The sequence below is a fragment of the Notamacropus eugenii genome, chromosome X, assembly GCF_028372415.1.
Source record: "Notamacropus eugenii isolate mMacEug1 chromosome X, mMacEug1.pri_v2, whole genome shotgun sequence".
NCBI classification, from domain to species: domain Eukaryota; kingdom Metazoa; phylum Chordata; class Mammalia; order Diprotodontia; family Macropodidae; genus Notamacropus; species Notamacropus eugenii.
The window spans coordinates 15,517,214-15,779,481 of record NC_092879.1 but is presented as its reverse complement, the minus strand read 5'-3'; the positions used below and the strand labels follow the sequence as shown (position 1 = coordinate 15,779,481).

The 262,268-nt window shown below is 40.3% G+C and overlaps 3 long non-coding RNA genes and 5 pseudogenes across 6 annotated transcripts; 5 read left to right on the top strand and 3 right to left on the bottom strand.

Moving 5' to 3' along the window:
- Positions 1-25,029: 25,029 nt before the first annotated feature.
- On the top strand, positions 25,030-25,711 carry LOC140516144 (ubiquitin-conjugating enzyme E2 D3 pseudogene; annotated as a pseudogene).
- Positions 25,712-36,126: 10,415 nt separating this feature from the next.
- Positions 36,127-37,011, top strand: LOC140515649 (CCR4-NOT transcription complex subunit 7 pseudogene; annotated as a pseudogene).
- Positions 37,012-47,193: 10,182 nt separating this feature from the next.
- LOC140515607 (uncharacterized) lies at positions 47,194-169,383 on the top strand. Its single transcript, XR_011971104.1, has 5 exons — positions 47,194-47,402; positions 47,508-47,638; positions 105,535-105,677; positions 105,783-105,913; positions 169,281-169,383. It is a non-coding gene; the product is annotated as an uncharacterized lncRNA (long non-coding RNA).
- Positions 78,578-89,277, bottom strand: LOC140515606 (uncharacterized). The gene is made up of 2 exons (XR_011971103.1): positions 86,630-89,277; positions 78,578-84,061 (listed from the first exon to the last, which is right to left on the bottom strand). It is a non-coding gene; the product is annotated as an uncharacterized lncRNA (long non-coding RNA).
- LOC140515602 (CCR4-NOT transcription complex subunit 7 pseudogene) lies at positions 94,390-95,282 on the top strand (annotated as a pseudogene).
- LOC140515601 (CCR4-NOT transcription complex subunit 7 pseudogene) lies at positions 158,138-159,030 on the top strand (annotated as a pseudogene).
- A 26,888-nt stretch (positions 169,384-196,271) lies between the features above and the next one.
- On the bottom strand, positions 196,272-216,861 carry LOC140515603 (uncharacterized). Of its 4 annotated transcripts, none has more exons than XR_011971102.1 (4): positions 211,580-216,861; positions 201,824-201,876; positions 199,910-199,991; positions 196,272-198,720 (listed from the first exon to the last, which is right to left on the bottom strand). It is a non-coding gene; the product is annotated as an uncharacterized lncRNA (long non-coding RNA). The 4 variants fall into 4 exon arrangements; XR_011971098.1 differs by lacking the exon at positions 199,910-199,991 and having other exon boundaries at positions 211,580-211,673; positions 214,242-216,861; XR_011971101.1 differs by having other exon boundaries at positions 199,910-201,876.
- A 29,796-nt stretch (positions 216,862-246,657) lies between these two features.
- LOC140516264 (cyclin-dependent kinase 2-associated protein 1 pseudogene) lies at positions 246,658-249,408 on the bottom strand (annotated as a pseudogene).
- Between the last annotated feature and the right edge of the window lie 12,860 nt (positions 249,409-262,268).

The window sequence follows — 262,268 nt, the reverse complement described above, 5'->3', positions numbered from 1 at the left end:
CCCAAACAGTCCATATCAATGAACTGTTTGTAATAAAATGTGCTTTTACCACATTGATAATAAGCTTGAATGAAACTGCTTTTTCCATTAATGAAACAAAAAGGGAGAGTAGTATCACTTTAAGAAAATTGACTGGGGGGGGGGGGCAGAGCCAAGATGGGGAAGTGAGAGCAACTACTCACCTAAGCTCTTAGACAAACACCTTCAGATACCTCTAAAAAGAGTATCTGACCAAATATTGGAGGTTGCAGAATCCAATAGGAGACAGACTGTGGCAGATTCACAGCGCAGGATAGGCTGAAAGATCAACGGAAAGAATTCTGTTCCATGGGGGTGGAGGGAGTGTACAGCACATAGCGCAGCGCATCCCAGCCATGGCAGGGCCAAGGAGGAAAGCCCCCCAGGGAGTCTGAGGAAGAAGCAGCTTGGCAGAATAGCAGTTCAAGGTGGGAGACCAGTGAGCCGAGTGAGTGGAGCCACAGTGCCCCAGGTATCAGCAGCAGCTGCTCCTCAGACTTTCAGCCCTCAGATTAAATGCCTGTAAGTCACCTACTTGAACTTCTGGGATCCAAAAAGGCAGAGTGATCAGTAAATGCTCTCTTCCCCTCCCCCTTGCTGACCTTGAAAGAACCATAAAATATTTCCCCAGGAAAAACCTGGATCAGTGAGATCAACAGAAGGGGCAAACAATCTCGTAGCACCTGAGGATAGGAAAATCACTGAGGAGGATCTTCTTCCTGTGGTGGAGGACGAGAGCTGTCCCAGACAGCCCCACCTCAGCAAAGCAGGAGAAAATCTGGAGTCCCAGGGATAGACCCTCGCAACCACCAACACCAGCACCCCAGGCATGACTCAGCAATCCAGGGTAAACAGGAAGACACCAGGACAGCTGAGGTCACCTACCACTGAGCCTGCCTTTGCTGTAGCTCAGCTGAGGAAATCTTCCATGACCAGACCACCCCTCCCAACACTTAACAAGCTAGATTCAAGGCTAATCTGGGGAAACACAAAACAAAACACAACAAAAACAAAGGATTCACCTGCCCTCTGTTCTCTCACACCAGCCAGTTCAGCACCAGGTTTGTTAGATTCTAGCTGAAAGAACCAGGGCCCACAATAAACAAAGCGTAATCATCATGAGTAAGAAGCAAAGCAGGAAGGAAAAGATCATAGAATCTTTATGAGTACACGACCAAAACACGAATACCAAGGAGGTCAGTATTTACACTGCATGCCCATCTGAAGCTTTAGAAGGGACTATGAACAGGTTGCATGCATAAAGAGCATTCTTGGAAGAGCTGAAGAAGGAAATAGAAGAAAAACTGTCAATGATTTAAAAAGATGAAAAAAGAATTCACTGAAGAGAACAGCTCTTTAAAAAGGAAAACTGAACAAATGGAAAGGAAGCACAAACCCTAACTGGGAAAATGGGACAAATGGAAAAGGAAGTACAAAAACTAACTGGAGAATATAGTTCCTTAAAAAAATAATTGGACAGATGGAAAAGGAGATGCAAAAGTTAACTGAAGAAAACAATCTGAAAAAAATTAGAACTGAGCAAGAGGAAGCTAATGACTCTATGAGACATCAAGAATCAGTCAAACAAAATCTAAAGAATTAAAAGATAGAAGAAAATGTAAAATGTCTAATTGGGAAAAAAACTGACCTGGACAATAGATCAAGGAGAGAAAATTTAAGAATTATTGTCTTACCAGAAAGCCATGATGAAAAAAAAGCCTAGACAATATCTTCCATGTAATCATGAAGGAAAATTGCCCAGATTTTGCCTAGATCCAGAGGGCAAAATGATAATTGAAAGAATCCACTGTTCACCTCCCGAAAAGGATCCCAAACTAGAAACACCAAAGAATATTGTTGCCAAATTCTAGAACTGTCAAGTGAAGGAGAAAATACTACAGAAAACCAGAAAGAAATCATTCAAATATCAAGGAGCTACAATCAAGATCACACAGTACCTTGCAGCTTCTACGCTAAAAGATCAAAGGAACTGGAATATGATATTCTGAAAAGCAAAGGATCTGGGACTACAACCAAGGATCACTTACCCAGCAAAGTTGAGCATAACATTTCAGGCAAGGAGATGGACATTCAATGAAACAAGGGATTTCCAGACCTTCCTGATGAAAAGGCCAGAACTCAGTAGAACATTCGATCTTCAAACGCATGTCTCAAGAGAGGCATAAAAAGGCTAAACATTTGCATTTCTTTCAGCAATCCTCCTACCGCATGGTCTCCAGTCCCCCTCACCATCCTGGTCACCTATCTATTTCTGGAACCATTGTCAATATTCTTCAGAAAACATAGTACTAAGTACTGAACATGATATCCTACATGTTGCCTTAAGCAGGGCAGAGTACCCAGAAGACTAATCACTACCCTAATTCTGGACACTCCCTCTTTTCATGCAGTCTAGGATAACATTGTTGTGCTTGTCCTTCGTTTTCAAAGAAGACCATGACATCAGAGAAATGATGACATGATTGGCAATTGACTTTGTTTTGAGGGAAGGAGGGCTGTGCAAAGTCACCAGGCTCACTTTCTCCACTTGTGCCATCTAGATCCCAGTGACCAGGTATTCTTCAAGACGACTGGAGATGGCCCAGGATGCAATGGGAGACCTTGACCTTTTTAGGCTATGGCTTTTCATGCACTCACTAAGGGGGAGGTAATGCCCAATGAGTGGATAGGCCTCTTTAAGAGTGGCCAGAGAAAGGCCCTTGTAATGAGCAAAAGAAAAAAAAAACAACTAAATCAAACTGGGAGGGAAACAGAAACTGTACTATTGATAATCATTCTAAGCCAGCCACTAAGTGGAGCTTTGGCAGGGACCTATTGTCCAATCTATGGGCTTTGGAGTGCACTGGGTTTAATGTTTTTGAGCATGAGAAGGAAGGAAGGAACAAAAGAACGAAGGAAGGAAAGAAAGAAGAAAGGAAAGAAGGAAGGAAGGAAGGAGGGAGGGAGGGAGAAGGAAGGGAGGAAGGTCATCTAGCCAGTAAACCCCAAAGGAAAAGGAGAGGGAGACATAAGGGAGAGGATAAGCTAGGTTACCCAGTTAGCTGAGTCCACACTCAAGCAGCTTGATCTACTCATTGATTGTGTTTGTCCTTCGTTTTCAAAGAAGACCAGGACATCAGAGAAATGATGACATGACTTGCAACTGACTTTGATTTGAGGGAGAGAGGGCTGTGCAAGGTTATCAGCCTCACTTTCTCCTCTTGAACCACCTGGATCCAGTGACCAGATATTCATCAAAATGACTGGAGTTGGACCAGGATGCAATGGCCTTTTTAGGCTACACCTTTTCACGTACTCACTAAGAGGGACACAATGCCCATTGAGTGGATAGGCCTCTTTAAGAAGTGGCCAGAGAAGGACCCTTGCAATGAGCAAAAGAGAAAAAAATAACTAAACCAAAGTGGGAGGGAAACAGAAACTGTTACTGTTGATAGTCACTCTAAGCCAGCCATTAAGTGGAGCTTGGGCAGGGACCTATTGTTGTTCAACCTATGGGCTTCAGAGTGCACTGGGTTTAAGGTTTTGAAAATGAGAAGGAAGGAGGAAGGGGAGGGAGGGGAGGGAAGGAATGAGGGAGGAAGGGAGGGAAGGAGGAAAGGAGGGAGGAAATCTAGACAGTAAACCCCAAAAGCAGAGGGAGGGAGACAGAAGGGAGAGGATGAGCTGGGTTACCCAGCTAGGTGGGTCTCAACTCAAGCAGCTCAGTCTCCTCACAGATTGTGTTTGTCCTTGGTTTTCAAAGGTGATCATGACATAAGAGAAGTGATGACATGACTTGCACCTTGTTTTGAGGGAGGGAGGGCTGTGCAAGGTCTCCAGCCTCACTTTCTCCTCCTGAACCATCTGTCTTAAGATAACATTAACTTCCCCATGAAGGCAGGTCCATTAAAACTTCCAGTTTTTAGATAACTGCTTACCATGAGCATGTAGCTGTGCTAGGCCACGTTGTACTTGTGGAGATGATTTTTTAAAATGCAAATGTCAGTCTTTTGCATTTATCCCTATTACATTTCCTCTTGTTAAATATGACCCACTGATCTTTCCTGGTCATTTTTTGGGGATCTTGACTCTGCCAGCTGAACATTGAAAGCCCATTTGTGGATTTCTGAGAGTTCTAAGAACGAAGCCCTGTGTCCTGTTTCTTCTCTGTCAAGTCATATAAGGCTAAGCATAGCAGAATTTCTTTCTTTTTTTGAAGAATGCTTTTATTTTATTTTTTATTTTTGTATCTTATTTTTCTGTTACATGTAATAACAATTTTTAGCACTGATTTTTCAAAAATGTTTATTTATTTATTTTTAACTTTCAACATTCGTTTCCACAAAATTTTGAGTTGCAAATTTTTCCCCATCTCTTCCCTCCCCCCACCTCTTTTCTTAATATGCCCTGCCTTCTATCACCCCACTCTTTTCCCTTACCCCCATCTTCTCTCTTTTCTTGTCTGTCTTGTATAGGTTCCTATACCCTGTTACCTGTATTTCTTATTTCCCAGTTGTGTGCAAAAACGTTTCTCAAAATTCGTTCCTAATACTTTGAATTGCAACTTATCTCCCTTCCTCACCCCCCCATCCCCATTGAGAAGGCAAGAAATTCAATATAGGCTATATATGTGTAGTTTTGCAAAAGACTTCCATAATAGTCGTATTGTGTAAGACTAACTGTATTTCCTTCCATGCTATCCTGTTCCCCATTTATACTATTCTCACTTTTGATATTGTCCCTCCCCATAAGTGTTTACTTCTAATTATTCCCTTCTCCCATTTGTCCTCCCTTCTATCATCCCCCTCACTCCACATGTCCCCTTCTCCCCTACTTTCCTGCAGTGTAATATAGATTTTCGTAGCAAATTGAGTGAGTATGTTACTCCTTCCTGAAGCCAAGTGTGAGGAGAGTAAACTTCACCTTTTCCCTCTTACCTCCTCCCTTTTCTCCTCCACTGAATAAGCTTATTCTTGCCCCATTCCATTTCTCCCTTTCTCCTCCTTATATATTCCTGTCTCACCCCTTATTTTATTTTTTAGATATCATCCCTTCTTATTCAATTCACCCTGGGCTCGCTCTCTCTCTCTCTCTCTCTCTCTCTCTCTCTCTCTCTCTGTCTCTCTCTCTCTCTCTCTCTCTCTCTCTCTCTCTCTCTCTCTCTGTCTCTCTCTCTCTCTCTCTCTCTCTCTCTCTCTGTCTCTCTCTCTCTCTCTCTCTCTATATATATATATATGTATAGATAGATATAGATATACATATGCACGTGTGTGTGTGTGTGTGTGTGTGTATAATCCCTCCAACTACTCAAATACTGAGAAAAGTCTCAAGAGTTATAAACATTATCTTTCCATGTAGGAATGTAAACAGTTCAACTTTAGAAAGTCCTTTATGATTTCTGTTTCCTGTTTACCTTTTCATGCTTCTCTTCATTCTTGTGTTTGAAAATCAAATTTTCTATTCAGTTCTGGTCTTTTGATCAAGAATGCTTGAAAGGTCTCTATATCACTGAATGACCATTTTTACCCTGAAGTTTTATACTTAGTTTTGCTGGGTAGGTGATTCTTGGTTTTAATTATAGTTCCTTTGACTTCTGGAATATCATATTCCAAGTCCTTCAATCCCTTGATGTAGAAGCTGCCAGATCCTGTGTTATCCTGATTGTATTTCCAAAGCTGTTGATTCACTTTTCATGGTTTTCTTGCATAGTTCTCATCTCTCTTCCCAATTTTTCCCCCACCTCTCTTACTTGATTTTCAAAATCCTTTTTGAACTCTTTCAAGGCCTGAGACGACTACACATCCCTTTTGGAGTTTTTGGAAGCTTTGACTTCCTCTGATGTTATACTTTGTTCTTCCTCATCTGAAAGGATGGAAGAAAATACCTGTTCTCCAAGAAAATAACCTTTTATAGCGTTATTTTTCCCCCTTTTTTTGGGCATTTTCCCAGCCAGATATTTGACTTTTGAGTCTTTTGTTAAGAGGAGGGTATGCTCTGGGGACCTGTAAGTTCTCAGTTCCTCCAAGGTGGCACAATCAAGGGAGAGGTGTTTACTCCTCTCCCTGGAATGTGCACTGGTCTAGGAGTAACAGAAAACTTTTCCGCCTAGAGTCTGGGAGTAGTAGAATTCCCTTTGCACAACTGCCTCCAACTCTTCCACACCAGTGTTCCTCCTCATCCCAGAGCCATACTCAGGGCTGAGGTTCAGATCAGCTGCTCAGTTCTCCCAGGGGCTTTAGGATGAGGGCTCCACAAATGGACACTGCTGCCACCATCTCTGCTACTTCTGCTGCTGCTGTTGCCTCTGTTGCCACTTCCTGGGGTCAGGGCTAGGGAAGGACCCTGCTCCCTCCTAGGCTAGTTGAAAAAACCCTCTCACTGACTTTTGAAGTTGTCTTTGGTGTTTGTTGGTTGAGGGATCTGAGAACCTCTGCTGCTGCTGAGGATTCTGCCCTTAAGGCCTTTTCTGGTCCTGTTCCTCCCGGTGTTGCATAACCAAGGCAGGACTGAGCTCCACTCCATGTCCTGTGCAATAGACCTTTCTGTTGGCTCAATATTATTTCACTTGATGTTCTCATCAATTCCCATGAATTCAACGATAATCTCTACGCAGTTAATTCTCAGATCTACTTGTCCCATCCAGCCCTCTCTGTTGGCATCCAGTCTTCCATCTCCAACTTGCCTATTGGATGTATTCAACTGGATTTCCTGCAGACATCTTAAATTTGAGGTGTCGAAAGCTGAACTCTTTCTATCCTCCTCCCCTCAACACTCTTACCTTTCAAAACACATTATTACTGTTGATGGGACCACAATCCTCCCAATCACCCAGTTCCACAACCTAAGTAACATCCTTCACTTTTGTCCAAGACCTGTCAATTTGACCTTTGTTACAACTCATGTAAGCCCCCTTATCTCCTCTGACAGTATAACCACCTTGCTGCAGTCCTTCCTCAATTCATGTGATGGAATATTGAAACAGCTTTCTGGTTGGGGTCTCAGAGTACACCCCCATTCCAATCTGTTCTACACTCAGCGTTCAAAGTCATCATCCTAAAGCACAAGTCTGACCATGTACCCTCTCCCCTATTCCTGCCTTTCCATTCAATCAATTTGTGTGGCTCCCTATCAACTCAAGATTCAATATAAAATCATCTCTAGCATTCAAAGCCTTTCATAAAGTACCCATTCTCACCTTTCCAGTTTCCTTACAGACTCCCTCCACGCCTCCCATAGCACTTATAATAAATAATTGTTGCAGAGTTGGTTGCATGGAAGGGACTGCCCTCCAGAAAGAGACCTTAATCTAGCAAAACACCTCACAAACATAAGATATCAGGCCTCCTCCCAAGATGGTTGCCTGAATGGGAGGCACCTGACCCACACTACACATGACTACTTAAAGAAAACCCGGACCTTTGGACAGGAACCCTTGCAAATGATCAAGGAGAATATAAGTGGGTGACTTCATCCAAACACAAACTGCAGGTTTATATTTTTATGTTGTGCTGGCTCAAAAGAAAACTGCTACTATTAACTGTCCAGTAATTACTCAGGGTCTCATTTCATCCCAACACCGACCCTGAATTAAGAGATTTTTGGTGCTCAAGCCTTCTCTAATAGGATGGCACAAGAGAGATACTCAGGGACTTCTTCAATGACTGACACTGTCCAAAGCAAGCCTACCCTTGACAGTAGGAACTGCAGAGACAAAACTTTTCTTGTATGTTAGAGTCAGAGAGCAGAAAAGTCATAGAAACAACTAAATGCATGAAAGAGTTGAGGAAATTGGGAACATCATTCTAGGCTCAAAAAATATGAGGAAAAGCAGAGTTGATGATCAAGAGAATGTGAGTTAGGCAGTTCCTTGTTTAGTAGATTTTAAGTCAAATTGCAGTACAACAGGCACCATTTGTTGAGTACCACCTGAATGTTCAGAATAATGTCAGGCTTTGCCAAGGAGTGGTGAGGAATAAGAATGAGAAAGGGTGGAGTTTAAGGGGAACAGGCCCCACAACCTGCCCAAGCCAGTACCAGAACTAGATGAGCTGGCTCTGTTCTTCTCCTTCCTTTTTCTCTTTTTTCACTTTGAATCACAGTTCCAGCAAATTAGACACCCCTTTCAGAAAATAACATTGAATAAAGAAACATGGATTTGCAGGGTTTAGAAAGTGGTAGTGGATATATGCATTACAGTCCTAAGTACAGTTCTTTGAACATAGTAAGTGTTTAAAAATACTCATTCATCCATTCATGGTTGGCAGTGCAAAACTTTCCTTTTTTCCTGTGGAAAAAATCTAAAGGCAATGGCAAACACACCATCAAAATGCAAGTGGAGGGAGAAATAGGGAGAACCAAAACAAAGAAAGAAAATTATAGACCAATTTCTCTAATGAATATAGATGCAAAAACTTCAAATAAGATGTTAGCAAAAAGAATGCAGCAGCTTATCAGGAGAATAATATACTATGATCAGGAAGGATTTATACCAGGAATTCAAGGCTAGTTCAATATTAGAAAAACTATTAGCATTATTGATCATATCAACAATAAAACTAACAGAAACCATGTGATTATCTCAATAGATACACAAAAAGCTTTTGACAAAATACAACACCCATTCCTGTTGAAAATACTGGATAGTGTAGGAATAAATGGAACTTTCCAGAAAATAATAAGCACTATCTATCTAAAACTATCAGCAAGCATTATATGCAGTGGGGTTAAGGTAATTGCATTTCTAGTAACATCAGGAGTGAAACAAGGATGTCCATTATTACCACTGTAATTCAATATGGTACTAGAAATGGTAATTGTAGTAATAAGAGAAGAAAAAGAAATTGAAGGAATTAGAACAGGCAAGGAGGAAGCCAAGTTATCACTTTTTGCAGATGATATGATGATATACTTAGAGAATCCCAAAGAATCAAGTAAAAACCTACTTGAAATAGTAAACAACTTTTGCAAATTTGCAGGTTACAAAATAAACCCACATAAATCATGTGCATTTCTGTACATTACTAACAAAGCCCAACAGCAAGAGATAAAAAGAGAAATCCCATTTAAAGCTCCGGTAGAGACTATAAAATATCTAGGAGTCTACCTGCTAAAACAAACCCAGGGACTATATGAACACAATTACAAAACACTTTTCGCACAAATAAAGTCAAATCTAAGTAAACAGACAAACATAAATTGCTTGTTGGTACGTTGAAACAATTTAATAAAAATGACAATTCTAGCTAAATTAATTTATTTCTTCAGTGCCATACCAATCAAACCACCAGATAATTATATTCTAGAGCTAGAAAAAATTCATCTGGGAGAACCAAAGGTCCAGAATATCAAGAGAACTAAAGAAAAGAAATGCTAGGGAAGGTGGGCCAGCCCTACCAGAGCTCAAATTGTATCATAAAGCAGTAATCATAAAAAACACTTGATTCCGGCCAAGAAACAGAGGGATAGACCAGTGGGGTAAGTTAGGTGCTCAAGACACAGCAGTCAATGAATACAGCAATCTCCAGTTTGATAAACGCACAGACCCCATCTTCTGGGATAAGAACTCACTGTTTGACAAAAATTGCTGGTAAAACTGGATAACAGTGTGGCGGAAACTGGGCATAGACTAATACCTGCCACCTTATACAAGAATAAAGTCCAAATGAGTACCTGATCTAGGCATAAAGATTGATACTACAAACAAATTAGGGGAACAAGTAAGAATATATTAGTCAGATTTATGGAGAATGGAGAAATATTTGACTAAACAAGAGATAGAAAACATTATAAAGTGCAAAATGGATTATTATGATTACATTAAATTGAAAAGTTTTTCATTGTTGCTGGAGCTTTGAGCATATCCCACGATTCTGGAGAGCAATTTGGAATTATGCCCAAAGGGCTACAAAAATGTGCATACCCTTTAACCCAGCAATATCATTTCTAGGATTGTATTCCAAAGAGATCATAAAAATAGGAAAAAGTCCCACATGTGCAAAAATATTTATAGCAGCTCTCTTTTTGGTGGCCAAAAACTGGTAATCATGGTGATACCTATCAATTAGGGAATGGTTGAGCAAGTTGTGGTATATGAATGTAATGGAATACTATTGTGCTGTAAGAAATGATTGAACAGGAAGACTTCAGAGAGGTCTGGAAAGACTTATATGAACTGATGCTGAGTGAAAGGAGCAGAACCAGGAGAACGTTGTATACTGCAACAACCACAGTGTGAGAGGAATTTTTCTGGTCAACTTAGTTCTTCGTAGCAATGCGAGGACCTAAAAACTTCCCAATGAAATTTTGAGGCAAATAGCCTTCCACATTCAGAGAAAGGACTATGGAATTGGATCACAGAATGAAGCCTGCTCTTTGAACAAGTCAGGGGCAAGTATGCTGGGGTCCAGGAGTTGGGCTTTTTGGCACAGGGGGCTTCAATGCCTGTTCATGCTTTCACATTTATATTGAATAAATGAGTCACACTTATCAATAATTTATAGTGATTGAGCCAAACCAGGTAGCACTAGTTACTCATATATGGCAGGAATTTAAGCTCTGCTTGGCTTACATGCGTTCATTTGTGCCACCCAGGAAAGGAAAATTCCTTTTTTCTTTTGTATTGAATTATTGCTAAAATTACTGGGCCTCACTCCAGGTTTAGAAAGGCTACGTTTGCACTCTACACATCCCAGGTTCTGCCAGATGTCAGATGGTGGGAGGTAGAGTTTGATTTTAAGTAGTTTTAAAGGAACAAAGGTCCTAGGAAATATGATCAATAGGTCAGTAGGCAAAGATCAAGAGACTTGACCTCAGTTCCACTCCCTAATTGGGAAGATCTGTATCACAATCTGTGTGAGTTTAGGCCCACATCCTTTCAACAAAGATATATGTTCTGAGGACCCTCCCAGCTCTGTCTTTATGCTGAAAACTCTTCTAATGTGACCAGTCTATGGACTCCCCTTGGATCATGGGTTCCAATATCTCTTTCAGCTCTGGCATTTTGTGACGCTAATATGATCTTCCCATCTTCTGATGTTTTGTGTTCCAAGGTCCCTTCCAGCTCTGACATTCCATATGCTCTGATTTCTGGGTCCTCCCAGATAACACATTCTGTAATCTAAAGGATGTTTCTAGTCCTGACATCCTATAATCTGTTATCTGAGTGTAACACTAACTTATAAACAAGAACTCATTTTTAAAGTGAACCTAGGAGTAATACAGTGTACCACTTCAGTCTGCATGGTTTTCACTTCTGCAGCTTTATGGGATTTCTTTTAGAGGAAACATTATTTATTAGGAAAATTCGTAACGTTTAGGCAGGGTTTGGGCTCTCTGCTTAAACTGACATTTGTTTCTGTCTCTATTGAACTTCTGGCCTCTTTGGGGTTGAGGCAAAATCCAGCTTACTAGAAACCTTTATGTGACTAAAAAGACAGATTACTAACTTGTCTATGAATAGACTGGTATTAAGAGGGGAAGATGGGGAAGGAACAGAAGTCTTCTTAGAACTATCCTTGGCCTCAAATAGGTGGGTACACTGGTGGTGATGGGGTGCTTGGGTGCATGTGCTTGAATCTCAATTGTAAAGTCACATTTATCTTTAAAAATCACCTAGCCTCAAAACACTGTCCCAATTTCTCCCCAGCCAAAGGACTGCCTGCCCCAGCAACAACCATTATCTCCCTTCTTGATACTGTAACCAGCTGCACCTATAGAACTTCTTAGCCTGAACCAGCTGTGTACTGGGTGAACTTTCCGTGTAGTTGGTCATAACGACATTTACTACTCACTGACAAATCCTACGTATCCTAGACTTACACATACGTATATTTCTTTACGCTTATCTTCTCTAACAAGACACTCATAAGCTGGGTGGTCTCAGACAAGTCACTTGACCTCTGTGGTTTCAGTTTCCCCTTCTGTAAAATGAAGGGGATGGAACTAGATGGCCTCTGAAATCTCTTCCTGATCTAGTTCTAGGGTCCCCTGGTTCCATAAGACTCACTGAAGGTCTTAAAGGAATGACTGAGCACAGAGGAAATTGAGGCAACAGATACACACCATATGAGCATGACAGTGCTGAAAGGAGGAGAGAGGAAAAGGGAGAAGGAGAGACAGTGAGAGAGGGAAAGAGAGAAAAGGGAGGCATGGAGGGAGAGATGAGGGGGCCTTTGTCCAGATGGAGTACAACAGTGCGAGATGGATGGTGAACATAGTTCAGGATTTGGAAATTGAGGAGTTGGATTGGAATCCATTACCTACTACTGAGGACAATAACAACATCTGTAGCCTCACTTACTCTCTGACTTTATATACTCACAGAGTTATTGTTTTTGCTTGTTTGTTTGTTTGTACTAGCCCTGCACACCTGGGCAAATATTTACCTGCAGTCAAACTTTAGATATTTAACAAATTTCCTTAAAAACTAAGAACATCCACATTTTGATAATTTATTTTCTCTGAATACAGCTCCTGTGAGTGGGTAATATCAGTGTCTTAACCAATTAACTGGTGCATCGAAGGGTGAAATAACTCAGTCGTGTCTCCACTGCTATGAATTCTTATCCTATACCAGATGACCTTTGCTATAATGAAGACTTTCATAGGTCATTTTTATATTGCTGATTTGGCCTAAAAGAATTCATTAGTCACTGTAAGACAGATAAACACAGCACACAGGATGGCTTTTAGCACAGGTTCACTCTTGATTTGGTCAGACAGGAAAGACACTAAGAAGGGGTTAATAATGTTACTGTAGTCTAGTTTTCTCAGAAGAGGTTATTGATGAGAGCGCAAACTCTTACAGCATTCCCTAATAGGCCAGTCTCTCAGGGAAGTAGGGGGCAACTATGGCTAGATGAGGTCAATCGAGACATGCACACCCTGTGCACTCCCTTAAATCCCCTCAAGCCTCACTGGGGGCTAGCTGAGACAAACACAGATTCCTCCCAAGCTTTGATGGGTCGGATCAAGGCAAACACAGCATTTCATCTTGTGCACGCAGCCCTCAGATTTCCCCTAAGCCTCAACGGGAGGCAGTTGAGGCACATCCAGCATTTGTGCAATCAACCCTAAGGGTTCCCCACTCACCGTCTAGTGACTGTCTCTTTTATAGATCAACAGACAAACAAGGCATATTGCCAGCAATAGCCTCACAAGTTTAGATCACCTCACTCCAGCATCTCACTGCACAACTGCAGTGGATGTTCATATTATTTACCGTTATATAACTTTGCGTAAGCATGGTGGAGATGTTTTGAACCATAACTGTGGGAACTCATATCTAGTACCTGGAACAAGAGATTATTGTGGATATGGATCCTGCGGAACTGAATTTTAAGAAATGATAACAAAAATTCACTATACACACACTAAAACCCACCTTACTTACACTAAAATTCACCTTACATACAGTCACTTCCTGTTATAAATTCAGGATTTAATATAAGTCCAACATTTTCCCCTTGACCATGACTACAAAGCAGGAGGCAGGCATTCTTTTTTTTTCCTGGTAGTACCATTTATAATAGCAGAAGAACTACAAATCAACTGTCTAAAATGAAGCTAGACTGAACAAAATAGGGCATATGCATACATAAAGGTAATTTTTTTTGTACTATAAGCAACTAGTTTAATGAAGAATACAAAGAAATAGAAATAGAGAAATTACAGTGAATTGTTGCAGAATGACAAACAAACAGAACAAAACCATGAGAACCACATATGTACTAACGGAATCAATGTACTTTTTTATTATTTATTTTTAACACAGTTTATGACAGATAAGGCAATTCAAACTCTTGGTCAGGTGATATTTCTTTTCAAAACATTTACAATATGGACCACAAAAGAATTTTTCTTAAACATTAACCAACTGAGACACAAATAATATTTATGTTGCTAACTTCACAAGCTCTTGACCTCATTGTCTCCACAGTATTACTAAGAATTAGAGGACCCTAACTTATTGTTGTTGGTCTAAAGTCCTATGCCTAATAGCTTAATTTTAGACAGCCTCGGATGTTCCCCTACCAATGATCTGTAATTGAATAGATCTGGTATTAAGCTTATAAACCTTTTGACTATAGGAAATTGCCACCAAGAGTAGGGACATGGCAGGGATACAATATCTCTCCAACTTCATGTCAATTCCAGGCAGGATTAGATTATCCACTTACATTCAGTCAGGCTTAAAGTTGGCCAGGTGTCAGGGGGAAACTGAGTCAGGAGAATCTCACCTCAACCCATGCTGAACAGCAGCTCTCCCACCCTTCCCTTGAGATCACCTTATGCAGTTCATACCAGCATCTCATCAGCTTACTGGCATCATGTATTGGAGGCTCAGATAGACTTTCTTGCTACCCATACCTGGAGTTAGACTCAGAAGAACAGTCACTTAATGGTCCCATAGTATCTAAAAATGGCAAGTTCCAATAACCAGGTTTCAAATATGATTATATTTTCACTTTGGCTAAAGAACATCTTTTGAGGCTAGTCTTAAGTGGCTTAGATGCCTTTCTATACATGTTCTAGTTCCTGATTAAATGGCAATCATAAAATCAAATTTACCATTAAAACCTTGACTTTTCCATCAATGCCAAATTTTACCCGAGGTTACCTTCCTCTAGGAAATTTAGACTGAAATTCTTTTCTCCAAACTAAAGATGTCATTGACTTATTCTCAGTAATTAATTCAGCCAATTGTTTTAATACTAATTGCTTTTACCCCACTTTGTAACATGTCCAATTTTTCTCCCCATCCCTCCCCTCCCCCCACTTCCTAATACCTTGCATTCTGATTACCCCTTCCCTCAATAAGCCCTCCCTTCTATCACACCTCAGCCTTCTCTTATCCCTATCTTTTCTCTTTTCTTGTAGGGAAAGATAAATTTCTCTACCCCATTACCTGTGTTTCTTATTTCCCGCTTATATATAATAGTAATTCTCAACATTCGTTTCTAATACTTTGAATTCCACCTTCTTGCCCTCCCTCCCTCCCTACCCATCCCCACTGAGAAGGCAAGGAATTCAATACAGGCTACATATGTGTCGTTTTGCAAAAGACTTCCATAATAATTATGTTGTGTAATACAATTATATTGCCTTCTCTCCTACTCTATCCCCCCTTATTTTCCTCCCGCAATTGACCTTGTCACTTCTAGAAAGTGTTTATTTCTAGTGACTCCCTTCTCCCATTTGCCCTCCCTTCTAACATTCCCCTCACCCCACTTGTGGCCTCCTCTCCTACTTTCATGTGGTGTGATATAAATGTTCATATCCAATTTATTGAGCATGTTATTCCCTCATTCAGCCACATGTGGAGAGAGTAGCTTCATTTTCCCATCTCCCCTTCTCCCTTATCTCCTCCATTGGACTGGATTTATCTTATCTCTTTTATGAGTTATAGCCTGCCCCATTCCATTTCTCCCTTTCTCTTCCCGGTATTATCCTCCTTCACCCCTTAATTTTTATTTTATTTTATTTTATTTTATTTTTTGTGCGTGGATATCATCTCTTCTGATATAACACACCCTGTACTCTCTATCTATCTATGTGTATGTGTGTATGTGTGTGTGTGTGTGTGTGTGTGTGTGTCCAATCTCTCCAACTACCCAAATACTGAGAAAAGATTCAAGGGTTAAAAGTATTTTCTTTCCATGTAGTAACGTAAACAGTTCAGCTTTAGAGAGTCTTTTATGATTTTTCTTTTCTGTTTACCTTTTCATGCTTCTCTTGATTCTTGTCTTGGGATGTCATATTTTGAAATTTTTAAATACAGATCTGGTCTTTTCCTCAACATGAATTCTTGAAAGTCGTCTACATCATTGAATCAGCATTTTTTCCCTTGAAGTATTATATTCAGATTTGCTGGGTGGGTGATTCTTGGTTTCAATCCCAGCTCCTCTGACTTCTGAAATATCCCATTCAAAGCCCTTCAGTCCCTTAATGTTGAAGCTGCCAGATCCTGTGTTATCCTGATTGTATTTCCACAGTACTCAAATTGTTTCTTTCTAGCTGCTTGCAGTATTTTCTCCTTGACCTGGAAACTCTGAAATTTCGCCACAATATTCCTAGGAGTTTCTCTGTTCAGGTCTCTTTCAGCAGGTGATCAACGAATTCTTTCAATATCCGTTTTGCCCTCTGATTCTATAACCTCAGGGCAGTTTTCCTCGAAAATTTCATGGAAGATAGTGTCTAGGCTCCTTTTTTGACCATGGCATTCAGGTAGTCGAATAATTTTTAAATTATTTCTCCTGGATCTATTTTACAGGTCAGTTGTTTTTCCAATGAGATGTTTCACATTATCTCCTATTTTTTCAAATTTTTGGTTTTCTTTACTAACTGCTTGGTTTAACTCATAGACATTCGTTTCCCTGAACTCAATTCTCTCTTTCAACGAATTATTTTGTTCAGTGAGCTTATGAACCTTCTCCTCCATTTGGGTAATTCTGCTTTTTAAAGCCTCCTTCTCCTCATTGGCTTTTTGGACCTCTTTTCCCAATTGAGTTAGCCTCTTTTTAAAGCTGTTATTTTCCTCAGCATTTTTTTGGGTCTCCTTTAGTAAGCTGCTAACCTGTTTTTTAAGGTCTTCTATTGCCTGATCCAAGTTTAAGTCCCCTTTCGAGGGAGGGCCCTTGACTTCCTCTGACAGTATGCCTTGTTTTTCCTCATCTGAAGGGATGGGGGAGACACCTGTTCCCCAAGAAAGTAACCATCTATGGTCTTCTATTTTCCTCCTTTTCTGGACATTTTCCCAGCCAGTTACTTGACTTCTGAGTTTCTTCTCCACACCCACCTCGCTTCCAGTTCCTCCCAGCTAGCTCTTGGGGCCTGAGATTCAAATGCTGCTTCCCAACCTCAGGACTTTCAGCCGGGGCAAGGCTGGTATTCAGTGTGAGATTAAGTTCAGCTGCTCAAGTGGGGGCAGGGCCGCCACACAGGACTCAGTTCCCCCCAGGGCTTTATGTGGAGACCTTCAATAATGGATCCAGACTCCAGCCTGCTTTGGGAGCCCTTGTCCTCTGCTGCCTCTGCTGCTACCTCTGCTGCTGCCTCCCGAGGGGGCCTGAGTTATGGAGATACCTCGCTCTCCTCTTTGCAAGCTGAAAAACCCCTCTCATTGACCTTTGGCGCCTGTGGGTGGAAGGACTTGCTCTGCTGCTGGAGATTCTGTCCCTGAAGCCTGCTCAGATCTACTCCTCTTGGTGCCAGCGCGGCCAAGGCAGGGCTGAGCTCTGCTCTGGGTCCCGTGCACAACAGACCTTTTGTGTCAGTTTTTCAGATCTCTCTGGGACAGAAATCTCCTCCACTCCATTGTTCTGTGGCTCTTGCTGCTCCAGAATTTGTTGGGAGCTCTTCTTTACAGGTATTTTATAGGCTTTGGGTTAGGAGCTAGTGTATGTTTCTACTCAGCCATCTTGGCTCCTCCCCCCAACAATTATTTTAATTTCACCATCTTTGAAAGGAGATTTTGATATCTTTCTGGAGAACTGGGAGTGGAGTCAGGAAGACCTATGTTGAAATATGACCTCAGGGTATTATTAGCTGTGTGATGCTGAACAAGCGACTTCAGCTATGTATCATAGTTGTGAAATGCTGAGAAGAATATCATCCTCCTCACAGCATTGTTGTGAAGATCAAGTGAGGTAATATTTGCAGAAGAGTGAAGTACAGTGCCTGGCACATAGCATGTTCTTAATAACAGTTGATAAATAGAGTTTTAAGTCTGGAAGATTACACTTCTTTTTATTATAATAGTGTGCCCAATTTAGACTTCAAACAATCTACACTGAAATGTGCAAGTGGATAAAACTATATATACTGAAAAGCAAAGAGATGGCCTTGGAGAGACAGAGCCCAGATGGCAGAAAAAAGGTAGGAACTCACTTGAGCTCTCCTGTAATCACTTGAAATACTTTAAGTAATGACTCTAAACAAATTCTGGAGTGGCAGTACCCACAAAAAGATGGAGTTTAACAATTTTCAAATTGATAACAACTTAGAAGGTCATCAGGAAAGGTCTGTTGCACGAGTGCCACAGGGGAATGTAGTACAGTGAATATCATGCCAGTGCCGACTAGCCTCCAGCAAACCCGGAGCACATCTCTGGGTGAGTCATTCAGTAGTGGTGATTTTCAGACCTCTCAGCCCACAGATGACAAAGACAGCTTAGAAGCTCAGTAAGAAATGTCCATTGCACTGGGGTGGACAGCAGCAAAACAAGAACAGGGATGGGACAGCACATAAAACACCTGTAAAGAATAACTCTCAACAAATTCTAGAGCAGCAGAAGCCACAGAACAACAGAAGGAGATTTCCAGCCCATGGTGACCTGGAAAGCCGACGGGAAAGGTCTTTTACACCCACACAGAATGGAGCTCAGTCTAGCCTTGGTCACACAGCATGGGGAGGAACAGGACCAGAGCAGGCCTCGGGGGCGGAATCCCCAGCAGCAGCAGAGGTTCTCAGATCCATCAACCCACAGGTGACAAAGACACCTCAAAGGTCAGTAAGAGGGCTTTTTCAACCAGAATGAGAAGGGAGCAGGCTCCTCCCCTAGTTTTGGTCCCAGGTGGCAGTGGCAACAGCATCAATGTGTGGCAATAACTGCTGTGGTGGTGGAAGTGGCAGGCAGCAGCCAGCATCCATTGTTGGAGCCCTCCCCCTAAAGCCTCTGGGGGAATTGAGAAGCTGATCTTAATCTCACATTGAGTGGCAGCCCTGGGAACGCCTGCCTAAAGTCCCTGGGGGAATTGAGCAGCTAATCTAAATCTCAACCCTGAGCAGAGTCCTGGGGTATGGCAGATCTGGAGGCCCTTAGGAGTAAACTCCTCTCCCTTGATTGTGCCATCTTGGAGGAACGGGGATCTTACAGGTCCCCAGAGTGTACCCAACTCTTGACAAAGGACCCAAAAGTCAAGTAAGTGGTTGGAAAAATGCCCAAAACGGGGGGAAAATGAGACTACAGAAGGTTATTTTCTTGGTGAACAGGTATTTTCTCCCATCTTTTCAGATGAGGAAGAATAATGTTTACCATCAGGGAAAGACATGAAAATCAAGGCTTCTGCATCCCAAATATCAAAAATAAATATGCAGTGGTCTCAGGTCACGGAAGAGGTTAAAAAGGATTTTGAAAATCAAATAAGAGAGGTGGAGGAAAAATTGAGAAGAGTAATAAGAACAATGCAAAAAATCATGAAAAGCGGGTCAACAGCTTGCCAAGCTTGGGACTTGGAGATGCCCCAACAATGCTCAAGAGAATAACACCTTTAAAAATAGGCTAATTCAATTGGCAAAAGAGGTCCAAAAAGCCAATGAGGAGAAGAATGGCTTAAAAAGCAGAATTAGCCAAATGGAAAAGGAGGTTCAAAAGGTCACTGAAGAAAACTGTTCTGTAAAAATTAAAATGAAATAAATGGAAGCTAATGACTTTATGAGAAACCAAGAAATTACAAAACAAAACCAAAAGAAAGAAGAAATGGAAGATAATTTCAAATATCTCATTGGAAAACAACTGACCTGGAAAATAGATCCAGGAGAAACAATGCAAAAACTATGTGCCTACCTGAAAGTCATGATCAAAAAAGAGGCTAGACATCATTTTTCATGAAATTATCAAGAAAAACTGCCCTCACATTCTAGAAGCAGAGGGCAAAATAGATATTGAGAGAGTCCACTTACCACCTCCTGAAAGAGATCCCAAAATAGAAACTCTTAGGAATATTGTAGTCAAATTCCAGAGTTACCAGGTCAATGAGAAAATATTGTAAGTAGCTAGAAAGAAGCAATTCAAGTACTGTGGAAATGCAATCAGGATAACACAAGATCCTGCATCTTCTACATTAAGGGATTGAAGAACTTAGAATATGATATTCCAGAAGACAAAGGAACTAAAATTAAAACCAAGAATCATCCACCCAACAAGACTGAGTAAAATACTTCAGAGGAAAAATGGTCATTCAACGAAATAGAGGACTTTCAAGCTTTCTTGATGAAAAAACTAGAAGGGAAAAGAAAATCTGACTTTCAAACACAAAAATCAAGAGAAGCATGAAAAGGCAAAGAGGAAAGAGAAATCACAAGGAATTTACTAAAGTTAAAATGTTTACATTCCTACATGGAAAGAAAATATTTGTAACTCTTGAAACTTTTCTCAGTATCTGGGTAGTTGGAGGGATTACACACACACACACACACACACATGTATGTGTGTGTGTCTGTGTGTGTATATATGTATGTATATGTATATATTTTGAGAGACAGAGAGACAAAAAGCACAGGGTGAGTTCAATAGGAAGGGATCATGTGAAAAAATAAAATTTAGGGGGTGAGAGAGGAATATATTGGTAGGTGAAAGGGAGAAATGGAATGGAACAAATTATCTCTCATAAAAGAGGCAAGAAAAAGTTTTTTTCAATGGAGAGGAAAAGTGGGGAGGTGAGAGGGAAAAAGTGAAGCTTATTATCGTCACATTTTGCTCAAGGAAATAATAACATGCACACTCAATGTGGTATGAAAATCTATCTTTACAGTACAGGAAAGTAGGGGAGAAGGGGGTAAGCAAGGTGGGGGGATGATGGAAGGGAGGGCAAATGGGAGGAGAGAGCAATTAGAAGTAAACACTCTTGGGGAGGGACAAAGTCAAAAAAGAGAATAGAACAAATGGGAGGGCAGGATAGAACGGAGGTTAATATGGTTAGTCGTACACAACATGACTACTATGGAAGTCATTTGCAAAGCTACACATATATAACCTATTTTGAATTGCTTGCCTTCTCAGTGGGGATGAGTGAGGAGGAAGGAAGGAAGAGAAGTTGGAACTCAAAATTTTAGGAACAACTGTCGAGAACTGTTGTTGCATACCTCAGGGAAATTAGAAATCGGGTAACAAGGTATAGAAACTTATCTTGCCCTACAGGACAAGAGAGAAGACGGGGATAAGGGAAGGGAGAGGTGTTAGAAGGGAGGGAATATTGGTAGAAAGTGTAATCAGAATGCTCGGCATTTTGGGGTGGGGGGAGGAGAGAGATGGGGAGAAAATTTGGAACTCAAAATTTTGTGGAAATGAGTGTTGGAAACTGAAAATAAATAAACAAACAAAGAACAGGCATGGCAGTCACTGGATTAGAAGTGGCACCAGTTGCTTCTGGTGCTCTCAGCCCACAGATGGCAAGGATGTTGAACACCTAGTTAGAAGGAGATTTACAAAGGTCACTTTGCTATCACTGAGGCAGGACTCTGTTGCTTTTCCCACACTCAGATCTGGGTTGCAATCCTGGTTGGCAGTCCCAGGGCAAGAAGGAGCACTTAGAACAACAGAACATGTGGTCACAGTAGAGACAAGGACCCTCCTTACAGTTCCGAGGCAGAGAAGAGTGCTTGTGGTCACTCACAGATCAGAGCACAGGCAGGGAAAAGGGTATACATGTCTCCTTAGACCATATCACCTTGGAAGAACTGAAAAGTTACAGCTCTCTAGAAGTATCTCTGAAAACAGCTGAACCAAATTCCTGGGACTTGCGACAGTATGTTCTCCACCCTGGTAGCAGAACCCTACTTTTAAACAAGAATTAAAAGTCAAGTAATAAGCATGAAATATGAGCAAGCAACAGAAAAAATTCTGAATATAATGACAATGAACATCAAAACACATACTCAGAAGAAAATAACGAAGTCAAAGCTCCTCTATCCATAGCCTCTAAGAAAAAAAATGAATTGGTCTCAGGCCATGGAAATGCTCAGAAAAGATTTTGAAAAATCCATTAAGAGAAGTAGAGGAAAACTTGGAAATAGAAATGAGTGATGCCAGAAAGTCATGAAAAATGAGTCAACAGCTTGGAAAAGGAGTCACAAAAAATACTGAAGAAAATAACACCTTAAAAAGATATTAGGCTAAATGGGAAAGGTGGTTCAAAAATGAATGAAGAGATGAACTCCTTAAAAGAAGAATTGGCCAAAAGCAAAAGGCAGGTTCAAAAACTCACTGAAGAAAATAATTCCTTAAAAAGTAAAATTGAGCAAATAGAAGCTAATGGCTTTATGAGAAATCAAAAAACAATAAAACAAAACCATAGGAACGAAAAAAAATAGAAGAAAGTATAAAATATCTCATTGGAAAAACAACTGACTTGGAAAATAGATCCGGGAGAGAGAATTTTAAAATCATTGGAAACCATTGGAAAATGGTTTTCAAACCAACCATTGGTAAACTGTTTGAAAATCATGATCCAAAAAACTTGTTTCATGGAAGGATCAGGGAAAACTGCCCTGGTATTCTAGAACCTGATGGTAAAATTGTATTGAAAGAATCCACCAATCACTTCCTGAAGGAAATTCCAAAGTAAAAACTCCCAGGAATGTTATAGCTAACTTTCAGAACTCCCAGGTCAAGGACTTTGCATTTCAAGTAGCCAGAAAAAAATAATTCAAGTATCATGGACCTATGGTAAGGACAACACAAGATTTAATACCTTCTGCATTAAAGGTTCAGAGTACTTGCAATATCCTATTCCACAGGGCAAAGGAGCTAAGATTACAATAAAAAAATCACCTGCCCAACCAAACTGAGTATAATCTGTCTGGGGAAAATTTGATATTCAATGAAGTAGAGAACTTTCAAGCATTCCTAATGAAAAGACCAGAACTGAACAGAAAATTTGACTTTCAAAAACAAGACTCAAGAGAAGCATAAAAGGTAAACAGGAAAAGCAAATCATAAGGGATGTAATAAAGCTAAATATATACATATACATACATACATACATACATTATATATATTTTATATATATATATACACATAGCACAGGTGTGAGTTGAATATGAAGGGATGTTATCTGTCATGGTGACTAAAAAGTTAATAAACATGATCACTGCAGGGGACAAAGCTATTTCCATGCCTTTCCCCCTCCTTTGCTGGGACCTCCTCACAAGCAAACACTCATAAGCCTGAGCCTTGCCATACCTGCGTTCCTGTGTCCTCTCTCCTCTGCCCTGACCCTGTTCACTCACTTTCTCCAAGTTCTGCTCCACCCTTCCTATTCCACCTGTTCAGCAAGTTCCTCTCATCACATGTGTCTTAGATTTCCAGGTGATTTAAGCAGTTCACATTGACCTATTAATGAATGAGAAAGATCTTTCTATTTAAATTGCTATTACAGATGGACAGGAGGGTAAAGAGGCTAAAATTCATGACATCTGAAGATGAGGAAAACTATGTTGTCTCAGTTATTGAGTTAATAAACATCAATAAAGTACCTACTAAGTGCCAAGCACTTAGGAAGAAAAAAAAGCCAAAGACAACCCCTTGTTCAAGGACCTCACAGTCTAACAGAGGAGGCAGTATACAAACAACTGAGGTACAAACAGGTGTTATACAGGTTAAATTGAAAATAAGCAAGAGAACAAAGGCGCTAGAACTCAGGAGGCCCCTGAAAGGGGGGATTGTAGGTGGGACCTGAAAGAAGCCAGAGAAATCAAGGAAGGAGAGCATTTCAGGCAAGAGGGAGAGACCATGAAAATCACCAGTTGGGAGATGGAGTGTCATGTTCAAAGACCAGCAAGGAGGAGAGTGTCACCGGATCACAGACTCTCTGGAGGGAGAATATAGAGTATAGGAAGAATGCAGACATAGGGGCAAGGTGTGATGGGCCTTGAATGCCAAATGGATGATTCTATATTTGAACCTTGAGGTGATAGGGAGCCACTGGAATATAATGAGTGTGGAGGGGGGAGCAACGTGGTAAGACCTTTGTGTTAGAAAGATCACTTTGGTAGCATTATTGAGGATGGACTGCAGTGGACAGAGATTTGAGGCAGAAAAACCAAGCAACAAAATTCTAGAACAGCAGAAACCACAAAATGACAGAGTGAAACAGATTTCTAGCCCAAGACAGCCTGGAAGGCTGAAAGAAAGGATCTATCCCACCAGGCTCACAGTGGAGTGCAGCCCGGTGTGGGCTGCTAGCAGAGATGGGACAGAAATAGGCTTCAGCGTGCTGAGTAATGGCAGCTGCTGTGAGTTTCCAGATTCCTCAACCCACAAGCTACAAAGAGAGCTTCAAAGGTCAGTGAGAAAGGTCTTTCACCTGAATGGGAGGGAACCTGGTCTGGCCTGAGCCCCAGCCCCAGGGTGGTGGCAACCACTGCTGTATCAGCAGCCCTTTCTGGAGCTCTTGGCCTACAGACCTTGGGGGAATGGAGGGACTGATCTGGTTTTCAATCGTGAGGCACAGACCTGGGATAATGAGGAGCACTGGCATGACAGAGCTGGTGATGACTGTGGAGAGGGAATTCTACTCACAGATCCAGGGCAGAAAAAGTGCTTATGGTTGTCCACAGACCAGAGAGCAGGGCAAGGGAGGAAGAAACACCTTTGCCTTGATTATGCAACTTTGTAGGAACTAAAAACTTATAGGTCTCTAGAAATATCTCAGAGAACAGCTGCATTAAACCTCTGAAGCTGGGGTAGTAGACCCTCCACTTGATAACGGACTCAAATGTCAAGTGATTGGCTGGGAAAATTCCCCAAAAGGGGGAAAATAAGACTATAGAAGGTTACTTTCTTGGGGAATAGGTATTTTATTCCATCCTTTCAGAGGAGCAAAGCATACAACCAGAGGAAGACCAAAGCATACAAGTGGAGGAAGAAAAAAAGGGTAAGGCTCCTACATCCAAAGATTTCAAAAAATACGCAGCAGTCTCAGGCAGTGGAAGAGCTCAAAAAGGACTTTGAAGGTGAAGTAAGAGAAGTGGAGGAAAAATTGGGAAGAGAAATGAGAGCAATGCAAGAAAATCATGAAAAAAAGAGTGGACAGCTTGCTAAAGGAGGCCCAAAAATGCTGAAGAAAATAATGCCTTTAAAAATAGACCAATCCAAATGGCAAAAGAGGTCCAAAAAGTCAATGAGGAGAAGAATGCATTAAAAAGCAGAATTGGTCAAATGGAAAAAGAGGTCCAAAAGCTCACTGAAGAAAATAGTTCTTGGGGAGGCACCAGCTGCCGCGCGGGGAGGAGGCCGAGGCCGCAGCTTGAGGGAAGCCCCGGCCCCTCTGCGCCTGTGTCAGGCGGAGCCGGTGTGAGAAGAGAGATCCCCTCCCCCATCCCTCCCCGCCACCCGGGATAATCAGAGTTTCTGGCCGGACCCTTCTGCCCACCAAGGGAGAGTGGAGCCCAGGCAGAAAGAAGCACGCACCATGGCGCTGAAACGGATTAATAAGGAACTTAGCGATTTGGCCCGTGATCCTCCAGCACAGTGTTCTGCAGGTCCAGTTGGGGATGATATGTTTCATTGGCAAGCCACAATTATGGGACCTAATGACAGCCCATATCAAGGCAGTGTATTCTTTTTGACAATTCATTTCCCTACAGACTACCCCTTCAAACCACCCAAGGTTGCATTTACAACAAGAATTTATCATCCAAACATTAACAGTAATGGCAGCATTTGTCTCGATATTCTAAGATCACAATGGTCTCCTGCTTTAACTATTTCTAAAGTTCTTTTATCCATTTGTTCACTGCTATGTGATCCAAACCCAGATGACCCCTTAGTGCCAGAGATTGCACGGATCTATAAAACAGACAGAGACAAGTACAACAGAATATCTCGAGAATGGACTCAGAAGTATGCCGTGTGATGCTACCTTAAAGTCAGAATAACCTGCATTATAGCTGGAATAAACTTTAAATTACTGTTCCTTTTTTGATTTTCTTATCCGGCTGCTCCCCTATCAGACCTCATCTTTTTTAATTTTATTTTTTGTTTACCTCCCTCCATTCATGCACATGCTCGTCTGAGAAGACTTAAGTTCTTCCAGCTTTGGACAATAACTGCTTTTAGAAACTGTAAAGTAGTTACAAGAGAACAATTGCCCAAGATTCAGAATTTTTTAAAAAATGGAACATGTGTATTATGTGGCCAATGTCTTCACTCCAACTTGGTTATGAGACTAAAACCATTCCTCACTGCTCTAACAGATGCTGAAGATACCATCTGAGGGGGAGGGAGATGGATGCAAAATTGTCATATCAAAGGAAGCAACATTACTGTAGCAGCATCCATCTTGTTTAAGCCTTCCATTGTTAGAGATTTGAGGTCTTCATGATATACTTTATGCTCATAACTGATGTGGTTGGAGAATTGGTACTGAATTTATAGCATCAGCAGAACAGAAAACGTGATGTATTTTATGCATGTCAATAAAAGAATGACCTGTTCTTGTTCTACAGAGAATGGAAATTGGAAGTCAAACACCTCTTGTATTCCAAAATAGGGTCTTGAACTTTTTGTAATTTTCATTTAAATTTTGTTAGGAGGCTTGGAGCTATTAGTTAATCTATCTTCCAATACACTGTTTAATATAGCACTGAATAAATGATGCAAGTTGTCAAAAAAAAAAAAGAAAATAGTTCTTTAAAAATTAGAATGTAGCAGATGGATGCTAATGACTTTTTGAGAAATAAAGAAATTATAAAACAGAACCAAAAGAATGACAAAATAGAAGGCAATGTGAAATATCTCATTGGAAAAACAACTGACCTGGAAAATAGATCCAGGAGAGACAATTTAAAAATTATTGATCTACCTGGAAACCATGATCAAAAAAAGAACCTAGACGTCATCTTCCAAGATATTATCAAGGAAAATTGCCCTGATATTCTAGAACTGGAGAGAAAACTAGAAATGGAAAGAATTCACTGATCACCTCGTGAAAGAGACATAAAAAAGAAAACTCTCAGGAATATTGCAGCCGAATTTCGGAGATCCTAGGTCAACGAGAAAATATTACAAGCAGCCAGACAGAAACAATTCAACTATGGTAGAAATATAATCAGAATAACACAGGATTTCTCAGCTTCTACAGTAAGGGATCACAGGGCTTGGAATATGATATTCCAGAGGTCAAAGGCAATAGGATGAAAACCAAGAATCACCTAACCAGAAAAACTGAGTATAATACTTCAGGGAAAAATGGAATTTCAATGAAATAGAGGACTTCCAAGCATTCCTGTTGAAAAGACCAGAGCTGAAGAGGAAATCTGATTTTCAAATGCAAGAATCAAGAGATACATGAACAGGTAAACAAGAAAGAGAAGCTGTAAGGGACTTACTAAAGTTGAACTGTTTACATTCCTACATGGAAAGATGATATTTGTAACACATGAGACCTTTTTCAGCATTAGAGTAGCTAGAGTGAATATATATATTTATATGTATAACATATGCATGTATAATATATGATATATGCACACCTGTATGTGTATATATATATATGTGTATATATATATATATATATGTGTGTGTGTGTGTGTGTGTGTGTGTGTGTGTGTGTGTGTAGGTGTGTAAGGATATATATGTATGTATATATTAAATTTGTGTAGGTATGTATATGTACATGGGTGCATGTGTGTATGTATATACACAAATATATGTGTGTGTATGTGTATACACAGACAGAGGGCACAACGTCAGCTGAATATGAAGGGAAAATACCTTAAAAAATTGCTGTTGAGTGGAAAAGACAAAAAAGAGCTTTCACAGTGGAAGGGAAGAAGGAGGAGATGAAAGGGATTGAGTGAGCCTTACTCCCATGGGATTTGGCTTAAGAAGAAAATAACGCACGCTCAGTTATATATGGAAATCTATTTTACCTTGCAGAAAGGAAGAGGGGAAGTGGATAGGAGAGGGAAGATAATAGAAGGAACAGCAAAATTGGGAAAGGGATAATTAGAAGCAAACATTATTGTGGGAGAACAGGTCAAGTGAGAGAATGGAATAAACGGAGGGCGGGATAGGAACTCTCGGCCTCTAGAGAGAAATGTGGCTAGTCTTTTGTAACATAACTGTCATGGATGTCTCTTGCATGACTATACATGTTTGACCGATATTGAATTGCTTGCTTCCTCAAAGAGGGTGGATGGAGAGGGAAGAAGTGAGAGAATATGGAACTCAAAGATTTAATAATGAATGTTAATTGTTTTTGCATGCAACTGGGAAATAAGTTGTACAGGCAATGGGATATAGAAATCTATTTTTCCCTACAGGAAAATAGGGGGCAGGGGGATAGATGAAAGGAGGAGTTTTAGGAGGGAGAATAGACAGGAGGAAGGAGTGGATGGAGTGTATGCGGTCCTGGGGTGGGGTTGGGGAGAGACAGGGAGAAATTTGTGAATTCAAATTCTTGTGGAAGTGAATGTTGAAAACTTAAAATAAATACATAATATATTTTTAGTAGTCCAGGCATGAGGTGAGGGAGAATGCCTGCATTAAATTTTCTCCAGAATAATCACCTGCCGTTTCTTTGGGTGTACATAGGATGGGCCCTTGTCCAGTGGGTTAGACAGAGATCAGGGATGAGAGTAGTGGGTGGATCTTTAGATATGAGAGATTTTGACTTGATGTCAGAAACACCCACCACAGACTGATTAGAAGAATCACAAAGCACACTGAAGTATGGGCTGCCTCCTGTCTCTTCTCAGGTTACTTTGCTTCTTCAGCTAGTCTAACTTGCCTGCTTTGTTAGTGGCAATGGGTTGACAGTTTCGTGGTGATGGCTGGTCCCTTCTCTGCAGGAGTGGATTTCTCAACTACTGGCTGTGAGAGACAGGCAGGAAGCAGGCTAACTGTTCACTGGTTACAACAAATGGAGAAGATTTTAATGCTATGGATCATTTCACTTACCTTGGTAGTGTCTTGATAAGATAACAGACATTGATGTCCTTTCTGAAACTAAAGTGCCAGGTATGCAAACCATTTCAAAGAGGGCAACTGTAATGGACTGGGCAAATTGTTCCAATGCAAAATACATGCTTGCAAAAAAGATTATTTTATGGAGAACTCACATAGAGAAAGTGTTCACATGGTGGTCAGAAGAAGTGATTCAAGGAAACTCTGAAAGTCTCTCAAGAACTTTTGAATTGATTGTGTGACATGGGATATAGTGGCATAGGACTGCACATCATGGCATGCCCACATCAGAGAGGGTGCTGTGCTCTATGAGCAGAGCAGAACTGAAGTAGCTCAAAAGAAATGCAAGATGTGAAAAGTTAGAGAATCCACCCCAAATATCCACATGGACTGTTCCCAACCTATGGTAGAACATTCTGAAATGGTATTGGTCTGATCAAGCACAGTCAGACACTGTGTAACTTGATTCTAGCATAGTGAAGTCATTTTGTCCTCTTCGAGAATAAAGTACAACAACCAACAAAGCAATCAAGATAAAAAGGAAGGCAGCCCAGGACAGAGCTCAGCTGGGCACTCATGGTTACTGGTCATGACCTAGATGAAGACCCAATTAAGGATACTGAGAAGCAGTGGCCATGGTGAGTTGTTAGGTGACAGGTATTGTCTTTCATCTTTGCTTCTATTTCCAGGGCATGGTGCAGTTCCTGGCATACAACAGGCAATTAAGAAATGATAACCAATTAGAAGGAGATCCTGGAGAAAATAATGTTACAAAAACTCAGAGAGACCAGCCCATCCATGCTGCATCAGGGCCTAGCAGGAAGCACCGGGCAGTCTGAGGCAGTGGCTGCACTGCAGAATCTCGGGCATATGAGCCAAGGACAGGAGGCCAGCAGAACAGAGAAAGTGAGAGCTGCAGAGCCTCAGGTATCTGCATCACCTGCTCCTGAGACTATCAGCCCTCAGATTAAATGTCTATAAGTTACCTACTTGAACTTCTGGGATTAAAAATGGCAGAGTGATTGGTAAATGTTCTCTCCCCCTCCCCTTGTTGACTTTGAAAGAACCATAAAATATTTCCCCAGGAGAAATTCTGCAACAGTGGGATCAGCAGAAGGGGAAAACAGTCTCTTAGAAAGTGAGGCTAGTGGGGCAGAGGCAAGATGGCAGAGTAGAAAGACACACGTATACTAGCTCTTCCCCCACAGCCCATAAAATACCTGTAAAGAAAGACTCTCAACAAATTCTAGAGCAGCAGAAGCCACAGAACAACAGAGTGGAGGAGATTTCCAGCCCAGGGTGACCTGAAGGGCCTACAGGAAACGTCTGTCGTACTGCTGTGGAGTGGAGTGTAGCCCAGTCTTGGCAGCATGGGGCTACTCTGGGAAGAGGACACGAGCAGGCCTCGGGATAGGAATCCCTAGTCACAGTAGCACCAGTTGGCAGATCCCTCAATCCACAGGCGCCAAAGGTCAGTGACAGGGTTTCTTCAGCTGGCAAAGAAGGGAGAAAGGCCTTCCCATAGCTCTGGCTTCAGGTGGCGGCCAGAGAGGCCACATTGGGTGGATGGCAACAGCTTCCACAGCAGCCCCTACAGCAGCCCGCATCCACTATTGGATTATAAAACCCCTGGGGGCACTAAGCAGCTGACTGTTACCTCAGTCCTGTGTAGAGGCCCTACCCCCACCTAATTCCTGAGGGATTTGAGCAGCTGATCTTTATCTCACACTGAATGGCTTCCCTGCCCCCAAAACTGATCTGAATATTAGCCCTCAGTGTTGGCTTGCTGGAACTGGAGGCCAGGTGGTTGTGGAGAGGAAATCCTACTTAGATTCTGGGCACAAAAGTTTATCCTTGCTCCCAGACCAGTGTACACGCTTGATTTTGCCACCTTGGAGGAATTGAGATCTTCCAGATCCCCAGAGAATATCCTACTCTTGAGAAAAGATCGAAAAGTCATGTAACTGGTTGGGAAAATGCCCAAAAAAGGGAAAAAATAAAACTATAGAAGGTTACTTTCTTGGTGAACAGATATCTTCTCCCATCCTTTCAGACAAGGAAGAACAATGCCTACTAACAGGGAAAGACACAAAACTCAAGGTCTTTGTATACCAAAAATCCAAAATACGTATTCAATGGTCTCGGGCCATGGAAGAGCTCAAAAAGGATTTTGAAAATCAAGTGAGAGAGGTGGAGGAAAAATTGGGAAGAGAAATGAGAGAGATGCAAAAAAAATCATGAAAAGGAGGTCAACACCTTGCTAAATGAGACCCCCCAAATTCTAAAGAAAATAACACCTTTAAAAATAGACTAACTCAATTGGCAAAAGAGGTTCAAAAAGCCAATGAGGAGAAGAATGCTTTAAAAAGCAGAATTAGCCAAATGGAAAAGGATGTTCATAAACTCACTGAAGAAAATAGTTCTTTAAAAATTAGAATGGAACAGATGGAAGCTAATGAGTTTATGAGAAACCAAGAAATCACAAAACAAAACCGAAAGAATGAAAAAATGGAAGATAATGTGAAATATCTCATTGGAAAACAACTGACCTGGAAAATAGATCCAGGAGAGATAATTTAAAAATTGTGGGACTGCCTGAAAGCCATGATCAAAAAAAGAGCCCAGACATCATCTTTCATGAAATTGTCAAGGAAAACTGCCCTGAGATTCTAGAACCAGAGGGCAAAATAAATATTGAAAGAATCCACTGATCACCTCCTGAAAGAGATCCAAAAAGAGAAACTCCTAGGAACACTGTAGCCAAATTCCAGAGTTTCCTGGTCAAGGAGAATATATTGCAAGCAGTTAGAAAGAAACAATTCAAGTATTATGGAAATACAATCAGGATAAACACAAGATCTAGCAGCTTCTACATTAAGGGATCGAAGGGCATGGAATATGATATTCCAGAAGTCAAAGGAACTAGGATTAAAACCAAGAATCACCTACCCAGCAAAACTGAGTATAATACTTCAGGGAAAAAATGGTCTTTCATTGAAATAGAGAACGTTCAAGCATTCTTGATGAAAAGACCAGAGTTGAAAAGAAAAATTTGACCTTGAAACAGAAGAATCAAGAGAAGCATGGAAAGGTAAACAGTACAGAGAAATCATAAGGGACTTACAAAAGTTGAACTATTTCCATTCCTATATTGAAAGACAATATTTGTAACTCTTGAAACTTTTTTCATTGTCTGGGTAGTTGGTGGGATCACACACACACACACAGACAGAGAGAGAGAGGGAAGAGAAAGAGAGAGAGAGAGAGAGAGAGAGAGAGAGAGAGAGAGAGAGAGCGAGCACAGGGTGAATTGAATAGGATGGGATCAAATCTGAAAAAATGAAATTAAACGATGAGAGAGAAATGTATTGGGAAGGGAAAGGGAGAAATGGAATGGGGCAAATTATCTCTCATAAAAGAAGAAAGTAAAAGACTTTTCAGTGGAGGGAGAAAGTGGGGAGGTGAGAGAAAAAACATGAAGCTTGCTCTCATCACATTCGACTAAAGGAAGGAATAAAATGCACACTCATTTTGGTGTGAAAACCTATTTACAATAAAGAAAAGTGGGGGAGGAGGGGATCACCAGGGTGGGGGGGGATGATGGAAGGGAGGGCAGTGGGAGGAGGGAGCAATTAGAAGTCAACACTCTTGGGGAGGGACAGGATTCAAAGACAGAAGAGAAGCAATAGGGGGCAGGATAGGATGAAGGGAATTATAGTTAGTCTTACACAATACGACTATCATGGAAGTTATTTGCAAAACTACACAGATATGGCCTATATTGAATTGCCTGCCTTCCCAAAGGGAATGCGTGGGGAAGGAGAGATGGGGAGAAGTTGGAACTCAGATTGTGAGGAACAACTGTTGAGTATTATTCTTGCAAATAGGAAATAGAAATACAGGTAATGGGGTACAGAAACTTATCTTGCCCTACAGGACCAAAGAGAAGATGAGGATAAGGGAAAGCAGGGTTGATAGAAGAGAGGGCAGATTGGTGATAGGGGCAATTAGAATGCTCTTCTTATTGGGGTGGAGGGAGGAGAGAAATGGGGAGAAAATTTGGAAACCAAAATTTTATGGAAATGAATGTTGAAAAGTTAAATAAATAAATTTAGATTTCAAAAAAAAGAATAAAATTCGAATGGTTGCATAATCTAGGTATAAAGACTGATATTATAAGCAAAGCAGTGGAGCAAGGAATAGTGTATTTATCAGATTTGTGGACAATGGAGAATTTTTAACTAAGCAAGAGACAGAAAACATTGTGATGTGCAGAATTGATAATTCTGATTACATTAAACAGAAAAGTTTTTGTACAACCAAACTCAATGTAACCAAGATTAGGAGGGAAGCAGAAAACTGGGAAAGAATTTTTGCGGCTAGTTTCTGTGATAAACCCCTCATTTCTAACATATAGAGAGAACTGATTCAAATGTACAAGAATACATGTCATTCCCCAATTGAGAAACGGTCAAAGAATGTGAAGGGCAGTTTTCAGTGGAAGAAATTAATACTATCTGTAGTCATATGAAAAAAAAATGCTCTAAATCACTATTGATTGGAGAGAAGCGAATCAAAGCAACTCTGAGATGCCACATCACACCTGTCAGATTGGGTAAAATGACAAAACAGGATGATGACAAATGTTGGTGAAGCTGTGGGAGAGTTGAAATACTAGTTCATTGCTGGTGGAGCTTTCAGCTGATCCCACCATTCTGGAGGGCAATTTGGAACTATGCCCAAAGTGATATAAAAATGTGCATACCCTTTGACCCTGCAATACCTAGGACTGCATCCCCAAGAGATCACGAAAATGGTAAAGTGTCTCACATGTACAAAAGTATTTATAGCAACACTCTTTGTGTTAGCCCAAAACTGAAAATCAAGGGGATGCCCATCAGTTGGAGAATGGCTGAATAAACTGTGGTATATGAATGTAACGGAATACTATGGTGTTATAAGAAATGATGAATAGGAAGACTTCAGATTGGCCTGGGAAGAGTCCTATGAATTGATGCTGAGTGACAGGAGCAGAACCAGGAGAACTTTGTACACAGCAACAACCACTGTGTGCAAGTATTTTTTTCTGGTAGACTTAGTACTTTAATGCAGTGCAAGGACTGAAAAAATTCCCACTTGTCTCTTAAGGCAAAAAGCCTTCCACATCCGGAGAAAGAACTAGGGAATTTGATCACAGAATGAAGCAGATCATTTTCTTTTGTATTCTCTTTCTGTTTGTTTTATGATTTCTCGTATTCATTTTAATACTTCTATGCAACATGACTAAGGTGCAGATGTATTTACTAAGAATGCCTTTGTAAAACCTATATAAAATTGTATGCCATCTCAGGCAGGGAGTGCGGAGGTAGGGGGGAATTAGGGAGAGGGAAGGGAAAAAAATCCAAGTCGTGTGGAAGTGATTGTAGAACACCGAAAACAAATAAAATAATTTTAAAAAACTAAGGGAGACGAAAGTATCAAGAGAAAGAAGAACAGTGGTCTTAAATGCTGGAACGTGAGGAAGAAAGGTGAGGGGAAAGAAAAGGGCATTGGATTTAGCATCTTAGAAATGGTTAGCAACATTAGCAAGAGAAGTTTCCATGATATAGCGACGGGAGAAAGTCAACTGTACAACGTTACGAAGAGAGAGGAAAGCAAATAGAGGTGACTGTTGTAAGCGGACTTTTCAAGGCGTTTAGCCACAAAAGGGATGTGATATATGGGATAATTAGAAGGGATAGATGGATACTGGGAAAATGATTATTTCTGATTCCAGGCCCAACACTCTAGCCGCAGTGCTACCTAGCTGCCCATAATGATTACTAGATTTGGTTGTTACCTGTTCATTTCGCATTTAATAAAACAACTTACCCCTCATCCTTGTCACCTTAGAACATCTAGAGAGATGAGAATACATTAGTGAGAGGAGAGGATGAGGGGCAGGAAAATCTTATGAATTCACTGCTCAATTTTGTCAGAAAATCTGGGTTTACATCCTACCTGACTAGCTGTGGACACTTACTAGCTTTGTGATCTCAGACAACTCCGATCACCACTGTTAAGAGAATTTTACTGAGCCACTCTCTAACCTTGGAATTCTCAAAGCAGCACAAAGCTGGTCTAAAGACAGGAATGCCAGTAATCAATTAGTGGTGTAATTAACTACTTTCATTATGAGGAACATGTTTGCAAATCAGTATTTATTCTCATCACAATTCCACCTTGCTGGAGCAAAAGAAGAGGTTTTATATGTAAATTACAAATGGGAAGGGAGGGGGGAAGGTGTATTAAAACAATGGTTTACAGAGCCTGAATGGTTTCTGGCAATAAACCCACCAATCCATAATATACTTGTCCTGGACTCCTGTGGAAACAGTATTGCTTCAGGTCTTTGCGGAGTTGTTACTTGGTGGGTCAATGAAATAGTGTTCTGTGATGGAACAGGTTGCACCATCTTTGATTCACTTCACTTAAGGTACACAAGCACAAGAAGGCCGTGATTGTGAGAGCTTTGCCAAGGGTTTATGGTCTCAAGGCCACAGGTTCCCCACCTTCGACTAGAAACTGACCTTTCTCTTGCCTTCCTCTTCCTCAGAGAGAGGAGGTGAATCTGTCCCAGGGATGTGTAGATAAATCTTTTCTGGGAGACTTGGTCCTACATACAGGAAATCCTTGCTTTACTTTACTCTTTTAATGGAGCAGCATAATTCTGACCATCATTCTGGAGGACACAAATCTCTTCTACCCCTTCTCCATTCCTTTTAATTCTATTTAAGCTTTCCTTAAAGGAATCCAAGTTACAAGAGGAGACCTTTCTCATTTGGTGGTTTTAAGCAGTCGTCTATTAAAAGCGCATCACTTGGTATATTTAATTTTCTTGCTAACTCCGTCAAAACATTTCTTAAGTAGTTTATTTTATCCGGATCAAAGCAGCCTCAAGTTATCTAATGGTGATGAGGTTTCCTTGGGTCAATCTCTGACAATTAGTTAAATATCTGCAGGTTTGTGGCAATAATATAGAGACATGCAGCCAGTTGCTCTCCCCTTATGGGGAGAGGGGTGACTTCAGCATCTTAGGATGTTTGGTTACCCATGAGAACTTGGCCCAAATCTTACTTCATTCTAGAATTTTTTCTCCAAGTAATGTGGACTATCTGAATTAAACAGTGAAGCTTTAAAAATAAGTGCTTGACTAAACTGTAAAATCTGGGATAAGCCCTTCTCCCAGGCCAGCGAGAAGCATCTATGGGGCCACTGCAGGAGCCTAACTCTATGGAAAGGACAGATGGAGGCACACAACATCCCTATTGGCACCAGCAGAGGTACAAAACTAAAGGATCAGCAAACTTACTTTGTAAAACGACTCTTCAATCGAGTGTAATATTTTGATGCTTGTTGGCACCTAAACCCTTTGTGTGCCCACTATGCCAGCAACGACCATAGATTATAGCCAAAGAATTTGTGACGTTTGGGCTTGCACCCTGGATGACGAGATGAAGAAAATTCTTCAAGTTATACAGAAGTATAATTGTGTTGCCATGGACACCAAGTTTCCAGGTGTGGTTGTAAGACTCACTGGAGAATTCAGAAGAAATGCTATCAGTATCAACTATTGCGATGTAACATACACTTGCTAAAGATAATTCAGTTTGGATTAACATTTATGAATGAGCAAGGAGAATAGCCTCCAGTAACTTCAACATGGCAGTTCAACTTCAAGTTTAATTTAATGGAGGACATGTATACGTAGGACTCCATAGAGCTTCTGAAAACCTCTGGAAGCCAATTTAAAAAGCATGAGGAAGAAGGATCTGAGATGCAGTATTTTGCAGAACTTCTCACCACATCAGGTATTGTGCTGTGTGAGGGGGTCAAGTGGCTTTCATTGTGCAGTGGTTATGACTTTGACTATTTAATCAAAATCCTGTAACCAACTGTAACTTGCGAAAAGAAGAGCTGGACTTCTTTGAGATCCTCCAGCTGTTCTTTCCAATCCTCTATGGTGTCAAGTACCTCAAAGGTGGTCTGCAGGAGGTGGCCAAGTAGCTAGAGTTGGAGCAGATAAGGCCACAGTTCCAGGCCAGATCCAATTCATTACTAACGGGAATGCCTTTTTCAAAATGAGAGTAATGTTCCTTGAAGATCACATCAATGATGTCAAGTGTTGTGGGCACTTGGACAGCCTTGGTTCGGGCTCCTCTGATGTGCAGAATGGTAGAGGGAATGCATATGAAGAGGAGGCCAGCAAGCAGTCATTACATGAGATAGATGGATAATAGGGCTTCATGCTTGGAGCTACACATGTGCTTGTATATAGATTTTTTTCTCCAGTTAAATCGCTTGGACAGTAGACCATTAGGCTTTTTCTTTTTTTGCTATGCCTTCTCAAGCTGTTTTTTCTTTTGTCTTTCAGTACAAATTACGACCATTCTTTTCACAGATCCTTATAAGTAGAAGAGTCTTCAGGTTAAATTTGACTGTATAATTAATCCATCTATTAGCAAGCATATGTGACCAAGGGAAACATCTGTCTCATGCTCAGTCTTTTGGTAAACATATCTAGTTGGTCTTAGTTTCTGGCCCACACCTCTTCCCTCCATTCCCAGATTAGTAAGCACTGACTATAACTTATTGCCCTGTTTCAAGTCTGTTCCTTCCAGTAGGAAAGAGTTTTAGCTATGTGAGATTGTGGACCATCGATTTAGCACTTAGATTGGTCTCTGAATGGGCTTTGGGACTGAAGAAGTGCTTTGTGGCAGCTTCACACCCGTGTGCCAGAGCTGCCGGCACTCTTGTGGCATGACTGTGCCTTTGCCATGGTCTGCTTCCTCACTCTCTTTTACCCCTCACCCCTTTCGCATGATAGACTCATAATTACCAAGCCCTTGTTTTGGCGACTCCACAAGTCAGTAAGTCCAAAGAGAGCAAGTCACCTTAGGTATGTCTTATGCCGAATTAAATTAGAAGAAAGGAGATTATGATTTTGCAGTTGCTACAAAGACAAAAGTGACTGAGAGATTTGTTGTAAAACAACAAAATGACAAGACAAGTTGGAGTGAATAAAGTCACCTGAGGAGTCTAATGCTTGTTTATTTTGTGTATATATCGTTGCAATATATTTTCTATATATGGACAGAATAACCGTGAAATACTTTCTTAGCCATGTAGACTGGAGCATGTGAGCAGGTCAGAACATCTGAAGGATGACTTTGGTAATGGGTAACTTGAAGGCTACTCGGAAACGATGATAGACTGTAAGTCATGGTGTGTGTATGTTACCTGCATTTAACTCAGTTCGTATTGGCTGTTTGCCAGATTGTCTTGTTCCCTTGTACTTTAACATTCTTTTCTTTTTCAGTTACAATGGCGGAACTGGGTGGTCCTTCTTCAGAAAAGTTACTTGCAAAACAGAAGGTATTATTTTTTAAGTTGTTGTAAATAAAAGTTTCAAAACATGATTTCTTAAAAAAAATCCTGGGATGAGTCAGTCCCAACCTGTAGGTTTTCACTGGTTCCTGTTGGCAGGGTTTTCACTGCTTCCATTTCAGTGAGATGCCAGCCCTGTGGTGCCCAACCCCAGGTCTCCACCTGTGGCCACAAACCTCTGAGACAGTCTAGGAACTCTTCTCCTCGTTTTCTCCATATCATCTGTTTAGTTTGGTGTCGTTTAATTTAATTGAATATTTACTTTTTTTTCCATTGTCAACTAGAAGAAGGCAAAAGTGGACATTTCCATGGAACTTGTTGTGGAATTGGAAAAGGGGACTGTCCCTGAACCTACAGATCTCTATGATTTACAGCTGAAAGAAGAGAGTTGTTTGAATGTGCACTTGTCTCGTAATGGGGGATTTGGAGCATTTTGTCTTAGGCCTATTGATAGCTTGGATTTCTTCCTTTGAAATTTTGCTGTTTCTTTGACCTATTGGAGAATGGCTTTTAATCTTAGAAAGTGGAATTACTTCCTTCTCTATCTTGCATATGCAACAGCTCTTAGAGAATTTTACTGCAGAGATGTTTTAACTCAATTAACTGTTACCCTTCTCATTTTGACTGCATTAGTACCTAATGAATAACTAGACGACATGAACCGGTGACTGAAATTATCCATCAGAAGTTTCCAAAGTGAACAGATGACAAACGTTCCTATTACAGATGGAGACCTCAGGATATCCATGGGAATTCAAAAATAAATTGTACTAGAACTGGAAAATTGTCTAGGAACCAAAGTATTGCCCCCATCTCCTTGTCATGACACTGATCCATAAAAATTCAAGATCCGTGTTTTAAATAGCATACCAAGTATTCCTAATCTCTAACCTGGCTGAATGAAAAGCTTGCAACATATAGAGACTTAGTGGAGGACCTGAAAACCATGTGGGAACATGTGATCCCCACAGTCCTATCTCCTCTTAGAATAGTACTAAGGATGCACTGCTGGATCCTGACATCGATGAATTAACATCCAAATACTTTGTTTGAGTTACAAGAGACAATGATTCCATGTAATGATCTGAAGAACATTACACAGAAAAGAATCAATTACATGTTATGTAAACCCCATCAAAAAGAGTAAGAATAGTGATGATAATAATAATGACAAACACTTCTATTGTGCTTTACAGTTTGAAAATAAGTTTGCAAAACATCTCATTTGAATTTTAAAAACACCCTGCAATCTTCTTGGCACAGATATTACTATCAGCCCTATTTGACAGATATGAAAACCGGGTTTTACAAAGTTTAAGTGGCTTGCCAGGGAAGTTGGTGTTGGAGAGAACACAGCCCCAAATCTGAAATAGTTTTAGAAAGAAATTTAAGTCACTTGGTAGAGGAGACTGAGGCAGAAAGGAGAGTGTTGCTCCCTGTTGTCCAGGCTCTGTTAAGTTTAATATGACACAGGATTTAGACCAGGGCACCCACACAGAAACAGCGGGGGCAGAGCATTGTCTCCCTGAGTGCCTCCCTATCCCACCAGGTCTTCCTGATCTTTGTCTCCTCTAGCCTGGAGAAAGGAGGCTGAGGTGGACCCTTTCCCCAGGAATGTCCCCTCCTTTCCTACTCTACTCTGGAGGATGTGAGGAATCCAAGTCCCATTCCAGGGCTGCTGGTTTGCAGAGGCTGCTGCAGCTCCTGTGCTCTTTCTTCCCTTTTGTGGAGCCCAGGATAGCCCTCCCTCGATCTACCACTTCCCCTCTTTGTCCTCCCCCTTCCCTTCTTTGTCCTCCTCCTCCCAGTTTCAATAAAGGGGCAGACTACCCACGCCCTCAAGCTGAGCTCAGGTGCTGCCACGCCCCCCCACACCCCCAAGGCCGGAAGCTGGGATCCTGGTCAGTCCAGGTGCCAACTCCAGGAGAGGATGCACCTGTGGCTCCCTCCCTTAGCCATTTTGGGTCATTGGGGGTGACAGAAGGCTCTGGGGGGTCCCCCCACTGCTCTGGGTCTGATATCAGAGGCCCCCTCCCTCTCTCTGAACTTTCCCCCTCTGCTCTGGTAGGAGACGAGCCCCTCCCTGCACTGAAGTCACAATATCCACTCCCTCCCATCCTATATTAAGTGTAAGTCTTATTTGTCTGGAAAAGGATATGAGTGGGGTGAGCGGGAAGAGGTCTGAGTGCCCCCCACTCACTTCCCTTCTTCTTTCCTTCCACACCCTAGCCTTCACCTCATTTAACCCCATCTTCCCCTCATTTTGCAGGCTGACTGACCTGTGGGTCCTGTTAGTGCCTCAGTGGCTGTGAGTGAGGTAAGTGCCCCTTCTCTGCTCCTGCCTCAGTCGCCCCCTTTGTTCTCCTCCCGCCAACCTTTTCACAAAGCCCATCCTCTCCTTTCTCTAATTACCTTTGCTTAGTGCCCTGGAGGATTTGTTTGTAAGGTGTGTGGAAGGTCCTGTGAGTATCAATACCTTTGTTTGTGCCTCTGTTGTATATGTAGGTAGGATCATCTGTATTTATGTTTGTATTGATATGTGTGTGTACGTGTGTGTATGAGTGTTTGTGTGTGTGTGTGTGTGTGTGTGTGTGTGTGTGTATGAGGGGGAGAGAGAGAGAGAGAGACAGAGAGAGACAGAGGAAGTGGGCAGTGGGGAGAAAGAGAATGTGGGTATTCAGGGGTGAAACTTTGTGTGCCTGCTACTCCTGCCTGGGGTTTCCTGCCTAACTGGAGCTTTGTCTGGAGATCTGGGCCTTGGGGCATCTTGACATGGGGTGCAGAGGGTGAAGGCCAGCGGAAGAAGCATTAGGGAACTCTCCCTCCCTCCCCTCCTCAAGTGGAAGATTCTTTCCTTTCTTCCTCCCTTCCTCCCATCCTTATCTTGGCTTTGAGGCTGAGTAGAGAGAAGACAATCTGGGAAGTTTTTCCTTCCCCTTCTCCCTATCGTCTCTTTCTTGGGGACGTCGCTTAATTAAATACTTATTTGTTTTTTGTACTAGTGTCAACCAACACTTGGCAAAAGGGGTACTTCCATGTACTTTGTTGTGGAACAGAGACGACAGGCTCTGAACCTGCCAATTTCTGTGCTTTGCAAACAGAAAAGAAGAGAGTTGTTTTAATGTGCACTTCTCTCTTTTTGAGGGATTTGGAACATTTTCTCACAGGGCTATTGATAGCTAGGATTTCTTCCTTTGAAATCTTCCTGTTCATATCCTTTAGCCTATTGGAGAATGGCTTTTAACGTCAGAAATTATGTTGCATATGCAACAGTCCTTAGATAACTTGACTACAGAGATATGTTTCCTCACTTAACTGTTACCCTTCTCATTTTGACTGCTTTTGATCTGTTGAGGAAAAACATTTCAACTTTATAGAAACAGAATCATTCATTTTATTTTCTGTGATTATCTCTGTTGCTTGCTTTGTCATAATCTCTTCTCCTGTCCTTCCATGTGAAAAGTAATTTCTTCCTCCTAGCTCCTTTCATTTGCTATTGATTCCTCTTTTACCCCTAATTCATGTATACATTTTGTACTTTAATTTGATAAGTGGTCAAAAGTGTTGATGACTTATAAAATTTCTGGCAAGCTGCTGTTCTTTTATCCCATCTGTGCTTTTTTCTGTTCTTTTCTTACAAAAAATCAAATACTGTCTACTCACTGCCATCCCTCCCCATATTGCTGAGGATTTGTGAAGCACTAATTTATTTCATTTCTTTTCATCTATACATTTTGTACCTAATGTTTTTCATTGATTTCCTTTTCAATTTTTAACAAGTTCAAATCGTTTTCTGGAAAGCTAGATATTCTGTGGGTCCTGAAGTCAGGGAGGCTCATCTTCTCAAGGTGAATTCTGCCCTTGGACACTTAATAGATGTGTGACCTTGAGCATGTCGCTTAACTCAGTTTCTCTCAGTTCCTCATATGTCAAATGAGCTGGAGATGGAAATGGCAAACCACTCCGGTATCTTTGCAGTGAAAAGCCCAGCTGTGGTCAGCAAAAGTCAGACAGGAGGAAACAACAGCAATTATTTTCAAACTCACAGATTTGTAATATTGCTTGGCTATGCTACTGATTATCACTAAGCGAAAACTCCTATCTTTCCTCCTTCCTCTCCCATTATTTCCCTTGAGATACTTGACCTCTTTTTACATTTGTTGATGGATGTTTTCTGTTTCATACATCACCAGGGTATCCCATTTGTCCTTGTGTCTCCATATCCTTGAGAGTCATGCCGTGTAACAAATCGTATTTCTTGCTTCAGGGAAGAAAAGAAAAGCCAGGATAAAAGATTGACGCATTCGGAAAAATTGTCCAATATGTGACACTTGTGGATATCTCACCTCCTGGACAGGGTAGGGTGAGGGTGTCTTCTCATTTTTCCTTTTCAGCCCCACTTGATCTTTTACATTTTGGTACAGGTACTTTTGACTTTTCACTGGGTCATTGCTTCAAATTTAATTGTTGCAATTGCCATGTATATATGCTGTTTGCTTGGTTCTGCTTAATTCACTTTCCTTCAATACACAAAGAACTTTCCATATCTTTCTGTACTCATCAAGCACATGATTTCTTACTGCACGGTAGCAGTTTACCATGCCTTTCATGCTCCCTATTTTGCTTGTCATTCCAAAATTCATGAGCATCTACTTTATTTCCAATTCTTAGCTGTTTCTGAAAGAGCTGTTATAAATGTTTTGAAATACATGGGGACCTTTTTCTTCTTAATGGCTTCATTTGGGTGCAATGGAGTCTTTGTTTTAAAGTCTTTGAACATGTTTCTTATCTTCTTTGCATAATTCTAACTTTCTTTTGCTAACAGGGTTTTTACTGACCCAGTCTCTAACCTAAGAATGCTCAGAGCCACACAAAGCAGGCCTAGAGACTGGGATGCCAGAAATCTAGTAGTTTAGTTCGTTAATTTCATAGTGAGGAATGTTTTCTGAGCTGAAGTGAAAGCACAGCTTATGTACTTAAATCACAAGTAGGGAAGGAGAGGGGAAGGCGAATTATAAAAAATAATTTACTGATTTCTCAGAAGAAACCAATACATTCCACAGTCAAGTTTTTGGGGATTGTGACCACCTCCCCTAGAGTACAGAACCAGAGTTCTGTGATAAAAACAGGTTTCAGTCTTTGATTTGCTTCCGCTTCAGGTATGCAGGTAGATTGTGAGTCTTGTCAAGGTTTGATTGATCAGTTCAAACTGCATTGTGAATCTGACTCAAGTTGAAAAAGGTGGCTCTGCAAAATCTAATCTGTTAATATATTCATGACACACATCATACTGATTATTATAAAAGTATTAAATTACTTTCCCACTTTCCAAAATGGATGGATCATTTCACAGCTCCACCAACAATGTGTTTCTGTGAGCATATACCCACAACCTTGTTTAAGTTTCAAAAACATATTAGTGCCATAAAAGGAACTTGATAGACCTCTTTCTTTACCTGTTGTTTCAAGTAGTTTATATAGTATTGGGATATAATGGTTTTTTTTAAATGTTTAGTAGTATTCCCTTTCAAATCGATTTGATTCCGGAAATTTGTCCCTAGGGAACTCATTTATGCTTTTTTCAATTTCTTCTTTAAAAATAGGACTATTTATGTGGTCTGTTCCTCTTCGGTTAACATGAGCATTTTATGTTTTTAAAAATATTCATCTCTTTCACATAGATTGTTAGTTCTGCTGGCATATGATGGAGCAAAATAACTTCGCAATACTGCTTTAATTGCATCTTCATTGGTTATTCTCACTCTTTCGATTTTGATACTGTTAATTTTGTTTTCATCTTTCTTTTCATTCATCAGGTTGCCCAAATGGTTTGTCTGTTTTTATGAGTATTTTCATAAGAGCAACTTCTGCTTTTATTTATTCATTTGATTTTTTAAAAATTTCTTAATTTCACACTTGATTTATGGATTTCCATTCTGATGTTTAATTTGCTGTTTTTCTACTTTTATGCAATTCACTCACAGTACCTTGATCTGTTCTTTCTCTGGTGTAGGGATGTAAGCATTTAGAGATACAAATTTTCCCCTAAGTAGTGCTTTGGTTGCACCCCACAAGTTCCGGCATGTTATGTCATTGTTATAATTCTCTCTAATGAAATTAATGATTGGTGCTATGTTTTGTTCTTTGACACACTCATTCCTTAGGATTAGGTATTTTACTTTCCCATTAATTTTAATCTCTGTTTCCACATTCCTCTAATTTATATTGCATTGCGGTCTGTAAAAGGTGTGTTTAGCATTTCTGTTGTTCTCCATTAGGTTATGAGGTATTTATGCCACAATACATGTTCATTTTTTGTCATGGTGCCATATGCAGCTGAGAAAAAGTCATATTCCTTTTCATTTTCATTCATTTTCTCCAGAGCTCTATCACATCTAACATTTTTTATATGCTTTTCTTCTCATTACCTTCTTTTTTATTACTACCTTATGCCCAGATTTTCCTAATGACGAGAGGGGAAAGTTGGGGTCACCCATAAGTATACTTTTAGTGTTATTTCCTTCTGTAAGTTATTTGCTTTTTCTTTTTTAACAAGTTGGATGCTCAGCCACTTAGTGCATCTTTGGTGAGTAATGATATTATATCTATGGTACCTTTTAGAAAGACATAATTTTGCTGCTTCTGTCTTTGAATTAGGACCATTTAACCTTTCGGGTTCTCTGAGATCATGATTGCTACACTTGTATTTTGGACTTCAGCTAAAGCCTAAGTGTGTGTGTGTGTGTCTATGTATGTGTGGTGGGGAATTATCTGAAGCCTCAGGCCTTTTTACACCTCTGTTTTCAGAGCCAATTCTGGGGGTTTGAAAGTTTTTGGTGGTTACAAAGTGATGTGATTTGGGGAGAAGTGTGGTCACCGCTGTGCTCTGGACCTCACCCAGGAAGAACCTCACCCAGGAAGAACCTCTGATCCCTTGGGACTGCACTTGGTACTGCTCCAAAGGGTCCCTCCTCCCTTTTGACCAGAAGTGACCTTATCCATCAGTACACCTATGTCACTGGGATTGAAAGTGGTACTGTTCATCAGGGTCCCCTGTTTCCTCTTGCGAGAAAGTGCTCCTCTGTGACCTTGAACTGTGACTCAGAAATATGTATAGGCAGTAGAATGTCCAAGCAGGTTCCAAATTTTCCCGTGGAACAGGTGAAGCGTCTCTTGCTGTTTACATGAAAAGTAGTTTATAGTCTCTTTGGGATTATGCCTCGTGCTCCAAGACCCTTACACCCACCATACATAAAGTTACTTGGGAAGTTCCTAACTCAGGTCAACTAGCATTTTTTTCTCAGGCTGGGTGGTGAAGTTAGAAAGGATTCAGCACTTACAGAACTTCCATGCACTGGGAAGGAGCTCTCTTCTTGTTCTTCCCTGGCTTCGAGGAAGCCTCCTAGACAGTGACTTGGCACCAGTCTTCTGGGATCTCTGAATCCTTCCATCTATGTAGTTCAGTGGTTAGAGTACTGAGCCTGTAGTTGGAAAGATCTGAGTCAAATCCAGCCTCAGGCATTAACTAGCTAGGTGTTCGTGGGCAAGGACAAGTCAGAGTGTAGCTAGTCAAGCACACTTTCATCTTTCTGCCTGCTCAGTAAGATTTACAGCCCATCTGAAAGTGTCTGTCAGCTTAGAGATTGGTCTGAGGCACTAAAAGGTTAAGCGACTTGACCGTAGTCATGCTGCTGCCATGAATCTGAGGCAGGACTTGACCTCTGTGCCCTTCGGACTCTGAAGCTGGCCCTCTGTCCTTGCGCCTCAGACACTACCTCTTTTCCATTTACACACAGTTCAAGCGTCTCCTGTTCCATGAAACCTTTCTTTGTTCCAGCTACAAAAGTAGTTGTACTGTGCCCAATACATATCAGAAGTTTAAACCATACCTACAGAATGAATAAATTAGTGAGTTTTAGGTCTAAGCTACAGTAATTCCTGATGATTATGCTTAAATCTCTCATTTATGATTAACAGTTATCTCTTTATTATTTTACCTATCGCACCTAATTAATGTTGATCTATGAAATTTCTGCCAAAGTGCTTTCCAGCTATGCCTGCTGTTATTTTTTTATCGACTACAGACAGTTCTTCTTCTGCATAAGTGGACCATTGGGCAACGATCTAAGTACAACGACTTTGAAGTAATGTGAAATTGCCCACATACCTGTCTGTAAGGGAGGGAAGAAGGGAGGGAGGAAGGGGGTCACGTGCCTGTAAAAGGAGGGAACCTGGATACAGCTCAAGGACACATGGGGGCTAGGGACAGAGAAGCAAAAGCAGGAAAAGATGAGGCGGGTGTGCAGTCAGTCACATGATGTCCTGGCCCGAACTGAGAAGAACACTCAGGGGACAGACATGGCCACACACAGAAGAGGACTGGTGATACATCGAGTGAGGAAACACACACGGTACCAGAGCATGGATGAACAGAAGACAGACACACGGAGGCCAGACATGTGAATAAATGGGCAGAGCAGGAAAAAGTCTCCTTTCTCAGGGCTGGAGGTCTCAAGTCAAGATGTCATCCTGAGGATGCAGAAGTGAAAGGAATCACTCTGCAAGTCTGAAACCCCTTTCTTTTCCTTTTCCCCTTTCCCATGAATACCGTTTAGATCCTTTACCTCATTTAAAACATTTTATAGAAGATTTTTGTATCTTATACCGTGGTATCCAATGTACATCTCTCTCTCCCTCTCTTCCCTGAGAGTCATCCATGTGACAAAGGGTATTTTTGGTTTTAGGAGGGAAAAGCAGTCAACGTAATCATAGTACATAGAGCAAAAGGTAATTGAGGCAGAAGACACACTCTCTGATAATATTCCAGTTAGTACAGGCTTACTGTCTCTGGAAACATATCTACCCTCCAAGCACCTACAGGAAAAGATATTTGTGGCAGGAGACACTCTTTCTGAGAACATTAAAGTTACTCCAAGCGTACTCTCTGGGAGAACACATCTAGCCTCCAAACACTCATCGGATGAGATACTTATGGGTGGAGACACAGAAGTTGAGAATAGTCTACTTACTACAGGCTTGCTTTCTGGGGAAGCACATCTACTCTCTGAACACTCAGAGGAAAAGATACTTGTGACAGGAGATGCTCTCTGACAACATTCTGGTTATTACAGGTTTACTCTCTGGGGAAACACTTCTAAGGAAAAAAAATGAATATTTAATAAAACAGAGGCTCTTGAAGTATTCCTGATGAAAAGACAAGAGGTGAAGAGAAAATGTGACTTTCAAATGCAAGACTCAAAAGAAGCATTAAAAGGTAAAGATGAAAGAGAAATCATAAGTAACTTCGTAAGGTTAAGCTGTGTGCTTTTCTATGTGGGAAGATGATGCACGTATCTTCTAAAAATTTTATTACTATTAGAGACAGTAGAAGGATTCAACACAGAAAGAGAGTAAGGAAGTGTACCCGTTAGTTTGGGATGATGCAAAATAAATGGACAAGTTACAACGATGGATTTCCTGGGAGAAGGCAGAAAAGAGAGCGAGAATGAGGTGAGCGAACTCACATAAAATAGGAGCTTTTAACGTGGGGTGAAAATTTTTGGGTGGGGTGAGTGGTACATACTTGAATATCAGTCACATCTAAATTGTTTCATAAAGATAAATATCTATGTCTATGTTTATATCTATAAATGCTTTCTCAATTGGTCATAAAAATCTATCTTTCCATGGTGGTAAGTACGAGAATTGGAAAAGAGAAAGAAAAAGTGGTGAGAAAATGGTGCACTGATAAAAGAATACAGTGGTCATAGGCCAAACAAATTACAGTAGGGTCAGAATAAAAAGAGAGACAGGAGAAAATGAAGAAAATAGAATGGAGGGAAATGCATAATTAGCAATCCTCACCGTGTGAATGGGATGAACACATTCATAAAATGGAAGCAGGTAGCAAAGTGGATTAGAAACGAATATCCAACAATATGAGCTTAATTTTTTTTTAAGAAAACAAGAAACCCACTTGAAATAGAGAGAACCACAGAGCTAAAATAGGGGGCTGGAGCAGAAAACTGTTATACCTCAGCTGAAGTAAAAATTGGAGGGATAGAAATCATGATCTCAGGAAAAAAAGCGAAAGCACCAAGCTACCTCTTCTTCAAAGGAAAAACAGAGAATGAAGTAATATCAATAATAAACATATATTTGTGAAATGTCATTGCATTCAGCTTTTGAAAGGAAAAGTTCAATGACTTCCTGGAAGAATTAGTGAAACTATAGTAGTGAGGGATCTCACCTTTTATCTCTGAGAGCTAGGTAACCCTAATCATAAATGAATTAAAAAGATGTTAAAAAGAATATTAGAATTTTAGTAAACCTACATATCAAAGACCTCTGGAGACATGAAAATAGAAAAGAATACAGATAGATGTTGCTTTATCTAAACTCACATTATACAAAATGGAATTCATGTAAGGAAGAAATCTGCATTCCCCAAAAAACATCAATGTAAACTTTACTGCCACATATTGGGATCCCTTTCTGCTTCTGATCCTCAGTTTATTGCTCTGTGTCTTCCTACCACCCATCCATGGTGACCCCAAAGGAAAAGCTACAAAAACATCCCTCAAGTGAAAGCTGAAGAACAGATGTTCAGAGAGATGGCCACCACCACTGATGGATCAGGTCTTGGCTTGAGACCTCCAAAGCTGAGAGAGGAGACCTTGGTTTCAGTCTGTCCACGTGCTTATGAGTTTCGTTCCTGTGTTTTCGTATTTTGTCCATCCAACTTTGGGTACCGTATGCCTGTCCTGATCCTCACCGCATGTGGCCTCTCCTCTCCTCACTGTTTTTATCTCTTGCCCCCATGTGTCTACCTGTCGCCATTTTCTTCTTTTCAGTTCCAGCCAGGCCCTCATGTGGCTGATTCTACCAGCCATGTCTCCTTCCTCCTGCTCTAGCATCTCAGTGCCCAAACCCCATGTGTCCTTGAATCATGTGCAGGCCCCCCTGCCACTCCCACTGCCCCTCCATTAGAGTGCAGTCCCTTTCCTGCCTTCCTCCTGCGCTGCTCCACATCTCTGGGTAAGCTCACATTTTGTAAAGGGACTGCAGAATGGTCTACTTATGTTGTTGTTGCTTTAATATTTATTTGATAATTTGTTATTTCCCGATTACATGTAAAATGCATTTTAATATTCATTTTCAGAACGTTGAGTTCCACATTCTCTCCTTTCCTCCCTTTCATCCTCCACCCCACATTGAGCAGGCAAACTATTTGATATAGGTTATACGTGTGTAGTCATCGAAAATATATTTCTAAATAAGTCATAACGTAAAAAGACAGTCATCAAGAAAAATAAAGTTTAAAATTTTTCTTTAGTCTGTATTCAGACACCATCACTTCTTTCTCTGGGAATGGATAGCATTTTTCATCACAATTCCTTCAGAGTCACCTTGGATCTTTATATTGCTAAGAACTACTAAATCGTTCATAGCTGAACATCTTATAATATCAGTGTTATTGTGTACCATGTTCTCCTGGTACTACTCATTTCGCTTTCCATTGGTTCATGTAAATCTTTATAGGTTAATCTGACACAATCCTAATCATCATTTCTTATATCATTATAGTGTTCTGTCACAATCATATACCACAACTTAATCTTCCATTCCCCAGTTGGTGCTCATCCCATTAATTTCCAATTCTTTGCCACCAAAAAGAGATGCTATAAATATTTTTGCACAAATAAGCCCCTTTCCCCTTTTAAAAAATGTCTTTTATGATACAGACCTAGTGATAGTATTTCTAGGTCAAAGGTTATGTATAGTCTTATAACCCTGTGAGCACAATTCCTAATTGCTCTCTAGAATGGTTGGATCTGTTCAACACTCCACCAACAGTGTATTAATGTCTCAGTTTATTTCCACATGCCCTCCCACATTCGTTATTTTCCTTTTCTGCCTTATTAGCCAGTCTATTACGTGTGACGTTTTACCTCACAAGTTTTAAATTTGTATTCCTCCAGTCGTTAGTGATTTAGAGAATTTTTTCGTATGGTTGTAGATGGCTTAGATTATTTCATCTGAAAACTTTCTGGTCATATCAAATGATCATTTATCTGGTGGGTAAAGGCTTTTATTTGTGCAAATTTGACTCAGTTGTATAAATATTTGAAAAATGAGACCTTTGTCAGAGAAACTTGCTCAAAATTTTTTCACAATGGTATCGGTATATTATATTTCCTTCCATCCTATATTCCCCCATTTATTCTATTTTCTTTCTCCTTTTTATCACGTCCCTCTTCAAAAATATTTTGCTTTTAACTTCTCCTTTCCCCAGTCTACTCTCCCGTTTGTCAAGCACATCTACATCTCTTATCCTCTTACCCTCCTACTTTCTTTTTTCAAGTTATTTATTTATTTTCAGTTTTCAACATTCATTTCCACAAGATTTTGAGTTTCAAATTTTCTCCCCATCCCTCTTCACCCATGACACCAAAACACCGTGCATTCTAATTACCCCTTCCCCTAATCTACCTTACCTTCTATCACACCCCTCCCTTCCCTTGTCCCCATCTTCTCTCTTCTCTTGTTCGGAAAGATAGATTTCTATACCCCATTTCTTCTATTTATTACTTTCTAGTTACATGCAAGAACAATTCTCAACATTCGTTCCTAAAACTTTGAGTTCCAACTACCTGACCTTCCTCATTCCCCACCCATCCTCACTGAGAAGGCTAGCAATTCAGTATAGGCTATATATGTGTAGTTTTGCTAAAGACTTCCATAATAGTCATGTTGAGTAACATTAACTATATTTCCCGCCATCCTAACCTGCCCCCCATTTATTGTATTCCCTCTTTTGACCTTGTCCCTCCCCAAAAGTGTTTACTTCTAATTACCCTCTTCTCTCATTTACCCTCACTTCTATCATTCCCCCATGCCCCACTTATCCCCTTCTCTAGATTGTCATATCAAATTGAGTGTGCATGTTATTCCCTCTTTGAGCCAAAGATGATGAGAGTAAGCTTCACTTTTTCCCGCTCACAACCCTTTTAGCCCTCTCTTGAAAATGCTTTTTCCTATCTCTTTGATTAGAGATCGTTCTCCAGGTCATTTGTTTTTCCAGTGAGATATTTCACATTAACATTCACTTTCTCATTCTTTTGGATTGGTTTTGCAATTTCTTGGTTTCTTATAAAGTCATCAGCTTCCATCTAATTCATTTCAATTTTTAAAGAATTATTTTCTTCAGTGAGCTTTTGAACCTCCTTTTCCATTTGACCAGTTCTTCTTAAAGCATTCTTCTTCTCATTGGCCTTTTGAACCTCTTTTACCAATTGAGTTAGCCTATTTTTGAAGGTTATTTTATTCATAATTTTTCCCATAATTTTGTTGCATTGCTCTCCTTTCTCTTCCCAATTTTTCCTCCACCTCTCTTACTTGATTTTCAAAATCCTTTTAGAATTCTTCCATGGCCTGAGATCATTGCATATTTATTTTGATGGTCTCTGATGGTAAGCGTTGCTCTTCTTCATCTGAAAGGATGTAAGAAAGTACCTGCTCACCAAGAAATTAACCTTCTATTGTCTTATTCTTTTTCAATTTTGGGGCATTTCCTCTGATGCCTACTTGACTTTTGGGTTCTTTGTCAAGAGGAGGGTATACTCTGGGGACCTGTAAGTTCTCAGTTCCTCCAAGGTAGCAAAATTGAGGGAGAGGAATTTACTTTTCTCCTGACCTGCACTCTGGTCTTGGAGAAACTACAGGCCCAATTTTCTGCCCAGTATCTGTGAGTAGAATTCCTTCTCCAGAGCCTCAACCACCGTCACCAGCAAAGCAGCACTGTTACTCACCCCAGGGCTACTTCTCAGCACTGAGATCCAGATCAGCAGCTCAATTTCCTCAGGGTCTTTAGGCCAGGGCTCCAACAATGGAAGATGCTGCAATAGTTACTAATGCCTCCTGGACCTGGGGCTAGACCTCTGTGTTCCCTTCTTACGCAGGCGATAGAGCTTTCTCACTGACCTTTGAAGCTGTTTTTGACGTTTGTGAGTTGAGGAATCTGGGATCCACAACTGCTGCCAGTGGCACCTTGAAGCCAGCTCCTGTCCTGTCCTCACCGCAACAAGGGGAAGGCAGGTCTTTGCTCTGCTCCACTCCCAGTGCAACAGTCCTTTCCTGTTGGCCTTCTAGGTTGTCACTTTGTGGCTTCTGCTGTTCTAGAATTTGTTTAAAGTCATATTTTAGGGGTAGTTTATGGACTGTCGAAGGAGAGTTTCTAGAGGTGCATCCTTCCACTCTGCCATCTTGGCTCCACTCTCTCCCCTCCCACTTTCCTGTAGGGTTAGATAGATTTCTTTGCTCAACTGAGTGAGTATGGTATCCCTCTTTGAGTCAATTCTGATGAAAGTAAGGTTCACTCACTCGCCCTACCTCTCCCCCTCCACAGTAAAAGCTTTTTCTTGCCTCTTTTATGTGAGATGATGTACACCATTCTACCTCTCCCCTTCCCTTGCTTCCAACACATTCCTCTCTCAATCCTTAATTTTATTTTTAGGTATTATTACTTCATATTAAACTGACATTTGTGCCCTCTGTCTACTTCTTCTAACTTCCTTAATAATGAGAAAGCCCTTATGAGTTACAAATACCATCGTCACATGAAGGAAGGCAGACAATTTAATCCTATCAAGTACTTTATGATTTCCCCTTTCTGTTTACATTTTTATTCTTTTCTTGAGTCTTTTGAAAGTCAAATTTTCTTTTCAATTCTATTCATTTCATCAGCAGTGCTTGAAAGCCCACTATTTCACCGAATATCCAGTTTTTCCATCTCTCCATTTTCCATTTTTTGCTCAACATGGGTGTAGTGGTGGTGCTAGTGGATGGTTGGAGTGATCCAGGACTGATTTAAGATTAGAACATGATGATATTCTAGTTGAGGAGAACAGCTTGAAGTGATTGTGGTGGTACTGTGGGGTGAAAGGGGGGACACAACCTGCAGAGATAATAAGGGGGCTGAAATGACAGGATTTCATAACTGATTGGACATGGAAGTGGTGGAGAATGAAGAGACAATCCAACCATGTAATGAATTCAAAAATGCAAATGGAGTCAAGAATTCCTGAGTATTACCCTGTATCTAAAATCTACTAACTATTTGTCTCAGGGAACGTCATTTAACTGCTTTGTGTCTCTATTTCCCCGTCTGTAAAAATGAAGTTGGTTGTCATATTTTCTCATGTCCCAAGCCATGATTCACCTAACAACTTCCTGGAAGCACTCTCCTATGTTCCCCTATTCTCTCTTCTTGATTGTTTCCTTGCTCACCCCTTTTCCTGCTCCCCTGAGATAAACCTAGGACCTATGCTTAGTGCAGTGCTTGACACATAGGAAGCACCAAAAAAAATTGTCTCTCTCTCTCTCTCTCTCTCTCTCTCTCTCTCTCTCTCTCTCTCTCTCTCTCTCTTCCTTTCCTCCCTTTCTTTCTCCCTCCCTCTCCCTCCCTCTGTGTCTGGCCATCTGACACTTTAGGAAATCTTCATGAAAAGTATGGGTCTAGAGCACTGGCTTTCTAACCTGGACAGACTGAAGCAGGGAATGCCTAGGGGCAGATCTTTTCTTTAGGAAGTTCGTGGAACAAGAGAGAGGAGTTGTCATGGTATGAGTCAGTGAGGCCCTTTCCCTCAGGGGAGCTCTAAAGTCATTTTTGGATGACAGCCTTACTCAACTTAGCATCAGGGTCTTTAGTGGGGAGTGGGGAGGGAAGGAGAAATTCAAAATACACTACAAGAAATGTGAATATTGAAACAGTCATAATGATTCTTCTTTTAGAAATTGTCTCCTCCTCTGATAAAGGCTGGAGAAAAGTATAGTGATAGAAAACTGCTAAAGTTGAGAATAATGATGTCTGGAGAAGAACGTAGAAACATCAAACCAGCAGATGCTGGCAAAATCACCAAAGCAAGTGATCTGTTCAGAAGGAATTCAGAATTTATGGTGAATAAGGTCAGTTTCATAAGATAGTTCCATGAGTCAAAGGAAAACTGAGCTAGGAGATAGGAAGGTGGCTGGGAAAGGCTGATGGAGGAGGTTCTGAGGGAGAGCAGGGCCTGTGGTTTGGGCAACAGTTTGACTCCTCTGAATGATTCCATAGGGATTGCTATCCTCGCCACACACTGAGCTTCTAGCAGCTCTGGGTGAACCCCAGTACCCACATATGGACTGGGCATGTGAGAGTGGTGTCAAGGGGGCATCTTGGCACCAACACTTCTTCTGTGATGGCCATATGGATAGTAGGGGTTCTGTGAACCATGCTGTCTGACTTTAACTCTCATAGACAATCACCCAGGGAAGATGGGGAAACTGACTCAGAGAGAGAAGTTAATTGTCCTTGGACATAGAGGTGCTAAGTATCAGATGCAGTGCTAGAGCTCTCTTTACCAAAGAATCACATAATGTGAGACCTCGAAAGGATATGAAAAATCATAGAGTTCAACACTCTGCCGAAAAGAAATTCCCGTTATATCACACCTGAAAAGTGATCATGCAGCCTTTGATTGAAGAACATCAAGGAGGATCCCAGCATTACTTCAAGGGAGTCCATCTCACCTGAGGGCAGCTCTCATTGTGTGAAAGTTTCTCCTAACACCTGGCCTGGACTGGGACTCTCTACAACTTTTTGCCATGTGCTCCCACCCTATCTCCTATCCCTAAATATTCCATGACTTATTTAGTGCTTTAAAGTTTACAAAATGCTTTAAAATCGAAGTGATGTCATTTAACGCTTAGAGAAGCGGCTTTAGGTTCCAGAGAAGGGAAGATAGTACATGTGGGTAGTTCTCTGTGGCTAGTTCTCTGTGGCTTTTGCACCAATCTTGATCCTTTGACTAAGTTTATCTTGAACAGAATGGCCACAGGGAGCATGTCTGGCTCGTGGGATCTTCTTAGTTGTAGGTGAGGATTTTGCATGACTTGAAGGACATGAGAAGGCGGATCTGGAACATGCCCCTTGGCACCACTGTACCCTTGTGGCAGGTTCATTGGTGTACGAAAAACTGTGATAGGCTGTGTAAGCACACAGATATACAGGATCCTTAAAAAAGCCTTATAATTGCCCTACTCCTGCCTCTGTGCAGAGCAGGTAACTTTCTCAGAGTACATTACTGTGGAAAATCACCTTTAGGATGTTGCTTCTGCATATTTCTCAACAGGCTCTAATCAGTTGTGTGTCAGTTACACAGTTGGAAAGTTCCCCCCCCCCCCTCCCCTGTACAGCAATAGAGAGGCCTAGGTTGAGACTGGGACTACTCTAATTAAAACTGGTTGAAACTGGTTTTTGGTTCTAACATGTCTGCTTAGGCTTAGAGCCATGGGTAATTATGACCAAATAAGATAAAAAGAAAATAAAGGGAATGGGGCACCAAAATGTGGGGAGTAGGAGATATAAACATGGGTGGAGACTAATGTGGTGTGTTTAGACATTCCAGATAGACTATAAACCCTGTAGTACCCGGTCAACGGAGGAAAGGGGAGGGGATAAAAAAATTGTGTAATTGTGGCAATGGGTATGCCTACTTGTTGGACACCATTCTTGCAAGAATGTCACATAAAAGTTCCTCCTGCTTCACTGATGACCATGTGGAGTTATTGGTAAGTCTCTTGTTTCTTGTATCCCCATCCACCCTCTCATTGGTTCAGGAGGACGACAGGTACAGGCAATATATAGAATGTGCTTGGCTGGGTGGACCAGGTTACCTGGGAGGGAGAGAGGCAGTTTTTGGCACAAGGTTTAGGGAGTTGAACTCAACTGCTCCCTTCCTCAGACACATTTTGTCTACCTGTGATCTGTGTCCAGCTAAGTCCCTGCCATGAGGATTAAACGGGCCCACTCAATGCCCCTTCTGAGCTGCATATCAAGGAAAGAAAAATGGGTCATCGACCCAAGGGTATGTGGAAGAGGAGTGTGGTGCTGAGGGTCATTGAAGAGGTCTTGCTCGGTGTAGCTGAGGAGGAAACCCAAAACAGCAGAGCTATGAAGTCAACTAGTGGAGGAGGAATAAAGAGTAGAAGGCACCAAACGGCCTTTCAGGAAGTTTGGAAAGTGATAAGGGACTTTAAGAGAAGAAGACACAAAATATGCCCTTCCAGGGTTCCAGAATGAAGAGATGATGCCCTCTGTGGTAGCTGATACCTGGAAACAAAGTGGATACCCATTCTTGGGAATGGAACGCATAATTGGTGTATATGAATGTGAATGGAATAGTCTGACCTCATCGTTTCCCTGAAATTGATCTCTCCACTCGGACAATCATGTCTTAATTGAAAAGTCTCATGGCCTTCTCTCATTTCCCATCTTTCTGGACCTTTCTGCTGCCTCTGAAGCTCTCATTCAGCCTCATTTCCTGGATACTCCCTTCTCCCTCAGTTGTCATGACACTGTTCCCTCTGAATTCTCATTTTGCCTGACTATGCTTGACTGATCTCAGTGACTGAATCTTCACTTGGGTCATGCCTATGAACTGTGGGTATCCCTGAAGTTTCTGTCTAATCATTCTGTTTTCAATATTTGTGGCGGAAGGTAGTCATGAGAGTCTGTGGAAGTCTTCTGCAAGACGGAGCTCTGCTTGGGCTCCATCAGACCAAGCCCTCCACAGGTACGGTTTCGGGAACTTAGGAGGTTTTTCTTTCAATTTCTCTTATTATCTCTCAAGGTCTTTATTCAATCACTCACTCAGAAGGCATTTATTTAATAGCTAACATGGTTTTAAATGTACAGGATACAAAGAAAGGAAAAAAGATATTCCTTGCTTTCAAGGAGCCATAGTCTGTTTAGAGAGACAAAATACGAATAACTCTGCACAAGAAAGCCAAAATAGAATGAATTAGAAATGATCAACAGAAGGAATGTGCTAAAAAGAAGAGAGCTTAGGGAAGTCTTCCTATAGAATGTGAGATTATGTTGGAGACTTGAAGAAAGCCAAGAGAAGCAGACAGTCCTGGGGGACAGTCACTAAAAAGGAAAGAGGGTTTGGAGATTCTAATTTCGTGTGTGAGAACCAAGAAGGAGGTGAGTGTCAGTAGATCTCACAGTGTGTGGGAGGTGAGTGTCAGGTCTAATAAGACTGGAAAGGTAAAAAAGATGTTTGGGAAGCTCTTTGAATACCTAGCAAAAGACTTTATATTTTATCTGAGAGGTGATTGGCACTACGGGAGTTTACTGAGTAAGAAGGAGGGTGACATAAGTAGAAGTTTGCTTTAGGAAGATCACTGAGAGAAGGAAGAATTGAAGTGGAGGGAGACTCGAGGCAGGGAGGCCAACTTCCTGGAATAGCCCAGGTGTTAAGGGCTGCAGCAGGGTGTTGTCAGTGCCAGAGGAGAAAAGTGGGCATATTCAAAAGATGTTAAGAAGGAGAAGTGGATAGATCTTTGCAACAGATTGGATAGGAGGAGGTAAGTGAGTGAGAAATCTGGGATGACCTCTAGCTTGCAAGCCAGGGTGACTTGGGTAATGCTGACAATGCTGTGCTGCCCTTTTCAATAATAGGCAAGGTAGGAATGAGAGATGGTTTGGGGTAAGGGGAAGGTAAGATAATGAGTTAAGTGTTGGACATCTTGAGTTCAAGATGCCCACAGAATATCAAATTGAAGACGTAAAATAGACAGTTGGAGATGTGAGACTGGGTATATGCAGAGAGGTCTAGACTGAATAAGTAAATTGTTGACCCATCCAGTTGCCCAACCTCTAGCACTTCTGTGGTGAAAGTCTTAAACCTGCCCCAAGTATGTGGCAATAATGTAAACTACAGCTTGATTTCCTTCCACGGCAGTTTCCCAGATTTCACCTACTGTTCCTCATTGCCTTTCTCCTTTGTTGTTGTTCAGTCATTCAATCATGCCGAAGTCTTGGACTATAGCTCTTCATTCCTCCACTAGCTCTCAAAGTCTATCCTAGTTCATGTTCATTGTTTGCATGACACTTTTTCTCTATGTCATCCTCTACTATTTCGTTTTCATTTTACCTTCTGTCTTTCAATTCATCAAGGTCTTTTCCAATGAGTCCCATTTTCTCATGATATAGTCAAAAATTTCAAGCTTCATCTTCAGGTTTTGAATGTAATACATTAATTTCTCTCAATATTGACTGATTTGACCTCCTTACAGACCAAGGGATTCTCAAAAGTCTTCTTCAGCACCATATTATGAAAGCATAATTTCTCTAGTAGTCAGCTTGTCTTCCAATCCAAATCTCACATCCATACACTGCTACTAAGAAAAACCATGGCTTTGATTATATGAATCTTTGTCAATAACGTACTGTCCAGCATGCCACAGTTCTTCGCCTCTCCAAGGAGCAAGTGTCTTTTAACTTCATCGTCTGTAGTGATATTTGATCTTAAGATTATAAAATCTGGCACTGCTCCTATTTCTTCTCCTTCTTTTTGTCAGAAAGTGATCGGACCAGTTTCCAAAACTTTAGTTGTTTTTTTTTTTAATATTAAGCATCAAGTCAACTTTTATACTCTCTTCTTTCATTGTCACCAAGAGATTTCTTAATTCTTCAGTCTCTGCCATCAGAGTGGTGTCATCTGAATAAGACCTGATATTTTTTCTGGCAACCTGATTTCAAGGTTTTTATTCACCCAGCCTGGCATTCGAATGATATACTTTGCATATATATTAAAAATAAGGTGATTACCCACATCCTTTTCATATTCTTATTCCAGACTCACTAATCAGTTGTTCGATGTTTGCTTTTAACTGTTGCATGGCCTATATACAGGTTTCTCTGGAGACAATTATCTCATACCACAATCTCTTTAAGGACTTGATACACTTTGTTGGGAACCACACAATGAAAGGGTTTAGTGTAGTCAAAAGGTAGATTTGTTTTCTGGAACTCCCAATATTTCTCCACAATCCAGTGAATCTTGGCAATTTGGCCTCTAGATCTTCACCTCTTCAAAAACAAACCAGCTCAGCAGACTTCAGAAAAACCTGGAAAGACTCGAATGTTCTGATGCTGAATGAAGTGAGTAGAACCAGGAGAACATTGTACACAATAACAGTCACAGTGTGTGCTGATTAATAGACATCTCTAATTAACGATGCAAGGATCCAAGATGACTCCAAAGGACTCATGATGGAAAATGTTGTCCACATCCAGAAAAAGAACTATGAAGTCTGAATGAAAATTTAAGTGTATTATTTGCTCTTTCTTCTTTTTTTCGTTTGTTTCTTCTTTCTTCTGTTTTCTCCCATTGGTTTTGACTCTTCCTTACAACTTGACTACCGTGAAAAGAGGTTCAATATGAATGTATATGTAGAGCATATATAAAATTATCCACCATGTTGTGGTGAGGGGAGGGGAGAGATGGTGAGAAAATTTGAAAATCAAAACCTTATGGAAGTGAATGTTGGAAACTGAAAGCAAATAAATAATTTAAAGGAAATAATCGTCCCTTCTGGTAAGTACCTGTTCACATATTGCTAAAGTCTAGCTTGAAGAATATGAAGAAAGACTTTATAGACATGTGAAACTAGCACAATTGTTTTGGAAATTGAACATTCTTTGGCATTTCCCAATAACAATCAGTAGTTTAACATAGCCCCCCAAACAGGAAAAATGATAATAGTAGTGACCTTATTGTTTGGTTTTTGTCCTTCATTCTTGAAGAAGATCAAAATGGTGTCTCTTTGTTGGAGTCAAATGACAATATATGTGACTGCGGATGAGCTAGAAAAAAGTTAGGAGAAGCAGATGTATTACAATCCTGGGGGACAGTCACTGAAAATGAAAGAGGTTTGGGACATTCTAATTTCGTGTGTGAAAACCAAGAAGGAGGTGAGTGTCAGTAGATCTCACAGTGTGTGGGAGGTGTCAAGTTTAATAAGACTGGAAGCGTAAAGGGGATGTTTGGGAAGGTCTTTGAATATCAAGCAAAGGATTTTGCATTGGATCTGAAAGGGGATTGGGTACTAACATGAGTTCAGAATGCCCTACCATAGGAATAGCTCATAGGAATATTTGGCGTGGAGATTTCTCTAAATTTGTGCATTTGACCTTTCTTTCAAGGTTCTGCAATTCTGCTTTTGATCATAGAGCAACAGCGTCTTCATGGCTGCAAGCATGCCATGTTGACAAGTCCTTTGCCTCTGTCTCCCATTTCACGCAATCAATGGCAAAGTTCTCTTTTTTAAAATATATATATATGTATATATATACATATATATATATATTTATATGCTATTTATTTTTCAGTTCTTAACATTCACTTCTATAAGAATTTGAATTCACAATTTTCTCCCCATCTCTCCCCATCCCCCACCCCAGGACAGCATGCACCCCATACTCCCCTTCCTCCAGTCTGTCTTCCTTCTGTTACCCACCATTCTTCCATCCACATTCCCCTCTATTTTCCTGCAGGATAAAATAAATTTCCATGCTCCATTGCCTGTATAGTTTAATTTCCAGTTGCATGCTAAACCAATTTTTAACATTCATTCTTAAATCTTTGAGGTTCATATTCTCTTCCTCCCTATCCACCCACCCTCATGGAAAAAACAAGCAACACAATATACGTCATACATGTGTAACAATGTAAAGCACTTCCACAATAGTTATGGTGTAAAACACTAACCACATTTCCCTCTGTCCTATCCTGCCCTTCAGGATAGAACACCAGGGCAGGAGACAGGAGGGCCTGAGTTCACATCTCACCTCAGACACTTGACACTCACTAGTTGTGTGACGTTGGGCAATTCACCTAACCTTAATTGCCTCATCCTGGGTCATCTCCAGTCATCCTGATGAATATCTGGTCACTGGATTCAGATGGCTCTGGGTGAGAAGTGAGTCTGGTGACCTGAACTGCCCTCCCTCACTCAAAAACAAAAGTCAAGTGCAAGTCATGTTGTTATTTTCCTGATGACATGGTCTTGTTCGGCAACGAAAGACGAACACACACATCCTACCCTTCATTTATTCCATTCTCTCCGTTGAACTGTCCTCCCACAATGGCGTTTGATTATACCTTTCCCCAATTAGCTGTCACTTCTATTATCTTCCCTCTCCTATCCTTTCCCCCTTGACTTCCTGTAGGGTAAAATAGATTTTCGCATTGAATTTTGCGTGTGTTATTCCCTCCTTAAGACAAATCCCATGAGAGTAAAGCTCAATTATTTCCTTTCATCTCCACCTTCTTCCCTTCCATTTTAGAAGCTCTTTCTTCCCTCTTATATGTGAGACATTTGCTACATTCTACCTATTCCATTCTCCTACATTCCACTTTTACATTTTCTTACATTCAACAGTAAATTTTATTATTTTAGGTATTCTCCCTTAATATTCAGCTCACTATATGCCTTCTGTAAGTGTGTGTATACATATACATATATACACACATATGTATATATACATACACACATGCTCACATGGACATATACATACCTACACATATATAATATACACATACATACATACCCATACAAACCCACACTGTAACTACCCTAATACTGAAAAGGTCTCATGAGTTCCAAACAATATCTTTCCATGTAGGAATGTAAACAGTTCATCTTTAATGAGTTCCTTAAAGCTTCTCTTTCCTGCTTACTTTTCCATGTTTCTCTTGATTCTTCTATTTGAAACTCAAATTTTCTATTCAGCTCTGGTCTTTTCAACAACAATGTTTGGAAGTCCTGTATTTCATTGAAATTCCATTTTTCCCCCTGAAGTATTATACTCAGTTTTGCTGGGTATGTGATTCTTTGTTTTAATGCTAGCTCCTTTGACCGCTGGAATATCATATCCAAAGCCATTTGATCCCTAGTGCAGAAGCTGCTAAATCATTTCTTATCCAGATTGTATTTCCACCATAGATGAATTGTTTCTTTCTGGTTGCTTGTAATATTTTCTCCTTGATCTGGGAACTCTTGAATTTGGCTATAATATTCCTGGGAGTTTTCCTTTTGAGTTCTCTTTCAGAAGGTGATTGGTGACTTAGTTCCCTTTATATGTTACCCTCTGATTCCAGAATATCAGGGCAGTTTTCCTTGTTAATTTCATGAACGATGGTGTCTCTGCTCTTTTTTGATCATGGCTTTAGGCAGACCAATATTTTTTTAAATTATGTCTCCTGAATCTGCTTTCCAGGTCAGTTGTTTTTGCGATGAGATATTTCACATTCTCTTCTATTTTTTCGTTCTTTTAGCTTTGTAATTTATTGATTTCTCAAAAAGTCAATGGCTTCCATCAGCTCCATTTTAAATTTTAAAGAACTTTTTTCTTCAGTGACCTTTTCAACCTACTTTTCCATTTGGCTAATTCTGTTTTTTAAAGCATTATTATCCATACGGACTTTTTGAACTTCTTTTGCTATTTGGGTTAATCTATTTTTAAAGGTCTTATTTTCTTCAGCGTATTTTGGGTCTCCTTTAGCAAGCTGTTGAATCGTTTTTCCTGATTTTTTTGCATCACTCTCATTTCTTTCCTGTTTTTTCTCTTTCCTAATTCTTCCTGTCTTACTTGATTTTCCAAATTATTTTTGAGCTTTTCCATGGCCAGAGACCATTTTGCTTATTATTTTTGGAGGTTTTAGATGTAAAAGCCCTGACTTTTATGTCTTCTTCTGATGGTATGCTTTGCTCTTCCTCATCCAAAAGGATGGAAGAAAATAACTTTTCACCAAGAAAGTAACCTTCCATTGCCTAATTTCCCCCCTATTTTGGGGCATTTCCCAGCTAGTTATTTGACTTTTGAATCCTTTGTCAAGTGGAGGGTATATTCTAGGGAAGTGTAAGTTCTCAGTTCCTCCAAGATGGCACAATCAAGGGAGAGGAGTTTATTCATCCCCTGGCCTGCACTCTGGTCTGGGAGCAACCACAAGCTTTTCTGCCCAGGATCTGGGAGCAGGATTTTCTCTCCACAGTCACCACTAGCTCTACCATGCCAGTGCTCCTCCTCATCCCAGTACTGCCACTCTGGACTGAGACCCAGATCAGTCTCCCAGTTCCCCCAGGGTCTTTAGGTGGAGGGCTCAAAAAATGGATGCTGCTGCTGCAGTGGCTGCCGTCAAGCTGGAGCTGGAGCTAGGGCCAGACCCTGCTCACTTCTCATCCAGGAGAAAGAGCTTTCTCACTCACCTTTGAAGATGTGTTTGGCATTTGTGGGTTGAGAAATCTGGGACCCGCACCTGCTACCCATGATTTCACACCCAGAACCCTGCTCCAGTCCTGTCCACGCCATGCTGCATGGTCAAGGGTAGACTTTGTTCCGTTCTGAGCCTGGTGTGATACACCTTTCCTGTTGGCCTTCCAGGCTGTCTTGGGTTGGAAATCTTTCACTCTGTCGCTTTGTGACTTTTGCTGCTCTAGAATTTGTTTAGAATTAATTTTACAGGTATTTTATTTGCTGTGGGGTAGAGCTTCAGCAGGTTCATCTTTCTACTCTGCCATCTTGGCTCTAATTCCAAAGTTCTTCTGTGACACCTTGAGAGTATCCTTATATCTCTTCTTCTTATCAGCAATGTGTCTATCACAGCTGTACTATCTTCCACAAGTCTGAAGCCTTGTCAGTTTCACTCAGGAAAGGACCTCATTGCCCACTACCTTGTCCAGGTAACCAGGTGACCTTCAGAGTCTTCCAAAGACAATTCAAATGGAAGCCATTCAGTTATTTGGTGTGGCACTGGTAGATTGTCCAAGTTTCACCGATATATCACAACGAAGTCAGCACAAGAGCCCCATAGATCTTCAGTTCGGTAGGTAGTCTGATGCCTCTTTTCTTACACACTTTACTTCCGAGACTCCCAAACCCTGAGCTGGCTCTGGAAATGTGTACATCAAACTCGTTACCAATGTGTATGTCCCTGGAAATGATACTGCCAGGGTAAGTGAACTTATCCATAGTATTCAGAACTTCTCCATTTGAGGTAATCAATGGTTTCCTGAATGGATGTTGTCTAAGTGCCTGGTGGAGAAGTTCTGTTTTCTTGATGTTCATTGCTAGGTCAAAATCAACACAAGCAGCAGAGACTCGATCCTTAATTTTATCCAGCCCAGGCTGCCTTAAGTGTACAATCACCTGGGGTCAAAAAGTCATTCACCTACTCTCCCTCAACTTTTGTCTTGCTTTTCAAGTTTTCAGGCCTTTGCAAGTGAAATAATTTACCTTCAGTGAGACAGCTGATCTTGAAGGCACGTTTATCTTCCCTGAAGGCATCTCACAACATTGCTGCCTGAATGGGAAGCCCACCAGTGGGGTAACTCACCTTGTCCTCTCCCTCTCCAAAGGAAGGTAAATTTTGATGGCCAAAAGCTTCCCAGTTAACTTGGTTTTTACTGGCTAGACTCCTTCCTTCCTTGCTTCCTTACTTCCTTCCTTTCAAGACCAAACCTTAAATTCATTTTACTCTGGAGCTCATACATTGGTCAATAGATCCCTGCCCAGGCACCACTTAATGGCCATAATTCGATCCCTCCTGGCTCAGATTGAATGTAAATGGTAACTGTTTCTCTTTGGGCCAGCAACCCTGGGGGTCTTCCCCTCCCATTTTAATTTTTTTTAAAATTGAAGTGGCCATCCTTGACTCACTTCTTTCTAGCCCAAATTTATTAATTTACTTGTTTTCAATTTTCAAAAATCATTTCCTTAAGTTCTGAATTTTCTCACCCTCCTTCCCAAAACTGCAAATAATCTTCTATGGGTCTACACATAAATTCTCAATAAACACATTTTCACATTAGTCATATCGCATAGAAAAATGAAAAGGAATGAAAGAAACCATGAGAGAAAGAAGACAAAACCAAACGTAACAAAAGAGAAAATAAATTGACTCACTTCCTAAAGAGGCCTATTCACTGAATGGATGTTACCTCACCCAAAGTGAGAATCTGAAAAAGCCTTAGCCTAATAGTGCCAGGGTTCCCATTGCATCCTGGGCCTTCTCCAGCAGTCCTGACCACTGGACCCCGATGATTCTGGAGAAGAAAATGAGGCTGATGACCTTGCATAATACTCACTCAAATCAAAGTCATTTCATCATCTCCCTGATCTCATGGTCCTCTTTGAAAAGAAAGGACAAACACAACTCTCTCTTTCCCCACTCCTATTGGCATACCACTTTGCCAGAGGGCAGCTGCTCCATCTCTGCTCTGGCTTCTATAGGTAGAAGGGAGTGCTTGGACTGGGGGTTTGAACACATGAAGTTAAGTCTTCCTGATTCTAAGCCCAGTGTTCTATTCACCGAGCCACTTGACTACCCTGTTATTTGGGTAAAGTGCCTTAAAGGTCAGAAGTTATTTTGGTAATATGAATAGCTTAGTCATGTATTTGGGCTAGAGACAGCCTTATTGGGGGCGGCTGCATGGCTCAGTGGATCGAGTGCAATATGCCAGTAAAGGAAAAGCTATATTCATTTCTATTCTCATTCAAATTTTTCCAGAATTATCTCATATCTAACCTTTCTAAAATTTTTATCGGTTTTTTTGTTAGATTTATTTCATCCTGAGAAGGGAAGGCTGAGATCCCCTACCGGTATAGTTTTATGGTATATTTACTCCTGTAACTTATCTGACTTCTTTAAAAATTGAGATGTTATACCATTTGATTCATAGATGTTTAGCACTGATATCATTTCATTGTCTATGATACCTTTTAACAAGACACAGTTATCTTCCTTATTTCTTTTAATTAGATCTTCTTTTTGCTATTGGTCTGTCTGAGATTATGATTACTACCCATGCTTTTTTTTTTTACTTCAGCTAAAGCATAACAGATTCTGCTATAGCTCCAAATATTTGTCCTGTATGTGTCTCTTTGCTTCAAATGTGGTTCTTATAAACATTGTATTGTAAGATTCTGTTTTTTAATCCATTCTGCTACTCACTTCAGTTTTATGGCAAAGTTCACCCCATCCTTTTCTCTCTCTTACCATTCATGCTGTCCCTCTCCGTAAGTATTTTACTTCTAATCACTACCACCACAGCGAGCTATCTCTTTCATCAGTCCCCACCCATTTCTTGCTTCCCTGTAAGGTAATTTCTGTCTCCAACTGAGTGTTTTTCCATTCTGAGCCAATTCTTATAAGAGAACCGTTCAAGGTTCTTCACCTCTCCTTACCTCTTTTGCTTCTCTTTTATGTGAGATGATTTACCCCAGTCTATCTCTTCCTTCCTTTTTCTCCAAGTGTCATTACATTATACTCAACTAACACCCAGATCCTCTCTTTATGTATACTCCTTCTAATAGTCCTAATAGTGATAAAGTTTTAGGAAGTACGTGTTTCAAGAGTAGGCTGAGCCAATAAAATAAAAATGACAATTTACCCTGAATAATTCTACTTGTTCAATGTTAAAAAAAGCAAAACTGCCAAAATTTATTTTATAGGGCTAGAAAAAAATGATAATATTCATCTGGAAGAACTAAAATATTAAGGGAATCAGTGAAAAAAATTGAAGGAAGGTGATCCAACTTTGCGAGATATCAGATTGTATTATAAAAAAATAATCATCAAAATAATATGGTACTGCTTAGGAAATATAATGATAGATCAATGGAATACACGAAGTATATAATACATTACAGTAAATGATCAGAGTAATTTGGTGTTTGAGGAAGCCAAAAATCCAAGCTCTTGGGACAAAAATTCACTATTGGACAAAATCTTCTAGGACAAGTGGGCAACAGAATAGCAGGAACTATGCATAGTAGTTTCTCACACTTTTTACGAAGATAAGGTCAAAATGGGTTCATGATTTGGACATAAAGATGATACCAAAAGGAAACTAGGGGAGCGTGGAATAATTTAACTGTCAGCTCTATGGACAAGGGAAGAATTTAGCATGAAACAAGAGAGAGAGATCATTATGAAATTTAAAATGGATAATTTTGATTATATTAAATTTAAAAGTTTTTGCATAATCAAAACCAATGTAACCAAAATGAGAAGGATTGCATAAAACTGGGAGAGGGCAGGTGTCTCTGAATGACCCTACTTCTAAAATATATAGAGAAATGAATCAAATTTATAGGAATATAAATCATTCTCCCATTGATAAATGGTCAGAGATATAAAAAAGCAGTTTTCAAAAGAAGAAATCAAAGCTATCTATAGTTATAGTTATCTATCTATATCTATAGTTCCATTTTTTTCATTGATTCCCTTAATATTTTAGTTCTTCCAGATGAATGTTATAATTTTTTTCTAGCCCTATAAAGTAATTTTTGGTGGTTTGTTTTTTTAGCATTGAATAAGTGGAATTATTCAGGGTGAACTGTCATTTTAATTTTACTGGCTCAGCTTACTCTTGAAAATATGTTTTAAATCACTATTGGTTGGAGAAATGCAAATTAAAACGACTCTAAGGTACCACCTGATATCTATCAGATTGGCTAATATGACAGAAAAGGTAAATGACAAGTGTTGGAAGGGATCAGGGAAAACTGGGACACTAATGCACATTGATGTAGTTGTGAACTCATCCAATTTGAGAGCAGCAATTTTGCCCAAAGGACAATGAAACTGTCCATAGCCTTTGATCCAACAATACCACTTCTAAGTCTGTACCACAAAGTGATCAATAACAAAATGAAAATATGTACAAAAATATTTACAGCAGCTCTTTGTTGGTGGTTAAGTATTGGATATGTATAGCCATCAATCAGAGAATGTGTGAATGAGTTTGGTATGTGTTTGTAATGGATTATTATTGTGTTGTAAGAAATGACAAGCAGTGGTGTTAGAAAAGCCTGGAAAGGCTGAAATGAACTAAGAATGCAAAGTGAATTGAACAGACCAAGGAGGACTTTGTACACACAAACAGCAGTATCTTGTGATGAACAATTGTGAATGATTTTGCTGCTCTCAGCAATACAATGATCCAAAACTATTCCAATGGACATATGTTGAAAAACGTTTTCTGCCTCCAGAAAATGGACTACTGGCATCTGAATACAGACCTCTTCTTGGGTAGGTAGGGGTTTGAATTTTCTTCCATAAAATGACTGATCAGAAATTGTTAGTTGTTGTTATTTGTCCTTTGTTGTCAAAAAGGACCATGATAACAGGGAGGTGATGTCACGTTATGTAAGTTAATTTAAGGGAGGGAGGACTGGCAAAGTTACCAGCCTCACATTCTCCTCCAGAGCCATCTTGGTCTAATGGCAAGGTATATATCAGGATGACTGGAGATGACTCTGGATGCAAGAAGAGGGAGAGCTTGGCATTGATTGATCAACAACAGATTCCAGGTCAAGCCCTACTTGTTCATGGTTTGGGCCCCAATTGGTTTAGAGTGAATGTAAATACAATTTTTTGTTTCTGTTTTGTAGAGAAACCCTGAGAGTCTTCCAACCCACATTCATTTTTTAAAGCAGTTCAAAGCCATTCTCTACCTCATTTCTTACCTAACCTTAATCACTGAAAGGACATTGTCTCAGTCAGACTGAGATCTGGGAAATATGAAAATGTTTTACATGGAGTGCCCTTGAATATCTGTAAGATTGGAAATTTCCATGACTGGGGAACCCTGTACCAGCCCCATAACTGTGGGGTATTGTTTTTTATGCCAAAAGAATAGACCAAGGTTCTTCAAATTGATTATAAGTAGTGGTTTAATCAATCATGACGAATACTTATAAAACAGGGGCAATGTTCAGTTTGGGATGGCAGCCACACAGTTCAGTGTGTCTCCGTAAATGATTCTCAAAATCTCCAAGGTAATTATAGAAAACAAAGGAAGGAGGAGCTACAGAGTGTATTACTTCTCACTAGTGTATGTTTATGGTTTTCTGCTTAGTAGTGGGCTTGGGCTTTAAGCCAGTATTATGCCCATACATAAGTTTGGTTATTGGTCATGTACCAGTCACATATGGGTCATGATATTCTTATCATAGCTTTCAGCAGTCATAGTATCTTAAGTAATGACTCATTGTTGATGTGATCATTCAGTCAGTGTTTTAAGTCGTGACAAAGTTTTGATTTTTTAACAGGCCACCATGTTCAAGTTTCCACCATTCAGAGAGTTCAAGTTTTTGTGGCTTTTCACTTTTCACTGTATTTTTGATTTTTCCCCATTTCGGACCCCAGAATCCACCACTGAAAAGCTGCCAGTATGTTCTTTCCAAATGCTGTCAGCAAGGTCCCTGGGTCAGCTCTATGGTAGGGTGTTTAGAACCTTTTTGGGTACAGTCAGGGTGGTCTCTTTGGTAAGTGTAAACCACACAAGCAATATAAGCACAGACACGAAAAAAACTATGACCAATGAGGACATTATCACAATTGTTACAATTTTCTTCAATCCCACCACTGGGTAGGTGAAAGAGGAATCAATGGCTTTTGGGGATTAATGGGAGAGCTGAATTTCGGAACTTAGTACAGGCTAGGTGAGTTTCTGAACTAGGTTCAGAGACAAGTAAGCATGGATTGGGTGGTTTTACAACATATTACGGGTGAAAAAATAAAATCAATTACAAAATGAGATCAGAACAATTTGATTTTCTCAATTTACCCTTTTTTATTCTCAAGGAGAGGCATGTACAAAGATGATCATCAACCCACCCCCAAAATCCATTTCATTAACAAATTTCATCTTGGAATTCAGTTTCCCATGTAGTTATCTGGTTTCTGGAACATCTTTTATTGGGGTAATATCAAAAATATCTTGTCTTCAGGGACGCTCTTCAGTAGAATTGTTTTTCTGGTTCCAAGTTCCTTGTAGAGAACCCTTAGATGTTCCTGCTAAAATACTTTACAAAACAGATCACTATTCAAATTAATATAACCTCGTAAATGTTACTTCTCCAATAACTATATCATACTGTAAAAGCCACTTTAAGCCTTGGAGTTTGATCTTAACAAGGGAGCCTCAACATAGGAACCCACAGTTTGCTTGAAGGTTCAACAAATTTAGGTTTTTCACATATGCCATTTGAATCATTTACACTTGACATGCAGAATTGTCTGATCTCGTCATTTTTTCAAAACTTTCCACTCTGATTCCAATTCCTTTTGGAAGATAAGATTGGATTGAGGAAACAATCCTATATATGAAAATTCAAGTCACAGTATTCTTGCAGGTAGAAGTTTTCCAACCCTGAATTCAATAGTTACACAAATGAATTTACTTATTAGAAGCTGACTTTACTCCATCAAAATTAAAGACTTAAAAAGATACTTAAATTATTAATTCCAAAACAGTGTAGATTATAGTAAAATGTGTTTGTACCAAATTAGCAATAAACTTGAATGAAATTGACTTTTCTGTGAGTGCAACACAACAAAGGCGGCATTACATCCCTTTAAGAAAATTGTTTGTATTGAAATTCTGCTCCCTAAACCAAACGGAAGATGTTTCTGATTTCCACCCCACAAATCAATAAATTGATATCTTTGTTTCATAAATGTTTTTGTCTTTGGCTAGTTGTCCCCATATTATTCAGAAAGGATGAGCTATTTCAAGGACTGTTTCACATGAAAATGTAGGCAGGCAGACGACAAGCCTGAGTACTCATTTACCTAATTGCTTGGGATATGGAATAAATGCACATTCAGATGGAAAACAGCAGGATCTCACATACTTGTATTGTGCTCATATCTTTTCTGACCACTTCTTCTCATTATAAGAATTTCTCATAAAAGAAAAAAAAAGCAGGGACAAGATTATAAAAACATCAAATAAGTCCTTTAGGCTTAAGCCTAAAAGCACATATGTGGCAGGATAAAACTTCCTTAGCTGTGTTTGATTTCAGGTATGAGTCACAGTTTAGCAACCAACTTTGTACTAATAATTCTACCTCAACACCAGATGCAGGAATAGCCAAGTAAGAAACATGTCTGTTCAAAAGAATAAAATGAGGAAACTGAGTCAGGAGGATCCCATCTTAGCTTGATGCCAAGGTTGTCCTCTTGACTTCTTCCCAGATGCAGAGTTCTAACTGTAATACTTAAGAATGACATTGCCTCTTCCTAGCTTGTGGCATTTCTCTGGAACGATAGATTGCTGACTTGATGATTCATCAGACAGCTATACCTAAATTCAAACCTCAAAATAAAATCATTTACAGTCTCAAAAATTTTTACCTCGAATGTCAAGTTTCACTAATCATAGCTTAGGGTTAGATTCAATTATATTTTACTGTCATGGAACTGCAATAAAAAATACAAATTCATCAAGGCTTATTACATGAGAGGTTTCACTGAACATATTTCACTTGTTTTCTTTTTATCTCAAATTTAAATTTGAGTAGTGTAAAAAACAATAAGTAATAATTTCTATATCATATGTAAGCTTGCATATCTAAGGATTTGCACATCAAGTTAATTGTTTAGGAACTCCATAACCGAAACAAGCTGTTTCCCAGGACTGAAGAGCATGCTCATAGAGATAATTTGCAGAAACCTGGAAAGATTACAAATTAAGGGCAATTGATAGGGACTCCAGAGAAGGGGCTGATCCTGACGCCCCTGCCTGCCTGCCCATCACATGATATGGTCTTCCTCTGGAATGCCACTTATTTTGGCTATTCCCTATTTTCTGCCTAAGTTTGTTTTGTTCTGACTGAATTTCCCCCATATCCTTTTATAGCTATCCACTTGTCAGGATGTCTTTTAGGTTTCACATATCATATCATGTATTCTGCACCAATATCTGCCAGAGCAGACAGGATTTGTTTATTTTTTTGGATCCCAGTGTATGGTAACTGGCACACAGAACCTCCAGTCACCCTATATAACCCTTTATTGACTTTGGCCGTCTTTCTAAGGGAGGGGAGTTGGGTGTAACCATACCATTTAGCCTTAGAGCTGATGTGAGCTGTGATCTTTGACACCATAACCTCCCCCTACACACACACACATTCTCAAGGAGGAAGAGACTAACCGTACTTCACACCCTCATACCCCAAGGAGGACTGATCTGAATGAGCAGAACCAATCCAGATAAGGCTTTCACCTCATCTCCTTTCCATACACAGTAGTCAATGACCAGTTTCAGGTTTTAAAATTAAAACAATAACCTCAAAATAATTTAGTTAATAATCTACCACCTTCATAAGTGATAGCCAAATTATTTTAGTTGTCTGCAGGCAAAGGTGGAAATCGTTCTCTAAATGGTAGTTACAATACAGTATAAAACAGAGTTAGCAGGGCTGATAAAATGACGTAATTGGTTTTAGACAATTTTTTCACTTTTAGATTATGCTTGACACACCTGATAAAAAATTTTATCAATCTGAAGCATTACTATGTATTTGAAAGTTGAAACAAGTCCATTACTGGTCAGGTGACTTCAGTCCTGTTGAATGCATTTCCAAATTACATTTTACAAAAAATCAGACATTTCATTACGACTGGTATTGTATATTGTTCACATCTAATTAAGGAGCTAATAATAATAGTTAGCATTTATAGTGTCTACTCTATGCCAGCCATTGTGTTAGGCACTTTATACTCGTGTGAAGTAAAGTGAGGTTTAGTAACTTTAGTAACTGAGGTAAGTAACTTGCTTAAGGTCACCCAGTTAATAAATTTCAGAACTATGTATTTTCCCAGTTTGTTTTAGTGTCAAATCATATCATAAATTCTGAGTTATTTTAAAAATAGGAGAGACACCATTTCACTTAAAGTGTGACAAGAATGGATTTAAATACCTCAATCTGTGTTTGAAATGGTATTACATAGAATATGTGATTATGATTTTAATACTGTCTCTAGCATTACGTTTTACACAAATGTTACTTATTCCAGTCATTTCATATTATGGAATCCACTATTTCCAACCAATCCACTGTCAACGATTATAAAAGGGGCAATCTGGTATTAAGATTTAATCTACCGCAATTGTCACACTTAAGAGCATATTTTGATTTCGTTCAAGTCTTGGTTCCAGAGTCTCAGAAGGAAATCATAGCTTATCAATTTTCTAATAGCTCTCTATGATTTCTTAAAATAGACAGGGGTCTCATATAATTTATAGTTATATTTCAAATTTTAACATATAGTAAGTTAAAGTTATTTTTAAATTGACCAGTACTTAAGCTTAATTTGTAATACTCTTTAAATTCTAACTAGATATTCCAATCAAACTTAGTTACCTTTTGATTGTTTGCCAATTCATACAAACATTTCCCCTTTGTGTGAGCCAGGAAAGGGTTAACTGTCAGTTCTATTCCAAAGTGTAGCCTCTTCCCTCTCTTCACCCTGAAAGTTTCACTGATAAAACCCTCAAACTCATCTCTTTATAACCAGCGAAGTGACCTTCTCTTAATAAATCTGTCATTCGGGGGCGGGGGGAGACTCCTCTCTCACCTTTTTTCTTCTCTGTCCTTTTGCACCCCAGAAACTGGCCACAATTCAAGAATGTAGAGAGAGATAAAGGGTATTTTTTAACTTTTAGGAGTTTAATTAATAAGACACAGAAAGATTTGTCAGCACATCTTGTTTCTTGCAAATTCTGCTTCTCCTCAGATAATCTTCACTTCGCTAAGGATATTTTTGATTTCCCTCTCCTCTCTTCACCCACCCAAGTTGCTGCAGTGAGAGAGAAGGAGAAGGAGACTCTATCAAAATTACATGCTCTGTTGCTTTCCTGTCTACATGCTTAACTCCCTTCAACCTGGCTAACTGGAAAACCAATGTCTCTATGTGTTTCTTCTAACTGCAGTTCCTCCAGCAATTTTCTGTTCTTAGCCACTGAGTCTAGGAACTTGGCAGTGGCTTTTTGTTCAGTGATATGAAAAAGAGGATGTCTCATATCTGCCAGTACTTGTCGTCCTTCTTTTCCCAACTTAATGGAACATGATTCCATCAGAAGGAACTCTAGCGCTTCTGTTGTTTTCAGGTTATCCTCACACTTACATGGTGGTCCAAAGGTGTCCAACACAGGACCACTACCCCCACTTGGAGGCCATCTAGGAATCCCCCCCTTCACCTATCTCCTACTCCTTTGGTATTCCCTTGGTATCCTATAGACAATGCCAATTGAAAGGTCCAGAAATCCTCTGGCTAGGGAACCCTGTACATGTCCCATGACCATGGGGTGCTCCTTTTGATAGCAAAGCAAGAGGCCAAGTATCTCCAAATTGAATATTTCTAGTACTTTAACCAATTGTTGGGAATACTTACAAGACAGGAGCAATCTTCAGTGTGATATGGTGGTCAGATCATGCAGTGGATCCCTGCAAGAGACCCCCAAAATCCGTGTGACAATTAGGGAAAGCAGGCAAAGGCAGGAGGACTTAGAGAATATATCAGCACTGATTGGTGCATACTTTTGTTTTTCTGCTTAACAATGGATTTGGCATTACGCCAATGTTATACTTAAACGCAAATTTGTGTATTGATCATGTACTGGTCACATAGGGGTAACAATCATCTTGTTACAGCTTTCATCATTCATAGTATCTTAAGTTATAACTCATTGTTTATGTGATAATTCAGTACCTAAGTTATGACTTTTTCACCATGTTTGGGCTTCCACCTTTCACGGAGTTTAAGTTTTTCTCCTTATTCACTTATTTTCACTTATTACCATTTGAGAGCCCACAATAACCTAAAAAAGATCATTCTTAAGGGGAGGGAAAGGCAACCTGGGATAGATAGAATTTGGAATTCAAAATGCAATAAAGGCCTTATTTTTCAAACATATAGAGAACTGAGTCAAATTTATAATATAACAACCATTCCTCAAATGATAAATGATAAAAAAAGGTAGAACCAGTCCATTTTCAGTTGAAGTAGTCAAAACTATGTACAGCCATATGAAAAAAATGCTCTACTTCACTAATTATTGGAGAAACGCAAATTAAAACAATAATGAGGTACTGTCTCAGACCTATTAGAGTAGATAATAAGACAGAAAATCGGAGATGTGGGGAAAATGAGACATTAATTCAATTATTCCATAAAGCAATTTGGAGCTAAGCTTAATGGGCTATAAAACCATGCATACCCTTAGACTTAACAAAACCACTACTAGGTCTGAATTTCAAAAGGGATTTTTTTAGAAAATGGAAAATATCTATGCATACAAAAATATTTATAGTAGCTCTTCTCTAGTAGCAAACAATTGGAAACCGAAATGATGCCCATCAGTTGTGGAATGGCTGAATAAACTGTGCTTTCTGACTGTGATAGAATACTATTGTTCTATATGAAATGGTGATCAAAATGCTCTCAGAAAAACCCAGAAATATTTACATGAATTAAAGGAAAGTAAAGCGAATAGAACCAGGAGAACATGGCACACAATAGCAGTAAGATAATAAGATAATCAGCTGTGAACATCTTAGCTATTCCCAATAATATAAAGATCTAAGACCACTCTGAAGGACTTATGATGAAAGATGCTATACATCCTCAGAGAAAGAACTGATGGTATCTGAATACAGATCAAAGCATATTTTTTATCTCTATTTTTCTTAAGTTTTTGGGGGGCTATGTTTCCTTTTACAACATGACTGATGTAGAAATATGTTTTGCATAACGACACAAAAATAACCTGTAACCAATATCTTGCCTGCTCAATGGGGGAGGGTGGGTTGGGAAGGAGGAAGGGAAAGAATTTGGAACTCAAAGTTTTAAAAATTAATGTGAAAAATGTTTTACATGTAAGTGAGGAAAAATGAAATGTCAAATACATATTAAAAAAACAACAACATAAGTGAACCATTGCGCAGACCCTTTACAGAATGTGAATTAACTCAGGGACGTGGAAAAGAGAAGAGGCAAGAAAGGGATTCTACCCCCATGGAAGTTGGGCCAGTATGTGGCTCAAGGACAAGTGGCAGTTGGGAACAGAGAAGAGCAGGAGGAGGAACGCATGGCTGGTGGCCACATGAGAGCCTGGCTGGAACTGAAAGGAAGAATATGCAGGCAGGCAGAAACATAGGGGCCAGAGAGGGAAGCATTCAGGAGCAGACTGGCTACACACAGTGAGGACCAGGGATAGAAAGGTGACATGGATGGACAACGTGGATGGACAAAATATCAAAACGTGGAGACCAAACTCTTGGGCAGGTGGGCACACTGAAACCAAGGTCTCCTCTCTCAGCATTGGAGGTCTCAAGCAAAGTCCCAATCCAGTAGTGGTGGTGCCATCTCTCTGCAGGTCTGTTCTTCTGCTTTTACTTGCAGTATTTTTTTAGCTTTTCTTTCCAGGGTGGGGTGGGTGGGTAGTAGGAGGCCACAGAGCTCCAAGTTGAGGGGAAGGAGCAGTAAGAGATCCCAGTACATTATAGTAAAGTTTACATAGATGTATGTTCGGAATGCAGATTTCTTACAGAATTCTTCACATAAAATCCAATTTGTATAGTGTGAATTTACATAAAGCAACATGTGTCTGTACTCCTTTCTATTACCATTCACTTTTCTCCAGAAATCTTTCATGTCTAAGTTTTCTAAAATTCTACTATTCTTAACTTCTTTCTTAATTATTTTATGATTAGGTTTATCTAGCTCTCAGAGGGAAAAGTTGAGGTCCCCCACTATTATAGTTTTACTGTCTGTTTCTTTCCCTAATTCCTTTAACATATCCTTTAAGAATTTGAAACCTATGTCCTTTCCCAAACTTATATTAACTGGTGATATTATTTCATTGTCTGTGTTTCCTTTCAACAAGAGGTAGTTTCCCTTCTTACGCCTTTTAATAAGGTTATATGTGCTTTTGCTTTGTCTGAGGCTATGATTACTGCCCCTCCAATGTTTACTTCACCTGAAGTATATAACAGTTTCTGCTACTCTCACCTATTTTAACTCTGTGGTTCTCTCTTGCTTTCAAGTGTCTTTTTTTGGTTAAAAAAAGAACAAGCCTATTGTTGGATGCTATTTTCCAATCTATTTTGCTACTTGCTTCCGTTTTTTGAGTGAGTTCATCCCATTTATACAGTTAGGATTACTAACTATGCATTTCCCTCCAACCTATTTTTTTTTCTTTTCCCGCTTCTCCCTCTCTTTTTATCCTGTCCCTACTCTAATTTCGGTTTTGCAAATGACCGCTGTATTCTTTTATCAACCTACCCTTTTATCACCACGTTTTCTTTCTCTTTTCCCATTCTCTTACCTACCTCTACGGTAAGATGGATTTTTATGACCAATTGAGTAAGTATATATAGATACAGACATAAGTATATAGATATTTTTTGAATCAGCTTAGATGTGACTGAGGTTCAGACCTTGGCCACTCCTTCCCTACCATTTTCCACTGCAGGGTAAAAGCTCTTCCTTGCACATCTATTTTATGTGAGATCACTCCCCACATTCTTTCTCTCCCTTCTGCCTCCTCTCAGGGTATCCATATTTCTCACCTATGCGTTTATTTTACATCATCCTGATATAACTGGTTCACTCCCAAACCTTCTTTCTATGTGGAATCCTTCTACCTCCACGAATAATAATAAAATTCTTCGAAGATATGTGTATCATCTTTCCTTATAGTAAAATACATGATCTAACTTTGTTGAGTTGCTTACGATTTCTCTTTCATATTTACCTTTTAATGATTCTTTTGAGTCTTGTATTTGATTTTGTCTTCGACTCTGGTCTTTTCATCAGGAACGCTTCAAAGCCCTCCCTTGATGTTTTTCAGGGAGAGCACGACAGTAGTAACTGTTACGTTCACAGAGAGAGTGTCTCCTGCCACAAATGTCTTTTCCTCTGAGTGTTCAGAGAGTAGATGGGCTTCCCTAGAGAGCAAGCCTGGTGTAAGAAAGAGACTGAAAAAGCCTCTCTGGGCAAAGAAATCAACCTTTATTAGGAGAAACAAAGGTGGGGTCACAGACAGTACTGGACGGACTATCGACGCCACCTAAGTTTCTCCTAAAGGTTGGTTTCTTTGTCCAGAAAGACTTCCCAGTTTCTTTCTTACACTAGAATGCTCCCAGAGAGAGTGGCTGCTGCCACCAGTATGTTTTTCCTCCGAGTGTTCTGAGCTTAGATGTGCTTCCACAGAGAGCGATCCTGAAGTAACTGGAATGTTCCCAGAAAGAGTGTCTCCCACAACAAATATCTTTTCCTCTGAGTGTTCAGAGAGTGGATGTGCTTTGAGAGAAAGTGATTCTGCAGTAACTGGAATGTTCCCAGAGAGTGTGTCTCCTACAGCAAGTATCGTTCCCTCCGTGTTCAGAGACTAGATGTGCTTCGACAGAAAGTGATCCTGCAGTGCCTGGAATGCTCCCAGAAAGAGTGTCTCCCACAACAATTATCTTTTCCTCTGAGTGTTCAGAGAGTGGATGTGCTTTGAGAGAAAGTGATTCTGCAGTAACTGGAATGTTCCCAGAGAGTGTGTCTCCTACAGCAAGTATCGTTCCCTCCGTGTTCAGAGACTAGATGTGCTTCGACAGAAAGTGATCCTGCAGTGCCTGGAATGTTCCCAGAAAGAGTGTCTCCCACAACAATTATCTTTTCCTCTGAGTGTTCAGAGAGTAAATGTGCTTTGACAGACAGCGATCCTGCAGTACCTGGAATGTTCCCAGAAAGAGTGTCTCCCACAACAGGTATCTTTTTCTTCTTTGTACTACATAGTTATGTTGACTGTTTTTCCCTCCTAAAACAAAAAAAATACCATTTGTCACATGGCATGGCTCTCAGGGAGGAGGAAAGGGAGGAGGAGGGATACATGGGATACCACGATGTAAGATACAGAAAATACCAATAAAAACTATTTAAAATGAGGTCAAGGGTATTCATGGAGAGGTAGGAAGGGGAAAGAAAAGGGGTTTGGACATGCAGAGTGATTTCCTTCCACTTCTGCAGCCTCAGGATCAGGTCTTGACTTCAGACCTCCAGTGCTGAGAAAAGAGACTTTTGGCTGCTCTGCTCATTTATCCATGTTGCTGGCATCTGCGTGTTTGACTTCTGTCCATCCACGCTCATGCAGTGTGTGTCTTTTGCCTGTTGCCTTCTGTGTATTGCCATGCCTGAACTCCACACGTCTGTCCCCCGCATGTTCTTCCTCACAGTTCTGGCCAGGACATCATGTGACTGGCCCAACACCAGCCTGATCCTCTTCCTGCTCTTGCTGCTCTCTCCCCAGCCCCCATAACTCCTGGCCCCCTCCCTTCACAGGCACAAGATCCCCTTCCTGCCTTCCTCCCTCTCTTGTATCCAAGTCCACAAGAAAATTCACATTATTTTGAAATAGGTCTACTTAGAGGTTTACCATGGGGAATGGTCCACATTGGTAAAACCAATAACTGTCTATAGTTGATAAAAACAAAAAAGGCAGCATATCGAAGAAGTGAAAGCAGTTTGACAGAAATTTGATAGGAGATCAATACCTCATATCACATTTCAAATTAAAATATGAAGGAATTCTTGAATTAGACATGATAGATAAAATAATAGAGTGATAACTGATAAAATTATAACTAAGAGATGTAAACATAATCATCAATAGTTATTCTGGCTTATACCTACAACTCACTAATTTATTCTCTCTATAGCTGTAGATTAAGTTCCTCCTATGGGCACATAGGGAGACAAGTAGCCATCCTAATTAAGCAATCAACAAGCATTTCTTAAGTACTTTCTGTATAACTGGCACAGAGCTAGGTTCTGGAGATGCAAACACTTTAGATGAACTATGCCCTTGGCAGCAACTTGTACCTAGAGCTCCTCAACTAACCAATCATACTCCAGCCCCTAACTAATAATCGACCATAAAACCATGCAGCATGTACCATTGCTCACTCTGGAGTAACGTCAGAGCTAATTAACATACTGCCTTTCCCACCAGCTAATCCTAGGCACTTCTGCCCTATAAAAGAATTGAAAACTTTCACCCTGGCAGGGCCTGCTGCCTTGAGGGAAAAAAAGCTGTTGGCTGCATTACCCCTGAATAAAGGCCTTTGTTTGATTGGGAGACAGTCTGAATGAATACTTTCCAGATGACACCACAACAGCTGCCTTGCCCGTTTAACAGACCCTAACCACTAGAAGTTTAGGTTCTAATGAGACAGAAAATCCATAAAAGTATATAGAGAATAAATGCAAATAAAGGCAAAGTACAAGGCAGTCTGGGAATCGGGCCTCTCGTGGTTGGAATCAAGAACAGTTGCATGGAATAGGTGATGCTTGAACTGTGTCTGGATGGAAGAGAGGCATTCTCTGAGGCCTCAGGATAGAGGGTCACTTGCAAGGTCAAGAAGGCTCAGAGTTCAAGTCCTGCCTCAGATTCATGCTAGCAGCATGACCACAGTCCTCTAAGGGCCCCTGACCACTCTGTAAAATCACAGACACCTTCAGATGGGTTGCCAATCTTACTGAGGAGGCAGAAAGATGAAAGAGTGCTTGACTATGACTTTTTCTTGCCCAACAACACATAACATATAAGTGCCTGAGAATGGATTTGAATGTAGATCTTCCAAACTCCAGGCCCAGTGGTATAACCTGTGAATTGCCAAGATGGAAACATTCAGAGATCCCAGAAGACTGTTGCCAAGCCACTGTCCACAAGTCTGTCTTGAGGCTTGGGAAGGATAAAAAAGAGATCATTCTCCATGCACTGAAGTTTGGCAAGTGCTTAGTCCCTTCCAAATTCACCACCCACTTTGAGGAAATGCTCTAGTTGCTCTACCTGAGTTGGGAACTCCTGAAGTAGTTTTACGTTTGGGAGCAAGACCTATCACCCCACACAGAATGTAAACCTCGATTGGTGTAAATAGCAAGAGAAGTTTCAATTATCCCATGGGAAAACTTGTACTTGACCAGCAGTCATCCCTGGCTTTTCTCCTTCTTAGTTCTTTTTCCGTACAATACCTGACCTGATCCCAAGGGTGGTGCGAGGATCCAACACTGTCCTGTTGCACCACAAGGCTGGTCTCATGGGCAAATTCACTTCTACAACACCTGGACAGTCCCCTCTAAACCCAAACGCAGAGATCAACTTTAAAGTTACAACATAGGCGGGGAAATCGGCAAAAAAATTCAAAAGAAATGAATGTGAAATGGAAAATTTTAACTGTATTAAACTGAAAAGTTTTCACACAAACAAAACCAATGCAATCAAGATTAGAAGGAAAGGAAAAAGCTGGAAACAATTTTTACAAGGGTCTTTGATAAAGGACTCGTTTCTCAAATAAATTGAGAACTGAATCAAATTCATAAGGATACAACTTATTCCCCAGTTGTGAAATGGTGAAAGGATATGATAATCTAGTTTTTAGATGAACAAACCGAGTCTATCTATAATAACAGAAAAAATACTCTAAATCACTACTGATTAGAGAAATGCAGATTAAAATGACTCTGAGGTACGTTTTCACACTAATCAGATTTGCTAACAAAACAGAAAAGGAAAATCATAAATGTGGAAGGGAGTGTGTGAAAATTGCGAGACTAATACGTCATTGGTGGAGTTGTGAAATGATCCAACCATTCTGGAGAGCAGTTTGGAACTATCCTCAAGTGGTATAAAACCGGGCATATTTTTGATCCAACAATATCACTGCTAGGTCTATATTCCAAAGAGACAAAAAAGGGAGGAAAGACTTCCTATTTGTACAAAAATATTTGTTAACAGCTCTTTTGATGGTGATAAAGAATTGGAAATTGAAGGAATGCCCATCAATTGAGGAATGACTGAGCAAGTTGCTGTGTATGATCATGAGGAAACATTCCTGTGCTACAAGAAATGATTCTTTTTCAAAGCTAAATTCCCCTTTCTGGAAGCTGGAGAAAGGAGAGATGACTAGACTTAGTGGATAAGTTCCCTTATTTTACTTCAGCTGGAGCTTGAGTGTGAGTTGAAGCATGTAATCCTCTAAGGTTGGATGTCCCTTTCTGACAAGTGCAGGATGAGGTATGTGGGGGTGGCTTCTAGCGGCAAACCATAGGTTCTTCTATCCCAGTCTTATTTCAAGCTAGACCCTCTGAAAGGAAGCTTTCTTGTTACAAAATGCTTCAGCTGTGTGGCAAGGACTTCTTTGGTAATATCACTTTGCCTGCTAAATGTTGCTAACAGTATGTATTTGGATTAAGAAAGCCTTGAGAAAAGAAAAAGAACACTAAGGAAGGGGAACAGGGTAAAAGGAGAGAGAGAATAAATGGGGAGGGAATAGGATGGAGACAAATACAGTAAGCAACAACTTGAAAGAAATTTTGAAGCAGCTTTCTCTGATAAAGGCCTCATTTCTCAAACATATAGAGAATTGAGTGAAATTTACAAAAGCAAGAGATATTTCCCAAATGTTAAATGATCAAAAGATATTATGAACATTCAGATGAAGTAATGAAAGCTATCTATCACCATATAAAAATGTTTTAACTCACTAATGTTGGGAGAAATTTATATTAAAACAATACTGAGGTAATACCACATAATTATTAGATTGACTAATATGACAGAAAAGGTAAAGGACACATGTTAGAGAGGACATGGGAAAAATTAGACATTAAAGCGGTGTTTATGGAGTTGCAAACTGATTCAGCCGTTCTGTAGAGCAATTTAGAACTATGTCCAAAGCACTAAAAAAGCACATATGCCCTTTCCCCTAGCAATACCATTGCTAGGTCTGAATCCCCAAACCGATAAAAACAAAAACAAAAAAGATTTGTATGTACCAAAATATGTATAATAGCTCTTTTCTGGAGGCAAAGAATTGGAAATTGAGGAGATGCCCGTCAATTGGGAAATGACTGATCAAGTTGTGGTATGTGACTATGATGGAATACTACTGTATTATAAGAAACAATGAGGAGAATACTCTCAGAAAAACCTGGAAAGGCTTACATGAGTTGATGCAAAGTGAAATGAAGTACGTACAAAGTAACAAAGCAATATTGTAAGATGATCAGCTGTGACTGACTGTCTTAGCTACTCTCAGCAGTACAATGAACTAAGACAACTCTGAAGAAATTAGAATGAAAATTGCTGTAAATCCCCTATAAAAAGCTGATGGTGTTTGAATACATTTTGGTCATGTCTGAATACAACCAAGGCGTAGTTTATTTTGCTTTCTTTAGTTTCCTCCAGGTTTTTTTGGTCTATGTTTTCTTTCACAGTATGAGTAATAAGTAAATATTTGCAGGTCTACCCACGTATAACCTATATCGAATTGATAGCCTTCTTACTGGAAAGGGGTAAGGCAGGTAGACGGAGGGAAGGAGAGAATTTGGATTGTAAAGTTTTAAAAGCAAATGTGAAAATTTGCTTTTACATGCAACTGGGGAAAAATAAAGTACTTAAAAAAAAGAAAAGAAAGCCTGGTAGAAGCAAACCAGGATCTTCCCGCACCAACTGAATTATGTTCAAAACAAAATCTGTAAGATTGCTGTAATTTTTCTATTGTTCTTTTCCGTTATAAAAATAAACCCTGTAAATCACTACTTTGTCACTAATTGCTGAGGAATTAGTAGACCTGACTTAAGAGGAAACAGTGAGCCATTACCATGAAATCATTATTTATTACTTTGGAAAATTTGTACCTCAAAATTATTTTCTATTTCAGATAATTAATTTTAACACACTGAAGGAGCAGCAACAGCTTTGGGAGCTCTTAAGTCAGAGATAGTAAGGGGAGCCAACCATTGGTTGGAAAGAGATTACTGGGACACTTGGGTCCAGATATAAGATTGAAATCAGTTTGGATACAAAGTAGACGCTTACCAACTGGGCAATGACTAAACAAGGCATTGAACTTGAATGTCATCCAATACTGGTACTATGCTGTAAGAAATGATCTGTTTGATGAGTACACAGAAGTATGGAAAGATCTTTGTGACCTGATGCAAAGCGATTTAACGAAAACCAAGGAAACAGTATATGTACACAGTAACCACAACAATTCAAATAGAAAGAGTGAGAAAAAAAGAATTAAAAATACTTGTAACAAAATGTTAAAAACTCAAGTGATATTGAAAAGGAAACATGAGACAACAGTATCACTCTACCCCATCCAGGAGGTGAGAGGTCCACAGGTATTACACATTGCACACGTTTTTCCTCTGAATGCATTGATCAGTTGTGCTGGGTTTTCTTTTCCTCCTGGAAACAAAACAAAAAATTCAATTTGTTACATGGAGCATCTCTTAAGGATAGGGAGAGAGGCATACATGGGATACCCCGGTGATGGAAGAAACAGAAAACATCAATAAAATCTTTAAAAACAGGTCAAGTATATCAAGAGAAATAATGGGAGGAGGGGAAGGAGGAAAGAAAGGGTTTTGAGGTAGTGATTATCAGTAGCAGATCTCAAACTATACTACGAATCGGTGAGTATGAAAACAATTGTTCTTCTTGTCTGACTTTTCCTGACTCCATTTGTGGTTTTGTTGCAAAGATACTGGAGTGATTTTCCATTTCCTTCTGCCGCTTATGACAGATGAGAAACTAAGGGAAACAGGGTTAAGTGACTTGGTGAAGGTAACACAGCTATTAAGTGTATGAGAACAGATATGTGGGACACCTAGCTGATCAGAAAACAACTGGAACTCGTTAAAATTTGCCAGGTTGATCAATGGGAAAAATTAGGAATTCAACATACAGAAGAAAATAAAATAAAATAATGTTTTATTTTTTAAAATGAGATAAGGGAAAAGCAGTTTGCATTTGATGGGACATCAACACCTCCTACCACCTACCAAATTAAACTACAAACAGATACATGAATTGGGTGTAAAAGCGGAATCAATAACAAATTAGAGGAGCAAGGAAGAAATTACTTTTCACATCGATGGATAGGAGAAGATGTTATGACAGAACAAGTAACGGAAAATCACAGAAAACAAAATGAATGATTCTGCTTCGATAAAGTTGAAATGCTGTTGCACAAACTGATAAAATACTGATAAAATAAGGAAGGCCACAGTTAACTGAGGAAAAATATCTTTGCAGTATAGTTCTCCAGGGACTGTTGCATGTGCAAGACATAAAAGGAGGTGATTTAACTTTCCAAGATCAAAAGCCATTCCCTAACAGGCCAAAGGAACAGGAAGTTTTCAAAGTATGGAATCCAAGCCATCAATAGCCCTATGACAAAATGCTCCAAATCTCTCATAATGAGAGAAGTGTGCATTAAAACAAGTCTCTTCTTTCTGCCTGTAAATCATAGAGGTTCACAGGTTCAGGGGCAGTCCCCTCTCTCTGTTCCACAACAAGGTACACGGAAAAGCCTCCTTTGAACAGGTTCTGGTTAAAACCAGAAAAAAAATAGATATACCATTAAATTAAAGGACATCAAACAAAAGAGATGCTATGGAGAAAAGGAGGTGAAGTGTTCCTAGACTGTCTTCTCTCTCCCGAGACTCAAGGAGGGGGAGGGGAAGGAAAGTGGGTGAGGGGCACTCAGAACTCCCCCTGCTTGCCTCACCAACATCCTCCTCCAGACAAAGAAGACTTACACTCAATAGAAGGTGGGAGGGGCAGACACTGTGAAATCATTGCAGAGAGGCGCTAATCTCCTCTCCGAGAGGAGGGGGAAGGGAAGAAGGAAAGAAGGAGCCTCTACCATCAGGCCCAGAGCAGTGGGGAACACCCCCCCAACCCGAGGCTTTTCTTTCATCCCCCATTACTAGGAGACTGGACCAAAGTTGCAACCTTCACCTGGAGGTGGGCACAGGGCTAACCAAGCTCCCAGGATCCTGAGGACGGGCTGCTGGGTCTAGGGGTGGGGGGCAGCAGCTGAGCTCAGCTTGGGGTTGTGGAGGATCAGCTCGTTTATGGAAACTGGGATGGGGGGGACAAAGAAGGAAGGGGAAGCATGAACAGCAGAAGGGTGAGGACAAAGAACGGAAGGGGAGGGCAAAAAGGGTAATGGGAAGGACAAAGAGGGTAAAAGGAGGACAAAGAGGGGTGGGGAAAGGTCAAGGGCTATCCTGGACTTCACAAAAGGGAAGACAGAACACAGTAACTGCGGCAGCGTCTTCAAACCAGCAGCCCTTGAATGGGCCGTGGATTCTTCACATCCCCCAGAGCAGTGGAGGAAAGAGGGGACTCTGGGAAAGGGGCAGGGTTCTGCCTCCTTTCTCCAGGTAGGAGGAGATAAAGATCAGGCCGGAAGGCCAAGGACAAGGGGGGCATCCAGTGAGGCAGTGCGTTTGTTCCCGCTGTTTATTTGTGGGTACCCTCGTCTAAATCCTATGTCACACAAACCTTCCAGAGCCTGGATAAGAAGTAGCCACACTCTCCTTTCCGCCTCAGTCTCCTCTATCAAGTGATTTAAGAAATTTCTTTGTAAAACTATTTCAGATTTGGGGTTTTGTTCTCTCCAACACCAGCTGTCCTGCCACTGGTGAATTGGCATAGTGGAGAGACCTAGAATCAGAATCACAAAACCTAGACTGAAGTTCTGCCTTACTCAATGTACGAACATAGGGTAGCCACTTAAACTCTCTAAAGCTCATTTTTCATGCCTGTAAAATGGGAGCAATATTTCCTGTACCAAGTAAATTACAGTGTGGTTGTATGGTTCAAATGAAATTCTTGCAAAGTACTTGTCAGATCATATGAAGGTGTCCAATCAAATTCTTTTCATGGTACAAATATATTTTTAATGCCTAACAAAGCTGTGGGAATATATACACACTAATATCTTGTTGTTGGAGCTGTGAGTACCTGAAAAGGTACTTGGCCAAAAAGGCCAAGATCTCCCACCGCATCCTGGGATGTCTCCAGTCATCTTGCTGAATATCTGGTCACTGGATCCAGATGGCTCAGGAGGATAAAGTGAGACTGGTGACCTTGCACAGCCCTCCCTCACGCAAAACAAAGTCAAGTGCAAGATATGTCATCATTTCTCTGACGTCACAGTCCTCTTCGAAAACTAAGGATGAACACAACCTGGAGCTGTGAAATGACACATCCATTTTGGAAAGTAATTTGGAATTAAGCAAAGAAAGTAACAAGAATGTCCAGAAAGCTTTTAAATTTGAAACAAAGACTCAATGAAACACCAGGGAAGCTGCCGATAAGAAAAAAGTTCCTATATACTCCATAATATTTATAACAGCCCTTTTTGTGACAGCTATTAATTGGAAACAAAGTAGATGTTCACCAACTGGGAAGTGATTGCTAAATAAGGCATGGGATATTAATGGAATACTAGTATAGAGGTGTAATAAATGATGTGTGTGGTGAGTATAGAGGAGTATGGAAAGATCTTTGTGAACTGATATAAAGTGAATTAAGCAGAGCCAAGCAAACAGTATGTATACATGGCAATTGCCACAACTGAAATGGAAAGAATGAAACTATGAAAATTAAAAAATACCCGTAAAAATGTTTAAGATAAAATAGGACTGAAAAAGAAACATGGGACAACACCATTACACTAGCCCATCCAGGAGCCGTCACACGTTGCACACCTTTTCCCCGAATGCATTGATCAGTTTTGCTGGCTTTTCTTTTCCTCCCTAAAACAAAACAAAAAATTCATTTGGTTACATGGCATGGTTCTTAAGAATGGGGAGAGGCTGGGATACCCTGGAGATAGAAGAAACAGAAAAAAAATAATAAAAACGTTTTAAAATAAGTCAAATATCTCAAAGGAAATTATGGGGAAGGGTAAGGAGGACAGAAAAGGTTTTGGGAATCTCAAACTACATTACAAATCAGTGACTATTAAAAGAAATGTTCTTGTTGTTTAGTCTTGCCTGACTTTTCCTGACCAGATACTGGAGTGATTCACCATTTCCTTCTGCAACTCATGACAGATGAGAAACTGAGGGAAACAGTACTAAGTGACTTGTTGAGGGTCACACAGTTAGTAAGTGTCTCCGACCAGATTTGTTCTGAGGAAGACGAATCTTCCTGAATTCAGGGCCAGTGGGACACCTAGGTGCCTGGAAAACAATTGGAACTTGTTAAGATGTGAGAGGTTCATCAGTGGAAAAAATTGGTTATGCAATGTAAAGAAACATACAAATAAAATAACTTAGTGTCTAATAAATCCAGATACAGCAACTGGGAGGAGGGGAAGAAGGGGTGAACACACTATTTATAAAAAAAGCGATGGAAAAAGAAAAAGCAGTTTGCCAGAAATTCGGTAGGACATCAACATCTCATGCCACCTTTCAAATTAAACTACAAATAGATTCATGAATTAGATGGGAAAAAGGAATCAATAGAAAAATGACAAAACAAGCAACAGAGAGACGCAGAAAATAAAATGGATGATTCTTCTTCCATAAAATTGAAATGTTTTTGCAGAAAGAGGTCAGATGCATTCAAAATGAGAAGGGTAACAGTTAACTGAAGGGAAAAATCTTTGCGGTAAAGTTCTCTAAGGACTGTTGTATGTGGGATGTATAGAAGGAACTGATTCCAGTTTCTAAGATTAAGAGCCATTTTTTAATAGTCAAAGGAAAAGGAAGTTTTCAAAGGAAGAAATGGCAGCTACCAATAGCCCCATGACAAATGCTCCAATTCCCTGTCAATGAGAGAAATACACATTAAAACAATTCTCTTTTCTTTCAGTCTGCAAATCATAGAGACTCGCAGGTTCATGGACAGGCACTACTTTCTGTTCTGCAAGGTACATGAAAACTCCTCTTTTACCAGGTTCTGGTTTAAACCAGAACAAAAACAAATATGTGATTTAATTAAAGAATGTCAAACAAAAGAATTGATATGGAGAAGAGGAGGGAATGACTTCCTAGACTGTGTCTTCTGTTCCTAGCCCCAAGGTATAGTAAAGAATCAGAGGGAGGGAAGACAAAGAGGGGAAGGAAGAGGCCAAAGAGGGGAAGGGAGGAGAAAGGGGAAGGATGGAAACGCACATCAGAGAAGGGGAGGGAGGGAATGTCTGCAAATACTTCCCCCTGCTGGTCTCTACCGCACGCCATCCCACCTCATGCCACCCCAACCTAGTCCCAGATCTCCAGACAAAGGTCTGAGCAGGTAGAAAGCCCCAGGCAGGAGCAGACCTGGAGGAGAAGACACACACAATTTCACCACTGAATACACACACCCATATAACCATACACCAACACGGAGAAACACATATATACGCGCACACACACACACACACACACACACACACACACACACACAAATGATCCTGTCTAGAGACAAAATACACGCCTAAGAAAACGTATCGATCCTCCCAAGACTTTCCACCCCCTTCCACGCATCTTCCTGGGCACTAAACAAAGCCAGCTGCAGAGAGGGAGCGGGGCTCATCTTCATGAAAAGGTTGGGAATGGGAAGGAAAGAGAAGATAAGGAGAAGAAAGGGAGGGGCTGAGGCAGGAGTAGGGAGCTGGCACCTACCTCACTCACAGACACTTAGGCACTAGCAGGACCTTCGGGACTGGTGAGTCTGGAAGACGTGGGTAAAATGGGGGGATGGAGGGAAGAGTGGGATGAGGAGGGGAAGGGGAAAGGAAGTGGGTGAGTGGCAAGCATATCTCTCCCTGCTCACCCCACTCACATTTCTCCTCCAGACAAAGAAGACTCCTGCTTTATAGAGGTTGAGATGGGGCGGAAATTGTGACGTCACTGCAGGGAGAGGCTAGTCCCCTCTCAGAGCAGAGGGGAGAGAAGGGAGGGGTATCTCTGCTATCAGGCCCAGAGCAGTGTGGAGCCCCACCCCGAACCCGGAGCCATTTTTCTCACTCCTCATCACTCAGACTGGCTAGGGGAGGGGGCTGCAGGTGCACCCTCCTCCTGGAAGTGGGCACAGGACTGACCAGGCTCCCAGGATCTTCATCTCAGTTCAGGATGTAGGGACTGGGGAGGACCACAACTGAGCTCATCTTGGGGATGTGAAGGATTGGCCCCTTTATGGAAACTGAGAGGAGGACAAAGAGAGGAAGGGAGGGACAAAGAGGGGAAGGGGGAAGCCAAAGAGAGAAAGAGCAAGACAAAGAGAGCAAGAAGGGACAAAGAGGGAAAGGAGGAGAACAAAGAGGGAAATGGGTGACGAAGAGGGGAAGGAAGAAGACAAAGAGGGAAAGAGCAAGACAGAGAGCAAAAAGGGACAAAGAGGGAAAGGAGGAGAACAAAGAGGGAAATGGGTGACGAAGAGGGGAAGGAAGAAGACAAAGAGGGGAAGGAGGAGGACAAAGAGGGGAAGGGGGAAGGGGGCAAAGAGGGGAAGGAGAAGGACAAAGAGAGGAAGAAGGGAAAAGAGCGGAAGGAGGAAAAAAGAGGAGAGTTGAGACAAAATAACATGAAGCTTACTCTCATCACATTCGACTACAGAAAGGAATAAAATGCACGCTCATTTTGGTATGAAAACCTATCTCACAATACAGGAAAGTGGGGGAGAAGGGGATAAGCAGGTTGGGGGGGATGATGAAAGGGAGGGCAGTGGGAGGAGGGAGCAATTTGAAGTCAACACTCTTGGGGAGGGACAGGATCAAAGGAGAAAACAGAAGCAATGGGGGGCATGATAGGATGGAGGGAATTATAGTTAGTCTTACACTACACGACTATTTTGGAAGTCATTTGCAAAACTACACAGATATGGTCTATATTGAATTACCTGCTTTCCCAAAGGGAGTGGGTAGGGAGGGAGGGAGGGATGGGGAGAAGTTGGAAATCAAAGTGTTAGGAACAACTGTTAAGTATTGTTCTTGCAACTAGGAAATAGAAATACAGGTAATGGGGTATAGAAATCTATGTTGCCCTACAGGACAAAAGAGAAGATGGGGACACGGGAAGGCAGGGATGTTAGAAGAGAGGGCAGATTGGTGATAGGGGCAATTAGAATGCTCTGCCTTTTTGGGTGGGAGGAGGGAAGAAATGGGGAGAGAATTTGGAACCCAAAATTTTATGGAAATGAAAGTGAAAAGTTAAATAAATAAATTTAGAATTCCAAAAAAAAAAAAAAAGAAAGAATATAATTCGAATGAGTACATAATCTAGGTATAAAGATTTATACTATAAGCAAATCAGTGGAACAAGCAATAGATTTGTGGACAATGGAGAAATTTTTGACTAAGCAAGAGATAGAAAAGATTGTGAAGTGCAGAATGGATAACTATGATTACATTAAACTGAAAAGTTTTTGCACAACCAAACTCAAGGCAACCAAGAGTAGGAGGGAAGCAGAAAACTGGGAAAGAATTTTTGAGGCTAGTTTCTGTGATAAACCCCTCATTTCTAATATATAGAGAGAACTGATTCAAATGTACAAGAATACATGTCATTCCCCAATTGAGAAATGGTCAAAGAATGTGAAGAGGTAGTTTTCAGTGAAGGAAATCAATACTATCTAAAGCCATATGAAAAAAAATGCTCTAAATCACTATTGAGTAGAGAGATGCAAATCAAAACAACTCTGAGATGCCACATCACACCAGTCAGATTGGGTAAAATGACAAACGGGATGATGACAAATGTTGGTGAAGCTGTGGGAAAGTTGGAATACTAGTTAATTGCTGGTGGAGCTTTGAGCTGATCCCACCATTCTGGAGGGCAATTTGGAACTATGCCCAAAGTGATATAAAAATGTGCATACCCTTTGACCCTGAAATACCACTTCTAGGACTGTATCCCCAAGAGATCATAAAAATGGTAAAGTGTCTCACATGTACAAAAGTATTTATAGCAGCACTCTTTGTGTTAGCCAAAAACTGAAAATCAAGGGGATGCCCATCAATTGGAGAATGGCTGAATAAGTTGTGGTATATGAATGCAATGGAATACTGTGGTGCTATAAGAAATGATGAATAGGAAGACTTCAGATTGGCCTGGGAAGAGTCCTATGAACTGATGCTGAGTGAGAGGAGCAGAACCAGGAGAACTTTGTACACAGCAACAACCAGAGTGTGCAAGGATTTTTTTCTGGTAGACTTAGTACTTTAATGCAGTGCAAGGACTGAAAAAATTTCCACTTGTCTCTTAAGGCAAAACGCCTTCCACATCTGGAGGAAGAACCAGGAATTTTGATCACAGAATGAAGCAGATCATTTTCTTTTGTATTCTCTTTCTGTTTGCTTTATGATTTCTCGTATTCATTTTAATTCTTCTATGCAACATGAGTAAGGTGTAGATGTATTTACTAAGAATGCCTTTTTAGGACCTATATAAAATTGTATGCTGTCTCAGGGAGGGAGTGCAGAGGTAGGGGGGAATTAGGGAGAGGGAAGGGACAAAAATCTAAGTTGTGTGGAAGTGATTGTAGAACACCGAAAACAAATAAATAATAAAAAAAAACCTAAGGGACATGAAAGTATCAAGAGAAAGGAGAACAATGGTTTTAAACGCTGGAACGTGAGGAAGAAATGTGAGGACTGAGAAAAGGGCATTGGATTAAGCATCTTAGAAATGGTTAGCAATATTAGAGAGAGAAGTTTCCATGGTGTAGTGCTGGGAGAAGGTCAACTTTACGACGTTACAAAGAGAGAGAAAAGCAAGTAATGGTGACTATTATAAGCGGAATTTTCGAGGAGTTTATCCAAAAAAGGGATGTGATATATGGGATAATTAGAGGGGAAGGATGGATACTGGGAAAATGATTATTCCTGATTCCAGGGAGAGCACTCTAGCCACAGTGCTACCTAGCTGCCCATGATGATTTCTAGATTTGGTTGTTACCTGAGAGGATATCTGTCCCAACTTTCCAATGTTTTTGGTGCTGAAGTGATGGTTTTTCTTTCTGTTGACATCTCATGTAACCTAAGCTGTTGTGTAAATTCTTGATAACTTATTTTTGCAAAAGGTCAGTCTGGGATAAAGACTTCTCACATTAGAGAGAAGATAGCATGTAGACAGGAATTCCACCAAAAATTGAATTCACGTCAGTATGTGGCTTTGAATGTTTGGAAGGTGAAATTGGATAGTTCCTTGAAATGACTTTTCATTTCGCATTTGAAAAAGCAACTTACCCCTCATACTTCTCATCTTAGAACATCTAGAGAGATGAGGATACATTAGTGAGAGGAGAGGATGAGGGGCAGGAAGATCTAATGAATTCACTGCTCAATTCTGAGTCAGAAAATCTGGGTTTACATCCTACATGACTAGCTGTGGACACTTACTAGCTTTGTGACCTCAGACCACTCCCATCACCACAGTTAACAGAATTTTACTGAGCCACTCCTTAACCTTGGAATTCTCAGAGAAGCAAAAAGCTGGTCTAAAGACAGCAATGCCAGTAATCAAGTAGTGGTGTAATTAATTAGTTTCATTATGAGGAACATGTTTGGAGATCAGTATTCTCATCAGAGTTCCACCTTGGTGTAGCGAAAGAACAGGTTTTATATAAAAATCACAAATGGGAAGGGAGGGGGAAAGGTGTATTAAAACAACCTTTTGCAGAGCCTGGGTGGTTTCTGGCAATAAACCCACCAGTCCATAACATAGTTGTCCTGAACTCCTGTGGGAACAGTATTGCTTCAGGCCTTGGCCGAGTTGTTACTTGGTGGGTCAATGAACTAGTGTTCTGTGATGGAATAGGCTCTACCATCTTTGATTCCCTTCACTAAAGGTACACAAGCACAAGAAGGCCGTGACTGTGAGAGTTTTGCCAAGGGTTTATAGTCTCAAGGCCAAAGGTTCCCCGCCTTTGACTAGGAACTGACCTTTCTCTTGCCTTCCTCTTCCTCAGAGAAAGGAGGTGAATCTGTCCCAGGGATGTGTAGATAAATCTTTTCTGGGAGACTTGGTCCTACATACAGGAAATCCTTGCTTTACTTTACTCTTTTAATGGAGCAGCATAATTCTGACCATCATTCTGGAGGACTCAAATCTCTTCTACCCTTTCTCTATTCCTTTTAATTCTATTTAAGCTTTCCTTAAAGGAACCCAAGTTACAAGAGGAGACCTTTCTCATTTGGTGGTTTTGAGCAGTCGTCTATTAAAAGCGCATCACTTGGTATATTTAATTTTCTTGCTAACTCCGTCAAAACATTTCTTAAGTAGTTTATTTTATCCGGATCAAAGCAGCCTCAATTTGTCTAATGGTGATGAGGTTTCCTTGGGTCAATCTCTGACAATTAGTTAAATATCTGCAGGTTTGTGGCAATAATATAGAGACATGCAGCCAGTTGCTCTCCCCTTATGGGGAGAGGGGTGACTTCAGCATCTTAGGATGTTTGGTTACCCATGAGAACTTGGCCCAAATCTTACTTCATTCTAGAATTTTTTCTCCAAGTAATGTGGACTATCTGAATTAAACAGTGAAGCTTTAAAAATAAGTGCTTGACTAAACTGTAAAATCTGGGATAAGCCCTTCTCCCAGGCCAGCGAGAAGCATCTATGGGGCCACTGCAGGAGCCTAACTCTATGGAAAGGACAGATGGAGGCACACAACATCCCTATTGGCACCAGCAGAGGTACAAAACTAAAGGATCAGCAAACTTACTTTGTAAAACGACTCTTCAATCGAGTGTAATATTTTGATGCTTGTTGGCACCTAAACCCTTTGTGTGCCCACTATGCCAGCAACGACCATAGATTATAGCCAAAGAATTTGTGACGTTTGGGCTTGCACCCTGGATGACGAGATGAAGAAAATTCTTCAAGTTATACAGAAGTATAATTGTGTTGCCATGGACACCAAGTTTCCAGGTGTGGTTGTAAGACTCACTGGAGAATTCAGAAGAAATGCTATCAGTATCAACTATTGCGATGTAACATACACTTGCTAAAGATAATTCAGTTTGGATTAACATTTATGAATGAGCAAGGAGAATAGCCTCCAGTAACTTCAACATGGCAGTTCAACTTCAAGTTTAATTTAATGGAGGACATGTATACGTAGGACTCCATAGAGCTTCTGAAAACCTCTGGAAGCCAATTTAAAAAGCATGAGGAAGAAGGATCTGAGATGCAGTATTTTGCAGAACTTCTCACCACATCAGGTATTGTGCTGTGTGAGGGGGTCAAGTGGCTTTCATTGTGCAGTGGTTATGACTTTGACTATTTAATCAAAATCCTGTAACCAACTGTAACTTGCGAAAAGAAGAGCTGGACTTCTTTGAGATCCTCCAGCTGTTCTTTCCAATCCTCTATGGTGTCAAGTACCTCAAAGGTGGTCTGCAGGAGGTGGCCAAGTAGCTAGAGTTGGAGCAGATAAGGCCACAGTTCCAGGCCAGATCCAATTCATTACTAACGGGAATGCCTTTTTCAAAATGAGAGTAATGTTCCTTGAAGATCACATCAATGATGTCAAGTGTTGTGGGCACTTGGACAGCCTTGGTTCGGGCTCCTCTGATGTGCAGAATGGTAGAGGGAATGCATATGAAGAGGAGGCCAGCAAGCAGTCATTACATGAGATAGATGGATAATAGGGCTTCATGCTTGGAGCTACACATGTGCTTGTATATAGATTTTTTTCTCCAGTTAAATCGCTTGGACAGTAGACCATTAGGCTTTTTCTTTTTTTGCTATGCCTTCTCAAGCTGTTTTTTCTTTTGTCTTTCAGTACAAATTACGACCATTCTTTTCACAGATCCTTATAAGTAGAAGAGTCTTCAGGTTAAATTTGACTGTATAATTAATCCATCTATTAGCAAGCATATGTGACCAAGGGAAACATCTGTCTCATGCTCAGTCTTTTGGTAAACATATCTAGTTGGTCTTAGTTTCTGGCCCACACCTCTTCCCTCCATTCCCAGATTAGTAAGCACTGACTATAACTTATTGCCCTGTTTCAAGTCTGTTCCTTCCAGTAGGAAAGAGTTTTAGCTATGTGAGATTGTGGACCATCGATTTAGCACTTAGATTGGTCTCTGAATGGGCTTTGGGACTGAAGAAGTGCTTTGTGGCAGCTTCACACCCGTGTGCCAGAGCTGCCGGCACTCTTGTGGCATGACTGTGCCTTTGCCATGGTCTGCTTCCTCACTCTCTTTTACCCCTCACCCCTTTCGCATGATAGACTCATAATTACCAAGCCCTTGTTTTGGCGACTCCACAAGTCAGTAAGTCCAAAGAGAGCAAGTCACCTTAGGTATGTCTTATGCCGAATTAAATTAGAAGAAAGGAGATTATGATTTTGCAGTTGCTACAAAGACAAAAGTGACTGAGAGATTTGTTGTAAAACAACAAAATGACAAGACAAGTTGGAGTGAATAAAGTCACCTGAGGAGTCTAATGCTTGTTTATTTTGTGTATATATCGTTGCAATATATTTTCTATATATGGACAGAATAACCGTGAAATACTTTCTTAGCCATGTAGACTGGAGCATGTGAGCAGGTCAGAACATCTGAAGGATGACTTTGGTAATGGGTAACTTGAAGGCTACTCGGAAACGATGATAGACTGTAAGTCATGGTGTGTGTATGTTACCTGCATTTAACTCAGTTCGTATTGGCTGTTTGCCAGATTGTCTTGTTCCCTTGTACTTTAACATTCTTTTCTTTTTCAGTTACAATGGCGGAACTGGGTGGTCCTTCTTCAGAAAAGTTACTTGCAAAACAGAAGGTATTATTTTTTAAGTTGTTGTAAATAAAAGTTTCAAAACATGATTTCTTAAAAAAAATCCTGGGATGAGTCAGTCCCAACCTGTAGGTTTTCACTGGTTCCTGTTGGCAGGGTTTTCACTGCTTCCATTTCAGTGAGATGCCAGCCCTGTGGTGCCCAACCCCAGGTCTCCACCTGTGGCCACAAACCTCTGAGACAGTCTAGGAACTCTTCTCCTCGTTTTCTCCATATCATCTGTTTAGTTTGGTGTCGTTTAATTTAATTGAATATTTACTTTTTTTTCCATTGTCAACTAGAAGAAGGCAAAAGTGGGCATTTCCATGGAACTTGTTGTGGAATTGGAAAAGGGGACTGTCCCTGAACCTACAGATCTCTATGATTTACAGCTGAAAGAAGAGAGTTGTTTGAATGTGCACTTGTCTCGTAATGGGGGATTTGGAGCATTTTGTCTTAGGCCTATTGATAGCTTGGATTTCTTCCTTTGAAATTTTGCTGTTTCTTTGACCTATTGGAGAATGGCTTTTAATCTTAGAAAGTGGAATTACTTCCTTCTCTATCTTGCATATGCAACAGCTCTTAGAGAATTTTACTGCAGAGATGTTTTAACTCAATTAACTGTTACCCTTCTCATTTTGACTGCATTAGTACCTAATGAATAACTAGACGACATGAACCGGTGACTGAAATTATCCATCAGAAGTTTCCAAAGTGAACAGATGACAAACGTTCCTATTACAGATGGAGACCTCAGGATATCCATGGGAATTCAAAAATAAATTGTACTAGAACTGGAAAATTGTCTAGGAACCAAAGTATTGCCCCCATCTCCTTGTCATGACACTGATCCATAAAAATTCAAGATCCGTGTTTTAAATAGCATACCAAGTATTCCTAATCTCTAACCTGGCTGAATGAAAAGCTTGCAACATATAGAGACTTAGTGGAGGACCTGAAAACCATGTGGGAACATGTGATCCCCACAGTCCTATCTCCTCTTAGAATAGTACTAAGGATGCACTGCTGGATCCTGACATCGATGAATTAACATCCAAATACTTTGTTTGAGTTACAAGAGACAATGATTCCATGTAATGATCTGAAGAACATTACACAGAAAAGAATCAATTACATGTTATGTAAACCCCATCAAAAAGAGTAAGAATAGTGATGATAATAATAATGACAAACACTTCTATTGTGCTTTACAGTTTGAAAATAAGTTTGCAAAACATCTCATTTGAATTTTAAAAACACCCTGCAATCTTCTTGGCACAGATATTACTATCAGCCCTATTTGACAGATATGAAAACCGGGTTTTACAAAGTTTAAGTGGCTTGCCAGGGAAGTTGGTGTTGGAGAGAACACAGCCCCAAATCTGAAATAGTTTTAGAAAGAAATTTAAGTCACTTGGTAGAGGAGACTGAGGCAGAAAGGAGAGTGTTGCTCCCTGTTGTCCAGGCTCTGTTAAGTTTAATATGACACAGGATTTAGACCAGGGCACCCACACAGAAACAGCGGGGGCAGAGCATTGTCTCCCTGAGTGCCTCCCTATCCCACCAGGTCTTCCTGATCTTTGTCTCCTCTAGCCTGGAGAAAGGAGGCTGAGGTGGACCCTTTCCCCAGGAATGTCCCCTCCTTTCCTACTCTACTCTGGAGGATGTGAGGAATCCAAGTCCCATTCCAGGGCTGCTGGTTTGCAGAGGCTGCTGCAGCTCCTGTGCTCTTTCTTCCCTTTTGTGGAGCCCAGGATAGCCCTCCCTCGATCTACCACTTCCCCTCTTTGTCCTCCCCCTTCCCTTCTTTGTCCTCCTCCTCCCAGTTTCAATAAAGGGGCAGACTACCCACGCCCTCAAGCTGAGCTCAGGTGCTGCCACGCCCCCCCACACCCCCAAGGCCGGAAGCTGGGATCCTGGTCAGTCCAGGTGCCAACTCCAGGAGAGGATGCACCTGTGGCTCCCTCCCTTAGCCATTTTGGGTCATTGGGGGTGACAGAAGGCTCTGGGGGGTCCCCCCACTGCTCTGGGTCTGATATCAGAGGCCCCCTCCCTCTCTCTGAACTTTCCCCCTCTGCTCTGGTAGGAGACGAGCCCCTCCCTGCACTGAAGTCACAATATCCACTCCCTCCCATCCTATATTAAGTGTAAGTCTTATTTGTCTGGAAAAGGATATGGGTGGGGTGAGCGGGAAGAGGTCTGAGTGCCCCCCACTCACTTCCCTTCTTCTTTCCTTCCACACCCTAGCCTTCACCTCATTTAACCCCATCTTCCCCTCATTTTGCAGGCTGACTGACCTGTGGGTCCTGTTAGTGCCTCAGTGGCTGTGAGTGAGGTAAGTGCCCCTTCTCTGCTCCTGCCTCAGTCGCCCCCTTTGTTCTCCTCCCGCCAACCTTTTCACAAAGCCCATCCTCTCCTTTCTCTAATTACCTTTGCTTAGTGCCCTGGAGGATTTGTTTGTAAGGTGTGTGGAAGGTCCTGTGAGTATCAATACCTTTGTTTGTGCCTCTGTTGTATATGTAGGTAGGATCATCTGTATTTATGTTTGTATTGATATGTGTGTGTACGTGTGTGTATGAGTGTTTGTGTGTGTGTGTGTGTGTGTGTGTGTGTGTGTGTGTATGAGGGGGAGAGAGAGAGAGAGAGAGACAGAGAGAGACAGAGGAAGTGGGCAGTGGGGAGAAAGAGAATGTGGGTATTCAGGGGTGAAACTTTGTGTGCCTGCTACTCCTGCCTGGGGTTTCCTGCCTAACTGGAGCTTTGTCTGGAGATCTGGGCCTTGGGGCATCTTGACATGGGGTGCAGAGGGTGAAGGCCAGCGGAAGAAGCATTAGGGAACTCTCCCTCCCTCCCCTCCTCAAGTGGAAGATTCTTTCCTTTCTTCCTCCCTTCCTCCCATCCTTATCTTGGCTTTGAGGCTGAGAAGAGAGAAGACAATCTGGGAAGTTTTTCCTTCCCCTTCTCCCTATCGTCTCTTTCTTGGGGACGTCGCTTAATTAAATACTTATTTGTTTTTTGTACTAGTGTCAACCAACACTTGGCAAAAGGGGTACTTCCATGTACTTTGTTGTGGAACAGAGACGACAGGCTCTGAACCTGCCAATTTCTGTGCTTTGCAAACAGAAAAGAAGAGAGTTGTTTTAATGTGCACTTCTCTCTTTTTGAGGGATTTGGAACATTTTCTCACAGGGCTATTGATAGCTAGGATTTCTTCCTTTGAAATCTTCCTGTTCATATCCTTTAGCCTATTGGAGAATGGCTTTTAACGTCAGAAATTATGTTGCATATGCAACAGTCCTTAGATAACTTGACTACAGAGATATGTTTCCTCACTTAACTGTTACCCTTCTCATTTTGACTGCTTTTGATCTGTTGAGGAAAAACATTTCAACTTTATAGAAACAGAATCATTCATTTTATTTTCTGTGATTATCTCTGTTGCTTGCTTTGTCATAATCTCTTCTCCTGTCCTTCCATGTGAAAAGTAATTTCTTCCTCCTAGCTCCTTTCATTTGCTATTGATTCCTCTTTTACCCCTAATTCATGTATACATTTTGTACTTTAATTTGATAAGTGGTCAGAAGTGTTGATGACTTATAAAATTTCTGGCAAGCTGCTGTTCTTTTATCCCATCTGTGCTTTTTTCTGTTCTTTTCTTACAAAAAATCAAATACTGTCTACTCACTGCCATCCCTCCCCATATTGCTGAGGATTTGTGAAGCACTAATTTATTTCATTTCTTTTCATCTATACATTTTGTACCTAATGTTTTTCATTGATTTCCTTTTCAATTTTTAACAAGTTCAAATCGTTTTCTGGAAAGCTAGATATTCTGTGGGTCCTGAAGTCAGGGAGGCTCATCTTCTCAAGGTGAATTCTGCCCTTGGACACTTAATAGATGTGTGACCTTGAGCATGTCGCTTAACTCAGTTTCTCTCAGTTCCTCATATGTCAAATGAGCTGGAGATGGAAATGGCAAACCACTCCGGTATCTTTGCAGTGAAAAGCCCAGCTGTGGTCAGCAAAAGTCAGACAGGAGGAAACAACAGCAATTATTTTCAAACTCACAGATTTGTAATATTGCTTGGCTATGCTACTGATTATCACTAAGCGAAAACTCCTATCTTTCCTCCTTCCTCTCCCATTATTTCCCTTGAGATACTTGACCTCTTTTTACATTTGTTGATGGATGTTTTCTGTTTCATACATCACCAGGGTATCCCATTTGTCCTTGTGTCTCCATATCCTTGAGAGTCATGCCGTGTAACAAATCGTATTTCTTGCTTCAGGGAAGAAAAGAAAAGCCAGGATAAAAGATTGACGCATTCGGAAAAATTGTCCAATATGTGACACTTGTGGATATCTCACCTCCTGGACAGGGTAGGGTGAGGGTGTCTTCTCATTTTTCCTTTTCAGCCCCACTTGATCTTTTACATTTTGGTACAGGTACTTTTGACTTTTCACTGGGTCATTGCTTCAAATTTAATTGTTGCAATTGCCATGTATATATGCTGTTTGCTTGGTTCTGCTTAATTCACTTTCCTTCAATACACAAAGAACTTTCCATATCTTTCTGTACTCATCAAGCACATGATTTCTTACTGCACGGTAGCAGTTTACCATGCCTTTCATGCTCCCTATTTTGCTTGTCATTCCAAAATTCATGAGCATCTACTTTATTTCCAATTCTTAGCTGTTTCTGAAAGAGCTGTTATAAATGTTTTGAAATACATGGGGACCTTTTTCTTCTTAATGGCTTCATTTGGGTGCAATGGAGTCTTTGTTTTAAAGTCTTTGAACATGTTTCTTATCTTCTTTGCATAATTCTAACTTTCTTTTGCTAACAGGGTTTTTACTGACCCAGTCTCTAACCTAAGAATGCTCAGAGCCACACAAAGCAGGCCTAGAGACTGGGATGCCAGAAATCTAGTAGTTTAGTTCGTTAATTTCATAGTGAGGAATGTTTTCTGAGCTGAAGTGAAAGCACAGCTTATGTACTTAAATCACAAGTAGGGAAGGAGAGGGGAAGGCGAATTATAAAAAATAATTTACTGATTTCTCAGAAGAAACCAATACATTCCACAGTCAAGTTTTTGGGGATTGTGACCACCTCCCCTAGAGTACAGAACCAGAGTTCTGTGATAAAAACAGGTTTCAGTCTTTGATTTGCTTCCGCTTCAGGTATGCAGGTAGATTGTGAGTCTTGTCAAGGTTTGATTGATCAGTTCAAACTGCATTGTGAATCTGACTCAAGTTGAAAAAGGTGGCTCTGCAAAATCTAATCTGTTAATATATTCATGACACACATCATACTGATTATTATAAAAGTATTAAATTACTTTCCCACTTTCCAAAATGGATGGATCATTTCACAGCTCCACCAACAATGTGTTTCTGTGAGCATATACCCACAACCTTGTTTAAGTTTCAAAAACATATTAGTGCCATAAAAGGAACTTGATAGACCTCTTTCTTTACCTGTTGTTTCAAGTAGTTTATATAGTATTGGGATATAATGGTTTTTTTTAAATGTTTAGTAGTATTCCCTTTCAAATCGATTTGATTCCGGAAATTTGTCCCTAGGGAACTCATTTATGCTTTTTTCAATTTCTTCTTTAAAAATAGGACTATTTATGTGGTCTGTTCCTCTTCGGTTAACATGAGCATTTTATGTTTTTAAAAATATTCATCTCTTTCACATAGATTGTTAGTTCTGCTGGCATATGATGGAGCAAAATAACTTCGCAATACTGCTTTAATTGCATCTTCATTGGTTATTCTCACTCTTTCGATTTTGATACTGTTAATTTTGTTTTCATCTTTCTTTTCATTCATCAGGTTGCCCAAATGGTTTGTCTGTTTTTATGAGTATTTTCATAAGAGCAACTTCTGCTTTTATTTATTCATTTGATTTTTTAAAAATTTCTTAATTTCACACTTGATTTATGGATTTCCATTCTGATGTTTAATTTGCTGTTTTTCTACTTTTATGCAATTCACTCACAGTACCTTGATCTGTTCTTTCTCTGGTGTAGGGATGTAAGCATTTAGAGATACAAATTTTCCCCTAAGTAGTGCTTTGGTTGCACCCCACAAGTTCCGGCATGTTATGTCATTGTTATAATTCTCTCTAATGAAATTAATGATTGGTGCTATGTTTTGTTCTTTGACACACTCATTCCTTAGGATTAGGTATTTTACTTTCCCATTAATTTTAATCTCTGTTTCCACATTCCTCTAATTTATATTGCATTGCGGTCTGTAAAAGGTGTGTTTAGCATTTCTGTTGTTCTCCATTAGGTTATGAGGTATTTATGCCACAATACATGTTCATTTTTTGTCATGGTGCCATATGCAGCTGAGAAAAAGTCATATTCCTTTTCATTTTCATTCATTTTCTCCAGAGCTCTATCACATCTAACATTTTTTATATGCTTTTCTTCTCATTACCTTCTTTTTTATTACTACCTTATGCCCAGATTTTCCTAATGACGAGAGGGGAAAGTTGGGGTCACCCATAAGTATACTTTTAGTGTTATTTCCTTCTGTAAGTTATTTGCTTTTTCTTTTTTAACAAGTTGGATGCTCAGCCACTTAGTGCATCTTTGGTGAGTAATGATATTATATCTATGGTACCTTTTAGAAAGACATAATTTTGCTGCTTCTGTCTTTGAATTAGGACCATTTAACCTTTCGGGTTCTCTGAGATCATGATTGCTACACTTGTATTTTGGACTTCAGCTAAAGCCTAAGTGTGTGTGTGTGTGTCTATGTATGTGTGGTGGGGAATTATCTGAAGCCTCAGGCCTTTTTACACCTCTGTTTTCAGAGCCAATTCTGGGGGTTTGAAAGTTTTTGGTGGTTACAAAGTGATGTGATTTGGGGAGAAGTGTGGTCACCGCTGTGCTCTGGACCTCACCCAGGAAGAACCTCACCCAGGAAGAACCTCTGATCCCTTGGGACTGCACTTGGTACTGCTCCAAAGGGTCCCTCCTCCCTTTTGACCAGAAGTGACCTTATCCATCAGTACACCTATGTCACTGGGATTGAAAGTGGTACTGTTCATCAGGGTCCCCTGTTTCCTCTTGCGAGAAAGTGCTCCTCTGTGACCTTGAACTGTGACTCAGAAATATGTATAGGCAGTAGAATGTCCAAGCAGGTTCCAAATTTTCCCGTGGAACAGGTGAAGCGTCTCTTGCTGTTTACATGAAAAGTAGTTTATAGTCTCTTTGGGATTATGCCTCGTGCTCCAAGACCCTTACACCCACCATACATAAAGTTACTTGGGAAGTTCCTAACTCAGGTCAACTAGCATTTTTTTCTCAGGCTGGGTGGTGAAGTTAGAAAGGATTCAGCACTTACAGAACTTCCATGCACTGGGAAGGAGCTCTCTTCTTGTTCTTCCCTGGCTTCGAGGAAGCCTCCTAGACAGTGACTTGGCACCAGTCTTCTGGGATCTCTGAATCCTTCCATCTATGTAGTTCAGTGGTTAGAGTACTGAGCCTGTAGTTGGAAAGATCTGAGTCAAATCCAGCCTCAGGCATTAACTAGCTAGGTGTTCGTGGGCAAGGACAAGTCAGAGTGTAGCTAGTCAAGCACACTTTCATCTTTCTGCCTGCTCAGTAAGATTTACAGCCCATCTGAAAGTGTCTGTCAGCTTAGAGATTGGTCTGAGGCACTAAAAGGTTAAGCGACTTGACCGTAGTCATGCTGCTGCCATGAATCTGAGGCAGGACTTGACCTCTGTGCCCTTCGGACTCTGAAGCTGGCCCTCTGTCCTTGCGCCTCAGACACTACCTCTTTTCCATTTACACACAGTTCAAGCGTCTCCTGTTCCATGAAACCTTTCTTTGTTCCAGCTACAAAAGTAGTTGTACTGTGCCCAATACATATCAGAAGTTTAAACCATACCTACAGAATGAATAAATTAGTGAGTTTTAGGTCTAAGCTACAGTAATTCCTGATGATTATGCTTAAATCTCTCATTTATGATTAACAGTTATCTCTTTATTATTTTACCTATCGCACCTAATTAATGTTGATCTATGAAATTTCTGCCAAAGTGCTTTCCAGCTATGCCTGCTGTTATTTTTTTATCGACTACAGACAGTTCTTCTTCTGCATAAGTGGACCATTGGGCAACGATCTAAGTACAACGACTTTGAAGTAATGTGAAATTGCCCACATACCTGTCTGTAAGGGAGGGAAGAAGGGAGGGAGGAAGGGGGTCACGTGCCTGTAAAAGGAGGGAACCTGGATACAGCTCAAGGACACATGGGGGCTAGGGACAGAGAAGCAAAAGCAGGAAAAGATGAGGCGGGTGTGCAGTCAGTCACATGATGTCCTGGCCCGAACTGAGAAGAACACTCAGGGGACAGACATGGCCACACACAGAAGAGGACTGGTGATACATCGAGTGAGGAAACACACACGGTACCAGAGCATGGATGAACAGAAGACAGACACACGGAGGCCAGACATGTGAATAAATGGGCAGAGCAGGAAAAAGTCTCCTTTCTCAGGGCTGGAGGTCTCAAGTCAAGATGTCATCCTGAGGATGCAGAAGTGAAAGGAATCACTCTGCAAGTCTGAAACCCCTTTCTTTTCCTTTTCCCCTTTCCCATGAATACCGTTTAGATCCTTTACCTCATTTAAAACATTTTATAGAAGATTTTTGTATCTTATACCGTGGTATCCAATGTACATCTCTCTCTCCCTCTCTTCCCTGAGAGTCATCCATGTGACAAAGGGTATTTTTGGTTTTAGGAGGGAAAAGCAGTCAACGTAATCATAGTACATAGAGCAAAAGGTAATTGAGGCAGAAGACACACTCTCTGATAATATTCCAGTTAGTACAGGCTTACTGTCTCTGGAAACATATCTACCCTCCAAGCACCTACAGGAAAAGATATTTGTGGCAGGAGACACTCTTTCTGAGAACATTAAAGTTACTCCAAGCGTACTCTCTGGGAGAACACATCTAGCCTCCAAACACTCATCGGATGAGATACTTATGGGTGGAGACACAGAAGTTGAGAATAGTCTACTTACTACAGGCTTGCTTTCTGGGGAAGCACATCTACTCTCTGAACACTCAGAGGAAAAGATACTTGTGACAGGAGATGCTCTCTGACAACATTCTGGTTATTACAGGTTTACTCTCTGGGGAAACACTTCTAAGGAAAAAAAATGAATATTTAATAAAACAGAGGCTCTTGAAGTATTCCTGATGAAAAGACAAGAGGTGAAGAGAAAATGTGACTTTCAAATGCAAGACTCAAAAGAAGCATTAAAAGGTAAAGATGAAAGAGAAATCATAAGTAACTTCGTAAGGTTAAGCTGTGTGCTTTTCTATGTGGGAAGATGATGCACGTATCTTCTAAAAATTTTATTACTATTAGAGACAGTAGAAGGATTCAACACAGAAAGAGAGTAAGGAAGTGTACCCGTTAGTTTGGGATGATGCAAAATAAATGGACAAGTTACAACGATGGATTTCCTGGGAGAAGGCAGAAAAGAGAGCGAGAATGAGGTGAGCGAACTCACATAAAATAGGAGCTTTTAACGTGGGGTGAAAATTTTTGGGTGGGGTGAGTGGTACATACTTGAATATCAGTCACATCTAAATTGTTTCATAAAGATAAATATCTATGTCTATGTTTATATCTATAAATGCTTTCTCAATTGGTCATAAAAATCTATCTTTCCATGGTGGTAAGTACGAGAATTGGAAAAGAGAAAGAAAAAGTGGTGAGAAAATGGTGCACTGATAAAAGAATACAGTGGTCATAGGCCAAACAAATTACAGTAGGGTCAGAATAAAAAGAGAGACAGGAGAAAATGAAGAAAATAGAATGGAGGGAAATGCATAATTAGCAATCCTCACCGTGTGAATGGGATGAACACATTCATAAAATGGAAGCAGGTAGCAAAGTGGATTAGAAACGAATATCCAACAATATGAGCTTAATTTTTTTTTAAGAAAACAAGAAACCCACTTGAAATAGAGAGAACCACAGAGCTAAAATAGGGGGCTGGAGCAGAAAACTGTTATACCTCAGCTGAAGTAAAAATTGGAGGGATAGAAATCATGATCTCAGGAAAAAAAGCGAAAGCACCAAGCTACCTCTTCTTCAAAGGAAAAACAGAGAATGAAGTAATATCAATAATAAACATATATTTGTGAAATGTCATTGCATTCAGCTTTTGAAAGGAAAAGTTCAATGACTTCCTGGAAGAATTAGTGAAACTATAGTAGTGAGGGATCTCACCTTTTATCTCTGAGAGCTAGGTAACCCTAATCATAAATGAATTAAAAAGATGTTAAAAAGAATATTAGAATTTTAGTAAACCTACATATCAAAGACCTCTGGAGACATGAAAATAGAAAAGAATACAGATAGATGTTGCTTTATCTAAACTCACATTATACAAAATGGAATTCATGTAAGGAAGAAATCTGCATTCCCCAAAAAACATCAATGTAAACTTTACTGCCACATATTGGGATCCCTTTCTGCTTCTGATCCTCAGTTTATTGCTCTGTGTCTTCCTACCACCCATCCATGGTGACCCCAAAGGAAAAGCTACAAAAACATCCCTCAAGTGAAAGCTGAAGAACAGATGTTCAGAGAGATGGCCACCACCACTGATGGATCAGGTCTTGGCTTGAGACCTCCAAAGCTGAGAGAGGAGACCTTGGTTTCAGTCTGTCCACGTGCTTATGAGTTTCGTTCCTGTGTTTTCGTATTTTGTCCATCCAACTTTGGGTACCGTATGCCTGTCCTGATCCTCACCGCATGTGGCCTCTCCTCTCCTCACTGTTTTTATCTCTTGCCCCCATGTGTCTACCTGTCGCCATTTTCTTCTTTTCAGTTCCAGCCAGGCCCTCATGTGGCTGATTCTACCAGCCATGTCTCCTTCCTCCTGCTCTAGCATCTCAGTGCCCAAACCCCATGTGTCCTTGAATCATGTGCAGGCCCCCCTGCCACTCCCACTGCCCCTCCATTAGAGTGCAGTCCCTTTCCTGCCTTCCTCCTGCGCTGCTCCACATCTCTGGGTAAGCTCACATTTTGTAAAGGGACTGCAGAATGGTCTACTTATGTTGTTGTTGCTTTAATATTTATTTGATAATTTGTTATTTCCCGATTACATGTAAAATGCATTTTAATATTCATTTTCAGAACGTTGAGTTCCACATTCTCTCCTTTCCTCCCTTTCATCCTCCACCCCACATTGAGCAGGCAAACTATTTGATATAGGTTATACGTGTGTAGTCATCGAAAATATATTTCTAAATAAGTCATAACGTAAAAAGACAGTCATCAAGAAAAATAAAGTTTAAAATTTTTCTTTAGTCTGTATTCAGACACCATCACTTCTTTCTCTGGGAATGGATAGCATTTTTCATCACAATTCCTTCAGAGTCACCTTGGATCTTTATATTGCTAAGAACTACTAAATCGTTCATAGCTGAACATCTTATAATATCAGTGTTATTGTGTACCATGTTCTCCTGGTACTACTCATTTCGCTTTCCATTGGTTCATGTAAATCTTTATAGGTTAATCTGACACAATCCTAATCATCATTTCTTATATCATTATAGTGTTCTGTCACAATCATATACCACAACTTAATCTTCCATTCCCCAGTTGGTGCTCATCCCATTAATTTCCAATTCTTTGCCACCAAAAAGAGATGCTATAAATATTTTTGCACAAATAAGCCCCTTTCCCCTTTTAAAAAATGTCTTTTATGATACAGACCTAGTGATAGTATTTCTAGGTCAAAGGTTATGTATAGTCTTATAACCCTGTGAGCACAATTCCTAATTGCTCTCTAGAATGGTTGGATCTGTTCAACACTCCACCAACAGTGTATTAATGTCTCAGTTTATTTCCACATGCCCTCCCACATTCGTTATTTTCCTTTTCTGCCTTATTAGCCAGTCTATTACGTGTGACGTTTTACCTCACAAGTTTTAAATTTGTATTCCTCCAGTCGTTAGTGATTTAGAGAATTTTTTTCGTATGGTTGTAGATGGCTTAGATTATTTCATCTGAAAACTTTCTGGTCATATCAAATGATCATTTATCTGGTGGGGAAAGGCTTTTATTTGTGCAAATTTGACTCAGTTGTATAAATATTTGAAAAATGAGACCTTTGTCAGAGAAACTTGCTCAAAATTTTTTCACAATGGTATCGGTATATTATATTTCCTTCCATCCTATATTCCCCCATTTATTCTATTTTCTTTCTCCTTTTCATCACGTCCCTCTTCAAAAATATTTTGCTTTTAACTTCCGCTTTCCCCAGTCTACTCTCCCGTTTGTCAAGCACATCTACATCTCTTATCCTCTTACCCTCCTACTTTCTTTTTTCAAGTTATTTATTTATTTTTAGTTTTCAACATTCATTTCCACAAGATTTTGAGTTTCAAATTTTCTCCCCATCCCTCTTCACCCATGACACCAAAACACCGTGCATTCTAATTACCCCTTCCCCTAATCTACCTTACCTTCTATCACACACTTCCCTTCCCTTTTCCCCATCTTCTCACTTCTCTTGTTGGGAAGATAGATTTGTACACCCCATTACTTGTATTTATTACTTCCTAGTTACATGCAACAACAATTCTCAACATTCTTTCCTGAAACTTTGAGTTCCAACTACATGACCTTCCTCACTCCCCACCCATCCCCACTGAGAAGACAAGCAATTCAATATAGGCTATATATGTGTAGTTTTGCTAAAGACTTCCATAACAGTCATGTTGTGAAAGACTAACTATATTTTTCACCATCCTATCCTGCTCCCCATTTATTCTATTCTCTATTTTGACCTTGTCCGTCCTCAAAAGTGTTTACGTGTAATCACACCCTTTCTCTCATTTTCCCTCACTTCTATTATCCCCCCATGCCCAACTTATCCCCTTCTCTAGATTGTCATATCAAATTGAGTGTGCATGTTGTTCCCTCCTTGAGCCAAAGGTGATGAGAGTAAACTTCACTTTTTCCCTCTCACATCCCCTTTTCCCCTCCATTGAAAAAGCTTTTTCTTAAACTCCAGAGGGGAGGAGCCCAGATGGCGCAATAGAATGATACACACATGCTACCTCCTAACCCACAGCCCATAAAATACCTGTAAAGAAGAACTCCCACCAAATTCTGGAGCATCAGAAGCCACAGAACAACGAAGTGGAGGAGATTTTGGTTCCAGAGAGACCTGAAAAACTGACACGAAAGGTCCGTTCATGCACTGGACCCAGAGCAGAGCCCAGCCCTGCCTTGGCCACGCAGCACCGAGGTGAGCAGATCCAAGCAGGCTTCAGGGACAGAATCTCCAGGAGGAGTGCAGATTCCTCCACCCACAGGCACTAAAGGTCATTGAGAGGGCCTTTTCAGCTTGCTGAGAGGAGAGCGACGTGTCCCTACGACTCAGGCCCCCTCTGGATGCAGCAGTGGACAGGGGCTCCCAAAGCAGGCTGGAGCTCAGATCCATTGTCGAAGGTCTCTGAGGAAATGCCTGAGGAAACTAACCCCACGTGTGGCAGCCCTGCCCCCACCCGAGCACCTGAACTTAATTTCACACTGAATAGCAGCCCCGTCCCCACCAAAAGCCCTGAGGCTGGGAAGCAGCATTTGAATCTCAGCCCCAAGCACTAGCTGCGCATAACTGCAGGCAAGGTGGGTGTGGAGAGAAAACTCAGAAGTCAAGTAACTGGTTGGGAAAATGCCCAGGAAAGGGGAAAAAAAATAACACCATAGAAGGTTAGTCTCTTGGTGATCAGATATTTCCTCCCTTCCTTTCCGATGAGGAAGAACAATGCTCACCATCAGAAAAAGACATAGAAGTCAAGGCTTCTGTATCCCAAACATCCAAAATGAATATTCAATGGGCTCAGGCCATGGAAGAGCTCAAAAAGGATTTTGAAGATCAAGTTAGAGAGGTGGAGGAAAAACTGGGAAGAGAAATTAGAGACATGCAAGAAAAGCATGAAAAGCAGGTCAACACCTTCCTAAAGGAAAACCAAAAAAGTGCTGAAGAGAATAACACCTTCAAAAACAGGCTGACTCAATTGGCAAAAGGGGTTCAAAAAGCCAATGAGGAGAAGAATACTTTACAAAGCAGAATTAGACAAATGGAAAAGGCGGGTCAAAAGCTCACTGAAGAAAATAGTTCTCTAAAAATTAGAATGGAACAGATGGAGGCTAATGACCTTATGAGAAACCAAGAAATCACAAAACAAAACCAAAAGAATGAAAAAATGAGAGATAATGTGAAATATCTCATTGGAAATACAACTGACCTGGAAAACAGATCCAGGAGAGACAGTTTAAATATTATGGGACTACCTGAAAGCCATGATCAAAAAAAGAACTTAGACATCATCTTCCATGAAATTATCAAGGGAATCTGCCTTGATATTCTAGAACCAGAGGGCAAAATAAGTATTCAAGGAATCCACCGATCACCGCCTGAAAGAGATCTAAAAAGAGAAACTGCTAGGACCATTGTGGCCAAATTCCAGAGTTCCCTGGTCAAGGAGAAAATATTGCAATCAGCTAAAAAGAAACAATGCAAGTATTGTGGAAATACAATCAGGATAATGCAAGGTCTAGAAGCTTCTACATTAAGGGATTGAAGGGCGTGGCATATGATATTCCACAAGTCGAAGGAACTAGGACTAAACCCAAGAATCACCTACCCAACAAAACTGAGTATAATACTTCAGGGGAAAAAATGGTCTTTCAATGACATAGAGGACTTTCAAGCATTCTTGATGAAAAGACTATACCTGAAAAGAAAATTTGACATTCAAACACAAGAATCAAGAGAAGCATGAAAAGGTAAACAGCAAAGAGAGGTCATATGAGACTTACTAAAGCTGAGCTTTACATTCCTACATGGAAAGACAATATCTGTAACTCCTGAAACTTTTCAGTATCTGGAAAACACACACACAGAGCACAGAGTGAATTGAATAGGATGAGATCGTATCTTAAAATAATGAAATTAAGCGGTGAGACAGAAATATATTGGGAAGAGAAAGAGAGAAATGGAATGGGGAAAATTATCTCTCATAAAAGAGTCAAGCAAAGACTTTTTAGTGGACGGGAAAAGAGGGGAGATGAGAGAAAAACATGAAGTTTACTCTCATCATATTCACCTAAAGGAAGGAATAAAATGCACACTTATTTTGGTATGAAAACCTATCTTACAATACAGGAAAGTGGGGGAGAAGGGGATAAGTAGGGTGGGGGAATAATGGAAGGGAGGGCAATGGGAGGAGGGAGCAATTTGAAGTCAACGCTTTCGGGGAGGGACAGGATCAAAGGAGAGTACGGAAACAATAGGGGGCATGATAAGATGGAGGGAAATATAGTTAGTCTTACACAACACGACTGTCATGGAAGTTATTTGCAAAATTACACAGATATGGCCTATATAGAATTGTTTGCCATCCCAAAGGGAATGCATGGGGAGGGAGGGATGAAGAGAAGTTGGAACTCGAAGTTTTGGAACAACTATCGAGTACTGTTCTTGCTACTAGGAAATAAGAAATACAGATAATGTGGTATAGAAATCTATCTGGCCCTACAGGACAAAAGAGAAGATGGGGACAAGGGAAGGGAGGCATGATAGAAGAGAGGGAAGATTGGTGATAGGGGCAATTAGAATGCTCGGTGTTTTAGAGTGAAGGGAGGGAACAAAAAGGGAGAAAATTTGGAACCAAAAATTTTGTGAAAATGAACGTTAAAAGTTAAATAAACAAATTTAATTTAAAAAATTCTGAAAAAAATAAAAGATAAACTCCAAATTAAAAAAAAGGAAAATCTTTTTCTTCTTTTTTTATGAGAGATAGTTTTCGAGGGCAGTTGTTTTTCCAAAGAGATATTTCACATTATCTTCCATTTTCTCACTCTTTTGGTTTTATTTTGCAATTTCTTGGTTTCTCATAAAGTCCTTAGCTTCCATCTTTTTCATTCTAATTTTTAAAGAACTGTTTTATTCAGTTAGCTTTTTAACCTATTTCTCCATTTGACTAATTCTACTTTTTAAAGCATTCTTCTCCTCCCTTTCCTTTTGAACCTCTTTTGCCAATTGAGTTAGCCTATTTTTGAAGGTTATTTTACTCACCATTTTTAAAAATGATTTTCTTTCATCGCTCTCATTTCTCTTCCCAATTTTTCCTCCACCTCCCTTTATTTGATTTTCAAAATCCTTTTAGAATTCTTCCATGGCCTGAGACCATTGCATATTTATTTTGATGGTCTCTGATGGTAAACATTGTTCTTCATCATGTGAAAGGATGTAAGAAAGTACCTGCTCACCAAGAAATTAACCTTCTATTGTCTTATTCTTTTTCAATTTTGGGCATTTTCCCTGCTGCCTACTTGACTTTTGTATTCTTTGTCAAAAGGTGGGTATACTCTGGGGACCTGTAAGTTCTCAGTTCCTCAAAGCTAGCAGAATCAAGGGAGAGGAATTTACTTCTCTCCTGACTTTCACTCTGGTCTTGGAGAAACTACAGGCACAATTTTCTGCCCAGGATCTGTGAGTAGAATTCCCTCTCCAGAGCCTCAACCAGTGCCACCAGCAAAGCAGCACTGTTACTCACCCCAGGGCTACTTCTCAGCACTGAGATCCAGATCAGCAGCTCAATTTCCCCAGGGTCTTTAGGCCAGGGCTCCAACAAGGGAAGATGCTGCAATAGTTGCTACTGCCTCCTGGACCTGGGGCTAGACCTCTGTGTTCCCTTCTTACCCAGGCGATAGAGCTTTCTCACTGACCTTTGAAGCTGTTTTTGACGTTTGTGAGTTGAGGAATCTGGGATCCACAACTGCTGCCAGTGGCACCTTGAAGCCAGCTCCTGTCCTGTCCTCACCGCAACAAGGGGAAGGCAGGTCTTTGCTCTGCTCCACTCCCAGTGCAACAGTCCTTTCCTGTTGGCCTTCTAGGCTGTCACTTTGTGGCTTCTGCTGTTGTAGAATTTGTTTAGAGTCATATTTTAGGGGTAGTTTATGGACTGTGGAAGGAGAGTTTCTAGAGGTGCATCCTTCCACTCTGCCATCTTGGCTCCACTCTCTCCCCTCCTACTTTCCTGTAGGGTTAGATAGACTTCTTTGCCCAACTGAGGGAGTAGGGTATCCCTCTTTGAGTCAATTCTGATGAAAGTAAGGTTCACTCACTCGCCCTACCTCTTCCCCTCCACTGTAAAAGCTTTTTCTTGCTTCTTTTATGTGAGGTGATGTACACCATTGTACCTCTCCCCTCCCCTTGCCTCCAACACATTCCTCTCTCAATCCTTAATTTTATTTTTAGGTAATATTACTTCATATTAAGCTGACATTTGTGCCCTCTGTCTACTTCTTCTAACTTCCTTAATAATGAGAAAGCCCTTATGAGTTACAAATACCATCTTCACATGAAGGAAGGTAGACAATTTAATCCTATCAAGTACTTTATGATTTCCCCTTTCTGTTTACATTTTTATTCTTTTCTTGAGTCTTTTGAAAGTCAAATTTTCTTTTCAATTCTATTCTTTTCATCAGCAGTGCTTGAAAGCCCACTATTTCACCGAATATCCAGTTTTTCCATCTCTCCATTTTCCATTTTTTGCTCAACATGGGTGTAGTGGTGGTGCTACTGGATGGTTGGAGTGATCCAGGACTGATTTAGGATTAGAACATGATGATATTCTAGTTGAGGAGAACAGCTTGAAGTGATTGTGGTGGTACTGTGGGGTGAAAGGGGGGACACAACCTGCAGAGATAATAAGGGGGCTGAAATGACAGAATTTCAAAACTGATTGGACATGGAAGTGGTGGAGAATGAAGAGGCAATCCAACTATGTAATGAATTCAAAAATGCAAATGGAGTCAAGAATTCCTGAGTATAACCCTGTATCCAAAACCTACTATCTATTTGTCTTGGGGAACGTCATTTAACTGCTTTGTGTCTCCATTTCCCCATCTGTAAAAATGAAGTTGGTTGTCATGTTTTCTCATGTCCCAAGCCATGATTCACCTCACAACTTCCTAGACGCACTCTCCTGTGTTCTCCTGTTCTCTCTTCTTGATTGTTTCCTTGCTCACCCCTTTTCCTGCTCCCCTGAAATAAACTTAGGACCTGTGCTTAGCACAGTGCTTGACACATAGTAAGCACCAAAAAAATCTTCTCTCTCTCTCTCTCTCTCTCTCTCTCTCTCTCTCTCTCTCTCTCTCTCTCTCTCTCTCTCTCTCTCTCTCCTTCCTCCCCTCCCTTTCTTTCTCCCTCCCTCCCTCTGTGTCTGGCCATCTGACACTTTAGGAAATCTTCATGAAAAGTATGGGTCTAGAGCACTGGCTTTCTAACCTGGACAGACTAAAGCAGGGAATGCCTAGGGGCAGATCCTTTCTTCAGGAAGCTCGTGGAACCAGAGAGTGGAATTGCCATGGTATGAGTCAGTGAGGCCCTTTCCCTCAGGGGAACTCTGAAGTCATTTTTGGATGACAGCCTTACTCAACTTAGCATCAGGGTCTTTAGTGGGGAGTGGGGAGGGAGGGAGAAATTGAAAATACACTCCAAGAAATGTGAATATTGAAACAGTCATAATGATTCTTCTTTTACAAATTGTCTCTTCCTCTGATAGAGCCTGGAGAAAAGTATAGTGATAGAAAACTGCTAAAGTTGAGAATAATGATGTCTGGAGAAGAACGTAGAAACATCAAACTAGCAGATGTTGGCAAAATTACCAAAGAAAGTGGTCTGTTCAGAAGGAATTCAGAATTTTTGGTGACTAAGGTCAGTTCCAGAAGACAGTTCCATGAGTCAAAGGAAAACTGGGCTAGGAGATAGGAAGGTGGCTGGGAAAGGCTGATGGAGGAGGTTCTGAGGGAGAGCAGGGCCTGTGGTTTGGGCAACAGTTTGACTCCTCTGAATGATTCCATAGGGATTGCTATCCTCGCCACACACTGAGCTTCTAGCAGCTCTGGGTGAACCCCAGTACCCACATATGGACTGGGCATGTGAGAGTGGTGTCAAGGGGGCATCTTGGCACCAACACTTCTTCTGTGATGGCCATATGGATGGTAGGGGTTCTGTGAACCATGCTGTCTGACTTTAACTCTCATAGACAATCACCCAGGGAAGATGGGGAAACTGACTCAGAGAGAGAAGTTAATTGTCCTTGGACATAGAGGTGCTAAGTATCAGAGGCAGTGCTAGAGCTCTCTTTACCAAAGAATCACATAATGTGAGACCTCGAAAGGATATGAAAAGTCATAGAGTTCAACACTCTGCCGAAAAGAAATTCCTGTTATATCACACCTGAAAAGTGATCATGCAGCCTTTGATTGAAGAACATCAAGGAGGATCCCAGCATTACTTCAAGGGAGTCCATCTCACCTGAGGGCAGCTCTCATTGTGTGAAAGTTTCTCCTAACACCTGGCCTGGACTGGGACTCTCTACAACTTTTTGCCATGTGCTCCCACCCTATCTCCTTTCCCTAAATATTCCATGACTTATTTAGTGCTTTAAAGTTTACAAAATGCTTTAAAATCGAAGTGATCTCATTTAACTCTTAGAGAAGCGGCTTTAGGCTCCAGAGAAGGGAAGATAGTACATGTGGGTAGTTCTCTGTGGCTAGTTCTCTGTGGCTTTTGCACCAGTCTTGATCCTTTGACTAAGTTTATCTTGAACAGAGTGGTCACAGGGAGCATGTCTGGCTCGTGGGATCTTCTTAGTTGTAGGTGAGGGTTTTGCATGATGTGAAGGACATGAGAAGGTGGTTCTGGAACATGCCCCTTGGCACCACTGTACCTTTGTGGCAGGTTTATTGGTGTACGAAAAACTGTGATAGGCTGTGTAAGCACACAGAGATACAGGATCCTTAAAAAGCCTTATAATTGCCCTACTCCTGCCTCTGTGCAGAGCAGGCAACTTTCTCAGAGTATACTCCTGTGGAAAATCACCTTCAGGGTGTTGCTTCTGCATATTTCTCAACAGGTTGTAATGGGTTGTGTGTCAGTTGGAAAGTTGCCCCCCCCCCTCCCCTGTACAGCAACAGAGAGGCCTAGGTTGAGACTGGGACTACCCTAGTTAAAACTGGTTGAAACTGGTTTTGGGTTCTAACATTTCTGCTTAGACTTAGAGCCATGGGTAATTATGACCAAAAAAGATAAAAAGAAAATAAAGGGAATGGGGCACCAAAATGTGGGGAGTAGGAGATACAAACCTGGGTGGAGACTAATGTGGTGTGTTTAGACATTCCAGATAGGCTATAAACCCTGTAGTACCTGGTCAATGGGGGAGAAGGTAGGGAATAAAAAGTTGTCTAATTGTGGCAATGGGTGTGCCTACTTGTTGGACACCCATTCTTTTTTTTTCTTTTTTATTTATTTATCTATCTATCTATCTATTTATTTAACATTCGTTTTAACAAAATTTTGGGTTCCAAATTTTGTCCCCTTTTATCCCCTCCCCCCCAAACACCAAGGATTCTAATTGCCCCTATGACCAATGTGCTCTCTCCTCTATCATCCCTCTTTGCCCTTGTCTCCATATTCTCTTTTGTCCTGTAGGGCCAGATAACTTTCTATACCCCTTTACCTGTATTTCTTATTTCCTAGTGGCAAGAGCATTACTCGACAGTTGTTCCTAACACGTTGAGTTCCAGCTTCTTTGCCTCCCTCCCTACCCATCTCTTCCCTTTGGAAGGCAAGCAATTCAATATAGGCCATATCTGTGTAGTTTTGCAAATGACTTCCATAATAGTCGTGTTGTATAAGACTAACTATATTTCCTTCCATCCTATCCTGTTCCCCATTACTTCTATTCTCTTTTGATCATGTCCCTCCTCATCAGTGTTGACCTCAAATTGCTCCCTCCTCCCTATGCCCTCCCTTCCATCATCCCCCCCCACCCTGCTTATCCCCTTATCCCCCACTTTCCTGTATTGTAAGATAGGTTTTCATACCAAAATGCGTGTGCATTTTATTGCTTCCTTTACTGGAATGTGATGAGAGTAAACTTCATGTTTTTCTCTCACATCCCCTCTTTTTCCCTCCACTAATAAGTCTTTTGCTTGCCTCTTTTATGAGAGATAATTTGCCCCATTCCATTTCTCCCTTTCTCCTCCCAATATATTTCTCTCTCACTGCTTGATTTCATTTTTTTAAGATATGATCCCATCCTCTTCAATTCACTCTGTGCACTCTGTCTCTATGTGTGTGTGCGTGTGTGCATGTGTGTGTGTGTAATCCCACCCAGTACCTAGATACTGAAAAGTTTAAAGAGTTATAAATGATGTCTTTCCATGTAGGAATGCAAACAGTTCAACTTTAGTAAGTCCCTTATGACTTCTCTTTGCTGTTCACCTTTTCATGCTTCTCTTCATTCTTGTGTTTGAAAGACAAATTTTCTTTTCCGCTCTGGTCTTTTCATCAAGAACGCTTGAAAGTCCTCTATTTCATTGAAAGACCAATTTTCCCTCTGAAGTATTATACTCAGTTTTGCTGGTTAGGTGATTCTTGGTTTTAGTCCTAGTTCCTTTCATGCCCTTCTATCCCTTAATGTAGAAGCTGCTAGATCTTGTATTATCCTGATTGTATTTCCACAATACTTGAATTGTTTCTTTCTAGCTGCTTGCAATATTTTCTCCTTGACCTGGGAACTCTGGAATTTGGCCACAATGTTCCTAGGAGTTTCTCTTTTTTGGATCTCTTTCAGGCGTTGCTCTGTGGATTCCTTGAATATTTATTTTGCCCTCTGGTTCTAGAATCTCAGGGCAGTTTTCCTGGATAATTTCATGAAAGATGATGTCTAGGCTCTTTTTTTGATCATGGCTTTCAGGTAGTCCCAAAATTTTTAAATTGTCTCTCCTGGGTCTATTTTCCAGGTCAGTTGTTTTTCCAATGAGATATTTCACATTATCTTCCATTTTTTCATTCTTTTGGTTTTGTTTTCTGATTTCTTGTTTTCTCATAAAGTCATTAGCCTCCGTCTGTTCCCTTCTAATGTTGAAAGAACTATTTTCTTCAGTGAGCTTTTGAATCTCCTTTTCCATTTGGCTAATTCTGCTTTTGAAAGCATTCTTCTCCTCATTGGCTTTTTGAACCTCTTTTGCCAATTGAGTTGGCCTATTTTTCAAGGTGTTATTTTCTTCAGCATTTTTTTGGGTCTCATTTAGCAGGGTGCCGACCTGTTGTCCATGCTTTGACTGCATGTCTCTCATTTCTCTTCCCAGCTTTTCCTCTACCTCTCTAATTTGATTTTCAAAATTCTTTTTGAGCTCTTCCATGGCCTGAGCCCATTGAGTGGGCTGGGATACAGAAACCTTGACTTCTGTGTCTTTCCCTGATGGTAAGCGTTGTTCTTCCTCATCAGAAAGGAAGGGAGGAAATGCCTGTTCACCAAGAAAGTAACCTTCTATAGTCTTATTTCTTTTCCCTTTTCTGGGCATTTTCCAAGCCAATGATTTGACCTCTGAATATTCTCCTCACACCCACCTCGCCTCCTGATCCTCCCAGCCAGTGCTTGGGGTCTGAGATTCAAATGCTGCTCCCCAGCCTCAGGGCTTTTGGTGGGGCAGGGCTGCTATTCAGTGTGAGATTAAGTTCAGGTTTTCAGGTGGGGGCAGGGCCACCTCACAGGCTCAGTTCCCTCCGGGGCTTTATGCAGCGACCTTCAACAATGGATCCAGGCTCCTGCCTGCTTGGGGAGCCCTGGTCTGCCGCTGCCTCAGCTGCTGCCTCCCGAGGGGGCCTGAGTTATGGGGGCACCCCACCCCCTTCTCGACCCACCAAAGAGACCCTCTCATCGACCCCCGTCCCCTGTGGGTGTAGCGACCCGCGTGGTCACTGGATATCCCGTCCCTGAAGCCAGCTCGGATCTGCTTCTCGCAGTGCCGCGGGTGCGGCAGGGCTGTACTCGGCTCCCAGTCCCGGCGCCCAGTTCGTGGCGTGAAGGACCTTTGGCGAGAAGTTTGCAGGTCCCTCTGGAACAGAAATCTCCTTTGCTCCACTGTTGTGTGGCCTCTACTGCTCCAGAATTCGCCGTAAGTTCCTTTTTACAGATGTTCTGTGGGTTGTGGGTTCGGAGCTATGTGTATGTGCGTCTTTCTACTACGCCATCTTGGCTCCGCCCCTCTTGGACACCCATTCTTGCAAGAAGGTCACATAAAAGTTCCTCCTGCTTCATTGTTGAGCATTTGGAGTTCTTGGCAAGTCTCTTCTTTCTTGTATCCCCATCCACCCTCTCATTGGTTCAGTAGGACGACAGGTACAGGCAGTATATAGAATGTGCTTGGCTAAATGGACCAGGTTACCTAGGAAGGAGAGGGGCAGTTTTTGGCACAAGGTTTAGGGAGTTGAACTCAACTGCTCCCTTCCTCAGACACATTTTGTCTACCTGTGATCTGTGTCCAGCTAAGTCCCTGCCATGAGGATTAAATGGGCCCACTCAATGCCCCTTCTGAGCTGCATATCAAGGAAAGAAAAATGGGTCATCGACCCAAGGGTATGTGGGAGAGGTGTGTGGTGCTGAGGGTCATTGAAGAGGCCTTGGTGGGTGTAGATGAGGAGGAAGCCCAAAACAGTAGGGCTATGAAGTCAACGAGTGGAGGAGGAGTAAAGAGCAGAAGGCACCAAAGGGCCTTTCAGAAGGTTTGGAAAGTGGTAAGGAACTTCAAGGAAAGAAGACACAAATTATTCCCTTCCAGGGTTCCAGAATGAAGAGATGATGTCCTCTGTGGTAGCTGACACCTGGAAACAAAGTGGATACCCATTCTTGGGAATGGAATGCATAATTGGTGTATATGAATATGAATGGAATAGTCTGACCTCATCATTTCCCTGAAATTGATCTCTTCACTGGGACAATCATGTCTTAATTCAAAAGTCTCATGGCCTTCTCCCATTTTCCACCTTTCTTGACCCTTCTGCTGCCTTTGAAGTTCTCATTCAGCCTCATTTCCTGGGTTCTCCCTTCTCCCTCAGTTGTCATGACACTGTTCCCTCTGAATTATCATTTTGCCTGACTGTGCCTGAGTGGTCTCAGTGACTGAATCTTCACTTAGGTCATGTCTATGAACTGTGGGTATCCCTGAAGTTTCTGTCTAATCATTCTGTTTTCAATCTTTGTACTGGAAGGTAGTCATGAGAGTCCATGGAAGTCTTCTGCCAGACAGAGCTCTGCTTGGGCTCCATCAGACCAGGCCCTCTACAGGTATGGTTCCAGGGACTTAGTATGTTTTTCTTTGAATTTCTCCTATTATCTCCCTAGGTCTTTATTCAATCACTCACTCAGAAGGCATTTATTTAATATCTACCATGGTTTTAAAGGTAGAGGATAAAACGAATGGGAAAAGATATTGCTTGCTTTTAAGGAGCCATAGTCTGTTTAGAGAGACAAAATACGAATTACTCTGCTCAAGAAAGCCAAAATGGAATGAATTAGAAATGATCAACAGAAGGAATGTGCTCAAAAGAAGAGGGATTAGGAAGGTCTTCCTACAGCATGTGAGATTATTTTGGGGACTTGAAGGAAGCCAAGAGAAGCAGATATATTCCAGTCCTGGGGGACAGTCACTAAAAAAGAAAGAGGGTTTGGAGATTCTAATGTCATGTGTGAGAACCAGGAAGGAGGTGAGTGTCAGTAGATCTCACAGTGTGTGGGAGGTGAGTGTCAGGTGTAATAAGACTGGAAAGATAAAAAAGGTATTTGGGAAGCTCTTTGAATACCTAGCAAAAGATTTTACATTTTATCTGAGAGATGATTGGGTACCACGGGAGTTTACTGAATAAGAAGGAGGGTGACATAAGCAGAAGTTTGCTTTAGGAAAGTCACTGAGAGAAGGAAGAAATGAAGTGGAGGGAGACTCGAGGCAGGGAGGCCAACTTCCTGGAATAGCCCAGGTGTTAAGGGCTGCACGAGAGTGTTGTCAGTGTCACAGGAGAAAAGTGTGCATATTCAAAAGATGTTAAGAAGGGGAAATGGATAGATCTTGGCAACAGATTGGATAGGAGGAGGTGAATGAGTGAGAAATCTGGGATGACCTCTTGCTTGCAAGCCAGGGTGACTTGGGTAATGTCGACAATGCTGTGCTGCCCTTTTCAATAATAGGCAAGGTAAGAATGAGAGATGGTTTGGGGCAAGGGGGAGGTAAGATAATGAGTTAAGTGTTGGACATGTTGAGTTCAAGATGTCCACAGAATATCATCCTAAAGAGGTACAATAGACAGTTGGAGATGCAAGACTGGGTATATGCAGAGAGGTCTAGACTGGATAAGTGAAATGTTGAATCATCCAGTTGCCCAACTTCTAGCACTTCTGTGGTGAAAGTCCTAAACCTGCCGCAAGTATGTGGTAATGATATAAACTAGAGGTTCCTTTCCTTTGATGGCAGTTTCCCAGATATCACCTACTCTTTCTCATTGCCTTTCTCCTTTGTTGTTGTTCAGATATTCAATCTTGCCCAACTCTTTTTGGTCCCTTGAGCTATAGTTGTTCATTCCTCTACTAGCTCACAAAGTCTATCCTAGTTCATGTTCATTGTTTGCATGACACTTTTTCTGTATGTCATCCTCTACCATTTCGTTTTCATTTTACCTTCTATCTTTCAATTCATCAACGTCTTCTCCAATGAGTCCCATTTTCTCATGATGTACTAAAAAATTTCAAGCTTCATCTTCAGCTTTTGAATGTAATACATTAATTTCTTTAGGAATTGACTGATTTGACCTCCTTACAGACCAAGGGATTCTCAAAAGTCTTCTTCAGCACCACAATATGGAAGCATAATTTCTCTAGTACTCAGTTTGTCTTGCAATCCAAATTTCACATCTATACACTGCTACTGAAAAAAACCACGGCTTTGACTATATGAACCTTTATCGGCAACGTACGGTGCAGCATGCCATAGTTCTTCTCCTCTCCAAGGAGCAAGTGTCTTTTAACTTCATCGTCTGTAGTGATACTTGGTCCTAAGAATATAAAATCTGGCACTGCTCCTATTTCTCCTCCTTCTGTTTGTCAGAAAGTGATGGGACCAGCTGCCAAAATTTTAGTTGGTTTTTTTTTTTTATATTAAGCATCAAGCCAACTTTTATACTCTCCTCTTTCATTATCACGAAGAGATTTCTTAATTCTTCGGTCTCTGCCATCAGAGTGGTGCCATCTGAATAAGATTGTTGGTATTTCTCCTGGCAACCTGAATTCCAGCTTTTTGTTCACCCAGCCTGGCATTCAAATAACACACTTTGCATATAAATTAAAAATAATGTGATTACCTACAACCTTTTTCTATTCTTTTCCAGACTCAATAACCAGTTGTTCGATGTTTGACTTTAACTGTTGTTTCATGGCCTATATACAGGTTTCTCTGGAGACAAGTATCTCATACCACAGTCTCTTTAAGGACTTGATACACTTTGTTGGGAACCACACAATGAAAGGGTTTAGTGTAGTCAAAAGGTAGATTTGTTTTCTGGAACTCCCAATATTTCTCCACAATCCAGTGAATCTTGGCAATTTGGTCTCTAGTTCTTCACCTCTTCAAAAACAAGCCAGCTCAGTAGACTTCAGAAAAACTTGGAAAGACTCGAATGATCTGATGCTGAGTGAAGTGAGTAGAATCAGGAGAACGTTGTACACGGTAACAGTCACAATGTGTGCTGATTAATAGACATCTCTAGTTAACGATGCAAGGATCCAAGATGACTCCAAAGGACTCATGATGGAAAATGTTGTCCACATCCTGAAAAAGAACTATGAAGTCTGAATGAAAATTTAAGTATATTATTTGCTCTTTTTTCGGTTTGTTTCTTCTTTTTTTTTGGTTTCTCCCATTGGTTCTGATTCTTCCTTACAACTTGACTATCGTGAAAATTGGTTCAATATAAATGTATATGTAGAGCATATGTAAAATTATACACCATCTTGTGGTGAGGGGAGGAGAGAGATGATGAGAAAATTTGAAATTCAAAACCTTATGGAAGTGAATGTTGGAAACTGAAAGCAAATAAATAATTTAGAATAAACAACCTTCCCTTCTGGTAAGTATCTGCTCACATATTGCTGAAGTCTAGCTGGAAGAATATGAAGAAAAACTTTATAGGCATATGAAATTAGTACAGTTGTTTTGTAAATTGAACATTCTTTGGCATTGCTCAATAACAATCAGTAGTTTAACATAGCCCCCCAAACAGGAAAAATGATAATAGTAGTGACCTTGTTGGTTGGTTGTTGTCCTTCATTCTTGAAAAGCATCAAAATGGTATCACTTTGTTGGAGTCAGATGACAATATATGTGACTGTGGATGAGCTAGAAAGAAGCTAGGAGAAGCAGATGTATTACAGTCCTGGGGGACAGTCACTGAAAAGGGAAGAGGTTTGGGACATTCTAATTTCATGTGTGAAAACCAGGAAGGAGGTGAGTGCCAGTAGATCTCACGGTGTGTGGGAGGTGTCAGGTTTAATAAGATTGGAAGGGGAAAGGGGATGTTTGGGGAGGTCTTTGAATACCAAGCAAAGGATTTTGCATTTGATCTGAAAGGTGATTGGGTACCAACATGAGTTCAGAATGCTCTACCAGAAGTGCAGCACAAATAGTCCATAGGAATATTTGGGGTGGAGATTTCTCTAAATTTGTGCATTTGACCTTTCTTTCAAGGTTCTGCAATTCTGCTTTTGATCATAGAGCAACAGCGTCTTCATGGCTGAAAGCACGCCATGTTGACAAGTCCTTTGCCTGTGTCTCCCATATCACGCAATCAATTGGAAAGGTCTTTTTAAATATATATATATATATATATATATATATATATATATATATATATATATATATATATATATATATATATATATATATATATATATATATATATATATGTGTGTGTGTGTGTGTGTGTGTGTGTGTGTGTGTGTATATATATATGTATATATATATGTATATATATATATGTATATATATATAATTTATTTTTCAATTCTTAACATTCACTTCCATAAGAATTTGAATTCACAATTTTCTCCCCATCTCTCCCCATCCCCCACCCCAGGACAGCATGCACCCCATACTCCCCTTCCTCCAGTCTGTCTTCCTTCTGTTACCCACCATTCTTCTATCCACATTCCCCTCTATTTTCCTGCAGGGTAAAATAAATTTCCATGCTCCATTGCCTGTATAGTTTAATTTCCAGTTGCATGCTAAACCAATTTTTAACATTCATTCTTAAATCTTTGAGGTTCATATTCTCTTCCTCCCTATCCACCCACCCTCATGGAAAAAACAAGCAACACAATATACGTCATACATGTGTAACAATGCAAAGCCCTTCCACAATAGTTATGTTGTAAAACACTAACCACATTTCCCTCTGTCCTATCCTGCCCTTCAGGATAGAACACCAGGGCAGGAGACAGGAGGGCCTGAGTTCACATCTCACCTCAGACACTTGACACTCACTAGTTGTGTGACGTTGGGCAATTCACCTAACCCTAATTGCCTCATCCTGGGTCATCTCCAGTCATCCTGATGAATATCTGGTCACTGGATTCAGATGGCTCTGGGTGAGAAGTGAGTCTGGTGACCTGAACTGCCCTCCCTCACTCAAAAACAAAAGTCAAGTGCAAGTCATGTTGTTATTTCTCTGACGACATGGTCTTGTTCGGCAACGAAAGATGAACACACACATCCTACCCTTCATTTATTCCATTCTCTCCCTTGAACTGTCCTCCCACAGTAGCGTTTGATTATCCCTTTCCCCAATTAGCTGTCACTTCTATTATCTTCCCTCTCCTATCCTTTCCCCCTTGACTTCCTGTAGGGTAAAATAGATTTTGGCATTGAATTTTGCGTGTGTTATTCCCTCCTTAAGACAAATCCCATGAGAGTAAAGCTCAATTATTTCCTTTCATCTCCACTTTCTTCCCCTCCACTGTAGAAGCTCTTTCTTCCCTCTTATATGTGACATTTGCTACATTGCACCTCTTCCTTTTCCTTACATTCGACTTTTATTTTTTGTTACTTTCAACAGTAAATTTTACTTTTTTAGGTATTCTGCCTTCATATTCAGCTCACTATGTGCCTTCTGTAAGTTTATGTGTGTGTGTATACATATACATACACACACACACATATATATACATACACACATACTCACGTGTACATATACATACCTACACATATATAATATACACATACATACATACCCATACACACCTACCCTCTAACTACCCTAATACTGAAAAGGTCTCATGAGTTCCAAATAATATCTTTCCATGTAGGAATGTCAACAGTTCAGCTTTAATGAGTTCCTTAAAGCTTCTCTATCCTGCTTAGCTTTTCATGTCTCCCTTGATTCTTGTATTTGAAAGTCAAATTTTCTACTCAGCTCTGTTCTTTTTAACAGCAATGCTTGAAAGTCCTCCATTTCACTGAAATTTCATTTCCCCGCTGAAGTATTACACTCAGTTTTGCTGGGTATGTGATTCTTTGTTTTAATGCTAGCTCCTTTGACCGCTGGAATATCATATCCAAAGCTATTTGATCCCTTAGTGCGGAAGCTGATAAATCGTTTCTTATCCTGATTTTATTTTCACCGTAGTTGATTTGTTTCTTTCTGGTTGCTTGTAATATATTCTCCTTGACCTGGGAACTCTTGAATTTGGCTATAATATTCCTGGGAGTTTTCCTTCTGAGTTCTCTTTCAGGAGGTCATCGGTGACTTCGTTCTCTTTTTATTTTACCCTCTGATTCTAGAATATCAGGGCAGTTTTCCTTGTTAATTTCATGAAAGGTGGTGTCTCTGCTCTTTTTTTGATCATGGCTTTAGGAAGACCAATATTTTTTTAATTACCTCTCCTGGATCTGTTTTCCAGGTCAGCTGTTTTTCCAATGAGATAGTTCACATTGTCTTCTATTTTTTCGTTCTTTTAGCTTTATAATTTCTTGATTTCTCAAAAAGTCAATAGCTTTCATCTGCTCCATTCTAATTCTTAAAAACTGTTTTCTTCAGTGACCTTTTGAACCTCCTATTCCATTTGGCTAATTCTGTTTTTTAAAGCATTCTTATCCATATGGACTTTTTGAACTTTTTTTGCTAACTAGGGTAGTTTATTTTTAAAGGTCTTATTTTCTTCAGCATATTTTGGGTCTCCTTTAGCAAGCTGTTGAATCGTTTTTCTTGATTTTGTTACATCACTCTCATTTCTTTCCTGATTTTTTCTCTTTCCTAATTCTTCCTGTCTTACTTGATTTTCCAAATTATTTTTGAGCTTTTCCATGGCCAGAGACCATTTTGCTTATTATTTTTGGAGGTTTTAGATGCAGAAGCCTTGACTTTTATGTCTTCTTCTGATGGTATGCTTTGCTCTTCCTCATCCAAAAGGATGGAAGAAAATAACTTTTCACCAAGAAAGTAACCTTCCATTGCCTAATTTCCCCCCTATTTTGGGGCATTTCCCAGCCAGTTATTTGGCTTTTGAATCCTTTGTCAAGTGGAGGGTATATTCCAGGGAACTATAAGTTCTCAGTTCCTCCAAGATGGCACAATCAAGGGAGAGGAGTTTATTCATCCCCTGGCCTGCACTCTGGTCTGGGAGCAACCACAAGCTTTTCTGCCCAGGATCTGGGAGCAGGATTTTCTCTCCACAGTCACCACTAGCTCTACCATGCCAGTGCTCCTCCTCATCCCAGTACTGCCACTCTGGACTGAGACCCAGATCAGTCTCCCAGTTCCCCCAGGGTCTTTAGGTGGAGGGCTCAAAAAATGGATGCTGCTGCTGCAGTGGCTGCCGTCAAGCTGGAGCTGGAGCTAGGGCCAGACCCTGCTCACTTCTTATCCAGGAGAAAGAGCTTTCTCACTCACCTTTGAAGATGTGTTTGGCATTTGTGGGTTGAGAAATCTGGGACCCGCACCTGCTACCCATGATTTCACGCCCAGAACCCTGCTCCAGTCCTGTGCACGCCATGCTGCATGGTCAAGGATAGACTAAGCTCTGCTCTGAACCTGGTGTGATACACCTTTCCTGTTGGCCTTCCAGGCTGTCTTGGGCTGGAAATCTTTCACTCTGTCGCTTTGTGACTTTTGCTGCTCTAGCATTTGTTTACAGTCATTTTACATGTATTTTATTTGATTTGGGTGGAGAGCTGCAGCAGGTTCATCTTTCTACTCTGCCATCTTGGCTCTAATTCCAAAGTTCTTCTGTGACACCTTGAGAGTATCCTTATATTGCTTCTTCTTGTCAACAACGTGTCTATCACAGTTGTACTATCTTCCACAAGTCTGAAGGCTTGGCAGTTTCACTCAGGCAAGGGCCTCATTGCCCACTACCTTGTCCAGGTAACCAGGTGACCTTCAGAGTCTTCCAAAGACAAATCAAATGGAAGCCATTCAGTTATTTGGTGTGGCACTGGTAGATTGTCCAAGCTTCACCGATATATCACAACGAAGTCAGCACAAGAGCCCCATAGATCTTCAGTTCGGTAGGTAGTCTGATGCCTCTTTTCTCACACACTTTACTTCCGAGACTCCCAAACCCTGAGCTGGCTCTGGAAATGTGTACATCAAACTCGTTACCAATGTGTATGTCCCTGGAAATGATACTGCCAGGGTAAGTGAACTTATCCATAGTATTCAGAACTTCTCCATTTGAGGTAATCAATGGTTTCCTGAATGGATGTTGTGGCACTGGCTGGGGGAGAAGGTCTGTTTTCTTGATGTTCATTGCTAGGTCAAAATCAACACAAGCAGCAGAGACTCGATCCTTAATTTTATGCAGCCCAGCTTCAGAGGCTGCCTTGAGTGTACAATCACCTGGGGGTAAAAAAGTCATGAACCAACCCTCCCTCAACTTTTGTCTTGGTTTTCAAGCTTTCAGGCCTTTGCAAGTGAAGTAATTTACCTTCAGTGAGACAGCTGACCTTGAAGGCACATTCATCTTCCCTGAAGGCATCTCACAACATTGCTGCCTGAATGGGAAGCCCACCAGTGGGGTAACTCACCTTGTCCTCTCCCTCTCCAAAGGAAGGTAAATTTTGATGGCCAAAAGCTTCCCAGTTAACTTGGTTTTTACTGGCTAGACTCCTTCCTTCCTTGCTTCCTTACTTCCTTCCTTTCAAGACCAAACCTTAAACCCATTTTACTCTGGAGCTCATACATTGGACAAGAGAGCCCTGCCCAAGCACCACTTAATGGCTATAATTTTATCCCTCCTGGCTCATATTGCATATAAAAGATAACTGTTTCTGTTTTGGCCAACAACCCTGAGGATCTTCCCTTCCCATTTTGATTTTTTTTAATTAAAGTGTCCATGCCTTGACTCACTTCTTTCCAGCCCAAATTTATTAATTTATTTGTTTTCAATTTTCAAAAATCATTTCCTTAACTTTTGAATTTTCTCCCCCTCCCTCCCAAAACTGCAAATAATCTTCTGTGGGTCTATACATAAATTCTTAATAAACACATTTTCATATTAGTCATATTGCATAGAAGAATGAAAAGGAATGGGAGAAATCATGAGAGAAACAAGACAAAATCAAACCTAACAAAAGAGAAAATACCTTGACTCACTTCCTAAAGAGGTCTATTCACTGAGGATGTTACCTCACCCAAAGTGAGAATCTGAAAAAGCCTTAGCCTAATAGGGCCAGGGTGTCCCATTGCATCCTGGGCCCTCTGCAGTAGTCATGATTAATATCTGACCACTGGACCCAGATGACTCTGGAGAAGAAAATGAGGCTGATGACCTTGCATAATACTCACTCAAATCAAAGTCATTTCATCATCTCCCTGATCTCATGGTCCTCTTTGAAAAGAAAGGACAAACACAACACTCTCTTTCCCCACTCCCATTGGCATACCACTTTCCCAGAGGGCAGCTGCTCCATCTCTGCTCTGACTTCTATAGGTAGAAGGGAGTGCTTGGGCTGGGAGTTTGAACACATGAAGATAAGCCTTGTTGATTCTAGGCCTAGTGTTCTCTTCAGTGAGCCACTTGGCTACCCTGTTGCTTTGGGTAAAGTGACCTAAAGGTCAGACGTTATTTTGGTAATATGAACAGTTTAGTCATGTATTTGGGCTAGAGACAGCCTTATTGGGGGCGGCTGCATGGCTCAGTGGATCGAGTGCAATATGCCAGTAAAGAAAAACCTATATTCATTTCTATTCTCATTCAAATTTCTCCAGAATTCTCTCATATCTAACCTTTCTAAAATTCTTGTGGGTTTTTTTGTTAGATTTATTTCATCCTGAGAAGGGAAAGCTGAGATCCCCGACCAACAGAGTTTTATTGTGCATTCACTCGTGTAACTTATTTGACTTCTTCAAAAATGGAGATGTTATACCATTTGATTCATAGATGTTTAGTATTGATATCATTTCATTGTCCATGATACCTTTTAACAAGACAGAGTTATCTCCCTTATTTATTTTAATTAGATCTTTTTTTTTTGCTATTGGTCTGTCTGATATTGTGATTACTACCCATACTTTTTTTTTTTTACTTCAGCTGAAGCATAATAGATTCTACTATAGCCCCAAACATTTGCTCTGTATGTGTCTCTGTGCCTCAAATGTGGTTCGTAGAAACACTGTATTGTAAGATTCTGTTTTTTAATCCATTCTGCTACTCACTTCAGTTTTATGGCAAAGTTCACCCCATCCTTTTCTCTCTCTTACCATTCATGCTGTCCCTCTCCATAAGTATTTTGCTTCTAACCATTGCCTCCCCCAGCAAGCTCTCTCTTTCATCAGCGCCTCCCCCCATTTCTTGCTTCCCTATAAGGTAATATCTGTCCCCAACTGAGTGTTATTCCATTTTGAGCCAATTCTAGTAAGAAAATGGTTCAAGGTGATTCACCTCTCCTCACCTCTTTTGCTTCTCTTTTATGTGAGATAATTTACCCCAGTCTATGTCTCCCTTCCTTTTTCACCAAGTGCAAACTTACTTCTCATTACATTATACTCAACCCACACCCGGATCCTCTCTTCATGCATACTCCTTCTAATTGTCCTAATAGTGATAAAGTTCTTAAAAATTGCATGTTTCATGACAAGGCTGAGCCAATAAAATAAAGATGACAATTCACCCTGAATAATTCTACTTATTCAATGCTAAAAAACCAAAACTACCAAAAATTATTTTATAGGGCTGGAAAAAAATCATAACGTTCATCTGGAAGAACTAAAATATTAAGGGAATCAATGAAAACAACTGAAGGAAGGTGATTTAGCTTTGCTAGATATCAGATTGTGTTATAAAGCAATAATCATCAAAATAATATGTTACCTGATAGGAACTAGAATGATAGATCAATGGAATACACCAAGTACACAACACATTATAGTAAATTATCACAGTATTTTGGTGTCTGAGGAACACAAAGATGCAAGCTTTTGGGACAAAAATTCACTATTGGACAAAAACTTCTAGGACAACCGGGAAACAGAATAGCAGGAAGTATGCATAGTAGTTTCTCAGTTTTTTTTTACCAAGATAAGGTCAAAATGGGTGCATGATTTGGACATAAAGAAGATATCAAAAGGAAATTAGGGGAGCGTGGAATAATTTAACTGTCAGATCTATGGAGAAGGGAAGAATTTAGCATGAAACAATAGATAGAGATCATTATGAAATTTAAAATGAATACTTTTTGATGATATTAAATTTAAAATTTTTGCACAACCCAAACCAGTGCAACCAAAATGAAAAGGAATGCATAAAACTGGGAGGGGGGAAAAGTGTCTCTAAATGACCTTACTTCTGAAATATATAGAGAACTGAAGCAAATTTATAGGAATATAAATCATTCTCCCATTGATAAAAAGTCAGATATATAAAAAGGCAGTTTTTAGAAGAAGAAATCAAATTTATCTATAGTTATAGGGAAAATATGCTTTAAATCACTATTGGGTAGAGAAATGCAAATTAAAACAACTCTAAGGTACCACGTGATATCTATCATATTGGCTAATATGACAGAAAAGGTAAATGATAGGTGTTGGAAGGGATAAGGGAAAACTGGGACACTAATGCACATTGATGTAGTTGTGAACTCATCCAATTTGAGAGCAGCAATTATGCCCAAAGGAATATAAAACTGTCCATAGTCTTTGATCCAACAATACCACTTCTAAATCTGTACCACAAAGTGATCAATAACAAAATTATAATATGTACAAAAATATTTACAGCAGCTCTTTTTTGGTGGTTAAGTATTGGATATGTATAGGCACCAATCAGAGAGTGTTTGAATGAGTTTTGGTATGTGTTTGTAATGGATTATTATTGTGTTGTAAGAAATGACAAGCAGTGGTGTTAGAAAAGCTTGGAAAGGCTGAAATGAACTAAGAATGCAAAGTGAATTGAACAGACCCAGGAAGACTTTGTACACACAAATAGCAGTACCTTATGATGAACAATTGTGAATGATTTTGATCCAAAACTATTCCAATGGACATATGTTGAAAAATGCTATCTGCCTCCAGAAAACGGACTACTGGCATCTGAATACAGACCTCTTCTTGGGTAGGTAGGGGTTTGAATTTTCTTCCACAAAATGACTGATCAGAAATTGTTAGTTGTTGTTATTTGTCCTTTGTTGTCAAAAAGGACCGTGATAACAGGGAGGTGATGTCACGTTATGTAAGTTAATTTAAGGGAGGGAGGGCCAGCCTCACATTCTCCTCCAGAGCCATCTTGGTCTAATGGCAAGGTATATATCAGGATGACTGGAGATGGCTCTGGATGCAAGAAGAGGGAGAGCTTGGCATTGATTGATCAACAACAGATTCCAGGTCAAGCCCTACTTGTTCATGGTTTGGGCCCCAATTGGTTTAGAGTGAATGTAAATACAATTTTTTGTTTCTGTTTTGCAGAGAAACCCTGAGAGTCTTCCAACCCACATTCATTTTTTTAAAGCAATTCAAAGCCATTCTCTACCTCATTTCTTACCTAACCTTAATCACTGAAAGGACATTGTCTCAGTCAAACTGAGATCTGGGAAATATGAAAATGTTTTACATGGAGTGCCCTTGAATATCTGTAAGATTGGAAATTTCCATGACTGGGGAACCCTGTACCAGCCCCATAACTGTGGGGTATTGTTTTTTATACCAAAAGAATAGACCAATGTTCTTCAAACTGATTATAAGTAGCAGTTTAATCAATCATTATGAATACTTACAAAACAGGGCCAATGTTCAGTTTGGGATGGCAGCCACCCAGTTCAGTGGATCCCCTTAAAAGACTCCCCAAATCCCCAGGGTAATTATAGAAAACAAAGGAACGAGGAGCTACAGAGAGTATCACTTCTCATTAGTGTATGTTTATGGTTTTCTGCTTAGTAGTGGGCTTGGGCTTTAAGCCAGCATTATGCCCGTACATATGTTTGGTTATTCATCATGTACCAGTCACATATGGGTCATGATATTCTTATCATAGCTTTCAGCAATCATAGTATCTTAAGTTATGACTCATTGTTGATGTGATCATTCACTCAGTATTTTAAATTGTGACAAAGTTTTGATTTCTTAACATGTCACCTTGCTCAAGCTTCCACCATTCACAGAGTTCAAGTTTTTATGGCTTTTCACTTTTCACTGTATTTTTGGTTTTTCCCCATTTGGGACCCCAGAATCCACCACTGAAAAGCTGCCAGTATGTTCTTTCCAAATGTTGTCTGCAAGGTCCCTGGGGCAGCTGTATATTAGGGTGTTTAGAACCTTTTTGGGTACAGTCAGGGTGGTCTCTTTGGTAAGTGTAAACCACACAAGTAATATAAGCACAGACACGAAAAAAACTATGACCAATGAGGACATTATCACAATTGTTACAATTTTCTTCAATCCCACCACTGGGTAGGTGAAAGAGGAACCAATGGCTTTTGGGGATTAATGGGAGAGCTGAATTTCGGAACTTAGTACAGGCTAGCTGAGTTTCTGAACTGGGTTCAGAGACAAATAAGCATGGCTTGGGTGGTTTTACAACATATTATGGGTGAAAAAATAGAATCAATTACAAAATGAGATCAGAACAGTTTGATTTTCTCAATTTACCCTTTTTTTTTCTCAAGGAGAGGCATGTACAACGATGATCATCAACCCACCCCCAAAATCCATTTAATTAATAAATTTCTTCTTGGAATTCAGCTTCCCATGTAGTTATCTGGTTTCTGGAACATCTTTTATTGGGGTAATATCAAAAATTTATTGTCCTCAGGGGCAACTCTTCATCAGAATTGTTTTTCTGGTTCCCAGTTCTTGGTGGAGACCCCTTAGATGTTCCTGCCAAAATACTTTTCAAAACAGATCTCAATTCAAATTAGTATAACCTCGTAAATGTTACTTCTCCAATAACTATACCATACTGCAAAAACTACTTTAAGCCTTAGAGTTTTGATCTTAACAAGGGAGCCTCAACATAGGAACCCACAGTTTGCTTGAAGGTTCAGAAAATTTAGGTTTTTCACATATGCCATTTGAATCATTTACATTTGACATGCAGAATTGTCTGATCTCGTCATCTTTTCAAAAGTTTCCACTCTGATTCCAATTCCTTTAGAAAGATCAGATGGTATTGAGGAATCAAATCTATATAAGAAAATACAAGTCACAATATTCTTGCGTGTAGAAGTTTTCCAGCACTGAGTTCAATAGTTACACAAATGAATTTACTTATAAGAAGCTGACTTGACTCCAATCAAAATTAAAGACTTAAAAAGATACTTAAATTATTAATTCCAAAACAGTGCAGGCAAGTAAGTTGTTTATAATAAAATGTGTTTGTACGAAATTAGTAATAAACTTTAATGAAATTGACTTTTCTATGAATGTAACACAATAAAGGGGCCATTACATCCCTTTAAGAAAATTGTTTGTACTGAAATTCTGCTCCCTAAACCAAACTGAAGATGTTTTTGATTTCCACCCCACAAATTAATAAGTAGATATCTTTGTTCTATAAATATTTTTATCTTTGCCTAGGTGTCCCCATATTATTCAGAAAGGATGAGCTATTTGAAGGACTATTTCACATGAAAATGTAGGCAGGCAGATGACAAGCCTGAATAATCATTTACCTAGTTGCTTGGGATATGGAACAAATACACATTCAGATTAAAAACAGCAAGATCTCACATACTTGTATTGTGCTCATATCTTTTCTGACCCCTTCTTCTCATTACAAGAATTTCTCATAAAAGAAAAAAAAAACAGGGACAAGATTATAAATACATCAAATGAGTCCTTTAGGCTTAAGCCTAAGGGCACATATATGACAGGATAAAACTTCCTCAGCTGTGTTTGATTTCAGATATGAGTCACAGTTTAGCAACCAACATTATACTAATAATTCTACCTCACCACCAGATGCAGGAATAGTCAGGTGGGAAACATTCATATTTAAAAGAACATAACGAAAAAACTGAGTCAGGAGGATCCCATCTTAGCTTGATGCCAAGGTTGTCCTCTTGACTTTTTGCCAGATGCAGACTTCTACCTGTAACACTTAAGGATGACATTGCCTCTTAGTAACTTGTGGCATTTCTCTGGAACGATAGATTGCTGACTTGATGATTCATCAGACAGATATACCTAAATTCAAACGTCAAAATAAAATCGGTCACATTCTCAAAAATTTTTACCTCAGATGTCAAGTTTCACTAATCATAGCTTAGGGTTAGATTCAATTATATTTTACTGTCATGGAACTGCAATAAAAAATACAAATTCATCAAGGCTTATTACATGAGAGGTTTCACTGAACATATTTCACTTGTTTTCTTTTTATCTCAAATTTAAATTTGAGTAGTGTAAAAAACAATAAGTAATAATTTCTATATCATATGTAAGCTTGCATATCTAAGGATTTGCACGTCAAGTTAATTGTTTATGAAGTCCATAACTCAAACAAGGTGTTTCCCAGGACTGATGAACATGCTCACAGAGATAATTTCCAGAAACCTGGAGAGCTTACAAAATAAGGGGAATTGATAGGGACTCTAGAGAAGGGGCTGATCCTGATGCCCCTGCTTGCCTGTCCATCCCATGATATGTTTTTCCTCTGCAATGCCACGTATTTTGGCTAGTCCTTATTTTCTCTCTAAGTTTGTTTTTTTTCTGACTGAATTTCCCCCATATACTTCTATGGCTATCCACTTGTCAGGATGTCTTTTCGGGATCACATATCGCATCATGCATTCTGCACCAGCATCTGCCAGAGCAGAGAGGATTTGTTTATTTTTTAGATCCCAGTATATGGTAACTGCCACAGAGAACCTCCAGTCACCCTATATAACCCTGTATTGTAGGTGACCTTGGCCGTCTTTCTAAGGGAGGGGAGTTGGAAATATGCCTACTATCCACCCTTAGAGCTGCTGTGGGCTGTGATCTTTGACACCATTGCCCCCCCCCCCACACACACACATCCAGGGTGGAATAGAGTAACCGTACTGCACACCCTCATACCCCAAGGAGGACTGATCTGAATGAGCAGAACCAATCCAGATAAGGCTTTCACCTCATCTCCTTTCCACACAAAGTAATCAATGACCAGTTTTAGGTTTTAAGATTAAAACAATAGCCTCAAAATAGTTTAGTTAACCACCTTCATAAGTGATACCCAAATTATTTTAGTTGTAACTTCCTCTTAACTACAGGCAAAGGTGGAAATAGTTCTCCAAATGACAGTTATAAAACAGTATAAAGCAGAGTTAGTGGGGCTGATAAAATGACATAATTGGTTTTAGACAATTTTTCCACTTTTAGATTATGCTTGACTTACCTGAATAAATTTTATCAATCTGAAGCATTATTATGTATTTGAAACTTGAAACAAATCCATTACTGGTCAGGTGACTTCAGTCCTGTTGAATGCATTTCCAAATTATCTTTTACCAAAAATCAGGCATTTCATTACCATTGGCATCGTATATTGGTCACATCTAATTAAGGAGCTAATAATAATAGTTAGCATTTATAGTGTCTACTCTATGCCAGGCATTGTTTTAGGCACTTTATACTTTTGTGAAGTAAACCGAGGTTTAATAAATTTAGTAACTGAGGTAAGTAACTTGCTTAAGGTCACCCAGTTAATAAATTTCAGAACTATGTATTTTCCCAGTTTGTTTTAGTGTCAAATCACATAATAAATTCTAAATTATCTTAAAAATAGGAGAGACATTATTTCACTTAAAGTGTGACAACAATGAATTTAAATACCTCGATCTGTGTTTGAAATGGTATTACATAGAATATGTGATTATGATTTTAATACTGTCTCTAGCATTACGTTTTACACAAATGTTACTTACTCCAGTCATTTCATATTATGGAGTCCACTATTTCCAGCCAATCCACTGTCAACGATTATAAAAGGGACAATCTGGTATTGAGATTTAATCTACCGCAGTTATCACACTTAAGAGCATGTTTTGATTTAGTTCAAATCTTGGTTCCACAGTCTCAGAAGGAACTCATAGCTTATCAATTTGCTCATAGCTCTCTATGATTTCTTAAAATAGACAGGGGTCTCATAATTTATAGTTATATTTCAAATTTTAACATATACTAAATTAAGGTTATTTTTAAATTGACCAGTACTTAAATTTAATTTGTAATACTCTTTAAGTTCTAACTAGATATTCCAATCAAACTTAGTTACTTTTTGATTGTTTGCCAATTCATACAAACCTTTCCCTTTTGTGTGAGCCAGGAAAGGGTTAAGTGTCACTTCTATTCCAAAGTGTAGCCTCTTCCCTCTCTTCACCCTGAAGGTTTCACTGACAAAACCCTCAAACTCATCTCTTTATAACCAGCGAAGTGACCTTCTCTGAATAAATCTGTCATTCTGGGGGGAGGGGGGAGAAGATTCCTCTGTCACTTTTTTCTTCTCTGTTCTTTTGCACCCCAGAAACTGGCCACAATTCAAGAATGCAGGGGGAGATAAAGAGTATTTTTTTAACTTTTAGGAGTTTAATTAACAAGACACAGAAAGATTTGCCAGCACGTCTTGTTTCTTGCAAATTCTGCTTCTACTCAGATAATCTTCACTTCGCTAAGTATATTTTTGATTTCTCTCTCCTCTCTTCACCCACCCAAGTTGCTGCAGTGAGAGAGAAGGAGAAGGAGACTCTATCAAAATTACATGCTCTGTTGCTTTCCTGTCTACATGCTTAACTCCCTTCAACCTGGCTAACTGGAAAACCAATGTCTGTATGTGTTTCTTCTAACTGCAATTCCTCCAGCAATTTTCTGTTCTTAGCCACTGAGTCTAGGAACTTGGCAGTGGCTTTTTGTTCAGTGATATGAAAAAGAGCATGTCTCATATCTGCCACTACTTGTCGTCCTTCTTTTCCCAACCTAATGGAACATGATTCCATCAGAAGGAACTCTAGCGCTTCTATTGTTTTCAGGTTATCCTCACACTTACATGGTGGTCCAAAGATGTCCAACACAGGACCACTACCCCCACATGGAGGCCATCTAGGAATCCCTCCCTTCACCTATCTCCTACTCCTTTGGTATTCCCTTGGTATCCTACAGACAATGACAATTGAAAGGTCCAGAAATCCTCTGGCTAGGGAACCCTGTACATGTCCCATGACCATGGGGTGCTCCTTTTGATAGCAAAGGAAGAGGCCAAGGATCTCCAAATTGATTATTTGCAGTACTTTAACCAATTGTTGGGAATACTTACAAGACAGGAGCAATCTTCCGTGTGATATGGTGGTCAGAGCATTCAGTGGATCCCTGCAAAAGATCCCCAAAATCCCTGTGACAATTAGATAAAGCAGGCAAAGGCAGGAGGACCTAGAGAATGTATCAGTACTTATTGGTGCATATTTTTGTTTTTCTGCTTAGCAATGGGCTTGGCATTAAGCCAATGTTATACTCAAACGCAAATTTGTGTATTGATCATGTACTGGTCACATAGGGGTAACAATCACCTTGTTACAGCTTTTATCAATCATAGTATCTTAAGTTATAATTCATTGTTTATGTGATAATTCCTTCCCTAAGTTATGGCTTTTTCACCATGTTTGGGCTTCCACCTTTTACAGGGTTTAAATTTTTATCGTTTTTCACTTCTCGCCAATTGAGACCCCACAATAACCTTTAACAGATCACTCTCAAGGAGAAAGAAAGGCAAAGTGGGATGGATACAATATGGAACTCAAAATGCAGTAAAGGCCTTATTTTTCAAACATATAGAGAACTGAGTCAAATTTTTAAAGTAGGTACCATTTCCCTATTGATAAATTATAAAAAGAGAGAACCAGTAATTTTTCAGTTGAAGTAACCAAAATTCTTTACAGCCATATGAAAAAATGCTCTACTTCACTAATTATTGGAAAAATGCAAATTAAAACAATGCTGAGGTACCGTCTTATACCTATTAGATTAGATAATAGGACAGAAAATGGGGGGATGTAGGAAAAATGAGATATTAATTCAATTATTCCATAGAGCAATTTGGAACTATGCTTAAAGGGCTATAAAACCATACATACCCTTTGATCTAAAAATAAAACTACTAGGTCTGAATTTCAAAAGAGATTTTTTTTTAGAAAATGGAAAGGATCTATACATACAAAAATATTTAAAGTAGCTCTTTTCTGGTAGCAAAGAATTGGAAACCGAAATGATGCCCATCAATTGTGGAATGGCTGAATAAACTGGGTCTCTGATTGTGATAGAATACTATTGTGCTATATGAAATGGTGATCAGTATGCTCTCAGAAAAAAAAAACAGAAATATTTAAGTAAATCAAAGGAAAGTGAAGCGAGTAGAATCAGGAGAACATGGCACACAATAGCAGTAAGATCATAAGATAATCAGCTGTGAACATCTTAGCTATTCCCAATAATATAAAGATCTAAGACGACTCTGAAGGACTTATGATGAAAGATGCTATACATCCTCAGAGAAAGAACTGATGGTGTCTGAATACAGATCAAAGCATATTTTTTATCTCTATTTTTCTTAAGTTTTTTGGGGGCTACGTTTCCTTTTACAACATGACTGATATAAAAATATGTTTTGCATGACGACACAAAAATAACCTGTAACCAATATCTTGCCTGCTCAGTGGGGGAGGGTGGGTTGGGAAGGAGGAAGGGAAAGAATTTGGAACTCAAAGTTTTAAAAATTAATGTGAAAAATGTTTTACATGTAAGTGAAGAAAAATGAAATGTCAAATACATATTAAAAAAACAACAACATAAGTGAACCATTGCGCAGACCCTTTACAGAATGTGAATTAACTCAGGGACGTGGAAAAGAGAAGAGGCAAGAAAGGGATTCTACCCCCATGGAAGTTGGGCCAGTATGTGGCTCAAGGATAAGTGGCAGTTGGGAACAGAGAAGAGCAGGAGGAGGAACGCATGGCTGGTGGCCACATGAGAGCCTAGCTGGAACTGAAAGGAAGAATATGCAGGCAGGCAGAAACATAGGGGCCAGAGAGGGAAGCATTCAGGAGCAGACTGGCTACACACAGTGAGGACCAGGGATAGAAAGGTGACATGGATGGACAACGTGGATGGATAAAATATCAAAACGTGGAGACCAAACTCTTGGGCAGGTGGGCACACTGAAACCAAGGTCTCCTCTCTCAGCATTGGAGGTCTCAAGCAAAGTCCCAATCCAGTAGTGGTGGTGTCATCTCTCTGCAGGTCTGTTCTTCTGCTTTTACTTGCAGTATTTTTTTAGCTTTTCTTTCCAGGGTGGGGTGGGTGGGTAGTAGGAGGCCACAGAGCTCCAAGTTGAGGGGAAGGAGCAGTAAGAGATCCCAGTACATTATAGTAAAGTTTACATAGATGTATGTTCGGAATGCAGATTTCTTACAGAATTCTTCACATAAAGTACAATTTGTATAGTGTGAATTTACATAAAGCAACATGTGTCTGTACTCCTTTCTATTACCATTCACTTTTCTCCAGAAATCTTTCATGTCTAAGTTTTCTAAAATTCTACTATTCTTAACTTCTTTCTTAATTATTTTATGATTAGGTTTATCTAGCTCTCAGAGGGAAAAGTTGAGGTCCCCCACTATTATAGTTTTACTGTCTGTTTCTTTCCCTAATTCCTTTAACATATCCTTTAAGAATTTGAAACCTATGTCCTTTCCCAAACTTATATTAACTGGTGATATTATTTCATTGTCTGTGTTTCCTTTCAACAAGAGGTAGTTTCCCTTCTTACGCCTTTTAATAAGGTTATATGTGCTTTTGCTTTGTCTGAGGCTATGATTACTGCCCCTCCAATGTTTACTTCACCTGAAGTATATAACAGTTTCTGCTACTCTCACCTATTTTAACTCTGTGGTTCTCTCTTGGTTTCAAATGTCTTTTTTTGTTTAAAAAAAAGAACAAACCTATTGTTGGATGCTATTTTCCAATCTATTTTGCTACTTGCTTCCGTTTTTTGAGTGAGTTCATCCCATTTATACAGTTAGGATTACTAACTATGCATTTCCCTCCAACCTATTTTTTTTTTCTTTTCCCGCTTCTCCCTCTCTTTTTATCCTGTCCCTACTCTAATTTCGGTTTTGCATATGACCGCTGTATTCTTTTATCAACCTACCCTTTTATCACCACGTTTTCTTTCTCTTTTCCCATTCTCTTACCTACCTCTACGGTAAGATGGATTTTTATGACCAATTGAGTAAGTATATATAGATACAGACATAAGTATATAGATATTTTTTGAATCAGCTTAGATGTGACTGAGGTTCAGACCTTGGCCACTCCCTCCCTACCATTTTCCACTGCAGGGTAAAAGCTCTTCCTTGCACATCTATTTTATGTGAGATCACTCCCCACATTCTTTCTCTCCCTTCTGCCTCCTCTCAGGGTATCCATATTTCTCATCTATGCGTTTATTTTACATCATCCTGATATAACTGGTTCACTCCCAAACCTTCTTTCTATGTGGAATCCTTCTACCTCCACTAATAATAATAAAATTCTTCGAAGATATGTGTATCATCTTTCCTTATAGTAAAATACATGATCTAACTTTGTTGAGTTGCTTACGATTTCTCTTTCATATTTACCTTTTAATGATTCTTTTGAGTCTTGTATTTGATTTTGTCTTCGACTCTGGTCTTTTCATCAGGAACGCTTCAAAGCCCTCCCTTGATGTTTTTCAGGGAGAGCACGACAGTAGTAACTGTTACGTTCACAGAGAGAGTGTCTCCTGCCACAAATGTCTTTTCCTCTGAGTGTTCAGAGAGTAGATGGGCTTCCCTAGAGAGCAAGCCTGGTGTAAGAAAGAGACTGAAAAAGCCTCTCTGGGCAAAGAAATCAACCTTTATTAGGAGAAACAAAGGTGGGGTCACAGACCGTACTGGACGGACTATCGACGCCACCTAAGTTTCTCCTAAAGGTTGGTTTCTTTGTCCAGAAAGCCTTCCCAGTTTCTTTCTTACACTAGAATGCTCCCAGAGAGAGTGGCTGCTGCCACCAGTATGTTTTTCCTCCGAGTGTTCTGAGCTTAGATGTGCTTCCACAGAGAGCGATCCTGAAGTAACTGGAATGTTCCCAGAAAGAGTGTCTCCCACAACAAATATCTTTTCCTCTGAGTGTTCAGAGAGTGGATGTGCTTTGAGAGAAAGTGATTCTGCAGTAACTGGAATGTTCCCAGAGAGTGTGTCTCCTACAGCAAGTATCGTTCCCTCCGTGTTCAGAGACTAGATGTGCTTCGACAGAAAGTGATCCTGCAGTGCCTGGAATGCTCCCAGAAAGAGTGTCTCCCACAACAATTATCTTTTCCTCTGAGTGTTCAGAGAGTGGATGTGCTTTGAGAGAAAGTGATTCTGCAGTAACTGGAATGTTCCCAGAGAGTGTGTCTCCTACAGCAAGTATCGTTCCCTCCGTGTTCAGAGACTAGATGTGCTTCGACAGAAAGTGATCCTGCAGTGCCTGGAATGTTCCCAGAAAGAGTGTCTCCCACAACAATTATCTTTTCCTCTGAGTGTTCAGAGAGTAAATGTGCTTTGACAGACAGCGATCCTGCAGTACCTGGAATGTTCCCAGAAAGAGTGTCTCCCACAACAGGTATCTTTTTCTTCTTTGTACTACATAGTTATGTTGACTGTTTTTCCCTCCTAAAACAAAAAAAATACCATTTGTCACATGGCATGGCTCTCAGGGAGGAGGAAAGGGAGGTGGAGGGATACATGGGATACCACGATGTAAGATACAGAAAATACCAATAAAAACTATTTAAAATGAGGTCAAGGGTATTCATGGAGAGGTAGGAAGGGGAAAGAAAAGGGGTTTGGACATGCAGAGTGATTTCCTTCCACTTCTGCAGCCTCAGGATCAGGTCTTGACTTCAGACCTCCAGTGCTGAGAAAAGAGACTTTTGGCTGCTCTGCTCATTTATCCATGTTGCTGGCATCTGCGTGTTTGACTTCTGTCCATCCACGCTCATGCAGTGTGTGTCTTTTGCCTGTTGCCTTCTGTGTATTGCCATGCCTGAACTCCACACGTCTGTCCCCCGCATGTTCTTCCTCACAGTTCTGGCCAGGACATCATGTGACTGGCCCAACACCAGCCTGATCCTCTTCCTGCTCTTGCTGCTCTCTCCCCAGCCCCCATAACTCCTGGCCCCCTCCCTTCACAGGCACAAGATCCCCTTCCTGCCTTCCTCCCTCTCTTGTATCCAAGTCCACAAGAAAATTCACATTATTTTGAAATAGGTCTACTTAGAGGTTTACCATGGGGAATGGTCCACATTGGTAAAACCAATAACTGTCTATAGTTGATAAAAACAAAAAAGGCAGCATATCGAAGAAGTGAAAGCAGTTTGACAGAAATTTGATAGGAGATCAATACCTCATATCACATTTCAAATTAAAATATGAAGGAATTCTTGAATTAGACATGATAGATAAAATAATAGAGTGATAACTGATAAAATTATAACTAAGAGATGTAAACATAATCATCAATAGTTATTCTGGCTTATACCTACAACTCACTAATTTATTCTCTCTATAGCTGTAGATTAAGTTCCTCCTATGGGCACATAGGGAGACAAGTAGCCATCCTAATTAAGCAATCAACAAGCATTTCTTAAGTACTTTCTGTATAACTGGCACAGAGCTAGGTTCTGGAGATGCAAACACTTTAGATGAACTATGCCCTTGGCAGCAACTTGTACCTAGAGCTCCTCAACTAACCAATCATACTCCAGCCCCTAACTAATAATCGACCATAAAACCATGCAGCATGTACCATTGCTCACTCTGGAGTAACGTCAGAGCTAATTAACATACTGCCTTTCCCACCAGCTAATCCTAGGCACTTCTGCCCTATAAAAGAATTGAAAACTTTCACCCTGGCAGGGCCTGCTGCCTTGAGGGAAAAAAAGCTGTTGGCTGCATTACCCCTGAATAAAGGCCTTTGTTTGATTGGGAGACAGTCTGAATGAATACTTTCCAGATGACACCACAACAGCTGCCTTGCCCGTTTAACAGACCCTAACCACTAGAAGTTTAGGTTCTAATGAGACAGAAAATCCATAAAAGTATATAGAGAATAAATGCAAATAAAGGCAAAGTACAAGGCAGTCTGGGAATCGGGCCTCTCGTGGTTGGAATCAAGAACAGTTGCATGGAATAGGTGATGCTTGAACTGTGTCTGGATGGAAGAGAGGCATTCTCTGAGGCCTCAGGATAGAGGGTCACTTGCAAGGTCAAGAAGGCTCAGAGTTCAAGTCCTGCCTCAGATTCATGCTAGCAGCATGACCACAGTCCTCTAAGGGCCCCTGACCACTCTGTAAAATCACAGACACCTTCAGATGGGTTGCCAATCTTACTGAGGAGGCAGAAAGATGAAAGAGTGCTTGACTATGACTTTTTCTTGCCCAACAACACATAACATATAAGTGCCTGAGGATGGATTTGAATGTAGATCTTCCAAACTCCAGGCCCAGTGGTCTAACCTGTGAATTGCCAAGATGGAAACATTCAGAGATCCCAGAAGACTGTTGCCAAGCCACTGTCCACAAGTCTGTCTTGAGGCTTGGGAAGGATAAAAAAGAGATCATTCTCCATGCACTGAAGTTTGGCAAGTGCTCAGTCCCTTCCAAATTCACCACCCACTTTGAGGAAATGCTCTAGTTGCTCTACCTGAGTTGGGAACTCCTGAAGTAGTTTTACGTTTGGGAGCAAGACCTATCACCCCACACAGAATGTAAACCTCGATTGGTGTAAATAGCAAGAGAAGTTTCAATTATCCCATGGGAAAACTTGTACTTGACCAGCAGTCATCCCTGGCTTTTCTCCTTCTTAGTTCTTTTTCCGTACAATACCTGACCTGATCCCAAGGGTGGTGCGAGGATCCAACACTGTCCTGTTGCACCACAAGGCTGGTCTCATGGGCAAATTCACTTCTACAACACCTGGACAGTCCCCTCTAAACCCAAACGCAGAGATCAACTTTAAAGTTACAACATAGGCGGGGAAATCGGCAAAAAAATTCAAAAGAAATGAATGTGAAATGGAAAATTTTAACTGTATTAAACTGAAAAGTTTTCACACAAACAAAACCAATGCAATCAAGATTAGAAGGAAAGGAAAAAGCTGGAAACAATTTTTACAAGGGTCTTTGATAAAGGACTCGTTTCTCAAATAAATTGAGAACTGAATCAAATTCATAAGGATACAACTTATTCCCCAGTTGTGAAATGGTGAAAGGATATGATAATCTAGTTTTTAGATGAACAAACCGAGTCTATCTATAATAACAGAAAAAATACTCTAAATCACTACTGATTAGAGAAATGCAGATTAAAATGACTCTGAGGTACGTTTTCACACTAATCAGATTTGCTAACAAAACAGAAAAGGAAAATCATAAATGTGGAAGGGAGTGTGTGAAAATTGCGAGACTAATACGTCATTGGTGGAGTTGTGAAATGATCCAACCATTCTGGAGAGCAGTTTGGAACTATCCTCAAGTGGTATAAAACCGGGCATATTTTTGATCCAACAATATCACTGCTAGGTCTATATTCCAAAGAGACAAAAAAGGGAGGAAAGACTTCCTATTTGTACAAAAATATTTGTTAACAGCTCTTTTGATGGTGATAAAGAATTGGAAATTGAAGGAATGCCCATCAATTGAGGAATGACTGAGCAAGTTGCTGTGTATGATCATGAGGAAACATTCCTGTGCTACAAGAAATGATTCTTTTTCAAAGCTAAATTCCCCTTTCTGGAAGCTGGAGAAAGGAGAGATGACTAGACTTAGTGGATAAGTTCCCTTATTTTACTTCAGCTGGAGCTTGAGTGTGAGTTGAAGCATGTAATCCTCTAAGGTTGGATGTCCCTTTCTGACAAGTGCAGGATGAGGTATGTGGGGGTGGCTTCTAGCGGCAAACCATAGGTTCTTCTATCCCAGTCTTATTTCAAACTAGACCCTCTGAAAGGAAGCTTTCTTGTTACAAAATGCTTCAGCTGTGTGGCAAGGACTTCTTTGGTAATATCACTTTGCCTGCTAAATGTTGCTAACAGTATGTATTTGGATTAAGAAAGCCTTGAGAAAAGAAAAAGAACACTAAGGAAGGGGAACAGGGTAAAAGGAGAGAGAGAATAAATGGGGAGGGAATAGGATGGAGACAAATACAGTAAGCAACAACTTGAAAGAAATTTTGAAGCAGCTTTCTCTGATAAAGGCCTCATTTCTCAAACATATAGAGAATTGAGTGAAATTTACAAAAGCAAGAGATATTTCCCAAATGTTAAATGATCAAAAGATATTATGAACATTCAGATGAAGTAATGAAAGCTATCTATCACCATATAAAAATGTTTTAACTCACTAATGTTGGGAGAAATTTATATTAAAACAATACTGAGGTAATACCACATAATTATTAGATTGACTAATATGACAGAAAAGGTAAAGGACACATGTTAGAGAGGACATGGGAAAAATTAGACATTAAAGCGGTGTTTATGGAGTTGCAAACTGATTCAGCCGTTCTGTAGAGCAATTTAGAACTATGTCCAAAGCACTAAAAAAGCACATATGCCCTTTCCCCTAGCAATACCATTGCTAGGTCTGAATCCCCAAACCGATAAAAACAAAAACAAAAAAGATTTGTATGTACCAAAATATGTATAATAGCTCTTTTCTGGAGGCAAAGAATTGGAAATTGAGGAGATGCCCGTCAATTGGGAAATGACTGATCAAGTTGTGGTATGTGACTATGATGGAATACTACTGTATTATAAGAAACAATGAGGAGAATACTCTCAGAAAAACCTGGAAAGGCTTACATGAGTTGATGCAAAGTGAAATGAAGTACGTACAAAGTAACAAAGCAATATTGTAAGATGATCAGCTGTGACTGACTGTCTTAGCTACTCTCAGCAGTACAATGAACTAAGACAACTCTGAAGAAATTAGAATGAAAATTGCTGTAAATCCCCTATAAAAAGCTGATGGTGTTTGAATACATTTTGGTCATGTCTGAATACAACCAAGGCGTAGTTTATTTTGCTTTCTTTAGTTTCCTCCAGGTTTTTTTGGTCTATGTTTTCTTTCACAGTATGAGTAATAAGTAAATATTTGCAGGTCTACCCACGTATAACCTATATCGAATTGATAGCCTTCTTACTGGAAAGGGGTAAGGCAGGTAGACGGAGGGAAGGAGAGAATTTGGATTGTAAAGTTTTAAAAGCAAATGTGAAAATTTGCTTTTACATGCAACTGGGGAAAAATAAAGTACTTAAAAAAAAGAAAAGAAAGCCTGGTAGAAGCAAACCAGGATCTTCCCGCACCAACTGAATTATGTTCAAAACAAAATCTGTAAGATTGCTGTAATTTTTCTATTGTTCTTTTCCGTTATAAAAATAAACCCTGTAAATCACTACTTTGTCACTAATTGCTGAGGAATTAGTAGACCTGACTTAAGAGGAAACAGTGAGCCATTACCATGAAATCATTATTTATTACTTTGGAAAATTTGTACCTCAAAATTATTTTCTATTTCAGATAATTAATTTTAACACACTGAAGGAGCAGCAACAGCTTTGGGAGCTCTTAAGTCAGAGATAGTAAGGGGAGCCAACCATTGGTTGGAAAGAGATTACTGGGACACTTGGGTCCAGATATAAGATTGAAATCAGTTTGGATACAAAGTAGACGCTTACCAACTGGGCAATGACTAAACAAGGCATTGAACTTGAATGTCATCCAATACTGGTACTATGCTGTAAGAAATGATCTGTTTGATGAGTACACAGAAGTATGGAAAGATCTTTGTGACCTGATGCAAAGCGATTTAACGAAAACCAAGGAAACAGTATATGTACACAGTAACCACAACAATTCAAATAGAAAGAGTGAGAAAAAAAGAATTAAAAATACTTGTAACAAAATGTTAAAAACTCAAGTGATATTGAAAAGGAAACATGAGACAACAGTATCACTCTACCCCATCCAGGAGGTGAGAGGTCCACAGGTATTACACATTGCACACGTTTTTCCTCTGAATGCATTGATCAGTTGTGCTGGGTTTTCTTTTCCTCCTGGAAACAAAACAAAAAATTCAATTTGTTACATGGAGCATCTCTTAAGGATAGGGAGAGAGGCATACATGGGATACCCCGGTGATGGAAGAAACAGAAAACATCAATAAAATCTTTAAAAACAGGTCAAGTATATCAAGAGAAATAATGGGAGGAGGGGAAGGAGGAAAGAAAGGGTTTTGAGGTAGTGATTATCAGTAGCAGATCTCAAACTATACTACGAATCGGTGAGTATGAAAACAATTGTTCTTCTTGTCTGACTTTTCCTGACTCCATTTGTGGTTTTGTTGCAAAGATACTGGAGTGATTTTCCATTTCCTTCTGCCGCTTATGACAGATGAGAAACTAAGGGAAACAGGGTTAAGTGACTTGGTGAAGGTAACACAGCTATTAAGTGTATGAGAACAGATATGTGGGACACCTAGCTGATCAGAAAACAACTGGAACTCGTTAAAATTTGCCAGGTTGATCAATGGGAAAAATTAGGAATTCAACATACAGAAGAAAATAAAATAAAATAATGTTTTATTTTTTAAAATGAGATAAGGGAAAAGCAGTTTGCATTTGATGGGACATCAACACCTCCTACCACCTACCAAATTAAACTACAAACAGATACATGAATTGGGTGTAAAAGCGGAATCAATAACAAATTAGAGGAGCAAGGAAGAAATTACTTTTCACATCGATGGATAGGAGAAGATGTTATGACAGAACAAGTAACGGAAAATCACAGAAAACAAAATGAATGATTCTGCTTCGATAAAGTTGAAATGCTGTTGCACAAACTGATAAAATACTGATAAAATAAGGAAGGCCACAGTTAACTGAGGAAAAATATCTTTGCAGTATAGTTCTCCAGGGACTGTTGCATGTGCAAGACATAAAAGGAGGTGATTTAACTTTCCAAGATCAAAAGCCATTCCCTAACAGGCCAAAGGAACAGGAAGTTTTCAAAGTATGGAATCCAAGCCATCAATAGCCCTATGACAAAATGCTCCAAATCTCTCATAATGAGAGAAGTGTGCATTAAAACAAGTCTCTTCTTTCTGCCTGTAAATCATAGAGGTTCACAGGTTCAGGGGCAGTCCCCTCTCTCTGTTCCACAACAAGGTACACGGAAAAGCCTCCTTTGAACAGGTTCTGGTTAAAACCAGAAAAAAAATAGATATACCATTAAATTAAAGGACATCAAACAAAAGAGATGCTATGGAGAAAAGGAGGTGAAGTGTTCCTAGACTGTCTTCTCTCTCCCGAGACTCAAGGAGGGGGAGGGGAAGGAAAGTGGGTGAGGGGCACTCAGAACTCCCCCTGCTTGCCTCACCAACATCCTCCTCCAGACAAAGAAGACTTACACTCAATAGAAGGTGGGAGGGGCAGACACTGTGAAATCATTGCAGAGAGGCGCTAATCTCCTCTCCGAGAGGAGGGGGAAGGGAAGAAGGAAAGAAGGAGCCTCTACCATCAGGCCCAGAGCAGTGGGGAACACCCCCCCAACCCGAGGCTTTTCTTTCATCCCCCATTACTAGGAGACTGGACCAAAGTTGCAACCTTCACCTGGAGGTGGGCACAGGGCTAACCAAGCTCCCAGGATCCTGAGGACGGGCTGCTGGGTCTAGGGGTGGGGGGCAGCAGCTGAGCTCAGCTTGGGGTTGTGGAGGATCAGCTCGTTTATGGAAACTGGGATGGGGGGGACAAAGAAGGAAGGGGAAGCATGAACAGCAGAAGGGTGAGGACAAAGAACGGAAGGGGAGGGCAAAAAGGGTAATGGGAAGGACAAAGAGGGTAAAAGGAGGACAAAGAGGGGTGGGGAAAGGTCAAGGGCTATCCTGGACTTCACAAAAGGGAAGACAGAACACAGTAACTGCGGCAGCGTCTTCAAACCAGCAGCCCTTGAATGGGCCGTGGATTCTTCACATCCCCCAGAGCAGTGGAGGAAAGAGGGGACTCTGGGAAAGGGGCAGGGTTCTGCCTCCTTTCTCCAGGTAGGAGGAGATAAAGATCAGGCCGGAAGGCCAAGGACAAGGGGGGCATCCAGTGAGGCAGTGCGTTTGTTCCCGCTGTTTATTTGTGGGTACCCTCGTCTAAATCCTATGTCACACAAACCTTCCAGAGCCTGGATAAGAAGTAGCCACACTCTCCTTTCCGCCTCAGTCTCCTCTATCAAGTGATTTAAGAAATTTCTTTGTAAAACTATTTCAGATTTGGGGTTTTGTTCTCTCCAACACCAGCTGTCCTGCCACTGGTGAATTGGCATAGTGGAGAGACCTAGAATCAGAATCACAAAACCTAGACTGAAGTTCTGCCTTACTCAATGTACGAACATAGGGTAGCCACTTAAACTCTCTAAAGCTCATTTTTCATGCCTGTAAAATGGGAGCAATATTTCCTGTACCAAGTAAATTACAGTGTGGTTGTATGGTTCAAATGAAATTCTTGCAAAGTACTTGTCAGATCATATGAAGGTGTCCAATCAAATTCTTTTCATGGTACAAATATATTTTTAATGCCTAACAAAGCTGTGGGAATATATACACACTAATATCTTGTTGTTGGAGCTGTGAGTACCTGAAAAGGTACTTGGCCAAAAAGGCCAAGATCTCCCACCGCATCCTGGGATGTCTCCAGTCATCTTGCTGAATATCTGGTCACTGGATCCAGATGGCTCAGGAGGATAAAGTGAGACTGGTGACCTTGCACAGCCCTCCCTCACGCAAAACAAAGTCAAGTGCAAGATATGTCATCATTTCTCTGACGTCACAGTCCTCTTCGAAAACTAAGGATGAACACAACCTGGAGCTGTGAAATGACACATCCATTTTGGAAAGTAATTTGGAATTAAGCAAAGAAAGTAACAAGAATGTCCAGAAAGCTTTTAAATTTGAAACAAAGACTCAATGAAACACCAGGGAAGCTGCCGATAAGAAAAAAGTTCCTATATACTCCATAATATTTATAACAGCCCTTTTTGTGACAGCTATTAATTGGAAACAAAGTAGATGTTCACCAACTGGGAAGTGATTGCTAAATAAGGCATGGGATATTAATGGAATACTAGTATAGAGGTGTAATAAATGATGTGTGTGGTGAGTATAGAGGAGTATGGAAAGATCTTTGTGAACTGATATAAAGTGAATTAAGCAGAGCCAAGCAAACAGTATGTATACATGGCAATTGCCACAACTGAAATGGAAAGAATGAAACTATGAAAATTAAAAAATACCCGTAAAAATGTTTAAGATAAAATAGGACTGAAAAAGAAACATGGGACAACACCATTACACTAGCCCATCCAGGAGCCGTCACACGTTGCACACCTTTTCCCCGAATGCATTGATCAGTTTTGCTGGCTTTTCTTTTCCTCCCTAAAACAAAACAAAAAATTCATTTGGTTACATGGCATGGTTCTTAAGAATGGGGAGAGGCTGGGATACCCTGGAGATAGAAGAAACAGAAAAAAAATAATAAAAACGTTTTAAAATAAGTCAAATATCTCAAAGGAAATTATGGGGAAGGGTAAGGAGGACAGAAAAGGTTTTGGGAATCTCAAACTACATTACAAATCAGTGACTATTAAAAGAAATGTTCTTGTTGTTTAGTCTTGCCTGACTTTTCCTGACCAGATACTGGAGTGATTCACCATTTCCTTCTGCAACTCATGACAGATGAGAAACTGAGGGAAACAGTACTAAGTGACTTGTTGAGGGTCACACAGTTAGTAAGTGTCTCCGACCAGATTTGTTCTGAGGAAGACGAATCTTCCTGAATTCAGGGCCAGTGGGACACCTAGGTGCCTGGAAAACAATTGGAACTTGTTAAGATGTGAGAGGTTCATCAGTGGAAAAAATTGGTTATGCAATGTAAAGAAACATACAAATAAAATAACTTAGTGTCTAATAAATCCAGATACAGCAACTGGGAGGAGGGGAAGAAGGGGTGAACACACTATTTATAAAAAAAGCGATGGAAAAAGAAAAAGCAGTTTGCCAGAAATTCGGTAGGACATCAACATCTCATGCCACCTTTCAAATTAAACTACAAATAGATTCATGAATTAGATGGGAAAAAGGAATCAATAGAAAAATGACAAAACAAGCAACAGAGAGACGCAGAAAATAAAATGGATGATTCTTCTTCCATAAAATTGAAATGTTTTTGCAGAAAGAGGTCAGATGCATTCAAAATGAGAAGGGTAACAGTTAACTGAAGGGAAAAATCTTTGCGGTAAAGTTCTCTAAGGACTGTTGTATGTGGGATGTATAGAAGGAACTGATTCCAGTTTCTAAGATTAAGAGCCATTTTTTAATAGTCAAAGGAAAAGGAAGTTTTCAAAGGAAGAAATGGCAGCTACCAATAGCCCCATGACAAATGCTCCAATTCCCTGTCAATGAGAGAAATACACATTAAAACAATTCTCTTTTCTTTCAGTCTGCAAATCATAGAGACTCGCAGGTTCATGGACAGGCACTACTTTCTGTTCTGCAAGGTACATGAAAACTCCTCTTTTACCAGGTTCTGGTTTAAACCAGAACAAAAACAAATATGTGATTTAATTAAAGAATGTCAAACAAAAGAATTGATATGGAGAAGAGGAGGGAATGACTTCCTAGACTGTGTCTTCTGTTCCTAGCCCCAAGGTATAGTAAAGAATCAGAGGGAGGGAAGACAAAGAGGGGAAGGAAGAGGCCAAAGAGGGGAAGGGAGGAGAAAGGGGAAGGATGGAAACGCACATCAGAGAAGGGGAGGGAGGGAATGTCTGCAAATACTTCCCCCTGCTGGTCTCTACCGCACGCCATCCCACCTCATGCCACCCCAACCTAGTCCCAGATCTCCAGACAAAGGTCTGAGCAGGTAGAAAGCCCCAGGCAGGAGCAGACCTGGAGGAGAAGACACACACAATTTCACCACTGAATACACACACCCATATAACCATACACCAACACGGAGAAACACATATATACGCGCACACACACACACACACACACACACACACACACACAATGATCCTGTCTAGAGACAAAATACACGCCTAAGAAAACGTATCGATCCTCCCAAGACTTTCCACCCCCTTCCACGCATCTTCCTGGGCACTAAACAAAGCCAGCTGCAGAGAGGGAGCGGGGCTCATCTTCATGAAAAGGTTGGGAATGGGAAGGAAAGAGAAGATAAGGAGAAGAAAGGGAGGGGCTGAGGCAGGAGTAGGGAGCTGGCACCTACCTCACTCACAGACACTTAGGCACTAGCAGGACCTTCGGGACTGGTGAGTCTGGAAGACGTGGGTAAAATGGGGGGATGGAGGGAAGAGTGGGATGAGGAGGGGAAGGGGAAAGGAAGTGGGTGAGTGGCAAGCATATCTCTCCCTGCTCACCCCACTCACATTTCTCCTCCAGACAAAGAAGACTCCTGCTTTATAGAGGTTGAGATGGGGCGGAAATTGTGACGTCACTGCAGGGAGAGGCTAGTCCCCTCTCAGAGCAGAGGGGAGAGAAGGGAGGGGTATCTCTGCTATCAGGCCCAGAGCAGTGTGGAGCCCCACCCCGAACCCGGAGCCATTTTTCTCACTCCTCATCACTCAGACTGGCTAGGGGAGGGGGCTGCAGGTGCACCCTCCTCCTGGAAGTGGGCACAGGACTGACCAGGCTCCCAGGATCTTCATCTCAGTTCAGGATGTAGGGACTGGGGAGGACCACAACTGAGCTCATCTTGGGGATGTGAAGGATTGGCCCCTTTATGGAAACTGAGAGGAGGACAAAGAGAGGAAGGGAGGGACAAAGAGGGGAAGGGGGAAGCCAAAGAGAGAAAGAGCAAGACAAAGAGAGCAAGAAGGGACAAAGAGGGAAAGGAGGAGAACAAAGAGGGAAATGGGTGACGAAGAGGGGAAGGAAGAAGACAAAGAGGGGAAGGAGGAGGACAAAGAGGGGAAGGGGGAAGGGGGCAAAGAGGGGAAGGAGAAGGACAAAGAGAGGAAGAAGGGAAAAGAGCGGAAGGAGGAAAAAAGAGGAGAGTTGAGACAAAATAACATGAAGCTTACTCTCATCACATTCGACTACAGAAAGGAATAAAATGCACGCTCATTTTGGTATGAAAACCTATCTCACAATACAGGAAAGTGGGGGAGAAGGGGATAAGCAGGTTGGGGGGGATGATGAAAGGGAGGGCAGTGGGAGGAGGGAGCAATTTGAAGTCAACACTCTTGGGGAGGGACAGGATCAAAGGAGAAAACAGAAGCAATGGGGGGCATGATAGGATGGAGGGAATTATAGTTAGTCTTACACTACACGACTATTTTGGAAGTCATTTGCAAAACTACACAGATATGGTCTATATTGAATTACCTGCTTTCCCAAAGGGAGTGGGTAGGGAGGGAGGGAGGGATGGGGAGAAGTTGGAAATCAAAGTGTTAGGAACAACTGTTAAGTATTGTTCTTGCAACTAGGAAATAGAAATACAGGTAATGGGGTATAGAAATCTATGTTGCCCTACAGGACAAAAGAGAAGATGGGGACACGGGAAGGCAGGGATGTTAGAAGAGAGGGCAGATTGGTGATAGGGGCAATTAGAATGCTCTGCCTTTTTGGGTGGGAGGAGGGAAGAAATGGGGAGAGAATTTGGAACCCAAAATTTTATGGAAATGAAAGTGAAAAGTTAAATAAATAAATTTAGAATTCCAAAAAAAAAAAAAAGAAAGAATATAATTCGAATGAGTACATAATCTAGGTATAAAGATTTATACTATAAGCAAATCAGTGGAACAAGCAATAGATTTGTGGACAATGGAGAAATTTTTGACTAAGCAAGAGATAGAAAAGATTGTGAAGTGCAGAATGGATAACTATGATTACATTAAACTGAAAAGTTTTTGCACAACCAAACTCAAGGCAACCAAGAGTAGGAGGGAAGCAGAAAACTGGGAAAGAATTTTTGAGGCTAGTTTCTGTGATAAACCCCTCATTTCTAATATATAGAGAGAACTGATTCAAATGTACAAGAATACATGTCATTCCCCAATTGAGAAATGGTCAAAGAATGTGAAGAGGTAGTTTTCAGTGAAGGAAATCAATACTATCTAAAGCCATATGAAAAAAATGCTCTAAATCACTATTGAGTAGAGAGATGCAAATCAAAACAACTCTGAGATGCCACATCACACCAGTCAGATTGGGTAAAATGACAAACGGGATGATGACAAATGTTGGTGAAGCTGTGGGAAAGTTGGAATACTAGTTAATTGCTGGTGGAGCTTTGAGCTGATCCCACCATTCTGGAGGGCAATTTGGAACTATGCCCAAAGTGATATAAAAATGTGCATACCCTTTGACCCTGAAATACCACTTCTAGGACTGTATCCCCAAGAGATCATAAAAATGGTAAAGTGTCTCACATGTACAAAAGTATTTATAGCAGCACTCTTTGTGTTAGCCAAAAACTGAAAATCAAGGGGATGCCCATCAATTGGAGAATGGCTGAATAAGTTGTGGTATATGAATGCAATGGAATACTGTGGTGCTATAAGAAATGATGAATAGGAAGACTTCAGATTGGCCTGGGAAGAGTCCTATGAACTGATGCTGAGTGAGAGGAGCAGAACCAGGAGAACTTTGTACACAGCAACAACCAGAGTGTGCAAGGATTTTTTTCTGGTAGACTTAGTACTTTAATGCAGTGCAAGGACTGAAAAAATTTCCACTTGTCTCTTAAGGCAAAACGCCTTCCACATCTGGAGGAAGAACCAGGAATTTTGATCACAGAATGAAGCAGATCATTTTCTTTTGTATTCTCTTTCTGTTTGCTTTATGATTTCTCGTATTCATTTTAATTCTTCTATGCAACATGAGTAAGGTGTAGATGTATTTACTAAGAATGCCTTTTTAGGACCTATATAAAATTGTATGCTGTCTCAGGGAGGGAGTGCAGAGGTAGGGGGGAATTAGGGAGAGGGAAGGGACAAAAATCTAAGTTGTGTGGAAGTGATTGTAGAACACCGAAAACAAATAAATAATAAAAAAAAACCTAAGGGACATGAAAGTATCAAGAGAAAGGAGAACAATGGTTTTAAACGCTGGAACGTGAGGAAGAAATGTGAGGACTGAGAAAAGGGCATTGGATTAAGCATCTTAGAAATGGTTAGCAATATTAGAGAGAGAAGTTTCCATGGTGTAGTGCTGGGAGAAGGTCAACTTTACGACGTTACAAAGAGAGAGAAAAGCAAGTAATGGTGACTATTATAAGCGGAATTTTCGAGGAGTTTATCCAAAAAAGGGATGTGATATATGGGATAATTAGAGGGGAAGGATGGATACTGGGAAAATGATTATTCCTGATTCCAGGGAGAGCACTCTAGCCACAGTGCTACCTAGCTGCCCATGATGATTTCTAGATTTGGTTGTTACCTGAGAGGATATCTGTCCCAACTTTCCAATGTTTTTGGTGCTGAAGTGATGGTTTTTCTTTCTGTTGACATCTCATGTAACCTAAGCTGTTGTGTAAATTCTTGATAACTTATTTTTGCAAAAGGTCAGTCTGGGATAAAGACTTCTCACATTAGAGAGAAGATAGCATGTAGACAGGAATTCCACCAAAAATTGAATTCACGTCAGTATGTGGCTTTGAATGTTTGGAAGGTGAAATTGGATAGTTCCTTGAAATGACTTTTCATTTCGCATTTGAAAAAGCAACTTACCCCTCATACTTCTCATCTTAGAACATCTAGAGAGATGAGGATACATTAGTGAGAGGAGAGGATGAGGGGCAGGAAGATCTAATGAATTCACTGCTCAATTCTGAGTCAGAAAATCTGGGTTTACATCCTACATGACTAGCTGTGGACACTTACTAGCTTTGTGACCTCAGACCACTCCCATCACCACAGTTAACAGAATTTTACTGAGCCACTCCTTAACCTTGGAATTCTCAGAGAAGCAAAAAGCTGGTCTAAAGACAGCAATGCCAGTAATCAAGTAGTGGTGTAATTAATTAGTTTCATTATGAGGAACATGTTTGGAGATCAGTATTCTCATCAGAGTTCCACCTTGGTGTAGCGAAAGAACAGGTTTTATATAAAAATCACAAATGGGAAGGGAGGGGGAAAGGTGTATTAAAACAACCTTTTGCAGAGCCTGGGTGGTTTCTGGCAATAAACCCACCAGTCCATAACATAGTTGTCCTGAACTCCTGTGGGAACAGTATTGCTTCAGGCCTTGGCCGAGTTGTTACTTGGTGGGTCAATGAACTAGTGTTCTGTGATGGAATAGGCTCTACCATCTTTGATTCCCTTCACTAAAGGTACACAAGCACAAGAAGGCCGTGACTGTGAGAGTTTTGCCAAGGGTTTATAGTCTCAAGGCCAAAGGTTCCCCGCCTTTGACTAGGAACTGACCTTTCTCTTGCCTTCCTCTTCCTCAGAGAAAGGAGGTGAATCTGTCCCAGGGATGTGTAGATAAATCTTTTCTGGGAGACTTGGTCCTACATACAGGAAATCCTTGCTTTACTTTACTCTTTTAATGGAGCAGCATAATTCTGACCATCATTCTGGAGGACTCAAATCTCTTCTACCCTTTCTCTATTCCTTTTAATTCTATTTAAGCTTTCCTTAAAGGAACCCAAGTTACAAGAGGAGACCTTTCTCATTTGGTGGTTTTGAGCAGTCGTCTATTAAAAGCGCATCACTTGGTATATTTAATTTTCTTGCTAACTCCGTCAAAACATTTCTTAAGTAGTTTATTTTATCCGGATCAAAGCAGCCTCAATTTGTCTAATGGTGATGAGGTTTCCTTGGGTCAATCTCTGACAATTAGTTAAATATCTGCAGGTTTGTGGCAATAATATAGAGACATGCAGCCAGTTGCTCTCCCCTTATGGGGAGAGGGGTGACTTCAGCATCTTAGGATGTTTGGTTACCCATGAGAACTTGGCCCAAATCTTACTTCATTCTAGAATTTTTTCTCCAAGTAATGTGGACTATCTGAATTAAACAGTGAAGCTTTAAAAATAAGTGCTTGACTAAACTGTAAAATCTGGGATAAGCCCTTCTCCCAGGCCAGCGAGAAGCATCTATGGGGCCACTGCAGGAGCCTAACTCTATGGAAAGGACAGATGGAGGCACACAACATCCCTATTGGCACCAGCAGAGGTACAAAACTAAAGGATCAGCAAACTTACTTTGTAAAACGACTCTTCAATCGAGTGTAATATTTTGATGCTTGTTGGCACCTAAACCCTTTGTGTGCCCACTATGCCAGCAACGACCATAGATTATAGCCAAAGAATTTGTGACGTTTGGGCTTGCACCCTGGATGACGAGATGAAGAAAATTCTTCAAGTTATACAGAAGTATAATTGTGTTGCCATGGACACCAAGTTTCCAGGTGTGGTTGTAAGACTCACTGGAGAATTCAGAAGAAATGCTATCAGTATCAACTATTGCGATGTAACATACACTTGCTAAAGATAATTCAGTTTGGATTAACATTTATGAATGAGCAAGGAGAATAGCCTCCAGTAACTTCAACATGGCAGTTCAACTTCAAGTTTAATTTAATGGAGGACATGTATACGTAGGACTCCATAGAGCTTCTGAAAACCTCTGGAAGCCAATTTAAAAAGCATGAGGAAGAAGGATCTGAGATGCAGTATTTTGCAGAACTTCTCACCACATCAGGTATTGTGCTGTGTGAGGGGGTCAAGTGGCTTTCATTGTGCAGTGGTTATGACTTTGACTATTTAATCAAAATCCTGTAACCAACTGTAACTTGCGAAAAGAAGAGCTGGACTTCTTTGAGATCCTCCAGCTGTTCTTTCCAATCCTCTATGGTGTCAAGTACCTCAAAGGTGGTCTGCAGGAGGTGGCCAAGTAGCTAGAGTTGGAGCAGATAAGGCCACAGTTCCAGGCCAGATCCAATTCATTACTAACGGGAATGCCTTTTTCAAAATGAGAGTAATGTTCCTTGAAGATCACATCAATGATGTCAAGTGTTGTGGGCACTTGGACAGCCTTGGTTCGGGCTCCTCTGATGTGCAGAATGGTAGAGGGAATGCATATGAAGAGGAGGCCAGCAAGCAGTCATTACATGAGATAGATGGATAATAGGGCTTCATGCTTGGAGCTACACATGTGCTTGTATATAGATTTTTTTCTCCAGTTAAATCGCTTGGACAGTAGACCATTAGGCTTTTTCTTTTTTTGCTATGCCTTCTCAAGCTGTTTTTTCTTTTGTCTTTCAGTACAAATTACGACCATTCTTTTCACAGATCCTTATAAGTAGAAGAGTCTTCAGGTTAAATTTGACTGTATAATTAATCCATCTATTAGCAAGCATATGTGACCAAGGGAAACATCTGTCTCATGCTCAGTCTTTTGGTAAACATATCTAGTTGGTCTTAGTTTCTGGCCCACACCTCTTCCCTCCATTCCCAGATTAGTAAGCACTGACTATAACTTATTGCCCTGTTTCAAGTCTGTTCCTTCCAGTAGGAAAGAGTTTTAGCTATGTGAGATTGTGGACCATCGATTTAGCACTTAGATTGGTCTCTGAATGGGCTTTGGGACTGAAGAAGTGCTTTGTGGCAGCTTCACACCCGTGTGCCAGAGCTGCCGGCACTCTTGTGGCATGACTGTGCCTTTGCCATGGTCTGCTTCCTCACTCTCTTTTACCCCTCACCCCTTTCGCATGATAGACTCATAATTACCAAGCCCTTGTTTTGGCGACTCCACAAGTCAGTAAGTCCAAAGAGAGCAAGTCACCTTAGGTATGTCTTATGCCGAATTAAATTAGAAGAAAGGAGATTATGATTTTGCAGTTGCTACAAAGACAAAAGTGACTGAGAGATTTGTTGTAAAACAACAAAATGACAAGACAAGTTGGAGTGAATAAAGTCACCTGAGGAGTCTAATGCTTGTTTATTTTGTGTATATATCGTTGCAATATATTTTCTATATATGGACAGAATAACCGTGAAATACTTTCTTAGCCATGTAGACTGGAGCATGTGAGCAGGTCAGAACATCTGAAGGATGACTTTGGTAATGGGTAACTTGAAGGCTACTCGGAAACGATGATAGACTGTAAGTCATGGTGTGTGTATGTTACCTGCATTTAACTCAGTTCGTATTGGCTGTTTGCCAGATTGTCTTGTTCCCTTGTACTTTAACATTCTTTTCTTTTTCAGTTACAATGGCGGAACTGGGTGGTCCTTCTTCAGAAAAGTTACTTGCAAAACAGAAGGTATTATTTTTTAAGTTGTTGTAAATAAAAGTTTCAAAACATGATTTCTTAAAAAAAATCCTGGGATGAGTCAGTCCCAACCTGTAGGTTTTCACTGGTTCCTGTTGGCAGGGTTTTCACTGCTTCCATTTCAGTGAGATGCCAGCCCTGTGGTGCCCAACCCCAGGTCTCCACCTGTGGCCACAAACCTCTGAGACAGTCTAGGAACTCTTCTCCTCGTTTTCTCCATATCATCTGTTTAGTTTGGTGTCGTTTAATTTAATTGAATATTTACTTTTTTTTCCATTGTCAACTAGAAGAAGGCAAAAGTGGGCATTTCCATGGAACTTGTTGTGGAATTGGAAAAGGGGACTGTCCCTGAACCTACAGATCTCTATGATTTACAGCTGAAAGAAGAGAGTTGTTTGAATGTGCACTTGTCTCGTAATGGGGGATTTGGAGCATTTTGTCTTAAGCCTATTGATAGCTTGGATTTCTTCCTTTGAAATTTTGCTGTTTCTTTGACCTATTGGAGAATGGCTTTTAATCTTAGAAAGTGGAATTACTTCCTTCTCTATCTTGCATATGCAACAGCTCTTAGAGAATTTTACTGCAGAGATGTTTTAACTCAATTAACTGTTACCCTTCTCATTTTGACTGCATTAGTACCTAATGAATAACTAGACGACATGAACCGGTGACTGAAATTATCCATCAGAAGTTTCCAAAGTGAACAGATGACAAACGTTCCTATTACAGATGGAGACCTCAGGATATCCATGGGAATTCAAAAATAAATTGTACTAGAACTGGAAAATTGTCTAGGAACCAAAGTATTGCCCCCATCTCCTTGTCATGACACTGATCCATAAAAATTCAAGATCCGTGTTTTAAATAGCATACCAAGTATTCCTAATCTCTAACCTGGCTGAATGAAAAGCTTGCAACATATAGAGACTTAGTGGAGGACCTGAAAACCATGTGGGAACATGTGATCCCCACAGTCCTATCTCCTCTTAGAATAGTACTAAGGATGCACTGCTGGATCCTGACATCGATGAATTAACATCCAAATACTTTGTTTGAGTTACAAGAGACAATGATTCCATGTAATGATCTGAAGAACATTACACAGAAAAGAATCAATTACATGTTATGTAAACCCCATCAAAAAGAGTAAGAATAGTGATGATAATAATAATGACAAACACTTCTATTGTGCTTTACAGTTTGAAAATAAGTTTGCAAAACATCTCATTTGAATTTTAAAAACACCCTGCAATCTTCTTGGCACAGATATTACTATCAGCCCTATTTGACAGATATGAAAACCGGGTTTTACAAAGTTTAAGTGGCTTGCCAGGGAAGTTGGTGTTGGAGAGAACACAGCCCCAAATCTGAAATAGTTTTAGAAAGAAATTTAAGTCACTTGGTAGAGGAGACTGAGGCAGAAAGGAGAGTGTTGCTCCCTGTTGTCCAGGCTCTGTTAAGTTTAATATGACACAGGATTTAGACCAGGGCACCCACACAGAAACAGCGGGGGCAGAGCATTGTCTCCCTGAGTGCCTCCCTATCCCACCAGGTCTTCCTGATCTTTGTCTCCTCTAGCCTGGAGAAAGGAGGCTGAGGTGGACCCTTTCCCCAGGAATGTCCCCTCCTTTCCTACTCTACTCTGGAGGATGTGAGGAATCCAAGTCCCATTCCAGGGCTGCTGGTTTGCAGAGGCTGCTGCAGCTCCTGTGCTCTTTCTTCCCTTTTGTGGAGCCCAGGATAGCCCTCCCTCGATCTACCACTTCCCCTCTTTGTCCTCCCCCTTCCCTTCTTTGTCCTCCTCCTCCCAGTTTCAATAAAGGGGCAGACTACCCACGCCCTCAAGCTGAGCTCAGGTGCTGCCACGCCCCCCCACACCCCCAAGGCCGGAAGCTGGGATCCTGGTCAGTCCAGGTGCCAACTCCAGGAGAGGATGCACCTGTGGCTCCCTCCCTTAGCCATTTTGGGTCATTGGGGGTGACAGAAGGCTCTGGGGGGTCCCCCCACTGCTCTGGGTCTGATATCAGAGGCCCCCTCCCTCTCTCTGAACTTTCCCCCTCTGCTCTGGTAGGAGACGAGCCCCTCCCTGCACTGAAGTCACAATATCCACTCCCTCCCATCCTATATTAAGTGTAAGTCTTATTTGTCTGGAAAAGGATATGAGTGGGGTGAGCGGGAAGAGGTCTGAGTGCCCCCCACTCACTTCCCTTCTTCTTTCCTTCCACACCCTAGCCTTCACCTCATTTAACCCCATCTTCCCCTCATTTTGCAGGCTGACTGACCTGTGGGTCCTGTTAGTGCCTCAGTGGCTGTGAGTGAGGTAAGTGCCCCTTCTCTGCTCCTGCCTCAGTCGCCCCCTTTGTTCTCCTCCCGCCAACCTTTTCACAAAGCCCATCCTCTCCTTTCTCTAATTACCTTTGCTTAGTGCCCTGGAGGATTTGTTTGTAAGGTGTGTGGAAGGTCCTGTGAGTATCAATACCTTTGTTTGTGCCTCTGTTGTATATGTAGGTAGGATCATCTGTATTTATGTTTGTATTGATATGTGTGTGTACGTGTGTGTATGAGTGTTTGTGTGTGTGTGTGTGTGTGTGTGTGTGTGTGTGTGTATGAGGGGGAGAGAGAGAGAGAGAGACAGAGAGAGACAGAGGAAGTGGGCAGTGGGGAGAAAGAGAATGTGGGTATTCAGGGGTGAAACTTTGTGTGCCTGCTACTCCTGCCTGGGGTTTCCTGCCTAACTGGAGCTTTGTCTGGAGATCTGGGCCTTGGGGCATCTTGACATGGGGTGCAGAGGGTGAAGGCCAGCGGAAGAAGCATTAGGGAACTCTCCCTCCCTCCCCTCCTCAAGTGGAAGATTCTTTCCTTTCTTCCTCCCTTCCTCCCATCCTTATCTTGGCTTTGAGGCTGAGTAGAGAGAAGACAATCTGGGAAGTTTTTCCTTCCCCTTCTCCCTATCGTCTCTTTCTTGGGGACGTCGCTTAATTAAATACTTATTTGTTTTTTGTACTAGTGTCAACCAACACTTGGCAAAAGGGGTACTTCCATGTACTTTGTTGTGGAACAGAGACGACAGGCTCTGAACCTGCCAATTTCTGTGCTTTGCAAACAGAAAAGAAGAGAGTTGTTTTAATGTGCACTTCTCTCTTTTTGAGGGATTTGGAACATTTTCTCACAGGGCTATTGATAGCTAGGATTTCTTCCTTTGAAATCTTCCTGTTCATATCCTTTAGCCTATTGGAGAATGGCTTTTAACGTCAGAAATTATGTTGCATATGCAACAGTCCTTAGATAACTTGACTACAGAGATATGTTTCCTCACTTAACTGTTACCCTTCTCATTTTGACTGCTTTTGATCTGTTGAGGAAAAACATTTCAACTTTATAGAAACAGAATCATTCATTTTATTTTCTGTGATTATCTCTGTTGCTTGCTTTGTCATAATCTCTTCTCCTGTCCTTCCATGTGAAAAGTAATTTCTTCCTCCTAGCTCCTTTCATTTGCTATTGATTCCTCTTTTACCCCTAATTCATGTATACATTTTGTACTTTAATTTGATAAGTGGTCAGAAGTGTTGATGACTTATAAAATTTCTGGCAAGCTGCTGTTCTTTTATCCCATCTGTGCTTTTTTCTGTTCTTTTCTTACAAAAAATCAAATACTGTCTACTCACTGCCATCCCTCCCCATATTGCTGAGGATTTGTGAAGCACTAATTTATTTCATTTCTTTTCATCTATACATTTTGTACCTAATGTTTTTCATTGATTTCCTTTTCAATTTTTAACAAGTTCAAATCGTTTTCTGGAAAGCTAGATATTCTGTGGGTCCTGAAGTCAGGGAGGCTCATCTTCTCAAGGTGAATTCTGCCCTTGGACACTTAATAGATGTGTGACCTTGAGCATGTCGCTTAACTCAGTTTCTCTCAGTTCCTCATATGTCAAATGAGCTGGAGATGGAAATGGCAAACCACTCCGGTATCTTTGCAGTGAAAAGCCCAGCTGTGGTCAGCAAAAGTCAGACAGGAGGAAACAACAGCAATTATTTTCAAACTCAGAGATTTGTAATATTGCTTGGCTATGCTACTGATTATCACTAAGCGAAAACTCCTATCTTTCCTCCTTCCTCTCCCATTATTTCCCTTGAGATACTTGACCTCTTTTTACATTTGTTGATGGATGTTTTCTGTTTCATACATCACCAGGGTATCCCATTTGTCCTTGTGTCTACATATCCTTGAGAGTCATGCCGTGTAACAAATCGTATTTCTTGCTTCAGGGAAGAAAAGAAAAGCCAGGATAAAAGATTGACGCATTCGGAAAAATTGTCCAATATGTGACACTTGTGGATATCTCACCTCCTGGACAGGGTAGGGTGAGGGTGTCTACTCATTTTTCCTTTTCAGCCCCACTTGATCTTTTACATTTTGGTACAGGTACTTTTGACTTTTCACTGGGTCATTGCTTCAAATTTAATTGTTGCAATTGCCATGTATATATGCTGTTTGCTTGGTTCTGCTTAATTCACTTTCCTTCAATACACAAAGAACTTTCCATATCTTTCTGTACTCATCAAGCACATGATTTCTTACTGCACGGTAGCAGTTTACCATGCCTTTCATGCTCCCTATTTTGCTTGTCATTCCAAAATTCATGAGCATCTACTTTATTTCCAATTCTTAGCTGTTTCTGAAAGAGCTGTTATAAATGTTTTGAAATACATGGGGACCTTTTTCTTCTTAATGGCTTCATTTGGGTGCAATGGAGTCTTTGTTTTAAAGTCTTTGAACATGTTTCTTATCTTCTTTGCATAATTCTAACTTTCTTTTGCTAACAGGGTTTTTACTGACCCAGTCTCTAACCTAAGAATGCTCAGAGCCACACAAAGCAGGCCTAGAGACTGGGATGCCAGAAATCTAGTAGTTTAGTTCGTTAATTTCATAGTGAGGAATGTTTTCTGAGCTGAAGTGAAAGCACAGCTTATGTACTTAAATCACAAGTAGGGAAGGAGAGGGGAAGGCGAATTATAAAAAATAATTTACTGATTTCTCAGAAGAAACCAATACATTCCACAGTCAAGTTTTTGGGGATTGTGACCACCTCCCCTAGAGTACAGAACCAGAGTTCTGTGATAAAAACAGGTTTCAGTCTTTGATTTGCTTCCGCTTCAGGTATGCAGGTAGATTGTGAGTCTTGTCAAGGTTTGATTGATCAGTTCAAACTGCATTGTGAATCTGACTCAAGTTGAAAAAGGTGGCTCTGCAAAATCTAATCTGTTAATATATTCATGACACACATCATACTGATTATTATAAAAGTATTAAATTACTTTCCCACTTTCCAAAATGGATGGATCATTTCACAGCTCCACCAACAATGTGTTTCTGTGAGCATATACCCACAACCTTGTTTAAGTTTCAAAAACATATTAGTGCCATAAAAGGAACTTGATAGACCTCTTTCTTTACCTGTTGTTTCAAGTAGTTTATATAGTATTGGGATATAATGGTTTTTTTTAAATGTTTAGTAGTATTCCCTTTCAAATCGATTTGATTCCGGAAATTTGTCCCTAGGGAACTCATTTATGCTTTTTTCAATTTCTTCTTTAAAAATAGGACTATTTATGTGGTCTGTTCCTCTTCGGTTAACATGAGCATTTTATGTTTTTAAAAATATTCATCTCTTTCACATAGATTGTTAGTTCTGCTGGCATATGATGGAGCAAAATAACTTCGCAATACTGCTTTAATTGCATCTTCATTGGTTATTCTCACTCTTTCGATTTTGATACTGTTAATTTTGTTTTCATCTTTCTTTTCATTCATCAGGTTGCCCAAATGGTTTGTCTGTTTTTATGAGTATTTTCATAAGAGCAACTTCTGCTTTTATTTATTCATTTGATTTTTTAAAAATTTCTTAATTTCACACTTGATTTATGGATTTCCATTCTGATGTTTAATTTGCTGTTTTTCTACTTTTATGCAATTCACTCACAGTACCTTGATCTGTTCTTTCTCTGGTGTAGGGATGTAAGCATTTAGAGATACAAATTTTCCCCTAAGTAGTGCTTTGGTTGCACCCCACAAGTTCCGGCATGTTATGTCATTGTTATAATTCTCTCTAATGAAATTAATGATTGGTGCTATGTTTTGTTCTTTGACACACTCATTCCTTAGGATTAGGTATTTTACTTTCCCATTAATTTTAATCTCTGTTTCCACATTCCTCTAATTTATATTGCATTGCGGTCTGTAAAAGGTGTGTTTAGCATTTCTGTTGTTCTCCATTAGGTTATGAGGTATTTATGCCACAATACATGTTCATTTTTTGTCATGGTGCCATATGCAGCTGAGAAAAAGTCATATTCCTTTTCATTTTCATTCATTTTCTCCAGAGCTCTATCACATCTAACATTTTTTATATGCTTTTCTTCTCATTACCTTCTTTTTTATTACTACCTTATGCCCAGATTTTCCTAATGACGAGAGGGGAAAGTTGGGGTCACCCATAAGTATACTTTTAGTGTTATTTCCTTCTGTAAGTTATTTGCTTTTTCTTTTTTAACAAGTTGGATGCTCAGCCACTTAGTGCATCTTTGGTGAGTAATGATATTATATCTATGGTACCTTTTAGAAAGACATAATTTTGCTGCTTCTGTCTTTGAATTAGGACCATTTAACCTTTCGGGTTCTCTGAGATCATGATTGCTACACTTGTATTTTGGACTTCAGCTAAAGCCTAAGTGTGTGTGTGTGTGTCTATGTATGTGTGGTGGGGAATTATCTGAAGCCTCAGGCCTTTTTACACCTCTGTTTTCAGAGCCAATTCTGGGGGTTTGAAAGTTTTTGGTGGTTACAAAGTGATGTGATTTGGGGAGAAGTGTGGTCACCGCTGTGCTCTGGACCTCACCCAGGAAGAACCTCACCCAGGAAGAACCTCTGATCCCTTGGGACTGCACTTGGTACTGCTCCAAAGGGTCCCTCCTCCCTTTTGACCAGAAGTGACCTTATCCATCAGTACACCTATGTCACTGGGATTGAAAGTGGTACTGTTCATCAGGGTCCCCTGTTTCCTCTTGCGAGAAAGTGCTCCTCTGTGACCTTGAACTGTGACTCAGAAATATGTATAGGCAGTAGAATGTCCAAGCAGGTTCCAAATTTTCCCGTGGAACAGGTGAAGCGTCTCTTGCTGTTTACATGAAAAGTAGTTTATAGTCTCTTTGGGATTATGCCTCGTGCTCCAAGACCCTTACACCCACCATACATAAAGTTACTTGGGAAGTTCCTAACTCAGGTCAACTAGCATTTTTTTCTCAGGCTGGGTGGTGAAGTTAGAAAGGATTCAGCACTTACAGAACTTCCATGCACTGGGAAGGAGCTCTCTTCTTGTTCTTCCCTGGCTTCGAGGAAGCCTCCTAGACAGTGACTTGGCACCAGTCTTCTGGGATCTCTGAATCCTTCCATCTATGTAGTTCAGTGGTTAGAGTACTGAGCCTGTAGTTGGAAAGATCTGAGTCAAATCCAGCCTCAGGCATTAACTAGCTAGGTGTTCGTGGGCAAGGACAAGTCAGAGTGTAGCTAGTCAAGCACACTTTCATCTTTCTGCCTGCTCAGTAAGATTTACAGCCCATCTGAAAGTGTCTGTCAGCTTAGAGATTGGTCTGAGGCACTAAAAGGTTAAGCGACTTGACCGTAGTCATGCTGCTGCCATGAATCTGAGGCAGGACTTGACCTCTGTGCCCTTCGGACTCTGAAGCTGGCCCTCTGTCCTTGCGCCTCAGACACTACCTCTTTTCCATTTACACACAGTTCAAGCGTCTCCTGTTCCATGAAACCTTTCTTTGTTCCAGCTACAAAAGTAGTTGTACTGTGCCCAATACATATCAGAAGTTTAAACCATACCTACAGAATGAATAAATTAGTGAGTTTTAGGTCTAAGCTACAGTAATTCCTGATGATTATGCTTAAATCTCTCATTTATGATTAACAGTTATCTCTTTATTATTTTACCTATCGCACCTAATTAATGTTGATCTATGAAATTTCTGCCAAAGTGCTTTCCAGCTATGCCTGCTGTTATTTTTTTATCGACTACAGACAGTTCTTCTTCTGCATAAGTGGACCATTGGGCAACGATCTAAGTACAACGACTTTGAAGTAATGTGAAATTGCCCACATACCTGTCTGTAAGGGAGGGAAGAAGGGAGGGAGGAAGGGGGTCACGTGCCTGTAAAAGGAGGGAACCTGGATACAGCTCAAGGACACATGGGGGCTAGGGACAGAGAAGCAAAAGCAGGAAAAGATGAGGCGGGTGTGCAGTCAGTCACATGATGTCCTGGCCCGAACTGAGAAGAACACTCAGGGGACAGACATGGCCACACACAGAAGAGGACTGGTGATACATCGAGTGAGGAAACACACACGGTACCAGAGCATGGATGAACAGAAGACAGACACACGGAGGCCAGACATGTGAATAAATGGGCAGAGCAGGAAAAAGTCTCCTTTCTCAGGGCTGGAGGTCTCAAGTCAAGATGTCATCCTGAGGATGCAGAAGTGAAAGGAATCACTCTGCAAGTCTGAAACCCCTTTCATTTCCTTTTCCCCTTTCCCATGAATACCGTTTAGATCCTTTACCTCATTTAAAACATTTTATAGAAGATTTTTGTATCTTATACCGTGGTATCCAATGTACATCTCTCTCTCCCTCTCTTCCCTGAGAGTCATCCATGTGACAAAGGGTATTTTTGGTTTTAGGAGGGAAAAGCAGTCAACGTAATCATAGTACATAGAGCAAAAGGTAATTGAGGCAGAAGACACACTCTCTGATAATATTCCAGTTAGTACAGGCTTACTGTCTCTGGAAACATATCTACCCTCCAAGCACCTACAGGAAAAGATATTTGTGGCAGGAGACACTCTTTCTGAGAACATTAAAGTTACTCCAAGCGTACTCTCTGGGAGAACACATCTAGCCTCCAAACACTCATCGGATGAGATACTTATGGGTGGAGACACAGAAGTTGAGAATAGTCTACTTACTACAGGCTTGCTTTCTGGGGAAGCACATCTACTCTCTGAACACTCAGAGGAAAAGATACTTGTGACAGGAGATGCTCTCTGACAACATTCTGGTTATTACAGGTTTACTCTCTGGGGAAACACTTCTAAGGAAAAAAAATGAATATTTAATAAAACAGAGGCTCTTGAAGTATTCCTGATGAAAAGACAAGAGGTGAAGAGAAAATGTGACTTTCAAATGCAAGACTCAAAAGAAGCATTAAAAGGTAAAGATGAAAGAGAAATCATAAGTAACTTCGTAAGGTTAAGCTGTGTGCTTTTCTATGTGGGAAGATGATGCACGTATCTTCTAAAAATTTTATTACTATTAGAGACAGTAGAAGGATTCAACACAGAAAGAGAGTAAGGAGTGTACCCGTTAGTTTGGGATGATGCAAAATAAATGGACAAGTTACAACGATGGATTTCCTGGGAGAAGGCAGAAAAGAGAGCGAGAATGAGGTGAGCGAACTCACATAAAATAGGAGCTTTTAACGTGGGGTGAAAATTTTTGGGTGGGGTGAGTGGTACATACTTGAATATCAGTCACATCTAAATTGTTTCATAAAGATAAATATCTATGTCTATGTTTATATCTATAAATGCTTTCTCAATTGGTCATAAAAATCTATCTTTCCATGGTGGTAAGTACGAGAATTGGAAAAGAGAAAGAAAAAGTGGTGAGAAAATGGTGCACTGATAAAAGAATACAGTGGTCATAGGCCAAACAAATTACAGTAGGGTCAGAATAAAAAGAGAGACAGGAGAAAATGAAGAAAATAGAATGGAGGGAAATGCATAATTAGCAATCCTCACCGTGTGAATGGGATGAACACATTCATAAAATGGAAGCAGGTAGCAAAGTGGATTAGAAACGAATATCCAACAATATGAGCTTAATTTTTTTTTAAGAAAACAAGAAACCCACTTGAAATAGAGAGAACCACAGAGCTAAAATAGGGGGCTGGAGCAGAAAACTGTTATACCTCAGCTGAAGTAAAAATTGGAGGGATAGAAATCATGATCTCAGGAAAAAAAGCGAAAGCACCAAGCTACCTCTTCTTCAAAGGAAAAACAGAGAATGAAGTAATATCAATAATAAACATATATTTGTGAAATGTCATTGCATTCAGCTTTTGAAAGGAAAAGTTCAATGACTTCCTGGAAGAATTAGTGAAACTATAGTAGTGAGGGATCTCACCTTTTATCTCTGAGAGCTAGGTAACCCTAATCATAAATGAATTAAAAAGATGTTAAAAAGAATATTAGAATTTTAGTAAACCTACATATCAAAGACCTCTGGAGACATGAAAATAGAAAAGAATACAGATAGATGTTGCTTTATCTAAACTCACATTATACAAAATGGAATTCATGTAAGGAAGAAATCTGCATTCCCCAAAAAACATCAATGTAAACTTTACTGCCACATATTGGGATCCCTTTCTGCTTCTGATCCTCAGTTTATTGCTCTGTGTCTTCCTACCACCCATCCATGGTGACCCCAAAGGAAAAGCTACAAAAACATCCCTCAAGTGAAAGCTGAAGAACAGATGTTCAGAGAGATGGCCACCACCACTGATGGATCAGGTCTTGGCTTGAGACCTCCAAAGCTGAGAGAGGAGACCTTGGTTTCAGTCTGTCCACGTGCTTATGAGTTTCGTTCCTGTGTTTTCGTATTTTGTCCATCCAACTTTGGGTACCGTATGCCTGTCCTGATCCTCACCGCATGTGGCCTCTCCTCTCCTCACTGTTTTTATCTCTTGCCCCCATGTGTCTACCTGTCGCCATTTTCTTCTTTTCAGTTCCAGCCAGGCCCTCATGTGGCTGATTCTACCAGCCATGTCTTCTTCCTCCTGCTCTAGCATCTCAGTGCCCAAACCCCATGTGTCCTTGAATCATGTGCAGGCCCCCTGCCACTCCCACTGCCCCTCCATTAGAGTGCAGTCCCTTTCCTGCCTTCCTCCTGCGCTGCTCCACATCTCTGGGTAAGCTCACATTTTGTAAAGGGACTGCAGAATGGTCTACTTATGTTGTTGTTGCTTTAATATTTATTTGATAATTTGTTATTTCCCGATTACATGTAAAATGCATTTTAATATTCATTTTCAGAACGTTGAGTTCCACATTCTCTCCTTTCCTCCCTTTCATCCTCCACCCCACACTGAGCAGGCAAACTATTTGATATAGGTTATACTTGTGTAGTCATCGAAAATATATTTCTAAATAAGTCATAACGTAAAAAGACAGTCATCAAGAAAAATAAAGTTTAAAATTTTTCTTTAGTCTGTACTCAGACACCATCACTTCTTTCTCTGGGAATGGATAGCATTTTTCATCACAATTCCTTCAGAGTCACCTTGGATCTTTATATTGCTAAGAACTACTAAATCGTTCATAGCTGAACATCTTATAATATCAGTGTTATTGTGTACCATGTTCTCCTGGTACTACTCATTTCGCTTTCCATTGGTTCATGTAAATCTTTATAGGTTAATCTGACACAATCCTAATCATCATTTCTTATATCATTATAGTGTTCTGTCACAATCATATACCACAACTTAATCTTCCATTCCCCAGTTGGTGCTCATCCCATTAATTTCCAATTCTTTGCCACCAAAAAGAGATGCTATAAATATTTTTGCACAAATAAGCCCCTTTCCCCTTTTAAAAAATGTCTTTTATGATACAGACCTAGTGATAGTATTTCTAGGTCAAAGGTTATGTATAGTCTTATAACCCTGTGAGCACAATTCCTAATTGCTCTCTAGAATGGTTGGATCTGTTCAACACTCCACCAACAGTGTATTAATGTCTCAGTTTATTTCCACATGCCCTCCCACATTCGTTATTTTCCTTTTCTGCCTTATTAGCCAGTCTATTACGTGTGACGTTTTACCTCACAAGTTTTAAATTTGTATTCCTCCAGTCGTTAGTGATTTAGAGAATTTTTTTCGTATGGTTGTAGATGGCTTAGATTATTTCATCTGAAAACTTTCTGGTCATATCAAATGATCATTTATCTGGTGGGGAAAGGCTTTTATTTGTGCAAATTTGACTCAGTTGTATAAATATTTGAAAAATGAGACCTTTGTCAGAGAAACTTGCTCAAAATTTTTTCACAATGGTATCGGTATATTATATTTCCTTCCATCCTATATTCCCCCATTTATTCTATTTTCTTTCTCCTTTTCATCACGTCCCTCTTCAAAAATATTTTGCTTTTAACTTCCGCTTTCCCCAGTCTACTCTCCCGTTTGTCAAGCACATCTACATCTCTTATCCTCTTACCCTCCTACTTTCTTTTTTCAAGTTATTTATTTATTTTTAGTTTTCAACATTCATTTCCACAAGATTTTGAGTTTCAAATTTTCTCCCCATCCCTCTTCACCCATGACACCAAAACACCGTGCATTCTAATTACCCCTTCCCCTAATCTACCTTACCTTCTATCACACACTTCCCTTCCCTTATCCCCATCTTCTCACTTCTCTTGTTGGGAAGATAGATTTGTACACCCCATTACTTGTATTTATTACTTCCTAGTTACATGCAACAACAATTCTCAACATTCTTTCCTGAAACTTTGAGTTCCAACTACATGACCTTCCTCACTCCCCACCCATCCCCACTGAGAAGACAAGCAATTCAATATAGGCTATATATGTGTAGTTTTGCTAAAGACTTCCATAACAGTCATGTTGTGAAAGACTAACTATATTTTTCACCATCCTATCCTGCTCCCCATTTATTCTATTCTCTATTTTGACCTTGTCCGTCCTCAAAAGTGTTTACGTGTAATCACACCCTTTCTCTCATTTGCCCTCACTTCTATTATCCCCCCATGCCCAACTTATCCCCTTCTCTAGATTGTCATATCAAATTGAGTGTGCATGTTGTTCCCTCCTTGAGCCAAAGGTGATGAGAGTAAACTTCACTTTTTCCCTCTCACATCCCCTTTTCCCCTCCATTGAAAAAGCTTTTTCTTAAACTCCAGAGGGGAGGAGCCCAGATGGCGCAATAGAATGATACACACATGCTACCTCCTAACCCACATCCCATAAAATACCTGTAAAGAAGAACTCCCACCAAATTCTGGAGCATCAGAAGCCACAGAACAACGAAGTGGAGGAGATTTTGGTTCCAGAGAGACCTGAAAAACTGACACGAAAGGTCCGTTCATGCACTGGACCCAGAGCAGAGCCCAGCCCTGCCTTGGCCACGCAGCACCGAGGTGAGCAGATCCAAGCAGGCTTCAGGGACAGAATCTCCAGGAGGAGTGCAGATTCCTCCACCCACAGGCACTAAAGGTCATTGAGAGGGCCTTTTCAGCTTGCTGAGAGGAGAGCGACGTGTCCCTACGACTCAGGCCCCCTCTGGATGCAGCAGTGGACAGGGGCTCCCAAAGCAGGCTGGAGCTCAGATCCATTGTCGAAGGTCTCTGAGGAAATGCCTGAGGAAACTAACCCCACGTGTGGCAGCCCTGCCCCCACCCGAGCACCTGAACTTAATTTCACACTGAATAGCAGCCCCGTCCCCACCAAAAGCCCTGAGGCTGGGAAGCAGCATTTGAATCTCAGCCCCAAGCACTAGCTGCGCATAACTGCAGGCAAGGTGGGTGTGGAGAGAAAACTCAGAAGTCAAGTAACTGGTTGGGAAAATGCCCAGGAAAGGGGAAAAAAAATAACACCATAGAAGGTTAGTCTCTTGGTGATCAGATATTTCCTCCCTTCCTTTCCGATGAGGAAGAACAATGCTCACCATCAGAAAAAGACATAGAAGTCAAGGCTTCTGTATCCCAAACATCCAAAATGAATATTCAATGGGCTCAGGCCATGGAAGAGCTCAAAAAGGATTTTGAAGATCAAGTTAGAGAGGTGGAGGAAAAACTGGGAAGAGAAATTAGAGACATGCAAGAAAAGCATGAAAAGCAGGTCAACACCTTCCTAAAGGAAAACCAAAAAAGTGCTGAAGAGAATAACACCTTCAAAAACAGGCTGACTCAATTGGCAAAAGGGGTTCAAAAAGCCAATGAGGAGAAGAATACTTTACAAAGCAGAATTAGTCAAATGGAAAAGGTGGGTCAAAAGCTCACTGAAGAAAATAGTTCTCTAAAAATTAGAATGGAACAGATGGAGGCTAATGACCTTATGAGAAACCAAGAAATCACAAAACAAAACCAAAAGAATGAAAAAATGAGAGATAATGTGAAATATCTCATTGGAAATACAACTGACCTGGAAAACAGATCCAGGAGAGACAGTTTAAATATTATGGGACTACCTGAAAGCCATGATCAAAAAAAGAACTTAGACATCATCTTCCATGAAATTATCAAGGGAATCTGCCTTGATATTCTAGAACCAGAGGGCAAAATAAGTATTCAAGGAATCCACTGATCACCGCCTGAAAGAGATCTAAAAAGAGAAACTGCTAGGACCATTGTGGCCAAATTCCAGAGTTCCCTGGTCAAGGAGAAAATATTGCAATCAGCTAAAAAGAAACAATGCAAGTATTGTGGAAATACAATCAGGATAACGCAAGGTCTAGAAGCTTCTATATTAAGGGATTGAAGGGCGTGGCATATGATATTCCACAAGTCGAAGGAACTAGGACTAAACCCAAGAATCACCTACCCAACAAAACTGAGTATAATACTTCAGGGGAAAAAATGGTCTTTCAATGACATAGAGGACTTTCAAGCATTCTTGATGAAAAGACTATACCTGAAAAGAAAATTTGACATTCAAACACAAGAATCAAGAGAAGCATGAAAAGGTAAACAGCAAAGAGAGGTCATATGAGACTTACTAAAGCTGAGCTTTACATTCCTACATGGAAAGACAATATCTGTAACTCTTGAAACTTTTTAGTATCTGGAAAACACACACACAGAGCACAGAGTGAATTGAATAGGATGAGATCATATCTTAAAATAATGAAATTAAGCGGTGAGACAGAAATATATTGGGAAGAGAAAGAGAGAAATGGAATGGGGAAAATTATCTCTCATAAAAGAGTCAAGCAAAGACTTTTTAGTGGACGGGAAAAGAGGGGAGATGAGAGAAAAACATGAAGTTTACTCTCATCATATTCACCTAAAGGAAGGAATAAAATGCACACTTATTTTGGTATGAAAACCTATCTTACAATACAGGAAAGTGGGGGAGAAGGGGATAAGTAGGGTGGGGGAATAATGGAAGGGAGGGCAATGGGAGGAGGGAGCAATTTGAAGTCAACGCTTTCGGGGAGGGACAGGATCAAAGGAGAGTACGGAAACAATAGGGGGCATGATAAGATGGAGGGAAATATAGTTAGTCTTACACAACACGACTGTCATGGAAGTTATTTGCAAAATTACACAGATATGGCCTATATAGAATTGTTTGCCATCCCAAAGGGAATGCATGGGGAGGGAGGGATGAAGAGAAGTTGGAACTCGAAGTTTTGGAACAACTATCGAGTACTGTTCTTGCTACTAGGAAATAAGAAATACAGATAATGTGGTATAGAAATCTATCTGGCCCTACAGGACAAAAGAGAAGATGGGGACAAGGGAAGGGAGGCATGATAGAAGAGAGGGAAGATTGGTGATAGGGGCAATTAGAATGCTCGGTGTTTTAGAGTGAAGGGAGGGAACAAAAAGGGAGAAAATTTGGAACCAAAAATTTTGTGAAAATGAACGTTAAAAGTTAAATAAACAAATTTAATTTAAAAAATTCTGAAAAAAATAAAAGATAAACTCCAAATTAAAAAAAAGGAAAATCTTTTTCTTCTTTTTTTATGAGAGATAGTTTTCGAGGGCAGTTGTTTTTCCAAAGAGATATTTCACATTATCTTCCATTTTCTCACTCTTTTGGTTTTATTTTGCAATTTCTTGGTTTCTCATAAAGTCCTTAGCTTCCATCTTTTTCATTCTAATTTTTAAAGAACTGTTTTATTCAGTTAGCTTTTTAACCTATTTCTCCATTTGACTAATTCTACTTTTTAAAGCATTCTTCTCCTCCCTTTCCTTTTGAACCTCTTTTTGCCAATTGAGTTAGCCTATTTTTGAAGGTTATTTTACTCACCCATTTTTAAAAATGATTTTCTTTCATCGCTCTCATTTCTCTTCCAATTTTTCCTCCACCTCCCTTTATTTGATTTTCAAAATCCTTTTAGAATTCTTCCATGGCCTGAGACCATTGCATATTTATTTTGATGGTCTCTGATGGTAAACATTGTTCTTCATCATGTGAAAGGATGTAAGAAAGTACCTGCTCACCAAGAAATTAACCTTCTATTGTCTTATTCTTTTTCAATTTTGGGCATTTTCCCTGCTGCCTACTTGACTTTTGTATTCTTTGTCAAAAGGTGGGTATACTCTGGGGACCTGTAAGTTCTCAGTTCCTCAAAGCTAGCAGAATCAAGGGAGAGGAATTTACTTCTCTCCTGACTTTCACTCTGGTCTTGGAGAAACTACAGGCACAATTTTCTGCCCAGGATCTGTGAGTAGAATTCCCTCTCCAGAGCCTCAACCAGTGCCACCAGCAAAGCAGCACTGTTACTACTCACCCCAGGGCTACTTCTCAGCACTGAGATCCAGATCAGCAGCTCAATTTCCCCAGGGTCTTTAGGCCAGGGCTCCAACAAGGGAAGATGCTGCAATAGTTGCTACTGCCTCCTGGACCTGGGGCTAGACCTCTGTGTTCCCTTCTTACCCAGCGCGATAGAGCTTTCTCACTGACCTTTGAAGCTGTTTTTGACGTTTGTGAGTTGAGGAATCTGGGATCCACAACTGCTGCCAGTGGCACCTTGAAGCCAGCTCCTGTCCTGTCCTCACCGCAACAAGGGGAAGGCAGGTCTTTGCTCTGCTCCACTCCCAGTGCAACAGTCCTTTCCTGTTGGCCTTCTAGGCTGTCACTTTGTGGCTTCTGCTGTTGTAGAATTTGTTTAGAGTCATATTTTAGGGGTAGTTTATGGACTGTGGAAGGAGAGTTTCTAGAGGTGCATCCTTCCACTCTGCCATCTTGGCTCCACTCTCTCCCCTCCTACTTTCCTGTAGGGTTAGATAGACTTCTTTGCCCAACTGAGGGAGTAGGGTATCCCTCTTTGAGTCAATTCTGATGAAAGTAAGGTTCACTCACTCGCCCCTAACCTCTTCCCCTCCACTGTAAAAGCTTTTTCTTGCTTCTTTTATGTGAGGTGATGTACACCATTGTACCTTCCTCCCCTCCCCTTGCCTCCAACACATTCCTCTCTCAATCCTTAATTTTATTTTTAGGTAATATTACTTCATATTAAGCTGACATTTGTGCCCTCTGTCTACTTCTTCTAACTTCCTTAATAATGAGAAAGCCCTTATGAGTTACAAATACCATCTTCACATGAAGGAAGGTAGACAATTTAATCCTATCAAGTACTTTATGATTTCCCCTTTCTGTTTACATTTTTATTCTTTTCTTGAGTCTTTTGAAAGTCAAATTTTCTTTTCAATTCTATTCTTTTCATCAGCAGTGCTTGAAAGCCCACTATTTCACCGAATATCCAGTTTTTCCATCTCTCCATTTTCCATTTTTTGCTCAACATGGGTGTAGTGGTGGTGCTACTGGATGGTTGGAGTGATCCAGGACTGATTTAGGATTAGAACATGATGATATTCTAGTTGAGGAGAACAGCTTGAAGTGATTGTGGTGGTACTGTGGGGTGAAAGGGGGGACACAACCTGCAGAGATAATAAGGGGGCTGAAATGACAGAATTTCAAAACTGATTGGACATGGAAGTGGTGGAGAATGAAGAGGCAATCCAACTATGTAATGAATTCAAAAATGCAAATGGAGTCAAGAATTCCTGAGTATAACCCTGTATCCAAAACCTACTATCTATTTGTCTTGGGGAACGTCATTTAACTGCTTTGTGTCTCCATTTCCCCATCTGTAAAAATGAAGTTGGTTGTCATGTTTTCTCATGTCCCAAGCCATGATTCACCTCACAACTTCCTAGACGCACTCTCCTGTGTTCTCCTGTTCTCTCTTCTTGATTGTTTCCTTGCTCACCCCTTTTCCTGCTCCCCTGAAATAAACTTAGGACCTGTGCTTAGCACAGTGCTTGACACATAGTAAGCACCAAAAAAATCTTCTCTCTCTCTCTCTCTCTCTCTCTCTCTCTCTCTCTCTCTCTCTCTCTCTCTCTCTCTCTCTCTCTCCTTCCTCCCCTCCCTTTCTTTCTCCCTCCCTCCCTCTGTGTCTGGCCATCTGACACTTTAGGAAATCTTCATGAAAAGTATGGGTCTAGAGCACTGGCTTTCTAACCTGGACAGACTAAAGCAGGGAATGCCTAGGGGCAGATCCTTTCTTCAGGAAGCTCGTGGAACCAGAGAGTGGAATTGCCATGGTATGAGTCAGTGAGGCCCTTTCCCTCAGGGGAACTCTGAAGTCATTTTTGGATGACAGCCTTACTCAACTTAGCATCAGGGTCTTTAGTGGGGAGTGGGGAGGGAGGGAGAAATTGAAAATACACTCCAAGAAATGTGAATATTGAAACAGTCATAATGATTCTTCTTTTACAAATTGTCTCTTCCTCTGATAGAGCCTGGAGAAAAGTATAGTGATAGAAAACTGCTAAAGTTGAGAATAATGATGTCTGGAGAAGAACGTAGAAACATCAAACTAGCAGATGTTGGCAAAATTACCAAAGAAAGTGGTCTGTTCAGAAGGAATTCAGAATTTTTGGTGACTAAGGTCAGTTCCAGAAGACAGTTCCATGAGTCAAAGGAAAACTGGGCTAGGAGATAGGAAGGTGGCTGGGAAAGGCTGATGGAGGAGGTTCTGAGGGAGAGCAGGGCCTGTGGTTTGGGCAACAGTTTGACTCCTCTGAATGATTCCATAGGGATTGCTATCCTCGCCACACACTGAGCTTCTAGCAGCTCTGGGTGAACCCCAGTACCCACATATGGACTGGGCATGTGAGAGTGGTGTCAAGGGGGCATCTTGGCACCAACACTTCTTCTGTGATGGCCATATGGATGGTAGGGGTTCTGTGAACCATGCTGTCTGACTTTAACTCTCATAGACAATCACCCAGGGAAGATGGGGAAACTGACTCAGAGAGAGAAGTTAATTGTCCTTGGACATAGAGGTGCTAAGTATCAGAGGCAGTGCTAGAGCTCTCTTTACCAAAGAATCACATAATGTGAGACCTCGAAAGGATATGAAAAGTCATAGAGTTCAACACTCTGCCGAAAAGAAATTCCCGTTATATCACACCTGAAAAGTGATCATGCAGCCTTTGATTGAAGAACATCAAGGAGGATCCCAGCATTACTTCAAGGGAGTCCATCTCACCTGAGGGCAGCTCTCATTGTGTGAAAGTTTCTCCTAACACCTGGCCTGGACTGGGACTCTCTACAACTTTTTGCCATGTGCTCCCACCCTATCTCCTTTCCCTAAATATTCCATGACTTATTTAGTGCTTTAAAGTTTACAAAATGCTTTAAAATCGAAGTGATCTCATTTAACTCTTAGAGAAGCGGCTTTAGGCTCCAGAGAAGGGAAGATAGTACATGTGGGTAGTTCTCTGTGGCTAGTTCTCTGTGGCTTTTGCACCAGTCTTGATCCTTTGACTAAGTTTATCTTGAACAGAGTGGTCACAGGGAGCATGTCTGGCTCGTGGGATCTTCTTAGTTGTAGGTGAGGGTTTTGCATGATGTGAAGGACATGAGAAGGTGGTTCTGGAACATGCCCCTTGGCACCACTGTACCTTTGTGGCAGGTTTATTGGTGTACGAAAAACTGTGATAGGCTGAGTAAGCACACAGAGATACAGGATCCTTAAAAAGCCTTATAATTGCCCTACTCCTGCCTCTGTGCAGAGCAGGCAACTTTCTCAGAGTATACTCCTGTGGAAAATCACCTTTAGGGTGTTGCTTCTGCATATTTCTCAACAGGTTGTAATGGGTTGTGTGTCAGTTGGAAAGTTGCCCCCCCCCCCTCCCCTGTACAGCAACAGAGAGGCCTAGGTTGAGACTGGGACTACCCTAGTTAAAACTGGTTGAAACTGGTTTTGGGTTCTAACATTTCTGCTTAGACTTAGAGCCATGGGTAATTATGACCAAAAAAGATAAAAAGAAAATAAAGGGAATGGGGCACCAAAATGTGGGGAGTAGGAGATACAAACCTGGGTGGAGACTAATGTGGTGTGTTTAGACATTCCAGATAGGCTATAAACCCTGTAGTACCTGGTCAATGGGGGAGAAGGTAGGGAATAAAAAGTTGTCTAATTGTGGCAATGGGTGTGCCTACTTGTTGGACACCCATTCTTTTTTTTTCTTTTTTATTTATTTATCTATCTATCTATCTATTTATTTATTTATTTAACATTCGTTTTAACAAAATTTTGGGTTCCAAATTTTGTCCCCTTTTATCCCCTCCCCCCCAAACACCAAGGATTCTAATTGCCCCTATGACCAATGTGCTCTCTCCTCTATCATCCCTCTTTGCCCTTGTCTCCATCTTCTCTTTTGTCCTGTAGGGCCAGATAACTTTCTATACCCCTTTACCTGTATTTCTTATTTCCTAGTGGCAAGAGCATTACTCGACAGTTGTTCCTAACACGTTGAGTTCCAGCTTCTTTGCCTCCCTCCCTACCCATCTCTTCCCTTTGGAAGGCAAGCAATTCAATATAGGCCATATCTGTGTAGTTTTGCAAATGACTTCCATAATAGTCGTGTTGTATAAGACTAACTATATTTCCTTCCATCCTATCCTGTTCCCCATTACTTCTATTCTCTTTTGATCATGTCCCTCCTCATGAGTGTTGACCTCAAATTGCTCCCTCCTCCCTATGCCCTCCCTTCCATCATCCACCCCCACCCTGCTTATCCCCTTATCCCCCACTTTCCTGTATTGTAAGATAGGTTTTCATACCAAAATGCGTGTGCATTTTATTGCTTCCTTTACTGGAATGTGATGAGAGTAAACTTCATGTTTTTCTCTCACATCCCCTCTTTTTCCCTCCACTAATAAGTCTTTTGCTTGCCTCTTTTATGAGAGATAATTTGCCCCATTCCATTTCTCCCTTTCTCCTCCCAATATATTTCTCTCTCACTGCTTGATTTCATTTTTTTAAGATATGATCCCATCCTCTTCAATTCACTCTGTGCACTCTGTCTCTATGTGTGTGTGCGTGTGTGCATGTGTGTGTGTGTAATCCCACCCAGTACCTAGATACTGAAAAGTTTAAAGAGTTATAAATGATGTCTTTCCATGTAGGAATGCAAACAGTTCAACTTTAGTAAGTCCCTTATGACTTCTCTTTGCTGTTCACCTTTTCATGCTTCTCTTCATTCTTGTGTTTGAAAGACAAATTTTCTTTTCCGCTCTGGTCTTTTCATCAAGAACGCTTGAAAGTCCTCTATTTCATTGAAAGACCAATTTTCCCTCTGAAGTATTATACTCAGTTTTGCTGATTAGGTGATTCTTGGTTTTAGTCCTAGTTCCTTTCATGCCCTTCTATCCCTTAATGTAGAAGCTGCTAGATCTTGTATTATCCTGATTGTATTTCCACAATACTTGAATTGTTTCTTTCTAGCTGCTTGCAATATTTTCTCCTTGACCTGGGAACTCTGGAATTTGGCCACAATGTTCCTAGGAGTTTCTCTTTTTTGGATCTCTTTCAGGCGTTGTTCTGTGGATTCCTTGAATATTTATTTTGCCCTCTGGTTCTAGAATCTCAGGGCAGTTTTCCTGGATAATTTCATGAAAGATGATGTCTAGGCTCTTTTTTTGATCATGGCTTTCAGGTAGTCCCAAAATTTTTAAATTGTCTCTCCTGGGTCTATTTTCCAGGTCAGTTGTTTTTCCAATGAGATATTTCACATTATCTTCCATTTTTTCATTCTTTTGGTTTTGTTTTCTGATTTCTTGTTTTCTCATAAAGTCATTAGCCTCCGTCTGTTCCCTTCTAATGTTGAAAGAACTATTTTCTTCAGTGAGCTTTTGAATCTCCTTTTCCATTTGGCTAATTCTGCTTTTGAAAGCATTCTTCTCCTCATTGGCTTTTTGAACCTCTTTTGCCAATTGAGTTGGCCTATTTTTCAAGGTGTTATTTTCTTCAGCGTTTTTTTGGGTCTCATTTAGCAGGGTGCCGACCTGTTGTCCATGCTTTGACTGCATGTCTCTCATTTCTCTTCCCAGCTTTTCCTCTACCTCTCTAATTTGATTTTCAAAATTCTTTTTGAGCTCTTCCATGGCCTGAGCCCATTGAGTGGGCTGGGATACAGAAACCTTGACTTCTGCGTTTTTTCCTGATGGTAAGCGTTGTTCTTCCTCATCAGAAAGGAAGGGAGGAAATGCCTGTTCACCAAGAAAGTAACCTTCTATAGTCTTATTTCTTTTCCCTTTTCTGGGCATTTTCCAAGCCAATGATTTGACCTCTGAATATTCTCCTCACACCCACCTCGCCTCCTGATCCTCCCAGCCAGTGCTTGGGGTCTGAGATTCAAATGCTGCTCCCCAGCCTCAGGGCTTTTGGTGGGGCAGGGCTGCTATTCAGTGTGAGATTAAGTTCAGGTTTTCAGGTGGGGGCAGGGCCACCTCACAGGCTCAGTTCCCTCCGGGGCTTTATGCAGCGACCTTCAACAATGGATCCAGGCTCCTGCCTGCTTGGGGAGCCCTGGTCTGCCGCTGCCTCAGCTGCTGCCTCCCGAGGGGGCCTGAGTTATGGGGGCACCCCACCCCCTTCTCGACCCACCAAAGAGACCCTCTCATCGACCCCCGTCCCCTGTGGGTGTAGCGACCCGCGTGGTCACTGGATATCCCGTCCCTGAAGCCAGCTCGGATCTGCTTCTCGCAGTGCCGCGGGTGCGGCAGGGCTGTACTCGGCTCCCAGTCCCGGCGCCCAGTTCGTGGCGTGAAGGACCTTTGGCGAGAAGTTTGCAGGTCCCTCTGGAACAGAAATCTCCTTTGCTCCACTGTTGTGTGGCCTCTACTGCTCCAGAATTCGCCGTAAGTTCCTTTTTACAGATGTTCTGTGGGTTGTGGGTTCGGAGCTATGTGTATGTGCGTCTTTCTACTACGCCATCTTGGCTCCGCCCCTCTTGGACACCCATTCTTGCAAGAAGGTCACATAAAAGTTCCTCCTGCTTCATTGTTGAGCATTTGGAGTTCTTGGCAAGTCTCTTCTTTCTTGTATCCCCATCCACCCTCTCATTGGTTCAGTAGGACGACAGGTACAGGCAGTATATAGAATGTGCTTGGCTAAATGGACCAGGTTACCTAGGAAGGAGAGGGGCAGTTTTTGGCACAAGGTTTAGGGAGTTGAACTCAACTGCTCCCTTCCTCAGACACATTTTGTCTACCTGTGATCTGTGTCCAGCTAAGTCCCTGCCATGAGGATTAAATGGGCCCACTCAATGCCCCTTCTGAGCTGCATATCAAGGAAAGAAAAATGGGTCATCGACCCAAGGGTATGTGGGAGAGGTGTGTGGTGCTGAGGGTCATTGAAGAGGCCTTGGTGGGTGTAGATGAGGAGGAAGCCCAAAACAGTAGGGCTATGAAGTCAACGAGTGGAGGAGGAGTAAAGAGCAGAAGGCACCAAAGGGCCTTTCAGAAGGTTTGGAAAGTGGTAAGGAACTTCAAGGAAAGAAGACACAAATTATTCCCTTCCAGGGTTCCAGAATGAAGAGATGATGTCCTCTGTGGTAGCTGACACCTGGAAACAAAGTGGATACCCATTCTTGGGAATGGAATGCATAATTGGTGTATATGAATATGAATGGAATAGTCTGACCTCATCATTTCCCTGAAATTGATCTCTTCACTGGGACAATCATGTCTTAATTCAAAAGTCTCATGGCCTTCTCCCATTTTCCACCTTTCTTGACCCTTCTGCTGCCTTTGAAGTTCTCATTCAGCCTCATTTCCTGGGTTCTCCCTTCTCCCTCAGTTGTCATGACACTGTTCCCTCTGAATTATCATTTTGCCTGACTGTGCCTGAGTGGTCTCAGTGACTGAATCTTCACTTAGGTCATGTCTATGAACTGTGGGTATCCCTGAAGTTTCTGTCTAATCATTCTGTTTTCAATCTTTGTACTGGAAGGTAGTCATGAGAGTCCATGGAAGTCTTCTGCCAGACAGAGCTCTGCTTGGGCTCCATCAGACCAGGCCCTCTACAGGTATGGTTCCAGGGACTTAGTATGTTTTTCTTTGAATTTCTCCTATTATCTCCCTAGGTCTTTATTCAATCACTCACTCAGAAGGCATTTATTTAATATCTACCATGGTTTTAAAGGTAGAGGATAAAACGAATGGGAAAAGATATTGCTTGCTTTTAAGGAGCCATAGTCTGTTTAGAGAGACAAAATACGAATTACTCTGCTCAAGAAAGCCAAAATGGAATGAATTAGAAATGATCAACAGAAGGAATGTGCTCAAAAGAAGAGGGATTAGGAAGGTCTTCCTACAGCATGTGAGATTATTTTGGGGACTTGAAGGAAGCCAAGAGAAGCAGATATATTCCAGTCCTGGGGGACAGTCACTAAAAAAGAAAGAGGGTTTGGAGATTCTAATGTCATGTGTGAGAACCAGGAAGGAGGTGAGTGTCAGTAGATCTCACAGTGTGTGGGAGGTGAGTGTCAGGTGTAATAAGACTGGAAAGATAAAAAAGGTATTTGGGAAGCTCTTTGAATACCTAGCAAAAGATTTTACATTTTATCTGAGAGATGATTGGGTACCACGGGAGTTTACTGAATAAGAAGGAGGGTGACATAAGCAGAAGTTTGCTTTAGGAAAGTCACTGAGAGAAGGAAGAAATGAAGTGGAGGGAGACTCGAGGCAGGGAGGCCAACTTCCTGGAATAGCCCAGGTGTTAAGGGCTGCACGAGAGTGTTGTCAGTGTCACAGGAGAAAAGTGTGCATATTCAAAAGATGTTAAGAAGGGGAAATGGATAGATCTTGGCAACAGATTGGATAGGAGGAGGTGAATGAGTGAGAAATCTGGGATGACCTCTTGCTTGCAAGCCAGGGTGACTTGGGTAATGTCGACAATGCTGTGCTGCCCTTTTCAATAATAGGCAAGGTAAGAATGAGAGATGGTTTGGGGCAAGGGGGAGGTAAGATAATGAGTTAAGTGTTGGACATGTTGAGTTCAAGATGTCCACAGAATATCATCCTAAAGAGGTACAATAGACAGTTGGAGATGCAAGACTGGGTATATGCAGAGAGGTCTAGACTGGATAAGTGAAATGTTGAATCATCCAGTTGCCCAACTTCTAGCACTTCTGTGGTGAAAGTCCTAAACCTGCCGCAAGTATGTGGTAATGATATAAACTAGAGGTTCCTTTCCTTTGATGGCAGTTTCCCAGATATCACCTACTCTTTCTCATTGCCTTTCTCCTTTGTTGTTGTTCAGATATTCAATCTTGCCCAACTCTTTTTGGTCCCTTGAGCTATAGTTGTTCATTCCTCTACTAGCTCACAAAGTCTATCCTAGTTCATGTTCATTGTTTGCATGACACTTTTTCTGTATGTCATCCTCTACCATTTCGTTTTCATTTTACCTTCTATCTTTCAATTCATCAACGTCTTCTCCAATGAGTCCCATTTTCTCATGATGTACTAAAAAATTTCAAGCTTCATCTTCAGCTTTTGAATGTAATACATTAATTTCTTTAGGAATTGACTGATTTGACCTCCTTACAGACCAAGGGATTCTCAAAAGTCTTCTTCAGCACCACAATATGGAAGCATAATTTCTCTAGTACTCAGTTTGTCTTGCAATCCAAATTTCACATCTATACACTGCTACTGAAAAAAACCACGGCTTTGACTATATGAACCTTTATCGGCAACGTACGGTGCAGCATGCCATAGTTCTTCTCCTCTCCAAGGAGCAAGTGTCTTTTAACTTCATCGTCTGTAGTGATACTTGGTCCTAAGAATATAAAATCTGGCACTGCTCCTATTTCTCCTCCTTCTGTTTGTCAGAAAGTGATGGGACCAGCTGCCAAAATTTTAGTTGGTTTTTTTTTTTATATTAAGCATCAAGCCAACTTTTATACTCTCCTCTTTCATTATCACGAAGAGATTTCTTAATTCTTCGGTCTCTGCCATCAGAGTGGTGCCATCTGAATAAGATTGTTGGTATTTCTCCTGGCAACCTGAATTCCAGCTTTTTGTTCACCCAGCCTGGCATTCAAATAACACACTTTGCATATAAATTAAAAATAATGTGATTACCTACAACCTTTTTCTATTCTTTTCCAGACTCAATAACCAGTTGTTCGATGTTTGACTTTAACTGTTGTTTCATGGCCTATATACAGGTTTCTCTGGAGACAAGTATCTCATACCACAGTCTCTTTAAGGACTTGATACACTTTGTTGGGAACCACACAATGAAAGGGTTTAGTGTAGTCAAAAGGTAGATTTGTTTTCTGGAACTCCCAATATTTCTCCACAATCCAGTGAATCTTGGCAATTTGGTCTCTAGTTCTTCACCTCTTCAAAAACAAGCCAGCTCAGTAGACTTCAGAAAAACTTGGAAAGACTCGAATGATCTGATGCTGAGTGAAGTGAGTAGAATCAGGAGAACGTTGTACACGGTAACAGTCACAATGTGTGCTGATTAATAGACATCTCTAGTTAACGATGCAAGGATCCAAGATGACTCCAAAGGACTCATGATGGAAAATGTTGTCCACATCCTGAAAAAGAACTATGAAGTCTGAATGAAAATTTAAGTATATTATTTGCTCTTTTTTCGGTTTGTTTCTTCTTTTTTTTTGGTTTCTCCCATTGGTTCTGATTCTTCCTTACAACTTGACTATCGTGAAAATTGGTTCAATATAAATGTATATGTAGAGCATATGTAAAATTATACACCATCTTGTGGTGAGGGGAGGAGAGAGATGATGAGAAAATTTGAAATTCAAAACCTTATGGAAGTGAATGTTGGAAACTGAAAGCAAATAAATAATTTAGAATAAACAACCTTCCCTTCTGGTAAGTATCTGCTCACATATTGCTGAAGTCTAGCTGGAAGAATATGAAGAAAAACTTTATAGGCATATGAAATTAGTACAGTTGTTTTGTAAATTGAACATTCTTTGGCATTGCTCAATAACAATCAGTAGTTTAACATAGCCCCCCAAACAGGAAAAATGATAATAGTAGTGACCTTGTTGGTTGGTTGTTGTCCTTCATTCTTGAAAAGCATCAAAATGGTATCACTTTGTTGGAGTCAGATGACAATATATGTGACTGTGGATGAGCTAGAAAGAAGCTAGGAGAAGCAGATGTATTACAGTCCTGGGGGACAGTCACTGAAAAGGGAAGAGGTTTGGGACATTCTAATTTCATGTGTGAAAACCAGGAAGGAGGTGAGTGCCAGTAGATCTCACGGTGTGTGGGAGGTGTCAGGTTTAATAAGATTGGAAGGGGAAAGGGGATGTTTGGGGAGGTCTTTGAATACCAAGCAAAGGATTTTGCATTTGATCTGAAAGGTGATTGGGTACCAACATGAGTTCAGAATGCTCTACCAGAAGTGCAGCACAAATAGTCCATAGGAATATTTGGGGTGGAGATTTCTCTAAATTTGTGCATTTGACCTTTCTTTCAAGGTTCTGCAATTCTGCTTTTGATCATAGAGCAACAGCGTCTTCATGGCTGAAAGCACGCCATGTTGACAAGTCCTTTGCCTGTGTCTCCCATATCACGCAATCAATTGGAAAGGTCTTTTTAAATATATATATATATATATATATATATATATATATATATATATATATATATATATATATATATATATATATATATATATATATATATATATGTGTGTGTGTGTGTGTGTGTGTGTGTGTGTGTGTGTGTGTGTGTATATATATATGTATATATATATGTATATATATATATGTATATATATATAATTTATTTTTCAATTCTTAACATTCACTTCCATAAGAATTTGAATTCACAATTTTCTCCCCATCTCTCCCCATCCCCCACCCCAGGACAGCATGCACCCCATACTCCCCTTCCTCCAGTCTGTCTTCCTTCTGTTACCCACCATTCTTCTATCCACATTCCCCTCTATTTTCCTGCAGGGTAAAATAAATTTCCATGCTCCATTGCCTGTATAGTTTAATTTCCAGTTGCATGCTAAACCAATTTTTAACATTCATTCTTAAATCTTTGAGGTTCATATTCTCTTCCTCCCTATCCACCCACCCTCATGGAAAAAACAAGCAACACAATATACGTCATACATGTGTAACAATGCAAAGCCCTTCCACAATAGTTATGTTGTAAAACACTAACCACATTTCCCTCTGTCCTATCCTGCCCTTCAGGATAGAACACCAGGGCAGGAGACAGGAGGGCCTGAGTTCACATCTCACCTCAGACACTTGACACTCACTAGTTGTGTGACGTTGGGCAATTCACCTAACCCTAATTGCCTCATCCTGGGTCATCTCCAGTCATCCTGATGAATATCTGGTCACTGGATTCAGATGGCTCTGGGTGAGAAGTGAGTCTGGTGACCTGAACTGCCCTCCCTCACTCAAAAACAAAAGTCAAGTGCAAGTCATGTTGTTATTTCTCTGACGACATGGTCTTGTTCGGCAACGAAAGATGAACACACACATCCTACCCTTCATTTATTCCATTCTCTCCCTTGAACTGTCCTCCCACAGTAGCGTTTGATTATCCCTTTCCCCAATTAGCTGTCACTTCTATTATCTTCCCTCTCCTATCCTTTCCCCCTTGACTTCCTGTAGGGTAAAATAGATTTTGGCATTGAATTTTGCGTGTGTTATTCCCTCCTTAAGACAAATCCCATGAGAGTAAAGCTCAATTATTTCCTTTCATCTCCACTTTCTTCCCCTCCACTGTAGAAGCTCTTTCTTCCCTCTTATATGTGACATTTGCTACATTGCACCTCTTCCTTTTCCTTACATTCGACTTTTATTTTTTGTTACTTTCAACAGTAAATTTTACTTTTTTAGGTATTCTGCCTTCATATTCAGCTCACTATGTGCCTTCTGTAAGTTTATGTGTGTGTGTATACATATACATACACACACACACATATATATACATACACACATACTCACGTGTACATATACATACCTACACATATATAATATACACATACATACATACCCATACACACCTACCCTCTAACTACCCTAATACTGAAAAGGTCTCATGAGTTCCAAATAATATCTTTCCATGTAGGAATGTCAACAGTTCAGCTTTAATGAGTTCCTTAAAGCTTCTCTATCCTGCTTAGCTTTTCATGTCTCCCTTGATTCTTGTATTTGAAAGTCAAATTTTCTACTCAGCTCTGTTCTTTTTAACAGCAATGCTTGAAAGTCCTCCATTTCACTGAAATTTCATTTCCCCGCTGAAGTATTACACTCAGTTTTGCTGGGTATGTGATTCTTTGTTTTAATGCTAGCTCCTTTGACCGCTGGAATATCATATCCAAAGCTATTTGATCCCTTAGTGCGGAAGCTGATAAATCGTTTCTTATCCTGATTTTATTTTCACCGTAGTTGATTTGTTTCTTTCTGGTTGCTTGTAATATATTCTCCTTGACCTGGGAACTCTTGAATTTGGCTATAATATTCCTGGGAGTTTTCCTTCTGAGTTCTCTTTCAGGAGGTCATCGGTGACTTCGTTCTCTTTTTATTTTACCCTCTGATTCTAGAATATCAGGGCAGTTTTCCTTGTTAATTTCATGAAAGGTGGTGTCTCTGCTCTTTTTTTGATCATGGCTTTAGGAAGACCAATATTTTTTTAATTACCTCTCCTGGATCTGTTTTCCAGGTCAGCTGTTTTTCCAATGAGATAGTTCACATTGTCTTCTATTTTTTCGTTCTTTTAGCTTTATAATTTCTTGATTTCTCAAAAAGTCAATAGCTTTCATCTGCTCCATTCTAATTCTTAAAAACTGTTTTCTTCAGTGACCTTTTGAACCTCCTATTCCATTTGGCTAATTCTGTTTTTTAAAGCATTCTTATCCATATGGACTTTTTGAACTTTTTTTGCTAACTAGGGTAGTTTATTTTTAAAGGTCTTATTTTCTTCAGCATATTTTGGGTCTCCTTTAGCAAGCTGTTGAATCGTTTTTCTTGATTTTGTTACATCACTCTCATTTCTTTCCTGATTTTTTCTCTTTCCTAATTCTTCCTGTCTTACTTGATTTTCCAAATTATTTTTGAGCTTTTCCATGGCCAGAGACCATTTTGCTTATTATTTTTGGAGGTTTTAGATGCAGAAGCCTTGACTTTTATGTCTTCTTCTGATGGTATGCTTTGCTCTTCCTCATCCAAAAGGATGGAAGAAAATAACTTTTCACCAAGAAAGTAACCTTCCATTGCCTAATTTCCCCCCTATTTTGGGGCATTTCCCAGCCAGTTATTTGGCTTTTGAATCCTTTGTCAAGTGGAGGGTATATTCCAGGGAACTATAAGTTCTCAGTTCCTCCAAGATGGCACAATCAAGGGAGAGGAGTTTATTCATCCCCTGGCCTGCACTCTGGTCTGGGAGCAACCACAAGCTTTTCTGCCCAGGATCTGGGAGCAGGATTTTCTCTCCACAGTCACCACTAGCTCTACCATGCCAGTGCTCCTCCTCATCCCAGTACTGCCACTCTGGACTGAGACCCAGATCAGTCTCCCAGTTCCCCCAGGGTCTTTAGGTGGAGGGCTCAAAAAATGGATGCTGCTGCTGCAGTGGCTGCCGTCAAGCTGGAGCTGGAGCTAGGGCCAGACCCTGCTCACTTCTTATCCAGGAGAAAGAGCTTTCTCACTCACCTTTGAAGATGTGTTTGGCATTTGTGGGTTGAGAAATCTGGGACCCGCACCTGCTACCCATGATTTCACGCCCAGAACCCTGCTCCAGTCCTGTGCACGCCATGCTGCATGGTCAAGGATAGACTAAGCTCTGCTCTGAACCTGGTGTGATACACCTTTCCTGTTGGCCTTCCAGGCTGTCTTGGGCTGGAAATCTTTCACTCTGTCGCTTTGTGACTTTTGCTGCTCTAGCATTTGTTTACAGTCATTTTACATGTATTTTATTTGATTTGGGTGGAGAGCTGCAGCAGGTTCATCTTTCTACTCTGCCATCTTGGCTCTAATTCCAAAGTTCTTCTGTGACACCTTGAGAGTATCCTTATATTGCTTCTTCTTGTCAACAACGTGTCTATCACAGTTGTACTATCTTCCACAAGTCTGAAGGCTTGGCAGTTTCACTCAGGCAAGGGCCTCATTGCCCACTACCTTGTCCAGGTAACCAGGTGACCTTCAGAGTCTTCCAAAGACAAATCAAATGGAAGCCATTCAGTTATTTGGTGTGGCACTGGTAGATTGTCCAAGCTTCACCGATATATCACAACGAAGTCAGCACAAGAGCCCCATAGATCTTCAGTTCGGTAGGTAGTCTGATGCCTCTTTTCTCACACACTTTACTTCCGAGACTCCCAAACCCTGAGCTGGCTCTGGAAATGTGTACATCAAACTCGTTACCAATGTGTATGTCCCTGGAAATGATACTGCCAGGGTAAGTGAACTTATCCATAGTATTCAGAACTTCTCCATTTGAGGTAATCAATGGTTTCCTGAATGGATGTTGTGGCACTGGCTGGGGGAGAAGGTCTGTTTTCTTGATGTTCATTGCTAGGTCAAAATCAACACAAGCAGCAGAGACTCGATCCTTAATTTTATGCAGCCCAGCTTCAGAGGCTGCCTTGAGTGTACAATCACCTGGGGGTAAAAAAGTCATGAACCAACCCTCCCTCAACTTTTGTCTTGGTTTTCAAGCTTTCAGGCCTTTGCAAGTGAAGTAATTTACCTTCAGTGAGACAGCTGACCTTGAAGGCACATTCATCTTCCCTGAAGGCATCTCACAACATTGCTGCCTGAATGGGAAGCCCACCAGTGGGGTAACTCACCTTGTCCTCTCCCTCTCCAAAGGAAGGTAAATTTTGATGGCCAAAAGCTTCCCAGTTAACTTGGTTTTTACTGGCTAGACTCCTTCCTTCCTTGCTTCCTTACTTCCTTCCTTTCAAGACCAAACCTTAAACCCATTTTACTCTGGAGCTCATACATTGGACAAGAGAGCCCTGCCCAAGCACCACTTAATGGCTATAATTTTATCCCTCCTGGCTCATATTGCATATAAAAGATAACTGTTTCTGTTTTGGCCAACAACCCTGAGGATCTTCCCTTCCCATTTTGATTTTTTTTAATTAAAGTGTCCATGCCTTGACTCACTTCTTTCCAGCCCAAATTTATTAATTTATTTGTTTTCAATTTTCAAAAATCATTTCCTTAACTTTTGAATTTTCTCCCCCTCCCTCCCAAAACTGCAAATAATCTTCTGTGGGTCTATACATAAATTCTTAATAAACACATTTTCATATTAGTCATATTGCATAGAAGAATGAAAAGGAATGGGAGAAATCATGAGAGAAACAAGACAAAATCAAACCTAACAAAAGAGAAAATACCTTGACTCACTTCCTAAAGAGGTCTATTCACTGAGGATGTTACCTCACCCAAAGTGAGAATCTGAAAAAGCCTTAGCCTAATAGGGCCAGGGTGTCCCATTGCATCCTGGGCCCTCTGCAGTAGTCATGATTAATATCTGACCACTGGACCCAGATGACTCTGGAGAAGAAAATGAGGCTGATGACCTTGCATAATACTCACTCAAATCAAAGTCATTTCATCATCTCCCTGATCTCAAGGTCCTCTTTGAAAAGAAAGGACAAACACAACACTCTCTTTCCCCACTCCCATTGGCATACCACTTTCCCAGAGGGCAGCTGCTCCATCTCTGCTCTGACTTCTATAGGTAGAAGGGAGTGCTTGGGCTGGGAGTTTGAACACATGAAGATAAGCCTTGTTGATTCTAGGCCTAGTGTTCTCTTCAGTGAGCCACTTGGCTACCCTGTTGCTTTGGGTAAAGTGACCTAAAGGTCAGACGTTATTTTGGTAATATGAACAGTTTAGTCATGTATTTGGGCTAGAGACAGCCTTATTGGGGGCGGCTGCATGGCTCAGTGGATCGAGTGCAATATGCCAGTAAAGAAAAACCTATATTCATTTCTATTCTCATTCAAATTTCTCCAGAATTCTCTCATATCTAACCTTTCTAAAATTCTTGTGGGTTTTTTTGTTAGATTTATTTCATCCTGAGAAGGGAAAGCTGAGATCCCCGACCAACAGAGTTTTATTGTGCATTCACTCGTGTAACTTATTTGACTTCTTCAAAAATGGAGATGTTATACCATTTGATTCATAGATGTTTAGTATTGATATCATTTCATTGTCCATGATACCTTTTAACAAGACAGAGTTATCTCCCTTATTTATTTTAATTAGATCTTTTTTTTTTGCTATTGGTCTGTCTGATATTGTGATTACTACCCATACTTTTTTTTTTTTACTTCAGCTGAAGCATAATAGATTCTACTATAGCCCCAAACATTTGCTCTGTATGTGTCTCTGTGCCTCAAATGTGGTTCGTAGAAACACTGTATTGTAAGATTCTGTTTTTTAATCCATTCTGCTACTCACTTCAGTTTTATGGCAAAGTTCACCCCATCCTTTTCTCTCTCTTACCATTCATGCTGTCCCTCTCCATAAGTATTTTGCTTCTAACCATTGCCTCCCCCAGCAAGCTCTCTCTTTCATCAGCGCCTCCCCCCATTTCTTGCTTCCCTATAAGGTAATATCTGTCCCCAACTGAGTGTTATTCCATTTTGAGCCAATTCTAGTAAGAAAATGGTTCAAGGTGATTCACCTCTCCTCACCTCTTTTGCTTCTCTTTTATGTGAGATAATTTACCCCAGTCTATGTCTCCCTTCCTTTTTCACCAAGTGCAAACTTACTTCTCATTACATTATACTCAACCCACACCCGGATCCTCTCTTCATGCATACTCCTTCTAATTGTCCTAATAGTGATAAAGTTCTTAAAAATTGCATGTTTCATGACAAGGCTGAGCCAATAAAATAAAGATGACAATTCACCCTGAATAATTCTACTTATTCAATGCTAAAAAACCAAAACTACCAAAAATTATTTTATAGGGCTGGAAAAAAATCATAACGTTCATCTGGAAGAACTAAAATATTAAGGGAATCAATGAAAACAACTGAAGGAAGGTGATTTAGCTTTGCTAGATATCAGATTGTGTTATAAAGCAATAATCATCAAAATAATATGTTACCTGATAGGAACTAGAATGATAGATCAATGGAATACACCAAGTACACAACACATTATAGTAAATTATCACAGTATTTTGGTGTCTGAGGAACACAAAGATGCAAGCTTTTGGGACAAAAATTCACTATTGGACAAAAACTTCTAGGACAACCGGGAAACAGAATAGCAGGAAGTATGCATAGTAGTTTCTCAGTTTTTTTTTACCAAGATAAGGTCAAAATGGGTGCATGATTTGGACATAAAGAAGATATCAAAAGGAAATTAGGGGAGCGTGGAATAATTTAACTGTCAGATCTATGGAGAAGGGAAGAATTTAGCATGAAACAATAGATAGAGATCATTATGAAATTTAAAATGAATACTTTTTGATGATATTAAATTTAAAATTTTTGCACAACCCAAACCAGTGCAACCAAAATGAAAAGGAATGCATAAAACTGGGAGGGGGGAAAAGTGTCTCTAAATGACCTTACTTCTGAAATATATAGAGAACTGAAGCAAATTTATAGGAATATAAATCATTCTCCCATTGATAAAAAGTCAGATATATAAAAAGGCAGTTTTTAGAAGAAGAAATCAAATTTATCTATAGTTATAGGGAAAATATGCTTTAAATCACTATTGGGTAGAGAAATGCAAATTAAAACAACTCTAAGGTACCACGTGATATCTATCATATTGGCTAATATGACAGAAAAGGTAAATGATAGGTGTTGGAAGGGATAAGGGAAAACTGGGACACTAATGCACATTGATGTAGTTGTGAACTCATCCAATTTGAGAGCAGCAATTATGCCCAAAGGAATATAAAACTGTCCATAGTCTTTGATCCAACAATACCACTTCTAAATCTGTACCACAAAGTGATCAATAACAAAATTATAATATGTACAAAAATATTTACAGCAGCTCTTTTTTGGTGGTTAAGTATTGGATATGTATAGGCACCAATCAGAGAGTGTTTGAATGAGTTTTGGTATGTGTTTGTAATGGATTATTATTGTGTTGTAAGAAATGACAAGCAGTGGTGTTAGAAAAGCTTGGAAAGGCTGAAATGAACTAAGAATGCAAAGTGAATTGAACAGACCCAGGAAGACTTTGTACACACAAATAGCAGTACCTTATGATGAACAATTGTGAATGATTTTGATCCAAAACTATTCCAATGGACATATGTTGAAAAATGCTATCTGCCTCCAGAAAACGGACTACTGGCATCTGAATACAGACCTCTTCTTGGGTAGGTAGGGGTTTGAATTTTCTTCCACAAAATGACTGATCAGAAATTGTTAGTTGTTGTTATTTGTCCTTTGTTGTCAAAAAGGACCGTGATAACAGGGAGGTGATGTCACGTTATGTAAGTTAATTTAAGGGAGGGAGGGCCAGCCTCACATTCTCCTCCAGAGCCATCTTGGTCTAATGGCAAGGTATATATCAGGATGACTGGAGATGGCTCTGGATGCAAGAAGAGGGAGAGCTTGGCATTGATTGATCAACAACAGATTCCAGGTCAAGCCCTACTTGTTCATGGTTTGGGCCCCAATTGGTTTAGAGTGAATGTAAATACAATTTTTTGTTTCTGTTTTGCAGAGAAACCCTGAGAGTCTTCCAACCCACATTCATTTTTTTAAAGCAATTCAAAGCCATTCTCTACCTCATTTCTTACCTAACCTTAATCACTGAAAGGACATTGTCTCAGTCAAACTGAGATCTGGGAAATATGAAAATGTTTTACATGGAGTGCCCTTGAATATCTGTAAGATTGGAAATTTCCATGACTGGGGAACCCTGTACCAGCCCCATAACTGTGGGGTATTGTTTTTTATACCAAAAGAATAGACCAATGTTCTTCAAACTGATTATAAGTAGCAGTTTAATCAATCATTATGAATACTTACAAAACAGGGCCAATGTTCAGTTTGGGATGGCAGCCACCCAGTTCAGTGGATCCCCTTAAAAGACTCCCCAAATCCCCAGGGTAATTATAGAAAACAAAGGAACGAGGAGCTACAGAGAGTATCACTTCTCATTAGTGTATGTTTATGGTTTTCTGCTTAGTAGTGGGCTTGGGCTTTAAGCCAGCATTATGCCCGTACATATGTTTGGTTATTCATCATGTACCAGTCACATATGGGTCATGATATTCTTATCATAGCTTTCAGCAATCATAGTATCTTAAGTTATGACTCATTGTTGATGTGATCATTCACTCAGTATTTTAAATTGTGACAAAGTTTTGATTTCTTAACATGTCACCTTGCTCAAGCTTCCACCATTCACAGAGTTCAAGTTTTTATGGCTTTTCACTTTTCACTGTATTTTTGGTTTTTCCCCATTTGGGACCCCAGAATCCACCACTGAAAAGCTGCCAGTATGTTCTTTCCAAATGTTGTCTGCAAGGTCCCTGGGGCAGCTGTATATTAGGGTGTTTAGAACCTTTTTGGGTACAGTCAGGGTGGTCTCTTTGGTAAGTGTAAACCACACAAGTAATATAAGCACAGACACGAAAAAAACTATGACCAATGAGGACATTATCACAATTGTTACAATTTTCTTCAATCCCACCACTGGGTAGGTGAAAGAGGAACCAATGGCTTTTGGGGATTAATGGGAGAGCTGAATTTCGGAACTTAGTACAGGCTAGCTGAGTTTCTGAACTGGGTTCAGAGACAAATAAGCATGGCTTGGGTGGTTTTACAACATATTATGGGTGAAAAAATAGAATCAATTACAAAATGAGATCAGAACAGTTTGATTTTCTCAATTTACCCTTTTTTTTTCTCAAGGAGAGGCATGTACAACGATGATCATCAACCCACCCCCAAAATCCATTTAATTAATAAATTTCTTCTTGGAATTCAGCTTCCCATGTAGTTATCTGGTTTCTGGAACATCTTTTATTGGGGTAATATCAAAAATTTATTGTCCTCAGGGGCAACTCTTCATCAGAATTGTTTTTCTGGTTCCCAGTTCTTGGTGGAGACCCCTTAGATGTTCCTGCCAAAATACTTTTCAAAACAGATCTCAATTCAAATTAGTATAACCTCGTAAATGTTACTTCTCCAATAACTATACCATACTGCAAAAACTACTTTAAGCCTTAGAGTTTTGATCTTAACAAGGGAGCCTCAACATAGGAACCCACAGTTTGCTTGAAGGTTCAGAAAATTTAGGTTTTTCACATATGCCATTTGAATCATTTACATCTGACATGCAGAATTGTCTGATCTCGTCATCTTTTCAAAAGTTTCCACTCTGATTCCAATTCCTTTAGAAAGATCAGATGGTATTGAGGAATCAAATCTATATAAGAAAATACAAGTCACAATATTCTTGCGTGTAGAAGTTTTCCAGCACTGAGTTCAATAGTTACACAAATGAATTTACTTATAAGAAGCTGACTTGACTCCAATCAAAATTAAAGACTTAAAAAGATACTTAAATTATTAATTCCAAAACAGTGCAGGCAAGTAAGTTGTTTATAATAAAATGTGTTTGTACGAAATTAGTAATAAACTTTAATGAAATTGACTTTTCTATGAATGTAACACAATAAAGGGGCCATTACATCCCTTTAAGAAAATTGTTTGTACTGAAATTCTGCTCCCTAAACCAAACTGAAGATGTTTTTGATTTCCACCCCACAAATTAATAAGTAGATATCTTTGTTCTATAAATATTTTTATCTTTGCCTAGGTGTCCCCATATTATTCAGAAAGGATGAGCTATTTGAAGGACTATTTCACATGAAAATGTAGGCAGGCAGATGACAAGCCTGAATAATCATTTACCTAGTTGCTTGGGATATGGAACAAATACACATTCAGATTAAAAACAGCAAGATCTCACATACTTGTATTGTGCTCATATCTTTTCTGACCCCTTCTTCTCATTACAAGAATTTCTCATAAAAGAAAAAAAAAACAGGGACAAGATTATAAATACATCAAATGAGTCCTTTAGGCTTAAGCCTAAGGGCACATATATGACAGGATAAAACTTCCTCAGCTGTGTTTGATTTCAGATATGAGTCACAGTTTAGCAACCAACATTATACTAATAATTCTACCTCACCACCAGATGCAGGAATAGTCAGGTGGGAAACATTCATATTTAAAAGAACATAACGAAAAAACTGAGTCAGGAGGATCCCATCTTAGCTTGATGCCAAGGTTGTCCTCTTGACTTTTTGCCAGATGCAGACTTCTACCTGTAACACTTAAGGATGACATTGCCTCTTAGTAACTTGTGGCATTTCTCTGGAACGATAGATTGCTGACTTGATGATTCATCAGACAGATATACCTAAATTCAAACGTCAAAATAAAATCGGTCACATTCTCAAAAATTTTTACCTCAGATGTCAAGTTTCACTAATCATAGCTTAGGGTTAGATTCAATTATATTTTACTGTCATGGAACTGCAATAAAAAATACAAATTCATCAAGGCTTATTACATGAGAGGTTTCACTGAACATATTTCACTTGTTTTCTTTTTATCTCAAATTTAAATTTGAGTAGTGTAAAAAACAATAAGTAATAATTTCTATATCATATGTAAGCTTGCATATCTAAGGATTTGCACGTCAAGTTAATTGTTTATGAAGTCCATAACTCAAACAAGGTGTTTCCCAGGACTGATGAACATGCTCACAGAGATAATTTCCAGAAACCTGGAGAGCTTACAAAATAAGGGGAATTGATAGGGACTCTAGAGAAGGGGCTGATCCTGATGCCCCTGCTTGTCTGTCCATACCATGATATGTTTTTCCTCTGCAATGCCACGTATTTTGGCTAGTCCTTATTTTCTCTCTAAGTTTGTTTTTTTTCTGACTGAATTTCCCCCATATACTTCTATGGCTATCCACTTGTCAGGATGTCTTTTCGGGATCACATATCGCATCATGCATTCTGCACCAGCATCTGCCAGAGCAGAGAGGATTTGTTTATTTTTTAGATCCCAGTATATGGTAACTGCCACAGAGAACCTCCAGTCACCCTATATAACCCTGTATTGTAGGTGACCTTGGCCGTCTTTCTAAGGGAGGGGAGTTGGAAATATGCCTACTATCCACCCTTAGAGCTGCTGTGGGCTGTGATCTTTGACACCATTGCCCCCCCACACACACACACACATCCAGGGTGGAATAGAGTAACCGTACTGCACACCCTCATACCCCAAGGAGGACTGATCTGAATGAGCAGAACCAATCCAGATAAGGCTTTCACCTCATCTCCTTTCCACACAAAGTAATCAATGACCAGTTTTAGGTTTTAAGATTAAAACAATAGCCTCAAAATAGTTTAGTTAACCACCTTCATAAGTGATACCCAAATTATTTTAGTTGTAACTTCCTCTTAACTACAGGCAAAGGTGGAAATAGTTCTCCAAATGACAGTTATAAAACAGTATAAAGCAGAGTTAGTGGGGCTGATAAAATGACATAATTGGTTTTAGACAATTTTTCCACTTTTAGATTATGCTTGACTTACCTGAATAAATTTTATCAATCTGAAGCATTATTATGTATTTGAAACTTGAAACAAATCCATTATTGGTCAGGTGACTTCAGTCCTGTTGAATGCATTTCCAAATTATCTTTTACCAAAAATCAGGCATTTCATTACCATTGGCATCGTATATTGGTCACATCTAATTAAGGAGCTAATAATAATAGTTAGCATTTATAGTGTCTACTCTATGCCAGGCATTGTTTTAGGCACTTTATACTTTTGTGAAGTAAACCGAGGTTTAATAAATTTAGTAACTGAGGTAAGTAACTTGCTTAAGGTCACCCAGTTAATAAATTTCAGAACTATGTATTTTCCCAGTTTGTTTTAGTGTCAAATCACATAATAAATTCTAAATTATCTTAAAAATAGGAGAGACACTATTTCACTTAAAGTGTGACAACAATGAATTTAAATACCTCGATCTGTGTTTGAAATGGTATTACATAGAATATGTGATTATGATTTTAATACTGTCTCTAGCATTACGTTTTACACAAATGTTACTTACTCCAGTCATTTCATATTATGGAGTCCACTATTTCCAGCCAATCCACTGTCAACGATTATAAAAGGGACAATCTGGTATTGAGATTTAATCTACCGCAGTTATCACACTTAAGAGCATGTTTTGATTTAGTTCAAATCTTGGTTCCACAGTCTCAGAAGGAACTCATAGCTTATCAATTTGCTCATAGCTCTCTATGATTTCTTAAAATAGACAGGGGTCTCATAATTTATAGTTATATTTCAAATTTTAACATATACTAAATTAAGGTTATTTTTAAATTGACCAGTACTTAAATTTAATTTGTAATACTCTTTAAGTTCTAACTAGATATTCCAATCAAACTTAGTTACTTTTTGATTGTTTGCCAATTCATACAAACCTTTCCCTTTTGTGTGAGCCAGGAAAGGGTTAAGTGTCACTTCTATTCCAAAGTGTAGCCTCTTCCCTCTCTTCACCCTGAAGGTTTCACTGACAAAACCCTCAAACTCATCTCTTTATAACCAGCGAAGTGACCTTCTCTGAATAAATCTGTCATTCTGGGGGGAGGGGGGAGAAGATTCCTCTGTCACTTTTTTCTTCTCTGTTCTTTTGCACCCCAGAAACTGGCCACAATTCAAGAATGCAGGGGGAGATAAAGAGTATTTTTTTAACTTTTAGGAGTTTAATTAACAAGACACAGAAAGATTTGCCAGCACGTCTTGTTTCTTGCAAATTCTGCTTCTACTCAGATAATCTTCACTTCGCTAAGTATATTTTTGATTTCTCTCTCCTCTCTTCACCCACCCAAGTTGCTGCAGTGAGAGAGAAGGAGAAGGAGACTCTATCAAAATTACATGCTCTGTTGCTTTCCTGTCTACATGCTTAACTCCCTTCAACCTGGCTAACTGGAAAACCAATGTCTGTATGTGTTTCTTCTAACTGCAATTCCTCCAGCAATTTTCTGTTCTTAGCCACTGAGTCTAGGAACTTGGCAGTGGCTTTTTGTTCAGTGATATGAAAAAGAGCATGTCTCATATCTGCCACTACTTGTCGTCCTTCTTTTCCCAACCTAATGGAACATGATTCCATCAGAAGGAACTCTAGCGCTTCTATTGTTTTCAGGTTATCCTCACACTTACATGGTGGTCCAAAGATGTCCAACACAGGACCACTACCCCCACATGGAGGCCATCTAGGAATCCCTCCCTTCACCTATCTCCTACTCCTTTGGTATTCCCTTGGTATCCTACAGACAATGACAATTGAAAGGTCCAGAAATCCTCTGGCTAGGGAACCCTGTACATGTCCCATGACCATGGGGTGCTCCTTTTGATAGCAAAGGAAGAGGCCAAGGATCTCCAAATTGATTATTTGCAGTACTTTAACCAATTGTTGGGAATACTTACAAGACAGGAGCAATCTTCCGTGTGATATGGTGGTCAGAGCATTCAGTGGATCCCTGCAAAAGATCCCCAAAATCCCTGTGACAATTAGATAAAGCAGGCAAAGGCAGGAGGACCTAGAGAATGTATCAGTACTTATTGGTGCATATTTTTGTTTTTCTGCTTAGCAATGGGCTTGGCATTAAGCCAATGTTATACTCAAACGCAAATTTGTGTATTGATCATGTACTGGTCACATAGGGGTAACAATCACCTTGTTACAGCTTTTATCAATCATAGTATCTTAAGTTATAATTCATTGTTTATGTGATAATTCCTTCCCTAAGTTATGGCTTTTTCACCATGTTTGGGCTTCCACCTTTTACAGGGTTTAAATTTTTATCGTTTTTCACTTCTCACCAATTGAGACCCCACAATAACCTTTAACAGATCACTCTCAAGGAGAAAGAAAGGCAAAGTGGGATGGATACAATATGGAACTCAAAATGCAGTAAAGGCCTTATTTTTCAAACATATAGAGAACTGAGTCAAATTTTTAAAGTAGGTACCATTTCCCTATTGATAAATTATAAAAAGAGAGAACCAGTAATTTTTCAGTTGAAGTAACCAAAATTCTTTACAGCCATATGAAAAAATGCTCTACTTCACTAATTATTGGAAAAATGCAAATTAAAACAATGCTGAGGTACCGTCTTATACCTATTAGATTAGATAATAGGACAGAAAATGGGGGGATGTAGGAAAAATGAGATATTAATTCAATTATTCCATAGAGCAATTTGGAACTATGCTTAAAGGGCTATAAAACCATACATACCCTTTGATCTAAAAATAAAACTACTAGGTCTGAATTTCAAAAGAGATTTTTTTTTAGAAAATGGAAAGGATCTATACATACAAAAATATTTAAAGTAGCTCTTTTCTGGTAGCAAAGAATTGGAAACCGAAATGATGCCCATCAATTGTGGAATGGCTGAATAAACTGGGTCTCTGATTGTGATAGAATACTATTGTGCTATATGAAATGGTGATCAGTATGCTCTCAGAAAAAAAAAAACAGAAATATTTAAGTAAATCAAAGGAAAGTGAAGCGAGTAGAATCAGGAGAACATGGCACACAATAGCAGTAAGATCATAAGATAATCAGCTGTGAACATCTTAGCTATTCCCAATAATATAAAGATCTAAGACGACTCTGAAGGACTTATGATGAAAGATGCTATACATCCTCAGAGAAAGAACTGATGGTGTCTGAATACAGATCAAAGCATATTTTTTATCTCTATTTTTCTTAAGTTTTTTGGGGGCTACGTTTCCTTTTACAACATGACTGATATAAAAATATGTTTTGCATGACGACACAAAAATAACCTGTAACCAATATCTTGCCTGCTCAGTGGGGGAGGGTGGGTTGGGAAGGAGGAAGGGAAAGAATTTGGAACTCAAAGTTTTAAAAATTAATGTGAAAAATGTTTTACATGTAAGTGAAGAAAAATGAAATGTCAAATACATATTAAAAAAACAACAACATAAGTGAACCATTGCGCAGACCCTTTACAGAATGTGAATTAACTCAGGGACGTGGAAAAGAGAAGAGGCAAGAAAGGGATTCTACCCCCATGGAAGTTGGGCCAGTATGTGGCTCAAGGATAAGTGGCAGTTGGGAACAGAGAAGAGCAGGAGGAGGAACGCATGGCTGGTGGCCACATGAGAGCCTAGCTGGAACTGAAAGGAAGAATATGCAGGCAGGCAGAAACATAGGGGCCAGAGAGGGAAGCATTCAGGAGCAGACTGGCTACACACAGTGAGGACCAGGGATAGAAAGGTGACATGGATGGACAACGTGGATGGACAAAATATCAAAACGTGGAGACCAAACTCTTGGGCAGGTGGGCACACTGAAACCAAGGTCTCCTCTCTCAGCATTGGAGGTCTCAAGCAAAGTCCCAATCCAGTAGTGGTGGTGTCATCTCTCTGCAGGTCTGTTCTTCTGCTTTTACTTGCAGTATTTTTTTAGCTTTTCTTTCCAGGGTGGGGTGGGTGGGTAGTAGGAGGCCACAGAGCTCCAAGTTGAGGGGAAGGAGCAGTAAGAGATCCCAGTACATTATAGTAAAGTTTACATAGATGTATGTTCGGAATGCAGATTTCTTACAGAATTCTTCACATAAAGTACAATTTGTATAGTGTGAATTTACATAAAGCAACATGTGTCTGTACTCCTTTCTATTACCATTCACTTTTCTCCAGAAATCTTTCATGTCTAAGTTTTCTAAAATTCTACTATTCTTAACTTCTTTCTTAATTATTTTATGATTAGGTTTATCTAGCTCTCAGAGGGAAAAGTTGAGGTCCCCCACTATTATAGTTTTACTGTCTGTTTCTTTCCCTAATTCCTTTAACATATCCTTTAAGAATTTGAAACCTATGTCCTTTCCCAAACTTATATTAACTGGTGATATTATTTCATTGTCTGTGTTTCCTTTCAACAAGAGGTAGTTTCCCTTCTTACGCCTTTTAATAAGGTTATATGTGCTTTTGCTTTGTCTGAGGCTATGATTACTGCCCCTCCAATGTTTACTTCACCTGAAGTATATAACAGTTTCTGCTACTCTCACCTATTTTAACTCTGTGGTTCTCTCTTGCTTTCAAATGTCTTTTTTTGTTTAAAAAAAAGAACAAACCTATTGTTGGATGCTATTTTCCAATCTATTTTGCTACTTGCTTCCGTTTTTTGAGTGAGTTCATCCCATTTACACAGTTAGGATTACTAACTATGCATTTCCCTCCAACCTATTTTTTTTTCTTTTCCCGCTTCTCCCTCTCTTTTTATCCTGTCCCTACTCTAATTTCGGTTTTGCATATGACCGCTGTATTCTTTTATCAACCTACCCTTTTATCACCACGTTTTCTTTCTCTTTTCCCATTCTCTTACCTACCTCTACGGTAAGATGGATTTTTATGACCAATTGAGTAAGTATATATAGATACAGACATAAGTATATAGATATTTTTTGAATCAGCTTAGATGTGACTGAGGTTCAGACCTTGGCCACTCCCTCCCTACCATTTTCCACTGCAGGGTAAAAGCTCTTCCTTGCACATCTATTTTATGTGAGATCACTCCCCACATTCTTTCTCTCCCTTCTGCCTCCTCTCAGGGTATCCATATTTCTCACCTATGCGTTTATTTTACATCATCCTGATATAACTGGTTCACTCCCAAACCTTCTTTCTATGTGGAATCCTTCTACCTCCACTAATAATAATAAAATACTTCGAAGATATGTGTATCATCTTTCCTTATAGTAAAATACATGATCTAACTTTGTTGAGTTGCTTACGATTTCTCTTTCATATTTACCTTTTAATGATTCTTTTGAGTCTTGTATTTGATTTTGTCTTCGACTCTGGTCTTTTCATCAGGAACGCTTCAAAGCCCTCCCTTGATGTTTTTCAGGGAGAGCACGACAGTAGTAACTGTTACGTTCACAGAGAGAGTGTCTCCTGCCACAAATGTCTTTTCCTCTGAGTGTTCAGAGAGTAGATGGGCTTCCCTAGAGAGCAAGCCTGGTGTAAGAAAGAGACTGAAAAAGCCTCTCTGGGCAAAGAAATCAACCTTTATTAGGAGAAACAAAGGTGGGGTCACAGACCGTACTGGACGGACTATCGACGCCACCTAAGTTTCTCCTAAAGGTTGGTTTCTTTGTCCAGAAAGACTTCCCAGTTTCTTTCTTACACTAGAATGCTCCCAGAGAGAGTGGCTGCTGCCACCAGTATGTTTTTCCTCCGAGTGTTCTGAGCTTAGATGTGCTTCCACAGAGAGCGATCCTGAAGTAACTGGAATGTTCCCAGAAAGAGTGTCTCCCACAACAAATATCTTTTCCTCTGAGTGTTCAGAGAGTGGATGTGCTTTGAGAGAAAGTGATTCTGCAGTAACTGGAATGTTCCCAGAGAGTGTGTCTCCTACAGCAAGTATCGTTCCCTCCGTGTTCAGAGACTAGATGTGCTTCGACAGAAAGTGATCCTGCAGTGCCTGGAATGCTCCCAGAAAGAGTGTCTCCCACAACAATTATCTTTTCCTCTGAGTGTTCAGAGAGTGGATGTGCTTTGAGAGAAAGTGATTCTGCAGTAACTGGAATGTTCCCAGAGAGTGTGTCTCCTACAGCAAGTATCGTTCCCTCCGTGTTCAGAGACTAGATGTGCTTCGACAGAAAGTGATCCTGCAGTGCCTGGAATGTTCCCAGAAAGAGTGTCTCCCACAACAATTATCTTTTCCTCTGAGTGTTCAGAGAGTAAATGTGCTTTGACAGACAGCGATCCTGCAGTACCTGGAATGTTCCCAGAAAGAGTGTCTCCCACAACAGGTATCTTTTTCTTCTTTGTACTACATAGTTATGTTGACTGTTTTTCCCTCCTAAAACAAAAAAAATACCATTTGTCACATGGCATGGCTCTCAGGGAGGAGGAAAGGGAGGAGGAGGGATACATGGGATACCACGATGTAAGATACAGAAAATACCAATAAAAACTATTTAAAATGAGGTCAAGGGTATTCATGGAGAGGTAGGAAGGGGAAAGAAAAGGGGTTTGGACATGCAGAGTGATTTCCTTCCACTTCTGCAGCCTCAGGATCAGGTCTTGACTTCAGACCTCCAGTGCTGAGAAAGGAGACTTTTGGCTGCTCTGCTCATTTATCCATGTTGCTGGCATCTGCGTGTTTGACTTCTGTCCATCCACGCTCATGCAGTGTGTGTCTTTTGCCTGTTGCCTTCTGTGTATTGCCATGCCTGAACTCCACACGTCTGTCCCCCGCATGTTCTTCCTCACAGTTCTGGCCAGGACATCATGTGACTGGCCCAACACCAGCCTGATCCTCTTCCTGCTCTTGCTGCTCTCTCCCCAGCCCCCATAACTCCTGGCCCCCTCCCTTCACAGGCACAAGATCCCCTTCCTGCCTTCCTCCCTCTCTTGTATCCAAGTCCACAAGAAAATTCACATTATTTTGAAATAGTTCTACTTAGAGGTTTACCATGGGGAATGGTCCACATTGGTAAAACCAATAACTGTCTATAGTTGATAAAAACAAAAAAGGCAGCATATCGAAGAAGTGAAAGCAGTTTGACAGAAATTTGATAGGAGATCAATACCTCATATCACATTTCAAATTAAAATATGAAGGAATTCTTGAATTAGACATGATAGATAAAATAATAGAGTGATAACTGATAAAATTATAACTAAGAGATGTAAACATAATCATCAATAGTTATTCTGGCTTATACCTACAACTCACTAATTTATTCTCTCTATAGCTGTAGATTAAGTTCCTCCTATGGGCACATAGGGAGACAAGTAGCCATCCTAATTAAGCAATCAACAAGCATTTCTTAAGTACTTTCTGTATAACTGGCACAGAGCTAGGTTCTGGAGATGCAAACACTTTAGATGAACTATGCCCTTGGCAGCAACTTGTACCTAGAGCTCCTCAACTAACCAATCATACTCCAGCCCCTAACTAATAATCGACCATAAAACCATGCAGCATGTACCATTGCTCACTCTGGAGTAACGTCAGAGCTAATTAACATACTGCCTTTCCCACCAGCTAATCCTAGGCACTTCTGCCCTATAAAAGAATTGAAAACTTTCACCCTGGCAGGGCCTGCTGCCTTGAGGGAAAAAAAGCTGTTGGCTGCATTACCCCTGAATAAAGGCCTTTGTTTGATTGGGAGACAGTCTGAATGAATACTTTCCAGATGACACCACAACAGCTGCCTTGCCCGTTTAACAGACCCTAACCACTAGAAGTTTAGGTTCTAATGAGACAGAAAATCCATAAAAGTATATAGAGAATAAATGCAAATAAAGGCAAAGTACAAGGCAGTCTGGGAATCGGGCCTCTCGTGGTTGGAATCAAGAACAGTTGCATGGAATAGGTGATGCTTGAACTGTGTCTGGATGGAAGAGAGGCATTCTCTGAGGCCTCAGGATAGAGGGTCACTTGCAAGGTCAAGAAGGCTCAGAGTTCAAGTCCTGCCTCAGATTCATGCTAGCAGCATGACCACAGTCCTCTAAGGGCCCCTGACCACTCTGTAAAATCACAGACACCTTCAGATGGGTTGCCAATCTTACTGAGGAGGCAGAAAGATGAAAGAGTGCTTGACTATGACTTTTTCTTGCCCAACAACACATAACATATAAGTGCCTGAGGATGGATTTGAATGTAGATCTTCCAAACTCCAGGCCCAGTGGTCTAACCTGTGAATTGCCAAGATGGAAACATTCAGAGATCCCAGAAGACTGTTGCCAAGCCACTGTCCACAAGTCTGTCTTGAGGCTTGGGAAGGATAAAAAAGAGATCATTCTCCATGCACTGAAGTTTGGCAAGTGCTTAGTCCCTTCCAAATTCACCACCCACTTTGAGGAAATGCTCTAGTTGCTCTACCTGAGTTGGGAACTCCTGAAGTAGTTTTACGTTTGGGAGCAAGACCTATCACCCCACACAGAATGTAAACCTCGATTGGTGTAAATAGCAAGAGAAGTTTCAATTATCCCATGGGAAAACTTGTACTTGACCAGCAGTCATCCCTGGCTTTTCTCCTTCTTAGTTCTTTTTCCGTACAATACCTGACCTGATCCCAAGGGTGGTGCGAGGATCCAACACTGTCCTGTTGCACCACAAGGCTGGTCTCATGGGCAAATTCACTTCTACAACACCTGGACAGTCCCCTCTAAACCCAAACGCAGAGATCAACTTTAAAGTTACAACATAGGCGGGGAAATCGGCAAAAAAATTCAAAAGAAATGAATGTGAAATGGAAAATTTTAACTGTATTAAACTGAAAAGTTTTCACACAAACAAAACCAATGCAATCAAGATTAGAAGGAAAGGAAAAAGCTGGAAACAATTTTTACAAGGGTCTTTGATAAAGGACTCGTTTCTCAAATAAATTGAGAACTGAATCAAATTCATAAGGATACAACTTATTCCCCAGTTGTGAAATGGTGAAAGGATATGATAATCTAGTTTTTAGATGAACAAACCGAGTCTATCTATAATAACAGAAAAAATACTCTAAATCACTACTGATTAGAGAAATGCAGATTAAAATGACTCTGAGGTACGTTTTCACACTAATCAGATTTGCTAACAAAACAGAAAAGGAAAATCATAAATGTGGAAGGGAGTGTGTGAAAATTGCGAGACTAATACGTCATTGGTGGAGTTGTGAAATGATCCAACCATTCTGGAGAGCAGTTTGGAACTATCCTCAAGTGGTATAAAACCGGGCATATTTTTGATCCAACAATATCACTGCTAGGTCTATATTCCAAAGAGACAAAAAAGGGAGGAAAGACTTCCTATTTGTACAAAAATATTTGTTAACAGCTCTTTTGATGGTGATAAAGAATTGGAAATTGAAGGAATGCCCATCAATTGAGGAATGACTGAGCAAGTTGCTGTGTATGATCATGAGGAAACATTCCTGTGCTACAAGAAATGATTCTTTTTCAAAGCTAAATTCCCCTTTCTGGAAGCTGGAGAAAGGAGAGATGACTAGACTTAGTGGATAAGTTCCCTTATTTTACTTCAGCTGGAGCTTGAGTGTGAGTTGAAGCATGTAATCCTCTAAGGTTGGATGTCCCTTTCTGACAAGTGCAGGATGAGGTATGTGGGGGTGGCTTCTAGCGGCAAACCATAGGTTCTTCTATCCCAGTCTTATTTCAAACTAGACCCTCTGAAAGGAAGCTTTCTTGTTACAAAATGCTTCAGCTGTGTGGCAAGGACTTCTTTGGTAATATCACTTTGCCTGCTAAATGTTGCTAACAGTATGTATTTGGATTAAGAAAGCCTTGAGAAAAGAAAAAGAACACTAAGGAAGGGGAACAGGGTAAAAGGAGAGAGAGAATAAATGGGGAGGGAATAGGATGGAGACAAATACAGTAAGCAACAACTTGAAAGAAATTTTGAAGCAGCTTTCTCTGATAAAGGCCTCATTTCTCAAACATATAGAGAATTGAGTGAAATTTACAAAAGCAAGAGATATTTCCCAAATGTTAAATGATCAAAAGATATTATGAACATTCAGATGAAGTAATGAAAGCTATCTATCACCATATAAAAATGTTTTAACTCACTAATGTTGGGAGAAATTTATATTAAAACAATACTGAGGTAATACCACATAATTATTAGATTGACTAATATGACAGAAAAGGTAAAGGACACATGTTAGAGAGGACATGGGAAAAATTAGACATTAAAGCGGTGTTTATGGAGTTGCAAACTGATTCAGCCGTTCTGTAGAGCAATTTAGAACTATGTCCAAAGCACTAAAAAAGCACATATGCCCTTTCCCCTAGCAATACCATTGCTAGGTCTGAATCCCCAAACCGATAAAAACAAAAACAAAAAAGATTTGTATGTACCAAAATATGTATAATAGCTCTTTTCTGGAGGCAAAGAATTGGAAATTGAGGAGATGCCCGTCAATTGGGAAATGACTGATCAAGTTGTGGTATGTGACTATGATGGAATACTACTGTATTATAAGAAACAATGAGGAGAATACTCTCAGAAAAACCTGGAAAGGCTTACATGAGTTGATGCAAAGTGAAATGAAGTACGTACAAAGTAACAAAGCAATATTGTAAGATGATCAGCTGTGACTGACTGTCTTAGCTACTCTCAGCAGTACAATGAACTAAGACAACTCTGAAGAAATTAGAATGAAAATTGCTGTAAATCCCCTATAAAAAGCTGATGGTGTTTGAATACATTTTGGTCATGTCTGAATACAACCAAGGCGTAGTTTATTTTGCTTTCTTTAGTTTCCTCCAGGTTTTTTTGGTCTATGTTTTCTTTCACAGTATGAGTAATAAGTAAATATTTGCAGGTCTACCCACGTATAACCTATATCGAATTGATAGCCTTCTTACTGGAAAGGGGTAAGGCAGGTAGACGGAGGGAAGGAGAGAATTTGGATTGTAAAGTTTTAAAAGCAAATGTGAAAATTTGCTTTTACATGCAACTGGGGAAAAATAAAGTACTTAAAAAAAAGAAAAGAAAGCCTGGTAGAAGCAAACCAGGATCTTCCCGCACCAACTGAATTATGTTCAAAACAAAATCTGTAAGATTGCTGTAATTTTTCTATTGTTCTTTTCCGTTATAAAAATAAACCCTGTAAATCACTACTTTGTCACTAATTGCTGAGGAATTAGTAGACCTGACTTAAGAGGAAACAGTGAGCCATTACCATGAAATCATTATTTATTACTTTGGAAAATTTGTACCTCAAAATTATTTTCTATTTCAGATAATTAATTTTAACACACTGAAGGAGCAGCAACAGCTTTGGGAGCTCTTAAGTCAGAGATAGTAAGGGGAGCCAACCATTGGTTGGAAAGAGATTACTGGGACACTTGGGTCCAGATATAAGATTGAAATCAGTTTGGATACAAAGTAGACGCTTACCAACTGGGCAATGACTAAACAAGGCATTGAACTTGAATGTCATCCAATACTGGTACTATGCTGTAAGAAATGATCTGTTTGATGAGTACACAGAAGTATGGAAAGATCTTTGTGACCTGATGCAAAGCGATTTAACGAAAACCAAGGAAACAGTATATGTACACAGTAACCACAACAATTCAAATAGAAAGAGTGAGAAAAAAAGAATTAAAAATACTTGTAACAAAATGTTAAAAACTCAAGTGATATTGAAAAGGAAACATGAGACAACAGTATCACTCTACCCCATCCAGGAGGTGAGAGGTCCACAGGTATTACACATTGCACACGTTTTTCCTCTGAATGCATTGATCAGTTGTGCTGGGTTTTCTTTTCCTCCTGGAAACAAAACAAAAAATTCAATTTGTTACATGGAGCATCTCTTAAGGATAGGGAGAGAGGCATACATGGGATACCCCGGTGATGGAAGAAACAGAAAACATCAATAAAATCTTTAAAAACAGGTCAAGTATATCAAGAGAAATAATGGGAGGAGGGGAAGGAGGAAAGAAAGGGTTTTGAGGTAGTGATTATCAGTAGCAGATCTCAAACTATACTACGAATCGGTGAGTATGAAAACAATTGTTCTTCTTGTCTGACTTTTCCTGACTCCATTTGTGGTTTTGTTGCAAAGATACTGGAGTGATTTTCCATTTCCTTCTGCCGCTTATGACAGATGAGAAACTAAGGGAAACAGGGTTAAGTGACTTGGTGAAGGTAACACAGCTATTAAGTGTATGAGAACAGATATGTGGGACACCTAGCTGATCAGAAAACAACTGGAACTCGTTAAAATTTGCCAGGTTGATCAATGGGAAAAATTAGGAATTCAACATACAGAAGAAAATAAAATAAAATAATGTTTTATTTTTTAAAATGAGATAAGGGAAAAGCAGTTTGCATTTGATGGGACATCAACACCTCCTACCACCTACCAAATTAAACTACAAACAGATACATGAATTGGGTGTAAAAGCGGAATCAATAACAAATTAGAGGAGCAAGGAAGAAATTACTTTTCACATCGATGGATAGGAGAAGATGTTATGACAGAACAAGTAACGGAAAATCACAGAAAACAAAATGAATGATTCTGCTTCGATAAAGTTGAAATGCTGTTGCACAAACTGATAAAATACTGATAAAATAAGGAAGGCCACAGTTAACTGAGGAAAAATATCTTTGCAGTATAGTTCTCCAGGGACTGTTGCATGTGCAAGACATAAAAGGAGGTGATTTAACTTTCCAAGATCAAAAGCCATTCCCTAACAGGCCAAAGGAACAGGAAGTTTTCAAAGTATGGAATCCAAGCCATCAATAGCCCTATGACAAAATGCTCCAAATCTCTCATAATGAGAGAAGTGTGCATTAAAACAAGTCTCTTCTTTCTGCCTGTAAATCATAGAGGTTCACAGGTTCAGGGGCAGTCCCCTCTCTCTGTTCCACAACAAGGTACACGGAAAAGCCTCCTTTGAACAGGTTCTGGTTAAAACCAGAAAAAAAATAGATATACCATTAAATTAAAGGACATCAAACAAAAGAGATGCTATGGAGAAAAGGAGGTGAAGTGTTCCTAGACTGTCTTCTCTCTCCCGAGACTCAAGGAGGGGGAGGGGAAGGAAAGTGGGTGAGGGGCACTCAGAACTCCCCCTGCTTGCCGCACCAACATCCTCCTCCAGACAAAGAAGACTTACACTCAATAGAAGGTGGGAGGGGCAGACACTGTGAAATCATTGCAGAGAGGCGCTAATCTCCTCTCCGAGAGGAGGGGGAAGGGAAGAAGGAAAGAAGGAGCCTCTACCATCAGGCCCAGAGCAGTGGGGAACACCCCCCCAACCCGAGGCTTTTCTTTCATCCCCCATTACTAGGAGACTGGACCAAAGTTGCAACCTTCACCTGGAGGTGGGCACAGGGCTAACCAAGCTCCCAGGATCCTGAGGACGGGCTGCTGGGTCTAGGGGTGGGGGGCAGCAGCTGAGCTCAGCTTGGGGTTGTGGAGGATCAGCTCGTTTATGGAAACTGGGATGGGGGGGACAAAGAAGGAAGGGGAAGCATGAACAGCAGAAGGGTGAGGACAAAGAACGGAAGGGGAGGGCAAAAAGGGTAATGGGAAGGACAAAGAGGGTAAAAGGAGGACAAAGAGGGGTGGGGAAAGGTCAAGGGCTATCCTGGACTTCACAAAAGGGAAGACAGAACACAGTAACTGCGGCAGCGTCTTCAAACCAGCAGCCCTTGAATGGGCCGTGGATTCTTCACATCCCCCAGAGCAGTGGAGGAAAGAGGGGACTCTGGGAAAGGGGCAGGGTTCTGCCTCCTTTCTCCAGGTAGGAGGAGATAAAGATCAGGCCGGAAGGCCAAGGACAAGGGGGGCATCCAGTGAGGCAGTGCGTTTGTTCCCGCTGTTTATTTGTGGGTACCCTCGTCTAAATCCTATGTCACACAAACCTTCCAGAGCCTGGATAAGAAGTAGCCACACTCTCCTTTCCGCCTCAGTCTCCTCTATCAAGTGATTTAAGAAATTTCTTTGTAAAACTATTTCAGATTTGGGGTTTTGTTCTCTCCAACACCAGCTGTCCTGCCACTGGTGAATTGGCATAGTGGAGAGACCTAGAATCAGAATCACAAAACCTAGACTGAAGTTCTGCCTTACTCAATGTACGAACATAGGGTAGCCACTTAAACTCTCTAAAGCTCATTTTTCATGCCTGTAAAATGGGAGCAATATTTCCTGTACCAAGTAAATTACAGTGTGGTTGTATGGTTCAAATGAAATTCTTGCAAAGTACTTGTCAGATCATATGAAGGTGTCCAATCAAATTCTTTTCATGGTACAAATATATTTTTAATGCCTAACAAAGCTGTGGGAATATATACACACTAATATCTTGTTGTTGGAGCTGTGAGTACCTGAAAAGGTACTTGGCCAAAAAGGCCAAGATCTCCCACCGCATCCTGGGATGTCTCCAGTCATCTTGCTGAATATCTGGTCACTGGATCCAGATGGCTCAGGAGGATAAAGTGAGACTGGTGACCTTGCACAGCCCTCCCTCACGCAAAACAAAGTCAAGTGCAAGATATGTCATCATTTCTCTGACGTCACAGTCCTCTTCGAAAACTAAGGATGAACACAACCTGGAGCTGTGAAATGACACATCCATTTTGGAAAGTAATTTGGAATTAAGCAAAGAAAGTAACAAGAATGTCCAGAAAGCTTTTAAATTTGAAACAAAGACTCAATGAAACACCAGGGAAGCTGCCGATAAGAAAAAAGTTCCTATATACTCCATAATATTTATAACAGCCCTTTTTGTGACAGCTATTAATTGGAAACAAAGTAGATGTTCACCAACTGGGAAGTGATTGCTAAATAAGGCATGGGATATTAATGGAATACTAGTATAGAGGTGTAATAAATGATGTGTGTGGTGAGTATAGAGGAGTATGGAAAGATCTTTGTGAACTGATATAAAGTGAATTAAGCAGAGCCAAGCAAACAGTATGTATACATGGCAATTGCCACAACTGAAATGGAAAGAATGAAACTATGAAAATTAAAAAATACCCGTAAAAATGTTTAAGATAAAATAGGACTGAAAAAGAAACATGGGACAACACCATTACACTAGCCCATCCAGGAGCCGTCACACGTTGCACACCTTTTCCCCGAATGCATTGATCAGTTTTGCTGGCTTTTCTTTTCCTCCCTAAAACAAAACAAAAAATTCATTTGGTTACATGGCATGGTTCTTAAGAATGGGGAGAGGCTGGGATACCCTGGAGATAGAAGAAACAGAAAAAAAATAATAAAAACGTTTTAAAATAAGTCAAATATCTCAAAGGAAATTATGGGGAAGGGTAAGGAGGACAGAAAAGGTTTTGGGAATCTCAAACTACATTACAAATCAGTGACTATTAAAAGAAATGTTCTTGTTGTTTAGTCTTGCCTGACTTTTCCTGACCAGATACTGGAGTGATTCACCATTTCCTTCTGCAACTCATGACAGATGAGAAACTGAGGGAAACAGTACTAAGTGACTTGTTGAGGGTCACACAGTTAGTAAGTGTCTCCGACCAGATTTGTTCTGAGGAAGACGAATCTTCCTGAATTCAGGGCCAGTGGGACACCTAGGTGCCTGGAAAACAATTGGAACTTGTTAAGATGTGAGAGGTTCATCAGTGGAAAAAATTGGTTATGCAATGTAAAGAAACATACAAATAAAATAACTTAGTGTCTAATAAATCCAGATACAGCAACTGGGAGGAGGGGAAGAAGGGGTGAACACACTATTTATAAAAAAAGCGATGGAAAAAGAAAAAGCAGTTTGCCAGAAATTCGGTAGGACATCAACATCTCATGCCACCTTTCAAATTAAACTACAAATAGATTCATGAATTAGATGGGAAAAAGGAATCAATAGAAAAATGACAAAACAAGCAACAGAGAGACGCAGAAAATAAAATGGATGATTCTTCTTCCATAAAATTGAAATGTTTTTGCAGAAAGAGGTCAGATGCATTCAAAATGAGAAGGGTAACAGTTAACTGAAGGGAAAAATCTTTGCGGTAAAGTTCTCTAAGGACTGTTGTATGTGGGATGTATAGAAGGAACTGATTCCAGTTTCTAAGATTAAGAGCCATTTTTTAATAGTCAAAGGAAAAGGAAGTTTTCAAAGGAAGAAATGGCAGCTACCAATAGCCCCATGACAAATGCTCCAATTCCCTGTCAATGAGAGAAATACACATTAAAACAATTCTCTTTTCTTTCAGTCTGCAAATCATAGAGACTCGCAGGTTCATGGACAGGCCCTTCTTTCTGTTCTGCAAGGTACATGAAAACTCCTCTTTTACCAGGTTCTGGTTTAAACCAGAACAAAAACAAATATGTGATTTAATTAAAGAATGTCAAACAAAAGAAATGATATGGAGAAGAGGAGAGAATGACTTCCTAGAATGTGTCTTCTGTTCCTAGCCCCAAGGTATAGCAAAGAATCAGAGGGAGGGAAGACAAAGAGGGGAAGGAAGAGGCCAAAGAGGGGAAGGGAGGAGAAAGGGGAAGGATGGAAACGTACATCAGAGAAGGGGAGGGAGCGAATGTCTGCAAATACTTCTCCCTGCTGGTCTCTACCGCACCCCATCCCACCCCATGGCACCCCACCCAAGTCCCAGATCTCCAGACAAAGGTCTGAGCAGGTAGAAAGCCCCAGGCAGGAGCAGACCTGGAGGAGAAGACACACACAATTTCACCACTAAATACACACACCCATATAACCATACACCAACATGGAGAAACACACATATACGCGCACACACACACAAATGATCCTGTCTAGAGACAAAATACACGCCTAAGAAAACGTATCGATCCTCCCAAGACTTTCCACCCCCTTCCACGCATCTTCCTGGGCACTAAACAAAGCCAGCTGCAGAGAGGGAGCGGGGCTCATCTTCATGAAAAGGTTGGGAATGGGAAGGAAAGAGAAGATAAGGAGAAGAAAGGGAGGGGCTGAGGCAGGAGCAGGGATTTGGCACTTACCTAACTCACAGACATTTAGACACTAGCAGGACCTTCGGGACTGGTCAGTCTGGAAGACGTGGGGAAGGTGGGGGGATGGAGGGAAGAATGGAATGAAGAGGTGAAGGGGAAAGGAAGTGGGTGAGTGGCAAGCAGATCTCTCCCTGCTCACCCCACTCACATCTCTCTTGCAGACAAAGAAGACTCCTGCTTTATAGAGGTTGAGATGAGGCGGGAATTGTGACGTCACCGCGGGGAGAGGCTAGTCTCCTCCCAGAGTAGAGAGGGGGGAAGGGAGCGGTATCTCTGACATCAGGCCCAGAGCAGTCGGGAGCCCCACTCCCACCCCAGAGCCATTTTTTATCAGTCTTCATCTCTCAAACTGGCTAGGGGAGGGGGCTGCAATTGCACCCTCCACCTGGAAGTGGGCTCAGGACTGACCGGGCTCCCAGGATCTTGAGCTCAGGATGTAGCGGCTGGGGAGGACCACAGCTTAGCTCATCTTGGGAATGTGGAGGACTGGCCCCTTTATGGAAACCGGTAGGAGAAGGACAAAGAGAGGAAGGAAGAGGACAAAGACAGGAAGGAGGAGGGCAAAAAGAAGAAGGGAGGGGCAAAGAGGGGAAGGGGAGAACAAAGAGGGGGATGGTGGGACAAAGAGGGGAAGGGGGAATGCAAAGAGAGGAAGGGGGACAAAGAAGGGAAGGAGAAGGACAAAGAAGGGAAGGGGAAGACATAGGGAGAAAGGAGGGCAAAGAAGGGAAGGAGGAGGGCAAAGAGGGGAGGGGTAGAACAAAGAGGGGAAGGCGTGACAAAGAGGGGAAGGAGGAGGACAAAGAGAGGAAGGGAGAGACAAAGAGGGGAAGGGGGAAAACAAAGAGAGAAAGGGGGACAAAGAGGGGAAGGAGAAGGACAAAGAGAAGAAGGGAGGGGCAAAGAGGGGAAGGGGAGAACAAAAAGGGGAAGGAGGAGGACAAAGAGGGGAAGGAGGGGTCAAAGAGGGGAAGGGGAGAACAAAGAGGGGGATGGTGGGACAAAGAGGGGAAGGGGGAATGCAAAGAGAGGAAGGGGGACAAAGAAGGGAAGGAGAAGGACAAAGAAGGGAAGGGGAAGACATAGGGAGAAAGGAGGGCAAAGAGGGGAAGGAGGAGGGCAAAGAGGGGAGGGGTAGAACAAAGAGGGGAAGGCGTGACAAAGAGGGGAAGGAGGAGGACAAAGAGAGGAAGGGAGAGACAAAGAGGGGAAGGGGGAAAACAAAGAGAGAAAGGGGGACAAAGAGGGGAAGGAGAAGGACAAAGAGAAGAAGGGAGGGGCAAAGAGGGGAAGGGGAGAACAAAGAGGGGAAGGAGGAGGACAAAGAGGGGGAAGGAGGACGACAAAGAGGGGATGGGGTAGTACAAAGGGGAGGGACAAAGAAGAAGGAGGACAACGAGAGGAATGGAGGAACAAGAGGTGAAGGGGGAGTACAAAGAGGAGATGGGGGCACAAAAAGAGGAAAGGGAGGGACAAAGAAGGGAAGGGAGAGGACAAAGAGGAGAAGGAAGATGACAAAGGGGGAAGGGGGGACAAAGAGGGAAATGGGGAAGAAAAAGAGGGGAAGAAAGGATGGAAATGCCCACCAGAGGAGGGGAGGGAGGGATTGTCCCCAAATGCTTCCCCCTTGCTTGCCTCTACCGCACCCTACCCCACCCCCACCTCCCCTCGCCCCACCCAGTCCCAGACCTCCAGACAATGGTTTGAGCAGGCAGGAAGCCCAAAGCAGGAGTTCAGGAGGAGAAAGCACACAGTTTCACTCCTCAACACGCACACCCATACATACACATACCCTCACCAAGAAGCACACACACAAACACACACACGGGCATACACATATGATCCTACCTACAGACACAGTACACGCATAAACAAAGGTATCGATCCTCTCAGGACTTTCCACCCCCTTATACACATCCTCCTGGGCACTAAGCGAAGCCACTTTGGGAGGGAGAGTGGGGCTCATCTTCATGAAAAGGTTCGGGATAGGAAGGGAAGAGAAGAGAAGAAGAAGAAAAGGAGGGACTGAGGCACGAGCAGGGAGGGGGCACTTACCTCACTCACAGCTACTTAGGCACTAAAGGGACCCTCAGTATCGGTCAGTCTGGAAGATATGGGGAAGATGGGGGTAACGGAGAAAAGGGTGTGATGTGGAGAGGAAGGGGCAGGGAAGTGGATGAGGGGCAAGCAGACCTCTCCCTGCTCACCCCACTCACGTCTCTCTTCCAGACAAAGAAGACTTGCACTTTATAGAGGTTGGGATGGGGAGGGAATTGTGACATCACTGCAGGGAGAGGCTAGTCTCCTCCCAGAGCAGAGTGCGGAGAGGGAAGGGGATTTCTTACATCAGGCCTAGAGCATTGGGGAGCCCCCTCCACCCCTGAGCCATTTCTCTTAGCCCGCATCACCCAGGCAGGGAAGGGGAGAGGGCTGAAGGTGCATCCTCCACTTGGAGATGGGCACAGGGCTGACCAGGATTTCTAGGATCCTGAACTCAGGCGACTGGGACTGGGGAAGGGGAGGGAATGGAGGGACAAAGAGAGGAAGGGGGGACAAAGAGGGAAATGGGGAGGACAAAGAGGAGATTGGGGACAAAGAGGGGAAGGAAAATGACAAAGCAGGGAATGGAGAGACGAAGAGGGGGAGGGGGAGGACAAAGAAGGGAAGGAGGAGGACAAAGAGGGGAAGAAAGGATGGAAATGTCCACCAGAAGAGGAGAGGGTGGGAATGTCCCCAAATGCTTCCCCCTGCTGACCTCTACCGCATCTCACGCCACCCCGCGCCTCTCCCCCCACCCCGAGTCCCAGACCTCCAGACAAAGGTCTGAGCAGGCGGGAAGCCCGAGACAGGAGCAGTCCAGGAGGAGAAGATACACACAGGTTCACTCTTCAGCACACACACCCATACATACACACACCCTCAGCAAGAAACACATACACACACACACACACGTACACACACGGGCGCCCACACATTATCCTATCTACAGATACAATATAAACACAAAGACAGACATCGATCCTCCCAGGACCTTCCACCCCCTTACACACATCATCCTGGGCACTAAGCGAAGCCAATTTGGGAGGGGGAAAGGGGCTCATCTTCATGAAAAGGTTGGAGATGGGAAGGGAAGAGAAGTTATGGAGAAGAAAAGCAGGGGTTGAGGCAGGAGCAGGGAGGGAGCACTTATCTCACTCACAGCCATTTAGGCTCTAGCAGGATTCTTAGGATCGGTCAGTCAGAAAGATGTGGGAAAGATGGGGGGATGAGGTGTGGAGGGGAAGGGGAAGGGGAAAGGAAGTGGGTGAGGACCACTGAGACATACCCTTTTTCACCCCACTCACATCCTCCTCCAAACAAAGAAGACTTAGATTAAATAGAGGGTGGGAGGGAGTGGACACTGTGGTGTCACTCCAGAGAGGGTCTAGTTTACTCTCAAGCAGAGGGGAAAGAGGGGTGGAGGGGGTCTCTAACATCAGATCCAGAGCAGTGGGGTGCCCCCCAGTAGTTTCTCTCAACCCCATCACCCAAACTGGCTAGGGGAGGGGGCAGCAGGTGCATTCTCCACCTGGAGGTGGACCTGGGGCTGACTAGACTTCCAAGTTCCTGAGCTCAGGCTGCTGGGGCTTTGGGGCGGGGCAGCAAGCTAAAGTCAGTTTGGGGTTGTGGAAGGTCAGCCCCTTTACAGAAACTGGGAGGGAGGACAAAGAGAGAAAGGAGTGGGGACAAAGAGAGGAATGAGGAGGACAAAGAGAGGAAGAGGGGAAGAAAGAAAAATTGGGGAGGACAAAGAAGGAAAGGGGGTGGACAAAGAGGGGAATGGGGAGGACAAAAAGGGGAAGGGGGGACAAAGAGGTCGAGAGGGAGCTGTCCTGGGCTCCACAAAAGGGAAGAAAGCACAGGAGCTGCAGCATCCTCTGCAGACCAGCAGTCCCTGAATGGGTCTTGGATTCTTCACAACCCCCGGAGCAGAGGAGGAAGGGGAGGTGGGGTGCTGAGGAAGGGATGGGGCTCAGCCTCCTTTCTCCAGGCTGGAGGAGATAAAGATGAGGCCAGGCATGCGGGACAGGGGGAGGCAGCACGTGTGTCCCCGCTGTTTGTGTGTGGGTACCTTGGTCTAAATTCTGTGTCTTATAAACCTTCAAGAGACTGGCCAAGAGGCAGCCACACCCTACTTTCTGCCTCGGTCTCTACCAAATGCCTTAATAAATTTCTTTCTAAACTATTTCAGATTTGGAGATTTGTTCTCTCCAACACCAACTGCCCTGTCACTAGTGAGATGGTATAGTGGAGAGACATCTGGAATTGGAGACACAAGACCTAGACTGAAGTTCTGCCTTACTCAACGTGTGACAATAGGCAAGCCACTTAAACTCTCTAAAGCTCAATTTTTCTTGTCTATAAAATGGGGGTGGTAATAATACCTGTGCCAAGTAAATTACACTGTGGTTGTAAGGTTCAAATGATATGTTGGCAAAATGCTTTTCAAACCATGAAACATTCTAGAAGTGTTTATTATTTTTATCATTATTATTCATCTCTGTTAGTCCTTGATGGAATTCACACATCATTCCATTGATTCTTTTCTGTGTAATATTCTTCAGATTGTTGCACAGAATTACTGTCTTTTTTTAACTCAGTAAAATTAATGGAATGCTAACTCCTCTGTTGTAGGCTCCATGTATACATCTTTAGGACAATTCTGGGAGGAGACAGGACTTTGGAGATCATATGTTCCTCATGCTGTTCCCACATAGTTTTCAGTATTTTTCCTCTAGGTCTCTATATATTGCAAACTTTTCATCCAGACAGCTTGGAGATTAAGAACACTAGGTATGCTATTAAAAACACTGTTTAGGAATTTTTATAGATCAATGTTATGACTAGAAGATGGGGGCAATAGTTTTGTTCCATGACAATGTTCCAGTCTCAGTACAATTTATTTTTGAATTCCCAAGGATATCCTAGGTCTCCATTTGCAATAGGACCATGTTATCTTTGGTTTTTAGGTTTCAACATTCATTTCTTTAAGATTTTGTGTTCTAAATTTTCTCCCATTCCCGAGGTTTATGATTTATATCAGACTATATATATTCAATTTTATATTAGGCTATACATGTTCAATTTCATTAAAGATATTTCCACATTGGTCACATTAGAGAGAATTAGAACAAAAGGGAGAAAAACACAAGAAAGAAGAAACAAAAAAACGAGAGAGAGAAAGTAGCGTACCTCGAACTGCATTCAAACTCCATAGTTCTTTCTCTGGATATGGGTAGCATTTTCCATCACGTATCTTTTGGAATTTTATCGGATCCTTGTTTTGATGACAAGTGTGGAGTCTATCAAAGTCGGTCATTTTACAATGTTACTGTTACTATGTACAATGTTCTACTGGTTCTTCTCACTTCAGTCAGCATCAGTTCATGTAAGCCTTTCCAGGTTTTTCTAAAGTCTACCTGCTCATAGATTCTTATGGAACAATATTATGCTTTTACATTCATGTACCACTACTTATTCAGTCATTCCCTAGTTGATGGGCATCCCCTCAGTTTCTAATTATTGGCCACCACAAAAAGAGCTGCTACAAATATTTTTGGGGATCCTTTCCTCTTTTTATGATGTTTTTCCCCTTTTCTATGATGTCTTTGAGATATAGACCTACTAGTGGTATTGCTGGGTCAAAGGGTATTCACACTTTTATAGCCCTTTGAGCATATTTTCAAATTGTTCTCCAGAATGATTGTATCAGTTCTCACCTCCACCTACAGTGCATTGGTGTCCTCATTAACCCACACCTTCTCCAACATTTATTATTTTCCTATTGTGTCATGTTAGTCAATATGATAGGTGTGATGCGGTACTGATGAGGGCTGGATGGATGAAACTGTGAAATCCCCCCAAAACCAGAGTACAGGGGCAGGCCGCCTGGAATGAATTTGCAGACTCAAACATTGTTGAGGTCAAGATAAAGATTTATTACACTTTTCAGGGCTCAAGAGTTCTTAGGGAACCTGCAACCATAGAGAGGTACAGGTAAAGTTTATATAGTATATTCTATAGTAAGACATGTGCCAAATATCCTAACTGGGTCATTCAGGGTGATATTAGGAAATGGTCAAGGAGTGGTTAGTTCTTAAAGGAACAAGCACTTTTAGTATCTGCTGTGCAGGTATTTTACCCAGTGTTCATTGGGAAATAGCCCAAGGGGTGGGGCTACATGGAGGTGTGGTTTTATGCCTGAAATGTCACTAAGTCAACTAATGGTCTGGACTGACTAAGGAATAACAGGCTGCTCTCATCAATGTTTGTTAGACAAGATAAATGTAAGCGAGTATATGTCTAAGTCTAGGATATATAAGATTGGTCAGTGAATATTAACTGTCATTATGGCCCAGTACACAACCAGTTCAGCCAGTATACAGCAGGTTCAAACTAATAAATTCTATAGGTGCAGATGGCTGATGTATCAAGAAAAGAGATAAAAGCTTTTCTAGGGTAGGCTGTGTCCTTGGGATGGGGAGAAGTTGCCTCGGATAGTGTTTTGAGGCTAGGGAGAAATGTGATTTTTAGAGAGAAATGCGATTTTAGAATTGGAGTCCAAGCACATGCACCCAAGTACCCCATCAGCACCTCAGAGTTGTTTTACATTTCTCTAATCAATAGCGATTTAGCACATTTTTATATGATTATAGATAGTTTTAATTTCCTCATCTGAAAACTGGCTGTTCATATACTTTGACCATTTATCAACTGGGAATCACTTGTATTCTTACAAATTTGACTCAGTTCTCTATATATTTTAGAAATGAGGCCTTTAGTAGAGACAGTGGCTGTTAAAATAGTGTTCCAGTTTTCTGCTTCGCTTCTATTTTTGGTTGTATTGGCTTTGTTTGTGCAAAACTTTTTTACTTATTGTAATTAAAACCATCCATTTTGAATTTAATAATGTTCTCTATCTCCTGTTTGGTCACAAATTCTTCTCTTCTCTATAGATCTGATAAGTAAAATATTTCTTGCTCTCCTAATTTGTGATAGTACCCCACTTTATGTCTAAATCATGTATCCATTTTGACCTTTCCTTGGTATAGTGAGATGTTGATCTATGTCTAGTTTCTGCCATACTATTTTCCAGTTTTCCCAGAAGTTTTTCTCAAATTGTGAATCTTATCCCAGAAGCTGGGGTCTTTGGGTTTATCAAACAGTGGATTACTATAATCATTGATTACTGTGTCTTGTGTATCTAACCTATTCCATTGATCCACCACTCTTTTTCATAGCCCGTACCAAGCAGTTTTGATGATTGCTGTTTTATAATACAGTTTTTAAATATGGTACAGCTAGCCCATCTTCCCTTGCATTTCTTTTCATTATTTCTCTTAATATTCAGAACCTTTTGTTTTTCCAGATGAATTTTGTTATTGTTTTATCTGTCTCTATAAAATAATTTTGGGGAAGTTGTTAATTATTTCAAGTATTTTTAGTTGATTCGTTAGAATTCTCTAAGTATACTATCATATCACCTGCAAAGAGTGATACCTTTGTTTCTTTATTGCCTATTCTAATTTCTTCAATTTCTTTCTCTTATCTTATTGGTAAGGCTAATATTTGTAGTACAACACTGAATAGCAGTAATAATAATGGGCATTCTTGTTTCACCTCTGATATTACTGGGAGGTCTTCTACCTCATCCCCATTACATATAATGCTTTTTGATGTTTTGTAGATAAATGCTACCTATAATTTTAAGGACAACTCCTTTCATTCCTATGCTTTATAGTGTTTTTAATAGGAATGGGGCTCTATTTTGTTAAAAGCTTTTTTTGTGTCTATTGAGATAATCACATGATTTCTCTTGTTTTTGTTATTGATATAGTCACTTAAGTTGATATTTTTCCTAATACTGAGCCAGCCCTGCATTTCTGGTATAAATCCCACCTGACCATAGTGTATTACGTTGGTGATAGAATCAAGAGAAGAAAATGAAACTGAAGAAATAAGAATAGGCAGCAAAGAAAATCACCACTCTTTGTAGATGATACACATAGAGAATACTAAAGAATAAGTTAAAAACTAGTTGAAATTATTAACAATTTTAGCAGAATTGCAGGATATAAAATAAATGACATAAATCATCAGCATTTTTATATATAACCAACAAGGCCCAGCAGCAAGATATAGAAATAAAAATTCCACTTAAAATGACTGTAGGCAATATAAAATACATGAGAGTCTATCTGCCAAGACAAATTCAGGAAAAATATGAAAAATAAATAATTTTAATACAAATAAAGTTGCGTCTAAACAATTTGAAAACATCAATTGCTCATGTTTAGGCTAAGCCAATATAATAAAAATGACAAATCTACTTAAATTAATTTACTTATTTAGTGCCATACTAATCAAATTACTAAAAAAAATTTATAGAGCTAGAAAAATCATAAGAAAATTCATCTGGAAGATCAAAAGGTCCAGAATAGTAAAGGAATTAATGGAAAAAATGAGAATGAAGGTGACCTGACGGTACCAGATCTCAAATTGTATTATAAAGCTATAATCATCAAAACTGTCTAATGCTGTTTAAGCAATGGAGTGGTTGACGAATGGAATAGATTAGGTACATAAGACATTAGTAATGACCATGGTAATCTCGTGTTTGATAAAACCAGAGATCTCAGCTTCTGATACAAAAACGCACTATTGAGCAAAAACTTCTGGGGAAACTGGAAAACGCTATAGCAAAAACTAGGCATAAAATACTGTTATTTTACACTGTATGTCAAGAGAAGGTCAAAATGAGTATATGATATAGGTATAAAGGGTGATACCATAAGCAAATTAGGAGAATATGGAATAGTTTACCTGCCAGATCTATGAGGGAAAAGCTTAGGACCAAACAAGAGATAAAGAATATTACAATATATAACATGTGTCATTTTGATTATATTAACTGAGAAACATTTTACACAAACAAAACCAATGCAACCAGGACTAGAAGGAAAGCAGAAAGCTGGGGAACAAGCTTATAGTAAATATCCCTGATAAAGGCCTCATCTCTAAAATATATGCAGAGTTGAATCAAATTTATAAGAATGCACATCCTTCTCCAATGCATCAAAGGCCAAAGGAGATGAATATGCTCTTTTCAAATGAAGAAATCAAAGTTATCTATAGTCATATGAGAAAAGACTCTAAATCACTACAGATTAGAGATAGGCAAATTAAAACAGTTCTGAGGTACAACCTCACACCTATCAGATTGGCTAATGAGGCAGAAAAGGAAAATGATAAATGTTGAAGTTGACGTGGGAAAATTGAGACTCTGATGCATTGTTGGTATAGTTGTGAACTGTTAAGCCTCTATTTTTGTGGCAAAATCTGACAGAAAGGTTTAAGATGTCAGTACCCCCAGGATAATAACCCTGTTAAATCTTATTTCCTGATATTCTAAAGATGTTCCAAATAAATACATTGGTTTTACCTTTCAGAAAGAGAGTTTATTATATTATGTGAATTTACCCTGTAAATATCCATACATATTCATAGAGGTTACTATGGGTATCACATTGGCTTTACAAAGGCTTACCTTCAGGGTGGATGGAAAGGCCAATAAGTGTGACAGAGGCAGGGCAAATGATAAGACACAGGATTCCCTAGACCTGCAGAGTTGGGGGTCTGGAAGGGACTATCCCTCCCACCACAATGAAGAGGGTGTAGTGGAGCAGGCATAAGGATCAGGGTGGAGCAGGGATTCAGAGCTCCCTCCAGTAGGGCTGGGGAGTAGAAATATTGGCAGAAAGGTTAGGATATGGCATCCTTCTGGGTACCAGCTCACGTGAACTTAATACCAATGAGCAATAAAGACCAGTGATCTAATTCTCTTCCTCCTTCCTATTTCCAGTCCCCCCCCCTCCCGCCATATACTCGATAGCCTCTGTGACTTACAGTACTGTCATAGGTAGGATTCTGGAAGGTGATGGCCAGGTGTTGCTTTCCAACACTGACCCTTCCATCCACAATGGAGGGTGGTTTGTTTTCTGCAATAAAACAAAATCAGAGAATGACAAAATAGAAGAAAATATGAAAAATCTCATCAGAAAAAAGAATTAATTCGACAAATATATGGAGGACAGATAACTTAACAATTATTGGACTGCTTGTAACCCATGACCAAAAATACAGCCTGGGCATTATTTAAAAAAAATATCCAAGGAAAATGCCCTAATATCTTAGATCCAGAGGGAAAAATAGAAATTAAAAAATATCTTTTTATTATCTCCTGAAAGAGATCCCAAAGTGAAAACTCTTAGGAGTATTATAGCCAAATTCCAGAGCTCCTAAGTGAAAGAGAAAATATTACAAAGAAACACAAAGAAACAATTCAAATATCGTGGAAGCAGAGTCAGGTCCACACAAGATTTTGAAACTTTCCTGTTAAAGGAACATAGACCTTGGAACATATTTAGGAAGGCAAAGAGCTGGGATTACAATGAAGAATAAACTACAGAGCAAAACTGAGTAAAACCATTCGGGTGAAAAATGGATATCTGATGAAATATGGAAATTTCAAGCACTCTTAAATACAAGACTCTAGAGAAGCAGAAAAACATAAACAAAAAAGAAGACTCATAAGGGACTCAATAAGGATAAATTGTTTCCATTCCCATATGTGAAGATGATACATATAACCCATAAGGTCTTCATCACTATAAGGGCAGTTAGAAGGAGTCTACATAGAGATGATAGTTGAGAGTTCATTGTGTTGGAGTGACCACAGGAAATAAATGGAGAAATAAGTAGAGAAATAAACTGGAGAAAAAATAAAATGTGAGAAAAATGGAGTCACTGGGAGAAGGGGGAAGGGAAAGATAGAATGGGGAAAATTTTCTCACATAAAAGATTCAAGGAAGAGCTTTTACAGTGAAGGGGGGATATGGTAGAGTTAGTGGGCTAAGCTTGAATCTCACTCTCATCAGAATTGGTTCAAAGTGAGAAGAATATATACATATATATATGTATATATATACATACATATACATATGTATGTGTGTGTGTGTACAAAATGGTAATCATTTAATATCAATTTAATAACCTCTAAAAAGTCCAATGCCTGAGCTAATCAATCAGAAGAAGAGCCTGGACCCAACAGCTTCTTTGTTCTCTGAGTAAACTCAGAAAATACTTCTTCCTATTTCAAGAAGGTCAGATAAGGCTGATTTAAGTGCATTTTTCCTGTGTTTAAGGATGTGACCCTTAACCAGAGACATCACCTGGAAAAATGAGACTTTTCCACATCTTAATATTTTCTGGTTATATACTATGTTATGAAATGCTAAAGGTAAAGAAAACTCAGATATCTTGGGTCATAATTTCGATTGACAGTTTGTCAGCTATCTTGTTTTATTGCATCTACCAACTATTAATTAAGGAATTCCTTTCTCATAATGTAGTTAAAGACACATGGGTTCCATAAATCTCAGGGAAACAGACATTCTGGGATTGTCCTAAAACTATTTAAACCTGGTCACCCTTTTATCAGTTAGTCAGAAGTTTCCTTCTGCCTCCAAGGATCATATATCTGCTAGCTTTAAGGGGATAAACAATACGAATTTACATATCACCTAGTTTGTTTGCCTTCTTTAACTAAACTTTCAAATTGACAATACAAACTCAATTGCATATAGAAATCTGTCGTATTCAATAGGGAAATAATAGGGGAAGAGGATAAGAGAAAGGGAAATGACAATAGGAAGGGCAGATAAAGAGATTCACTGGTTAGAAGCAAAATAAACCTTTCAGGAGGGATGGAATAAGGAGAGAGAGGAGAAGAAAGAAGAAAATGGGATTGAGGGAAATACACAGTAGTAATAATGATCAATTTGAAAGGGATGAACTCACCTATAAACCAGAAAGAGACAGCAAGGTGGATTAGAAACCAGAATCCAACAATATGTTGTTTACAAGAAACACAGCTGACACAAAAAGATGCACATAGTGTTGAGACAGAGACAGAGAGAGAAGTAGAATATATTATGCTTCAGCTGAGGTAAAAAAAGCAGAGGTACAAATCATGATCTCAGACAAAAAAAAACAGACCTAATTAAAAGAGATGATCAGGGAAACCACAATTTTACTAAAAGGTACCACAGATAATGGAGTTATGTCAAAATTTCTACAGGAAGTTTCTCTGATAAATGCCTATTGCAAATATGTCAGTAACTGAGTCAAATTTATTTAAAAAAAGGGCCATTCTTCAATTGATCAGTAGTCAAGGAATACAAACAGGGAGCTTTCCAAAGAAGAAATCAAAGCTAGCTATAATGGTAAGAAAGAATGTTCTACATCACCAATTTTTAGAGAAGTTCAAATGAAAACAACTGTGAGGTATCACCTTACATCAATCAGAAATGACAAATGGTGGAGAGAATAAAAAAAATATGCACACTAATCAGTTGTTGGTGGAGTTGTCTGTTGCTCCTACCATTCTGGAACACAAGTTGGAACTATGCCCAAAAGACTATAAAACTGTGTAATACCACTGCCAGGTCTGTATCCAAAGAAAGTAAAGGAAAAGGACCTAGACTTACAAAAACACGTATAGGCGCTTTTTTTGTGGTGGCAAAAAATTGGAAATTGAGGTGTTGCTCTTCAATTCAGGAATGGATGAACAAGTTTTGGCATATGATTGTGATACTGTGATATACTGAGCTATAAGAAATGACCAGGAAAACCAGGGAAGATCTAAATGAATTAATTTTTTCTCTTTCGTTATCAATTTATTTGTTTTCAGTTTTCTACAACCTCTTCCATAAGACTTATATTTACTCTTCCTCCCTGCTCCGTCCCTCCCCGAGACATTGTGCAATCTTGTATAGGTTCTACACATATATTCTTATTAAACACATTTTCACCTTAGTCATGTTGCATGGAAGAATTAAATGAATGGGAGAAACCATGAGAAAAACCATAACAAAACAAAATATAACACAAAAGAAAATAGTCTGCTTCATTCTGCTATCCAATTCTATAGTTCGCTCTCTGGATATGGAAGACATTTTGCCTCAAGAGTCCATTGGGAACGTTTTAGGTCCTTGCATTGCTGCGAAGGGATAAGTCCACTAGAAAAATTCCTCACAGACTGTGGTTGTTGATGTGTTCAATGTTCTCCTGGTTCTACTCCTTTCACGCAGCATCATTTCATATAAGTCTTTCCAGGCCTCTCTGAAGTCTTCCTGTTCATCATTTCTTATAGCAAAATAGTATTCCATTCCATTCATAAACCACAACTTGTTCAGCCATTCCCCAGTTGATGGGAATACACTTGATTTCCAGTTCGTGGTCACCAGAAAGAGAGCTGCTATAAATATTTTTGCACATGTGGCACCCTTTCCCATTTTTATGATCTCTTTGGGATACAATCCTAGAAGCGATATTGCTGGGTAAAAGGATACGAACATTTTTGTAGCCCTTTGGCCACAGTTCCAAATTGCTCTCCAGAATGGTTGGAACAGCTCACAGCTCCACCAGTAATGAATTAGTGTTCCAACTCTCCCACATGCTCTCCAAAATTTATCATCTTTCTGTTTTGTCATGTTAGCAAATCTGATAGGTTTAATGTGATACCTCAGAGTTGCTTTCATTTGCATCTCTCTAATCAATAGTGATTTAGAGCATTTATTCATATGACTATGATAGTTTTAATCTCTTCCTCTGAAAACTGCCTGTTCATATTCTTTGACCACTTATCAGTTGGGAAATGATTTTATTCTTGTACATTTGACTTAGTTCTCTATATATTTTAGATATGAGACCTTTATCACAGATAATAGTTGCACACATGCTTTCCCAGTTTTCTGCTTCCCTCCTAATCTTGGTTGTATTGGTTTGTGCAAAAACTTGTCAATTTAATGTAATGATAATTATCCATTTTGCACCTCATAATGTTCTCTGTCTCTTCTTTGGTTATAAATTTCTGCATTCGCCATAAATCTGGAAAATGCACTATTCCTTGTGCCCCTACTTTGTTCATAGTATCAACCTTTATACCTAGATCATCTATCCATTTGGATTTTTTTCTTATGTATGGTGTCAGACATTGGTCTATGCCTAGTTTCTGACACATGGTAATTGAGTTTTCCCAGCAGTTTTTGTCAAACAGGGAGTTTTTGTGATAGAAACTGGGGTCCTTGGGTGTATCGAACAGCACATTTCTTTTTTTTTTAATTTCACTTTTAACATTCATTTTCACAGAATTTTTGGGCTCCAAATTTTCTCCCCCCTTGTCCCCTCCCCCCACCCCAAAACACCGAGCATTCTAATTGCCCCCATCTCCACTCTGCTCTCTTCTCCATAATTCCTCTCTGCCCTTGTCTCCATCCTCTCCTCTGTCCTCTTGGGCCAAATAACTTTCTATACCCCTTAACCTGTATTTCTTATTTCCTAGCGGCAAGAACAGTACTCGACAGTTATTCCTAAAACTTTGAGTTGCAACTTCTTTTCCTCCCTCCCTCCCCTCCCCCTCCCTTTGGAAGGCAAGCAATTCAATATTGGCCAAATCTGTGTAGTTTTGCAAATGACTTCCATAATAGTCGTGTTATATAAGACTAAATATATTTCCCTCCATCCTATCCTGCTTCCAACTACTTCTATTCTCTCTTTTGATCCTGTCCCTCCCTGTGAGTGTCGACCTCAAATTGTACCCTCCTCCCCATGTCCTCCCTTCCGTCTTCCCCCCCACCCTGTTTATCCCCTTGTCCCCCACCTTCCTGTATTGTAAGATAGGTTTTCATACCAAAATAAGTGTGCATTTTATTCCTTCCTTTAGTGGAATGTGATGAGAGTAAGCTTCATGTTTTTCTCGCACCTCCCCTCTTTTTCCCCAAACTAAAAAAAAATCTTTTCCTTGCCTCTTTTATGAGAGATAATTTGCCCCATTCCATTCCTCCCTTTCTCCTCCCATATATTTCTCTCTCACTGCTTGATTTCATTTTTTTTTAAGATATGATCCCATCCTATTCAATTCACTCTGCGCACTCTGTCTCTATGAGTGTGTGCACGTGCATGTGTGTGTGTAATCCCACCAAGTACCCAGATACTGAATAGTTTCAAGAGTTACTAATATTGTCTTTCCATGTAGGGATGTAAACAATTCAACTTTTATAAGTCCCTTATGACTTCTCTTTGCTGTTTACCTTTTCATGCTTCTCTTCATTCTTGTGTTTGAAAGTCAAATTTTCTTTTCAGCTCTGGTCTTTTCATCAAGAATGCTTGAAGGTCCTCTATTTCATTGAAAGACCATTTTTTCCCCTGAAGTATTATACTCAGTTTTGCTGGGTAGGTGATTCTTGGTTTTAGTCCTAGTTCCTTTGACTTCTGGAATATCCTATTCCATGCCCTTCGATCCCTTAATGTAGAAGCTGCTAGATCTTGTGTTATCCTGATTGTATTTCCACAATACTTGAATTGTTTCTTTCTAGCTGCTTGCAATATTTTCTCCTTGACCTGGGAATTCTGGAATTTGGCCACAATATTCCTAGGAGTTTCTCTTTTTGGATCTTTTTTCAGGTGGTGATCAGTGGATTCTTTCAATATTTATTTTGCCTTCTGGTTCTAGAATATCAGGGCAGTTTTCCTTGATAATTTCATGAAAGATGATGTCTAGGCTCTTTTTTGATCATGGCTTTCAGGTAGGCCCATAATTTTTAAATTGTCTCTCCTGGATCTATTTTCCAGGTCAGTTGTTTTTCCAATGAGATATTTCACAGTATCTTCCATTTTTTCATTCTTTTGGTTTTGTTTTGTGATTTCTTGGTTTCTCATAAAGTCATTAGCCTCCATCTGTTCCATTCTAATTTTGAAAGAACTATTTTCTTCAGTGAGCTTTTGAATCTCCTTTTCCATTTGGCTAATTCTGCCTTTGAAAGCATTCTTCTCCTCATTGGCTTCTTGAACCTCCTTTGCCAATTGAGTTAGCCTATTTTTCAGGGTGTTATTTTCTTCTGCATTTTTTTGGGTCTCCTTTAGCAGGGTGCTGATTTGTTGTTCATACTTTGCTTGCAAGTCTTTTATTAGTCTTCCCAGTTTTTCCTCCACCTCTCTATCATGATTTTGAAAACTGTTTGGGCTCTTTAAGACCTTTTCCCAGTACTGATCCCATTGAGTGGGCTGGGATGTAGAAGCACTGACTTCCTTGTCTTCCCCTGATGGTGAGCACTGCTCTTCCTCATCAGAAGGGAGGGGAGGAGAAACCTGCTCACCAAGAAAGTAACCCTCAATAGTCTTGGTTTTTTTCCCTTTTCTGGGCATTTTCCCAGCCAGTGACTTGACCTCTGAATATTCTCCTCACACCCACCTCGCCTCCTGATCCTCCCAGCCCGCGCTTGGGGTCTGAGAATCAAATGCTGCTTCCCAGCCTCAGTGCTTTGGGCGGGGCAGGGCTGCTATTCAGTGTGAGATTAAGTTCAGGTGCTCAGGTTGGGGCAGGGCTGCCTCACGGGCTCAGTTCCCTCAGAGGGTTTATGCGGAGACCTTCAACAATGGATCTGGGCTCCTGCCTGCTTGGGGAGGCCTGGTCTGCTCCCACCTCCGCTGTTGCCTTCCGAGGGTGCCTGTGTATGGGGGCACCCCACTCCCCTCTCGACCCACCAAAGAGACCTTCTCACAGACCCCCGTCACCTGTGGGTGGAGGGACCCGCGTGGCCGCTGGAGATCCTGTACCTGAAGTCCGCTCGGATCTGTTCCTCTTGGTGCCGGTGCCAGTGCCGGTGCAGGGCTAGGCTGGGCTCCATGTCCGCAGCACGATGGACCTTTTGCAAGAGGTTTGCAGGTCCCTCTGGAACAGAAATCTCATCCGCTCCCCTATTATGTGGCTTCTCCTGCTCCCGAATTTATTGGCGGCTCTTTACTATGGATATTTGATGGGCTGTGGGTTCGGAGCTAGAGTATTTGTGTGTTTCTACTCCGCCATCTTGGCTCAGCCCCCCCCCAAACAGTAGATTTCTATATTAATTGGCTACTGTGTCTACCCCTCTATTTCTTAGCCAAGTGGTTTTGATTATTGCCACTATAAAATACAATACAATTTGCTACCTGTAAGGCCAGGAAATTTTACCTAGCATTTCTTTTCCTTAGTTCCCTTGATATTCCGGACCTTTTGGTCTCCCAGATGAATTTTGGTATAATTTTTTCTAGCTCTAGATAATAATTGTCTGGTAGCTTTATTTTTATGGAACTGAAAAAGTAAATTAATTAAGGTAGAATTGTCATTTTCATTATATTAACTCGGCCAAACCAAGAGCAACTGATAGTTTTCCACTTACTTAGATCTGAATTTATTTGCGTAGAAATGTTTGTAATTGTTTTCATGTAGTCCCTGGATTTGTTTTGACAGGTAGACTAACAGATATTTTATAGTGTCTACTGTAGATTTAAATGGGATTTCTCTTTCTATCTCTTGCTGTTGGGCTTTGTTAGTAATATAGAAATGCAGATGATTTATCTGGGTTTATTTTGTAACCTGCAACTCTTCCAAAGTTGTTTATTGTTTCAAGAATGTTATTATTGATTTTCTAGAATTCTCTAAGTATATCTTCACATCATCTGCAAAGAGTGATACTTTAGTTTCTTCATTGCTTATTCTAATTCCTTCAATTTCTTTTTCTTCTCTTATTGCTAAAGCTAACATTTTGAGTACCATATTGAATGATAGTGGTGACAATGTACATCCTTATTTCACCCCTGATCTTTTTGGAAATGCATCTAGCCTATAATGAATAGCAGATAATGACCTTTTGCATGTAATGCTTGTGATGGTTTTAGGTAGATACTGCTTATTATTTTATGGAAGGTTCCATTTATTCCTGTGCCCTCCAGTGTATTCAATAGGAATGGGTATTGTATTTTTCAGAGCCTTTTTCTGCATCTATTGAGATAATAATATAGTTTCTGTTAGCTTTGTTGTTGATATGATCAACAATGTTGATAGTTTTCCTAATATTAAACCAGTCTTGGATTCCTGGTACAAATCCTAACTGATTATAATGTACTATTCGTGTAATGAGTTGCTATATTCTTTTTGCTAATATCTCATTTAAAATTTTTTTATCTATATTCATTAGAGATGTTGCTCTACAGTTTTCTTTCTCCTTGGTTTAGGTATCAGAACCATATTTATGTCATAAAACGAATTTAATAGGACTCTGTCTTTATCAGTTTTCCTAAATGTTTTCTATAGTATTGGAATTAACTGTTCTTTCAATGTTTGATAGAATTCACTTGTAAATCCATCTGACTCTGGAGATTATTTTCTAGGGAGTTCATTGATGAGTTGTTCAGTTTCTTTTTCTGAAATGGAGTTATTTATGTATTTAACTTCCTCTTCTGTAAATGTGGACAATTTATATATTTTTTAAAGTATTCATTCATCTCAGTCAGATTGTGAAATTTATGGGCATACGGTTGGGCAAAGTAATTTCTAATTACTGTTTTAATTTTCTCCTCTTTGGAGGTGAGTTCATCCTTTTCATTTTTCCTATTGGTAATTTGATTTTCTTCCTTTTTTTTTATCAAATTGACCAAAGGTTGATCAATTTTATTCTTTTTTTTAATAAAACAAACTCTTAGTTATATATATTTTTCAATAGTTTTCTTTTTTAAAAAGTTATTTTATTTGTTTTCAGTTTCATGCAATCATTTCCATGTATCTTAGATTTTTTCCCTCCCTTCCCTCCTTTTCCCCTCCTTCGCCACTCCCTCCCCAAGATGGCATGCAATCTTGTATAGGTTCGACACATACATTCTTATGAAATACATTTTCATAGTAGTCATGTTGCATAGAAGAATTAAAACAAATGAGAGAAACCATAAAACAAAACAAAATATAACATAACACAAGAGAAAATGGTCTGCTTCATTCTGCAATCCAATTCCATAGTTCTTTCTCTGAATGTGGAAGGCATTTTGCTTCAAAAACCCATTGGGAATTTTTTAGGTCCCTGTGTCGCTGTGAAGAACTAAGTATATCAGAAAAATTCCTCACGCACTGTGGCTGTTGCTGTCTACAAAGTTCTCCTGTTTCTGCTCCTTTCAGTCAGTGTCAGTTCATATAAGTCCTTTCAGGCCTCTCTGAAGTCTTCCTGTTCATCATTTCTTATAGCACAATGATCTTCCATTGCATTTATATACCACAACTTGTTCAGCCATTCCCAATTTTGACCATCACAAAGAGAGCTACTATAAATATTTTTGTGTATGTGGGACCCTTTCCCATTTTATGATCTCTTGGTAATACAGTCCTAGAAGCAATATTGCTAGGTCAAAGGGTATTTATATTTTTGTAGCACTTTGACCACAGTTCCAAATTGCTCTCCAGAATGGTTGGATCAGCTCACAGTTTCACCAATAAGTGTTTCAACTCTACCACATCCTCTCCAACACTTATCATCTTTCTGTTTTGTCATGTTAGCAAGTCTGACAGGTGTGGTGTGGTACCTCACAGTTGTTTTAATTTGCATGTCTCTAATCAAAACTGATTTAGAGCATTTTTTCATATGACTATAGATAGTTTTAATTTCTTCCTCTGAAAACTGTCTCTTCATATACTTTGACCATTTATCAATTGGGCAATGATTAGTATTCTTGTACATTTGACTCAGTTCTCTATATATTGTAGATATAAGGCCTTTATCACAAGCACTAGTTGCACAAATTCTTTCCCAGTTTTCTCCTTCCCTCCTAATCTTGGTTGCATTGGGTTTGTTTGTGCAAAAACTTTTCAATTTAGGGTACAGAAATGTTTCCATTTTGCTCTTCATAATATTCTCCATCTCTTGTTTCATCAAAAATTTTTCCATTCTTCATAAATCTGACGAATACAGTGTTCCTTGCACATCTAATTTGTTCATTATATCAATCTTTATACCTAGATCATATATCTATTTGGACTTTATTCTTGTGTATGGTGTCAGACATTGGTTTATGCTCAGTTTCTGCCACACTGTTATTGAGTTTTCCCAGTAGGTTTTGTCAAAAAGGGAGTTTTATGGCAGAAACTGGGGTCCTTGGGTTTATCGAACAGTAAATTGCTATATTCATTGACTACTGTGTCTTTAGTACCTAACCTATTCCATTGGCCTACCTCTCTGTTTCTTAACCAGTATCAAGTGGTTTTGATGATTGCCACAATGCAACACAATTTGATATCTGGTACGGCTAGGAAACCTTTCCTAGCATTTCTTTTAATTAGTTCCCTTGATATTCTGTACCTTTTCTTCCTCCAGAAGAATTTTGATACTCTTTCAATAGTTTCCTTAATTCAGTTTTGTTAAGATCTCCTTTGGTTTCCAGTATTTCTAATTTGATATTTTCTTGGATATTTTTAACTTGTTCTTTTTCTATATTTTTCAGTTGCATGCCAGTTCATTTATCTCCTCTTTCTCTATTTTATTCATGTGGGTGTTCAGGGATATGAAATCTCCCGTAAGAACTGCTTTTGCAGCATCCCATAAGTTTGAGTGGGTTGTCTCATTATTGTCATTCTCTTGAATGATGTTGTTGATTGTTTCTGTGATTTGTTGTTTAACCCATTCATTCTTCAGGATTAGATTATTTAGTTTCCATTTATTTTTGGTGTATCTTTCCATGGTCTTTTATTACATATAATTTTTATTGCATTAGGATATGAGAAGGATGCGTTGACTATCTCTGCCTTTTTTAAATGGAGTTTGAAATTTTCATACCCTAGTACAAGGTCAGTTTTTGTATATGTGCCACATACTGCTGAGAAAAAGGTATATTGCTTTCTATCTTCGTTCAGTTTTCTCCAGAGATCTCTCATATCTGCCTTATTCTTGGTTCTATTCACCTTCTTAACTTCTTTTCTTGTTCATTTTGAATTTAGATTTATCATGTTCAGAATGAGGGAGTTTGAAGTCCCCCACTAGTATAGCTTTGCTGACTATTTCTTCCTTAACTCCCTTAATTTTTCCTCTAAGAATATGCATGCTATACCACTTGGTGCATATATGTTTAGCGGTGATATTCCTTCACTGCCTATAGTAACTTTTAGCAGGAAATAGTTTCCTTCCTTATCTTTTTGTATTAGATCTGTCTCTGATTTTGCTTTGTCTAAAATTAGGATTGCTACATCTGCTTTTTTTACATCAACTGAAGTATAATATATGCTGCTCCAACATTTTACCTTTCCCCTGTGTCTATACCCATGTTTCAAATGCATTTCTTGTAAACAACATATTGTTGGATTATGTTTTTTAATCCATTCTGCTCTCTCTGACCTATAAAAATGTGGGCAAAATGAGGGTCCCAGAAACAAGAGATCATGGTGTACAGGAACAGCAATGTTGTAATGATAATCAACTGTGAAAGTACTTAACTGCTCCTGTCAACAAAGTGATAGACATTTCCAAAGGGATCATGATGAAAAAATGTTCTCCTGTGGTTGCTTTTTTGTATGTTTAATAAGAAAATGGATTTTGTATGATTTCATTTTTATAGTTGGTATCATATCACTTGACTTTCAGTGGTTGGAGGAGGGGCTAGAAGGAGGGAGAGAATTTGGAACTCAGAAACTAAAACAGAACGAATGTTAATGATAAATAAATGATAACTTTATTTTTAAGTATTCTTTTTAAGCATTTTAATTATTAAATATTTTAAGTATTTTATTTTAAATGTTATAAGTATTTTAAGTATTAGATATTTTTAAGCATTCTATTTTAAGTATTCTTTCATTAAAGAAAGGAGGAGAAGATGACGATGATATGACCAAGATGATGATGGGGTTAGAAGGGAAGGAATACCCAGACTAGATACTTTCTGGGGATTTTGACTTTTCTGGAGATTGCCATCTGTTTTTACCCTCAGGAGAAATTGTGTGGCTTCCCTTGGTTGTGTACTGTTGGAGAGAGAGACTGAATGAGTGTGCTAGGAGAGACCAGAGTGCTAATGTTGAGAGCCTAACTGGTTGTGTTTGACTGTAGAAAGTGAGAAGGAAGAAAGAATTTGGCCTGGGCTGAGTGTAGCAGGAAGTGTTTGGAGTCAGGCCTAGGTTCCCTTTCTCCTCTGTGCAATGATTCAAATGGTTGGCTCAGAGTACAGTTCCTTACCTTTTCAGTCCCCATATCCCTTGGCTTTTCAGTAAACCTTTCCATGCCTCTTACTCAATGTGAAATGCAAGAAGTTCTCGTACATATTCTCATTATAACTAAAATAAAGGGATCATTTTCCTTCTCCAAGGATGCACCAAAACTTTTGTAACTTCATTGACTAGATGATTTCATTATTTGCTAAATATTCTGTAATGCCCTTGATAAGTTCCTCCTTTTCTCTGGGGTTAAGATGATCTCCAAGGGCCGTCTCCACTTTAAATCTATGAACTTTCAATTCTCTTTCCCTACAATCCCCTAAGGACTCTCTGGAGGTCACATTCATTAAGCAGGTGTTGAGCTGCCAAGCTCACTGCGACCAGCCCTGCTATTTCCCTACCTGGACCACGCTGCCTGCAGTCTCCCTTTCTGGCCTGATTGACCTGTTGAGTCTCATGTCCAGAAGGAACCATGCTTAGATGTACTTTCCTGGAGAGGAGGGGCTTCCTTCCAGCACCCCTCCCTCTTCTTCCCCAGTGCAGTTCCTGGCCAAGGTTTTCCATATAGATAGATCCTTTACTTCTGCATATTATTTAAGCCTACTTACCTCTTCCTCCACTCCCTGAAGGAACAGATAGCTGCCATATAATGGATAGAAAAATGGGGTTGGGGTCACAGTGCCTGGTTTGGGATCCTAACTCTGACTTTCTAAGGTTCTAGTAACCTGGGTCATCATGACAATTCACTGGACCTCTCTGAGTTTTCAGATACACTTCTGACATCCCTTTCCAGATTGAATACTTGGAAAGATCCCTGGGGACAGGTTGCCCTGATACCTAGAGATGCCAATTCTAGTCTTCTCTGGTAAAGAGAGGGAAGGGAGGACTGACAGTCTTTGAGAACTCTCTAGTTGAGAGGTGGGAGGGGTATCAGGCTGAAATCACTACTCTCCTTCCATGAGGCAGCTTCCCCCACCTGGAAGAGTCTGCTTTAGAAGGAAAGGACTGAGTTCTCCAGCACTGACTGGATGCCCATAACTTCCGAATGCTGTACAAGGGATTGGCACTCCACCTAACTTCTCAATTTTTTATTAATTGACTTCATATTCTTAACATTTTGTTTTTCTAGATGGATTTTATTATGCTATTTTTCTAGCTGGATAAAATAATTTTTATTCTTTTCGTATGGCACTGAAACAGTAAATTGATTTAGGTAGAAATGTCATTTTTATCATTTTGGCTCAGCCTATCCGTGAGCAGTTGATATTTTTCCAGTTATTTCAATCTGACTTTATTTGTCTGAAAAGTATTTTACATTCCTATAATTCCTGAATTTCTCTTCCCAGGTAGACTCTCAAGTATTTTATATTGTCTACAGTTATTTTAAATGGAATTTTTCTCTCTTTCTTGCTGCCAGACTTTGTTGGTTATATATAGAAATGCTGAGGATTTATCTGGGTTTATTTTATATCCTGTAACTGTGCTAAAGTTGTTAATTATTTCACCTAGTTTTTAATTTATTCTCTAGGATGATCTATGTGTACCATCTGCAAAGATTAAAGTTTTGTTTCCTCATTGCCTATTCTAAATATCTCAATTTCTCTTTCTTCTCTTATTATTAGAGCTAACGCTTCTAGTACAATATCAGATAATTCTGATGATAATGGAGATTCTTGCTTCGCTCGTGACCTTACTGGAAAGGTTTCTAGTTTATCCCCATTACAGTTAACTGATGGTTTTAGATAGAATCCATTTCTCACTTTAAGGAAAGCTCCATTTATTCCTATGCTCTCTAGTGCTGCCATGGGGGGTGGGGGTAAGGTTGTGGAAAGGGACCTTAGATCATAGTCTCTTAGAGATGAGATGATCTTTATGTAAAAGTGAGGAACTTCTCTGTTTGTCCCACCCCTTCAAAATAAATAATACCTTCCTTAGCCAAGTTAATTGGGTAATGCATAAATTCATTTAGGACATTCTGATCTTGATCAGTATCCCTGCAATCTGACTTTAACTAATCTTATTGCTAGCTAGAGGTTAAAGGACTGTTTATGTCTGCTACTGGCTACCCCTCCTGGAATCAACCATTACTAAACAGAAATGCTCTCAAGGATATTTTTTGAGAACAGCTACTTTTCCCATCATTTACTCACTTTACGTGAGTACTTGAAAAGGCCTTAGCCAAAAAGGCCAGGGTCTCCAATTGCATCCTAGGCCATCTCCAGTCATCCTGATGATTATCTAATCACTAGATCCAGATGTCTCAGGCAGAGAAAGTGAGACTGGTGACTTTGCACAGCCCTCCCTCACTCAAAACAAAGTCCAATGCAAGTTACGTCATCATTTCTCTGATGTCATGGCCCTTTTCAGAAACGAAGGATGAACACAACCTGTGAGTAGACTGAGATGCCTAAATGGGGACCCAGCTAGCTGTGTAACTCACCTTATCCTCTCTTTCAACCCAGCCATCTCCCTTTCCTTCTTCTCTCCAAAAGAAAGTAAATTTTGATGGCCAGAAGCTGTCCAGTTAACTTGGGGTATATTGGCTACATTCCTTTCCTTTCATTTAATTTCCTTTCCCTTCCTCTCCTCTCCTCTCCTTCCTTTCCCTTTTCTTTTCTTTCCTTTCTTCTTGTCTCCCTGAAAACCTTAGACCCAGTGCACTTGAAAAATAATGGGTCCCTGTCCAACTTCCACTAAATGGCTGTTTTCTGACCTCTCTGGCTTAGAGTGAATGTCAATAGTAACAGTTTCTCTTCGAAGCAACAACCCTGAGGCTCTTGCCCCTCCCAGCATGATTTATCTATTTTTTTTTTGTTTCTATTAAAGGGGCCAGCCCCCTGACTACTTTTTAATGAGGCGTATTCACTGAATGGGCGTTACCTTACTTTAAGTGAGTATCTGAAAAGGCCTTATTCTAAATGGCCAAGGTCCCCCATTGGATCCTGGGCTGTCTCCAGTCATCCTGATGAATCTCTCTTCATTGGAACCAGATGGTTCAGTAGGAGAAAGTGAAGTTGGTGACCTTGCACAGCACTCCATCAATCAAAACAAAGTCAAGTGCAAGTCATGTCATCATTTCTCTGATGTCATGATCCTCTTGAAGATCGAAAGATGAACACAGGGATGTCTGCTACCAAGGACGATAGGCCACCCTTCCCGGAATCAGATATTCCTAAACAGAAATGCTCTCAAGGAAGTTTTGAGAACAACTCCTTTCCCATCAATCTTGCATTTAATTGGCAAAACGTCCTCTTGATTAGAAGGAACTCCTAAAGGCAGGTAGTCCTGAGTCACCTTCAAGAGTCCTCATCTGCATTCTGCACTCTCCCATCCCCACATTGTATGGTCGCATAGCCCAGGACCTTCCTGGTGGGACTCTGAAGGCTGACCCAGGACTCCGTAGCTGCATGATCCAGATGAGACTATTGAGATTTACTGATTGAGACCCTTATCTTCATCATCATCATCATTGCTACTACTATTATTATTTACTAATACTATTATTATTATTAATAAATGCTAGTTCTCTCTCTATATATATGTATATGCATATATGTATATATAAAACTTGAGACTGTCGTTTCTGAGCCTATCTGAACCGAAACTAAATTAAGCTGCAGCAAATAAGGTTGCTTCCCAACACAAACTGTCAATACTCATTAATAGAATCAATTAATCAGTAAGAACAAAGTACGAACAGGGTCTGTATATATCTTCTGGAACCAACCAAAAGCACTGCCTTAAAGGCTTTGGTCGTGCCTTTGGGAGCTTGTATGAAAGAGAGGACTCATCCCAGAAGAAGGCAGAGAATTCTAGGTTTGGAAGCAGAGATGGAGGAGCAGAATCATAGCAAGATAAGGCAGTAACTGGCAGAGCTGGGACAACCAGCAACAGGAGACCAATAAGGCAGAACTGAGCTGGGTCAGAGAAGGAAAATATCGAAGAGAGACACTGGCTCTATGAGCATCTTAGAGGAGTAGACTCAGGCTGGTGCCGACAATATACACACCTACCAAAGACCAAAGAAAGTTCCAGGAAGATGTGTGCTCCTTCCCGCAGCTTCCCCTCTAAATACCAGACACTATAGTAATGGGCTTTTTAGTCTCAGAAATGTTTCTAGTAACCTGGATTTTGCCTCAGCCACAAAGAGGCCAGGCATTAAATACAGATGGATATAAATGTCAGTTGAGGCAGAGAACCCAACTTCTGCCTAACAGTTAGGAATTTTCCTAACTCTTAATGTTTCATCTTTCCCTAAAGTTGCAGAAAAGTGAACCATGTGGACTGAGAAGGGGCATTATATTACTCCTAGGTTCACTTTAAAAATGAGCTCTTGATTGTAAGGTGCTTTAGCATTTAAATAATAGATCATAGAATGTTAGAGTTGGAAACATCCTTAGACCATAGAATGTGTGATTTAGGAGGACCGAGAGACCAGAGAATATGGAATGTCAGAGCTGGAAGAGGACTCTGAAACACAAAACATCAGCGAGTGGGAGGATCAAATTAGCATCACAGAATGCCAGAGCTGAAAGGGACCTTGGAACCCAAAATGTCACTGCTCCAGGGGGAGCTCTATAGACTAGCCACACCAGAAGGGCCCTCTACATAGAGACATACAGAACTAGGAGGATCTTGAGAGCACTGAATATCATTACTGGAAGGCTGTTTGCCTAAACTCACAGTTTGTACTAGAGATCTTCCCAATTAGGGAGTGGAACCAAAGTCAGGTCTATAGATAGAATTGCCTAGGATCTTTGATTCTTGCAAGCTAATTAAGACCAGACTCTTCCTCCCACCATCCGATATCTGGCAGAAAATGGATTGTGTAGAGATCAAATTTAGTCTCTTTAATCTGGGAGCAAGGCCTTATTCTGGGTGATTTCTAGTAATAACTTAATAAAAAAAGAAAAAAGGAACTTTTCCATTGCCTGGTGGCACAAAGGAACCCATGTAAGCACAGCAGAACTTAACCTTCTTCCATGGTATGAATGACTGCTGCTAGCTCGTTTGGTTCAATCTGTGCAAATTATTGATTAGGTCAGTCAATTATTCAATGTAAATGTGAAAGAATATACAGGCATTGAAGGCTCTGTGCTAAAAATCCCAATCCCTGGGGCCCAGGATGCGTGCCCCTGGCTTATTCAAAGAGTAGGGAGTAGGAGATTTCTGGTGGAAATCCATATCAAGCGACCCACGCCACCTCTGGAGGAGTAAAATCTCTCTAGAGGCAAAATTTAGTGTCCAGCACAGCAAGAGCAGCCAATTCTAATCACTGATTGCTATGGTAACTGGTCTGTTACCTAGGATACCTGGAATCCTGAGTTGGGGCCCTCAGGCTACGCCTTTATCAGGCCTCCATTATTCTCCCTAGGCTAGAAGGAGAGGTGCATTTCTTCTCAGCTTTGTCCTGGACTGCCAGCTGGAAGCAGATCTAAATCACTAGGGGTTACAAAATATCAGGAGGTACCCACAAGTGTGTATGCACAGGAGCTGTGTATATTGTCTATATTTGGAGACAGCTAACAAAACAGACAAAGAGATGCAGAGACAGAAACAGGAAGAAAAAGGACCAGGGAAAGAGAAATAAAGATGGTGACTGCAGAAGACTATGCAGAAGAAGACACACAAAGCAAGAAGCTGTTGCTCTGAGACATGCATCAGGGAAGGTGGTGGTGATGTATTTACTTGTCTGACACATGCCACCCCTCTTCTCTCTCTCAATAAACTTTCAAAGACAATCCCCACCCCTGTCTGAAACAACTAACAGATCTGCTCAAACAGTCAGAGCATGTCATGGAGGAAAATTACAAGGCATTGTTACTATAATTTTCAAGAGTCATGGCAAGGGTTGTCATGGCTTCTCAAGTTCTCATCCCACTCGTATTTTCATGATGTGTTTGACATTGTCTTTAGTTTTTTCCACAGGAAAATTGTTGGATGTTATTGATTACTTAGGAGCCCCAAAACTATCATATGTTCAAGGAGATGTCTACTGCCAACTATGAATGAATGAATGAGTATTTGTTAAGCACTTATTCTATGTAAATAACTGTACTAGGTGTGTAGTACATATTAGTACATATCTCCACTACCACAACCTATTTCCACTTTCTGAACTCCACAAACCCTTGTTATCCCAAAGGGATATCTCATTTAGTGGAATTTGGATTCAAAGGGAATGAAGGAAAATAGCAAGGAAAAAAACAGAGTCATCCCATATAGTTCAGGGGGAGGATTATCTGTTCCCCCTAATATCCACCCTTCCTCATTCTTATTCCCCACCACTCCTTGGCACAGCCTAACATTATGCTCAACTTCAGTAGGTACTCAACAAATGGTGCCAGTTCTGCTGCAATTTAACTTAAAATCTAATAAGAGAGGACCTGTCTAACTCACATTTTGCTGATCACCAGCTCTGCTCTTCCTCAAATCTTTTCAGCTATGAATGGTGTCCCCAGTTTCCTCAACTCTTTCATGTACATAATTGTTCCTATGATTTTTCTTCACTCTAACTCTAACACAGAAGACAAGGTTTGGTCTTGCAGTTCGTACTTTCAGAAGGAGGCTTACTTTGGAAATGTCAGTCAATCCAGAAGTCCCTGAGTATCTGTCTTGTGCCAGACTGTTAGAGGAGACTTGAGCACCAGCAGTCTCTTAATTCAGAGTCAGTACTGGGATTAAATGAGGTACTTGGGGTCACTGGGCAATTAACAGTAGCAGGTTTACTTTGTGCCAACACAGCATAGAAACACAAACATGCTTGGACACAGTCCCTCTCCTCTCTTTATAAACACATCTGATTATCAGAGGGGGCTGCAAGGGAACAGTATCAGGGCTTGAGTAGCCTTCAGAAATCCACCATCTTAGAGAGGTCCTGACTGACTTTTAGTGGGACTTTTTTTGTTAATGAAAATAAGCTTTGTTACATCAAGTAATAAATACATCCAAAGACGCACGTAACAGTTTTAGTCATTTGCCAAGATTAAAAAAAAATCATTCTATGGCAAACTCAAGACTGGAAAAGTACAATCTTCGTGTAAAAAGTAACTATGTGGGTTCTTAATATTTTAGTAGGCTGATAAGTCCTCTGTATTTGTAACTCATCCATGTGCAATTGACTTCAAAATCCGAAAAATAATGCAAATGCTCACACATCAAAAACATAACAAATAAACAAAAACGTTTAATTTTTAAAGCATGGTCTCTATCATGTGGACCTAACTGAGAGATACCCAACTGCCAGTCAGCATTGACTCAGGAAAAAATCCTGAAGAGTTATGGGAAATTCTGGAAAATATTCAAAAGAATGACAATTTGGGTGATTTCACGTATACTTCAAAGAAGAAAAAGATTGGGACAGGTTAGCAGGGCAGTAAACTATAGTTGGCAGCAACATAACCAAACTTTCTCCAGCAATTTCTGGACTCAGTGCTTTAAAAAAAAACGATCTAGGGTGTTCCTAGCTACTTATAATGTAAATCTTAATTGCAAAATTGCTCTTTCTTCTGTTCCTTCATACTGCTGTGGGGATAGGAGAAAGAAAAGGGGAAAGAACCCAACCTTTCAAACCATTCAAAATAAAGGATTCACATGAATGTTTTGAGAGTCACCAGAGGAATACATGTTATTCTTCATTCTTCTTAAAGAAATGGAAAGTTTGGAAGTGAACCGGGAGGCTAGGGTCTTGCATTTCGACTAGTCTCAACCAGGCATTCCTGGAATAATCCTGGAATATGAATAATGCCTCGCTTTAGCCTCTCCACGTCTCTGTGGCTTCCGGCATATGTGAGTCTAATCTCTTTGCCTAGTTCTTCGATGATAGCTAGGAGTTAGGCATATTTGCTTTGTGATGCCTGCCTGCTCCCCGTAACTTTGATGTAACATAGAGACAGGGGTCCATAGCCATTGATCAGCTGCTGGTACTGGGTGGAGACTGCCATGTTAGCCGAAGAAGAGTGGGCACTCTCAGCCGGGTTCAGGGATGTACCCGGCAGGTGGGTGTTCAAGTTGGGCTTGTAAAATATGCCCAGGGAGGCAAGAGGTTCCTGGGTTGGCAGGGCCCAAGATGTGGTGGAGTACCTCTGCACCCTGGCTTCCCAACGCTCTTCTTTTTCCCCATTGGTGGCACTTTTTATTCCCTTAGCAGACAAGGAAGCAACATCAGGGGAAACAGGGGCCCATCAGGTTTCACTCAGTCAATTGACATTTTTTAAACTGCTTTCTATATGCCAGGGTCTCTGCTACACTGGAAATATGAAGAACTGTTAAAACAGTCCCTGCCCTCTCAAGGATCTCACAGATTAATGGGGGAGTCAGCAATCATACAACAATGAACAAACAAGTCATACAGAGGAGATACTGGAAATAAGTTAAGTACTAGAAATTTGTAGCAAAGGGCAAAGCATCCTATAGATGGTGGGATTTTAGTTGAGACTTGAAGAAAGCCAGAGAAGTCAGGTGGCAGATATGATTAGGGACAATGTTCATGGTGTGAGCCACAGTCACTGACAGAAAAGGTCCAGATTTGGGAGATGGAGGATCCTGGGGTAGGCTCTCCCTGCAGCAAGGCAATCCTTTTTATACCTCCCTAATTAACTCTTGACCCCAAGTACCACAAACGCTATTATAAACTTTCTCATCTCTCTTCAAACACTTCCTCTTCCTCTACCCTGACAGCTGAGAACCTTACCTCACAGTGTACTAAAAATATTGAGACCATTTGCTGAGAGCTCCCTCTTCTCCCCTACATTTCATCTCACTTCATTCACATGCCTTCTGCCTCTATCTCCTCCTGGATATACTTTTCAGTTCATTTGTTTTTGCAAAGAAATGTTTCACATTGTATTTTATTTATTCATTCTTTTTGTTATGATTCATTATTTCTTAATATCTCGTGAAGTCATCAGCTTCCATTTGTTCAATTTTCATTATTAAGGAATTATTTTTTTCAGTGAGGCTTGTATCTCCTTTTCCATTTGCTCAATTCTACTCTGTAAGGAGGTTTTTATTTTCAGTGAATTTTTGTGTGTCTTTTTCCAGTTGCCCAGTTTTGCTTTTTAATGATTTTCTCTACTCATTGTTTTTTTTTTTTTTTTTGTCCCTCTCATGTCCCTTGAGGCTCTCTATAGAAAATTTTGGATGCAAGTTTGCGTAGATCACCTCTGTAACATTAGGGGATTGTATTAGATGTACTCTGAGGTCCCTCCCATCTTTACATCAGGGGTGGTATGATTGTGTGTACCTATTAAAGGAATGTCTAAGTAGAGAGAGAAGTAATGCCAGAGATATACACCATACATTTGAGAATATTAGTAGTGCCTGAAATGAGAAAGGTGGCTTTGATTTGGATGGAGTATATCAGTTGCAGAGGGATGGAGAAAACATGGTTCAGGGATAATAAAATGAACTAAAAACCTGGGAGACATTTCCTCCTTCACTCTATTTTCACATAATGAACCTACTGGTAGTGGGATTGGGACGTTGGTCTTTTATTTTTCTGCTTGTAGTTTGTGCTTGAATGAATCACCCACCTATATTACTCATTACATTCCTTGATCATTTTGGCCGATTCCAGTACAAATGTCAGGCCTTTCCTTAAGCAGTCACGTGAAATGTGGGTCACGTACTTCCAATTCTGGCAACCATCTTGGCAGGAGGTCTGATCTGTTGTGTTTGGAGGGTGTTTTTCTAGATGAAAGTGTATTTCTGGAGGGCATTCTCTTTCAAACAACCAACCCTTCTCATAAGGGTGATGGGAGGTCTGCAGGAGGTGGGAGGAGTGTGCAAGTTGGAAAGAAACTGTAAAGATGAGGGATAGCATTTTATGAAAGATTTTTAATGTAAGAGAGAATTTTATAATGGATCCTGAGATAATAGGGAGCCAAGGGATTTGATTGAGTGGAAACGCAGGGTTGTGAGGGAGGATATAAGGTCTGACTTACAATTTAGGAAGATGATTTTGAAAGCCGAATGTAGGCTGGAATGGAGATTTACTGGGTGTAGAGACCCCCAACAGAAGGCTACTTCAATAGTCCATCATGTAAATTGAGGAAAGCCCGCACCATCAGAAGAGATAAGAGGGCATATATGAGAGTTGTTACTAAGGTCAAATAGACAAGTCTTGGCAATATGTTGCTTTGGGGAATGATGAGAGAATAAAGTAAAGGATGACATTTAGGTTATGAACCTGGTAATTGAGAGGATGGTGGTGTCTTAAACAGTAATAAGGGATTTTGAAAATAACTGTTGGGAGAAAGGGACAGAAAGAGTTCTCAAATGATTTGGTGGATCTTATCCTCTCCAAGGCAAATCCCTCCGCAAGTAAAAGGGATCCCATATCATCCTGTTATCAAGCAGACTGTTCCCGCTCTTATTATCTCCACATTCTGAATCTCCAGTCTCTCCTTGTCTACTGGCTGCTTCCCCATGGACTTCAACCAAGCTCATTGGTTCCTGATCCTCAAAGTTCCTCGTATGATCCCTCCATCCCTTAGCTCTCCTGTCTTTTGCAGCTAAAGACCTGTAGAATATCACCAGGAATAGGGGCCTCCACTTCTTTTTTATTGTATTTATTTATTTTTAGATTTCAGCATTCATTTCCACAAAATTTTGAGGGCAAATTTTTCTCCCCATCTCTCCCTTCCCCCATCCCACAATACCTTGCATTCTGATTATCCCTTCCCTCAATGTACCTTCCCTTCTGTCACACCCCATCCTTCCCCTATCCCCGTCTTCTCTCTTTTCTTGTAGGGAAAGATAAATTTCTATACCCAATTACCTGTGTTTGTTGTTTTCCAGTTATATGCAATAATAATTCTCAACCTTCGTTTCCAGTACTTTGAATTCCAACTTCTCTCCCTCCCTTCTTCCCTACCTATCCCCACTGAGAAGGCAGACATTCAATACGGGCTACATATGCGTTGTTTTGCAAAAGACTTCCACAATAGTCATGTTGTGGAAGACTAAGGATATTGCCCTCTATTCTACCCTGTCCACCTTTTTTTATTATCTCATTTGATTTTGTCTCTTCCCAAAAGCGTTTACTTCTAGTTACTACCTTCTCCCATTTGCCCTCCCTTCCATTATCCCCCTCACCCCACTTGTCCCCTCTTCCCCTACTTTTCTATAGCGTAAGATAGATTTTAATACCAAATTTAGTGAGCAAGTTATTCCTTCCTTAAGCCATATGTGAAGAGGGTTAAGCTTCACTTTTCCCCTCTCACCTCCTCCACTGAACAGATTTTTCCTATCTCTTTTATGAGTTATAGCCTGCCCCATTCCATTTCTCCCTTTCTCCTCCCAGTATTTTCCCATCACCCCTTAATTTTTATTTTATTTTTTATGCGTATCATCTCTTCTGATTCAACTCAACCTGTACTTTCTATCTATGTGTGTGTGTTTATGTGTGTGTGTGTGTGTGTGTGTGTGTGTGTGTGTAATCCCTCCACCTACCCAAATACGGAGAAAAGTCTCAAGAGTGACAAATATTATCTTTCCACGTAGAAATGTAAACAGTTCAGCTTTAGAAAGTCTTATGATTTCTCTTTCTTGTTTACCTTTTCATGCTTCTCTTGATTCTTGTGTTTGAAAGTCAAATTTTCTCTTCAGTTCTGGTATTTTTATCATGAATGATTGAAAGTCCTGTATATCATTGAATGACCATTTATTCCCTTGAAGTATTATACTCAGGTTTTCTGGGTAGGTGATTCTTGGTTTTAATCCCAGTTCTTTGACTTCTGGAATATCCTATTCCAAGCCCTTCGATCTCTTAATGCAGAAGCTTCCAGATCTTGTGTTACCCTGATTGTATTTCCACAATACTCGTATTATTTCTTTCTAACTACTTGCAATATTTTCTCCTTGACCTGAGAACTCTGAAATTTGGCCACAATATTCCTTGAAGTTTCTCTTTTCAGGTCTCTTTCAGGAGGTGATCAGTGGATTCTTTCAATATTTATTTTGTCCTCTGGTTCTAGAATATCAGGGCAGTTTTCCTTGATAATTTCATGGAAGATAATGTCTAGGCTCTTTTTTTGATCATGGGTTTTTCAGATAGTTCTATAATGTTTATATTGTCTCTCCTGGATCTATTTTCCAGGTCAATTGTTTTTCTAATGAGATGTTTTACATTATCTTCTATTTTTTCAAACTTTTGGTTTTGTTTTCTAACTTCTTGGTTTATCTCATAATCATCAGCTTCCCTGAATTTGATTCTCTCTTTTAAAGACCTCTTTTGTTCTGTGAAGTTTTGAACCTTCTTTTCCATTTGGCTAATTCTACTTTTTAAAGCCTCCTTCTCCACATTGGCTTTTTGGACTTCTTTTTCCAACTAAGTTAGCCTCTTTTTAAAGGTGTTATTTTCCTCAGTATTTTTTTGGTTCTCCTTTAACAGGCTGCTGACACGCTTTTCAAGTTCTTCTATGGCCTGAGCCCATTTCATATTCATTTTGAAGGTACTGGAGGCAGAGGTCTTGACTTCTTTTGACAGCGTGCCTTGTTGTTCCACATTTTAAAGGATGGAAGGAGACACCTGTTCACCAAGAAAGTAACTTTCTATAGTCTTATTTTTTTCCTGTTTTTGGACATTTTCCCAGCCAGTTACTTGATTTCTGAATCCTTTGTCAAGAGAAGGGTCCTCCTCTCCCAGTACTATGCTCAAGGCTGAGGTTCAGATCAGCAGCTCAGTTCTGCCAGAGGCTTTAAGCTGAGCTTCCTGGACAATGGCCCCAGGGTGCTTTGGCGTAGCTGCCCTCCAATCACTGCTGCTGCTGCTGCCACCGCCTGGGGATAGTGTTAGGGGAACCCCATTCCCCTCTCTATCAGCTGGGAAAGCCCTCCCATACTGACCTTTGGAGCTTTCTTTGTCTCTTGTAGGTTGAGGGATCTGGGACCCTCCCTGCTGGTGATTCTGCCCCAGAGGTCTGTTCAGGTCCTGTTCCTCCTAGTGCCACGTGGTCAGGGCTGGGCTCCACTCTGCTCAGCGTCCAGTGAAATAGACCTTTCCTGTCTGCCTTCCAGGTTACCTTTGGATGGAAACCTCTTTCACTCTGTTGTTCTGTGGTTTCTGCTGCTCTAGAATTTGTTGAGAGTCATTTTTACAGATATTTGGTGGGCTGTGGGGGAAGTGTTAGAGTATATGTGTCTTTCTCCTCTGCCATTTTGAGTCTGTGCCCCAGGCCTCCACTTCTTTTCCTCTCACTTTCTTCTTAACACTTTATATTCTTGCTTCCTACTTCACCATTCAACTGAAACTGCTGCCTCTAAAGTCACTAACTACTTCTGAATTCCCAAATTGATTGACCTTTTCTCAGTCCTCATCCTTCTGAATCTATAGCCTTTGATACTCTTGATCTCCCTCTTCTCTCTGTTATTCTCTTCTGTCCATGTTTATGAGAAGCTCTGATTTGGCACAGAGAGCCTTTGAGATCCTTACCTCCTTCTTACCTTTCAGTCTTATTCTATCTTATATCCCTTTCCCCATAGTCAATCCAGTCAAACTGGCCTACTTGCTGTTCCTTGAACAAGATACAGCCTCTCCAGACTCCAGGCATTTCCCCTAGATGTCCCCAATGCTGCCTACAATGTTCTCCTTCCTCATCTGAACCTCTGGGTGCCCTCAATATTTAGTTAAAATCCCACCTACTCTAAGAAATGTTTCTCAGTCTACCTTAATTCTCTTGCATTCTTCCTGATAATTATTTCCTCTTTATCCTGTAAACAGCTTGTTTATACATAGTTATCTGCATGTTGTATCCCTCATTGTACTCTGAGCTCATGGAGAGCAGTGGCTGTCTCTTATCTGTCTTTTGTATCCTCATGGCTTAGTCCAATGCACATAGTAGGTGCTTCATAAATGTTTCTTGGGTGGCTGATTCAGACTTATAACCCTAAGCACCTTTTTCCAATAAATGGACTGTCAAAGGATCTGATCATGCAATTTTCATTTATTTATTCATCTTTAATTTTCATTAAAAAAATTTTCAATTCCAAATTCTCTGACTCCCTTCTGCGTGTCCACCTCCCATTAAGAAGGCAAGCAATATGATATCAGTTATCCATGTGAAGAGGTAGAAACCCTGATTCCACCGTAGCCAAGTTGCATGTTTGATGCCAAATGTATGATTTAGTCTACACTCCGTGTTCATCAGTTATCTCTCTGGAGGTGGATAGCATTTTTCCACATGGCTCCTTTGAAGTTGTTTTGCATTAGCATGTTGATCACAGCTAAGTATCTCAAAGGTAATCAGCATTACAATATTGTTGTTACTGTTTACAATGTTCTCCTGCTTCCCAGAGTGAAGCCTTCCAGTGATTTTTAGCAGTAATTGAATAAAAAAGCAAAATGGATTATTTTTTGCATTTCGGGTTCCACAAATGAACCCTTGGAAGCCCAGGAGAGCTTAACCCCCTGTGGTTGTATGAATGACTGGTGCTAGAGGATCTGACTCAACCAATGTAAATTATTGATCAGGTTAGTCCTTTAATCAATATAAATATGAAAGAATAAACAAACAGTGAAGGCCCCTGGACCCCAGCATGCTTGCCCCTGGCTTATTCAAAGAGCAAGGAGGAGGAGGGGTCTCATACATTTTCCAGTGGAAATCCAGATGAAGTTACCCAAATGTCCTGCAAGGCAAGAGCAGCCAGTTCTTACCACTGGTTGCTATGGTAACTGGTCATCACCTAGGATACTTGTGATACTGAGTTGTAGCAGTCAGGCTACGCCTTAATCAGGCCTCCATTATGCTCTCTAGGCCAGGGGCAGGGTAGTACTTCTTCCCAGATTTCTCCTACAGTGCCAGCTGTGAGTAGATCTAAATCACCTGGGGCTTCAAAATATCAGGAGGCACCCACAAATGCATATGTATGAGCACGCAGACACTGTTTATATTGTCTATATTGAGAAACAGAGAACAAAACACAGACATAGAAACAAAGACAGGCAGGGCCAGAGCCAGGGAAAGAGAAATAAAGATGGCGACTGCAGATTAGTATGCAGAAGATACATGAATGGAAGGAACTGTTGATGCATTGACTTGTCTGTCACATGCTGCTCCAACTTCTCTCCCTCAATAGCCATTCAAAGGTAATCCTTGTCATGGACTGAAACAGCTTACAGGTCTGCTCAAGCAGTCAGAGCACCTCCTGGAGGAAAATTACTGGGCACTATTGCTATGATCTGTAAAAGGAGTCATGGCAAGAATTGTCATGGCAAGTCCATCTACTCAAGCTCTCATCCCGTTTGTATTTTCATGATGTCATTGTACTTAGATTTTTTCCACAGAGAAATTAGTGGACACTATTGATTATTTAACGGCCCCAAATCCATCATCTATTCAAGGAGCACTCTGTACTGCCAGCCATGAATGTATGGATAAATGAGTATTTGTTCAGCTCTTACTATGTGCAAAGAACTGTTTACTAAGTGCTGTAGTACATACCCCATTTCTATTCCCCACTTCTGCTTTCTGAATGCCACCAATCCATGGGAGTTTATTCAAGGTTGTTATCCCAAAGGGATGTCTAATTTTGTGGAACTCTGATTCAAAGTGATTGAAGGGAAATAAGAAGAACAGAACTAACCCATCTAGCTCTGGAACTTGCAAGGGTGGGTGGGGAGCTGTTCTCCCTAAATCCCACCCTTCCCCATTCTATTCTCCACCACTCCTTGGCATTGCATAACATTATGCTGAACACTCAGAAGGTACTCAACAAATCATTCCTGTTCTACAGCAATTTGACTTGAAATCTACTAATGAGCAACTACCTAACTCATAATTTCTTGATCATCAACTCTGCTCTTCCTCAAAAGTTTTGAGCTGAGAATAGTGTTCACAATTTGCTCAAATCTTTCTTGTATTCAATTGTTGCTATGATTTTTCTTCTCTCTGACTCTAACATACAAGAAAAGGTTTGACCCTGCAGTTCCTACAGTCAGGAGGAAGCTTCCATTGGACAGTGTCAGTCAATCCAGAAGTCCCTGAGTATCTCTCTTGTGCCAGACTGCTAGAGGGTACTTGAGTACCAGAAGTCTATAAATTCAGGGTCAATGCTGGGATGAAATTTGGTACTGGGAAGTCACTGGACAGTTTAGAGTAGCAGGTTTACTTTGAGCTAACACAGCATAGAAATACAACCATGACTGGTGATAATCATTCAATATTATATGTGGACTTTAATAAGGGCCAGAACTTGAATTATTCAATCAGAAAAAGAGTCTGGACCTAACAACCTCTTTGTCCTCTGACATAAATTCCAAGAATACCTCTTCCTATATCAACAAGGCCAGATGGTGAAGCTTTGGCATCCTTTATGAGACTCATAATACGAGACACTATCCTGAATAATGGGAATTTTTCCTTATCTTATTATTTTGTGGACATATACTAAGTTGTGGTATGTTAACGGTAAAAAAAACACAGATATCCTGGATTGTAATTTCAATTGACACTTTGCCAACTCTCTCGTATTACTGTATTTGCAACTTATTCAATTAAGAAAATTCCTCTCTCGTGATATAGTTAAATACATATAGAGACCAGAAATCTGAGGGACATAGACATCCTGGGATTTTCCTAAAAGAGATTTAAACCTGGTCATTTTTCTATCAGTCGCTCAGAAGTTTCTATCTGGCTACATGATCATGTAACTGCTAGCTTTAAAGGAATAAACATGATGCAGTTAGCCTGTGTGTCTTTTTTAACCAAACTTTCAGGCCAGCACTGAACACAGACCCCCATCTCTCTACATACACTCAACTGGTTTTCAGAGCAGGCTGCCAGGGAACAGTATGAGGACTTGAGTGGACTTCAAGAATCCACCAGCTTGGTGACATCCTGACTCCCCACTGGTAAGAATTTATTTTATTAATGAAAATATGCTTTATTACATAAAGTGCTAAACACAAAGATTCACACAACAGTTTTAGTCAGTTATCCAGATTTTTACAAAATCATCCTATGGCAAACTCAAGACCTGAAATCTAAAGCATTCACCTAAAAAGTAATTCTCTGGGATTTTAATTTTTTAATAGACTGATCAGTCCTCTGTAGTTACAACTCATGCATTTTAATTTGACTTCAAATTAAGAACAATTATGCAAATTACACACCAAAAACAAAACAAACACAAAAACATTTTCTCTTTAAAGCAGAGTCTTTATCATGTGGACCAACTGGGATATACTCAACTGCTAGTCAGTGCTGACTCAGGAAAAAATCCTTGAGAGTTATTGGAAATTCTGGAAAAGGTGCAAAAGAACAGCAATATGGGTGGTTTTAAGTGTACTCAAAGGAATAATAAGATTGGGGCAGGTTACCAGGGCAGTAAACTATAGGTGGCAGCAACATGAGAAAAACTTTTTCCATGACATTTCTGGACTCGATGTTTTGTTTTGTTTTGTTTTTTTAAGTGACCTGGGTGGTTCCTAACTACTTATAATGCAGATCTTAACTGCAAAATTGCCTTTTCGTCTATTCTTCCAGATTGTGGTGGGGATAAGAGAAAGAAAAGGGGAAAGAACTCAAACTTTCAGACCATTCAAAACACAGGATTCATATGAATGTTTTGAAAGTCACCAGAAGAATAAATGTTATTCTTTCTTCTTAACAAAGATATGGAAAACTTTGGAAGTGTAGTGAGTGGTTAGGATCTTCCATTTTATCTGTTCTCTGCCAAGCATTCCAGGACTAATCCTAGAGCATGAATAGTAGTTTCCTTTAGCCTCTCCATGGCACTTTTGCTTCCCTCATACGTGATTCTGCTCTCGTTGCCTCGATTTTCAATGATAGCTAGCAGTTCTATTTATGTGCTTTCAGGTACCTTGCTGTTCCCCATACCCTTGGTGTAGCACTCTGTTTTTTTTTTTCTTTCCCCCATTGGCAAAACTTTTTATGCCCTTAGCGGGCAAGGAAGCAACATCAGGGGAAAGAGGGGACAATCAGGTTCCATTCAGTTAATTGGTATTTTTAAAACTGCTTCTTATGTGTTAGGCTTTCTGTATCACTGGAAATATGAAGAACTCTAAGACAGACTCTGCCTTGTCAAGGTGCTCACAGATTAATGGAGAGGTGAACAATCAAGCAACAATGAAAAAACAAGCCATATTGAGGAAATATAAGGAGAGTGCTAGAAATTTGGAAGAAGGAGGAAAGCCTCATATAGATTATGGAATTTTAGCTGAGACTTGAAGAAAGCCAGAGTAGTCAGGTGACAGAGATGATTAGGGAGAATCATCCAGGTGTGAGGCACAGTCACTGAAAGTAAAGGTCCAGATTTGAGAGATGGAGGATCCTGCACTATGTTCTCCCTGCATCAGGACAATCTTTTCTATACTTCCCTAATTAACTCATGATTCCAATCAGCACAAAAACTATTACAGACTTTTTCATCTCTCCTCAAAGACTTCTCCTTCCTCTTCCTTGATATTTGGGAACCTTACCTCAGAGTTTACTAAAAACATTGAGACCATTTGCTAAGAGCTGATTCTTCTCCCCTCCTTCTCATTTCACATCGTCCACAGGCCTTCTGTCTCTATCTCCCCCGGATGTGTTTTCCAAGTCATTTGTTTTTCCAGAGAAGTATTTCACATCGTCTTCCATCTCATTGTTCTTTTTGTTTGGTTTTATTGTTTCTTAATGTCTCATGAAGTCTTCAGCTTCCATTTGCTCAATTCTAATTTTTAAGGAATTTTTTTTCCAATGAGCTTTTGTACCTCCTTTTCCATTTGGCCAGTTCTACTTCTTAAGGAGGCACTTATCTTCAGTGAATTTTTGTGGCTCTTTTTCAAGTTCCCGAGTTCTGCTTTTTAAGGCATTCTTATCCTCGTTGGTTTTTTTCCCCTCACATGTCCCTTGAGGCTCTCCATCGAAAATTTTGTCCCTGAGCTTGAGCAAATCACCTCTCTAAGGTGAGGGGCTTGGATTAGATGTTCTCTGAGGTCCCTACCATCTCTAAATATAGGATGGTATGATGCTCTGTAACTAATGAAGACATTAAAGGAATGACTAGATAGGGAGAGAACTAAGGCCACAGATATAAACCACACATTTGAGAATGTTGATAGTATCTGAAAGGAAAAATTTGGCTTTGCTCTGAATGAAGTATAAAAATTGTAAAAGGGTGGAAAAAACATGGTTGAGGTACAATAAGATAAATTAAAAGCCTGGGAGACTTGAGGTGGTTGGGTTTTATTTTTGTGTGTTTGTGCAGTTTCTGTTTGAATGAAGTCAGCCACTGACATTTCTCATTGAATTTCTTTATCATTTTGGGGGGTTCCTGTCCAGTGATCATTATTTTCCTTAAGTAGTCATGTGGAATGTGTGCCACTTCCCTCCCTTTCAGGCAACCATCTTGGAAGGAGTTCTTATCTCTTATGTTTTTAAGGTATATTTCTAGCTTAACGGCACTTTATGGAGGGCAGTCCCTTTCAAATACGCCATTCCGCACCAATTTCTTATCATAACGGTAAGGGGAGGTCTGGGAGAAAGGCAGGGGAAGTGCATAACTTGTAAAGAAACTGGAAAGGTGAGAGTGGGTAGTTTACGAAAGACTTTCAGTGTAAGAGAGAATTTCATAACGAATCCTGAGTTGATAGAGAGTCACTGGATTTGACTGAGTAAAAAGCAGGGGTGGGAGAGAGGTTATAAGGTGAGGCTTATGCTTTAGGAAGATGATTTTGAAAGTTGAGTGTAGAACAGACTGGAATGAGAATGTACTGAGGGTACAGACTCAAACCAGAAGGTTACTTCAATAGTCCATCACATGAATTTAAGAAGTCCTGCACCGAGGTGGTGAGACTGTCACAGAAGATAAGGGGGCATATGTGAGAGTTGTTGCCAAGGTCAGATTGACAGGTCTTGGTCATATGTTGCTTTGGGGAATGGTGAGAGAATAACGAGTGAAGGATGACATATTGGTTGTGAGCCTAATGATTGGGCAGATGGTGGTACCTTCAACAGTCCAAAGAAATTTTGAAAGACAAGAGTGTTGAGAGGAGGGAGGCAGAAAGATTTCTCTTATATAATTAGAGATTCTTAATAAGGCGGCTCTTAACCTCTCCTAAGCAAACCCCTCTGCAGGCACAGGGGATCCCATCTCACCCTATCATCCAGCAGACTGACTCCCTATTATTGTTCCCACATTCCAAATCTCCAATCTCTCCTTGTCTACTGGCTGTTTCCCCACAGACTATAATCATGTTCGTGTGTGCCCCATCCTCAAACAACCTCACATTATCATTCATCCCTTAGCTCTCCTGCCTTTTGCAGCTAAAGTCCTGTAGAATGTCACCTTCCTCTCACTCTCTTCTTATCTCTTTGTACTCCAACTTCCTACTTAACTATTCAAGGGACACTACTCCCTCTAAAGTCACTAACCATCTCATAATTGCCAAATAGCTTGACCTTTTCTCAGTCCTCAATCTTCTGGACATGGAGCTTTTGACACCGATGATCTCCCTCTTCTCCCTGTTATTCTCTCCTCTCCATGTTTATGGGAAGCTCTGGTTTGGCACAGAAAGCCATTCAGATTCTCATCCCCTTCTTACCTTTCAGTCTTCTCCTTTATACCTCATTCTCCAAATATTTTCCAATCCAGTCAAACTGGCCTCTTTTTTGTTACTTGAACAGGTTCCTCCATCTCTAGACTCAAGACATTGCCCCTAGTGGTCCCCCATGCCTATAATGTTCTCTTTTTTCATTTCCATCACTTGGTGCCCTCAACATCTAGCGAAAATCCCACCTACTAAAAAATGTTTCTCAATCTACCTTAATTCTCTTGATTTTTTCATGATACTTATTTGCTATTTATCCTGTATACAACTTGTTTATAAATAGTTATTTGTATAGTTCATCACCCATTGTACTCTGAGCTCATTGAGACCAGGGGTTGTCTTTTTTCTGTCTTTTGCATTCTCATAGCTTAGCACAAGTCACATAGTAGGTGCTTCATAAATATTACTTGAGTGAATGATTCGGACTTATAACCCTGAGTCATTTCCCAATAAGTGAATTGTCAAAGTATATAAACAAGCAATGTTCTTTTCATTTATTTATTCATCTTTAATGTTCATTTATCTTAAAATTTCAATTTCAAATTCTCTGATTCCCTTCTGCCTGTCCACACTCCATTTAAAAGGCAAACAATTTGATATGAGTTACCCATGTGAAGTGATACAAACCTTGGTTCCATGTTAGCCAAGCTGCACAAAAGAGGCAAAAATCTAAGAACATAAGGGAAGTGAAATAAGTGTGCTTAAGTGTACTCAAAGACTTACAATCAGTGTCCATCAGTTATCTCTCTGGAGGTGGATAGCCCTTGTCATCATGGCTCCTGTGAAATTTTCTTGGATTAACATGTTAATTAGAGTAGCTAAGTCGATAAACATTATGATATTGCTAATAATGTTTGCAGTGTTGTCCTGCTTCTGCTCATTTCAATTTGTGCCAGTATGTATGAATCTTCCCGGGTTTTTCAGAAACCATCCTGCTTATAATATTTCTTATGGAACAATAACATCCCATCATAACTATATGGCACAACTTGTTCTACCATTCTCTAATTTTTCTAGGAGGTACTCCACAAGATGGCAGAACCTGTGCTTTCTGGGTGCCCCTCGCCTCCCCGGGCATATCTCACAAGCCCACCTTGAACGTTTTTGAAACGTTTGAAATTTGGTGCGAAAATCGATCTTACACTACAAGAAAGTAGGGGAGAAGGGGATAAGTTAGGTGCGGGAATGATAGAAGGGAGGGCAAATGGGAGGAGGGATTAATTAGAAGTAAACACTTTTGGGGAGGGACAAGGTCAGAAGAGAGAATAGAATAAATGGGGGACAGAATAGGATTGAGGGAAATATAGTTAATCTTATACAACCTGACTACTGTGGAAGTATTTTGCAAAACTACACATATATAGCCTATACTGAATTGCTTGCTTTCTCAGTGGGGATGAAAGAAGGGAGAGAAGTTGGAACTCAAAATTTTAGGAATGAATGCTGAGAATTGTCTTTGCATGCAACTAGGAAATGAGAAATACGGATAATAGGGTATAGAAATTGTCTTGCCCTACAAGAAAAGAAAGAAGATGGCAGTAAGTCAAGGGAAGGGTGTGATAGAAGGGAGGGCAGATTGGGGGAAGGAGTAATCAGAATGCACAGAGTTTTAGAGTGGGAGGAGGAACGAGATGGGGAGAAAATTTGGAACTCAAAATCTTGTGGAAATGAATGTTGAATACTAAAATTAAATAAGTAAACATAAAAAAATAGTAAATAATACCTTCCAGAGACAAGCTAACTTTGTACTGCATAAATTAATTTAGGACATTCTGACCTTACTCAGTATCCTTGCAATCTGATGTTAACCTATCTTATTCATAGCTAGACCTTAAAGGACTGTTTTTGATGCCTGCTAATGTCTTACTGCCACTCCTGTAATGAGACACTACTAAACAGAAATACTTTCAAGGATGTTTTGAGAACATATCCTTTCCCATCAATCATGCATTTAATGGGAAAAAATGCCTTCTTGGTTAGAAGGAACTACTAAAGTTGGGTAGTTTGAGCCATCTTCAAGAGTCCCCATCCACATTCCTCTGTACCCCTTAGCCCCTATGGTATGGACAGGTTGCCCGTGGTCATCCTGGTGGGACTCTGGAGGTTGACCCGGGACTCCCTAGCTGCATCATCCAGATGTAGATAATTCTCTCTTTGGTGCTGGTCAGCTGTGGTAATATTAGATACCTATTGAGACTTACTGATTGTTGCATAACTGTTGAGATTTATTGGTTGAGACTTTTATCATCATCATCATCATTATTGCTACTATTATTTACTAATGCTATTATCATTATTAATAAATACTGGTAATATAACTATATATCAAACTTGGGACTCTGCATCATTTCTGAACTAATCTGAACTGAAACTAAACTAAGCTGCAGCAAATATGGTAGCTTCCCAACACAAACTGTCAATTGTTATTAAATTGAATCATTCAATCAATGAGAATCAAATATGAATAGTTTCTGTATATATCTTCTGGAACCAATCAAAAACACTGACTTAAGGGACTTGGTCATGCCTTTCAGAACTTGTATGAGAGGATCCATCCCAGAAGAACATAGAGATTGCTAGGGTTTGGAAGGAGAGAGGAAGGAGCAGTCATAACAAACTGAGCCAAGAACTGGCAGAGCTGGGACAACCAGCAACAGGAGACAGAGAACGCAGGACTCAGTTGGGGCAGGGAAGAAAAATATCGAAGAAGGACACTGGCTGTATGAGAATTTCAGA